The 248798-nt window shown below is 38.8% G+C and overlaps 2 protein-coding genes across 7 annotated transcripts; one reads left to right on the top strand and one right to left on the bottom strand.

The window, feature by feature from the left end:
* Positions 1 to 22620: 22620 nt before the first annotated feature.
* KAT6A (lysine acetyltransferase 6A) lies at positions 22621 to 136673 on the bottom strand. Of its 5 annotated transcripts, none has more exons than XM_053901020.1 (17): positions 136554 to 136673; positions 133075 to 133991; positions 78893 to 79001; positions 74675 to 74790; positions 73997 to 74078; positions 71644 to 71779; positions 69962 to 70278; positions 64325 to 64443; positions 49269 to 49384; positions 41430 to 41571; positions 39790 to 39951; positions 38631 to 38724; positions 36193 to 36424; positions 35017 to 35224; positions 33228 to 33830; positions 30157 to 30469; positions 22621 to 28071 (listed from the first exon to the last, which is right to left on the bottom strand). In XM_053901020.1, the coding sequence occupies exons 2-17, from the start codon at positions 133672 to 133674 to the stop codon at positions 25391 to 25393; spliced, it is 6030 nt and encodes a 2009-aa protein (XP_053756995.1). In that variant the 5' UTR covers positions 133675 to 133991; positions 136554 to 136673; the 3' UTR covers positions 22621 to 25390. The 5 variants fall into 5 exon arrangements, with proteins under 5 accessions (XP_053756995.1, XP_053756998.1, XP_053756996.1 ...); XM_053901023.1 differs by having other exon boundaries at positions 71665 to 71779; XM_053901021.1 differs by lacking the exon at positions 136554 to 136673 and adding an exon at positions 134306 to 134489.
* Positions 136433 to 245445, top strand: AP3M2 (adaptor related protein complex 3 subunit mu 2). Of its 2 annotated transcripts, none has more exons than XM_019440686.2 (9): positions 136433 to 136638; positions 223767 to 224109; positions 227670 to 227841; positions 231872 to 232009; positions 239140 to 239225; positions 239481 to 239614; positions 241406 to 241613; positions 241888 to 242032; positions 243173 to 245445. In XM_019440686.2, exons 2-9 carry the CDS (start codon positions 223837 to 223839, stop codon positions 243271 to 243273), a joined length of 1257 nt encoding a protein of 418 aa, XP_019296231.1. In that variant the 5' UTR covers positions 136433 to 136638; positions 223767 to 223836; the 3' UTR covers positions 243274 to 245445. The 2 variants fall into 2 exon arrangements, with proteins under 2 accessions (XP_019296231.1, XP_019296230.1); XM_019440685.2 differs by lacking the exon at positions 136433 to 136638 and adding an exon at positions 221982 to 222085.
* The last annotated feature ends 3353 nt before the right edge of the window (positions 245446 to 248798 follow it).

Below are 248798 nucleotides of genomic sequence, written 5' to 3'. Positions count from 1 at the left end.
CGTTTTATCCACTCCTCTGCCTCACCCTTGTTCAAGTCGCCATCAGCTCTCATCTGAAGCACTACCCAAGTCTCTCCACTGGTTTCCCTGCTCCCTTGTCTGACATCTATTTTCAAGTCAGCAGCCAGAATGCTTCTGTCAAAATATAGGTCAGACCGTGTCACACTTCTCTGTTCAAAACCCTCTAACAGTTTCCCATCTCAGAGGAAAAGCCAACACCACCCCCCATTTTCTCACACACTCTGTCACCTCCCTGACCTCCCGTTACTCTGTTCCAGACACACAGGGCACATCGCTGCATCAGGGCTTCTGTACCCACTGTCCACGTCATCCCCTTAACACCTACCTGCTTGGCTCATCCTTTGGCTCACTTCTGATCTCTACTCAAAAGTTCTTTTCAGTCGGGTGCCTGGGTGACTCAGTTGGTTGAGTGTCCTACTCTCAATTTTGGCTCAGGTCGTGATCCCACAGCCATGGAATCCAGCCCCCCCATCCAGCCCATGCTGAGCATGGAGTCTGCTTAAGATTCTCTCTCTCTCTCTCTCTCTCTCTCTGCCCCTGTCCCTTGCTTCCACTCTTTCTCTAAAATTAAAAAAATAAAAAGTGAGGGGTGCCTGGGTGGCTCAGACGGTTGAGTGGCCGACTTCGGCTCAGGTCATGATCTCGCAGTTCATGAGTTCAAGCCCCACGTCGGGCTCTGTGCTGACAGCTCAGAGCCTGGAGCCTGTTTCAGATTCTGTGTCTCCCTCTCTCTGACCCTCCCCTGTTCATGCTCTGTCTCTCTCTGTCCCAAAAATAAATAAACATTAAAAAAAATTTTTTTTAATAAAAATAAAAAAATAAAATAAAAAGTGAGGTCTTTGTGTTAGCTAAGATGGCCATAACAAAGTACCAAGACTGGGTGACTCCAATAATAGAAATTTATTTTCTGGAGAAATATACTTCTGGAGGCTGGAAGTCCAAGAATAAGGTGTCTGCAGGGCTGGCTCCTTCTGAGTCCTCTCTCCTAGGCTTGTAGATGGCCTTCCCTCTGCCTGTGTCCTAATCTCTTCTTTAAGGTCACCAGTCCTATGGGATCAGGGCCCACCATAATCATCTCATTTTAACTTAATGACCTCTTTTTTTTTAATGTTTATTTATTCTTTGAGAGAGAGACAGAGACAGAGACAGAGAGACAGCATGACTGGGGGAGGTGCAGAGAGAAAGGGAGACACAGAATCCGAGGCAGGCTCCAGGCTCCGAGCTGTCAGCACAGAGCCCAACACAGGGCTCGAACTCAGGAACTGTGAGATCATGACCTGAGCCGAAGTCAGATGTTCAACCGACTGAGCCACCCAGGCACCCCTAACTTAATGACCTGTTAATTAAAGACCCAATCTCCAAATATAGTCATACTCTGAGGTGCTGAGGGTTAAAATGTCGACATATGAAGGGGGTGGGGATGATGCAAAATTCAGCCTGTAACAGTCTTCCCCAACCATTTTACCTAAAATTTTGTCCCCTTCCACCCCACACGTTACATTTCTCCTGTTTGTATTTTGCTCATCAGCACTTACCACTATCTGTCACACTATGTGTTGTAATGGTGTGTTCTCATCTCTCGCCTCCACTCGGGTATGAGCTCCGAGTGGGGCAGGGGACTTTGTTTTGTTCACTGCATTATCTGCAGTGCCTCTCACAGAGCCTGGTATACAGCAAGTACTATGCTAGTACAACATAATTCACATATTTAATTCACTAAAGCCACAACTGTTTTTGCAAGGTCTCTAGAGCATCCTGGCGCTCGTATTTCTTTCTTTGATTATTTTTATTAAAGATTTTTAAATGAGCTTTGAAAATGGACTCTCATCTAAAACATTTGCCATCATCATTAATGACATGCTCTTGCCCATTTATTAGCAGACTGTTTTCTCCCTGGTACCATTTCCCTCAATCCAACTGTAAAAAGCCTTTTTGGTTCTTAACCTCTTTTTGGAACCAGAAAGCATATAATTTTGTTCCCTCTTGCCCTTCTGTTTGGTATTTAAAAACGCACTCTGAGAGGCATAAATGCAGCTTTTTTTCCTTCAGTGAATTTTCTGTAATTGCGGGCCCTGCTTTAAGAAGACCCAATATACGAAAAGTTTAAGATGCCAAAACTTAAGGAGGGGGAAATGCCTTAGTAAAAGATTCTTTTTTAAAAAATTATTTTCCTTTTAAGGATTCAGTTTGCATGCCCTTAATGATGGTTCTTCTCTGGTGCTTTGCAAACATGGATAGGCTTACACATTTTCTTTCCTACAGAACGAGTTTGAGCACCAGTACAGCATCGAGTTAGATATAGCTGTCCTGCCATTTTGGGGGTAAAGACCTTTTCTTAACCTTTTTATTCCTTCTCCCTAGAATTTCTAAATGGCTGCTCTGGGCTCCCAGTGTTGGGATCAGGGCTTGTGTGAGAACAGGGCAGCAGGAGGGTGATATGGGGCCATGTGGAGGAGTCTGGGCAGGGAAACCAGCTTCACACGACTGCTCCCAGCCCGGGTGTCCCTCACAGCCTCCTCTGATATCACCTATGACCCAGGGGAAAGGCAATCACAGACTGGGATTTCAAGATTTCAGAGACAGTCTCCCTTATCCATCAGGTTTTCAAAGTTATGAAGGAGGGCCACCTCCAGAACCCCTGATGGCATCACTGGATGTCAGAGCCAAAAGGCACCTCTCAGGTCCTCCCACCCTCATCCTGCAGAGGAGGAAACGAGGCACAGGGAGGGGGTGTGACTTGCCCAAGGCTACCAGGGGATGCCCTGAGGGACCAGGAGGGAAGGCCAGGTTTCCCTGAGACATCCTGGGCTGGCGTCTCCAGAGAGTGGCACTCAAGGGTGGAGACAGACCTCTGGATGCAGCCCAGAGTGTGTGTTGTTTGATGGCTGACAGGCACTTTTAGCTCAGCTGGGGTGCACCTCACAAGGTGCCCCAGCACAAGGCCTGGCCTGAAACAGAGAAGGACAGAGGTTGCAAGGGGGCCTGGTCAAGGGCGCTAGAGATGGCCCCAGCACGGGGGAGGGATGAGGAGCGAAAGCACTGGCACAGTGAGTGAGCAGAGGGGAGCACCCTGCCCAGGTCAGGCTGAGTCCCGAGGGAGAGGCTGTGACCCTGCGTGGGGGGCTTGGAGCTGGTGTAATAAATTAAGAACATGCAGATAATGCGAGCACCTGGGTGGCTCAGTTGGTGAAGCATCTGACTCCTGATTTCGGCTCAGGTCATGATCTCACGGTTCCTGGGATCGAGCCCCAAGTCGGGCTCTGTGCTGACAATGCAGAGCCTGTTTGGGATCCTCTCTCTCGCTCTCTAGCTGCCCCTTCCCCCACTTGTGCTCTCTCTCTCTCTCAAATAAATAAACATTTTTTTAAGTTAAAAAAAAAAAGAACATGCAGATTATAATCTGCTGCCTGCAGGCATGAGCCACCCCCGTAGGGTCAGATGGTAAACCCCCTCAGCATCTGAGCTCCCACTTTGGGGAAGTGAAAACCCCAGGGTCATTTCGATTAAAGGCACAGCTCCAATTCACTCCCACAAAGGAAGTCGAGTCCCAGATTTATGGCGAACAAATTCTAGAAACCTGGCAGGGTGGGTGGGCCGTGAGCAGGGGTAGGCCAGTCCTCCGTCCTGGGTCACCAGCGAGCAAGGGACAGAGAGCAGAGAAGCAAGCACCCACTACTTAAGAGGTGGTTGGGGCGAAGGTCACTAACTTTTCATGGGTTCAACTCTAAGTGGTTATTGTAAAGGTGGCCCCGGGAAAAGCAAAGGGGGAACTTGGGGGTGAATCCTGAGCCTAGGTCCCATCTAAATGTCCAGACTCGGAAGGTCAGCAGGGCTGTCACACTGTCAAGTGCCAAGGCAGCAACTCAGAATAGCTGTTTCTTCATCACACTGCCCAAGGACCTGCTCTGTGACTCACTGAGGCTCAGCAAGTGTGAGTGTGGCTCATTCTGTCTCTCTGGTCCCTTTACTGCTCTGCCTTCAGCCTAATCTGGTGTCTGGCATAGAACTTAGTAAATGCTTATTGAGTAAAGGAGTGAGACGTATTTCCCTATGCACAATCCCACAGAGCCTCAAAATGACAATCAGGTTGTGTGACCACAGGCAAACCCCCTAACCTCTCTGGGTTTTAGCATCCTCATCTCTAAAACAAGACGCTCTGCAAGGTCCCTTCCACCTCGAACGTTCTCAGATTCCAGAAAGTTGTACAAATGAAAAATCACTTTCTCATCTACTAGGACCAAATGTAGCTGCCCAGTACTTTAAAAGTAGACATCTATAGAAACATATGTATCAACATGAAGAGTTTCAAAGATGTCTAAACACAAGCTGCTGAGGATTCTTTTTAACCTCTAAACACAGGTTTGATTTTGTTTTGAATCCAGCAAAAGGTGCAAGGCCCTTGGGGTGCATAGGCAGCAGAGTAGGGTGAAAGAAAGAGAAAATGAACAAGAGGAAAAACACAAGTGAGAAGGAGCAGAATGAAAGCAAAAGTGAAGGGCAGGGAGGTTTTCAGGGCCCAAGAATTTAAGAGATTTCACACACAGAGGTCCCTTCATTCAAGTTCCTACTGAGCATGTCTGTGGCACAGCCCCGTGCAGAGGAAATGTCTGTGGCATTGAGCACTTGTACTCCAGCTGGACCACTGAGTAGGAAAACCCTACAGGCCACAGGAAAAAGTGAGAAGCAGTGTGAGTTAGCCCATAGGTGTAATGGAACGTTGCTACACAATGGAAAACTATGCAGCCACTAAAAAGGAGGAGGTCATTCCAGGTAGTGAATTATACACAAAAATCTCTCCAAGATACAGCAAGTGAAATAAAAATAAGATGAAAAACAGCAGTGGTGGTAGCATTTTACTTGGATAATAAAATAAGAAGAGTAGAGCTATTTGAGAGAGCCCCATGCTTATTTGCAGACAAATATATCTATCTATGCTTAGACATGCAGAGAAAGTGTCTTGAAAGACACAGGGGAATTCTTCACGAGGCTGCCTTTGGGGAAGGGAACAAGAAATTGGGGAGGAGAAGGGGGTTTAGCTTTTCACTGCATGGATACCCTTTTATGCAGTTTTAATTCTTTAACGTGTGGATGTCTTGCTTTCTTTACTATTAATTAGTAATTGCTGCTAAGACCAGCATTTTTGGGCTGTTCTTTGGTTGCTCTGGATTTTCGCTGCATCTGTCTCCTCAGTCATCTCCTGGCAGATGAAGTCCAGATGAAGGACTTATGTCTGGGCCAGCGTAAATCTGGTTAAGATGGCTCTATTTCTTTCTTGTTCCATATTTATCTTTCCCGTGAGCCTGTCAGTGGCTTCCCAACTCTTCTCCCGTCCATCATTTGGTACCACTGTGCCAGGTGGTGGACCCTCCTTCCTGCTGGCACACAGGTCCTTGTGACAGCCCCAGACCTACACTCAAGGCAATCTCTCAGAAGACCCATGAAGAAAAATTGGTCCCTAGCTCTCCTTTGTTGGCTCTTTACTTTCTCCCTCTCTTTTTAAATTGTGATAACATATCTATAACAGAATTTTACCATGTTAAGCATTTTAAATATACAGTGGCATTAAGTATACTCACACTGTTGTGAAGCTATCACCATCATCCATCTCCAGAATGTTTTCATCTGCACCCATTAAACAATAACGTCCCATTCCCCGGTCCCCCCAGCCTCTCTGGTAGTCTCCATTCTACTCTTTGTCTCTATGAATTTGGCCACTAGAAGTACCTCATTTGAGTGGAATCATATAATATTCGTCCTTTTGTGTTTGGCTTATTTCACTCAGGGTAATGTCCTCACGTTTTCTCCGTGTTGTAGCAGTTTCTTCCTTCTTAAGGCTGAGCAGTTTTACATTGTGTGTGTGTGTGTAGCACACTTGTTTATCCATTCATCCATCAATGGGCACTTGGGTTGCTTGAACTTTTTAGCTATTGTGAATAATGCTGCTATAAACATACATGTACAAATACCTTTTGTTTTTAAATCAGATTTAATCAGGTATAATTTATATACAACAAAATTTACCCATTTTACACGTGCAGTTTGATCAGTGCTGTCTAGATATGGAACATTTCCATCACCTCAAGAAGTCCCTTGTGACTCTGGGCAGTCAGTCCCTCCCCCACCCGTAGGCAACCACTGATCTGCTTTCTGTCACTATAGGTTAGTTTTTTACTTTTATTTATACATGGAATGATACAAAAAGCACTCTTTTGAATCTGGCTTCTTTTGCTCAGCATCGTGTTTTTGAGATTCATCTATGTTATCAATAATATGTCACTAGTTTTTCCCTTATTGCAAAACAAGTATCCCATTGAATAGCTATACTAAGTTTGTTCACCCATTCAGCAGTTGATGAACACTGGGTTCTTTCCAGTATTGGGCACTCGTGATTTAAGCTGCTCCAAATAGTTATGTACAGATCCCTGGGGGGACAGAAGCTTCCATTTCTCTTGGGTAAATACCTAGTGTGTTTGTGGGGGAAGTATGTGGTAAGTTTGTGTTTAACTTTATAAGAAACTGTCATACTGTTTTTTCAAAGTGGTTGTATCATTTTCCATTCCCACTAGCAGGGTACAAGAGCTCAAATCACTGCACAACTTTATCAACATGTGGTAAGGTCATTCTAGTGGTGAGGTCCATTCTAGTTGTGTGAGGTGGTATCTCACTGTGGTTTCAATTTACATCTCCTTGATGACTAACAATGTTGAACATCTCTATTCACACATTATTGGTCATTTGTATATCTTCTTTGTTGAAGTGTTTCTTCAAGTATCTTGCCTAGTTTTTAAGAATTGGGTTGCTTATTATTGACTTGTAAGTATTGTTTATATATTCTGGGTACAAATCCTTTGTCAGGTATATGCATTGCAAATAGATATATCTCCTGACCTGTGACCAAACTTCAATGGTGTCTTTTTTTTTTTTTTTTTTTTTTTTTTTAGAGAGAGAGAGAGAGCGAGCACATATGAGCAGGGGAGGGGCAGGGGGTGACAGAGAATCTCAAGTAGGCTCCGTGCTGAGATCATGACCTGAGCTGAAATCAAGAGCTGGATGCTCAACCAACTGAGCCATCCAGGAGTCCCTTAATGGTGTCTTTTGAAGAGAAGATTTTTATTTTGATAAAATCCAATTTATCAATTATTTTATTTTATGGTTCATGTCTTTGTGGTCCTACGTATTTTTTTGTTTGCCTTCCTTTGGTCATCATTACTCTTAAGATTCATTCACTGCATGTAACTGTAGTCCTTTCATTTTCAGTAGTGTATAGAATTCCTTTGTAGGCACATACTTCAAAATATGTCCATCTTATGCCCACTCTCACTGCTGTTGTTTAACATAGTGTTGGAAGATCTAGCATCAGCAATCAGACAACAAAAGGAAATCAAAGGCATCAAAATTGGCAAAGATGAAGTCAAGCTTTCACTTTTTGCAGATGACATGATATTATACATGGAAAATCCGATAGACTCCACCAAAAGTCTGCTAGAACTGATACATGAATTCAGCAAAGTTGCAGGATACAAAATCAATGTACAGAAATCAGTTGCATTCTTATACACTAACAATGAAGCAACAGAAAGACAAATAAAGAAACTGATCCCATTCACAATTGCACCAAGAAGCATAAAATACCTAGGGATAAATCTAACCAAAGATGTAAAAGATCTGTATGCTGAAAACTATAGAAAGCTTATGAAGGTAATTGAAGAAGATATAAAGAAATGGAAAGACATTCCCTACTCATGGATTGGAAGAATAAATATTGTCAAAATGTCAATACTACCCAAAGCTATCTACACATTCAATGCAATCCCAATCAAAATTGCACCAGCAGTCTAAAATTCAATTCTAAATTCATATGGAATTTAGCAATTCTAAAATTCATATGGAACCACAAAAGGCCCTGAATAGCTAAAGTAATTTTGAAGAAGAAGACCAAAGCAGGAGGCATCACAAACCCAGACTTTAGCCTCTACTACAAAGCTGTAATCATCAAGACAGCATGGTATTGGCACAAAAACAGACACATAGACCAATGAAATAGAATAGAAACCCCAGAACTAGACCCACAAACATATGGCCAACTCATCTTTGACAAAGCAGGAAAGAACATCCAATGGAAAAAAGACAGTCTCTTTAGCAAATGGTGCTGGGAGAACTGGACAGCAACATGCAGAAGGTTGAAACTAGACCACTTTCTCACACCATTCACAAAAATAAACTCAAAATGGATAAAGGACCTGAATGTGAGGCAGGAAACCATCAAAACCCTAGAGGAGAAAGCAGGAAAAGACCTCTCTGACCTCAGCCGTAGCAATCTCTTACTCGACACATCCCCAAAGGCAGGGGAATTAAAAGCAAAAATGAATTACTGGGACCTTATGAAGATAAAAAGCTTCTGCACAGCAAAGGAAACAACCAACAAAACTAAAAGGCAACCAACGGAATGGGAAAAGATATTTGCAAATGACATATGGGACAAAGGGCTAGTATCCAAAATCTATAAAGAGCTCACCAAACTCCACATCTGAAAAACAAATAACCCAGTGAAGAAATGGGCAGAAAGCATGAATAGACACTTCTCTAAAGAAGACATCCAGATGACCAACAGGCACATGAAAAGATGCTCAACGTCACTCCTCATCAGGGAAATACAAATCAAAACCACACTCAGATATCACCTCACGCCAGTCAGAGTGGCCAAAATGAACAAATCAGGAGACTATAGATGCTGGAGAGGATGTGGAGAAATGGGAACCCTCTTGCACTGTTGGTGGGAATGCAAATTGGTGCAGCCACTCTGGAAAGCAGTGTGGAGGTTCCTCAGAAAATTAAAAATAGACCTACCCTATGACCCAGCAATAGCACTGCTAGGAATTTATCCAAGGGATACAGGAGTACTGATGCATAGGGGCACTTGTACCCCAATGTTTATAGCAGCACTCTCAACAATAGCCAAATTATGGAAAGAGCCTAAATGTCCATCAACTGATGAATGGATAAAGAAATTGTGGTTTATATACACAATGGAGTACTACATGGCAATGAAAAAGAACAAAATATGGCCCTTTGTAGCAACGTGGATGGAACTGGAGAGTGTGATGCTAAGTGAAATAAGCCATACAGAGAAAGACAGATACCATATGGTTTCACTCTTATGTGGATCCTGAGAAACTTAACAGAAACCCATGGAGGAGGGGAAGGAAAAAAAAAAAAAAGAGGTTAGAGTGGGAGAGAGCCAAAGCATAAGAGACTCTCAAAAACTGAGAACAAACTGAGGGTTGATGGGGGATGGGAGGGAGGGGAGGGTGGGTGATGGGTATTGAGGAGGGCACCTTTTGGGATGAGGACTGGGTGTTGTATGGAAACCAATTTGACAATAAATTTCATATATTGGAAAAAAAAATGTCCATCTTATTGTTGAGGACATGTGGATTGTTCTTGGCCATTACAAATTTTACTGCTGTGAATACTCTTGTATGTGTATCCCAGCGCATAGGTGCATGTACTTGTCTAGGTTTACAACAGAATGGAATTGCTGGGTGAGAGGATCTATATAAATTCAACTGTACTACAAAATACCAAGATGTTTCTAAAAGTAGTTGAACTAATTTACACTCCCACCTGTGGTTTATGAGTTCCAGGTACTTCACATTCTCATCAATAGTTTATATATATTTTTTATCCTTTTCATGTTTACCAATCTGGTGAGTACATAGTGATCATTCATTTTTAGCCTTTCTTTTTTTTTCTTTTTTTAAATTTATTTACTTTTTATTATTTATCTCTTCCCAGTAACAGCCTATTTATGTAAATAGGCTCCATAAGGGCAATGGTCCTGTCTTCCTTTCTCACCACTGTATCCTCAGCATCCAGAACAATATTAATATGTAGGACAACAAATAATTATTTGTTGAGTGAATAAAAGGACATATGAAGACAAATAATAATAGAACACTTTTTTTTCTTTCCTTTTTTTTTTAAGTAGCTTCACACCCAGTGCAGAGCCCAACGCAGGGCTTGAACTCATGACCCTGAGATCGGAGGCTTCACAGACTGTGCCACCCAGGCACCCCAACAATAGAACACTTTAATTTTGCACTCTCCTGAAACTTTATGCAATCTAAAGTAAAAAAAATTTTTTTTTTCAAAAGAGAGAACAATTCTCAAAGAAAATGAGGCAAAAAGACAACTTCCTAACCACCAACTCTCCCTCTTAGCAGAATATTAGAATACTTTTCTCTACAAAATATGACAAACCCTCATGAGAATAATTAAAAAATTATATTTTGATTTCTCTCAATAAATGCCTCAGTCAGTTTACTTATGGTCCATTTTTACTATATAGTAAATCTCAAGTTGACAAGCATCACCCAAATGACAAGTTTTTAAAATGTTTTAACCTCTCATTTGAAAATATAAGCAAATAAAACCAATATTGCACTGTATGTTAACTAACTCAAATTTAAGTAAAAATTTGAGAAAAAAAGTATCATAGCCAAGAATTATCAAATATCAAGAAAATCCTTAAAGACAAAAGATAAAGACAAAAATAAACACAGAGAAAAACAACTGGAATAAACATGATCATGTGCTGTAAAAAAAAAAAAGTTAAAAAGAGAAAGAGAGCTCTTGTAGTTAAAAGAATGAGAAGGGCGATGGAAAATTCTTTATATCACTTGGACGATGAAGTTGAGGGCAAATTCCAAAAAGTAGAGAAAAAGACAAGACAGAGAGATTAAAAATAGGAGAGGTAATATAGGAAATTTAAAAGACCACTCTAATGTTCAATATTTGAACAACAGGTCTTCCAAAAAAAAAGGAGGAGAGAGAAAATGTGGGGGGGGGGGGGGAGGGAGAGAGATCATTCACAAAATAACCAAAAACCAGGTACAGAAGGACATGAATTTGCAGGTTTAAAGGGTTATCAAACCTCCAGCAAGACGAGTGAAAAAAGATCCACAACACGGAACTGACAGTGAAATTTTAGGTTACAAGCTTCTGGGAGTAGCTACAGACAGGAACATAAAAAAGACTCAGTGATTAGAATGAGAATTTTTAAATATATGTATTTCAATTAAGGCCATACATTCCTCACAAAATACTTCTTTATTTGCATGTGGTGATTTTTAAAAACACTTTTATCATGAAAATTTTTAAATGTATTCAAATGTGAAGAGTATCATGAACTTCCGTGTACTCATTAGCCAGTTTCAACAATTGTCAGCTCATTGCTAATATTATTTTATTCACATTAGTGCTGGATTGTTTTGAAGCAAATTCCAAACAGCATATCCTTTCATCTATACATATTTTAACATTTAACTCTAGAAGAAAATGATCTTTAAAATTTTTTTTTAACATTTATTTAATTTCAGAGACAGAGATGGAGAGCAAGTGGGGGAGGGGCAGAAAGAGAGGGAGACACAGAATCTGAAGCAGGCTCCAGGCTCTGAGCTGTCAGCACAAAGCCCGATGTGGGGTTTGAACTCGGGAACTGTGAGATCATGACCTGAGCTGAAGTCAGATGCTTACACGACTGAGCTACCCAGGCACCCAAAAATTATATATATATATATGTGTATATATATATATATATATGTATATATATATACATATATATATAATATATATATATAATATATATATGTATATATATATATGTATATATATAGTATAACACACTTAAATAATAGGAAATTCCTAGTATCATCAAATATGCAGTGTTTGAATTTTCATATGTTATAAATACATTTCTAAGTTAATTGCTTAGAATCAGGATTCAAACAAAGTCCACACATAGCATTTCATTTACATGTCTCTTAAAACTCTTAATCTGTAAATTACCACCACATTACTTTTTCCCTCACCTCCAGTCTTTTATTATTCCTTGCAATTTATCTGTTGAGGAAATTTGGGTCATTCATCCAGTAATGTTTCTCATATTCTAGGTTTTGTTGGTTGCATCCCTGTGGTGGTGTTTAACATGTTCTTCTATCCCTTACATTTTCTGTAAACTGACAGATTGAGGTTTATTTAGAATCAGGTCGATTTTTTGGTAAGAATATTTTCATAGGTAGTGTGAAAACATATGATGTCCTGGATGTCTCTCTTTTTGTGATGTTAGCAGCATTTGGTGATCTTTGTTTAGATCCTCTATTTCATATGGATTGCAAATAATTCAGCTCAAAATACTTTCTAACTTGGACCATGAATTTTATAAAAGCATTTCTTTTTTTAATAATCTTTTAATTTTCATTAAAAAAATTGTTAATGTTTATTTATTTTTGAGAGACAGAGCATGAATGGGGGAGGGGGAGAGAGAGAGGGAGACACAGAATCTGAATCAGACTTCAGGCTCTGAGCTGTCAGCACAGAACCCAATGTGGGGATCAAACTCATGAGCCATGAGATCATGACCTGAGCCAAAGTCGGACACAACCAACTGAGCCACCCAATAACTTTTTTAAGCTTATTTATTTATTTTGATAGAGAGAAAGCATGAGTGGGGAAGGGGCAAAGAGAGGGAGAGAGATAATCCCAAGCAGGCTCCACACTACCAGCATGGAGCCCGATGTGAGGCTTGAACCCACAAACTTTGAGACCATGACCTGGCCAAAGTCAGATGCTTAACCACTGAGCCACCCAGGTGCCCCTTTAATAAGTTATTGTTTTAATGTTGACTTATTTGTTTTGAGAGAGAGAGAGAGAGAAAGCTCAAGTGGGAGAGGGGCTCGAGAGAGAAAGGGAGAGAGAATCCCAAGCAGGCTCCATGTTCAGCACGAAACCCAAGTAGGGCTTGATCCCATGACCATGAGATCATGACCCGAGCTAAAATCAAGAGTTGGACACATGGAGCGCCTGGGTGGCTCATGGGTTGAGTGTCCAACTTCGGCTCAGGTCATGATCTCATGGTTCGTGGGTTTGAGCCCTGCATTGGGCTCTGTGCTGACAGCTCAGAGCCTGGAGCCTGTTTTGGATTCTGTGTCTCCTTCTCTCTCTGCCCCTCTCCCACTTCTTCTCTGTCTCTCAAAAATAAATAAATGTTAAAAAAAATTTTTTTTAAATAGAGTTGGACACTTAACTGACTGAGCCACCCAGAAGCTCCATATAAAAGCATATTTCTTAATATCTAAACATATGGGGATTTTCTATTTTGTTGTTGTTGTTACAGACTTCTAGCATAATCATATAGTAGTCAGAAGACTTCCTTGGTGTGATTTCAATTCTTTGGTATTTGTTGAACCATGCTTTATTGCTTAGTATGTGCAATTTAAAAAAATGTATATTCTGTTATTCTTGCCTGCTGTGTTTTATATGTGTTCATGAGGACAATTTGTTAATCTTGTTCAATTATTTTATATCACGCCTGGTTTCTACCTGCTAGTTACGTCATTGACTTTAAAAAGTCTTTTAAAATCTCCCACTCTGAGCTTTCCTATATTATCAACAATGAACAAGTAGAACTTAAAATTAAAGTTTTTTACACTACCATTTACATTAGCTGCCCCCAAATTAAATACCTATGTATAAATCCAACAAGATATGTAGATTTATATTAATAAAACTATAAAATTCTGATAAAAGATAGGAAGGACAACCAAATACGTGAAGAGATATTCCATGTTCATAGATAAGTCTCAATACTTTAACGTGTCAGTTCTTCCCAACTTGATCCATAGAGTCAGTGCAATAAAAATCAAAATCTCAGCAAGTTATTTTGTGAGTTACAACAAAATCATTCTAAAGTTTATATGGAGAAGCAAAACAAAAACAAAAACAAACAAACAAAAAAACCAACGCAGAGAAGTCAACTCAATACTGAAGAACAAAATCAGAGGACTGACACTACCTAGCTTCAAGACTTACTATAAAACTAAAAAGTAATTAAGACAGCGTGCTACTGGCAAAAACAAAACCAAAAACAAACAAAAGTAAAAAAAATAGAGTAATGGAACAGAATAGAAAGTCCAGAAATAGTACCACATGAATATAGACAACTAATCTTTGACAAAGAAGCAAAGGCAATATAATGAAGAAAAGATTATCTTTTCAGTAAATGATGTTCCAACAATTGGATACTCACATTTCAAAAAGATGACTCTGGGCACAGATCTTAAACTTTTCACAAGGATTAACTCAAAATGGATCATAAACCTAAATGTAAGATGCAAAACTAAAACTCCTAGAAGATACCATAAAAGAAATCTACGTGACTGTGGGTATAGCTATGACTTTTTAGATACAACCCTAAAGGCATAAAGCATGAAAGAAATAATTGATAAATTTATTTATTTTGAGAGAGACAGAGACAGCACAAGTAGGGGAGGGACAGAGAGAGAAGGGGACAGAAAATCCCACGCAGGCTCCGCACCATCAGCATGGAGCCCGATGAGGGGCTCAAACTCATGAAACCATGAGATTGTGACATGAGCCAAAACCAAGAGTTGGACGCTTAACTGACTGAGCTACCCAGGCACCCCAGAAAATAAATTTTTTAAAGTTAATATTTTTAATAGTTTCAAAAATAATAAACACCCAAGAATAAAGTAACAAAGCACAGAACCTCTGCAGAAATCAATAAAAATTTTGTTAGAAATTAAAGTCTTGCAATCCTTATCAAAATAACACCAGCATTCTTCACAGAGTTAGAACAAATGATCCTAAAATTTGTATGGAACCACAAAAGACCCCGAATAGTCAAAGCAATCCTGAAAAAGAAAACCAAAGCTGGAGGCATCACAATCCTGCACTTCAAGATGTATTACAAAGATTTAATCATCAAAACAGTATGGCACTGGCACAAATACAAACACTCAGATCAATGGAACAGAATAGAGAACCCAGAAATGGGCCCACAAATATATGGCAAAATAATCTTTGACAGAACAGGAAAGAATATCCAATGAAATAAAGACAGTCTCTTCAACAAATGGTGGTGGGAAAACTGGACAGCAACATGCAGAAGAATGCATTCTTACACCATACACAAAAATAAACTCAAAATGCATGAAAGACCTAAACATAAGACAGAAAGCCATCAAAATCCTCAAGGAGAAAGCAGGCAAAAACCTCTTTGACCTTGGCCACAGCAGCTTCTTACTGAACATGTCTCCAGAAGCAAGGGAAACAAAAGCAAAAATGAACTATTGGAACCTCATCAAGATAAAAAGCTGCTGCACAGCAAAGGAAAAATCAGAAAAACTAAAAGGCAACCAATGGAATGGGAGAAGATATTTGCAAATGACATATCAGATAAAGGGTCAGTATCCAAAATCTATAAAGAACTTACCAACTCAACACCCAAAGAACAAATAATCCAGTGAAGAAATGGGCAAAAGACATGAATAGACACTTTTCCAAAGAAGACATCTAGGTGGCAAACCGACACATGAAAAAATGCTCACCATCACTCATCATCCAGGAAATACAGATTAAAACTACAATGAGATATCACCTCACACCAGTCAGAATGGCTAAAATTAACAATTCAGGCAACAACAGATGTTGGCAAAGATGCGGAGAAAGAGGATCTCTTCTGCACTGATGCAAACTGGTGCAGCCACTCTGGAAAACAGTACGGAGATTCCTCAAAAAATAAAATAAAATACAACTACCCTATGACCCAGAAATTGCACTACTAGGTATTTAACCAAGGGATACAGGTGTGCTGTTTCAAAGGGGGCACATGCACCCCATGTTTATAGCAGCACTATTGACAATAGCTAAAGTATGGAAAGAACCCAAAAGTCTGTCGACAGATGATAAAGAAGTGGTATATATATACAATGGTGTATTACTCAGCAATCAAAAAGAATGAAATCTTGCTATTTGGAACTACATGGATGGAACTAGAGGGTCTTATGTTAAGTGAAATTAGTCAGAGAAAGACAAATATCATATGACTTCACTCGTATGTGGAATTTAAGATACAAAAGAGATGAGCACAAGGCAAGGGAAGAAAAAATAATATAAAAATGAGGGGGACAAAACATGAGACTCTTAAATACAGAGAACAAACTGAGGGTTGCTGGAGGGGTTGTGGGTGGGGGCATGGGCTAAATGGGTAAGGGGTATTAAGGAAAACACTTGCTGGAATGAGCACTGGGTGTTCTACATAGCGGATGAGTCACTGGAATCTACTCCTGAAAGCATTATTGCACTATATGCTAACTAACTTGGATGTAAATTAGAATAAATAATTTTTAATGTTTGTTTATTTTTGAGAGAGAGACAGAGTGCAAGCAAGGGAGGAGCAGAGACAGAGGGAGACACAGAATCCAAAGTGGGCTCCAGGCTCTAAGCTATCAGTACAGAGTCCGATGCGGTGCTCGAACTCACAAATCATGAGATCATGACCTGAGCCGAAGTTGGATTCAACCAACTGAACCACCCAGGTGCCCCAATAAATAAAATGTTTAAAAAAAGAAAAAAAAAACCTGGGATTTTTCTGAGAAAAAAAGTAGCAGTCCTAACAAGAAAGAGAGAGAGAGAGAGAGAGAGAGAGAGAGAGAGAGAGAAAGAAAGAAAGAAAGAAAGAAAGAAAGAAAGAAAGAAAGAAAGAAAGAAAGAAAGAAAGAAAGAAAATATTAAAGTCTTACACAAATGTATCATGTTCAATGAGTGGGACTATTAATACTGTTAAGATGTCAATTTTTGCCAAAATGATTTTGAGGATCAGTGAAATCACAATCAAATGTCAGTAGGCACTTTTTAGGAATCTGGTAAACAAATTCTAAAAATATATGGACATACAAAAAATCTAGAAGGGGTTAATCACTCCGGAACAAGAAAAACAACTTAGGAGGACTTGCTTTACATACTGTCAAGACTTCTCATAAAGCTACAGTAATTAAGACAGGATGGATATACAGACCAATGAAACAATAAATAGACCTATGCATATAGACACTTGATGTAGAGCGGTGGTGAAGGGACAAGCAAGTGGTGCTGGAATTGTACATCTATATGGGAAGAAAGTGAAACTGTTCCCCTAACTCATGCTAAAAAACAAAAATCACTCTAGAGATATTAAAGAATTAACTTTGTAAGCAAAACAGTGAAGGTATTAGAAGTTACAGAGAATACTATTATAATCTTAGGGTAGGAAAAGACTTCTTAATCCAGGCAGAAAAAATAATTACCCATAAAGGAAGATATTATTGAACTGGATCACATTAAGAACTCAGTTCATCAAATGACACCATTAAGAAAGTGAGAGGCAAGTTACAGAATGGGAGAAGATAATTGTAATACATGTACCTGGCGGAAAGACATCGACAATGCATAAACTACTCCTACAAGTCAATAAGAAAAAGACAACTCAATAGTATTACAGGGAAAAGACTTGAACAGACACTTCACAAAAGAGGGTTTTCAAATAGCCAATAAGCATATGAAAAGGTACTCAATCTAATTAATAATTCAGTAAAATGCAAAATATAACCACAAAGAGATTCCACTACATATCTCGTGGGTTGACAAAAATATAAAATAATTGAAAATATCAAATACTGGAGAGAATGTGTATAACAGGAGCTCTCACTCATATACTGCTGATGGGAGCAAAAAGAAATATTATGGCTATTTTTGAAAACTCTTTGGCAGTGTCTAGTACAGAAGTTACATCCTATCATCTAGCAATTCCCCTTCTAGGAGAATCCTAAGAGAAATGTCTGCAAATGTGTGCAGGAGACGTACACAGGATTAAACATAGCCATATCACAGTAATAACCCAGAACAGAAACAACCTAAATCTATGTCAACTTTAAAATGTATAAATACATTTTGTATAGTTCTATAATAGAATATTATACAGCCATGAAAATAAAAGAATTATAGTGACATGCAACATCAGGAACAAATCTCACAAATATTTTGAGGGAAACCAGATGCAAACTGCAGAATTCCATTTTTTGAAGATTTATTACATGCATTTTTAGGTTTGTAAAATTGTCAAATATTTTTAAACCATCTCAACTTCTAGTAAATTATTCCATTTCAGCGTTACAGGCTTTTTGAAAATTCATTATCCAGTTTTCTTTTTTTTTTAATGTTTACTTTTAGTTTTGAGAAAGTGCATTGCTGTGTGCATGCGCAAGAGAGGGGGAGAAAGAGAGGGAGACGAAGAATCTCACTCAGTGTGTGGAGCCAGATATGAGACTCAAGTCCTCAACCCCCCAGATCATGACCTGAGCTGAAATCAAGAGTCAGAGGCTTAACTGACTAAGCCACCCAGGGGCCCCCAATTTTATTTCTGAAACAGATTTTTGAACTTCAGGAGATGGGTATGATGTCTTAATTAAAATTTTAGGTACCATAAACTTAGAGTGAAAATGCGTTCTTTTAAAAAAATTTTTTTGGAACACCTGAGTGGCTCAAGTTGGTTCAACATCCTACTCTTGACTTTGGCTCAGGTCAATCCAATGGTTTATGAAACTGAGCCCCAGGTCGGGCTCTGCACTGACAGCTCAGAGCCTGCTTGAGGTTCTCTCTCTCTGCCTCTCCTCCTCTCATGTGCACCCTCTCTCTCTCAAAATACATAAACATTTTAAAAAATTCATTATCAGGGGCGCCTGGGTGGCGCAGTCGGTTAAGCGTCCGACTTCAGCCAGGTCACGATCTCGCGGTCCGTGAGTTCGAGCCCCGCGTCAGGCTCTGGGCTGATGGCTCGGAGCCTGGAGCCTGTTTCCGATTCTGTGTCTCCCTCTCTCTCTGCCCCTCCCCCGTTCATGCTCTGTCTCTCTCTGTCCCAAAAAATAAATAAAAAACGTTGAAAAAAAAATTAAAAAAAAAAATTCATTATCAAAGTATAGTTGACACACAATTTTACATTAGTTTTAGATGTACAACATAGTGATTTGACAATTCTATACATTATGCGGTGCTCACCATCATGAGTGTAGTCACTATAGGTCACCATACAAACAACATTGTTCCAATATTATTGACTATATTCCCTATGCTTTACATGATTCCATTTTTATAAAGTTCAAAACCAGGCAAAATGAAACTATGGTGTTTCAGAATGCATACCCAGGGGCACCTGGGTGGCTCAGTCAGTTAAGCGTCCAACTCTTGATTTCATCTCAGGTCATGATCTCACAGTTTGTGAGATGGAGTGGCGCATCTGGCTCTATGCTGACAGCTCAGAGCCTGCTTGGGATTGTCTCTCTCCCTCTCCCTCTGCCCTTCCCCCCCACACTCTCTCTCTCAAAATAAACATTAAAAAAAAGTGCACACCTAAGTTGCAAAAATTTTTTTTTAAATTAAAGACGTATTTACACATACGTCTGGTGCTTATCTTTGGTTGGGAGAGAAGATTACAATTAGACAAGGGCCCTCACATTTCTGGGCGGCTGTTCTACTTTTCGAACAGATTTAGTTGTACAAACCTATTCACTTTAAACAGACGCATGAAGCTGTGTTTAATGGACTCTGTGTAGACTCTATTTTCACAATAAAAACAGGCATAAGAAGACAGAACCACCAAGTCACTCTTCTTCTCTGGGCATATTCACCTTTTCATTGGACGCCTGGAACCGTGCAGGAGGCAGCTGGAGGACAGCTAAAGACCAAGTGGCTGCACTAAGGAGGATGCAGCAAATTGATGAACACCATTCCACAGCCTGCGAGCCCCAGCAAAGTAACTCAGCAAAGATAGACTGTAGTGGCTGGTTTGGGTCTGCTTTGTTTTCCTTTGTAACTTTAACAGAATTACTTCCTTGGCCCTATAAAGTTGTTCTTTCAATATTCCACGTTCCTCACTTTTCGGATTTAAAACTTTCAATCAAGAGTCCTTTGAGGCTGTCAAGTTAGGAGTTCTGGTCAACTCTAGTTACTTTTCTTAAATAGGAGCTAGACAAACTTTTTTAAAAATGGTGTAATTATTCTATTTTCCAAGAGGTCATTGCGTTTAGTAAAGCCGCCCTTGCTGCCTCCCACTCAATATATTGCTGTTTTCATTTTCTCTGGAAAACTAGGATCAAATTCAATCATTTTGACATAATTGACTACAACTGCTTTTCTAACTTTCCTCTGAAGAAAATTGAGTCAGTCAACTTTATTAAATGTAATACACCAATTAAACAGTTTGAACTTGTACATGGGCAGAGCCTGAGTCCTAGCATAGAAGTTCTATGTATGAATGTTTTTCTTTACTTTGTTCACAAGAGACTTTAATCTTGGGAAACCAATTTAAATGTTTTATATGAAATTTCCCAAAAAAGAAGATTCTGGGGTTCAAAAAGCTAAGGCCAACTTAAATAACTTGAGAAGTGATCTGAACAGCTTGTGTCTTTCAACATGAACCAGATGTCAGTTTTTCAGTGTGTATTCACAGAAATGCCAATGAGCAGGCCCTCATTCCATGCTTTAAAGTACAGGTGACCAGTTGATGTCAGTTCATCCACTTGTCTTTGTTTGCTCATCTCTGTACACATATAAACTAAAAATGGCTGGTTAAAAAAATGTCATCTCAGAGAATGTTAAAAAAATTTTTTTTGAATGTCGCTTAAATGTGGCTTTCAGAGATGTCTGTGTAGTAGAGTTAAATGTTGGAATGTTTTTTTCTTGATGACAAGAATATATTATCTCACACTTAAAAGTTTATTCATGAAAAATCACCAGAAAACAATTCACTGAGAACGTCTCTGCCTAGTGTTTTAAAAGATCTCAAAACACCAAAGCCCATCATGATACCCCAGGGTTTTCCTTATTCCGGGCAGAAATTACATCTGCCACCTTTTTGAGGATTTATGTAATTGGTACCAATACTAATATTTAGTCTCATTAATACAGCAAGGAATCTCATTAAGCCCAATTTGTAGCTGTCACTTTGGGAAAAAAATCCATTGGTCTGTACTGCATTAGGTGACCACACCAGCTTACGTAACAAACCCACCCTGTCCCTTACCAGAAATTTATTAACAAACGAGTTGAGTTTTACTCTGGGGATTGTCAGCTTTGTTGGGATGACTGTGTTCAAGAATTCCAGACATTTGCCAACCTAAGAAATGTTAAGTCTATGTGGTCTTCTGAGTTCATTTACAGAAATGGGCCACTTGAATTTTTAGATTTCTTTAAAGTCACATCGAGAATATGGAGTTTGTTTCCCCACCACCTGTCATAATGATCTTGCTTCTTCTGTTCTGCCAATAAGGACAGTTCTTCCTTATTTCTTTTCACTATGCCTTTCCCTTTCCATCATCATTGACGTACGTCTTGCACATTAAGAGGAAGGACAAAACCCCACCATACACCGCCCCAGTTGTAACATGAAGAATCTGAAACAACAATTGTCACCTAAAGAGCTAGACTTGACTACCTGACAGGCCCCACAGTTGTCACTATGCTACAAAGGAAGCTAGGCACTACCTGAGATGCCCAGAGAGGCCCAAAAGGAATAGATTTCCTGGAACCCTAGTTACTGAATGCAAGGCCATAGAGTCTAACACTGGTAGGCCAAGGCTCTCAGCAATATACATGAATTAAATGCATTATCATTTTCCTCCCACATCTACCTTTTGATGTAGAGTGAAAAGGCCAGAAGGTGGACCATAAAGAAACAAGAGTACCTCCTAGTGAGATCATTCATGGGTTGGCTATAAATGAAATATTATTCAAGTTGTAATTTAAATGTAATTTAAATATAGTGGGAGTGTTAGCACTTTAAAAAATCTAGAATACATTCTGTGGTCACATCTCCTTTGTAAGAAAATCAGACTCGCTGTATTGTTGAATTCACTTACAACAGGTAGTCTGCAGGAACAAAGAAGCTTGTTTTGGAGACAATCCACTAATGATTGCATAGTACAAGTGCCAGCAATGGGTCCAAATTATAGTTACTTCAGCAAGCAAAGAAATCAAGGGAAACAAATCATTTCTTTTCTGGAGATGACAGAACTATAAACTTAAATGGCATTAAGATCAAGAACAAATGTCTGCTATAGGTACTGTTCATGGACACTTCATGAATTCCTCACTCAGCAAAGAGTGGCAGCTAAAACTTGCACCTGCCTTACCTCCCTACCCCCAGCTGTCAGTTTCTCAAAGCCAAATCCAAGTTTCTGGAGTCTGCCTTCTATCCAAAATTCTAAATGAAGAGAGGCAAGTACAACAGCTTGGAAAACATCAGAGAAGATCATAAATGTTCAAGACCCTGGCTTCTGGCAAAATCTTCCTCGATTATATCATAATCAGGTAAGCTGAGAAAAAACAGCTTTGTTCCAGTTCTAGGAGCTACTTGTTATTGCGACCATATTTCCTCTCTTTGCTTAAATGAATTACAGTACCTATAGGTTTCAATGGAATTTCCCCTAAAAACTCCAAAGGGAGATTATAATACCATTTTCACCGGAAGAGGAAAAACCATCTATACTGTCTGCATTTAAACACACATAGGAATGAAGACTGGCATTTCAAAGTAAAGGCCATGAACTTATACTTGCTACATAAAGAGGAATGTGAAAAGGCTAATATTTATACTTGCTACATAAAGACGAATGTGAAAAAGGCTAATATTTCTAAGTCTCGGTGTGTAGAAAAGGAACCTGAGAGTTTGAAATATTTGGGAGAAAAATTCCACATGCAAGACAGACATCCAAAATGGCTCAACATAATTTATTTTTTTTTTATGTTAAAATGTACAGAGTTTTTTTGAAAGTACTTGCTAGAAAGGGGAAAAAAAAGTGATATTACATACAAGGAGAGGAAGGGAGACCGACTGGCCCAGGAGCGCATGACATGGAGAAATACAAAGGCATCTAGGCACCCCTTCCCCGTAGCTTACAAGTCACCATGAACAAAGTACAAAGAGGTTACAAAACAGGAAAAGCAAATATAAACAGACAGGAATAGACTTAGCTTCATTTGTACATGCGGCTTTTAGAGGCATCTGGAGCTCTATTCACACACTCTAGAGATCTCTTTAAAGAGAATTTTTATCTTTCTTAAAATAGTTTTTAATATTCTACAACAAAGATAAAAAATTTTAAAGATGGAATGAAATGAAAAAGCTCTTATTTTAAAAGGCATCAAAGTCACTAACAGTGAGTTTTTTAAATTTCTTTTTTAGAAGATTACCCAAGTTATCTTGCTAAAAATACATTTTTTTTTTAAACAGAAGTGAAAAAATGACAGGTACCAATATTACTGTGTTGGATAATTTCTTTCATAATATAGAAAAGAACATTTTCTCTACAATAGTTCTACAGTCACAAAAAGGCTTGTGGAAAAGGGAGCTGCCCGATTGAATTTTTTTTTTTTTTTAAAGAAACAAATAAAACCAAACACAACCGCAAACCAACAGAAACTGAATTCACGGCCCTCATTTCAACAGCTTCTCCTTCTGCCTTGACCCACCCTCCTCCCAATATACCTCCCTCCCGACCCACCCCATCCCCACCCCAACCAGGAAGCAATGACATAGCTGAAGATGTAGGGAGAGGGCAGCACAGTGCACTTTCTACATAGATGATTGGGAACTGGAAGAGTATATACAGAGAAACTGGGTCCTACACAGCCTTGCACATGCTCAGAATTGATAGCGGTTAAGATGTGGAATTCTGCCTTTTTCTACCTAACACATTTAATTGAGAAAGTCAATTAAAGTGTATTTAAAAAAAAAAAAACAACAAACCTGTGCATTTGAAAAAATTTAATGCCTAATTAGTACTTCAAAAATTTATCTATATAAAATGTACAAATAAAGGAGAGAATTTAATGCTTACAGGTATTTCTTTAAGCAGTACTTCCCCCTTTTGGATATTTGACTGCACATACCGAGTGGTATAATATTTTCCATCTTCTAATGATGGAACATATATATAGATATATATATATTTTTTTTTTTTTTTTTACCTATCCCTGGAGCAAGTAACAGGAAGAGAATGGGCGAACTGGCTGCACAAGAGAAAAGATAATGGAGTTGGGAGCAACAAAGGAACCTGCTAAAACCCTGCTGTCCAGATTTGCCCTACTATGCTGGTGGTTGGTTTATCCCTCTTCTCTTTTAACCACTCACAGGAGAGGGGCTGGTGCACTCTGATTCACAGGGAATGAACTCAGGATCTCAAGAAAATGAAAACTAGAGGTATGTATCATTTAAGTAGCTATAAAACTCACACCATGATCTCCCTTAAATCATCTCTTCCAACATAAAATAAACAGTGTCAAATGTCTGTCAGGTATTTTTCAAATCACTGAAATGTACAGTCATCCATCAACACTTTGTATAAGAATGTAAGAGGCTAAGCACTGGGGACTGCTGTTTGAGTTTAGTCAAAGTCAAAGGCTCAAGAATCAAGACCCTTAGCATCTCAAAGTACATACTAAAAACAAGAGGCTGCATGGAATATGTGTGTTATGGCTGATTCACCAGGTGGTAAAAAACAAAGAGGTTAATTTCCTCTTTTTGATTGTTAACTGACCATCTCTATTCCTCCAAGGCTGGATTAGGATTGCAAACAGCTTTCCTCTGAGATTCTGCTGTTAATTGAGACTTACAGTATTTTTGTGTCTCTGAGTGCTGAGTGGGAATAGTAAAAAACAACCCCCCCCCCCAAAATTATATTACACTTGATTTAAGAAAAACAAACATTTCAGTGAAGTCCATCTATAAAGAAACATTCTTGGGGAAAGGTTTCAAGAGGTCAAGAGGGGTGTGTGTGTGTGTGTGTGTGTGTGTGTGTGTGTGTGTGTCTGTGTGTGTGAGTGTAGGGAGTGGAGGGGATTTTAAAAGGAGAAGCATTTTCCTGCCTCGCTTTATTAATAATAATAATAATAATATTAACAATAATAATAAGTTTAAGGAGCTTGGGTTGTTCTCCATGTCCCCATCCGAGTCTCCCCTAAGTGCCTCCTGCTGGAATGAAGTAGGAAATGAAAGGTTGGGTTTGGAGGAAGGGGTCTCGTTAACCCCCGAGATGTATATATAACATTTAAAAATGACAACATTGGGAGCTGCAAACAGTGAGGGGAAACATACATTTTAAAATAAAATAAAGATAATTCACTTTTACACAAATTCTGTCCATGTGGTATGTAAAGAAAGTAAGGCTCTTTTTAATTATGAAAAGATTTTTGTGCATGTTTCCCCTATCCCCAAATCCATTTTTAGATGAGTTCTATTGTAAAATGTTCAAGATTATGAAGAAAACCAAAACCCAGAACAAAATGAACCCCCCAAAAAAAAAAAAAAAAAAGAGAGAGAAGACCAGGTTTTCTAAAAAATAAAATAAACCAAAGAAAAATTCCTCTAAATCTACAGCAATATTTTAACTGGAAAAAGGTCCATTTTTCTCTGGTTTGTCAGTATAAAAGGTTCCTTTATTTATATATATTTAAGTTTTTAATTGCAAGTTCATCTTGCTCATCTTCTCATGTAAGGTCCATTGAGTGACTGCTTGGGCACACCAGCAGCGTTCATGTAGCTGTGATGGGAGGGGCCAGTGTACATCATGTTTCCATGAGGGTTTGGCTGCATAGGCTGCTGGGTATAGGCCTGGCTCCCCATCATCCCCATCTGCATCTGCATAGGATACTGTGCTGTCTGGTTCATGTAGGCAGGGTTACTATGGTAACTGCTGTTCATCATGGGCTGCGTCATTCGATAGCTGTTCATGGCATTCAAGGTGTTCATATTCATGGAATTGACATTATAGGCAGGGGTCGGCATCAAATTAACCCCCATGTTCATGCCACGCTGAACAGCCAATGCACGAGGGCCAGCCTGCATGGCAACCGCTGGTGGGCTGCGGCCATACAGCTGCTGCTGGTGGGCAGCTGCAGAGGGCAGTGGCGCGGACTTGGAGCGGATGGAAATGTGCCCCTTCACTGGCATCTGCCCTTGCAACCTCTGAGTGTGAGGAATGCCGATGTTGGTGGCAGACATGTTGCACTGTAGCAGAGGTGACGTGAGGTTCATGGTGGTGGATGCCAAGTTTGGGGGCGGCGTCATGGTGGCTTGTGCTTGAGGGGTCCCAGCTAATGGATGAGACGGAGCTAGCTGAGCCAGTCCTGTATTAGACAAAGAAACACTGGTTGCATAGGAAGTCACAGCAGGAGAATGGCTATAAGGCATGGCATGAGGGTCCATAATGGTGTTAGTCAGCTGCTGCAACTTGGCTAGACTGAAGGTGGCTGATGGTTGAGAGTAGCTGCCGGCACCAAAGTCCCCTGGAATCCTCTCATAAATACTTATGTTCCCAGTGCTTCCAGATTCCGGTATCTCCATGATCATAGGCGCTGGAGTGAAACTGTTATTCATACTACACTGTGACAGGGGGGGCTGCTGCTGGGGCGGGGGCGGGGGCTGAGGCTGCTGGGGCTGAGGTGGTGGCGGCGCCGGTGGCTGTTGCTGCTGCTGCTGGGGCGGCGGAGGCTGTGGTGCTGGTTGCTGCTGCTGCTGCTGCTGCTGCTGCTGCTGCTGCTGTTGCTGCTGTGGTGGTGGGGGCGGCGGCTGCTGGTTACTGGGAGGCCTCTCCACCACACAACTCTGAGGTGACTTGATGTTGCAGTTGGCAGCAGCAGGCTGGACGTTGTTCTGCTGCATCATGCTGCAGCTGTTGCCCATGTTTGCCATTTGCTGAGTGACAACACAACTGTTCTGGGTGAGGCTGCTGGAGGAGGACAACCCACCATAGGAGCAGCTGCTCTGGGAAGAGTTAGTCCCACAAATGCTGCCACCCATCGTAGAATCGTAACTGCTGGGGTTCTCATAGTTTTCTGTGGTGCTCTCAATGCTGCCCAGGTCACTGAAGCCACTGTCCACCACCTGCTGAGAGTGGTCTGATACGGAAGGCACATCCATCATGGGGCTGGTCTCCATGTTCTGCATAGAGGGTGCGGACAGGGATCCTTGCTCCGGGCTGATCTGGGTGTAACCGCTTTCAAGGGCAGGCACGTTGGGACTACTGACTGAACGGACTGATTGGCTGGGATGAGACTGAACAGAAGATATCGGGCTATTATGTTCTGAAGCGTGGCAGTCTTCCACCATCGACATCTGAGGGTCTTCATCGGCCTGGGTGTAGCTCTGCAGGGTCTGACACGCGGCCAGAGTTTCTTCGCAGTCCTGGTAGGCTCCCTCATGCTCGTTGCTTTCTTCTTGAGTCAAAGACTGCACTGCTTGCACGGTTTCCAGATCCAGTTCACTGTGAGGAATCTCTTCCTCCTCTTTTAGCTCAATTAATTCTTCTTTAGAGTTTGAATCTTCTTCATGATCGTCCTCAGACCCTGGCATGTGCTCTGATACCATGGATGTTTCGTGGGAAGTCTGTTCCTCTTCAGAATCTGGTTCTGTTTCATCTTTATCCTTTATATTCTCCCTATTGCTCTGCATATTAGTATCTAAAAAAGACTCCTGGCCACCAGGCTCCTCTTTGACATCTTCTCTAACGGGCTGCTCCTCTAGCTCTTTTTTCTTGGTAGATTCCAGATGGCCGTCGTCTTCATCATCTGCATCATGGTCTTCATTCTGGTTTGTCTCTACAGCCACCTCATCCTCTTCCTCTTGCTCCTGTTCTTCCAGCTCTTGCTGCTCCTCCTCTGACTGCCGCTGCTCTTCTGAGACACGGGGCTTCTCTTCCTCCTCTTCTATTTCGGGTTCTTTCGTTTCAGTCTCGGGACTGTTGCTATCCACTGGAGATGCCGCTCTAACTTCACTGCTGGTTGTATCTTCTTCTTCTCCCTCTTCAACCTCTTCCGCTTCCACATGCATCTCCTCCTCATCCTTCCTTTCTTCTGTTAAAGGCAAGTCTTCTTTTGGTTCAACAGTCTCTTCATTCTCTTGAAGTTTGGGTTTCCGTCCCGGTTTAGGAATGGGAATGGTGGGCTCAACAATGCATTCTTGGGTAGAAACGGGTAGGATTTCCCGATTCAACTTAAATCCTGGTTTGCGACCAGGTCTTTTCTTCCAGTGGATTGGTTTGCGGCTCTTGCCTTTGGGCCATCCCTTTTTCTTTTTCATAGGTGTGGATGTATCTGGCTCAAGCTGAGAATCCTTCACATCACATTTTCTCAAGAGAGATACTGGCTTTAGAACAGGAGTGTCTACACAGAGGGACAAAAAAAAAAAAAAAAAAACACACACACACACGCACGTTAAAAAAGTTAAAAGATTTTGTATATTTTCTAGTACTTTTTTCTGAGACCACATGTGCAACGGGAATGATTTTATTAATCATCACAAACTCCTGATTACCTTCTCTTACAAGCTAAGAATCTAAAGGAGAAATCTAATTAATGACATCTTTTAAAGTCACGCAGTGAGCTGGCAGAACGATGAAAGAATCCAGGTCAACATTCTGTTACCAACCACCAGTTAAAGCCAGTTCAGGTTTATCATCACCAACTGCATGGTTTTGTAAGTTAGTCTAAAATACTCAGTTTTATCATCTAGAAAACAGAGATAAGCTGTGTAAAGATGCAAATACTCAATAGTTATTACAACTACTTTAGACAAGCTGTCTTTACTATGTAAGTTACAAATCAACTCATTTCTTCTTTTTTGTTTTACCCCTGTTTGCAATTTATATTATCTCTCTGGCTTTTTTTTTAGTTTCCATAAAATCATGACTTCAGGTAATATCATGAGTTAATTACTCCAGGCCATGACTAAGCAATCTGACATGCTCAGTCAATGTTGTGTTTGTATGGGAACAGCTGCAAGGCATTTAGTCCCAAATAAATACTGACCGGAAAAAAAACAAGTTAATGACAATGATTTATCAGAAATAAATTTGATATTGGTATTATTTTCTCCCCATTAATTTTTTTCTATTTTTAAAGATTGTAGTAAACTACGCATAGCATAAAATGTACCATTTTAACCATATTTAGGTGTGTGGTGCATTAAGTACCTTCACATTTCCTATTAATTTCTAAAAGGAGGAACACCAAGCAAAAACAGGATCTGGAGAGGAGAACTAAGAAGGTACAGTTAGCAATAACTTGAAAATAAAGAATGGAAATGGTTGCATCAGAGAAAATTTGTCCAAGTCAATAAGAACTTAAACGGGGGATACTATTTGAGCTACAATGATCCAAGGCAGAAATTTTACTGAAGTGCCAAATTTATACAATAAATATTTAGTTTAATATATACATCACAATAAAAGAACTCAGTCATCTTATCACTATTTAAAACTATTTATTATATAAAAACAGGAGAATGGAGAAAACACAAGTTTCCACTAGATATGAAATTGAGTGGATTTATTTTTAAGAGAAGAATAAAAAAACTCAGTTAATAAAAGCTATACATCCACCAAGAGAGGACAACTAGATTTCTTCAAATTCACCCACCAAAGTAAAAAAAAAAACTCAGTCTGACCTTATGGTGAGGCAAACATTGCAGCTGCAGGCAGCATGAGGCACTGGCAGAAACTTTAGGGGAGGATGAACTAGTCTGTGACCTAGCACATTTCTGAGCCCATTTCTTTATCTCTAAATGACAAGGCTATTTCAAAAGTAAACCATTGGATTTTTAGCTATGCCATAAAAATTGAGCCTATTTTGAGGCACTGTCACCATTTTTATTAGAAATTTACTACTCGTAGAGAAAGGCACATTAGAGATATGATTCAGATATGATTCACATCCTGAACAGATGTGAGGCAAGTCCAATTTACATGAGTCGGATCTTAGAACCATTGTAGCATGTATTCATTTAACAATATTTACTGAGTGTCTATTTTAAGCACTCAGCATACAACAATTAGCAAAACAGGTAAGTCCACAAGAGTGTACTTTCTGGTAAAGGGTTATTACTTCAAGATCTTCCTGAGGCTAACTCCAATCCACCAACTAACGGAAGATTCAGATAATGGCTGAGAAAGGAGGAGGCAAAAAAGAACAATTTCCTAACAGCAAGATATTTTCTCCAGTGGAAAAACTAGGTCCTCAGTTGAAGGGAAGACTAGAAAAACACTTTTTAAAAGGACAGAGGACTAAAGGAGAAAATGGGGATGAATGTGCTTGACACAAATTTTTAGAGATTATCAAGCCGTCCTTTACTTGCTTAGTGGGGTGTGTCACTTTTCAGCTTTTTTGTTGAAGGGTTTGCAGTTATCACTTGAAGTGTGTTTCTTTAGAGACACTAAAACTACCATAAGCAGCGGGTTCTGTAAAACATACCATCAGCGTCATCGGACTCTTCTTCGTCATCTTCATCTTTAGACTTCCTCTTAGAAGAGGATCGACACCTGAGCACATCCTGTGAGGACAAACGATGGAAGTATCCTCTAGAAAAGAGTTCATTTTCATCCTCTTCCTCTTCTTCCTCATCAATCTCAAACGTGGGTTCTAATCGTGGCATTGGCCTCTCAGAGTCAGAGTCTTCAAAAGGTTCATCCAATACCTCTGTAGTCTCAGAAATCGTTTCTGTGACCACGCTGCTGTTGTGGTGTTTGCGCTTTCGGATTCTCCTTCTTCGGTGAAGAATTGGTTTCTATTTAGAAGAGAAAGAAAGTATTTACAGGAATTAATACTAACATTTCTATTAATAACAAGATTAATAGTTTTTAAACCTACTCAAATCAGCCAACAGACATTTTGAATATTATTTCAAAATACTGTACCATAAAGTATCACAGAAAGATGGTGGATAACTGAATAGAACTTTATAAAAGGCATAGAGAGCAGATATTGTAATTCCCTTTAATAGTTCAGTTAAATTTAACACCCTAGGGAATTGCCTATTTCAATACTGAAATGACACAGAAGCTAGTCCTTTAACTTCTCTTACTTCAAGAGGGGGAAAAAAAGGACTAGAACACTTTTTGTTCGTCTCATAGCTCTCTGAAGATCAACAGAACTATTAGTAAAGCTGTATGCCATCTTCATGAGCTACCCATAAGGAGTTATGGTGAAATGTAAAAACATGGAGCTGATGTGTAATTACCTGATACGAAGTATTTCAAAAGTAATAAATCTGTTACTGGAAAGTGGTACACTGGGCACAATTTTGTACTACGGTTGATCTAATAATACCTTAAATTACACAACAGATAAAACAAAATGATAGAGACGATGCACCAGAAATAATCTAATCCAATCTCCTTACTCCAGAGGTGAGACAGGTTACAGGACCTGTGTAAGGTCACATACACAGTCAGTATGGAAACGGTTGTAAAAGACAGTCTCTGACTCCCAGTCTGGCGCATTTCTGTAAGAACTTCAGGTATTGTGTACATGATCTCACTGCCTGTTACGATATTCTCTTTTTTACACAGGGAAATAGCACAGTTTTAAAAATAGGCAATAGAAGCCTGGAATGGCAAAGATACAGTCTTCCTGATCACATAATGAATGGCAGAGTGAGCCAGGGTTCAATTTCTCTCCGCTTCAAATTTACTAGTCTGTTTAGTTGAAGTACAATTTTCAAAGTAGGTTAAACATGTCTGGCTCTTCTCTTTGGAAAAATGGCTGACTCTAGGACTGGGACATAAAATATACAAGATAAGCTTAGATCATCTCGCAGTACTAGGAAGTAAGGAAGTGCTCAAAAAAAAAAAAAAAACAAACCCAAAACACCTTCACAACGATGGGGGTACATATTAAGTTAAAGGGACACAGAAGTGAAGACTCCTATGGCCAAAGCTGGAAGAATCTGAGGAACAAATTAAATAAAGTAGTACTACTGGTTTATAACTCAAAGTGTAAAGTAAATATCTGGGTCCATGCTGACATAAAGAAATGCTTGAATAAATAAGCAGATGGGGAAAAATGGATAAATCTCCAAGCAGAACTCCTATGGAATACAGTGCAACTCTCCACATCTTAAGCGTGGCGGGTGGGCAGTGTTGCCTTCCAAAAAGTACAGTATGGGAGAGGGGAACAAAGGAGTAACTTTACAGTGGAGAAACCGACAAACACAACCTCAAACCCGGTGATCGAGACTAACCTCAACAGTGATAAGTCATATTGACAGTAATACTCTTGTGTTTGGTGTGTGCATGTGTATACATGTACACACGTATCACACACCCTTTATATGATAAGAATGACACTTTATCTCTGTGGTCTTCTTCCCCCAAACCTATTAGCCCATTCTAATATCATGAGGTAAATTCTAAAATACCTAGCCAGTACTTGTCAAACTGTCAAGGTTGTCAAAAACAAGGAGTCTGAGAAACTGTCACACCCAAGGGGGCCCAAAGAGACATGGCTACTAAATGTAATGTGGTATGCTAGATGAGATCCTGGAAGAGAAGAACATAAGGGAAAACTGAGGAAATCTAAATAAATATGGGCTCTAGTTAACAAAATATTGGCTATTTGTGACAAATGTACTATACCAACGTAAGAGGTTAATAATAGGGGAAACTGGGTGTAAGGAATACAGGAACTCTCTGTACTTTCTTCGCAATAATTGCATAAATCTCAAACTGTTCTAAAATTAAAACCTTGTATTTTTATATATAGCCCTTTTTTTTTCATAAGGCTCTGCTTAAGGAAAGGAACAATTTCACTGCTTTGGGTGAAAGCTGTCACCCTTCTACTACACGGTGTTTCATCCAGGTTGCTGAGCTCAGTGTGGCTGGCTTGTGGAAATGCTTAAAGTTCACTCCACAGCCTGGGGTAGTTCTGGTATACAGTTAACCAGAACTTGTTTTCATCCTCTCATCGCATTTATAAACTGGTTTCATTCAAACTTTGCAAGATGACAAATAGAACTGAGAAAATATTTTCACAACCAGGTTAAGTCAAACCACTGGAAGAAAGGGGGGGGGGGGGGAGACAGAAATGGGAGAAGAGACCACAGGGGGTAAGTCCCACTCAAGACGAATGGCCTCACTCAGAGCACCCCCGACACAGGGCACCACTGTCCATCAAACTGTCAAATATTTCTCTCCTTTTCTAACATAAACATTTCCGATCTATATATGCTTTTAAAATATTTTACAAATCCCTAAAAGTCATGATCAGAACATCAAATCAGCAAGCTAAAAAAGTTTGTCGGCTCTTAAATAAGCTCATGGTGTCTATGTTCATTTCCATGAACCAAAGAAGTCCTATACACATTTCAAATGTTCACAGGGAGGATCATAAGCTACAATACACCAAGGTATAAAGTCTAAAAAATACACACTAAGAATTTCTACATTTACTTTCTCAGAACTCTGGGATAGACAAATGTATATAGTAAGCTGCAACTGGGGAAAGAACAGACAAGTCGAAGAAACGAATCACAAGAAAAGCCTTACCTTTCTCTTCAGTGTGGGCTTTGTAAGAATTGGTGGGGAGCTGGACCGAGGACTTTCTGGCTCTTCTTCTTCCTCACTACTCTCACTGAAGCCTCTGAGGAGAGCCCTGTCACCGTCACTATAGCGACGGGGCAGCCTCTCATTGCCTTCTGGTAGTCTACACTTCAGTGCCTCGGGGCTCTTCTTTAGCTGTCCTCGCCAGAGCTCAACCCCCTCACTTAGTCTTCTTTTGGGAATGTCTGGCTTCCCATCCTGGCTGGGCTGCTCCTGAGAGGCTGCTGACTGCTCCTCACTTTCAGTGTATTGTTCTTGGGAGGTTTCTGATTTTTCCTCACATTCTCCATATTGTTCCTGAGGAGCTGATGTCTCTTCCAAGAGCAGTTTAGAATCTTTATCACCAAAACGTTCCTGGGTTTTTCTGTTCTTCCTTCCCCAGCGGCCTCTCCGAGATGGCTGATTGTTTGCAGGAAGACTATCACGAGGAAGGACTTGCTTGTTCAGACGCGTAGAACTAGCTGGTGCCATAACTTCTGGTTTCTTTTCACTTTCTACTGAAGAGTAAGAATCTTGCTCTTTGTTCTCCCGAGATGCAGACTTTCCCACCTGATTTTAGAAAATAAAACCATGCTGGTTAATCTTTCAGCCTTATTCAGTTATATCTCCTATTTGACCTCCTAAATACAGAGATAAGAAAACAAAGTTTTAAAAAAGAAAAGCATAATTTAGTAGCTATCATGAATATTTCTCATGTGTTTGACATTGCTTTAAATGCTTTATAGGATACATTAATCCTCACAACAATTGTATGAAGTGTTATTATTACATCCTCATTTTACAAAACGAGGTAACCGAGGCACAAAAAAATATAAGTAACTCGCCTTAGGACATGCAATAGCAAATATAGAAGCTGGGATATAAACCCAGGCAGTGAGACCCAAGAGTTAGTGCTCTTAACCACTATGTAATCCCACCTTCAATAAACAAAATGAACAGCATTGTTCTTATAAATGTTAAATGATATAATTTTAAAATTTATCAGAAATAAAAATTTATAAACAGAGAGAAGATGGGCTCTGGGGTATGGGCAAGAGAAAAGGGGTGTTTGAAAAAAATGAAAGAAAATTTCTGTAATTATTTTGATTTATTTTTATTCTGAATATTTAATTTCATTTTGAAAATTAAATTACATTAAACAGGGGCATGAAATTGTTTACGTTTATCAAAGGAGGACATAGATTTTTAAAGGAAGAAAGCACGGCTTTAAAAAAAAACAGAGAAAGGTAGGCATCATGTGACAAAAAATACTGAAAACTATACAATGTCATACAGTCCCTCATTAACCCTTTAATGGCTAAAGACATCTGTGTACCCACTGAACTGTTTAGTGCTCTATTAGAACATACATGTTTACATTATTTCCTTAATGTTTTACTTTAAGGAAAAGGTATCTTAATTTGTTTTAACAATGGTCAGAATTAAATTCAGATTTGTCAGTTACTACACAGCTTAAGATTTAGCCGTTTATCAGCACTCTGGTAAGAAATATTTAGTTCTACATAACACATTATTACAAATTTGAAGGTCTCCTAATGACCTAAGGCTTAAAAATATACAATTTAAGTAAACAAAACCCAGCTTTCTTGAAATCTCTATCACTGTAATCATCTCTGAAAATCTAATGTGAATTGATGGTGTTGGTTTAAGATATTGTAACACATATCACAAATAATCATGAAAACCAAAAATAGAGCCTTCTGTTATCAAAAATAGAGACTACTCATGCCCTTACACTTGTCTCTAATTCTCTTTCCTGGCACTGCAGCTCTTCGTTTTCTCCTTCCTCAGCCTCCTCTTCTTCCTCCTCTGAGACCACAGAATTGGAGACTATGACAGGGGTCCAGCGCAAACATTCTGGATCTACATCTACAGGCCGCAAATTCAGCTGAAGCTTTGCCATGTGATCCTGGATAAGTTTTTCCCGGCGGATTATCACAAATCTGGAACCAGAGCAAAGTTTATAGCAATCAACAACGTATAAGAGTACCTAACAATGAATATGGAGCTATAACCCCTAGAAAACCTGGAGATGATGATAAATGCTTCAAAAATAGCCTGCCTGGGAAGATGAAATATAGAAGTATGCCACCATACAAGATAACTAATACAAAGTTGGACACATACTTCATACTCAACAACAGCAATGGATTTGGTTATTTTAACCATTCACTGTCTCATACTTCCCAGCTCTGGAATTTCTGCTACTCTCCTGTACACTATCTCCTATTCTCCATCTTTCTAGCCCAATGCTTCCTTCCTTTCTCTGTGATCTTTTCCCAATCACTCCAGATAAGAGTGAGCTGACTTTCCCTTGACCTATATTTTATTTTATACCACATATAATGGAAATAAATCATGGACATATATTTTATTAGGCATTATTTCTAGAGTTGTTCTCATTACGTGAAGAAGCTCCCAACATTAGAAAAGATTCAGTAGCTTATGTCCAAAAGTTAGAAGAAAGACCAGAAAAAACAATTTAAAAAAAGTTTAAGGTCAACGGTATCAAGGATCATAGAAAGGAAAATGTCGTCTCAGGATTACCAAATGTATTAGTTTATTATATTAGTTTATACCCTTTCATTGATATTTGGCTGCCTGATCCAAAAACTTCCACCTGATTATCTTTTGAAAGTATAACAAAGGGGGGCGCCTGGGTGGCTCAGTTGGTTAAGCGTCCGACTTCGGCTCAGGTCACGATCTTGCGGTCCATGAGTTTGAGCCCCGCGTCGGACTCTGGGCTGATGGCTCAGAGCCTGGAGCCTGCTTCCGATTCTGTGTCTCCCTCTCTCTCTGCCCCTCCCCCGTTCATGCTCTGTCTCTCTCTGTCCCAAAAATAAATAAACGTTAAAAAAAAAAAAATTTAATAAAAAAAAAAAGAAGTATAACAAAGGGATGTGATACTCACTGATCACTACGGAAGTCCAGCATTCGTAGGTGGTGGAGTGTGGAAGTAATGTCTTGAGGACAGATACCTGTCAACTTGCTTAACTTCTTAATGCTGATTTGCTTGTCATTTTGGTGATAAAGGCACTCCAATATTACACTTTTCCAATAAGCCATGTAGGAAAGACGACCTAGATCGGATAATGGTTTCTCTGGAGACCCTGCTTGGCCTTCACGCTTTGATAACAAATAACCTAAAGAAACCACCAAATCACAAATATGTCAGTGAGCCTAAAATAGGCTAATTCACCAAAATAACAATCCCCTCTTCCACAACCAATCTAAGTAGTACAGGAAATAATAATTTCAAAAGCAAATTCCTCCAAGAAAAAAAAAATTAAAAAATTACTTCAACACAAATTTGCAGAAGATTATGTAATTTATATATACTGAGAGAACATGAGGTTAGCATTACTTTGTCTATACTTGCTATAAACCACATTGTTAAAATATTCAAACTTAAAAAAAAAATCATACAACCTCATATTAACAGGCTACATAAGATTAAGGCAATAATGCTTTTTATTTTATAGGGGAACCACTCTTGCATGTTTTACCTGGACCACCAGCTGGCAACAGCTATACCTGAACTATTGAACAGTACAAAAGGATGCCTTAGTTTTTAAATAATTCTATCTATTAAGATTATGATTCTTCTGCAAGTGAATTAGATGACAATTTCTCACTTCAGTCAAAGCTCTCTTTGCAATTACCCGTCACCCTAATTCTTGATAAGTAAGGATGTCAGCGTGGGGCTGTCACAGTGAGTGTATGGTGGCATTTGTCCTCCTGTCTAGAGCATGACTCTCAAGATCAGGAAAAGAAAGGCATAAGTTCTAAGAAGAAGTATCAAAAATGGAGATGGCAGAAGAAATGTAGTTTTTTTGTCATCAAAGGAAACTTTATTAAAGGCAATCTATAAATGGTAATGTGGGAAATTAGGTTACATTAGGAAAAGCAAATGAAAACAATTAGTATAATAATCCTAGACTATTGTTTATCTCAAATATATAACAAATTTTCCCCTAACTTTGCTGTGTAATGGAATAACACATCCAAACATGAGTTCTATTTCAACACAATATATTGATATTAAATAACCTAAGCTGCTCTCTCTACTACTAATCCAAAAAGGCCAAGAAAATATATAAAATAATCAGTGGCATATTTCCAATAAAATATGGTCAGAAGTGCAGTCTAAGGCCAAGTGGAATAAGCTGTGCTGGTCCATCTTGAGAATTAACTTCTTACCACTGGTGATATAACCATCTGATACTTAGAAGAAAAACCGTATCAAAATATTCCCTCAAAAATCACTATTTTATTAATCAATATAAAATTTATTGTAAACATATATTTACTTTCTAAGCAAGACTATCAACATGTTCCATGATGACTTTTTTCAGAACTGTTCCTTTCCATTTTTAAGTCAGATTATTTCCTATATTTCCTATAAATTATTTCCTAGATCATTTATTTTTAAGACTTTTTTTTTTTAAATTTTTTTTTTCAACGTTTTTTATTTATTTTGGGGACAGAGAGAGACAGAGCATGAACGGGGGAGGGGCAGAGAGAGAGGGAGACACAGAATCTGAAACAGGCTCCAGGCTCCGAGCCATCAGCCCAGAGCCTGACGCGGGGCTCGAACTCACGGACCGCAAGATCGTGACCTGGCTGAAGTCGGACGCTTAACCGACTGCGCCACCCAGGCGCCCTATTTTTAAGATTTTTAAAGGTGCACTGCATATTTTAACCACGAGGTAGAGTCTGTAAGTAAGAAATGATGTATACACTTTCCCAGATAATTGAATAACAAAAATAAGGCAAGTCCTGTACTTTACTGTATTAATTTAAGTAGTTATACATGTGTTTAGTATTGTTGTTAGAATTAGCATAAAACTAAGTTCCACTGTAAGTTAGCAGTTGAAAATTAAAACTATTTGCAAAAGATCACACAGAAGTTAGTATTCAGTATAAGCTATTTTATTTTATTTTTTTGAATGTTTGTTTATTTTTGTAGGAGAGAAAGAGCATGAGCAGGGGAGGAGCAGAGAGAAAGGATGACACAGAACCCGAAGTAGGTTCCAGGCTCCGAGCTGTCAGCACAGAGCCCGGCACGGGGCTTGAACTCACAAACCATGAGATCATGACTTGAGCTGAAGTAGGACGCTTAACTGACTGAGCCACCCAGGCACCTCCGGTATAGGCTATTTAAAAACATTTCATGTCCAATCCAAAAAAAAGAAAAAAGAAAAAATTCATGACTTTAGGTTTTAAAGTCCCATACAGCAGTACAACAGAAGATACTAGCAACCAATAAATCATCTGCAAATCTTTAAAAATATATACGGAAGGCCCACAAAAAGAGATAATGAGAAATGGTATTATTATAATCCTTACTGAAATCGATGAGAAACCTGCCATAGCCCTTACGCTGGTACTGGGGAAGAATCATTATGCAGGAAACGTTGTACTTCTGCTGGCAGTGCTTTTCCTGGTAAAGAAAGTTTTAAAACAACACGCTAGTAAGACTGAATAGTAATGCTAATTATTAAGAAACAAAGACTAACAGTCAAAACCACAGCCCTAGTCCTCTGAGAATAGCATATGCATCAAGGAAAAAATACCCCAGTGGGAGGAGACAGGACAACGTTAAGTCATTGTCACTACCCACAAAGCAACCATCCCAGGAGAATAAAAATATAAAATAAAATTATGCCATCCAACACCATCTGCAACTCAAAAACAGTATGTCATTGCCTAATATGAACAGAGGAATCTCAGTCCCAATCAATCTGCAAAGCTATAGATGATTGGTCAATGTGACACTCCAGAAATGGGAAAATTCATCAACTATTTCAGGGATTCTTTTGTTTCCTGCTCTGGTGCTACATAGGGCAGTCCCATCTCCCCATTAGTTGTACCTAACTTTACAAAAATAACCCCAAAATGTTGTGTACACTTTTAAAAATAAGGCAATATATATAAAATTATATTTAACTTCTGAAATAGCCAACAGAAAGCTGGTACTTTCCACTTAGCCATTTCATATACTTAGATTTTACCATAGGCCAGCTTAAATAAAAGTACATCTTTTACGTTGTTTGACTACAAAAAAACACCTTTTGTTCACCCCAAAAGAATGAAAGACTATAGGAAGGGAAGAAAACATCCGTTAATAAAAAGGGCTTATTCTTATTTCTGTGCTTCAAATTTAAAGTAGGAAGAGCAGACTTAAACTGAGAAAGAGCTCAAAGAGGTAATGACTGTGTTTATTTCACAAGTTCTATCTATTATTACCATGGGAATAGAAGTCATTTTAAAACTCTTCCTCTTGAGTATAACCGGCAGCTCATGTTCCTAGGAGACTACAGTCTGTTGAATGTTACTAGATACCTTCTAGCCTTTGGTAAGTTTCTGAATATTCCTTCTATTTTCCTTTCCAAAAGCTAGATGGTGCCCAGAAGGTGCTGCACTTTGTAGTGTTCTAGTGAGAACTGACAAAGTTTGCTTCAGATTTCCGTGTGAATTCAAACATATTTTAAGCTGATATACTTACTTTAGAAAAGTAGCCAACAAGGTGGCAGCCCTTGACATCATTCTGTGTTAGTACATAAAAAAGAAATGGCTCCACGTCATAATAGAGTGTTTTGTGGTCAAGAAACAACTTTGCCAAGAGACACAGGTTCTGACAATAAATGGTACTCACATTCCCATCAACCTAGAAAATAATAGAACAAAATGGTCAGTAAAGTCGCTCTTTAGTTCTAGAACAATAATACACATTACTTACAAATACCTGTGAGTATCCACAGTCCAGCCTAAGAGGGCTGTCAGTGATCAGAACCTGGAAGCTATCCTCTGAAACAGCAGAATTACGATACCTGCTGTTGTAAGACAACTAAATATATAAAATACTGCATCTCAACAAAGTATGAATAGCTAGACAAGGAGATGATGACCCTTTTAAAAACAGCACTTTTTGCTTTTATAACAAGATCGGTTGCAGTAATCCTTCAGACAGCAAGCTGATTTGATTCATTTTTTAAAGTAATTCAACAAAAGATCTAAAAGCAGCCTCTTCTAAAATACATTTGTTAAGTAAAACAAGGTATAACTATAGTCCACTCTATGCCAGCATCCAAAAGCAATGCAGTCTGGCTGCCACAATCAGATTTGCCCCGAAATAAAGCTATTTTCAGGAGTATTAACTATTGCCAGAGGCATCAACCAAGCAGGTTCCCTAGGTAGCAACCTGGCAAATGAGAGATTTCTTGGAATCAGGATGGCCAAGATCAGGAGCACCACTGTGTATTTCTCCTGACACACCCCTGGGTTGCTGGAGCTTCGAGAGCTTGCTCTTTTACACAAATGCCAACAGATACCCACATTAAACCCTAAGACATCAATATTTCAGGATAGAAACCTCAACAATTTAAGTAATTTCATATTACTTCTTTTAAAATATACACCAATATATGCTTAAGGCGAGAAGCACTTTGCTCTTGGGTATTGTAGACCACACCCTTATTCCTCCCCCCGCCCCGAGGGTGAAGAGATCCACTACTTCTCACCTAAAATGAAGGCGCAGGGAAAATCAAGAAAGTTAGAGACTGAGTGATCCCCACAATCTGAAATTCTATCATCACAGTAATTAACAGAACTGAGCACATGGCAGGTGTTCAATTAATACCTGGCAGTAAAACCATGAACTGAGGATCTAGAAACTAAAACCCCATGACCAACAACACAAAATCACGGACATAGCCTAAGTCATATCATCCTGATGAAGTAAGAAATATATATTTTTATAACTTTACAAAATACAACTTACTACAGTTATTAAATATCTCTACCAAATATTCCTTTAAGTGGGGCAACAGAAATTTTTCATTTAAATACCATTATTTCATAGATTCTAAGACACAATTTTATCACATCTAAACATAAAAAATCATTTGGTATTTTATAATCAAATGGAATCCTGAAATACAGAATAATTTATTCTGAGATCAAGATTGTGACCTCGGTACAATCTGGATTGGCCTAATTCTGCTTCTCCTATAAACTGGATTATCAGACTCAAGAGTGAGTACAACAGTAAAATAACATTGCAAAAAAGACAACTACAATTAGATACAGTATAGGTGGTACTGCATTTGAAATGATAGGAAGACAACTATAAAACATCTACTTTACCTCAAAGACAGAAATATTATTTTTTCTGTAAATCTCATTGGCAGGAGGATGGAACCAACCACATTTCTTCATGTGCTGCTGGAGAATAGTTCTACTTTTCATGTATTTTAGACAGAATTCACAAAGATATAATTTAGGCAGCCTGTAAATAATAATTAAACAAAGAAAGACAGGACTTTTTATAAGACTGTAAACTTTCACAGCTATTCTTTTTTGACTCTCATTACTATTCAAGTAAAAAGGTGGAGACTGTCTTATCATCCCCATTAACCAAATGAAAGACAGAAAACAAACTAAAGACAAAATTAATTTGGTTAATAGCATCCAACTAATTAATAGCAGGAGGGCAAGGGTGAGAAGATACCCGAGATTCAGTGCTCTTCCTATCAGACTAGTAATTCCTAGTCGTCTTAAAAGCTACCCACCTGGCAGACAATGAAAATCTCATATTCTCCCCTCCTTGATAATCTCTAATAAGTAGAAAATAAAGTCTACCTTCAAAACACACCAATAAGAAGATTTTGTCAAGCTATATATTTTCTTTGGTTCTTTATTTGATCATTCTTTTTTTTTTTTTCCCAAGAAAATACACATTTGTTAAATACCACTGATCTCTGAACAACATGGGTTTGAACTGCATGGGTCCACTTATAAGTGGATTTTTCTTGGTAAATACAGTACAGTACTGTAAATGTATTTTATGATTTTCTTAACATTTTCTTCTGTCTAGCTTACTTTATTTTTATTGTAAGAATATAATATATGGGGCATTTAATACAAATTATGTGTCAATTGACTGTTTATACTATTGGTAAGGCTTTTGGTCAACAGGAAGCTATTAGTACTAGTTAAGTTTTGGGGGAGACAAAGGTTATACATGAATTTCTGACTGCACAGGTTGGGGCCCCTAACTGTAGTGCTGTTCAAGGGTCAACTATACTACAGTGTGTTAGGCCTTGTGCTAAATGCACTAGGGACAGAGTGCTGAGTAAAATGGATATAGGGTGGGTACTATAAAAGCAGATTTTATATTATCTTTTTAAGTATAAAATTATAATAATGAATATGTTTTTTCAAGTTAGGACATACTGCACTACCTCCTTCCTTATGAAACCCCTGAAATTCTGGCTTTTCCTCTGGTTAAATATCACATTACATCCTGTAACTTAAAAGTCTATTATTCAACAAGTGAAATAAAAGTTCAAATTAATCTTTCAGATATTCTAGTATTAATTTGTATTTATACAACAGTATTGCTATTTTAGCAATAATTTAACAGGACTTCTTCTTTACAATGTTCCTTTTATGAGGAGCTAGGCAAGAAAGTGACTGGATTAGTTCGTAAGAAGGAATATAACCTAATTAAAATTTATACCTGGTTTTAGTCTAATCCAGAAGACCACATGGCTCTTCTATTATAAAATACACACTTCATTTATCCTCAGCACAGAGACTTCCCTGCATCCTGAACTGTGTGTGTCCAGAACTGGTCATGCCTTGGTAATCGGAGATCTGATACTATCTTTAAAAACTACATACACAAAAATACTGGATATGATGACAAAATATATAATCCAAATAAATTTGTCTCTCAAATAAGTAAGTATTGAGGCTGAAGGAAATTTTAATAAACCTCATTAATTTAGTTGCTATCAGTTTGGACAGCTATGCTTTAAAAAGATTACAATGGAATTAAAGAAAAGATTAACACACAAAAGGTCTAACTTGTTAAAGTGTCAAGACCACACTACTTTTTCAAGTACCACTCTGGAAGCCACATTTTTTAACGTTTTTTTTTTTTCATTCATTTTTTTGAGAAGACAGACTTTTTTTTCCATTCATTTTTTGAGAGACAGAGAGAGCACGAGTTAGGGAGGGGCAGGGGGAGAGGGAGACACAGTATCTAAAGCATGCTCCAGGCTCTGCACTGTCAGCACAGAGCCCGATGAGGGGCTTGAACCCACTAACTGTGACATCATGACCTGAGCTGAAGTTGGCCACTTAATGGACTGAGCCACCCAGGTGCCCCAGGAGGCCACTTTTAAAACTTAATTATACTTTATCTGAAAACATCTAACATTCAACCAAGGCCTTTGCCAAGGTGTATTTATGGAAACACTAGTCCTGTATGTAATAAGTGTTTCATGCTCAAATAAGGGTGAAAACTGCCAGTCAGTGCGCTAAAAGCTTCGAGGGAACTATTTCAGTATAATATTTCTAAGTGTCTACAATATCTAATACTGTTTTTCAACATCTCTCATATTAGACAGACCAATACAACTCGAAATTCTATCATTAATACAAAAGTCATTCCAAAATAAGGTACTGAGTAAAACAAATAATAAATGACATCATAAACTGAAGTCAAGAAACAGGAACCAAGGGCATGAAAAAGAAAGGTTTCCTAGGCAACTGTGCTTATTTCCTTTGCATGTTGCTTCAAATTCCACTACTCAGAGAAGGAAGGGCAGTGAGATAGATGGCTTCCCCCTCCCCCCTTTTTTTAACGTTTATTTTGAGAGAAAGAGCAAGAGAGGGGAAGGGCAGAGAGAGAGGGAGTGATAGAATCCCAAGCAGGCTTCATGTTGTCAGCACAGAGCCCAATGCAGGACTCGATCTCACAAATCATGAGATCATGACCATGAGATCATCAAGAGTTGTTGCTTAACGGACTGAGGAACCCCGGCGCCCTGAGCTTTTTCCTTCCTTACCAACCAGAACTAAAAAAAAAAAAAAAAAAAAAATCACAAAAGGAAATGGCCGCAATTATTAACTTCATCATTAATGTGGGCACTAGATATCCTGAGTCTCAGAGCTGACCCACAACTGCCAGATTGTTTTACTGAATATGTGGATTTTGAATAATTTCTTCTTAAAAAGGAAGGTGGAAGGTAATTCTCCCTATGTAATTAAAGGCATCCTCCTCCCTCCAACTACTCTACTGCTTACCTTTATTTACCTGTGCTAAATTCTCAATGAGCAGTTTTAACTTGCTGCAACATGAAGACATAGAAGAATCCATGAACACAGTTTCACTTTGAGAGCTAAATATTACAACTAAATTTTCCCTACAATGTGAATCTGAGAAACATAGATAAAATCCTGGGAAAAAAGGAAGGGAGAGAGGAGTGACAGACAACTAAAATTTCTAGATTATGCTAAAGATAAATGCCAACTTTAAAAGCATCCAATTTAACTTTTACGTCTTGGTACAAAGACATGAAAATAAAGTACAGCTTATTTCCTAAGGCCTATGAAAGAAGGTCTAATTTTTAAAGTTCTTGTAGTAAGCAAGTTGTTCAAGAAAACACAGGAAGCAATGAAACCTATAAGAAAATTACTGCCAAGTCTTATCTGGTGAATTTTAAGTTCATGCTATTTCCTTGGAATAGCAAGATGTATGACATTTTCTTGATTAAAAAAAAAAAAAAAAAACTTTAGCAAATCTTAGTATTTGAAAAATAACAAAGTAAAAGCGAATATCATAATCTACTTTACTCCAATTCAGCTCTTGCTGAAAACATTTTAAAAGCCTCTTACTTTATTATAATCAAGCCCACTGGAATGACACTATTAGTCTAAAGGGAATCATCTGATAATAAAACATTTTGTTTTTCCAGGAGTTTTAACAGTACAAATGGCTGAAGTTTCCTTGTTGAAAAAATAGATCATATAGGAAGAACATGAGATCACATCAAATGAAGTATAGTCATAGAGTATGAATACTCTTAGCCCTAAAGATGGCTGCTGCTTTTTGTCATTGTCTTCCTGACAGCCCTAGTCCTTGACTATCAAATAGGTGTATGGTTGCCTAGATCAACTGCATCATGGGATGTAGCCTCCATCCCTAAAGTTTATTCTAAATCAGCCACTCTGCTGACACCCTCACCTGTGAAGTCAGGACTAGGCTGCAGCTATGTGTGCTTTAGAAGCATTGCTTCCCTTACTTCTAAGATGACACAAATACTCTTCCCAGGAATTCCTACAGTATCTTCTTAGCTTCTGAACATTGCCCAAGATAGTAGCAATTTGTGTGACCATTATAAGAGGTCCACCTGTAGTAAAATTTTAATACAAATTCTATCAAATATTACTTAAATAAAAGATTATGGTACAAGCTATGTGAGATCAAGATAGACACACAGATGCTATATGGAGCAGGGCAAGCTCAGTGCTTAAAAGCTATGGCTATGTGGTAAGAGAAAAGTGAGATTAAATCCTGGTCCTGCTACTTGGAAACTGCATGGTCTTGAGTATGTTTACTGGGCCCTGGTCTGGAAAATGAAGAGAGTAATATCCACCTCTATACAGAATTATTCCAGAGATATTTAGTCCAGTACCATGCTCAATGATGATAACTAAAGATACTATTAATTTATGATTAAGACTATGAATAATTTTATTCTCCTTTCATTCATTTTACTTCATCATTTAACAGTCATCCAAAGACCCTAAGGATGTTGGTCTTTAGTAACTGAGGCTGTACATAATCTATGCATCAAATCAAGTCAGGAACAGGATCAAAAGGGAGAGGAAACTTCCTAAGCTACTCAGTTATATAGAACCCATCCTTTAGGATTTTAATGATCTTACTGTAAAAACGTTATTATAAAGTTAAGTTCTAAACAACTCGGGAGTAGAGGATATCCCATGATCACAGTTACTCTTGCCTTCAGCCCATCCATGTCATGTTTTATTGGCAGAGTGGGGCTCTCTATGAACCTGTCTGCCATGTATGAGCATCACACAGCCCTGTTGGAGAAACTTAGGGTTAAAACTCTGGTTTATACTATTCAATGTCTAAGACTTAATCATACTGCTCCACATAAAGTAGCATTACTGCTTCACTGTTGTTGATTTTGTTTTGTTTTGCTTTTTTTTAAGTCAGGGATGTAAGATTACTTCATATACAATGCACACACAAATATCTGGATATTATGGGAAATAACGCATAATCCCACTTCCCAAAAGAATATCCTTTTGGGATTCTTTTTTTTTAAGTTTATTTACTTATTTTGGGAGAGAAAGAGAGAGAGCAAGAGAGAGAGAGAACCCCAAGCAGGTTCCACACCATCAGCGCAGAGCCCGACGTGGGGCTCAAACCCACAAACTGTGAAAGCATGACCTGAGCTGAAACCAAGAGTCAGACGCTTAACCGACTGACCCACACAAGTACACTGAGATCTTTTCTTTTTCATTTGCCCCAATTGTTCTGTTTTTGCATGCTTTGGGATTTTGAATTTTTAAAAAAGTCCTTAAAACCTGTAACAACAAAAAAATAACTTCGAATTTGGCAAAGAATAGTAAATAGTCATTAACAAAATAAGGATATAAGTTTATTATTTGGAAAACATTAAGAGTTCTAAACATTTTAGCCAACTCAATTTTAATAGAACTCAGAAGTAAAACAAGCCTAAACTCGTTTAAATTAGACATATGGTTTTTTCTTTTTTTTTTTTTTTAAATGTTTTATTTATTTTTGAGACAGAAAGAGCATGAGCAGGGGAGGGACAGAAAGAGAGGGAGACACAGAATCCGAAGCAGGCTCTAGGCTCTGAGCTGTCAGCACAGAGCCCGACGCAGGGCTCGAACTCACAAACCACGAGATCATGACCTGAGCTGAAGTCAGACGCTTAACTGACTGAGCCACCCAGGCACCCCAATATATGAATTTTTTCAATGTAACTAAGATAATTATGAATAGAGAAAAAGTCATAATTACTAAAGAACCTATTAAACTACAGAATATTTTCTTGGAACACGGCACAAAGAATAAGGAAATGTACAGAAAATGTCTAAAATTTTATTTAAGAAAGTTGATAAATTTTACAGTTCTTATCACACTGCTGCCGTCTGCTATGATTCCTACTTAGTGGTTATTTATTTTTCTGCCTGCAATGCTTATTAAGAATAAGCTGATAAGCAATTCCCTCAAATCTTATTAAGAAATCAGGTTCTAGTGACAATCTAATCAGAATAAAAAGCAACATTTTTAATGAAACCTTTTCATATCTCAGAAGACAACAACTTCATGGTTACATTCTCATTATTCTCTTAAAAGTGTGTGCTGAGGCTGGCCCTCTAGTTCCATTTCTAAGTCAATTTCCTCTCCTCCCCTTGAGTACAAGAGTCAAGGTGCCAACGGTTTCAGTCTATCTATACCACAATCCGTGGAACAGTTGATATATGCACATGTTGAACAAACTTTGTTGCCTAAGTTGAGCATGCTTTTTTGATTTGAATAGCTTGCAAAGAGCTCACTAAATAAATTATAATAATAATTTACTTTAAACCTGATGAAGAAATTAATTCTTCAGCATATTTCTTATTGATCCTGTAATTCTCTGGCTATCCAGAACTCCTGAGGAACTGCCTTGAGTACCTGAGCTCTGTAGGTAGTTGAGGAATTTCCTGCCCTCTTTTAACATATATAAATATAAATACATAATCACCAATAAATATAATTTAATGTTCTTTTAACAAACTCATATTAATTGTTGTTATCCCAGGATATAAATAGAATGCTGCCTTAAAGATCTAACATAGTGTTTGGGGTTAACTGACCTTACGATAATTGGCTCTCAGTTGCTGTTTTATAAACTTGTGTGTTAGTTTCCTGAAGTTTTGCTTTCTCTTCTTTTTTTTTTTTTTTTTTGTCACTGAGGTCTATGTCTATAGCAACATTCTCACTCATTTTTTTTCTACTTCTGCTTAGGTTTGGAAACCAACTATCAAATTACACGGACAGAAAAAGTAAAAACAATACTGAGTTTTAGTTTTTTAACAAATATACTGGCTTATTCCCAGCTTCTGGTAATAACCCATGTTAAAGATCTCTGTATACTGTAAAGTACTAAATAAATTAATGTCGTTATAATTATTTTTGCTAATGTCTTAGACTAGCAGTGTTACCAGACAGGTAAAAAGCCGAATAACGAGAGTACTCTGAACATATGTTTAACTCACAGAGCACTTATTATTCCTCACAACACTCTGCTAAATGAGAAACTTGAGATATAAGTAGTTTACAGATTAAAGAGAACATTAATGTAACTGTCACATGTCAAAGTTTAATTTTTTGACCAAATCTTACTTTCCAACTCTTTTAATTTCAACCCTAAAGGAAAAAAAAAATATCTGACATTTTTGAGCACTTAATCATTTTCTAAGCGATTTACATGTTTTAACTCAGTGCTCAAAATAAACTCTATGAGGTAAATACTATTTTTATCGCCATTCTGCAGATGAGGAAACTGAGGTACAGACTAGTTGGGTAACTTCTAAGGTTATACAGCTTATGAATGTCAGAACTCAGTCATGAAACCAATTTGGCTTCACTAAACATGCTGCCTCATCCCAAAAAGCTGGTGACTGATGACTTTTTAATGTCAAGAAACCCAAGCTATTTACATGTAACATAACTGTATACCATTTATCCAAGTATTTCTGGGAAAACAAACCATTCACTAGATTTGTTAAATCATAAAAATTTAGATAAATGGCTACGCAGTGAAACTTGTAAGAATCTCTCTCCAATTCTTAGTGTGAAGTATGAAGGCAAATTTCTCTTAAAGAAAAAATGTTCCCCTTGTCATTGTGACCATGCGTCAGGTTTCCAACTTTAAATAAAAGCTTTGGACAGGTTACAGAAAAGAAAAAAGAAAATCTAAAGCCAACTGGGTTTAAGTGGCTGCCAAAATATCCTGTTACTATGGACATTTAAAAGCCACCAGTTTCCTCAAATATGTAAAGATGAGCCAGACTAAAATGTCCTCAAGATCTAGTGTTGGGAGTTCTATGAATCTAAAAACAAAAGGTAAAGGGTCTCTCAAAACATACCTTGAGTATTCTTGAGGATATGGGGAGGAGTACCAGGTGTGAATTTCATACTTCCCAAACTCAATGACAGAGGGACAGCGAACTTGTGGATCAGGGGGACCAGTCACTCCAACTTTCTGTGCAGTCAAAAAATACATCACAAAAGTTAGCTAAATTAAATACACTGAGATAGATATAAAAAAAAAAAATTTGAAACTAAACATCTTCTTAGGATTCCACAGAAGAACAAAAAAAGCCAGAAATAAGCTAACAAGTTTTGAAATAAGCTGTCTTATTCTTTGTAAACAGGGTACTTTAATGAAGAACAAAAATGCTAATAAATCTTTTAGAACCAAATGCAGTTGGTCTCATTGCATATTCCATATTTAATAATACTGCTAATATTTTCTGCATTTAAATTTACTCCCTTAATGACTGAGTTATTAAAGAGAAACTGCTGGCATTTGGGGATAGAAGATAGAGCACAATTTTTAACAAGGAGGAAGAGGGAGCTCTGTACACTCGCCCACGTCATACATACAGTGCCTCCCTCACCTGACAACAGAAACGACCTACTAAACATGTATGCACACAGAGAAAAGAATGACTTTCTGGTTTGGGAAAGTAGATAGTATTAGAAGAATATGACAAAACAAGTATCAAAAGAGTCCATTCATTTTACACTAAAATTCCCTTCATTAGTAGCTCTTTATAGATTTAAACCAAAGGGAAAAAAATACTGTTATACACATACTGTTATCCCTTTTATCTGCCTTCTGTTTATAATGAAAACAATCTCGATGCCCCCCCATCCCTGCAATAACCTGAACTATACTATCTAAAAGAAGAGTAATTTGTAAAGCCTTTATGATGTCCACACCAGCAATTTAAATACATTACTGACAAGCACAAAGATCAAGTTTTAAAACCTTAAATTCAAGAGCAATTTGATTTGCTCTACAACCAATACAGGAATAGATTCATATATATATACACATAGGTGAGTGTATTAGGTATATAATATATATGCACTATATGTACATTTATCATGAATACTCTGTAAACACTCATTTTTAAGATTTAACATGAACACTGACTTAAGAAAAACAGTTAGAATTTAGCCTAATTCAGTATTAATAACTCTTCATCAAAAGAATAAACAATATTATCCTTCAATTTTATGCTTTAAAAACCAGAGATAATATACTAAGAGTCTCACTGAAGACCATAGACAGACAGACAGACAGACAGACACACACACACACACACACACACACACACACACACACACACACACTTTCTAACAAAATTAAAGAGACCAGGTATTTTCTATTTATGTAAATTCATTTAAGGAAGAAGCCTCTTCACTACAACTCATGAGAACTCTCCCTGGCCTTTCTAACCATTCCCTTTTATAAAAAGGCCAAGGGACTTATCTCCGGTTTCATACTGGAGTACAGCCAGGTGAGAAACCTCAACCTCTTCCTCAGACATCTCAAAACAAAGACAAACATCTATTAGTTGGATCAATTGTGTTATGATGCCAAGGAATACTGGGACTCTCCCAAATGCAAAAACCATTAAAACCAAATACAAGACAGGGTTAAAATTAGATTTTTTTCATTTCTCAAAACCAAAATAGAACTTTGTAAAAAGCCTTTAAAAACACTGTTCTTTAAACTACATTCCAGAATCAAGTATTATAATTCATAAAGTAGCAACTTTTAACCTATCTTCAAGGCTCAAAACAATAAGAACAATAGGATAGAACATATCAGAATGACCAAGTATCAGAAAACAAATCTAACTTCCTGATCAAATAGAAAGCACAAAAGTTGAAGAAGATGCACCTGCCACAGCACTGCCTGTTCTTTAAGGGCTTTCCCATCAGCTGCCCGTCGCTCCTCCAGGCGGATGCCCGATGTGAAAGTGGATATCCAGTTCCAGTATAACTGTTTGCACATCACCGCAACTAAGAGAGTCTGTGAAGAACTAGATTCACAGCAGATTTCCCCCACTGCCTTTACCTATCCTCACCTTTTTGCACTGCGAAATGTCTGGCACATGCGCTCATCCACCTCTGTCCTCCACCACCATCTCTAACTCCCTTGTGAAAGCCTCAAGAGCCAGTGTGTTGCTGTGTTTCCATTCACTAAGGTAAGTTAACAAAGGCTCTCTGCGGTGAGGAAGCAACAGGTGCATCCAAACCACTCGTTAACCCAGTCCTTGCCAAAATCAGACTGCCCGATCTAAATTACAACATCACTTCTCCTAGGTCATTTTATTTTTAAATTTCAGCCAAATACTCTCTCATTAAACATGAAGGTTTCCAAAGCAGTAGAGCACAAAAATAATATTTAAAACTTTTAACTAGAATTCTGCCACACTCTGTGCCTCCTTTTCATTTGAATATGCCAACATCTTGAAAGGATGACATACATTCCTGGCCAGAATGGAGCTTTCAATATAAGAAAGCAAGGGGCGGGGGGCACTGAATGCACTAATAATTGGGTTAAACCAAAAGATAACTTTACATATGCCTATTCTAGATAATAAAACTTTTATTAGTAGGAGTTTATAAGAAAAGTTGCTGTTCTGCAAAAACTCCACCTCCACTAAATGGCTGATCTAATTCCAATTTCCAATGTATAGAAGCAACTCTTCCAGAGTCCCCTCCAAGTCCAGATTGGTACAAACATGAAGATTACAACTGATCTACAACTGATCTAGACACAGTTCTGCTCCCTTCCTCTTGCCTTCCATTAGATAGCTCCCCCTTGGCCTACCCTTTCCATTCCTCACGGGAAAATGGCATTTTGAAGTGGGAATAGAGGGTAAGACTATACCCTTATTATTAGTATCAGAATATGAAGTGTAGAGAAAAGAGATGTCTTCTAGTATCTGAACATTTTCCTATAGAAACACTGTAATAAAAAATAATTCTGTTCATTAGGGATCAGAAGTTGCATGATGAAAGAGATATGTAAGGATGAGTTCACACGCTCCCAAATGGAGACAGCATGAAAAAAGAGAATAAAGAGAATCGGCATTTGTGGAGCAGATACTATGCCAGACTCTATGCCTTATATTGTTTATCTCATTTAATCCCCACAATCTGTTCCTCAAAGTCGAAAACAATATGTCCACTTCATAGATGGGGAAAAAGGCTCAGAGAAGTTAAGAGGCAAAAAACTTCAGGAAAGCAGCATCAACAGTGAAGAATAAAGACAGAAAAGAACAAAATGGGAGGGGTGAGATACAAAGGATGCACTACCCTCAATTAATTAATGTTCTGAATTCCAAAAGTTCTGTGTATGGTTTTTAGAACGGGAATTTAGTTTTCCAAAGAAGTGAAGCTACAAGTTCACAGACTCTTATCCAAAACCCTTGGCACAGAATGTGCTTTGGAATCTTGAATTTTTCCAATGTTAGAGAAGTATTACATATGTATCTGAAATCCCAGTAGGATTTGGGGCAACACTCCATAATCAGACAAACTAGTATTTCTTTTTTTTTTTTTTTTTAATTTTTTTTAATGTTTGTTTATTTTTGAGACAGAGAGAGACAGAGCATGAACAGGGGAGGGGCAGAGAGAGAGAGGGAGACACAGAATCTGAAACAGGCTCCAGGCTCTGAGCTGTCAGCACAGAGCCCGACGCGGGGCTCGAACTCACGGACCGTGAGATCATGACCTGAGCCGAAGTCGGACGCTTAACCAACCGAGCCACCCAGGCGCCCCCAAACTAGTATTTCTTTAGCAAAGCATAGGAAATATTCACATTAAATGGGGTAAGTAAAGAATATGTATAGTTTCATGTCAGTTAACACCACGTTTTGCCAACAGTTCTGTTTAGGTAAATGAGATCTTACTGCAAAATGAATTATAATTTTTTCCATTCTCCAAAGAAGATATACAGATGGCCAGTAAGCACATGAAAAGATGCTCAAAATCACTATCATTAGAGAAATGCAAATGCATTTGAGATATACCACTTCACACCTACTACAATGGATATTATCAAAAAAACAAAACAAAAACAAAATAACAAATGTTGGAGAGGGTGTGGAAAAACTAGAACTCTTGAGCAGTGCTGGTGGAAATGTAAAATGATGCAGGCACTGTGGAAAACAGTATGGCAGTTCCTCAAAAAAAATTAAACAGAATTTTTGTGTGAACCAGCAATATATAAAAGAATTGAAAGCAGAGACTCAACAGGTATTTGTCCACCCATGTTCACAGCAGCATTATTCACAACAGCCAAAAGGTAAAAGGAATTCAAGTGTCCATCAGATGAATGCATAAACGTTCATGGTATATACATATATCAAGTGATATATATATAAATTCTGGTAAGGGAATTTTGACACATGCTACAACATGGATGAACCTTACAGAAGTTATGCGAAGTAAAATAAGCCAGAAAGGGACAAATATTTTATGATTCCACTGAGACCTACCTACAGTAAATTCAAAATCACAAAGTAGAATAGTGATTGCCAGAGGATGGGCAAAGGAGGAATGGGAAATTATGGTATATTGGGTACAGAGTTTCAGTCTGGGAAGACAAATTCTGGAGACTGATGATGGTGATGGTTGTACAACAATGTATTGCCACAGCAATTTTTTGTTAAGTTTTCAGGATTCCAGATCTCAGAATTGTAGATGTGATTCCAGGCTACTTCTGTCTCTTTCTTCTCCTATGTCTCTTTTGTTCGTCTACACTCAGACATCTCCTTTGCTTTACCATTAAATACTGATTAAAATCTAGGATTTTGTCTTTAACCCTCTTACCCTTTCTTTCCACAGGACCTATAATCCAATGATCTACCAGTTTTTCACTCTCCATATGCCCTCCTTCTCTTTATCCAGCTTAAATTCCAAGGTCTTTTACTATACTTCATCTTTGCCTACATATATCCTTAACTTCCCTGATATTCTCCCAATTCAACAACAAAATCTCAACTCTCGTTAAATTCAGTTCTCCACATAATCCAACATCTGGATATGGTCAGAGAAAAACACAGAACCCATGCTGACTAGACTCAAATTGTAATTTAAACAAAAAAATTTTTTAATGTTTATTTACTTACGAAAGAGAAAGAGAGACAGAATCTGTGAGCGGGGAAGTGGCAGAGAGAGAGAGGAAAACAAAGAACAGGAAGCAGGCTCCAGGCTCTGAGCTGTCAGCATAGAACCTGATGCGGGGCTCGAACCCACAGACCACAAGATCATGATGTGGGCCTAAGCTGGACGCCTAACCAACTGAGCCACCCAGCCACCCCTGAATTTGTAATCCTTTTTTTTTTTAATTTTTTTAATGTTTATTTTTGAAAGAGAGAGAGCACGAGTGGAGGAGGAGCTGAGAGAGAGAGGGAGACACAAGAATCTGAAGCAGGCTCCAGGCTCTGAGCTGTCAGCACAGAGCCTGACTCAGGGCTCGAACTCACAAACTGGGAGATCATGACCCGAGCCGAAGTCAGTTGCTTAACTGACCGAGCCACCCAGGCGCCCCTTAACTTGTAATTTGTAATTCTTAACTACTGACCTCAAACGGGCCCTTGATGGTTCTCTAACTCCATTCACTCTCTCAATTCTCCTAAAAAATTCTTTTATACTTTCTCCTATCTCTTTAAGCCTCCAACACACCTCTTACCCCATTTTCACTGTCAATCAATGCCTTTGCTTTCTACTACACTAGAAAACTAAGAAGCAATCAAAAGAGAACTTCCAAAGCTTTCCAAGGCCACATCTGTATGTCTACCCTCTGTGCCCACATAGCCTACCTTTCCTTAATATTATGTCTAGATGGTCTATGCTCCCATCTAAAGCCAACGCTTTCACCTGTGCATTAGATGACATCCTCTCTTACATTCCAACAATCTTCCCTTCCCTCTTTTGCATCATCAGATTTCTATCCACTAGATCATTCCTATCAGCATAAAAACTACTGCTATTTCTCCCATATTAAAAAAAAAAAAAAATGGATACCTTCTTTTGCCCTCACATCTTCACCCAAATATTCTCCTCTGTTCCCCTCCATTGCAAACCACCTCAAAATAGTAGCCCCATATTACTTCTATAACCAATTTCTCTTTTCTTTCTCAAACCAGTTCCAATTATATTTTCATCTTCCCCTTCCCTCACTATGGAAACTTTCTCAAGATTACCTCCATGTTACTAAATCTGATGGTCAATTTTCAGTCCTCAGACCTATCCGCATAATTTTCCATTCCTTCCTTCTTGAAACATTTTGTTTCAATTGGCTTGTAAGGAACCAATATCTCCAAGTTTTTTCCTCCTTCCCTAGCCATTCACAGTTTCTCCAATCTCTAAAAAGGGACTTCTCAAAGGTCTCTCCTTTTCTTTGGTGACCTCATCTAGCCTCATTTCTTTAAGTACCACCAACTTGCTAACAAGTCCTGGATTTAAATTTTCAGTCCAGACCTGCACTTTGAGTTCCAGACATGTACTATCCCACTGTCGACTTGATATCTCCTCTCCTGAATGTGCTCAAGTTTAATGCGCTCAAAATCAAACTCCTGATCTTTTCCCCCCTCAAACCTGTTCCTCCGGTATTCTTCTACATTTCAGCAAACAGCAACTCCTTCCTCCAACTGTGCTCTAGCATCATCCTTGATTCCTGGTTTTCATAACCATCCAATCCATCAGCATATCTAATGGTCTACCACCTTCAAAACATAATCAGAATTCCAATTCTACCACTACCACTATGATACAAACCACTGTATCTCTTACTTGGATAATTCTAATAGCCTCCTAAGTTCTCACAGTCTGTATTTTCCCCTCATTCTACACAGAAGCCAGAGTAATCCTTTAAAACCTATGTCACTCTTCTACTCAAAGTCCTCCAAGAGTTCCTACCTAACTCAAAATAAAAGCGATAGTCCTTACAATGGCTTACTTGGTTCTGCCCTCTCCTTCAACCCCAACTCCCAACACCATATTTTTCGCATTCTATCCTAAATCTTTCTCAAAATCTCTGCTACTGTATCTCCTCCACCTTCATTCAGTCCTAGTCACTTCTCGTTCTGACTACTGTAATCATCAGACTGGTAGATGTCCTTGTCCAGGTCTTCGTCAATCCAATGCTTACCAAATCACTAAAGTTGAGTTTCTAAAAGCAAATACAATCATGTCACTCTTTTTAAAAAGTCTTCAATTCAAGAGCTATTTAGCTACTTTAAAGAGCTACTGTAACTAAAAAAGAAAGTGCAAACTTTTTCACAAGGACCATGGGAACTTTGTGATCTGGTCTGTCCTTACCATTTCAATCTCATCTCTTACTTGAACTTCAGCCAAACAAGCTACATGCAGCTCCAAGGGTTCAATATGCTTTCTCACACTCAAATTGTTCTTTTTGAAATGCTTTCCTCCTTTTGCCCAATAGTAAATTCTTACTCATTCCCTCAACAGCCTGCTCAAATAGCACCTCTTCTATGAAGGCTGCCCTAACATCCCTAGACAGATGCCTTCCTGTTCATTCTCATTTCATCTTATGCCTATCTCTATGGTAGCAGACCATGAACTAGAAATTAAGAGTTATGGATCAGAAGTCAGACTGTGGGTTCAAATATTGACTCTGATACCAACAACTATATAATTCTAGGTAAGACAATCCTTCTAAAGCTTCAGTTCCTTCATCTGTAAAACAGGAACAAGTAACAAGGTTGAACTAAATGACAAAATTTATATATGACGTTGAATGTAGTACCTGACACACAGTAAAAGGATACTATTACTAACCACATGGCTTTATTTATAAAGGACTCTTCAACTGGAGAACAGGGACACATTTCCTATTTATCTAAGTATTTCTAGCACTTACCACTAAGATAACTAGCAGAAGCTCACATTTATTTAGTGCTCACTACGTGAATGGCATGCTAAGCACTTTGCAAATATCAACTCAATTAATCCTTTCAACAAACCTATTAAGTAACTTGTTTGACCAAGGTCACTTAGTAGAGGTAGGATTTGGATCTGTTCAGGCTATCTCTAATACCTAGGCTCTTAACCAGGATCTTAATAAATACTCAATAAAACCGTGCTAAACTGTCAAATGAATGAACTCAAAATACAATTAACTAGCCTTTAATATGTAACTTAACAAATGGCTTAAGACACTAAAACAATCTCCCACTCCTCATCTCTAATTTCACCAGTACCAAAGAGAAATCATTTTAACAACAAAAAAGCAGTCATGGGGTTACCTTAAAATCCTGGCATGCCAAGACAAATGTCCTCTTTCTAGCTTTTAAAGCCCTCCAAATTTCAGCCCTATACTACTAATTCAATATATTTCTTACCAATGCCCAACAAAAGTTCACTGTTTTACGTATTAAACTAAACCACAAGCAGTTCTTACTTTACACGGTGCCATGTTAACTGAAACATAAGAATACCTAAACTGAGATCAAATATCAGTCACCACAGCAATGTATAAAGAATGGACACGATTAGGGGCGCCTGGGTGGCGCAGTCGGTTAAGCGTCCGACTTTAGCCAGGTCACGATCTCGCGGTCCGTGAGTTCGAGCCCCGCGTCAGGCTCTGGGCTGATGGCTCGGAGCGTGGAGCCTGTTTCCGATTCTGTGTCTCCCTCTCTCTCTGCCCCTCCCCCGTTCATGCTCTGTCTCTCTCTCTGTCCCAAAAATAAATTTAAAAAAGTTGAAAAAAAATTTAAAAAAATAAAAATTAAAAAAAATGAAAAAAAAAAAAGAATGGACACGATTCTAATAGGCACATGTTTCCATTAACACAGTGACGTGCAAAGCAAGGACTGCCTGTATTGTGACACCTTTATGAGCAGCTATTGTGTTTTCTACATCAACTCCACAATGTGAGTTGCACATATTAGGCCCACAAGTATTTGTTGATTTCATGGGACCAATAATCACAACGTCTCTTGCATTTACAGTTGTCATTAATTCCTCAAAGCTCAACTTAATGCTGGTTACTCTACCTGGGAAGCCCTCATTCTCTCCATTTACCTAAATCTGAATCATCCTTTAAGCCTGTTTCTTCTGTAATCATCTCAGATCACACCAGCTCTTACTCATCTTAGTATATACTGTTGCCACATGGAACAATCTGTATCATTTAATACAGCAATGACTTACATGAACTGGTAATCTTATGTCACTGTCTGCTATTTGTCTTCCTATGTACTTTGCCCTACTTGCATAAATGCACATGCCTTATGATTTTGATGCCTCCATAACATTTTTTAACAGGGTAATATGGATATTATTATCATTAAGGGCATAAAATATGAAGCCATACAGGCCTGGGTTCAAATTCCACTTCTGCCATTACTAGTTACATAACTTCAGGAAAGTCACTCAACTAAAAGTCTTGGTTTCCTCATATGTAAAACGGTAATAACAATCCTTATGAGGTTAGGAGATTTGGTGAACCTAGTTTATTCCATTTCTAATAAATGTTCAATTCTTTATGCAAAGAAAAAAAATACTTTAATAGCCCACATAGATTTCAAAATTGCTCTGTTAACTTTCTACAACCACACACACAAATTCTTCAAAATTAGCATTAAAATTAACATGGAAATATAACATGTTCTTTGGTGACATTTTACGTAAAAATCATTGTATGTATTTCAGAAAGGTTGCTATGCTCCAATGAGATGAGCCAAATACAAATGCTTCTTTTTGGTGGTGGAACTCAAAAAAACCATTTACTCCAAGTCCATAGGATTACTGTAAAAAAAATTCCATAACAAAAGCTTATACTGCTAATTTTTCATGCTTTTATTTTCAGAGGTGGCTCTTTTTTTTTCTTTTTATGAACATATTCATTGTATAGCTAATGAAACACAGTACCAGGTAAATGATATTCTTACTTCTCCTGAAACTAAAACAAAACAAAACAAAAAACAATCAAAACCAATTAATAGGGCCCCCTTTTTATAAACATTTCAATAATTCTTGACTGACTTAGGTAATGCACCACACAAAACCTAATTACTCAATAAAATCACTCAAAAGCAAATACTGGATTTGCTTTTTGGGCACATTTCCTATGAGATGGTAAGCTCTATGAGAATAAAAAATATATAAAATAAAATTGGTTTCAACCCACTTTCTCTATTCCATGAAGTCAGAGAACATGGGAGTCAACCCTAGTGTTCTCTTGCTCCCTCAAACAACACAGCAAATCTATCACCAAGCTCTACTGATTCCATCTCCAGAATATATTCTAAATCCATCCACTTCTCTCCCATTTCCACTGCCATCTCTCTAGTCTAAGCTACTGTCTTCTTTCAGTTGAACCATTGAAAAAGCCAATAAATTGATTTCTAAATTGATTTCTGTGCCTTCTCTTGCCTAATTCCACTCCATTCTTCATATAGTGGCCAGGAAAAAAATTTTTTAAAAAAATTTATTTATTTATTTTGAGAGACAGAGAGAGAGAGAGAGAGAGAGAGAGAGAGAGAGAGAGAGAACAAGAACATGAGCAGGGTAAGGGCAGAGAAAGAGGGAGAGAGAGAATCCCAAGCAGGCTCCATACTGCCAGCACAGAGACCGATGCAGGGCTCAAACTGACAAACCGTGAGATGATAACCTGAGCCGAAATCAAGAGTCTGATGCTCAACTGACTGAGCCACCCAGGCACCCCAGGAAAAAACAAATTTTAATGTAAATATGATCCTGCTATTTCCTTGCTAGAAATCATTCAATGGTTTCCTACCACAATTACAATAAAAACCCAAATCCTAACTTACCTCTTCAATCTCTCTCTCCAGCTTCATTTTATATGGCTTTTTTATTCATCGTACTCAAGCTATACTGGCCTTCTTACAGTTCCTCAAACTTACCAAGTGCTTAGGTACCTCAGAACATTTACACAAGCAGTACCCTTATGTCCGGAACATTTCTTCTTTCTAGCTCTTTGCCTTGCTGACCTTCTACTCATCTTTTAAGTGTCAGTCTCTGTGTAAATTATTACTTCCCTAAAAGAGGAATCCCAATATCCAGCAATCTAGATCAGGAAGCTCCTGTTATAATCTCTTGCTGCATTTTTATTTTCTTCCTATTAGCTATCAGTTTGTAACTACAGATTTATTTATATGATTGTCTATTGTCTTACTTATGCAACTGAAAGCTTTGTGAAAGCACAGTCTATGTCTTTTTGTTCACCCTACAGCTCTCAGAGCATGCCAGGCACATGAATACTAAATGAATGAACCTCACGGACAAATACCACCATCCTAAGAATTTTAGTGCACTGCCAATGAAAATAAGGACCAATTAGAATTTAAATATCTAGCTGTTTATTTCCATGGTGCCAATATACACATGGACAATCACAAGTTTAATAAAATGTGCAAGAAACACACAGTTAGTTAGATTACTGTTGATACAAATTTATACTGTCTCCACTTGGCCTCAGCATCCCTTTTAACTCTTTCTATCAATCTTTCTTTCTGCAACCCTATTATTCCAACCCCTGCCAACTAGACATCTAGACTAGAGGAACAGCAATCCAGGCAGAGGGAACAGTAAGTACAAAAGGCTCCCAGGCAGGACAGTGCTTGGTGTGTCTAAGAAACAGGAGGCCTGTTGCTGGAGTAGAGTGAACAAGGGCCAGAACAAGGGGAGTAGCTAAAGAAACAGGCAGGCACAAGATGATACTGGGTCTAAAGAAAAAGGAAAAAAAAAAAAAAGGATAAAGACTTTGGTTTTAAAAATTCTAAGCAAGACTGAAAGACATTAAAGATTTTCTGTGCAAAGAAGTGGTATGATCCAACTGAAGTTTGAAAATATTGGGGCACCTGGGTGGCTCAGTCGGTTAAGCGGCCGACTTCGGCTCAGGTCACGATCTCACACTCTGTGAGTTCGAGCCCCGCGTCAGGCTCTGTGCTGACAGCTCAGAGCCTGGAGCCTGTTTCAGATTCTGTGTCTCCCTCTCTCTCTGACCCTCCCCCGTTCATGCTCTGTCTCTCCCTGTCTCAAAAATAAATAAACGTTAAAAAAAAAATTAAAAAAAAAAAAAAAAAAAAGAAAATATTTACTCTCAGCCCTGTATAAAGAATATGGACTACAGACTGGGGTGAGGGACAAAAGTAGAAGCAAGGAAATTAGTATAGAGATATTACACTAGCCCAATCAAGAGATAATGGTGGCTTTGACTAAGGTAGTAGATGTGGAAGTGGTAAGAAGTAGTCATAAGCTGTATATATTTTGAAGGTGGAAACTATCAGGATTTCCTGATGAATTAAATATGGAGTATGAGATAGAAAAAGAGAGAGAAAAAAATCCAGAATAATATCTCACTGGACCTGAGCAAGTGAAAGGGCAAAACTGCCATTTACTCACATTCTCCAGTAAAAGAAACCACGGATTCTTAGAGAAATGGCTAAATTGACAGCCAGAACAATAAGACCCTGGAACATATTGCCGTGGTCAAAGGTAAGTAAGAATGATTATATATATAAACAACGAATCATTATGTTGGGGCACCTGCGTGGCTCAGTTGGTTAAGTGTCCAACTTCAGCTCAGGTCATGATCTCATGGTTTGGGAGTTCGAGCCCTGCATTGGGCTTTCTGCTGTCAGCACAGAGACAGCTTCAGATCCTCTGTCCTCCTCACCCTCTGCCCCTGCCCCACTTGTGCACACACATTCTCTCTCTCTCTCAAAAATAAACATTAAAAAAAAAAATCAAATCATTATGTTGTACATCTGAAACTAGTATAATGTTATATATCAGTTATCTCAATTAAAAAAAAAGAGTTGAACAAACTGGACAAAGTAAAAAAAAAAAATGACAGAGCCATGTCAAAAGGACACAGGAGCAGGCTTGAAAAAGCTCCCCTACCCAAATGTGGAACAATTTTAAGCATCAAAACAAATATTGATAGCAACAAATTATAAGTCATAAGAATCTTCAAGTCTAAATGAAATGAATAAATGGAAAGAAAAAAGGACCTTCCTTACACTAGAATGACAATTAATAGACATAAAAGGAATGATGAAATTAGAATATCATCTGTTTAATAACCAACAAAGCAACAATTTCAGGCAAAAATCACCACTGTATGCTAAATCTAGTGGATAAAAGTTTGATAAGAAATAGGGTACATTTACGTGGTTTCAAAGTGTATTGCTGCAAGATATTTATAGAAGGAAAATAATTTTACAGGGAAGCAACATGGCATAATACTACCTTAACCAAGTGATCAGAGTTAACATCATTCGTAATAGGACAAATTAATACTACATACCTCCTGATATCATGCAGAGAGGAGGACACATCGTCTCTATAGTATTTCTGCCAAAAGTAGATCACCTGAATCTAATCATGATGAATCATAAAACAAGCACAAACTAATGGACAGTCTACAAAATACATGATTTGCGCACTTCAAAACTGTCCAGATCATGAAAGATAAAGACTGAAGAGCTGTTCCAAGTTAAAGGAGACTAAGGAGACATGACAACTAAGTGAAACACATGATCCTAGACTAGATAAAACGAACCAGGGCAAGTTGTTTTCTTTTCCCCCTTTTGCTATAAAAGAACATTAGTGGTATAACTGCTAAAATTTGAATAAAACCTCCAGGTTGGATAATATACTTTATCTGTGTTAAATTCCTGATTTGATGATCGTACTGTGGTCATGTACAAGCACGTCCTTGTTTTTAGGAAATACACACAAATAAGTAAGAGTAAAAGGACATTAGCATTATGTCTGCAACTTAATCAGTAAAAAAAGTTCTTCAAAGGAACTACTAATTCCTTCTTTGAATTCCCACTGAACTCCATGTGAATTTCTACTATAGTACCTATAGCACTTTGTTTTACTTATTGGTAGGAAAAGAAATGTGCTTTCAGAGGTTAAACAACCTTCCCAAAGTAGAAGTTAGTAAATGACAAACTACAAATTGAATGAAGATCTGACTCAAAGTTAACACTCTGTGAAATCACAAGATGGTAGAATGCTCAGTAAATGTTTGCTGACTATTCATATTGTTATTTTTAAAAAATACTCACAGAATGATCTACATAAACAATCTATGCACAAATAGGTTTCTTAATCCCAAGAATTTCACCTGCACAACAGGAATCCCCAGTGTCATGCTTATAAAACTATAAACTCTTACTTTCAAGACAAGAGATAGAACTCAACTTGGCTAACATAGTGAGTTGGTGGCAAAGAAAGAAAAAACACAAGATAAATGAACTTAACATAGAAGAGCCTTTATGATCTAGCCCTGTGCTTTTCCAATCTCATCCCTTGTCATTATCTACACCCAGTGTTCTTTATCCTATGTGGAAATTTATTCCCACAAGTTAGTGAAAACATGCTTTGTTTTCCCCCATTTTCAAGTCTTTGCATTTTTGGTCCTTTTGATTATATAGGACCCCATTCCTTGTCATCTGGATCAATTCCTATATATTCTTTGTAAGACCAGCTCAAATAGTATTTCCCATCAACGAATCCTCTGACCTCCCCAGGCTTAGACAAATGCTTGCTCCCTATTCTTCCAAAACACCATGTACCCTATAATTAAACTTTTTACATGAATGAAATTATTCATTTAGTCTCTCCAGGACTATACTTGAGAGAAGGAATCTTGTCATTCACATTGGCTTCTTCAGCATCTGAAGCCTAATCAGGTTCTTTGTCTATACATTTATATTTTGCTTCATGTCCCAAAGGATCAAGGCAAAAGCAGTTAATAAATATTTACTGAAGTAATGAAAATGGGTGTTTTATCACTTGAAAGGAGCTTGGTTTTTGTTTGTTGGTCAAATCCCAAACTCTTCTTCATACATAAGACAGAAAATAAATACACCAAACTCATTTAATACTGGTAGTCAGAAGCAACCTGTTTATCTGCAAAACCAAAGAAGTCACAATGTTTAAAAGGAATACCTTAACAAGCAGAACTACATATATGCACAAACCACATCTGTCTGCAGATCAGATGGATGAATAAATTGCTGTTACTTACTGCTCTATCCCAATACAATTAATCCTGTTTCTCATTCACGACCAAAGTATTTAATTGTCCACTCTGCATATCCAACTTTACCTGCAGTGCTTGTTCTTGGATATCACGAAATAATTCCATATCTTTCTCAGTCATGATTTCCTGGCTCCCAAAAAGCCGTTCCTCACTTTCTTGTTTGCCATCCCAGCCATCCTGATTGTCTGCACATAAAGAAAGGGCTCACATGTTATTAACTTTATCCTTAGTTTAATACATAATTAGGAAACATTTCAAAAGTGTTGATTTCAGTTTGAAGACCTTAATATTATAAAAGAAGAGGATACGAGTAAATGGACACCTAGAAAGATGTATCAGTAAATAATATGTACATATTCTATCTGCTTTATGATGGAAAATCTGAACTGTTCTAAAACTTCTTAAAATTATCACATAACTAAATTTCAACCTCATCAAGACATTAGATTTTAGTATAATATATATAAAAGTTTGATGAGCACCAAGTGGTGAAGTGCTGAAATACTATATTGTACATCTGAAACTAGTATTACACAATTTTATACTGTGTACGTTAACTAACTAGAATTTAAATAAAAACTTAATAATAATACAAAATCAGAATAGAGTAAAGGTCTAAGGAATAGGAAACCTACTTTGAAATAATCTGAATATAAAAGTTTTACTATGAATTTAACATATCAACATTCAAATATTGCTTATTCATACTTCAGTAGTATGGTAGAAGTTTATGTTTTACCAGGACATGATTTTCATCATATGGGACCAAAACAGGGAAAATTTGTTCCTTTTATAATTCTCAATGATTCCACAATCAATAGAAGGCCAGTACATTCTTATCTCAGCAAGAAGATAACCTTTGAAATAACTACCGTAACTCCCCACACATTCTGGGTGCCGTTTTAAATAAAGCAGAACTCCACAAATCTGAGGATCACAGATGATAATCCTCAGGGTAAGTATGAGAAATTATAATAAACATCCATAAATGACGCATCTTCCTCAGATGGGCAAGGAAATTCATGAAAGGAGTACTGGAGGGATTATGTAGATCGTTATCCTCTGCATTTGAATATGGCACTGTTGACGGACGAATTTCCTCTTTGTAGGAGTATGGCTGAAAAGACAGTTCTTTTCAAATTAAATAGACATATAGGCTGTCAACAGACACCTGTGCACTTAGTATAAGAAGAATAAGGACAAGAACTCACTGCTGAAAATATTCCCAAATTGAAAAATATGTATCTGAAGATCCTTTGTGATTTTAATGCCCCCTAGTGCACGACACAGATGGATGCAGGCACCAATCTAGTACGGCATTCAGTAGCATTCTATCATATATATGGTGCAGATTGTTCCTTAAACTCTACAATTCATAAGAAACTTACAGAGCCAATTATAGCAAAAACTCACACCAATGCAGAAAAGTCAATATTGATTCTCCATATACTTTACACATTTGCTCTAATTATTTCTATTTCTAAAACTTTCCAGGAGATTCTTATAATAATCCATCTCCAAACAGTTTATTCAAAAATGGCTTTCATTAGAATCTGCTTTAGATTCTTTCTTCCTAAGCCCTAAAGGACTTGTATATTTTCTTAGATAAACATACTCAGACTGGAGCTACAGTGTACATGGCTGATAAAGACATGAAAAGTACCTGAATGCTCAAAGAGTAATTAGTTGATTGCCACTCTGGTGAAAAGCCAATCAATACAAGCATAAAAAGAGGGAACTCATAATGATGAGGATTTCCTCTCTTGTGCTGGACCAATCAACCATTTATATAAGCAGGAATGAAGAAGCAGTGAATACAACTACCAATGGGAAATTCAGAGGAAAGAAATCAAAGCTAAGAAATTCTCTTGCAGTATATTAGACACTCACTACACCTTTGGCCGTTGTGAACCAAGAATCCATTCTCATTCTTCTACTTTCCTGAGAGACTTTTCTACTTACTTCAGAGGGTCACATTCTCTAAACTCAAGGCACTAAATAGCAACGAGACCAGTTTAAGCTTTAATTATCAAGATAGATAATCAAAATTTTTCTCCTCTGATTTGAATTACCTGCTACACTACTAAGTCTTCTCTACAGATCTTTTCTACCTTGAAAACTAGGAACCTTAGCCTCATATTTAAGTATGAAATGAATAAAAGAGGGGATGTTACAACTGATACCATAGAAATACAAAAAAATCACAAGAGACTACTATGAACAATTATACACCAAAATGCTGGGCCTATTTGGAAGAAATGGATTAACTCCTAGAAACATATGACCTACCAAGGCTGAATCATGATGAAATAGAAAATCTGAACAGGCCGATTACTAGTAAGGAGACTTGAATGAATAATCAAAAATCTTCCAACAAATAAAAGCTTCACTGGTGAATTTTGCCATTCAAAAAATACTTAATACCAATCCTTCTCAAACTCTTCCAAAAAACAAAATGGGGAACTCTATTTTATGAGACCAGTGTAACTTAACCAGACAAAGAGACCACAAGAAAAGAAAATTACAGGCCAATATCTCTGATGAACACAGATGTAAAAATCCTCAACAAAATACTAGCAAACCAATTTCAACAATACAATAAAAGGGTCACACACCATGACCAAGTAGGATTTATTCTAGAGATTCAAGGATGGTTCAATATCCCCAAATAAGTCAATACGGTACACCACATTAACAAAATGAAGGATATAAGTCAGGTGATCATTTTAACAGATGCAGAAAAAGCATTTGACAAAATTCAACCTTCATTTATGATAAAAATGCTCAAAAAAAGCAGGTATAGAGGGAATGTACCTCAACATAATAAAGGCCATATATGATGAGCCCACAATTAACATCAACCTCAATGGTGAAAAGCTAAGAGCTTTTCCTCTAAGATCAGGAGTAAGACAAGGATGCCTATTCTCACCACTTTTATTCAACATCAGATTGAAAGTCCTAGCAGAGCAATCAGGCAAGAAAAAAAAATAAAAGGTATCCAATTTGGAAAAGAAGTGAAACTTGTTATTTGCAGGTGACATATAGAGAAAACCCTAAAGACTCCATAAAAAAAAATGTAGAATAAATGAATTCAGTAAAGTTGAAGAATATAAAACCTGCTGTATTTCTATACATTAATAATGAACTACCAGAAAAAGAAATTATGAAAACAATTCCATTTACAACTGCATCAAAAAGAATAAAACACCTAGAAGTAAATTTAACCAAGCAGGTGAAAGACCTGTATGTTGAAGACAAAACACTGTTACAGATATACATAAGACATTAATGAAGGCAATTAATGAAAAAAACAAATAAATGGAAAGATATTCCATACTAAGACTGGAAGAATATTGTTAACATGTCCACATTACGCAAAGCCATCTATAGATTCAATGCAATTCCTATCAGAACGCCAATGAGGTTTTTCACAAAAACAGAAAAAACAATCCTAAAATTTGTATGGAACAACAAAAGACCCCTAATAGCCAAAGCAATCTTGAGAAAAAAAGCTCCCTGATTTCAAACTACATTACAAAGCTATAGTAATTAAAATAGTACAGTATTGGCAGAAAAACAGAGATCAATGCAACAGAATAGAGGACCCATAAATAAACCCATGCATACATGGTCAATTAATTTACAACAAACAAGGTGAGAATATACAATGGGGGAAAAGACAGCCTCTTCAATAATGTTGGGACAACTGGACAGCCACATGTGAAAGAAGGAAGCTATACAACTCTACTATACCGCACACAAAAAGTAACTCAAAATGGGTTAAAGACTTGAATTTAAGACCTGAAACTGTAAAACTCCTAAAAGAAAACATAGGTGGTAAAGTCCTCAACAGTTCTTAACAATTTTTTTTTAATCTGATACCAAAAAGCAAAAACAAAAGCAAAAAACAGTAAGTGGGACTATATCAAACTGAAAAGCTTTTGCACAACAAAATAAAAAGGCAACACACTGAGTAAGAAGGTATCTGCAAATCACATATCCAAAAAAGAGTCAATATCCAAAATAATAAAGAACTCATCCAACTCAATAGCAAAAAACAATCTAGTTAAAAATGAGGAGATCTGAACATTTTTACCACCACAGACATAAAGATGGGCCACAGGTACACGAAAAGATGCTCTACATCAATAATCAACAGTGAAATGCAAATCTAAAACGCAAGAAGGTATCACCTCACACCTGTCAGAATGGCTATCATCAAAAAGAGTAGAAATTACAAGTGTTGGTGAAAATGTGGAGAAAAGGGAACTTCTGCACTGCTGGTAGGAATGTAAATTGGTGCAGCCACTATGGAAAATATTATGGAGGTTCCTCAAAACTTAAAAATAGAACTACCATAAAATCCAGCAATTCCACTTCTGGGTATATATCCAAAGAAAACAAAAACAATTTAAAAAGATATGTACAGGGGCGCCTGGGTGGCTCAGTCGGTTGGGCGGCCAACTTCAGCTCAGGTCATGATCTCGCGGTCCGTGAGTTCGAGCCCCACGTCGGGCTCTGTGCTGACAGCTCAGAGCCTGGAGCCTGTTTCGGATTCTGTGTCTCCCTCTCTCTGACCCTCCCCCTTTCATGCTTTGTCTCTCTCTATCTCAAAAATAAATAAACGTTAAAAAAAATTAAAAAAAAAAAAAGATATGTACACCCCCATGTTCACTGCAGCATTACTTACAATAGCCAAGATATATAAGCAACCTAAGTGTCCATAAATAAAGAAACTGCAGTGTGTGTCTAAGTATATAATCTTATTCAGCCAAAACAAAAACAAAAACCTAGCAATTCCTAACCCAACCACCAGCTGTGCTGAAATGAAATAAAGTGGGTATGTTGCAAAACTAACCCCCCAAAAAAACCAAATCATGCCGTTTCTGACAACATAGACAGACCTCATTATGTTAAGTGAAGTCAGACAGAGAAAAACAAACACCATGTATGCTGTTTGTATGTGGAATCTATAGATAGATAGATAGATAGATAGATAGATAGATAGATAGAACCAAACTCCTAGATACAGAGAACAGAACAAATTGGTGGTTGCCAGAAGAAGGGGGTAAGGTAGAGGGTAGGAGAAATGATGAATTTTTTTGTTTTTCAGTTTCAATAAATTGAATTTTAAGTAAATAAATGAAAAGTAGGAAACAGCCTGATACATAAGTAAATTATCTGAAGCTGTAGTTCTCTCTCTTTCTCTCTTTTAAAGTATAATTCATGAAAAATTACAAATCTATTTGCCAAGATTTGAAGTAGAAAAATTTTGGTCTTTTCTCTATACTTACTTGATCAACAGTATTTTATCTACCCACATTCTTTATAATTTCTTTCTGGAAATAAAGCAAGCATCATGATGCTCATCACATGATTTATTTTGTAATTTATGAAATGTAAAGATATTCTTGACTTAAGGTTATGCCTTAAATTTCTATAGGAAGATTCTTTGTGGTTCTACCAAAAAAGCACCATCTTTTTCCTACGAGCTCTTATTTGTCCATTCTTGCAACTTCATCTTCAGCCTCTCAATTTCTGCCATAGTTATTACCACCTTACTTTCATCTAAATAAGTATCTTTAATATCTTTTTCTATTCCATAACCAGTGTTTAATAATCAAATAAACCTATTCCAGATAACTAGTGTTATTTCAAATAATGCACTTGTGGAATACATTTTGCTTCTAAGTGAACTTTTACCTGTGGGCCAATCTGAAGTGCTTGATTTTCTGTTGCCCTTTTTCCTGATTCTATATTGCTCAGAGTAATCTACCACTTCCCCTCGAGGTTTCCGCCCATCAGGGGAAGGGGTGAAGAATTTGGTAAGGCCATCAATGAGCCCTTTGGTTTTCTTGTTGAACTTCAAGGGGTGACTGCTATCTCTGCAGAAGTCCAAGCCATCTATTCGCTCTAAATATCCTTCTTCTGATGACGATGCTGATTGGCTGGAGAGAGTGATTTTACGTTTACGACCCCTTCCAGGACCAGTTCGAACTTTGCTGAAGGGACCTTTTGATCTAAAGAATCAAACAGGGAAAAGGGTAACTATTAAAAAAGAAATTTTTAAAAGGTTTCTATTTAATATATAACTTGTAATTGGTAAATAACCTGTGGCTTTATTAAAAAAAAACCACAGTTACGAATATTCCATAAATCATAAATACTATAGGGAATGAGAAATAATATTGTTATTAGAAATATCTACTTCCAGGAAGCCTAATATTTCATAGCAAAATGAATCCTAGGTTGGGAGTCAGAAGCCATGTTTGACTCATAATTCTGCCACTTTCTAGCTATACCTCTTGGAGAAATCATTGTCTAAACACCAGTGTCTTCATCTGTAAAATGAGAGTTGGACCAGATGACAACTAAGACCCTTCCAAGTATAAAGTCTCATGATCTCTGCACCAACTCAGAGTTACACTTTACCTTTAAACACAAGGATGTATTACCCTCTGAAAGTCAGAAATCAAAAGATTATCTCATAGGAATATTTTAAAGCTTAGATTTAAGATTTAAAATATGAACTACAATACTGGTGCTATATATTTCAAGCTGCTAATGCCCATTCCTTTCAGTTATTAAGACTGTCATCTTTAAGACACTCTTAAGTGTAGAAAAGGTGGGTAAAATTTTTAATAGAGGTTTATAGGCTTAAAGATATTTTGCATATTATCAAAGGGGAATTACTTATAGAAATACTCCATAAAAAAAAAAAACAAAAAAAAAAACTACTACTGAATCTTGCCCCACCTCCTCCAGACATAGCCCAGTTTCCTAGTCCACAAGGGATAATTATATACCTGATTTCTGCTAATAGATGAAAAACACATTATTTTATTTTACATCAGGACACAGAAATGCGACTCAGCTATGACCTCAACAGAAAAAGCTACGCAGTGATTTGTACATCTAATATAAACTACTGAGACTACATGAGAAATCTATGAAATGCTATAGCAACATAATTTTTTCTTTGTTTACATAAGAGGAACAATATAAGACAGTGGCTGAGTCAGACTTTGGTGCCAGGCTACTTGGGTTTTAATCCCAGTTCAACATTTATTATAAAATGTAGTTTCCTTATTTCCTTCTTATTTGAAAAATAAGAGTAACAATAGTATCTACTTCATTTGGTTGTTGGGAAAATTAAATGATTAACACACTGTAAGACACTCAGAACTTTAATAACTTTGTTCTAACTTTATTCTACTGAATAAAGAGCTCTTTATTAAGAGCTCAGTAAGTATTAGCCCTTTTTATTACATGAAAGTGCCAGTTGTAACAACTGAAAATTTTTTTCATAAAGCAAACAAGTGACTCCTACACTATAGACAAACCCTATTCTTTTCTCCCCTCACCTTGCCACAAGTACAACTTACACCGTGTTTTGTTTCTTTAACCTGTTTTTTGGACGTCCTATTGGGTTAGCATAGCGCCGTTTTATCTGCGCCGCCTTCTTCTGTAGAAGTTTTCGTCCTTTTTTCCTAGGTCGACATATTTGACATATCCACATACCTATAAAAAAATCAAATTCCACATAAAAGCACAATAGACACAGATACACTGAAAGAATTCAGATACTCTAAGCCAGTAGTTCTTAACCACTTTTAGGTCAAGAACTCTTTTAAAACACTGATGAAAGCCCCCTAAAAAAATAAACATGAAAACGTACACACACAAAATTCTACAAATGATTGGAAAAGACGCACAAGTATTCTGAAGCCCACATATGGTTGAAGTCCGCTGATCCTCAGGTAAAAAAAAAAACCATGGTCTATACCTGGCACCCAGATTCTACAAGAAAAGAAGCCAGGTTTCCTTAAGTAATAGATGATTCCAGGACTGAAGCAGGGAAAATACTGGATAACCTGAAGCATCTCATGGTGCCAGAAAATGGAAAAGTATTCAAAAGATGAGGAAGGCATGTCAAAAGGACCTACAAGCCAACTTGAAGGAGCTCCCAATAGCCAAATCTGGGTCATTCTGAACAAAAAAAAAAAAGAAATAATCATGTCAATGGATTATAACCCACTGAGTAAAATAAATACCCATCAGTCCATAAGAATATAAGTAATTGAATAAATAAATGGGAAAAGCGATAGCTCTTCTTTACAGCAGAATTCCAATTAGTAAATACAGAAGGGATGATGGAAGCTGAAAAATAATCAATATGCAAACACCAAAGTAAAACTGGTACAAACAAGAATCACTGATGGATGCTAAAGTCAGTGCAAAGAGGAAAAAGAATAACTTTAAGGTCAGGTTTCTTCTGTAATCAAGTGATCAAAGTTAACATTACCAGTAATAAAACATATTAGTATTATACACCTACACTACAATGCACTAAGAAGGGCACAGTATCAATTCTGTGGTGTTCTTGTCAAACTTCATAATCTTAATTTAATCATTATAAAGAAAGAGACAGACCCAAATTGAAGCACTTTCTACAAAATCGCTAATGAGTATTCTTCAAAAGTGTCAAGGTCAGGAAAGACAGTCTAGGGAATTAACAGACTGGAAGAGACCCATGATGATTAAATGCAGTATGAAATCCAGCACTGGATTTTGGACCACAAATTCAAATAAGGTGTATAGATTTACTAATCGTATCATATCAATGTTAGTTTCCTGGTTTCAGTAATTGTACTACAGTTTTATAAGATGTTGACATTAGAAGAAGCTGTGTAATGGGTACAGTAGGAAGTCTCTGTACTATTTTTGCCACTTGTCTGTCAGTCTGCAATTATTTCAAAATAAAATGATTCCTGCTTTAAGCTGCTATAAAACTTCTTTTGTAGGCATTAAATACAAACAAATGAAGTCCTAAGAAAATCTTTCTTATCTTGAAGGATTCTCAGAAGACCTGTTACCCAAACTTCCAAGTAAATGGAAAAGGTAGCAAAGGGGGTGACATAAGAGTGACATAAGAAGAGACTCAAGTTAAGATTCTAAGTGGAATAACTTAACTATACCTAAGGTTGAGTCCCTTTCCATCCACAGGAAAATTTTTTCTGAGCAGAAATTATAAAATACTCTATAAGCATTTTACTTAAGAAACCTGTTAAGTCACAAAAACAGAGTTAAAAATGGAATTTATGATAAGGCAAAGCAGGAGACACTAACTGTTTTTGTTTTTTTTTTTTTTTTTAAGAAACTATAAGCATATAATAGGATGGAAGTTCAACCAACAGGCAGTTACATCCCAACCAAATACTTGTCAAGGAATAGGAGTCAAAAGAATAGAATACACTAAGCTATATTCTTATGATTTAACACACAAAAATTATCTGTTTACAAATTATTTTATTAAAAAAAAAGGCTCTAGGCCTTTCAAAAGTGATGAACAGTGAAATAACCAATACTTATATAATCAACATGATCTAATACAATTTCATTTCTTCCTTTATAGAAAGAGATATTTCAAAATTACATAAGGCATGTATTTTGTCCTCTAGCTATAGGACTGGCAAATACTCATAAATGAACCACTTCACTCTCCATGGATACTTAAACATTGAAAATAGAGGAAGATAATAATGAATCCATACACATAGGAATGTCAAGATGCCTAAACAGACTGTCCCCACCTTTAAGGTGCCAGCTCTCTTCCTACTTATACAACCCCAAATAGAAAGATGGAAATTATTCTTTCATTTTAACAAAGTAGACAAAAAGTGCTTTCACGGACATGCCCATTACAGTGCCAGTCTGACTTCAGGAAGTATTTCTCACCTTTTGGCATCCGGGTGAGTGGCGGATCACAACACTCCATGTGAAAACCTCGGTCACAGGAATCACAAAAGAGCATATTATCCTAAAAAAGAGAAGGGACAGTTCTGCTTAACCTTATGAAACAAAAACACATCAGGATCACGGCTTCATAAAACCTAGAAAGCTTCAATGATCTCACAAAGATGACGAGCTACTATAGTAGTAAAAGTTTCCTTAATTTGCATTAAACTGAGTAAATGGACACTCCAAGTTAGCAAAAAGTTTTGCTTCATCTAATCTTTAATAAAGAACTACAGTTTCATAACTTTCAGATATAAGCTAACTTTAGTTTGTTCTAATGGAAAAGAGAAAAGGATGATTTGTAGTTAATACACTGACCATTCCTAAATGAATGCGCCTCCATAATACTCAAACAAATTTCAGAAGTATTTCTTTAAAGTAGCTTAGTCTTTCTGCAAACATAGAATTAAGGTGTTTTAGAAACTACCTAGAATAGAAAGAATCCAAGTCTCAAATACCAAGTATTCTAAACTAATGATGTGTAATTGAATGGGACCAGTGTTTCAAATTCTGCTGGTCCAAGGGAATGAAAAATAATCAACAAAACTTTGAGGAAAATATTAGGTGTACACTCTACTTCTACATGAAATAGTCACATCAGAAAGCAAGGATACTCACTGCATTCTTGCCTTGATCTCGACAGGAGCTGCACGTTTTACACTCAATGCACTGCCACCGTAAGGCCTTCACTCTAACCGTTAATTCAGGGGAAAACTTTAAACAGGATGGATGACCTAACAGGAGGGGAAAATTCTCAAATGAAACAATCAAGAATCATTTTGTAATTGTATTAAAGGAATGATGAAGAAAAAGGCAATTACCTTAAATCATAATGTATCAAAGAAGAGATGCCCTTGGAAGCTTGCCATATGTGTCTCATCAGGATTTGGCATTCCAATTCAGTTGTACTGATGCTAAGTATAATTTAGTACACCACCTCCCCAATATGATTATAAAACACCTGACAAACTCCTAACTTGTAATAAGCCTGCATTAAAGCATCATGGGTATACACATGCTTATACGTATACCAATACATAATATGCTCAGGTCATTTCTGGAAGGACACAAAAACTGTTTGCAACTATAATGTCCTAAGATATGAAACTATAAACATCTTGATTTTTAAAATATTTTTTATAAATTTTATTTATTTATTTTGAGAGAGAGAGAGAGAGAGAGACCGACCCTTGAGTCGGGGAGAGGCAGAGAGAGGGAGAGAGAGATAATCCCAAACAGGCTCCTTACAGTCAGCGCAGAGCCCAACTCAGGGCTCAAGCCCACGAACCATGAGATCATGACTGAGCCAAAGTTGGATGCTCAACTGACTCAGCCACCCAGGTGCCTCAAAACTATAAACATTTTGAATAAGGATTTTACCTTTCACTTTATACCCTTCTGTGCTCTCAATTTTTTAGCAATAACGTATTACTTTTATAACTGAAAATCTATTTTTATTAAATCCCATCATTTAAAGTGAGCTACTTCCTCATATTTTAAGGCACTCAAGCTAAAAACTAATACCTAAACAATATTTCTATTGTGATCAAAATTAACAGCAACAGAAAAAATTTTCCTCTTCCAAAAGAGTATCGTTTGATTCTCAAAATTATAGAAAAGTAAATCTGCCTTCACTCTGGGAAGATTTGTCCTTTTCCTCTAAAAGTTGGTTATGTTTATTTTTCTTTGGTGAGAGAAAAGCCTGGTTATTTTTTCTCCTCTCTCTTCTATTCCTAAATTTCTCTTTTATGAGATGATATGAAGTTTATTATCAAAATATCACTGACATTAAAGGAAAATGGGAGAGGAAGTGTAAAAATCTCATTCATAATCTCCTCGTCCTAGATTAGCCATTTCCTGTTCTACTTTTCCTTTGTAGACTTCCTAAAGGTGCTTGCATGGTTTTAATTATAGAGTACATACAGTTTTGTTTTGCTTTTCTTCATCCTTTTAGTCAAGTAAACTTTATATTCTTTAAACTATAACCTATAACCTACCTGACACTACTTCCCTATTGTTAACTAATTAAACTACTACCTGTAATAGAATACTACAATGAATTATTTTATATCTACAGATTCTTCCCTTCTTTTATTTATTGACTTTGAGAGAGAGGGAGAGAATATGCAAATGTGAGCAAGGGAGGGGCAGAGAGAGAGAGAGAGAGAGAGAGAGAGAGAGAGAATATCCCAAGCAGGCTCTGAGCTGTCAGCATGGAGCCAGATGTGGGGCTCCATTTCATGAACCGTGAGATCATAACCTGAGCTGAAATCAAGAGTCAGATGCTTAACCAATTGAGGCACCCAGGTGCCCCATCCTTCTTTTAAATTAATTCCTTAAAATAAATTTCTGTAAGTGGGGTTGGTAAGTGAAATGAAAGAAACATACCAGCAAAGTACCAACGTTTTAATACAATTTCATCAACTCTAGGTTTGGGCTCTTTTATCTTTCAAATTTTATTATTATAAAAGTTATAAAATGGCTTTCACTGCTGCACTGGTGTGCATGCCTATAATTACTTGGGTAAAATGTTTTTTTAATATGTTCAACAATTAACTTTCGTTCATAGGCTCTGCCCTTTGACTTTATGCTAGAAATGTAAGCACGCTCTTCATAGCTTTTGGCCCTTTATCATATATAATGCAATTATTTTCCCCAAAAATTTTTTACTTTTTAAAATTTCGGGTATTTTAGTTCTCACTTTGGTAATATCAAATATCATATACTTAACTATGTTCATAGTTTTCTTCCTTGCCTACTGTAATAGTCAGGCTCCAAGCTGCCCTCCAAACGTTCTTGTCTTCTGGCAAGAATACCAATTGACACCTGTGTAGTTCCCTCCCACACAGAATAGGGCTGATTTGTGTGCTGCAATGACAGGCTAAGGCTAGGTAACAAAAGATATTGCCGATTCCACCTTGCTACCTCTATCAGATACCTGCTTAGGGGATGCTGTGGGCAATTCATTTTTTTTTTTTAATATGAAGTTTATTGTCAAATTGGTTTCCATACAACACCTAGTGCTCATCCCAACAGGTGCCCTCCTCAATGTGCTGTGGGCAATTCATACAGCCCTATGAAGAGGTCCACATGGCAAAGAACTGAGGCTCCCTGTCAACAGGCAGCATTAACATGCCAGCCAAGTGAGTTATCATGGAATGGAAGCCTTCAGATAACTGAGTACCAGTTAAAATCTTGATTGCAACCTCATGAAAGATTCCAAGTAAAAATGACTTAGGCAGGCCATTCCCAAATTCCTAACAGGAACAACATGAATTAAAAACTGTTGTTGCTTTTAGCTGCTATGTTTTGGAGTGGTTTGCTTCTATAGCAACACATAACCAATAGTTATTTATTCTACTAGTTCTTTAAAAGTTCCCTCTACTGTTTTCAAATTGCAAAGAACTCAGAGACCACCCCAAATATAATGCTTCTTAGAAGACAGGGGTATACCACAACTCTCCTTCCACCCCCATTTTATTCCCACCTCACCTGAGTAGATTTTTATCTGTTTTATGTATTTGGGCTCCCATACAATTTCTTAAGGGTGCTCCTACTAAAATAGTTTGGAAGTCAATGCATTATAGGACATGTCACTATATTTTTATCTAATATTTTATGATTTTATGGTTTATATTTAACTGTAAAATCCATCCCAAGTTCATTATGGTTTGTGATTATTATGCTGGAATATGGTCACCTACCACTCAAGATCCCTTCCCACCTTCTTTTAAAGCCTTCTATCAACAAAAACCAAAAAGCTAAAAACTGTACTTCCTAGACTCTTTTGCAGCTTGGCTCTAGATATGAATTAACTCCTACCAACTGGATGTTTGAGTGACTTTTTGAAAGGGAGAAATGAAACAAAGACCACTTTTCTTCTGGTACTGCCAGTACCCAGCCACTTTTCACCTTCGTGGCCATCCAGAGGTAAATGTGGCGATGGCCAAATTCAGCCTTTCAATATCCAGCTACAGCCCAGTAGCCCCCTGCTTCCACCTCTTCCAGATGGAGACAGATATAGTGACTCCCCTGGTGGATCACTTCTGCGATATTCTAAGATCAGTCCCTAAAGCCCAGCCTAGAGCTCTCCTCTTCAGCATTTCTAATAATTTCACAAATATTTTGTTCTCGCATTAAATTTCTTTCCTCTTGAAGTATCTACAGTGATTTCTGGTTTCTTGACTAAATCATGGTTGTTATAGATATAAAACACTGAAAATTAAGCCAATGATCAGAGATAATGTTGATTTACTAAGGCCTTCCTACAAAAACTTTTAAGTTCTGAAAATATAGACCAAGAATATCTCTAGAATTGACAAACTAGAAGAGTCTTTGCAAAATCTTTTTTAGACCTCAGGATCTCACACAGCTCACTAAATTGCAGTGTCAACATTCCATTTCCCAATGTGACACATGTAAGTTTCTATCAAGAAGAACAAACGTGTTATCATCCCCGTTCTATTCATAAAGCCTGATGCATAAATCAAGAAAGATAAGTAGTGATTATTAAAGAAGCTAGCAATAATTTCAAACTGATTGCTGTGATTTGAACAGATGTTTGACAGTCAAATATAAAGATCAACAAGAAAAAATAAGTCTGTGGAAAGATTTTTATAAAAAACAAAAATCCGAAACTAAGACCTGATTGAAATTAACTGAATAAAACATGTCAACTATACATTTAAATCCCTCCCTCGCCTAGAAGATTCATCTCAGTTACCTAAAACCAGCATCAAAGTATTGTTTTATAAGGATCAAGGATACCATCTCAGTTAAATACACTTCCCTCCTGCCTGAGAGCATACATCAGAAGGAATAAAGGAGATTACATACCACTGTTGCCACAGTCGGCACAGGAGATGAGTTCTTCTGGCTTCTTTTCTCGGTTTTGTTCTTTTGTACCAAGACAGAAACTACAGATGGGGATTGGTTCAGCAACAGGCTACAAAGAAAAAAACAATTCACTCAGGTACGAGTACTTTATTTTCAGTATTAATTCAAAGACATTAAAATTACAGTTTTAAATTCCTATGAGAGTTACATGTAACCAAGACAACTGTATCACTCTCCTAAATTTCCAACTAAGTAAGGGAGTTTTAACAAAGCCTGCTTTGGCTGGGCCTTTACAACTAGTCCTTCTAGTGACAACTTTGGTCCAAAAAAATCACATACCAACCATCATTTTCACTCAGAAACTTAATGACACAATATGGACTGGACAAAGCAAATCCTTCACCTAAAACAAAAAATTCAACTGAATTAGGCATAAGAAATCATAGTATCAGACCTTAAAAGGTATGTGGTGTCAGAGAAGTGATAAAATGTGCAGAAATAAACACCATACAAGGCAGCAGACCTTAAGTGGTAGAAGAGACAACCAATAAGTACTCTGTACAAGTATAAAAGATAAATTTCAGTTGTGGTTTGGAGGAGAAGGGTTGAAAGAGGAAGATAACATGTATTAAGTACTAGTACTAGGCTATGGGATCTTGAGAAGTTTGTCCAAGGACAATAGACAAAACAATTGTTAAAACTGGGTTTAAACCTAGGCTTACATGTGGCTCTACAACACTACCCCCTTCCCCTCCAGCCCAAAGGATGGAGAGAAAGGCAGTACAGGTAACATAAATAAGATAAATTTAGGTGTGCAGTCTGCTAAAGCCAGTGCTTAAAGATATGGTTTCTGTCATAAGTGGTAGTAGAGAGGGTGGGTAGATCACTTCAGTTTGTGAAGACTGCCACTGAATGTCTTATAAAGTTGGATTTTACACTGCAGGAAGAAAACAATAGAAGGCTACTGAACCAAAAGAAAATCACCTGTATTTGAGCAAAACATCCAGTAGCAATATCAAAGATGAATGAGGAGAAACCTAAAGATGGATAGAACATTTAAACAATGACCACAATAGTCTGGTGAAGACAAGAACCTGAACCAAAGCTAAAAAAAATGGAACAGAAAAAACAGCTATGGACTTAGAAATAAACTAGTTGTGGAAGGTAATAGAAAAGGAAATGAGTTTAATAAGACTGACTTAATGAAAAGATGGTGTGAAAGGTAAGTATTTTAAAGAAGAAAATCAGAAGAAAACCAAAGATGCTGAGTCTGATTTTAGATGTGTTTAGCTGGAGGCAATCTCAGTCAAATCTCAACCACTTATATGGGAGAGAGGCATAAAGAACTCAAGATTCTTTTAGACAACTGGTGAAAACAGATAAAATGTCTGTCAGTGCTATTACAGAAGTGTTACAATGAGAAACAACAGAGGAATCAAGCGGGGGAAATGGGTAGCAAGGAAAGGTTTCCCAGACTTAAGTTCTTCTGGAGGTACTTGACAGGGAAGGTGTTCAAAGAAAATATAGAATCAAGCTTGAGAGGAGGGGGGATGAGCTTAGTTTGGGACTCACTCATGGAGCTTAAAATGCCTATGGAGCATCTATGTAGCAATGCCCATGGGCTTTGTGATACAGGAATCTGAAGTCCAGGAGAATGGTTAGTCTGGAAATAATCTAGAAATCATATACCTATAAAATGGCATTAAGATTCTCAAAATTGAGGAGTTCTCTCATGGAGAACAGGTAGAAAGAAGAGACCTAAGGTCAGAATACCAAAATTTAAGTGGCTGTTAGAGGAAAAATCCTGAAAAGGAAGTGGATTAGTGAAAGAGTTGGATGGTACATCAATAATGTCCAACACAAGCAAATTAACAGTATTGCTCAGCCAAGAGACGAAATGAGAGATGAAAAGCTGGAAGTTGTCTTAATAATTGTGGCTGTGGTAAAGACTACCACATCCTTTCTTTAAAAAGGAATATAAAAAAGAACCAGGGAGTAAAGTTAGGAAAGACTTCACTGAGGAGTAGAAATTGGAAGTAAACACTAAGTGAGAAGACCAGCCACAGAATGGAAAATATTAACAACATATTTAACTAACAAATGGCTCACAGCCAGAATATATTAAGAACTCTTACCTGTCAGTATGTAAAAGACAGACAATTCAATAGAAAACTAGGCAAAAGTCTTCACCAGGCACTTGACAACAGCAGGTACGTAAATAATAAATGGCCAATAAACATAAGAAAAGATGCTCAACCCATTAGCCATCAAGGAGGTAGAGCTTCATGAACGGCTAAAATTATAAAGACTGGCAATAGTTAAGTGCTGATAAGAAACTAGAACAACAGAACTCTTAACACTGCTGATAAGAATATAAATTGACAAAACTACTCTGAAAACGATTTGACAGTATTCACTAAAATTAAAGGCATATCATATGACTCAGCACTTCCATTCCTAGCAATATATCCACCAAATGAAGCACACACACATATGTACAATAAAACATACACAAAAATGGTAAGAACAGCATTATTCATAACAAAATTTACTCAAACAAAAAATTACCCAAATAACCAGCAATGGGTGTACAGATAAATTGTGCTATATCCATAGAGTATTAAACAGTAATGAAAATAACAGTTAACAACGTGGGTGACTATTACAAACAATGCTGAATGAGAGAAAAGACGCAGAAGACTACGTACTGTATCATTTTATTTATATAAAGTTCTAAAACAGTTCTATATAGTTATAAGTTGAGACAGCAGTTACCTTTAGAGAGAAAAGAAGAGGCAGTGAATTGGAAAGGGACTCTGAGGTGCTGATAATATTCTTTTTCTTGACCTGGATGGTGGCTTCATGAAGGCAACACTGGAGTTTGGAAATTAGAATAGGCTAGAGAGATTTAAAAGGCAGCAACATGTAGGTGATAACTGACAGCACCTGGTGAGCAAGAGGAGTGAAGTTGTAGTAAAAATGAACAAGGAGAGGGGATTGGAGAAGTGAGACAAAGTCTAAGCAGAAGAGTATGGGGGCAGGGGAAGAGGGGGGACAAGAAAGGACCAGTCTGAGGGAAAACAGAACGAAGAGGAAGTCCTAACACAAGAATTTCAAGAAGCAGAGAGCAACCAACAATCAATTTGGGGAAGATAAAATATCTACTGGATTGCACAACTGAGAAATAGTTGGAGACCTCACTAATAGTGAGCCTTTCTCAGGATAGGATTTGTCTTATCCTATGACAGGATAAGAGCTAAAGTCATAGGAACCAAGAAACTGCCATGAAGGGACAGAAAACAGACAAGATATGGCTTAAAAAAATGGCAAAAGGTTTTGATGTGTTCTAGGTATTTAAGATGCAAAAGACTAAACCTATTTAAATGTGGAGAAGACGACACACATGGTCAGAGAGATTCAAGAAACAAGAAATAACAGGAACATATTTTATGGTTAAGGTTTAGAGCTATACTATTCAACATGGTAGACCCTAAACCATGTGGCTATTTAAATCTGAAATAAAATAAATTTAATTCCTTGGTCACACTAGCTACATTTCTAGTGCTCAACATTCACATATGGCTAGTGATTATGGTACTGGACAATACAAATATAGAACAATTCCATCATTACAGAAAGTTCTACTGGATAATTAATACTGGTTTTGAAAAAAGGACGAATTTTAAAGCAGGGATAAAGGGACTGCCCTTCATAGTATAGGATGGTATCAATGCACACTATTTGTAGGTGGGATATGGTGGGAAAAGGGAAATGCTGAGGGTGCTCATTTCTGACAGATTCATTATTTCTGGAAAATAGGAAATAAAAATTGCCTGCCAAAAGTGGGACAGGAATTGGCTGGATAGAGCAGGAGAAAGTGAAAGCTGACTGAGAAAACTGACAAGTGAGATTGGCTGGGTCTAAGAGCAAAGATAGCAGAAAAAAAACCCTCCTATCAAAATGGAAAGTGGACACACATTTTTCAGGCAAGAAAGAATCAGAAAAATATGTTATTAACATAGAGAATAAATTCAAAATAGAAGAGAGAAAAGTTGATGGAGTTCCTACAAAATGGCCTCTATCTCTTCACTAAAATAGAAGACAATGTCACTTACTTAAACAGAAGTAGACCAGTATGAGTTTGGGCATTTACAAAAAGCAAAAAAAAAAAAAAAAAAAAAAAAAAAAGGCTGGAAGTCTCCGTGTGGAAGATGATAGAGAATCAATTAGTGATGGAAAATAAAACTGTCAATCAGCCCTAACCACACAGCTAAGATCAGAAAGTGTAATTTGTAGTGTTTCCAATCAGAATAGTTCTACATCTTTCCTTAACTCCTCTGCAGCCTTGGACTGATAAAATCAGAGAGCTGTAGACTGATGAGATAAGCCAAAGGGTAAAGTCTACTAGAATGCAAATGCAAACACAGCTGACCTTTGAACAACATGGTTTGAACAATCTGGGTCCACTTATAAGTGGGTTTTTTACAAGTGTATGTTGTTACCTTATGATTTTTACTTTTTACTTTTTTCTTGGTGGGAGGGACAGAGAAGGAGAGAAAATCCCAAGCAGGCTCCGCACCATCAGTGCAAGGGGGGATCGATCTCTCGAACCATGACATCATGACCCAAGTCGAAATCAAGAATTGGATGCTTAACCTACTGAAACACCCAGGCGCCTCTATTTTATGATTTTGTTTTCTCTAACTTACTCTATTATAAGAATATAGTATATAATTATATAACATACAAAATATGTGCTAATTAACTATTTACATTATTGGTAAAGCTTCAGGTTAACAGCAGGCTATTTAGTTTTGTGGAGCCAAAAGTTATATATGAATTTTTGACTATACAGGGGTCAGAGTGCTGCGTTAAGAAGGGTCAACTAAAACGGTGGGACACAACGTTGAGGCTGGATCATAAGCAGGTGGGGGTTGATAAAAAGTGTCTGGAGTTAAAGTACCATGGAAATCTGATGAAATGAAAACAAAGGTCCACAGGAAGAAAAAAGGATTGAAGACTGGGGTCCACAGGGAAACTTTAGAATTTGTGATTTCTAAGTCTAAAGTCCTAGCTAATAAACGAAACCTCCAATGGCAAATGTGCATGAATTCTTTAATATTTAGTAAGCACTATTACAGACATTTGAGGGAACAATGGTGAAAAAGGCAGCCAAAGTCTCAACTTTCATAAAGTTAACACTCTAGCTGATGACAGAAGAAAGTATAATTAAAGACAAAGAAATTAAGAAGGCAAGGGGAGCCTGGATGGTTCAGTAAGTTAAGTGTTCAACTTCAGCTCAGGTCATGATCTCATGGTTCATGGGTTCAAGCCATGTGTTAGGCTCTCTGCAGTCAACACAGGGCCTGCTTCAAATCCTCTGTTCCTCTCTCTCTCTCTGTCTGCCCCTCTCCCCTTCTCTCTCAAAAATAAACAAACACTTAAAAAAAATTAAGAAGTCAAGAAGCTGGGAATGCGTGATTTTAGAAGAATCGTATAAATGTGTTCAAGTCAGCAAAAATGATGATTGCACCCAAGAATAGGGAGGTTTTGCAAAAACTTTTCTGAAGTTTTAGAGAAAACTTTTTATTTTTATGTTTTTAACTTTTTTTTTTAACGTTTATTTATTGAGAGGCAGAGAGAGACAGAACATGAGCAGGGGAGGGGCAGAGAGAGAGGGAGACACAGAATCTGAAGCAGGTTCCAGGCTCTGAGCTGTCAGCACAGAGCCCGATGCGGGGCTCGAACTCACAAACTGTGAGATCATGACCTGAGTTGAAGTCGGACGCTTAACCAACTGAGCCATCCAGGTGCCCCTAATGTTTGTTTATTTTTGAGAGAGAGAGAGAGCGCGCACACGTGTGCACACGAGGTGGGGGGACGGGCAAAGAGAGAGGCAGACAACAGAATCCAAAGAAGGCTCCAGGCTCTGAGCTGTCAGCACAGAGCCCAATGCGACGCTCGAACCCAGGAACTACAAGATCATAACCTGGGTCAAAGTCAGATACTTAACTGAGCCACCCAGGTGCCCCCACTACACACTTTTTAAAAAGCAGATGGGAAGAACTTCATGTCAGAAGAATTTGTTCAATAAAGGAACAAAAATCATCTTAGAGGCTGTGAAGACCAATGTGTGACCAATGTGTCAATTCTTCTTCTTGGGTCTCTCCCCACCCCCACCCTCCTTTTACAATAGGGTAAGAGTATGAAAAAGTAGCTCTACTAGTGGCATATGGACATAAGGTTATAATTCAACGTAATGACCTACTAGTGCTAAACCGGTACCACTTTCACATATAAAGTATATTATATTACTTCAGCAGTGTGGTTACAAAAAGAACAACTTGGGTTCAGATAAAGAATCCTGTGTAACCTACAGTCATAGTGGAGAAGAAGTCTACATTATAAGAAGCTGTAGGGCAGAGTAGGAATAGTATTATGATTCAAACTCAGTTACCATAATTAATAACATTAGTAATAGCAAAGTACTTGGTTAATCTGCTGCTACTTTTAGGATTAGATTATATGTAAGGGAGATTATATCATACTTAAGGGAGCAAACATACAAGGATGAAGAAAAGAGAAAGTCTGAAAAACAAATTATTGTTATTCTTCAGCACAGGAAAACAGTTCGAAAATTAAAAGTGACATAGCAATTTGTGTTTTTAAATATGTGTCTTTATCATCTAGAAAATAAAGTTCCCAATGACAGAAAATGTTATTTAAAATCATACGTAAGAAATCCTTAGCAAAACTATCCCTATATATTCTTGTATAATCTCTGTAATATTACTGCTGTTAATATTTTTATATGTGATCAATCACTTCATATTACTAGATTTTATCTATCTCAAAACAAAATAACTGATGTCATTTAAGTGTTCATTAAAGTTGGTGAGGGGAGGAGGGGAGTGATTTAGACAAACTGGCTGCCTGGCTACTTAGAGCTGTGTAGATAGTTTAACTCAATTATTTTGATTCTTATCAAATGACCACAGTCTTAGACCTTGCCTACTTACTAGACAAAACAATTTGCTGATTGTTCTCAGTATGAAATCTTACCTAAGTTTAAACAATATTGATATTTTTAAAGTTTTTATTTAAATTTCAGTTAACATACTGTGTAATATTAGTTTCAGGTGTACAATTTAGTTATTCAGTATTGATATGCACAGTGTGAAAATAAGACATAAGCTGAAAAGATATCTGTTAAGTCAAATAAAGACAGTGGTCCAAACAGACTCAAATTACAAAGAGAGTTGTCAGTAATACAGAGGGTACAGCTATAATTTCCCTCACCTACACATTTCACATTGAAGATATTTACTCTTTGGCATCACAGAACCAAGCACAAATATGATAAATTTTTCAGCTACCAAAACAAAACTAAATCCACAGAGAAATACTATTACTAGCAATGACTGTATCTTAATTGGTAATTTCAGGATTTTAAATGCAATTTGGGAAAGCATACTACTACTCTGAAGATTGGTCATTTTAGCTGATAAGAATACAAGCCAAAAAAGTGGTTTAAACATATTATCTAGGTTACAACATAAATCTATGAGTTTTTCTTTGATCAAACAGCACTGCTGATCAGTAATTGTGTGATTTGTTTTAGAATATGCCTAAATAGAACGTAAAAAATTACAACTCCAGATCATTCTCATTCCTAAAATATTAAGAAGCATGAAAATAAATAAGAAAGGGGCTAAAACTACATTGGGTTTACTATAAGATTTGAATCTGAAAATGTACTGGGGTGATTTTAGGACAGTGAGGAGATATTAATACCATTTTCCAAGTGAAACTCTACAAGCTGATTTCAATTATTCTGTATCACAAAGAATAACTGATAACCTATGAATACAGTTTTTAAAAACCTGTGCAGAGATATGCACCATGACATACAATTGCTGTTCCCAAATCTGTCCACACTAAGTCTTAAAGCCTACTGTTCTCATATCTATATAAAGTGAACCTGTTCCTACAGCTAATAAAACAAGAAAAAAAGTTTGTAGCAAATGACTTTACATACCATTAAACACAGCAGCCCGAGTGAACCTGTTAAAAGGTAAATCAGAGCACCTCACTCGGCTGCCCCAAACCCTCCATCCAGTCCAGAACCTTCCATCTCAGATTACATGCCAAATGAACTACAAGGCCTTATGTGACTTGTACCCCCACATATAAATACACAATTACACCCCTCTGACCTCATGTTCTATTGCCCTCTTCCTCTTACATTCTACTCCAGCTTCCTAGCTTGCAAGTCAGATGTCCCAATCACAGGGCCTTTGCATTTGCTTTCCTTCTATCTGCATGCTCTTCCCCAGATCTTTCCAATCTTTACTCAAAAGTCCCCTGCTTGGTAAGGCTTTCTTTGACCACTGCATCTAACACTTCAAAACAACTCACCAACCACAATAATTTGTATCCCCCTTTCTTGCTTTATTTCTTCTCCTTAACCCTTTTCATTAATTAACATATTATGCACATGCATGTGCGTGTGTATCTTATTATTTGTCCCCCACTAAATATAAACTCTATGAAAGTTCTGATTTCCATGTGTTTGTTCACGACTGTATTGCTAATACTGTCAACAGTACTATAGGATCCAGTAAGAACAGTGTCTAACAAACAGTATGCATCCAATAAGCATTCAATACCTTAAATTACCTTGTAGAAATAAAAATAAATAACAAAAATACTATCTTAGAACAATGAGTTGGCAAGAGCCTGATAAAGATATGTGCATCTTAATAATATATAAATGTTCTGTTTACAAAGTAATCTCACAAAGTAATCTCATGGCCTCAATAACCAAATTAAGATTTCTGCCACACAACCCACTTTTATTCAATTTCTCAAAAACGGGGAGATTTGTGGCAGAAAGCACTTAGATTGCACCTTGCATCTCTTAGGGTGCCTTAAGCACATGCTGCGATCTCCATAATAATCGCCAGATGGCAGCATTGAGGCAAAGTAGATGCTCTGATAAGTAAACAGCCGGTTGAGCAGCCAGCATTCTGACATGAGCTTTTGGAAATAACTTATAAAAACAAAAACAGCAAAAATTTTGCCCAATGAGCTCTGCTACATGAGGTTGATACCATGAAAGAAAAGAATTTTTAGATATAATCATTTAGAATATCTTCAATATTTCTGTATTGAGATATTCCAATCTGAAAGTCGAATTTTCATTTCCCCCCAAAAACTTGTCTTTAATTTTTTTGAAGCCATTATCCACTTGTCATTGTCTCCATTTTCTAATATCTTCTGAGGAACTCAAAACATCTTGTCTTCGTTCTTAAACACTGACATAAAGAATAGTCAAGAATCTGTTTTGTTCTATGTAATTATTTCTAGTTCTTTCAAGACAGAACTGAATAAGTTCTAGAATTTATGACCACCAGAATTTTCAAGTAAAAAGACTGCACGTGTAAATTTAGACTTATGACTTCAGAAACCTCTAAGAGATCATTTCATAAGCTATCAGGCAATAAAGATGTGTGATTTCTTAAAAGCTACAAATTTTCTCAGGTTTTATGGACACTGGAAATTATTGAGACAAATTAACATAGCTAACATTAAGAATATGGAAGCACATAATTCATATAGGACTTGCTATAATACCCAAAGATGCACTAAAGCAATAATGGTCACATCATTCATTTAAATAAAAAAAAACTATAAAATATTATAAATACCTCATTAAAAACAACGTTCATCTATAATTACTGCAACTCGTTTTTTAAAAAATCAAGTGGTATACCAAAAGAACAAATACTGTTTAATTCCACTTATGTGAGGAACCTAGAATAGTTAAAATCATACAGGCTGAATGTAGAAAAGAGGTTATCAGAAGCTGGAAAAAAGGAAGAAATGGGGAAGTTACTGTTTAATGAATACAGACTTTGAAATGATAAAAAAAAGTTCTAGAAATGGGCAGTATTAATGGTTTCAAAGAACTGTGAATATACTTCATGCCCCTCAATTATACACTAAAAATGTTTAAAATGGTAAATTTTACAATAAAAAATTGAACTAAAAACTTAAGTGGTATGTTTCAGTCTCACAGGTCACATGATTTAAGTAATAATAGGTCAAAACTCACACAGTGAGGGATGTCTGGGTGGCTTGGTTGGTTAAGCGTCCAATTCTTGATTTGGACTCAGGTCATGATCTCGTGGTGGTGAGATCAAGCCCTGTGTGGGACTCCACACGCAGCATGGAGCCTGCTTAAGATTCCTCTTCCTCTCCCTCCACCTCTCCTCCCCTGTCCTCCTGACCACCCTGCTCCTGTGCTCTTACTCTCTCAAAAACAAAACAAAAAAACAAAAAACCCTGTCACACAGAGAGGCAACTACTTATAATCTGTCTTCATTTTCAAAACCTGTTCTTTTAACTGTTCCCATGGAACCCCTTATTATGTTCATCTTGACTACAGTGATTAGACTTAGAAATACCACTTTAATCCCCCCCCCCCAAAATTATTTACTAATAGTAAATTCTGGCTACTGAATTTAAAGGTCAGCCATTTTATTCTCACTATACGCACATCAAAGTTAGTTTCACCTTTTAATCCAACTAAATAAAAATAGGTCACCCTTACACCTTAATATTTTTCTTACAAGACAAGTCTAAGAATTAAAATCTATCTACGGGCACCTGGGTGACTCCGTTGGTGAAGTGTCCGACTTCAGCTCAGGTCATGATCTCACGGCTCATGAGTTGAAGCTCCACATTAGGCTCTGTACTGACAGCTCAGAGCCTGGTGCCTGCTTCAGATTCTGTCTCCCTCTCTCCCCCACACATGGTCTCTCTGTCTCTCTCAAATATAAGCAAACACTAAAAAAAATATTTTTTTTTAAGAATTAAAATCTATCATGCACTGCTAAATTACCAACTAAAACCTCTTTTTGACTGCTATGTATCTAATCCAGCCAGGTTACTCTGCATGAAACATCATAAGCCCCTCTCAAATCCACCCACCTAATTCAAAGCACTTATGTCAATAAATACAAAACAAAATCCACACAAAATAATTAGAAAACAGTTAAATACTACTCCCATTATCCACTTACATCCCAAAAAATTCAAAAGTAAGTCTTCTGAGAGGATATCTACACAATTACTTATTTCTGATACTGTAAGAGCACACAAAGCTCACGTTAGGAAATTAATGCTTTGTTGGAAGGTACTTTGTTGAGAAAGCTGAACATTCTAATACAGCGTTCTCTTCTCCTCAGGCAAACCTTCCTCTCGGTTTTACCCAGTGCTTCATGTCTTCACTACTAATGGCCTTAGATGAACTCCCGCTCCTCCCAAATCCTTTATGATAGTTCAGAATTTAGCTTTCCTTGATCTTTTCCAGAAAGACAGCACTAGCTAAGCAGATATCACGCTAGACATCTTAATTCACCTCTTAAGTACCTTGCACACAGTTATGTACTAAATTCTGTGTGCTAAATTTCAAGAATTCAATGAAATTAAAATACAACAAAATCATGCTTAGCTCCAAATAAGTTTATCAATTCTTACTCAAAGCCTCTCCTCTAAGATTCAGTAATCTTCAGAGGAGCTGTACTTGGGTAGGATTTAATCTCTTTAAATTTGTCAGCACCCCATATACTATCAAGCACTCCATGGCAGGGACACCTAGGTGGCTCAGTTAGTTAAGTGTCCTAACTGACCTCAACTCAGGTCATGATCTCACAGTTTGTGGTTCAAGCCCCCCATCAGACTCTCCGTTCTCAGTCCAGAGCCCACTTCATGTCCTCTGTCTCCCCCTCTCTCTGTCCCTTCCCAGCTTGTGCTCTCTTCATCAAAAATACATAAACAGAAAAAAAAAAAAAGAGTACTCCATGGCTGCTTATTAAACATTTTCCTCCAAAGTATACAGTTGCAAAATACATATAATAATAAAACAACATAAAAGGCCTGGAAAAGAGCCCATTTTTCATTATTAATAGTCTACAATAAGGTAATCTTGTATAATTTTAATCAGTTCCAACATAACCCATTAGCCATTACAAAGCTTTTAAGAGGAGTACTAAATTGAATTCATTCTTATTTTGATGAGTCCATTCAATGACTTGTACAATTAGACACAACAAGATTATTGGTAAAATAAGTTAATGATATAATTAGAATAGTAATAATCAATTTCAACCTACACTTTTACTACATATACACATTACCATAAATTTAGATGAGATAGCAATCATCTGTCAAGATACTATAACAATTTTCCCTTTCCTAATCAGAGGTGACATCAAAAATAACAATGTGCCGGGCACCTGGGTTTCAGTCAGTTAAGCGTCTGACTTCGGCTCAGGTCATAATCTCATGGCTCTTGAGTTTGAGCTCCAAGTCAGGCTCTGTGCTGACAGCTCAAAGCCCAGAGCCTGCTTTGGATTCTGTGTCTCCCTCTCTGCCCCTCGTCCACACTCACTCTCTCTCTCTCTGTCTCTCAAAATAAATAAAACATTTTAAAAAACTAAAAAATAACAATGTGCATATTTGCTGAACTTCAATTCTATGCTAAGAAATTGTAAAGAGTTATCTTTCTTTCCCATATTCATCAATTAAATTGAAAGTTCCACTTTCTGTTTGTCAGTAATAAATCATTCTCTTCATTCACCCAAATAAGATACTGCCAAATTATTACTGCTTCTCCTTCCCTTTGTGGTCCTTTACTTTCTATTTTAGTTTGTTTTATGTAAGTATGGCTCTTCCCTAATTCAGAGTCACATCACCATGTGCAATCTTCTACATGGACTGACTCTAGCCTTTCTTTGATTTTTCTTCTGCACACTGCTTCCAGATGAAGCCCCTTAAATACTATTTTTTAAAATACATATAGATTTTTAAGTTTATTTATTTTGAGAGAGAGAGAGAGAGAGAGAGAGAGAGAGAGAACGTGCACAGAAGCACACATGTGCGCATGGGAGAGGAGCACAGAGTAGCGGGGGAGAGAGAAAATCCCAAGCAGGCTCCACACTGTCAGCACAGAGCCTGATGTAGGGCTCAATCTCACAAACTGCGAAATCATGACCTGAGCTGAAACCAAGAGTAGGAAGCTTAACTGGCTGAGCCAGGCAGGCACCCCTAAAATACTATTTTTAAAATCTAGTTACCATGCTGGCTCAAAACTTATAAAACATATCCCAAATGCTAACTCCTATGGTTTGGTATTCAATTCCTTCCACCATATACCAAACTAGTTTTTTCATACTATCTTTCTCTTCTCCCAATCTATTCACTTGTCTTCAGAGATCACATTTTATGCTCTTTCTCCTGGTTATCTTACCATTCCCCTCAAAGTTCTTTGTATTCCTCCCACTAGGAATCAGCTCAGCAGAGCTTAGAGAAAGACTGAGTTCTGCCACTTACGGCATCACTTTGCCTATGTAAGTTAACCTCTTTGGTGTAAAATGGTACAATATACCTACCTTTCAAGTTACCGTAAAGATTAAATGGGATAAAGATATGGGAGTGTAACTCAAACATAAGAGGTATCTAATAAATGCGGATTTCCTATATCCCTTTCAAAACTGTATCTATCCTTCAAAGCTCATCTTTGTTAAGTAACCAGTTGCCACTTTTTAAGTCAGGACAAGATTTTGTTTTGTTTTAACATCCCAAAAAAGGCAAGGTGATGAAAATTTTGTGTGGACCAATATATTTTCTATATATGGTACTTATCTACATGATTGCATTAAGACACATTTACCATACTGTGCATTACCCACATTTAGAAAAGTCTTTAGTAGTACTTGAGATTAGGAGTATTAGCATGGGAGTATTTTTTATGCTACAAATGTATGAAATAATGGTTTAGAAGGAACAAGATGTTCAACAAGACTTTCCTATTCGTTGCAATTTTAAGAAACTGAAACTGTAGGCATTTATTTTGGCCAAACTGACATCTAAAAGAAGTAATGGTTTGAATAAATTGGCAAATAGCATCATTTTCTTCAAGACCTACCAAAAATAATAACTGATACATAGTATTCTGCTACCATCAGAATCATGGTCTGTGGAAGTGGAAGGGAACTTCAAAAAACATTATACAGCTGACCCTTGAATACAGGGGTTAGAGGCATGGACCCTATACAAAAATCCATGTATAACTCTGGACTTCCCCAAAACTTAATTACTAAAAGCCTACTGCTGACTGAAAGCCTCACCAATAACATAAACAGTCATTTAATACATACTTTGTATGTTATATGTATTACATACTGTATTTTTACAATAAAATAAGCTAAAGAAAAGAAAACCTTATTAAGGAAATTATAAGGGGTCGGAGGGCCTGGCCTGGCTGCCTCAGTCAATAGAGCATATGACTCTTGATCTCAGGGTTGTGAGTTCAAGCCCCATGTTGGATGTAGAGATTACTTAAAAATAAAACCAGGAAGGAAGGAAGGAAGGAAGGAAGGAAGGAAGGAAGGAAGGAAGGAAGGAAGGAAGAAAATCATAAGGAAGAGAAAATATGCTTTACACTACCATACTGTATTTATCAAAAAAACCTGCAAAAAAGTGGACCCGGACAGCTCAAACCTGTGTTGTTCAAGGGTCAACTGTAGACTCATTTTACCAAAGATAAAAATCATTGCCAAAGGCTATACGTGACTAATAAAGTAAATAAAATTATTCAAAGTCAGGTACTCCAAGTCCAACTCACAAAAGAGTTTTAACTCACTCACCCAAGTAAACAACCTACAGATAAATTCATTTTTTGAAAAAGAGACTTTAGAGATGGTAAGTGTTGAGTTTCCATTACTGGCAATTAGTGATACTATTTATTAACAAAATGGTGTGGCAGGATTTAAACTTGTGTCTGTGTATATACATATACATATACATATACATATACATATACATATGACTGACCAGAGATTCTCCTGCCTTCTTCAAAGACTAGCATTATTCACAGCACTAAGTTTGGTTCTAAGCAGAGCTAAGAGAACTCACCCAAGGAACCAAGGCAAAAGTAAGACGGAGGCCTCAGGAACCTAGTCAGAAGCATCAAAATAATGCAAGTCCCTGAGCATTTGTAGGGACCTGAGAAAAGAATGAAGTTTTCCCATGAGGAATAAGGATCTTGTCAAAAGACAAGCCTCAGTTGTCAGATGCATCTAGGCTGCAGTGGGAAGTGCTATTCTACCCATAAAGCATGCGAGGTTAGTATCAGGACTTCCAAAAGTAATGAAATACTGAATGTGTCTTTGCCAGCTTCATCATTTTCAGTTATAACAGAAAAACTTTACTGTTTATTCTAATTACAAAATCATGATATTCTCACCTTAAAAATTAGATAATAAAGAAAGGGAGAGGGGCACCTGGGTGGCTCAGTCGGTTAAGTGTCCAACTTGATTTCGGCTCAGGTCATGATCCCTGGTTCATGAGATCGAGCTCCACATTGCACTCTGTGCTGACAGGGTGGAGCCTGCCTGGGATTCTCTCTCTCTCAAAATAAATAAATAAAATTTTAAAAATAAAATAAAAAAGAGGGGCACCTGGGTGGCTCAGTCAGCTAAGTGTCTGACTTCGGCTTGGGTCATGATCTCGCAGTCTGTGAATTCGAGCCCCACATCAGGCTCTGTGCTGACAGCTCAGAGCCTGGAGCCTGCTTCAGATTCTGTGTCTCCCTCTCTCTCTGCCTCTCCTCCACTCACAGCCTGTCTGTCTGTCTCTCAAAAATAAACATTAAAAAAAAAAAAACTTTAAAAAAAAAAATGAAAAAAAAAGAAAAAACAGTAAACTTCTAATCTTTCTCTTCCTCCTCTATATATTATATATACCTAATGTTAATGAGCACTTGAAGCAGCTACATATGCTTTATAAATATTAACACTTTTAGACTTAACAACTACCCTATGGAGTATGTACTACTATCACCATCTTCCAGGTAAGAAAACAGATCCAGAAAGACTAATTTACCCAAGGTCATAAAAAGTGGCAGAGTCCACATACAAAGCCCAAGCTGCCTGGCTCCAAAGCCTGCACTCTTCAACTTGGCATTGTGCTCTCTTTTTTATGTATTTTTTTCCTCAACTTTCCCTATATATTGAAAGAAAGAAAGAAAGAAAGCAAGAAGAAAGAAATCCATACTACATATAGCATATAATCTGTTTTGTTAAATTTACTTCCACATCAATCAATCCAAGTCAGCCTCATCTTTCTAATGGCTATATAACATTTCACTACATGTGTAAGATAATTTAACCAATCCCAAATAGATAAACATTTAACACTTCTAATGTTTTTTATCACGTTCAATACTGTAATCAAACACCCAAAGGGGCGCCTGGGTGGCTTAGTCAGTTAAGCTTCCGACTTCGGCTCAGGTCATGATCTCAAGGTTTGTGGGCTGGAGCCCCACGACGGGCTTGTTGCTGACAACTCAGACCCTGGAACCTGCTTCAGATTCTCCCTCTTTCTCTGTCCCTCCCCTGCTTATGTTCTGTCTCTCTCAAATGAATAAACATTTAAATTTTTAAAAAAATCCTTGTACATACATACATCTTTGTGCACTTTTTGGATTATTTTCCTTAAGATATATTTCTTGAACTACAATTGCTAGGTCAAAAGATTTACACATTTCTAAGATTTTTGATACATATTGCCAAATTGGATTTTACAGAGGCTGTACTCCCACCAATAATATCTGTGCCAGCTATGAAGCTGTTTCTCAATTTCAAGCTCGCCCTTACTCTGCTTTGTGGTGCTAGGCTCAGAACGCATTATGTCATTTCTCCTCTGTCAGCCGCCTTCCATTAGGCTCCACCAATAGGGAACACTAGAGGGAGACAAGATGATGACAAAAGAATGGACTTGCTCCTTCCAGACACTTTCCTCTTCCTGCCAGTGTCACCCTAGCATGGGTCCTTTTTCCCAGCAGCAACAGTTGCTGGCAGTCTTCAGCTTCCTACAGAAGACTGATTTCTCATAAAACTAGCTTCATCATGTTCCCTCAGAAGTACCAGCCACAGCAGAGCAACATATCCTCTTGGGAGGCTTGCGTCCCAACCTTTGTGCAGGCCCTCTCTAAGGTTTTAAAAGCAACCAAGCAGTGAGACCTCTTCAAAGGTCTGAACCCCAGCTCCATGGGGCCCCTCCTCTAAACCTCTAGGTTCTAAGAACCCAAATCTCTTTCTTTTGTTCCTCCAGCCCTAGCAGTGGTGGCTGCTTAAGGAAGTTATTACCTCTGTGTCACTTCAATGTTCCCACTTTGTCACTTCAACATCTGCTTTATCAATTCCCTGTACTACAGTCACTCATGGTTTCTGTTTCCCTTACTGTAATTTTACTGACATGTTATCTAATAGCATAATAACCTGGCATATCTGTCTATCTTCAAGTGTTATGGACTGGACTGTATTCCCCACAGAATTCAGATGTTTAAGCCCAAACCCTTAAGAGAGAGCGCTTCTAAGGAGTAATTAAGGTTAAGAGAGGTCACAAGGGTGGGGCCCTAATCCTATAAGCCTAGTGTATTGTAAGAGGTGGAAGAGACATGGGGGGCGGGGGGCAGAAGTCTGTACCCAGAGAAAAGGTCATGTCAAATGCAGCAAGAATGTGGCCATCTGCAAGACAAGGAGAGATGGCTCAGGAGAAACCAACTGTGCCAGCATCTTGATCTCGAACTTCTAGCTTCCAGAACTGTGAGAAAATAAATTCTTATTTTTTAAGCCATCCAGTCTACGGTATTCTGTTTGGGGAGCCTTAGATGACTAAGTCAGCTTGTGAAACGGCCTCACATTATTCTCATATTCAGTGTTACTTCCACATACCATTATCCATAGTATCTCTCATACATAAGGACACTGAGTTAGATGCTAGAGAAACAAGATATAACAAAACTGCTTCCCTACTGCTGGGTCTTACAATCTAATTGTAAAAATAAAACATGCATTAAAAATACATTACAATACAGAATAGCATGTGATAAGGAACAAATGCAACGAAAAATACTATAGTTAAAGGTATATTCAAAATTATACTTTACTAAATCATAATAAGACTAAAGGATTTAGAAAAAAAGTAGGACCTTACTTTATTTTTTTAAGGACTATGTAATGCTTTAATAGCCAAAACCTTTTCTTTAGACATGGATTTAAGCAGTTTCACCAAACTGTGGAAAAGAATAAAAACTAATTTTTTTCTCTGAAATCACGGACACATTTTGCACAGTCTAGATCCTCAACTTTATGAGCAATCTTAAAACTAAGAACCCCAAATTTAAAGGTCTCATATTATCTTCTTTAATTCAACATACAGTAAATAAATTAAATCACTTCTATTCTAGAAATGTCTCCTTGCAATGCTGATCAACAGTTAAAAATCAATACCTCTCTAAGCTGTCTTCAAGGTCCTTTAAGAAAATGTCTCTCTTGCTGAAGAATTTTTGTTAAGCAATGTAATAATTTCAGGTGGTTACCAGTACCTTATCTTCTCTACACTATCATAATATTGCCCAGAAACACATGTGCGCACATGTACACATACATACCTAAGTCGATATTCATCAAATTAAAATTTCTCTTTCAGACTTAAATATGTTTCATCTTCAATATCACCACCATAATAGTATAAATAAAGCCTTAAGTGTTTAACAAGTTTGAAGCCTGAGGACAGTAGCTCTTCAAAAGAAAAGACAGGGTGGAGAACAGTGACGTAACGCTCAACAAGGAAAGCCCTGACAAGTGTAGACTGCACACACACAATAAGAGATCAGGAAAGCGAGGCTGAAGCAGCCAGTTTGGTTTCATGCTGCAAATTTTTGGCAGACATTCAATTCCTTCTGCTGCTTTCCTAGCCAGCACATTTATCTATGTAATGTCACCAGATCTAGGGAGGGAGTAAGGTTGAGAGAAGGGGGAAGAGGAGAAAAAACTGTTTTACAGGCTGCCAGCCCCTCTGCACATGCTGTTACTATACAAAGGATGTCTAGAAAGCCAACGTGCTGCACAGATCCAAATGCTACAAGCAGGCGTGCCTGCGCACGCGCCTGTGTGTGCGCGCGCGCGAACACACACACACACACACACACACACACACACACACGTGCATGCACTCCACCCAAAGAACAACTGCAGAAAAAGGAAACTGTCTTTCAAAAGAAGAAAGCCTATAATTAAAGTCTTGATTCACAAGCCAAAGACTCCCTTCTGAAGCTGATTTCAGTTTTGGGAGAAAGGAGGAGGAAGGAAGGTATTCTAACCCTGTGAGGAAACAACCAGTATTCTGCAAAAAAAAAAAAGGCTGAGTTGGTCTGGTCCATGCCAACTACAAACATATGCTACTGCAGAAACAAACCAGTAACACTCCTACGAAGCAAAAGTATCCTGTCAAGTAACAATTACCTTATGAATACCTGATGACACTCTGTCAATGACTATAGGGAATAAAAATGAATTTTAAGAAACAGTTAAGATACCCCCGAAATGTAAATCTCGACTATACAGAGGATAGTTTGCTATTCTTAGCAGTCCTATGAGTGTGTATACACAATAGTAATATTGAAACTGAAACTGGAATATAAAAACAGAGATTAAAATTCATAGCTGGGAAACAGTCAAGACTAGTAGTTTCTATAAATGGACACTTCAATCCCATGACATATTATATAAATTACTATTACCAAATGCGATACATGAAAATACAAACCCTGAGCATTTATTTAACCTGAGAAACCACTCAATCTATTCGAGTCTAAAAACCAAAAATGCTTTTCAAGATCAAAATGCTGCATCTCCAAAAATAGCATACAATCTGCCCCTAAGAATGTGTCATAAGAAACAAACAGGAAATATCGTGTGTTGAAATCAGGAGTTATAAATAACTTTGTTCTACACTGATACTGTTTATACACACAAAATATAGTCTTCAAACAACAGTAGTGCTTAGGACTTCCCTGAGATTAAACTGAACAATCAACTAATTAAGGAGATGGCTTGATAGAAGGCTCTCTAGTCCTAGTTCTCCAAAGAAGGGCAAGGAACTTAACCTATCATGGTTCTTTATCAGTAAAATACCATGACTCTCTCTAAAGTCTCTTTTGTTCTTAGTATATACAACTACAGGTATTTGAAGTACAAAACAGGGTTTCCTACTTTCAAGGAGCTCATAAATCTAGTTAAGGGTAGTCTTAAATGAATTAGTAAACAATGTAACACATTGACAGGTCTAGAGTAGTTACTTAACAAGTGTGTAGACTGTTCCAGGAGGCACTAAACTTAGAGTCCTGACTTTAAGGGCTTAGAGTTTAAAGAAGGAGAGATGAAGTTGAGATAACTTCAAAATGGAGCAAAGAGTTCTGTTGGGACTAGATTCATTAGGATTTGACTTTTTAACTTCATTAACCCCAACCAATTAATCCAAATTCCATGTAGTTATTATCTCATTATCTTCATCCAACAGAATAAGGAAAACGATATTAAACATTAAGGCTTAAAAGATACTAAGCACTAACAACCTAAAACACGTATTTGCAAATTTTGTATTAGTCCAAATTACTCCTCAGGCCCAGTATGATTGATTTACACAGGGCCAGAGAGACTAATAAAATATTAGGTTGAGTTTGAACATGACAAGCTTGATCCACAGACAGTAAATCACAAAGTCCCTCTCATTAGGATATATAATCCAAAGCTAACATTTTAACTACAAAAGTCCTAAAGCCTAATAAACAAAAATAAAACAAGTCCTCAAATGATATTTTCTTTAACACTGTTCTTAAGAACAGCACTGTTTAACAGAACTTTCTGCAGTGATGAAAATATTCTGTATCTGTACAGATATTATGTAATGGTATGGTATGGTATGGTATGATAATATGGTAACCACTAGCTACATGTGGGCTACTGGGTACTTGAAATGTGGCTACTATGAATTTTTCTTAAAGTGTAATTAACTTAAATAGCTACATGTGGCTCATGGCAACTGTCCTGGTATAGTTCTAGAAAACTTAATAAAGGGAAGACAGTTTAAAGCTGATTAATAAGGTTTTAAAATTTTAAAGTTAATGAATAAAGCAATATGAAAAGTGAATACAGCAATGTCTACATAGCAATTTACCTTGAAAAACAATTTTTTTTATTTTTTTAATGTTTATTTATTTTTGAGACATAGAGAGGCAGAGCATGAGCAGGGAAGGGGCAGAAGAGAGGGAGACACAGAATGTGAAGCAGGCTCCAGGCTCTGAGCTGTCAGCACAGAGCCCCATGCGGGGCTTGAACTAACGAACTGTGAGATCATGACCTGAGCTGAAGTCGGCCGCTCAACCGACTGAGCCACCCAGGCGCCCCGAAAAACAATTTTTAACATGAACTCTATAGTGTATGACTCTGCATGCACACTACCCCATGCAAGACTGCTTTCTATACCAAGTGCCTCATATTGTAGATCATCCCTCACCTTTAATATAATGTTCTCAGGCTTCATTTTAATTGGATGCTAAAAATATAGCTAGTTACCTATACTGGTTCTCTTTCCTCCTCCATAAAATGGAGATAACAGTAACTACATCTGTCTGACTTGATTAAATAAAATAAAACCAAAACCATATTCTGAATTGAAACATAAAAAAGCATTGCTATTACTTTACATAGGAATAAAATTTTTAAATATTATTCTAAATGCTGTTATCTCAGGAAACTTCACAGTAACCGTGATTCTCACTGAACAACCATATATATAGCATTATTCTAGGTGTATATAACCTAGCAAGGGAATTAAAATAAAGAAAAGGCATAACAAAAGTGTGTTCATAAAAAAGGTAAATGAGGTGGCCCTAAGATGACTAACATGTGTGTATGTGTTTTACATCCTTTGCAAAACCTTTAAGGTTTTTTTCCTGGTTTTCCTCAAAATATTTGATATTAGCATCCTTTGTCAAAAGCACAAAAGTCCCATTAAAGAAAAATCATACCTTTACCTAACCAAAAAAATAATAAACCCAATTCTGGAGTAATAAGTTTACCTTTATGAAATCAGTCTTGCTATATATACTGTCACAGCAATTAATCTCAATTACAATGCTCCTATTAACAACCCCCAGACAGGACTTTTAAAAACAAGGATAAAATTCTACAGTATGTACTTGACTAAAAACTTCTGCTATCTCCCTAACTGAAGAATTCAAGTGTGCTTTAAGACTTAGAAATTAATCTTAAAGCCCATCTTTCCAACCTACTCTCAAATGTGTACTACAACTATCTATGGGACAAAATGGCAAGAGAGTGTCAATTTATCTGGGAAAATCTTTCAACACTAGTACAAAGAAACATTCAATAACCTTCTATTGACAGTAGGCCAGAAGCCTGCAGATCAGACAACCCATATATTCTTTGAGTGAACAGGACAGCTAAGCACAATACTAGTTTCCTATGGAAAGGAAAAGAGAATTAGGTTCCGATTCTAGAATTTTAACCTTATCCATAAAGCAATTACATTTACTAATTAGGACAGATCTATAGAACCTTTGGCTCTGTTTACATTCAGTTCTCAAAAGGATTTAGGAAAGCCTAGAGCTGTACCTGGCTTCCTCATATACACTTTTAGGCAAGTCTGCCCAATTCAAAAGCCCTCACACTCAGAGCATCCTATCCTGCAAAAACCAATTATCACCTCGTCAAAGGGATTCGTGAGGCAGTCCAAGTTTACACCAGTACCTGGCACACTCTTTCAAAAATGACCTGGTTTGGATGACAAATTACATAATCACTCTAACAACCTTCACTAACTCCGCAGTCAAACCCACCCTATAGCTTTTTATATTCTACTATGTATTCAAACATTCTGGACTCCAAACCCCTCTCTGTCTGGAATTTCCCACAGCTGCTTCAGAGAGTAACACATAAACAGTCAACAGGAAAGTGCTATAAAGGGACAATACAAGAAGCTGAACAGAAGCCCCCAAGGGGCTTCAAACAGAGCAACATGAAAATGAATGTCATTACTGATGTTTTAAACACCTGGTTGGCCCATACATATCACTCAGTCCACTGCATTAAGTAACTAGAAAAAAGAGCGCTAATCAGACTCTACTGATTATTGGGTTTTTTTTAAATTTTTTTTTAATGTTTATTTATTTTTGAGACAGACAGAGACAGAGCATGAACGGGGGAGGGTCAGAGAGAGGGAGACACAGAATCTGAAACAGGCTCCAGGCTCTGAGCTGTCAGCACAGAGCCCGACGCGGAGCTCGAACTCACGGACTGCGAGATCATGACCTGAGCCGAAGTCGGCCACTTAACTGACTGAGCCATCCAGGCACCCCGACTGATTATTGTTTTAAATAAGGATCTTAAACTTAGTTTGGACTTATGCCTACAGGTAACTTAGAGATTATTTCTATTCAAATAAAAATATTAACACACATGACGATTAATACCAGAATTAATTGTTATTTCCAAAAAGTAAAAGAAAAAAGGCATTAAGTGTGGCATCTTAATGTAGGTTCACTTGGAAACACAGTGGCAACTGTGTTTCTGTCTATCCACCAATCCCCACCCTACAAGGCCACTAAACCCAGATTGAGCCAATTGTAAAAACGCATTGATTTATTCATTCAAAAACCTTTACAGGCCTACTATATGCCCCATACTGTACTAGAACTATACATACAAAAGTAAACAAGACAATGTCCCTACATTAAAATAGTTTACATAGTCTAGTGATGAAAAGACAAAATCCAAGAGATGAATAAAATGACTCTTAGTTGTTTTAAGCAGTATTGTGAAGCAAATAAGTAAGCTTGTAAAAAGACGGGAATGAAGAAGAAGCTACCTGTTTTAGAAAAAGAACTGGGGCGCCTGGGTGGCTCAGTCAGTTAAGCATCCGACGTCAGCTCAGGTCATAATCTCATGGTCTGTGAAGTCAAGTCCCGCGTCAGGCTCTGTGTCAACATCTCAGAGCCTGGAGCTTGCTTCAGATTCTGGGTCTCCCTCTCTCTCTGTCCCTCCCCTGCTCGTACTCAATCTCTCTCTCTCTCTCTCTCTCTCTCTCAAAAATAAATAAACATTAAAATAAAATAAAATAAAATAAAAAATAAAATAAAATAAAATAAAATAAGAAAAAGAACCTCTCGGAAGTGACAATGGAGCAGAGACATAACAAAAGAAAAGCTCTGCCCCTAGAAAGGTAAATCACTGCATGCAGAAGGAACAGCATGTGCAAAGGTCTCAAGAAGGGTGCCTGGGTGGCTCAGTTGGTTGAGTGTCAGACTCTTGATTTTGGCTCAGGTTCATGGGGTCGAGCCCCATGTCAGGCTCCACGCTGACAGCAAAGAGCTGCTTGGGATTTTCTCTCTCCCTCTCTCTCTACCCTTTCCCTGTTCATGCGGACTCGCTTGTTTTCTATCTCTCCAAATAAATAAACTTAAAAAAAAAAAAAAAAAGGTCTCGAGAAGACAAAGAACTTGATATATATTGAGAAACTAAAAAGAAGAAAGAAAGAAAGAAAGAAAGAGAAAAAGAAAGAAAGAAAGAGAAAAAGAAAGAAAGAAAGAAAGAAAGAAAGAAAGAAAGAAAGAAAGAAAGAAAGAAAGAAAGAAAAAGAAACTACGAGGGCACCTGGATGACAGCCAGTTAAGCAGCCCACTTCGGCCCAGGTCATGATCTCACAGTTTGTGGGTTCGAGCCCCACGTCAGGCTCTGTGCTGACAGCTCAGAGCCTGGAGGCTGCTTCAGATTTTGGGTCTCCCTCTCTCTCTGCCCCTTTCCCACTCACGCTCTCTCTCTCAAAAAAAAAAAAAAAAAAATTTTATATAAACACATGCGCACGTACGTGTGTGTGTGTGTGTGTGTGTGTGTGTGTGTGTGTGTGTGTGTGGTTTGGCAATATAATATTTAAAAAAAAGAAACAGAGAAGAACATTGTGGTTACAATATAGTAAGCAAGGGTGATGGTCTGGATATGGAAAAGGGCTGGCTATTCCTTAAATGGTATCAAGGAAGAATCAAAAAGGACCCCTTGTTTTCTGGCTTTGATAAGGTGTGAATTTACTGGTGTGGGGGAAAAAAAGGGAAAAGGAATCAAGAGTTTGTTTTGTTCACGTTGAATCTGAGTTAAGTAGGTCAGAGTGACTGCTTTAGTGACATGCATGTAACTTCAACTGAAAACTCCAGGGGCTTTTGAACAAAATTTGAAAAGATCCTTTTTTTCCTCTAGGGTCACAAAGGTGGAAGGATCTGAGTTGTAAGACACCTGCAACCATAATCCCAACCATTTGGAGAAAACCTGTCTGAAATAAGAGACACTGTAACCAATTCAAAGAGAGAAGGAGAAATGAGGAGAAACCAAGCAATAATCTTACCCTCTGTCCAGCTGTCCCTAAAGCCAACTCCATCCCTATCCTCCCTTACAGCTTGATAGCATGCAATATAAATAAATCACTCTTTTTACTCAAGGGTTTCAATCACTTGAACCCCAGACCTGACTAACCCACTACATGCTGATTTAGATTCTATTTCCTTTACTGAGTAAATATATTAAGAGCCAGAAAGGAATTCAAGTCTAATTTATTTAGCTTTAGAAATTCCAAAAGGAAACAAGTTTGCACCAAGTAAATATGAGAAGCAACAAGAATTACAAAAGAACCAACATCTTCCTAATTCCCTAAGGCCCTGGACTAACTTTGGGCAGAACAGAGGTGTTAAAAAAACAAGCAAACTCAACAGAGAAAACAACCCAATTTTTAAAATGAGAAAAATACATGAACAGACACTGCACCAAAGAAGATATAAGCACATGAAAAGATGTTCAACATGACTAATCATTAGGGAAATGCAAATTAAATCATAATTAGATACCACTATATACCTATTAGAATAACTTTAAAATGACAATACCAAGTGCTAGTAAGGATGTAGTGCAAATGAAATTCACATACGTTGCTGGTAAGAATGCAAAAGAGTATAGCCACTATGGAAACGGTTTGGCACTTTCTTATAAAATTAAATATACCCTTACCATATGCAACCCAGCAATCCCCCTCTTGGGTGTTTAAGTGAAATGAAAGCCTGTTGTGGTAGGCTAAATAATGGCCCTCAAAGGTATCAGCTCCTAATCCTTCGAACATGTACATATTAATTTATTTGGGAAAAGGCCTCAAGATTTGAGATCTTGAGATTAGAGATCACCCTCTATTATCAGGTGGGCCCTAAATGCCATTTCAGTGTCCATATAAGGCAAAGACAAAGGGAGATTTGACACAGACACAGAGGAGAAGGCATGATGGGAAGATAGAGGCAGAGATTAACATGATGCAGCAACAAGTCAAGGAATGCCAGGAGCCACCAGAAGCTGGAAGAGCTCCTGGAAGAGTGAGTCCCTGCCAACACCTTGATTTCAGCTTAGGAATACTGATTTTGGACTTCTGGCCTTCAGCAGAAGTATAAACGTCTGTTATTTTAAGGCACCTAGTTTGGCAATTTATTACAGCAGCCACAAGAAAAGTAACACATTATGTTCACAAAAAAAACCTGGAAATGAATGTTTAAGCATTCACATGAATAAATAAGCAGCCTTATTCATAACTGCCAAAAACTGAAATCAACCCAAATATCCCTCAATAGAGGAACGGATAAATTCTGGTTCATTCATACAATGGAATACTACTCAGCAATAAAAAGGAACAAAATATTGATATACACAACAAGGATGAATCTCAAGGGCATTATGCTAAATGAAAGAAATTAGACTCAAAGGCTATGTATGATTTTATTTATATGATAATCTGGAAAATGCAAAACTATACGGACAAAAACAGCTCAACAGTTTTCCTGCTTGGGCGGGGGGTGGGGGGGGAGAGCAGGGAGTGGGATTTGACTACAAAAGGGTAGCATGAGGGAAGTTTTTGGGAAGAGATAATGGAACCTTTCTGTATCTTAACAGTGGTGGTTATATAACCCTATGCACTTGTCAAAACTCATTATACTACACATCAAAAAGAATGCATCATTGGGACACCTAGCTGGCTTAGTCAGTAGAGCGTTTGGTCTTGATCTCGGGGCTTGAGTCTGAGCCCCATGATAGGTACAGAAGTTGCTTAAATAAACAAAACAAAATGGAATGCATCACTGTATGTAAATTTATAAATAAATAAATATAGGAGCGCCTGGGTTAAGTCGGTTAAGTGTCTGACTTTGATTTTGGCTCAGGTCATGATCTTATGGTTCATCAGTTCAAGCCCGGCATTGGCTCCGTGCTGACAGTGTGGATGGAGCCTGCTTAGGATTCTTACTCTCCCTCTCTCTGCCCCTCTCCCATTCTGTCTAAATAAACATTTTAAAAATTTTAATAAATAAATATAACATCATAAAGAGAAGTAAACTGCCATTTGCTGGGTTTTTTTAATGCTCATATACACACATGTGTAATCACTCTTTTATTTAATAAACATTTAAACAACAGATATGTGATCTTTTGCTCCTATCTTAACCAAGGGTGCTAGTCTTTTTGTGACTTTCTTTCAAAACTGTCCTTGATATTAATTTACTAACCCTATTTCATCTAGACAGAAGCTGAGAGGGGAGACAGTTGAAACACTATAATGGCCTTCCCAATCTAATATACCTACCCCTCACAGACTAGGTAAACATTGAAAACAGCACTAATCCATACATAAATGACATTCTGAACAATTTAATAACTGCCAAGCATTTTTGTCAACATGCCCTAGAAATAAGACTGGCCTGGAATACTATACTGAATTCCCAGAGGTGCCCCATTTCCTGCCCTCCATCTTTCCCTTTCAGCTTCCTCACAAATTCAGTCACTACAAACACATAGAACAAAATGACCAAAAATCTCTTCTGCCTAACCTTTTTAGGAAAGTAATCTTCAATCTGCAACCCAATTTTGTTCAAAAGTCTGTTTGTAAATCAATTGTTTACAATTTGGAACAAAATATCCCATTTTAACGATGCTCTAAAAACTAGTTAAGCCCAAAAAAAATCAATGAAGTACAATGTTACTGAAATAGATCTCTAACTACTTTTCAAAACACAAAGGAGGTCTGAATTAAAATCCTAGATGACAGAAACACATTCCTTCCCTGACCCTATCCCTTAAAATATACTGGGGCAGGGAGTGATTCCTAGGCACCAGAAATCTGTTAACTACACCTTTACAAAACAGAGCTATGTTCTGTTAGGTATTTTTAACTATATACTCATACCTTATATGTATTAGTTCATTTAGCCATTACAAAAACCCTATACCATCGATTTGTTTTACAGATGAAAAAAAATAAGGCTTAGAAAAGATAGTTTGCCTAAGATGTCACAGAAGAGGGAATACCACTCATTACTGCTATGAAAAAAGGTACATAAAAAATAATGAACTAGAGGGCACCTGGGTGGCTCAGTGGTTAAGCGTGGGACTCTTGATTTCGGCTCAGGTCATGATCTCATGGTTCATGAGATCAAAACCCACATAGGGCTGCACTGAAAGCACAGAACCTGCTTGGGATTCCCCCTCTATCTTTTCCCTCCCTCCTCCCACCTTCTCTCTCAAAATAAATAAACTTAAAAAATAATAATAATGGGCTAGAGACTCTATACCTAGAAAGCTGTGTGACACCAAAAAGCTGATGTAGCTTTCTAGTCTCAATGCAACCTATAAAATAAGTGAGATGGATTGCATGTTCCAATTGTGAAGTTCCATTATTTAGGAAGACCACAGCAGAAAAGTATCTTTCTACCCTGGAAGCAACCAAGAAGGTGCCTGTAAGTCAGAGACTGACAAACCGTTTCTGTAGAAGGTCAAAAGGAAATGTTTTAGGTTTTGCAGACCACATCAGATCCATATCATCCAGAGCATATTATCTATTTTGTTTTTGTTTTTGAAATATAAAACTGGCTGAAGGTCCATATAAAAATAGGTCTCAGGTGTGATTTGGACCACAGGATGGGTCAGGTGTGCTGAGCCCTGCTCTAAATCAATTGTTTAAAGGATATTTTGAATTGGGAAACAGAACAGTGACAGATGAAGGAAGAAACATTTGGGTAGACTCCCTTATAGCAAAAGAAGTTGGAGATCCATGTCACTAAATTTGTATTTGTTTGCCTATGTTTCTCTTCTCTCCCGTTCAATCACTTCCCAACATCACTTTTCTTCATGGCTATCTTCCTCAATATAAGGTTAAGTATCCATTTGGTCTGAAAAGAAACAAAATCATCTTGAAGAGTTCTTAGTGATGCTAAATTCCTCCTTTGCTTCCAAATTTATTACCCAGTAACCTATTTCTTATTAAGAAGCAATAAACACATGTGATGATAAGCATGCTATAAATACACTGGTTATGAGTAAATCTAGGGATTATCAGTTCCCCTAGATTGATTCATTTCATAAATACTTACTGAACACTACGTGTCAGACACTAAGGTAAAAACGCCACGCAAATATTTACTTTGGAGATACCCAACCCCCAGGTCTTCGCATACATGTTATTTTACCCATGAGGTCTCTCTGAGCACATTCTATTTTTTCCACTGCACATATATCATAAAATAATGTATCTTCTATTTTTTTATGTTTGCTAATTTTTTTCACTGTTTTCATAAACACACAAAGGAATGCTGACTACATACAATGTGGGATTTAGGTTTTGCTCACAGATATATTCCAAGAGTTGAGGACAGCACCTCATATATAGCAGGTACTCAACAGATACAGACTATCTGGGGGAAGAGTGTTCCAAGTAGAAGGAACAGCAAATGCAAAATGCTGTGAGGCAGGGATGTACCTATAAATCAATGTAGCTGGTAGATAGTAGGGGAGAGACAGAAGTAAAACCAGGAAGTATATATACATGGAAAGGTAAGGGTTTGGGAGGATTTCATACTATCTAGAGCAGAAGTCAAAAAACTACAACCTCTAGGACAAATCTGACCTACCACCTGTGTTTATAAGTAAAGTTTTACTGAAACACAGCCATCCATGTCCACTTGTTTTCATATTCCTATGTCTGCTTTCACACAACAGTGAAGTTGCATTGTTGCAACAAAGAAACTTTATATTCCCAACCCCTGATCTAGAGCTTTGTAGGCCATTATAAATAGTCTTTTACTTTTCACACTTACTTTGAACAAGACATCAAACTTTAAATAGTTTTGAGCAAAGCAATGACAAGATCTGGCTTACCTATTATGAAGATCATTCCTCTGGCTATACAGGTGTAGGGGGACACAGACAAAAAGCAAGGAGATAATTAGAAGGCAATAGCAACAGTTCAGCCAAGAAGTCCAAACCAGATAGCAGCAGCAGAGGAAATGAGAAGTGGATGGATTCTGCATTTCCTCTAAAGCAGGATTTGACAAACTTTTTCTGCAGAGGGTCAGGCAGTAAATATTTTAGGCTTTACAGGCCATAAAGCTTCTGTTGCAACTACTCAACTCTGCTGTAAAGTATGAAAGAAGCCATGAACAAGTGTGGCTGTACTCCAATAAAACTTCACATGGACATTGAAATTTAAATTACATATAATTTGCACATATGAAATATTCTTCTTTTGATTTTTTTCAATCATTTAAAAAGGTGAAAAACATTCTTAGCTCACAGTCTGTACCAAAAAAGGTGAGGGGCCAGATTTGGCTGGTGGCCATAAATTGCCAACCCCTGCTCTAAGGGCAGAGCCCTAAGTATTTGCTAATGGACTGCATGTAAGGTGTGCAAAGAGGAGATGTCAGATATGCTAATACAGTCTCTTTGTTATCGTTAGTTTTCCTACCTAACTGTCCCATATACAATACTGGACTTTAACTGGGTAATCAGCTAATACAAACTATTAACAATCACGTATACCCAGGCTATAGAGATCAAATCCCATAGAAAAATCAATTGAAGGCAATACATTAGTAAAAGAACCACATTTAGGGGCTATGCTCCTTCTTAAAATACAGAGAGAAGTCTCAAGCTACCAGTTTTTTTTTTTTAAGAAATACAAAGTTAGGGGCGCCTGGGTGGCTCAGTCAGTTGAGCGTCCGACTTCGGCTCAGGTCATGATCTCGCAGTTCGTGAGTTCAAGCCCCACGTCGGGCTCTGTGCTGACAGCTCAGAGCCTGGATCCTGTTTCAGATTCTGTGTCTCCCTCTCTCTCTCTCTCTCTCTCTCTCTCTCTCTCTCTCTGACCCTCCCCCGTTCATGCTCTGTCTCTCTCTGTCTCAAAAATAAATAAACGTTAAAAAAAAAAAAAATTAAAAAAAAAAGAAATACAAAGTTACATCAACAAATATACGTCGAATCCACAGCATGATCAGTTTTTAATTTTTGTTTTTATTTAGGGTGGGGCAGAAATCACAGCAATAAGACAAAGACAAAAGGGAGGACAAGAGAAGTAAAGAAAGAAAGAAGAAAAGGATAAAGTGGGACAGGGAAGACAACAGATTTATCTAGCTATCTATACACATTTTTTTAAAAAAGCAATCTAGGGGCGCCTGAGTGGCCCAGTCACTTAAGCATACGGCTTTGACTGTGGCTCAGGTCATGATCTCATGGCCCATGGGTCTGAGCCCTACATCAGGCTCTGTGCTGACAGCTCAGAGCCTGGAGCATGCTTCGAATTCTGTGTCTCCCCCCACCCCACCTCAAAAATAAACATTAAAAAAAATTTTAAGCGATCTAAAGATATTTTAGGATGAGCAATTTCATACATAAGATACAAACATACTTTGGTGCATTCAGTGATTCACTTGTATTTACCAGTTCAGGATTAGGTCAGACTGTAAGATCAGGTCTCTTTAATTAGCTGAGGAATCACTGTTCATAATTCTTCCACTACTCCTCATCCTTAAGTCTCAAGATTCTATTTCAAATGGTTTAACTACTATATGAGTGAAGACATTAAGGCAATGAGAACATACTAGACTAAGCTAGAAGATGTCAAGTCAAAGTTAGAGGTGCTCCACCAATGTCATCCACAAAGACATATCAAAACCTACTGAGTCATCACCGACATATCAAAATCCATAACAATCTGTCCAACGAGGTCAGGACCATGGCCTGTGTCTCTGCTGTACCAATGAGAATCTTGACTCTCAAGCTGGCAGCCTACACTATGGTAAGCAGGAATGTAATACACAGCCCCTAGGTGCTGGGGGAAAGCAGAGCTGGGAAGCAAAAGAGGACAGATGAATCAGAAGGCAAATATATAAACAACTTTCCAGATACCACAATAGCATTTAATGGCCAATTACAGGTGATTAACAATGTCAGACACATAGGAGGCACTTTGTAAGTGAATATAAAGTCATTCTGCCTTAAATTCAGACACAGATTACTGTCATTCGTAAAACGGTATTTGCCTGTCAGCAATAAGAAGACAAACACTTTACTTTCAAGGTGCTTACAAATTAGTAGATCTAGAAAGCCTCCAATGCCAATTCACAACTTCCTACACAGTTTTATAGACATATTTCAATTCCTAGAATATCTATTATCCTATCCTCTCAGCAGAGAAACAGGTAATTTATTACCTGAACAAAACAATGCTCAAGGGTAATTTACTTCATTTGAAAGTTTTTCTTAAAAAAAAAAAAAAAGGCATTTTAATTTAATCATAATTTTGTTTTAACCATCTTGTCCCTTCCAATGCAATGAACAATTGATGTGAACATCACTGTATTTATTCCTACTCCAACCATCCAAACAGCCCAACAAGTCTGATGTTCAAATAGGAATTAAAAGACAATAAAGAAGTTTGCTCATGGATATACACAGACCCTAAGGACAGGCTTTTCCAACTGAAACATACTGGCTCCTTTCCCTCCTTGAAGTAACTCCCGCAGATTATTTTACTGCAAATGCAGAAAAGCACAAAGATTCTAACTGCCATTGGTGACCAAATAGCTAAGTTCCGAAATATTAGAACCCCAGAAAAAGCAAAACAGCAGTGTTTCCTAAACAGGTCTTAAGGGTGGTAAGAGGTGGGACAAAGGGGTGAGGGTCTTCCCTTATACAAATAAATTCGGTTAGCAAAACTAAAGAGGTATAGAGCTGGGGACTCCACAATTCTTTTAATATGTTTACGTGAACTATGAATATGCACTGTTTCCTTAATTTACTGTGACAGGGATTCCCTCTGTTCTTCAAATGTATATTCAGGAACTGATGTACCAAAGAATCAATTCAGGAAACAACTCTCTCCTACTTATTGTCTTAAAATCAATATTAAAAGTGAGCAGTAAAAATTAACATCAAGGATCATTAGTCAAAGATTAAACTTTTTCCTTTTAACAAATATACATAACGTGGTATAGTTTAACAATCCTTTTTACGTATGCATATCCTTGAATTTAAAAAACATCAGCATGAATACACAAAACACTTTTAACATCCCTGTAAACACAACAGATTGACAGATTAATGGTTACAAATACAATTTTAAAGAATAACATCCATAAAATAAGACTCAAAGAGAACTGCAATATGAAAATGACTTATCTACGATTTCAAAAAAGAGGAATGATGGTGAAATAGGAGGTCTATGAGTAGACAGCTCTACTATAAAAGTGAGAGTGGGGAGACAAAAAATTTTCTCCAAGAGTAGCATTAAAAGGTCAAAACTTTACTATTAACTGGAAAAAAGAAAACATTTACAAGCCTTCACATTTTTTGTGTGTGAACATTTTTTTAAGTTTTTATTTAAATTCCAGTTAGTTAACATACAGTGTAATATTAGTTTCAAGTGTACAATATAGTAATTCAGCACTTCCATATATAAGCCTTCACATTTTTAAAGACAAGCAATACAATAATGAGCAAACACAGTTGTTTAAAACATATTTTGTATGTAACTAAACCATCCAAATGACTACGGACCTCTGGGATGTGCAAAAAATATTACCATTGCCTATACTCCCATTTTCCCCAGCTTTTACCCCCAACTCTTTTATTACTTAAAATTTTATAGTAAACTTACCGAGGGGCACCTGGGTGGCTCAGTCAGTTAAGTGTCCAACTCTTGGTTTTGGCTCAGGTTTTGAGCCCTGCACCAGGCTCTGTGCTAACAGTGTGAAGCCTGCTTGGAGTTCTGTCCCCCTCTTTCTCTGCCCCTCCCCTGCTCATGCCCTCTCTCAAAATAAACTTAAAAAAATTAGTTTTAAAAAATAATAAACTTACTGAAAGTGCTGACATATTTTTATCATATATCTTGTGCATACAAAAAAGAAAAATGTAAATATAAATAAAATTAAGTACCCACAAACCTTTTTTGAATTCAGAATTAATCTCTTCTAATCACTTTCTATTCAAAGTTGTCAGTGCTTATTTTTTGTTGTTGTTCTTACTTATTTTTACAGTGTCATTCTTTGAACCACCCAGGGTATCAGTGATGTGGTAATTTTTAAAGACTATTTCCCTCTGGTCTCCAGAATTTTCTTCCAAGCTACTGACCCTATTCTGCAAGTTAGATGCTGACACTTTCTTGATCTACCAGAAGGTAGATCTACAGAAGGTTTTCTGACAAACCAGGATTCATATTCCTTGTTCATATGATCCTAAAATGGTTTGCAGATCCCCAGATTTTTAGGTCTCTTTTCAACCGTTTATTTTTTTTAATATTTATTTATTTATTTATTTATTTATTTTTGAGAGAGACACACAGCGCAAGTGGGGGAGAGGTAGAGAGAGAGGGAGACACAGAATCTGAAGAAGGCTCCAGGCCCTGAGCGGTCAGCACAGAGCCTGACGCGGGGCTCAAACCCACGAACCGCGAGATCATGACCTCAGCTGAGACCCTTAACTGACTGAACCACCCAGGCGCCCCTTTCTTCAACAGTTTAAAACACTGCTTCATTAAAAAGACAACATCAGGGGCGTCTGGGTGGCTCAGTCAGCTGAGCGTCCGACTTTGGCTCAGGTCATGATCTCATGGCTCGGGAGTTCAAGCCCCGCATCAGGCTCTGTGCTGACAGTTCAGAGCCTAAAATCTGCTTGACATTCTGTGTTTCCCTCTCTCTCTGCTCCTCCCCCACTCACTGTTTCTCTTTCTCTCAAAAATAAATAAAAGCATTTAAAAAAAAAAGATAACACAATGGGGCACCTGGGTGGCTCCGTCAGTTAAGCATCCGACTTCATCTCAGGTGATGATCTTATGGTTCACAAGTTCAAGCCCTGTGCCAGGCTCTATGGTGATAGCTCAGAGCCTAGAGCCTGCTTCAGATTCTGTGTCTCCCTCTCTCTCTGCCCCTCTCCGCTCGTGCTCTGTGTGTCTCTCTCTCTCCCTCTCTCAAAAATAAGTAAAAACATTAAAAAAAGATAACATCAGCACTGTTTGGATACTTGACTGAGACTTATTAGTAACATGTGTGCACACACTTGTGTGTATGTGTGTCTAATAAAAAAGATAGTCTGCTGTGAAAATAAGTTGTCAGCCTTTCTTTTGACTCATCCCAGAACAAATTATCTATTTATCTCCATTATCTGGCACAAAGTAAACACTCCACAAATTCAAAAGTTTATTGAATGAACCCCCCAATATTCTTCAGTCAGCTTGAGAGACTGAAGTTCAGGCATTTCACTCATTTGTTCAATGAATATTTCAAACTATGAGCCAGGCCCCTTGACAGACACTGAGAAAGAAATATAAAGCAGCCCTTGCCTTTAATGCCACTAGGAGAGGCAGATAAATAGACTATCATAATACAGAGGGAAAAAAATGTCATAGCATCAGCATGCCTAACATGCCACGAGAATGTTTGTTATGTTCATAAAGAAAGTCATCTCACCAAGCCAGTAATGGTAGTGGAGGCTTAAAAGAGGAGCATCAGCTATTTTTCTGTTTGTTTGTAGGAGCGTCTAAAAGAATGACACTCCAAGCAGAGATACATTTATATAAAAACTGAAAGGCACAAGAGTGTAGTGCCTGCAAGGAACTGCAATATGTTGGAAGGCAGAGGGTTAAGCAGAGTGTAGCAACAGATGACAATGCATAACGGCTGAGGAACCTGAACTTCACCCAAAAGGCAACAGAACTCCACTAGACTTGAGGATTCTAAACAAAGGGAGGACATGATATTTTAGAGAGAGTAATAAGACAAAAGTATAGAGAAGTCTAGACTGCAGTTAGCTAGATAATCTAAGCTCCATGAGGACAGAGATTTTTATCCATTTGGTTCACTGCTAAATCCCCAGCACTTACAATGGTACTTACCACATGTCAGGTATCCTTAAATATTTATTGGATGAATGAAGGGAAACCAGCCTAAAAACAACTAAACGCAGTAGCCGAAAAAAAGAACTAAACTAATAAGTAAGGAAATGGGAGACAGACTTAGGTGGCACAACTAAAGCTGCTAGACAGCCATTGCTCTCTATATATATGTAAAGACTACTTTTTTATGTAATCTCTACACCGAACGTGGGGCTCAAATCCACAACCTCAAGATCAAGAATCACATGCTCTACCAATTGAGCCAGCCAGGCACCCCTACTTTTTATATGCATATATAAATATGTATTTTTTGTAGCTATACATAGCCTGTCAGTAGCGAATGTCACCTTTCCCTTCTACTAATACAGCTCAAAGAGACTAACAATGTTGTAAATTTAAATTCTAGGCTCTGTAAAAAATCCAACTTTACTACAGAGCTACAAAAATGTCATAGAAAACTGTTCCTAGTGGCAATTTTAAGGAAATCAAAATTAATTTACAGTCAGGACTATAGTTACTCTCTATCTCTGTGGAGGTCAGAAACCTGAGTCTACATTTACCAAGTGTACACAATAAACTGCTCTGCAAGCAGGTCAGAAGGGAAGGAAGTGACATCTACTGTGGGCTTACTATGTACCAGTGCTGTACTAGGTGCTATCAAATACAGAGTTTCTTATCATCTCCAAAACTGTGTGCAGGATCATGATCTCATGAAGAAACAGAGGGGCAAAGAGGTTAAATAATCTGCCCAAGACAATACAACTAATTAAGTGGTGAAACCAGAAAGCAAACTACAGAGCTCAAATTCTGTTTATTACCCTAAATGATGGTAATTGATTTCAATATCCAAGGAGGTCTCTCCTCTTCTGGTCCTGTATTATATATATTTTTCAATACTGACCAGAAAAGGCAATTTACAAAATACTTCACTGCATAACTATGTGAGATTCCCTAACTCTTCTACCTGTCATGGCTCCTTTCCCCACACAATAAAAGGAGAAAAGTCATTTGTGCTGCTCTTTAGGAGTGCGACCTAAAATTCTAGAGCAGTAGTTTTTTTAAAGGTCAAGTGGGACTCAGTTGTCCACGCTTTTTAATTTTTTTTAATGTATATTTATTTTTGAGACAGAGAGAGACAGACTATGAGCCAGGGAGGTGCAGAGAGAGGGAGACACAGAATCCAAAGCAGACTCCTCTGAGCTGTCAGCACAGAGCCTGACGCGAGGCTCGAACTCACAAACTGTGAGATCATGACCTGAGCTGAAGTTGGATGCTTAACTGCCTGATCCACCAAGGCGCCCCTAGAGCAGTTTTTTACCCTTCTTTTCCCAGCGATACACAAGACAAATGACAATCACATGTACAATATATTCCCCCGGTATACACACATGACAAATGACAATCACATGTACGATATATTCCCCAGTATATACACATGACAAATGACAATCTCATGTACAATATATTCCCCCGGTATATATACATGACAAATGACAATCTCGTGTACAACATATTCCCCCAGTATATACACATGAGACAAATGACAATCACAGGTAAAATATATTCCCCCAGTATACGGCATTACTGTTTTATTGGGCTTTTGCTTTGTGTGCTTTGCAGATACTGCATTTTTTACAAATTGAAAGTCTGTAGCAACCCTGCATCAAGCAAGTCTATTGGTGCCATCTTTCCAATAGAATCTGCTCACTTCATTTCTCTGTGTCACATTTTGGTAACTCACAATATTTCAAACTTATTCTTTCATTATTATATTTGTTATAATGATCTGTGATCAATGATTACAACCACTGACAGCTCAGATGACAGCATTTTTTTTTTTACCAATAAACTACTTTTTAGTTAAGTACACTGTTTTTTTTTAGACATAATACAATCGCACACTTAATAGACTACAGTATAGCATAAACATAACTTTTATATGCGCTGGGAAACCAAAAAATTCACTTGACCCATTTCATTGCAATTACGGCAATGGTCTGTATGGTCTGCAACTGAACCCGCAATATCTCCAACATACGACTGTATAAACAATTCATATTCCCAGACAGTATATTTGAATGCAAATAAATCAGTGATGTTATTATAGAGATAACCACCTTAATTTTCTAAATAAATCACTTCTCACTTTAAATTATTTTCAACATGTTTCACAACTGAATGTAAAACACTGCTGTTCTAGAGCAGGGGTGGGCAAACCGTGGGCCTACAACCAAATTCAGGCCACCACCTGTTAGGTAAGTAAAGTCTATTCTCTATTGAAACACACTCTCATTCATTTACATATTGTCTACAGTTGCTCTGCACAGAGTTAAGAAGTGAGATGAGAGACTCTACGACCCACAGAGCCTAAAATATTTATCCTCTGACACTTTACAGAAAAAGTCTGCCAACATCTATCTGAGACCGACAATCATTCAAAGCTCCACTGTATTGGGAACTTACATGTCGATACATCAGACAAATCAGTTTCCTTCTCTTCCTGTTTTTTGTTTGTTTTTTTTTTAAAAAGCAGTTTTTGTACTTAGATTCTCAGAGCTCCCTGGACTTAGGCATCACCACTTCATGTAATTTATTGTTATTTCCTTGGTAAGGGCAGAGTATCTATGTAGTATCCCTGTTATATAATAATCCCAGTACCTAGCATAGCAGCTGGAACACAGAGATTCTGTGGATATCTGCTGAATGCATGTCTGAAAATAAGCATATGACTTAACACAATTAGTCAAGAGTACAGGAGAGATTCGATCCTACAGAAACTTGTTACTCAAAGTGTATCCTGCTCAGCAATGGAATACTTGGGACCTTGTTAGAAATGCAAAATCTCAGGCCTCACCAAAGACCTAAAATCGAATTTTAACAAGATTCCCAGATGAAAACTTGAGAAACCATACTATACGATGTGGTGCTTAATTATATTAAACTCATTAGTTTGATTCCTAATATGAGCTAGGTCACTTTGCATGGGGAAAAACAGCAGCTCCAGGACTTCATCCTTACCCTAATCCTGAGCTTCAAGACATAAAATACTTATTTTGATGACTTTGACAAAGGGGGTTGTTATTTTGTTCTTTTATGGGGGTAGGGGGAGAAACACTGTTACTAAAAAAAATAGGTCCAAATGGGGGGACTATTCAAATATTTTGCCTATTCCAAAGGAGTATGACCAGAGAATGTCCATCCTAATTTAAATGGATTATAAAGTATATGAACAATTTTAACCTATCAAGATGTCTGTTTCTATGTCCTCTTAAAATTGAGAGGTGTTCATAAAGACTTCAAATAGTTTTCAAAATACAATGGCAATATTTTGCAGGTTAATAAACTGATTTGTTTTGTTGTTTCACTGAAGAAAAGAAAGGGAAGTCAGCACTACTTCCTGATATTTGTTTCTGAAAACAAACGCTAAAAAACCATAGCAGCTATGACCTACCTAGACTAAAAATAATCTTCAAAAAGGCTGTTGCTCGATGATTTTGGTAATTTAGATACTATTACTATCCCTTTTGCAGAAAAGAAACTGACACTTGAGGATAAACTTAAAGATTAAACAATAAGTTAAGTGATGAGGCTGAGATGTATGGCCCTTAAATACTCCTATATAAGCCCCAAAATAATCAGAATTAGAGTTGTAATAATTTGCGAAGTACTTTAAACTACTGGACCAATTTACCAGAATCTTAGTTTATCTCAACTCTGAATTCATAGTGTTTTTTTTCTTTTGACCATTCCACTAGCCTCTACATTCTAAGCACGTATATTTTGCTATATAATCTTGGGCAAATCACTTGACCTCTATGAGCCTTTAGTTCATCTAAAAATAGACAATCTTCCTTAAACATCTAGTACATAATATTTATTCAAAATTATGTAAGTTTTCAAATGCAAGTATTATATAACATGCACTTAAAAAGACTAACAAACATGAACATAATCAATCAAACAAGGTTTCCCCACCATCAGTAGAAAAGCAACAAAGCTAAGATGGTGGGGCAAGGGAGCGGGTGGATGCGTGGAGGGTGATTCTACAGGACAGAAATCTAACAGTACAGGCCACTACAAGAGAGAAGTTGTTACAGGGTTACAAAAGACCATGCAAAACGACCTACATATTTCTCAAAGCAACACCATATAACAGTTATAAAAAAAAAAACTAAACAAATTTCTGATTACCTCTAAGTATGTATGTTTGTATGTTTTTAAGTAATCAGGCTTAAGACATACTAGTAGTAGAAATACAAATCAGAGGCTGTCTCTGGGCACTAGGTTGGAAGAACAAACTCCAATAAGAGTCAAAGAATGCAGTCAAAAATGGATTGGGGCGCCTGTGTGGCTGAGGCAGTTGACTTCGGCTCACGTCATGATCTCATGGTTTGTGAGTTTGAGCCCCACATCCAGCTCACTGCTGTCAGCACAGAGCCTGCTTTGGATCCTGTCTTCCTCACCCTCCCCTGCTCCCGCGCGCGCGCTCTCTCTCGCTCTCTCTTTCTCAAAAATAAACATTAAAAAATGGATAGGGGCACCTGGGTGGCTCAGTCAGTTAAGCATCTGACTTCAGCTCAGGTCATGATCTTGCAGCTCGTGGGTTCAAGCCTGGAGCTTGCTGCGGATTTTGTGTCTCCCTCTCTCTCTGCCCCTTCCCAGCTCTCTCTCTCTCTCTCTCTCTCAAAAATAAACAAACATTAAAGAAAATTTTCTTTAAGTAGATAATGATTTTTCACTTATTATAAGACTGCCAAAAATCAAAAAGTTTGATAACACTGTGTTGTGAAGGATGTAGGCAAAAAGTACTCTGATACACTGTTGGGTAATCTCTATGGAGAGAAATTTAGAAATACCAAACTTACAAAGTCATACATATTCTTTGACCCAATTGTTCCATTTCTAGCAACCTACAAGTCTAAAATAATGCGCAATGGAGGTTACTGAGTACTGTTTGTAATAAAAAAAAATTGGAAAGAAATGTCCATCAGTGAGGAACTAGTTACGTAAATTATGGTACATCCATAAAACAGAATACCACCAAATCTTACATAATGACATGGAACACACTTTTAAGATACATTGTTAAGCGGGAAGAAAAACAAAGCAAGATGTAGAAAAGTGTATTAAGGTATGCTCTAAGGTATGCTCTATATGGGAGAAAAAAACATATATATAAGTGACTGCTTATATACACAGAGAATCTCTTTGGAGGGTAGAAACCAAACTCATTGACTACATCCCAGGAGGGGAACTGGTTGCTTGCGGAACTGGAGTTAAAAGAATACTTTTAATGGAACTCTTTTGTACTTTTTTAATTTTATGCACTAATGAATTATTATTACCTATTAGGAAAACACAATTTCTTAAACTTTTTAAAATACTTTATGGGTAATAGAGAACAAATATCTTGAAGGAAGTAGCAAATGATACTTTACAGCTGATGTATCAAACATTTGCAGAAAACATCTGAAACTCTATCTCCCCTTTTAAATCTACAGAGGCTATAAATTTTGAGAGGATAAATGGTTTAGCTTCTAAGTTTACTAAGAGAGTTAATAGTTGTTGTTTTTTTTTAAGTCAACCTGATTTCTATCATTCCTCCTTCCAGTTTAAACCTGACAGTTTCAATTCAACATTTTCTGAGCATCTTACAAAGTGAATACAAAGATTAATAACATGTATGACCTGATAAATGGTTTGACAGATGTATGTAATAAACGGTAAAAGACACCACTTTTTTTTTAACGCTTGTCATTTTCATGAACAAGAAGCAGCCTGATGTTGCTGAGAAGTACTGGGATTGAAAGAGACCAGGACTATAGTTCCATTTCTTCCCTTAATGAACCATATAACTCTCCATACACAAAATCTAGCAATCATAACACCTGGATGGCCTACCGTACTACGAAAGTGTTAGAGCAAAAGAAGATATATGTGAAACCAAAATCTTTTATCATCTGTGAAACACTTCAGAAACATAATTATACCACCCATATGAAGTTTTAGGGAGAAATACTTTATTTCACTTTTTCTTTCTCTAGCTTTCTTTGCTGAAGAGTTCTCTGCTTAGCTGAAGTTATTAGAAACAAAACTTTATTTTTATTGTTCTTTCAAAGTTAATAGATGACAAAGCCAACCCACTTGTAAAGCATTCAAAGAAAAAGGTACATTTTTACTCAAAGTTGCATATGTAAAATCCCAAACAGAGGAAAGCAGGTATTCAACTGCAACTCAAAGTTGGAGCTTACACAGCACATTAACCAAGGCCTTGATGCTCTTACAATGGAGGGTTAATGAGACCAACAGGAAACCTAGGGTGGCAGCAATAAGGGCAAAAAGGGCCAATACAGAGTGGAGCTACAAAAGTACCAACAGCTGTGGCTGTCATGCTGGTAGCCTTTCAGCCTTCTTAATGATATGCTTTGTCAGTGCTCTTAAGTTTCAAGTTGCTTGTTTAAAATCTTGCTCTATTCTTTTTTTTTTTGTTTTAATTTTTATTTAGTTTTGAGAGACAGAACGAAAGTGGGGAAGGGGCAGAGAGGGGGAGACAAAGAATCTGAAGCAGGCTCCAGGCTCTGAGCTGTCAGCACAGAGCCCAACGTGGGCTCCAACTCACAAACCGTGAGATCATGACCTGAGCCAAGTCAGACACTTAACTGACTGAGTCACCCAGGCGCCCCAAATCTTGGTCTATTCTTAAGCAATGAGAGCAATGCGTTTACCTCAGCCACCACTGATGTATACTCACGCTGCAGAATAATTCAGATGAAACAAATCCTATCTTCTACCGCTAAAAGGCTAGCAAACACGTGTGCGCGCGCGCTGCGCGCACGCGCGCACACACACACACACACACACACACACACACACACACATATATGTATCCTGCTGGCTTGGAGGTTACCCTATCACACCTTACCATCATCTCAAAGAAAGCAGTATATCAAGAATAAATGCTAACTAATGTTTGCTGGGGAGGGTAGTGACTCCAAAACTAAGATCTAAAAGTTAGATGTGTGATTTGGTTCTTTATTCATATTCAATTAAACATTTATAAAGAGCCTACAATGTTTTGCTTCTAGGCCTTTGTACATGCTGTTCCCTCTGCAGGAACCACTCTTTCCCACCCCACCCATTTGCTTCCCCACCTCACTAACCTCTCACATGTGACTTCCTCTGAGAAGACTTCCCTAGTTTTCTCCACCCCTTCCTGTGTTTCCACAGCACTCGGTTTTACCCCATCAGAGCCCTTATCACTGTGTTAATTACACAGACAGTATGTCCTTTACCCAGGACTTAATCACTGTGCTGGCACCTGAAAATGTTCCATACATACTTACAAAGCATACCAGACATTGTGCCAGATAGGGATACAAAGACAAAAAAACAAGATCCTAAATTCCCTGTCTAGTAGGAGACAAGCTAAAGCAACAATACAATATAAAATGGGCTACGATGGAGGCATGTACAGGATCTCAGAGGCATAAAGAGCACTAAGTCACCCTGGAAGCAGGATGAGTAATAATGAAGAAAGAAATGGAAAGAGGATATGCCTAAATTAAGCCTGCAAGATTAAATAAGAGCTAATCAGTGAAGAAAAGAGAAAGGATAATCATTCCAGACAGGAGAAAAACAAGAGCAATAGAAAACAAGGTGGATCTGAGGAACTGCAAGTAGTTTGGGATGTACAGTGGTTCTCAAACCTTAGCATGCATCATAATCACCTGGAGGGCTTATTAACATACAAGTTGCTAGACCCCACCCCCCAGTTTGTGATTCAGTATGCCTGGAATATGGCCCAAGAATCTGCATTTCAAACATTTTCAGGTGACACTACTACTTCTAACCCCTGGGACAACACTTTGAAAACCACTAGAATAGTGGAACACAGAGGGCATAAGAAATAGCAGTAGACAAGTTCAGAGCAATGCGATGGGGTGAAGGGGGTTAAAAACTATATACTCTATACCAAAGAATTTGGCACTAAAGAATTTTAACCAGAGAAGTAAGTTTAACTTCAGAAAGATGGTAATAACAGCTAGTATTTATAGAGCACTGGATTTTATGTATTCTGTACTGTCCAGTAACTATTAGACATATGGCTATTTCAGTTAAATTAAATTAAATTAAAGTTCTTTAGTCAAACAACCACATTTCAAGAGCCACATATGGCCAGTGGCTACTGTAGTGAGCACAGACATAGAACATTCATTCCATCATCACACAAAGCACTATTAGACAACACTGATACATATTAACTCATTAAATCTTCAAAACTTCATTTTGAGATAGGTACTGTATTATCTCCATTTTATAGAAAGAAATGTGGCAAAGAAAAATTAAGCAAATTACCCAAGGCCATAAAGCAAGTGCTGCCAATATGGGATGCAAACCCAGATGGTCTGGTTCTTGGGCCTGTGTTCTTAATCACTTCTTAACAAGATCATTCTTGGCAATAATGTGGACTGGAGGGAAAGGATACTGGAGGAAGGAACACCAATGAGGAAACTACTGAGGTAAATCAGGAGAGAAATGACAAGGACCTGCACTGAGAGAGTAGCAGCTGGAATAGCAGTTAATTAAAAGACGTTAAAGAAGCAGAAAAGACTGGGGGCAGACTAGAGCTGAATCCAAAAGAAGTGCAAGTGAAGTGTAGAAGATAATACCAAAGTTTCTTTTAGGAATCAGAGTCAATATCAATGTCTTGTACCACAGTAAGAAATCAAAAGAACAAGTTGAAGGTGATAAATTCCATCTGGGTCATCACTGAATTTGAAATGGCTGAGAAAAGACACTACACTGTGGGATATACAAGTCTACAGCTCAAAAGAGAGGTCTGGATTATGAATTTAGTCATTAGTATAGTGAAAGTTAAGTCTAGACAGAACTCAAATGGTTGAAACAACAAGTAGGCACAGATCAGGACCTTAGGGAGTCCAATATATAAGATTCAGGCAAAAGATAAGGAGCCAGTAAACTGAAAATAATCAGAAAGATGCAGAAACAGACACCTAGCAAAAAATTATCCCAGAGGTCAAGGGAGGAGAGAATGGTTAACAACCATAAATGCTGCAGAGAAGTCAGGTAACATAAAGACTGAAAACTGTCCATAAGAGCTGTTTCCAATGGTGCTCTAGGCCAAAGGGCAGATTGCAACAGATATGGAATGAATACAGACTTTTTCTCAAGGAGTTTCAAAATGAAGGGAAGACAATAGAGTATAGATGTAGAGAAGGATTTGGAGCAGTGTTTTTGTTTGCTTTTACTCTAATTTGATGGGAGAGACTTCCCCATGTTAAGGGGAAGACTGGGAATATTATTGATGGAACAAAGCCCCCGAGACAGGAGAGAACAGATTCCTATACACAGAGAGATGAGCTCTAGACAAGACACTTCTTTTATAACCTCTGAAAAGGTAGCAAAGGGGGTAAAATACATACAGACGTATGTAGGTTTGTGTGGGAGGGGTATAAACTGAATGAGCTCATATGGCCAGAGAGATTCCATTCTGTGAAGGAGAATACAGGAGGGTCAGCTGACGATGAGAAAAGCGAAAGGGCTGGAGGAAATACTGAACTGCTGCAGAGAGAACACACTAAAGACACAGACATACATCCCAAAACAGAACTGATTAGATGTTACAAATTTGTAAGTGGCATCCCACCACATGGTTCGTGTAATTTTCTTCAAAATGATAAACAGTCCCATAAGAAGCAGGGAGAGAAAAATGATTGGCTTAATGTCAAGTCTGGGGTTTGCCAATTGGAGGAGTAAAGCGAGTAACTGAGGTGATAAACCATAAGGCCAAGCAATTAGAAGAAAAGCATTAGAGTGGTGGGAGGGGGGCACCCATCAAACTCACACATGGAACCTTCTCCAGAATATGCACCAAATGAGACCCTGACGGGAAAAAAAGAGCAGGTGCGTAGGAGAGAAAGGTGAAACATTAGGGCACTTATGGTCAGGAAGTAGGATAAAACAAAATTTAGGTTTCCATAAGTACACTGTCCTGGTTCAAAGTGTGTTCATGAGAGTGGGGGTGAAGTATGTTGTTTCATGAATTTGTCTGAATTTCGATGATTAGGTAAAAAGCATCTGCTTCTGTCCTAACCCCCTCAGCAAGTTCAAATAGAGGGTTTTCAACCCTGGCTGTACTGAAGATGCACATGGCGACCTCAAAACAAAACAAAATTTTAAAAATCTCATATCTGGGCCCCACTGCTAAATTTAACTGCCCTGGTGTCTATTTTTTGAGGCTCCTTGGGTCAAAAATGGATTTAGTATCACTGCTTTAGATTTAAGTTACAAATTTAAGTAAGAATTTACTGGCATGAGAAGAAATTAAATAACTAAAGCAGGAAAATGGTAAAAGAGGATCTAAACCCTAAGTCAGATATTTAAAGATATGCTCAACAGAAAAGTTGGGAAACCACCCTAAAGCACAGCATCACACTCAACACACAAAAAAATTTAATAATGTTTCTAAGGGTTCTGTTACAGGTTCTAGAAAACTCAGGAGTTAAATGCTTCACTGTAGCCAATGAAAGAAAAAGAAAAACCTGCAGTCTACTAAGCAGAAAGAATTGAAAACCAACTTAACAGCACCTCTCCAGGTCAACTACAGTTCACAATTCCCTGGAGGAAAAAGCAGCCTATAATATAAGCATGATAACATCACCCCCCACCCCTTGCCACACACACACGGAATCTCTACCTTCTGCACGAAAGGTAAATGGCAAAGGAATCAGCTGTCTTCTTTCACACATACAAAAATTTTAAGTTTTTTAGCTGACAGATTTTCTTTCCACGTCATTTTCTCCCTAATCAGTTTTACCAATAATCTTAAAACCACCCAGTTATTGTATAAATAACTGTCTCCAATCTCAATCTTTATTTGCCATTACCGTAACGCACTGCAAAATTTTACCACAAAGTAAAATAATGCAGAGATGAACTGTTAGTCAAAACGACCAAAAAAGACAAACATAATCTGTTTGCTGCCTTCTCTTTTAAGGTTTGTTTCCTATTACAAATCATCACCCAGAATTAAGATTCTATGTATACATAACAATGCATGGTAGACTCTACATTTGTTTTCCCCATATTTAATGACTTTAATAAGAATTACTTCATTAATAGAAAAGCTTGTACCTTTCTATCTCAGTCCTAAACATTTTAAGTTCTAACCAATTATCCAAGTCACTCCAAAGATCTATGTTGTCAACTTTCTGAAAATCAGACTTAACTATAAGCAGACCTTTTTTTTTTCTTTCAAAATTCAAGTACTTTCTCTTCCAGCATTATGGCAGCTCAACATGTTCTTCTGATACATACCTAAAAACAGAGGACCACTTTCTAATTCCTCTAATGTGGACCATAAGAAAGCAGTCTTTTACAAAACGATAAAATATTGCTTCAACTTTCAAGAATGTACAGCTATCTTCAAACACTGAAACAAGCTGATTTACATATTTGTGGTTTATAAAAACCACCAAAACTCTCTAGACCAGAGTTTATTCTATGGTTTCCATTAAGAAATACATTATTTTATACTTGTTGCTCTCTAACACTTTAAAGCAGTACTACAGCCTAATGAAAAAAAAAGCAAAGAACTGAGAAGGGTCTGACCACTTTCTCCCAGATTAACCTGCTGCATGGCACTGAACTAGACACTTAAATCTCTTTAACCCTCAATTTCTCTATTCATGAAATAAGATTAGAAATACTGTTATCCAAGACTGTTACTGGCTCAAAATTCTACAAAATGCAAAAGATTCTTTTTTTCAAAGAATTTATCTGTACTTTGTAAGCATAATATAATCCAAGTATAAAATATACCTAACACCATAGCTAGACTTATTTTTCCTTAGGTCTTTTTTTTTTTTTTTTTAATTGCCAGCAGTTAAAAACTATTTTGACCCAGAATGGCATTCTGCAAATTGAAATACTACACCACTATAATCCCTATGCTTAATTTCAACCCTTAACCAAATAATACCATATTACAAACAGTTTCTTTGCCTGTTCCCTAATGAAGTTGAGAGTAGTTCTTTGGACTTGAATTTACAGTTATGTACAGTGCTGATGAAAGCCATCTGTCGGGAACTATGACTTTCCTGTCAAAGGAAAACACCAGAAGAAGCAGTCTAGATTTTCCTGGGAACCAGCTGCAGCTGAATGAGTCCTAATCCTGCTCCAGCTGGGAAAAGCAGAAGGGTGAAGTCGCTACAGGTCTAATTCATCTGCTGCAGGTCCTTTGTGAACTGACTCCACCCATAAGTAGCCAATTGGTAAACAACTTTACCAGAAGGAGGCTCTTAATTCCTATGCATAACAATCATTTGTTTCTTTAAAAATGTTTAAATCAGAACATGAAAAGTATTCATTATTCTAATTTTAACACTTCCCAGTTCACTTTTAAAAATCTTCTTAATTCTACTTTAACCAGCCAACATGGCAGCCAGATTCAGTCCTCTTATATAGCTAAGATCCAAGTCAGTATAGAAAATATACTTTCTCCAATACTGTAAATAGAAAGAAAAAAAATCCTATTATCTATTTGCTTTCATAATATTAAAGATAAGTGTAATATAAAAAAACACTGGCTCATATGTCAGGATGAACTAAATAAAAAACAGGCAGCAAAGACAAGAAGATAATGTATTTTGCATACATTTTCCATTTGGTGTTTTATGAGAAGCCATAATGAAAACCTGTATTATTAAATGTTATTAAATGGCTATTATATATATTACACCTATAAAATTTAACCATCTCAAATTCTTCTGAGCCTTCAATAAGAAAACATGTCAAAGCACTCAGAACAGTACTCAATGCATTGTTAGCCCTTTAACAAATGTTAGCTATTAATAGGTTTCTATAAGCAACTGCTTACATTCCCTTGGCCTACTGATACAGGGCAAAGAAAGGTCAAAATGGTTAGATCCTCTAGGTCCTATTCCTGAAGCACTTTGTAGTATCTGATGTCTTCATTAATTTCTTCCCTTTATTTCATCAATTTATTAGAAATTAGTCCAAAAAAAAGTAGAGTGCTAGTAACTGTTAAGTGTAAGAAAAATGTTTAGGTTGTGTGCATTGGCTAGGTATAGAAGTTTTGATTAGCAATGGCTAAACCAAAGGTTGCTTTAGTAGCTCAAATTTTCTTTCAAGGGTGTGTCATGGACTGAAAATTACCAAAACACACAGAGCTCACAAGCTAACTAGAAGACCAAAAATTACCTGTACAGTTGATTGAATTTAAATAAATACTGCATTATAAATATATCTCTGCCTGAATTATTTTTAAATTTCTGGGTTGTTTTTTTTTTTTAAATAAGAACAAGTCTGCTGAGACAAAGTCAATTCCTAACCCCATTTATATTTAATCTACCTCGATAAATTGTTAGTAACAAATTTTTATTTTTTATTTCTAGCCAGCTTTTCCTCACAGTCCAATTAGAGTCACCGAAAATTGATGTAGCATCAATCTTACTATAAAGGCCATTTCCAAATAGCTAAATCAAAGCTTTATTATTCTTAACTCAGTGTTTTCAAATATGAAAACATATTTGCATCCCTACATCAAAAATCTAAGTTCCTGTCAAAGTCCCATTTATTCTACAAATTTAAAATGTCAAATTCCACTAAGAAAAATAATTTGGATTCAGTATACTAAGAGTTTACTGTACTGACGTAACTTAGAAGGTTTTAAATGTATCGCTTGATCTTTCTACTCTAAGTTACCTAAATATGGTAATAACTAAACAATAACATTAGTTGACAATACTTTCTCTTCCCTTTCCAATTGTAATGCTTCCGCAAATTATAACTCTGTTCCACAATACTACTCCACAAAATAACATTTCAATGACATGGTTAATTATCATTAAGAGTACAGTTTTCTGGACTAGTAAGAAGGAACATAAGCTAGATTTTTCTGTGTGTAAAATGAACCCAGAAATTTGATATCAAGGTGAAAATTATTCCTGAAAAGGTTCCTTCCAAGACTCACTGTCTAAAGATAATTTTTTTTGGTGTTTATTTATTTTTTTAGAGGGGTGGAGGGGCAGAAAAAGAGGGAAAGAGAAAGAATCCTAAGCAGGGGGACTCGGGGACTCGATCTCATGAACCAACAGTGAGATCATGCCCTGAACCAAAATCAAGAATCAGATGTTTAACCAACTGAGCCACCCAGGTGCCCCTAAAGATAATTTTTTAATTAATTTTTTTTTTTAACATTTATTTATTTTTGAGACAGAGAGAGATAGAGCATGAATGGGGGAGGGGCAGAGAGAGAGGGAGACACAGAATCAGAAGCTGGCTCCAGGCTCTGAGCCATCAGCCCAGAGCCTGACGCGGGGCTCGAACTCACGGACCGCGAGATCGTGACCTGAGCTGAAGTCGGACGCTCAACCGACTGAGCCACCCAGGCGCCCCAAGATAATTTTTTAAATAGACCATCACAACCTCAAATAATACAGCCCCACCCAAGAAACATCTCATTATTTCTGAGATTCACAATGCTTAATTGATATGACAAAAAAGAATGTATAAACTAAAAGCTGTATTTCATAAACTAAAAAATAATTCCAAAAATATTTATTTCACATCTCTCTACCTTAATCCTCAACAAGACCTAAATCCTAAATTCATTGTTCACGGTAGGCATCTAAATGTTTGTTATATGAATAAATGAAATAAATGAACAAATTATCTTACAGTAAAATCTTTCAAAAGCAAATAAATTTTCAAAAAGCAAATTGTTATTTAAGCCAGTGTCACACTATCACTCTCACCTATATGCCACAATTCAAGGGAAAGCAACATTTGGTCCAAAATGAAAGCACTCTACTTACAACCATGCAACAAATCCCAAAGTGCAAATTAGAAAATTTCAGTGATAAATAAAATGAAAATTAATAAGCACAGAAATTATCTTTAAGAGAAATAAAATGTCATGTAAACAAAATTATTTTTTTATAGATCTCAGGCACACAAAACTAGATTTTTCATAATCTTTGGTTTCTGATACATTCTTATCACTGATTCAAAGTCAGTTTTAGAATTCATTCTATGATAGAAAGAGAAAAAAAGGACACAAACCAAGAAGGGGTAGGAGGTAGAAGGACATATGGCCTTTCATAATTAGAGAATGTGCTATGGAATTAACACCAAAAATATTCACAACTGTGTACCTGAGTGCAGTGTCAGGCACTGTATGTAACAACTCCCAAGAGGCAGGAGGTAGCTAAAGCTGTTACAAAGACTGGAGCCAGACTGCCCAAGTTCAAATCCCAGCTTTGCCACTTAATATCTCTGCGACTTAGAGAAATTAGTAAACCTCTTTTATGCCTCAGTTTCTTCACTTGTAACATAACAGTACCTACTTCATGGATATGTATGAGAATTAAATGAGTTAATAGATGTATAGCTTTAAAGTAATGTGTGGCACATAGTAAACACATCAAGTTAAATACACTTACCATAAACTACCACAACCCTAAAGCTAGCTCAGAAATTTCCCTTACAACATAGATTAAACTTTTAGATCATAGTATCCCATGGATTTTCCTATTTATCAGTGTGAAAACACACTTAAGTTCAAGTGTGTTCACAAAAACTCTTAAAAAAAAAAAGAACTACTTCTACACAGCTGATCCCACAAAAAGCAGCAAACACTACTCAGTTGCTGAAAATCTAACATACAATTCTACGGTTCCTTCCAAAGGCTGGTATCTCCAAGCAATAAAAGTTAAACATTGATACAGAAAAAAATAAAGAGGAACTTGAGATAATGCCAATTCAGTTCCAGAGTGCCTGGCCCACAATAGGTACTCACTCAATAACCATTTGCTGAATTAATTAAGGCCTAAATGTGAAAGTACTTCTGGCCTATCTTTTCCTTTCTCCATCACTGTCAAATACACTCTGTATAATTTTTTTGAGAATATCTAGGTTCATAACAGCAAACCAATCAATTTTTAAAAGAGAAAGGAAAGTACGTAAAATACAATAAAAAGAACAAACATATAATCTGTTCAGAGGAGTAATTCCTCACCATATTATGATTTTGAATGTGAGCTTTTCTTATCTTTGGGGGAAGTCACTCAGGAAATTCACTACTTAAAATAAAACTATTTAAAAATATATAGCAGATCTCATCAACTCTAACTCCATAGATATCATAAAATTAGTTTTTAATTCAGACCCATACACATATATAGAAGTCTATTCAACAAAACTCAAAATACATTCTTAAATGTATACTCCAAATTTAGTTACTTCAGTTAACAACACTATATATTACAGTTATGTAACCTAAAAGATATTTCTAACTAAAGTCAACCAACAAATCTCTACTGGATTAAGCTTTTTTTTTTTTTTTTTTAAATATAGAGGTCTCAGCCCAACTGCAAAATAAGATGGTTCTCAAGGTCCCCTTTCAAAAGTAAAATCCCAGGGTGACAAAACTTACATTTGTCCCATAGTGCACTATACTGGCTACCTTTTAAAAATACATACACAATTGATACTTTATATATGCCTAATATTTTCAAAAATTAAAATATCTAATTCAAGCAAGGGAAATTATAGTAAAAGCAAGCACCCAGGTGTTCTGGCAAAAAATTTATAATACCTAATTCACTGATATAACACTGAATTCATTCTAAACTATAAATTGTTTCCCGTTTCCATGCAGTTAACCTGTAAATCATTTGGTAACAATTTTTGGAATCAACCATTACATTTCACTTAACTTCAGCCATATGTGATCAGAAACAGCTCTTACAGTAAGAGTTCTTACAGCACTGGACTACAGAGTAAAGCATTTCAGTTATTTGTCCACCTTGAAATTTTAATACCACACTTTTAAATAAAATGCTCAAATGACACACAACCATTCTAACAGAATAATTTCAAGAGTAATAATGGTTAAGATAATGTTTCCATTTCAAAGTTCACAGGGAAAATTGAACCTTAAAATAGATCTCTAAAACTTCATCAAAGAAAAATACTGTTATTTTTCGTTGCTATTTAAACAAAAATCTATAGCTGGGTTACTAACTGCAATAAATTTAGACTGAACCTCAAGTATTTTTAAACACATTCAGTGTTAACTTTACAATCTTCTCATCCTAGCTTCCATGATCTTAGGCAAAATAAAGATTATTTTACTATTGTATACTAAAATGTGCATTAAGTACTACCACTCTCCCCACAACTACAATTCAGAACACTTGAAATAAATTCACAGCTAAGACACTAGGTCAATGTAAAAAACTGCTACTGACAAAATTCTCTTCATCTCCTAATATCTATTGAAAGGCCAAAATTTGCTGTTTCTTAGCATACTTTTTTAACTGCACAAAATAACAGCATAAAACACAGCACATTACCACTGTGTACCAAAACTCCCACAGAACTTTAGGAATATAGGATACTTTTTCCTGACCCATGTAGTTACACCACTCATAAATAACACTTAGGACTTCATCATATGCAAAGAATACATGACAAAAAGTTAGAATACGACAAAAATAAGAATTGATAAATTTGCTTAGCTACAACTACGGATGAGTCAGGAGACTCAGTCTCACTCCTTCCTAATGGTAATGTGCAAGAAAAAAGAAAAAAAGGAAAAAGGTTCTTAGAGTCACCTGCTTGTTTCAAATCCAAGCCTCGAACATTTAGGAGTGCTCATCAACTTCCAGCAGTAAGATATTCTAAGAACTTATAACAGCCTTAAAGTTGAATGCTACTTTTAAACTCTAAATCTGTTCTTTTCGGTACATCAATACACTCTGAATGTCAGGTGTCAAATATTTCAAAGTATCAGGGCAACTGGTATCTACTGAATTCCAACAACTTACCAATAAAAAACCAAAGATGATCATTCCCTAAGTCCCCAAACGCAAAACTTGAACATAACTTCTACATACTTCCTAGAAACATGACTTTGTAGCATGCTATATCTTCAGCTCTATGAACACTGATGCGTATACCACTCTTACCTTATCCTTTTCATGTGGAAGGAGTGACACTGGAGGTAAAGAGGAAAGAGACTCACAACTCTCTTTCCCATCCACACTGGTTGCTTTAGTGTTGAGCCGATAAAGAGGTCCATCTTTAAGGAGTCTGCCGTGGCCAACGGCTCGTTTAATAGCCAATCGTAACTGCTGGTGAAAGCCAGAGGCAGCGCTGCCTCCAAATAATGCAGACACATCCTTCTGACCTTTCAAAAAACGTTCAATGCTTTTCAAAGTTGAGCCACTGGACTCTGCCAAGCCCTCAACTGCCCGCTTGATCAGTTTATTCCAATCTACGTTTTGTTTATTATCCAATTTTCCATGGTTTCGGGGTTTAGGAAGTGCTATTCGCCCAGGATTATCAGGATCTTTATAGGAATTGAGTCCTTTATTTGAGACTTTTAAAATTGTTCCATCTTTAACACTCAACTCCAATTGTTCTAAAACAGTTTTACGATCCAAGCCATGGGATGAAGACACTGCATTGCATATCCTTTCTTCTGAAGGACGCTGTTTTTGCTTCTTCACTTTTTTGATGGCCTCCAAAATCCACTCCGTATACAGCGGGTTAGCGAGTTTTACCATGGTGAAGGATTCTGTATATCCATAGAGTCGTTATCCCTTATCCTGATGCTGAGTAAGTTTTATACCATGGAAAACAACATTCTCGGAAGCTGGGAACCAGTTAACCATAGCATACAAGTTTTCTGGCCTGAGTCCTTCCTCCTTGCACAAAACAGAGTGCCTCCTCACTTTTACTTTAGAAACCAAAACAACCTGTTATTTGAAATGTCTTCAAATTTCCCAATAAATTTCTCAATAGCACCACACATGGGTCTCTTCATGAACTTGTAAGAACTCAAGAACATCTCATTCCCAGCAGAAAAATGTGCATCTTATGCCTGAAAAACAATTAAAACAAGATCAGTTTCCTATCAAGTCCCACTTTGTAAATAAGCTATAAATGAAACATCCTAATCTTTAAAAACAATCAAATAGCAAATGTTTATTGAGCACCTGTAGAGTTTTAACAAGTTTCTATCAACATTCTGAAACAATTATGTATGTAAGTATGTAAAGGATTGGAATAAAAATGAAAAAAAGATGAATAATTAGGATACAACAGGTATATAAGATGAGATATACTATGAATGACCTTAGGCTACAACTAACCAGAGGGGTGCTGACTATTCTGTACTCCACAATCTCTGCTCACCAGTCTATGAATTCAAACTCTTCCTTGTCATCTTTCCCCAAGAAACTATTCAGCACTTCAACAAGTATCTGGATTAGTAGAAAGAATCCTGCAATGAAAGTAAGAGTGAATCTTTCATCTTTCAAAATTCCAGACATTCAGACTGCATAAAAACAGTCAATAAAATAAGGAAGAAAACCGTTGAGAAAATTTTAACTATTTTATATTAAAAAAATACTATTTACACAGATCAAGTTCATATTTTAAGTAAACACTGCAAATGGAAACAAAAATATTGAAAATCATCAAGTGTCAGAAGTGCTTAAAGAATTTTAAAATAATCCAATTTCATTCAAATTTCAAGAATAACATGCTGATAGCTTCTCCTAAACCAAACTAAAACACTAATATTCAATATAACGGCAGGAATAACAACTGTCAAAATGTTCATAACCGAGCTACAGATACAGCAACTAGAAATGAGAAAGGCCCAGAATCACAGGGTTCAAATGCACACACATGTCAAATGCACAATATTGCCTGTCGGCAGGTCTAAAGAGAAGATCTCATAGATTCAAGATTTCTGTCCTGAAATGAACGTGAAAGAGTAAAACACAAACACATAAATACATTGCCTCTCCAGGATCAAAGTCAATATTCTTCTTTCAGACAAAAGAATCTGGCAGATACAGATCTTTTTAAAAATCACCAAAATAACGAATTCTGAAACCAATTAACTTCTTTGCTTCCAAAAATAAATGTAACTTACGTGATTTTTAGGACGTCTGCTCTTATTCTGAGAAGCATTTACATTACACCCTAAAAAATTATATGAAAAATGGCTCCCGCAGCAATTATTCTTAAAATTAATATTAAAACCAAAAGCAAAACAGATATTAGAAAAGCTACAGTGCTATAAACTCTGATAGGAACGAAAAAGGCTGAAGTAAACACTCAAACTTGAGCCAAGATTTATTTTTAAATTAGCTGGCTAAAAAGAAGCCCCCTGAGAGAGCTATGCTTCATTCTGGTGAGAGTCTCCAGAGGATAGAAATCATAGTATTATTACTCCAAGAACGTTCATTACGTAGGCATTAACGCTAAACTGAAGGAGAAGCTACAATCTGAGTTTAAGAAGCCGAGAACGTCCTAATTGATTATGCTCGCAGGTGAAAGAATGAATGACAGCTACTCATTGTCTCTCAGGCCAGGGTTTTCGGTCTTCAGACAGTAAAGAGCCTGCAGACTTGAACTTTAACTCTCTGAAAGTACACCAGCGGCTAGAGAAAAACTACTCCTTGCTTCCGACAGTCCTTCCCCGGTCTGGATTCCCCACCCCCAAACACATCTTCGCGCTCTCTTTTTAAAGAGCGAGAAACTTTAAAAACTTCAAACTGCACAACCCTGCAGCTTGCCAACGGGTAGCTTCGCCGTACCCATCAGATGGAAACAGAACCCAAAGACTAAGTTAACAATGAAATCACGTGAAAGAGTTAAGAGCAATGTATCTCCCATTCCCGGTTCCTCCAAATCCTAAGCCCCACAGAGGCCGATTCAAAGGAGGCGTTTGGGGCACGCAGGCTGCCCAAGAAGCCTGACAGGTCCGGCAGCTCCCGTCCAAACCGGCCGAAGGTTGACAGGCAGCCGCCGCTTCCCCTCCCAGCGCAGGGGCTGACAGCCCGACAGACACAACACCACACGTGCTGCCTCCTCCGCACCACAACACCCGCCAGCCTGTCACCCCCACTTGCAGCCTCAGCCCCGCTCGGATCTCCGCGCACCCGGCCGGAGCCGGAGAGCGAGCACCCGGGAGCGCGGGCAGCAGGGGCCGCGCCCGGCCTGGGGCAGCGAGCGGCCGGGCGCAGGTGGGGCCGGGGCGGTGGGCGCGCCCCCGAGGGAGAGCGGGCTCGCCGGCACAGCCCAGCCCGAGGCTCCGCGGCCTGGGCCGCTCTCCGCCCGCCCACCCGCCGGCTCCCCGGGGCTGGGCCCGGCCGGCGGGCGGGCGGCGGGGGCGTTGGGCCCGCGAGCGCCGGGCCGGCGGGCGGCGCGCGGGCCGCAAGGCGGGGGGAGCCGGGCGCCGGCCGGGCGCGAGGGGGCGGCCTCGGCGCCCCAGCCCGAGGCCTGGCGCAGAGCAGCGGGAGGCGGCGCAGGCCGCGGCGGGGCCTGCAGCGGCCCGCCGACCCCGCGAGGCGGCGGAGCCGGCTCCGGAGCGGCTCGGCCTCGGGCTCGACGGGCAGGGGCAGTCGCCGGTGGCTCCTCGGCTACTTACCGGGGGAGAAGAGAGCCGGGATCCCGGAGCCCCGGGCCGGACCGCGGAGATGCCCCAAACTGACACGGCCGCCATCTTGGAGACAGTGAGCTCCGGCCGGGGGGAGGGGAGGCGAGGCGGCGGAACAGCCGCGGGGGGAGGGGAAGCGTCGCGAGGGAACGGCTGCCTGGGGGAGGGAGCGGTAACAGCCTGGGAGGGAGGCGTGGGGGAAGGAGAAGGGGGAGCACGAGAGGGGGGCGGGCGAGGAGCGGGAAGAGCTGCGCCGAGAGCCGGGAAAGGCCGGAGGGCGGGGCGGGACAGGAGGGAAGAGCCGGCCGGGCAGGTCACGTGGGGCCGGTACAAAAGGCCAAAGCCAAAGTGGGAGGAGGACCTGATGGGGCTGGAGGCCAAGAACTGGGGGTTCCTTCTTGTCTTTCTCACGCGGTTAGGTCAGGCAGATAGCGGGAAAAGGAAATGGTGTATCCCCATTACACAGCTGGGGAAACTGAGGGCAGGCGCATGGGTGGGGTGGCTTCAGTATGGCACGGAAATCCGGTAGCCAGACTATCTGAACTCCTGATGATGTCTGTTTACAGTTAGCAGATCCTCCCTCCCCACTTCTGTGCTCACACCCCACTTCCACAGTAACTCTCCCGGAACCCGAGGTCAAGAGCTGGGGGAGCAGGGAGGGGACAAAGAGCGGGGAGGAAGTTGCCTCCCTTTATCATTCCCTTTTGGCTCCCATCGCACCCCACACATGTCACCCTACTGTAGGAAAAAGAGTAGGTGCAATGAGGAGGGAGGAGAGGGTGGAAACTTAGACACCCGTGTGAAGCCCTTTCACCACAATGACTTCATCCTCCCCACATCCGAGAGGCTTGTTGGACCTTACCAAGTCGTTTTTAAAAGAAACAGCAAAGACTCAGGTCCAGTGACTTACACAAGGTCACACAGCTCTTTTGTGGCACACATCTGAGTTTCAAGGCTTGATCTCTTTTGTTCCAGTGCTTGTCTTCTTCTACCCATTCCTTATGCAGAATTTCTCTTTTCCAAATTGAAAGCTGAACCACGAACTGGCACCTTTCATGGCCTGTCTTCTGGTGGTATGTACGTTTCTTTGTCTTATCTCTCATCTAGTAAACTCCTTGAGGCAGAGATTGAGTCATATGTTGTTGTTTTTTTTTTTTTTTTTCTGCAGTAAATGACAAAAAGACATACTAAATGCTTAATAATTCTTAGTGGAAGTGTATTCCTGCTACTGGACTTTTAACTGCTGTGTACCCCTCTGTATAAACTGTCCTCCCCATACCTCATGTTATCTCAGCGTTCCCTTGTAAAACCACCCTCTCACTCACTGCCTTAGTTTTAATGTGTATCTCCTTTCTGAACTCTTATAGTATTCACCATTTGCCCTATTCCTTTGGCACTTGATACATTGCTCTTGCGTACATTTAATGACTCTATTCCCAAACATATGCTCTTCTGCGATGCCTCTTTGCATCTCCAGCAGCATAGTCTTGTACAAGCAGTACAGACTAAAAAAAAAAAAAAAAAAAAAAAAAAAAAAAAAATTAGAGGCGCCTGGGTGGCTCAGTTAAGCCTCCAACTCTTGATTTTGGCTCCGGTCATGATCTCACGTTCCTGGGATGGGGCTCTGCACTGACACCACGGAAACTGCTTGGGATTCTATTCTCTCTCTCTCTCTCTTCCTCCCTACCCCGCACTCACTAGCTGTCTCAAAATAAATACACATTTAAAAAAATGTTGCTAGTGAATGAAAATTTTTTCAGCCACTAAAAAAAGATGGAATTTTTACCCCCAACACAAGCCCTGCCTTGTTTATTCCTGGACCTCTACTTTCCTTTCTCTATAGCTTTTCTCCATTCCAATCCTTAGCCTTATTGTTCTACACTACAGACTGTCTAGATCATTCAGTAATAACATAACATATATCTTCAGATGATAGCCCAGCCAACTCAATATCCAGTACCGACACTGATAACTAAGTGTGGTGTGGTGAGATTTACTGAATCACCATTCATCACTTATATCCAAGCCATATCCCCAAATGAGGAGAGAAATTTGGGGACACAAGATAATCTATAGAAAGGATATTTTCCATCTTGGATGAATCAGACAGATGTACTCTCAGGTAAAATGGGAGCCATTGTAAAGGAAATACATCCAGGAAAAAAAAAAAAAAAAGTAGTGTTGGGTGGAGGGGAAAAATGAGTTCTTCATTTGAAACTTGTATGTGGTCTTCACAAGAAAAACAATACAGAGATGAGTTGTGTTTGCTTTGGACAATTTGAAAGAAAACTAACTCATAGCCAATCCTGTGAAAAGACCAAACTGGAGTTTAGGCACACAGTAGCAAAAATTTAAAACTATTTGCAACAACAAAACACAGTTTAGCATTTCAAAAAGCTTCCATAGAGAATCTTTGCTTTTACATTTGCATAATGTAATGGTGCATTCAGGTCTTCTCAAAATAAAAGTTTTGCAACAAATATTAAAGTCCTCATCTTTTGCATGTTAAACAACAACCCCAGACTTGAAAGGACAGTTTGTCTCTTTTGCTTTTTTTTTTTTTAACATTTACTTATTTTTGAAAGAGAGAGAGACAGAGCACTAGTGGGGAAAGGGCAGAGAGAAGGAGACACAGATTCCAAAGCAGGCTCCAGCCTCTGAACTGTCCTACGGAGCCTGACACGGGGCTCGAACCCATGAACCGTGAGATCATGACCTGAGCTTAAGTCAGATGCTTAACTGACTGTGCCACCCAAGTGCCCCCAGTTTTTCTTGGTTAAACTTTATGCAGAATTCAGCCTTGTGGCATTGGCAGCTGAAAGTTACTTACCTCTTCCACATTTTGCTCTGGGAGTTCTGACTTTTCAGTTGTATTTGTTAACTACATTTTACGCAGAGTTAAGCCAAACCTAAAATTGGAGAGCTGTTCTATCCTTGTTTCAACAGGAAAAGCTTTAGTCCATTTATATTTAATATAATTACTGCTGTATTTGGATTTATACATGCCATCTTACTAGGTATTTCCTTTTGCCCACTTATTTACATTCCTTATTCTGTTCTTTCTTGCCTTCTTTTGAATTAAAATATTTTCAATATGCCATTAATCTCCTCTATTAACTTCTTAATTACACATTCTCCTATTTTTTTAAATAACTATTTTTTTTAATCTTTATTTATTTTGGCAGGGGAGGGCAGGGGCAGGGAGAGAGGGAGACAGAGGATCCAGGGCAGGCTCTGCACTGACAGCAGAGAGCCTGATGCAGGGCTCGAACTCACAAACTGTTACATCATGACCTGAGCTGAAGTAGGACATTTAACAGACTGAGTCACCCAGATGTCCCTTAATTACACATTCTCTTAGAAGTCTTACATTACAACATGCCTGTTTTACTTATTACACTATATTATAAATGACTACTTTTACCACTTCCCCAAGAATGCTAAAACCTTAGAATACTGTGCTCCCACTTACCCCTTCCTCTTTTTTGTTTATTGTTGTTATGGATTTTAATTGCACATATATTTTAAGCCATGCAAGATTTTATAATCAGTGTTCTGTACAGTCAGTACTCATTATGCTTACCTACACATTTACCCATTATTTACACCTTGTTCCAATATGCATTTATGTGCTTCTGAATGGAATTTTTGCCTTGTGTTTGAATAATTCTTGTGTTCAGAGCAGGTCTGCTGGTGACAAGTTCTCTCCATTTTTGTTTGCCTACAAACTTCATTTTATCCTTAATATATTTACTGAGTATAGTAATTCTAGTTTAGCATTCTGATTTAGCAAGTTTTTCCCCCCAGCACTTTGAAGATGTCCTCTGGTTTTCATCATTCCTTTGTCACTCCTTTGAAAAATAACATCTTTTGGGGTGCCTGAGTGGCTCCTTGGTTAAGCATCAGACTTTGGTTCAGGTCATGATCTCACAGTCACAACACTGAGCCCTGCATTGGGTGAGCTCCAGCCCCACTTCAGGTAAACCCCACTTCTCTCTCTCTGTCTCTCCCTCCCTCTGTCTCCCTCTCTGTCCCCTGTGGGATTCTCTCTCTCTCTGCCCCTCCCTCACTTGCACCCTCTTTTTCTCTCAAAAAGAAAGAAAGAAAGAAAGAAAGAAAGAAAGAAAGAAAGAAAGAAAGAAATGTCTTTTTTCCTCTAGCTCCTTTTAGTATTTTTTTTTCTTCAGTTTTCAACAGTTTTCCTGTGATATGTCTAGATGTGGTTTTCTTTGTATGTATCTCACTTGGGTTCTTGAGTGGGATGAGTACCTCTCATGGCATTCCTTGAATCTATGGCATAATATCTTTTACCTGTTTTGGAAAATTCTTGGTCACTATCTTCCTATCTCTCTTTTCCTTTTAGGATTTCAGTTATACATATGTCAGAATTTTTCACTCTTTACCATCTGTATTGCCTCTCATCTTTTTTGCCTCTTTTTGCATGAGTCTGTATATGATGTACCTATCTATCTAAATTTTCTCTTCAATCTGTTGAGTTCTTAATATTGGTCATTGTATTTTTAAGTTCTAGAATTTTCATATTTTTTTAAATAAAATCAATGCATTTGGAGAAATTCTCCATTTTTTTATTTATGTTCTCCACTTTTGCCTATACTTTCTTGATATATCAATCCTAGCAATTTTCAACCTCATTCTGATCATTACAATAGCTAGATCTTCTGTGGGTCTATTTCTATTGTATATACTTTCCGTTTGTTTTTGGTCATTTTGTTTTTACTGGCTCTTGGCCTGCCTGGTACTTTTTAATAGAATGCCACACATTAAGTATGAAAAATCACAGAAGCTCTGGATAGTATTACCTTTATTTAGAGAGGGTTCACTCTGTCCCTTACAAAGTAGTTGGAGTGAGACCTGAACACCTTAATCAGAAACTGAACTAACTTGAGGTTGGGTTTTGGCAAGGCTTAGTCCACCTCTGTTTTGCTGCTTTTCCTGTAGCACAACTCTGCAGGTGTTCAACTGAGAGTCCTGTGTGTTCCCTGGGGTCCTTGGCCCCAGTGAACACTCAAGTCTAATCCTTGTTTTCTCAGAACAAAAAACTCCACTCTGCTTTTCAGAGGTTTTCTGCCTGGTAGCTTAGCTTTCTTTCTCATGCATCTTCAGAATTTGGCAAGTCCCCTGTGGGAAACTAGCAGAGTATTAGGCTCGTTCACTCTCTTTTCTCCCTGGGAATCTGGCCCTTCTGGTCTTTAAGTTTTGTATCTCCATCCTTGCTTAATGGCCCAAATCCCTGCCTGTGTCTTTGCCTCCTGGGGCCTTTTTCTTTGCTCTGTTCCAAAACTCAGGTGGTCTGATACCCAGAATTTTCCTGAGGGACAAAGGTGCTAAAGAATATCATATCACCTCTAGGTTTAGATTCCCTTCTTTAAGATTGTGTCCTCTTGAGTCCTGGTTGCCTCAGCTGCTTGCTGATGCCTCCAAATAGATGTTTTATATTGTATCTGCTCACTTAATTATTTTAAGTTGGATCATTATTGGTTGGCTGTAATTACTCCATCATACTCAGAATGAGGAAAAGTTTTAAAAATGAAAAACGTCTGTCCTTCCTTTTAATTAGAAGAATGTCTGAACAAGCCTTTCCTAAAGTATCAAGATACAGTTTCCAACTGTGTGTATATCAGAATCACGTGAGTACTTTTTAATAAGTAAAGACTCCAGGATTCCATACCAGACCTATTGAATCAGAGTTTTTGAGAGTGAGATGAATTTGGCCCTCTATTTTTAAAAACTCTCCAGGTAAGAACTTCTGTTCTAACCATGATTGAATAATGGGGACTGGATTCATCCTCCCCTCAAAAACAACTAGAAAACCTGGCAAAATAAATGAAACAATGGTTTTCAGATATTGGATAACAGACAGCATAAGACAGTGATCACTAAAACATAGAGAAGTAAACAATTGAGCCATATAATTGTTCCAGCCAACTCCTTTGAGAAGGTTTCTAGGCCATAGCACAGAGAGTGGGGACCCAAGAGCTCACAACAGAGCTGAGTTGAGGAGGCTAATATCAGAACTGAGGGAGACCAAGACAGCTAACATTTGCAAGACAGACAAACAGAAAGGAAGAAGATGCATGGATACAGAATTCAGTATCTACAGAGGAGTCCTTTTGATTCTTTGGATGAATACTGATTTGTACCTTTTTGAGGAGAAACTAATTGAGGAAAAGAATCACCAAAAAAGGGTGGTGAATTACCAAAAGAATCACCAAAAAATGTAAAACAATTCCCAGAATACCCATATGGATGGAAAGAGTACCTGTTTCCAAAAGCCAGGATAGAAAAACCTTTAAACATTTATGGCCTTAGGTACAGTCCTCAGGAGGACTTAATATTATCCCTCAGTATGAATTTTTCCTATATTAAGGGCTGGTGGACAGATTTGAAGAAATAATGGCTGTAATATTCCCAAATTGAATAAAAACTATCAACCCACAAATCCAAGGAGTTCAATGAACACCAAACAGAATAAACAAAGTCACAACCACTCCAAGGCATATTTTAGTAAAATTGCTGAAAACCAATGATAAAGAGAAAAATCTTAACAATTGCCAGGGGAAAAAAAAAAAGACATGATATATATAAAGCAACAAAGAATTATACCCGGCTTCTCATTAGAAACTATACAACCAAGAAGAAAATTTTTAAAATATCTTGGGGCACCTGGGTGGCTCAGTCGGTAGAGTATCCGACTTCGGCTCAGGTCATGATCTCGCAGTTCAAGGGTTCAAGCCCCATGTCAGGCTCTGTGCTGACAGCTCAGACCCTGGAGCCTGCTTTAGATTCTGTGTCTTTCTCTCTCTGCCCCTTCCCCACTCATGCTCTGTCTCTCAAAGATGAATAAACATTAAAAAAAAATTTTTTTAATACCTTTAGGTTTCAGAAAGATAAAAAAAAACAAACTATAATTCTTTATTCGGTAAAAATATCTTTCAGAAATGAAGGGAAAAATAGAGATTTTCAGACCAAAAAAACTGCTAATACAGCTTATCACTAGCTGACTTCAACTGCCAGAAATGTTGGAAAATTTTCTTCAGAAAGAAGAGAAAAGGATATATCTTTTATTAGATGGAAATTTGGATTTATGGAAAAGTATTAAGTGTCCTGGAAATGAGAAATGTGTGGATAAGTATATATCTATATATTTTTAAAATTTAAATCTGTTTATAAGATTGATTTTTAAGGCAAATTAATAATAATGTCTGTGGAGTTTAAAACTCATGTAGAAGTGAGGTTGAGATGCAGTTGTCTGGGGAAGTGGTTGCAAGGTTTTACCATGTACATGCAATGGTATACTATTTGAAGGTAGAGTGAGGTAAGACACAGATGCATACTGCTAACTCCAGAGCAACCCCTAAAGTAATAATAATAATAACAATAATAAAAGTAAGATATACGTAATAGGCCAATACTAGAAATAGAGTCACAAAATTACAGAATCTAAAAGATTCTAAGAAAAAAGGAGAAAAGTACAGATAAGACAAATAGAAAACTATAGCAAAATGATAGATTTTAAACTCAACCATATTAGCAGTTATATTAGATATAAATGGTATAAAATATCCAATTAAAAGGTACAGATTATTGGGGCACCTGGCTGGCTCAGTTGGTAAAACATCCAATCTCGGAGTTGTGAGTTTGAGCCACATATTGGGGGCAGAGATTACTTTTAAAAAAAGAAATTTAAAAGGTACAGATTATTAGATTGGATAAAAGCATGAACCAAATATATGATGTCTATAACAAGCAATTTATTTTTAAGTTTAGAGAGAGAACATTAGCAGGGGTGAGAGATAGAGGGAGAGAGAGAATCCTAAGCAAGCTCTATGCAGACAGAGGACATGGAGCTTGATCCCATGACCCTGAGCTAAAATCAAAAGTAAGAGGCACGGGGCGCCTGGGTGGCGCAGTCGGTTAAGCGTCCGACTTCAGCCAGGTCACGATCTCGCGGTCTGTGAGTTCGAGCCCCGCATCAGGCTCTCGGCTGATGGCTCAGAGCCTGGAGCCTGTTTCCGATTCTGTGTCTCCCTCTCTCTCTGCCCCTCCCCCGTTCATGCTCTGTCACTCTCTGTCCCAAAAAAAAAAAAAAAAAAAAATAAGAGGCTCAACCAAATGAGCCACCCAGACGTCCCTGTAAGGAATAAATTTTAAGTAAAAATACACAAGTAGCTTGGATTAAAAGAATGGGGAAAGATATGCAAAGCAAATGCTAGTGAAAAGAATGCTAAAATTGCTACATATAATATTAAAAAAAGGTATATTTTGGAACAGGGAATATTATCAGGAATAAAAAAAGATATTTTAGAATGACAAAAGAGTTCATTCGTCAAGAGGACATTAACAATCTAAACGTACAGTTGACTCCTGAGCAATACTGGGTTTAGGGGTGCCAACCCATGCAAACTCAAAACTCTGTGTATAACTTTTGACTCTCCAAAAACTTAACTACTAACAGCCTGACTGGAAGCCTTACTAACAACATGAACAGTCATGAACACTCAAACAACACATATTTTGTATGTTATATGTATTATATACTGTATTCTTTTTTTTTAATGTTTATTTTTGAGAGAGCAAGACAGTGCAAATGGGGGAGGGGCAGCGAGAGAAGGAGACACAGAATCTGAAGCAGGCTCCAGTCTCCTGGCTGTCAGCCCAGAGTCCAACACGGGGCTCAAACCCATGAACCATGAGATCATGAGTTGAAGTCAGACAATTAACAGAGTAAGCTACCCAGACACCCTTATATACTGTATTTTTACAATAAACTAAGCTAGGATAGGGTGCCTGAGTGGCTCAGTTGGTTAAGCCTCTGACTTCAGCCCAGGTCATGATCTTGCAGTTTGTGAATTTGAGCCCCACATCAGGCTCTGTGCTGACAGCTCAGAGCCTGGAGCCTGCTTCAGATTCTGTGTCTTCCTCTCTCTCTCTGCCCCTCTCCCACTCACACTCTGTCTTTCTCTCTCTCAAAAATAAATAAAGATAAAAAAATTGTTTTTAAATGTAAAAATAAAGTAAGCCAAGGAAAAGAAAACATTATTGAGAAAATCATAAAGGAGGCACCTGGGTGGCTCAGTCCGTTAATTGTCCAACTCCGGCTTAGGTCATGATCTCACTCACAGTTCTTGAGTTCAAGCCCAACAGCTCAGAGCCTGGAGCCTGCTTCAGATTGTGTCTCCCTCTCTCTCTGCCCCTCCCCCGCTTGTGCTCTGTCTCTCTCTCTCTCAAAAATAAACATTAAAAAAAAGAAAATCATAAAGAAGAGAAAGTACATTTTAAAATAATTTTTTAATATTTTTATTTTGAGAGAGAGAGAGAGAGAGAGCTCAAGCAGGGGAGAGGCAGAGAGAGAGGGAGAGAGAGAATCCCAAGCAGGCTCCATGCATCAGCGGAGAGTCCAATGTGGGGCTCGAACTCACAAACCATGAGATCATGACCTGAGCTGAAATCATAAGTCAGACACTTAACTGATTGAGCCACCCAGGTACCCTGAGAAGATATATTTATAATACTGTACTGTATTTATTGGTACTGTAAATTTACATCTTCTGATTATGTCTCTCAGTACCTACATCAATATTGTCTTATATGATACAAAACACTGTGGATGTTATACATATTATTAACAGTAGATGTCAAAAATAAAATGATAATGTGAAAAAGAAATTCATATTTATTTACAGGTATAATGATTCATGCATTGATAACAGAAGTAGCAATATGATTGCCATAATCAATACAATATGCCTACTATAATCAATCAATCAATCAATCAATAACAATTGCCTCACAGTACCCTAGCCTATACATTAATGAATGAATTATTATACAATATTTATGGCATATAGTATTACCATCATATTTATAATGCAGTATTGGAAACATTGTTATACTTTTTAAAAACCACTTATTGGTGATGATATGCTGATAGTTTCTTCAACTACGAGAGAGGTGTACTATATAGTGATGTAATTCTTTGAAAGCAAAATTATAAAAAAGAAAACTAGCACATTATTAATTTTATACTAAATATCACCTTGGGCCTATGTGAGGATAGGCTATTCACTCTTCCATACGAGCCTTACACGTGATTTTTTTTTTTATTAAGTAGACTCCTCACTCACTATGGCACTTGAACTCATAACCCTGAGATCAAGACTCACATTTTGTTCCAACTGAGCCAGCCAGAACCCCTGCACCTGATATTTTACACGATGAATACTTAGGTGATGACAGTGATGATAACACAAAAAAGGTCTCTTGCAATTCTCACTGTACAGTTATTAGATTTTCACACAAAGATACACACACATACACAACAGATAGGTTTATTAGCTGTATGGCATGATTATTATTATTTATTTTCTATTAAGTGAAGGTGGATCATCATGAAGGCTTTCATCGTCATCGTCTTTTGTTGGGAGGGCTGAGGAGGAGGAGGAGGAAGAGAAGAGTTTGGTCTTACTGTGTCAGGTGTGGCAGAGGGGGAAGAGGTGGAGGATGCGGAAGGAGGCAGGAGAGAAAGACATGCTCAGTGTACCTTATAGAAATGCATCATAATTTCTGACTGTTTTGCTCTTTTATTTCTCTAAAAAGTTGCTATATGATACCAATCCTTCTTCCACCAATCCTTCTTCCCATAAAAGGGTCCATGTTGTAAACGAAGTCAAAGTAGTCCTAAATAGTCAGAAGGCTTGTGCCAAATTGTCTAATGTCAATTTGTTTTCTGGCACTGCTTGTTCTACCTCTCTTTTCTCATTGTCTGGCACTGGTTCAGAAACACTCATCTCCATCAAATCATCTTTTCTTAATTCCTCTGGGATGGTATCTATTAGCTCTTGAATTTCTCCAAGATCCAGATCTTGAGACACTTCACCCCCCCCCACCCCACCCCACCCCCCATTATTGGCCATATCCACAGTCCTTGATTTCCTTGATTGGCTCTGTTGTAAATCCTGTGAAGTTATGCAGAGCATCTGGACTCAGTCAGTTTTCTCCAGCAGGAACTTAACTGTTTCAGGCTTAATGGCTTTCACAGCTTTTTCTATAACAGCAATGGCATCTTCAGTCATATAATCCTTTCAGACTTCCATGATGTTCTCTCTGTCAAAGTTCTCTTCCATAACATTAACAATCCTTTTCACAGAGTACCGTGCCTTAATGGTCCTTATGCCCCCCAATCTAGAGACTGAATTAGAGATGTTCTGTTTTGGAGCAAGTAGACCACTTCTATACCTTTGGCATTGAATTCATGAGGTTCTGAGTGGGCAGGGGCATTGTCCAATAGCAAAAGAACCTTAAAAGGCAGTCTCTACTGGCAAAGTACTTTCCAACTTCAGGGACAAAGCATCAATGGAACCAATCAAGAAAAGGGATTCTTATTGTCCCAGACTTCTTGTTGTACAACCAAAAGATTGGCAGCTGGTATTTATCTTTGCTCTCCAAGGCTTAGGGTTTGACATTTTTAGCCAAACCTCTTTCTGAAATATCAAACCATCCTTTGCTGGCATTAAATTCCCCAGCTTTAGATCCTTCACCTTCCTTTTGCTTTGAGTTGTCATATAATAACTTCAGTTTTTCCCCAAACCTATTAGAGTCTGTGGGTATGCCTTATAGCAATTCAGTACCCACATAAAAGTTGCATTTTCAATACAGGAGGAAAAGGCATTTCATGCCTTCTGGAATAGCTGCAGCAATGGCTTCAGGAATTTCCTTTTCTTTTTTTTTACAATGGTCCTTACATTGGATTCATTTATCTTGAAATGGTGAGCAATTGCAGCTGCAGACCTCAATCTACCACATGTATCAAGCAATTCAACTTTTTCTTGTAATGTCATGACTTATCTCTGCTTCTTGGGAGCACTTCCGACATCACCAAGTGGGGCTTTGTATGGGTCCTATGGTGTTATTCAGTTTACAGTATTGCACTAAACACAATGAAAAATACACGAGAACTATAAGAAATCACTTTTTACTGCGATACAAAATTTACTGGAGAGTCAAACTGTTCACACGGAGATGATTAGCATCACATGGTGTTTTAAGGGACTACTTGCAACACTTGAGCTCACAATAGCAACAGGAGGTGACTACAAAATTATTATGGTGAACAGTATATACTGCAGTTAATTGTATGCAGCTATGATTTAATATGGCATCTTCATGTTTGTTTACATTTCTCTCAACCAAATGGCACCTTGTTAGGTCTGTTAAGTGTTGGTGTGCATAAATTTAGATGAATTTTAACTTTTTATAATTTGGATATATTTTATGGCAGTAAATGATAAAATAGACTAGTATCTACATACATTTTTTGTATTCATGACATACCTAACTTTTTCTTAATTGTTTTGATATTTCTAAGCTTTACAAACCTCAAATTTCCAAAAAATTGTCCAACATATTTGTTTAAAAAAATTCACATAAGGGGGTGTCTGGGTGGCTCAGTCAGTTGAGCATCCAACTTTGGCTCAGGTCATGATCTCGTGGTTGGTGAGTTCAAGCCCCATGTCGGGCTCTGTGCTGACAGCTCAGAGCCTGGAGTCTGCTTCAGGTTCTGTGTCTTCCTCTCTCTCTGCCCCTCCCCTGCTCATGCTCTGTCTCTCTCTGTCTCAAAAATAAATAAAACATTAATAAATAAATAAATAAATAAATATTTTAAAAATTAACATATTTTTAATTTTGGACTCATGTAGTTCAAACTGTGCTGTTAGAGGGTCAACAATATTTGAAATTAGTTTCAACAGACATTCAAAATGCTGAAGCAAAACATGAAAGAAATGAAAAGAGAAATAGACGGATCTACAATTATAGTTAAATCTTTCAACATCCTATATCAGTAACTGATAAAAATCAGTGAAAGAAAATGAGTAATGATATGGAATCCTTGGAAAACATTGTCAACTAATTGAGACTTATAGAACATCATACTCAACAAAAGAACAATCCATGTTCCCTGCTAGTGCACACAAAATATCACCAAGATGGACTATATTCTGGGTCATAAAACAAGTTTCAGTAAATCTAAGAGGATTAAAACTATATAAAGTATTACCTCTGATAAAAATAAAATTAAACTGGATATTAACTACAGAAATTTATCTTGAAAAGCAGTAAATATTTGCCAATTAACCAACATATGGATCAAAGAAGAAACCACAAAAGAAATTAGAAAATGTTTTATTGAATGAAAATGAAAAGAAACATATCAAAATGTGTGGAGTCCAGCTAAAGTCAGTGCTTAGAAGGCAATTTAGAGCATTAAATGGTTATATTAGAAGAGAAGAATTGTCTCAAATCAATTAGCAAGTCATCTACGTTAGGAAATTAGAAAAAGAAGAGCAAAAGAGCAAATACCCTCCCCCCCCCCCCCATTGTAAGCAGAAAGGAGGAAATAATAAAAGGTGCAATTGACAGAATGGAAAGCAGAAAAGCAATGGAAAAAAAAAAATAAATGAAACTAAGGGCATGTTGAAAATATTTAGAAAACCATTATATTTTAAGAAGATTGACTAGCAAAACAAAGAGAGAAGACTTGAATGAACAATATAAAAAATCAAAGGGGAGACATAACCACAGATCCTCCATACAATAAAAGAACAATAAGGAAGATTATGAACAACTGTAGGCTAATACATTCGACAAGTTGGATTGAAAGACATAATCTACTACAGGTCACACAAGAAGGAACAGATAATTTGAATAACCCTACATCTATTAAAGGAATGGAATTAATAGTTTAAAAACCTGCAAAGATATTTCAGGCATATATGGTCTCACTGGTAAATTCTACAAACAAACAAACAATAAAGAAAGAAAACCAACTCCACATGAGTTTTTCCAGAAAACTGAAGGGATGAGAATATTTCCAAACTCATTTTCTGAGGTCAGATTACTCTAATTCCAACACAAAAGACATTACTAGAAAAGGAATTTCCTTCATGAACATAGATGCATAGATCCAAAACTCTCTTAAAATTTTTAGTGAATTGAATCCGACTGTATATAAAATAGATAATGTATCGTGACCAATTGGGTTTATCCCAGGAATGTAAGGCCAGTTTGACATTTAAAAATCAATCAATGTAATTCACCTCAGTAGCAGACTAAAAAAGAAAAATTATATGATCATCTCAATAGATACAGAAAAAGTATTTCACAAAGTCCATCATCTCTTCCTCATAAAAATCTCTCAGCAAATTAAGAACAGGAGGAAAAATTCCAAAACCAGACAGAGACCACACTAAAAAGAACTATAGACCAATTTCCCTGATGAACATGGATGCAAAAATCCTCAACAAGATATTAGCCAACTGGCTCTAACATTAAAAAAATTATTCACCACAACCAAGTGGAATTTATACCTGGGATGCAGGGCTGGTTCAATATCTGCAAAACAATTAACATGATTCATCACATCTCTAAAAGAAAAGACAAGAACCATATGACCCTCTCAATAGATGCAGAGAAAGCATTTGACAAAATACAGCATCCTTTCTTGATAAAAACCCTCAAGAAAGTAGGGATAGAAGGAGCATACCTCAAGATCATAAAAGCCATATATGAATGACCCAATGCTAATATCCTCAATGTAGAAAAACTGAGAGCTTTCCCCCTAAGGTCAGGAAGAAGACAGGGATGTCCACTCTGGCCACTGTTATTCAACATAATATTGGAAGTCTTAGCCTCTGCAATCAGACAACACAAAGAAATAAACGGCATCAAAATCGGCCAGGAGGAAGCCAAACTTCCACTCTTCACAGATGACATGATACTCTATATGGAAAACCCAAAAGATTCCACCAAAAAACTGCTAGAATTGATTCATAAATTCAGCAAAGTTGAGAGATATAAAATCAATGCACAGAAATCGGTTGCATTCTTATACACCAACAATGCAGCGACAGAAAGAGAAATCAAGGAATCGATCCCATTTACAGTTGCACAAAAAACCATAAAATACCTAGGAATAAATCTAACCAAAGAGGTGAAAAAATCTATACACTGAAAACTATAGAAAGCTTATGAAAGAAGTTGAAGAAGGCACAAAAAAATGGAAAAAGATTCCATGCTCCTGGATAGGAAGAACAAATATTGTTAAAATGTTAATACTACCCAAGGCAATCTACATATTCAACGCAATCCCTATAAAAGTAACACCAGCATTCTTCACAGAGCTAGAACAAATAATCCTAAAATTTGTATGGAACCAGAAAAGACCCCGAATAGCCAAAGCAATCTTGAAAAAGAAAACCAAAGCAGGAGGCATCACAATCCCAGACTTCAAGCTATACTACAAAGCTGTAATCATCAAGACAGTATGGTACTGGCACAAGAACAGACACTCAGATCAATGGAACAGAATAGACAAACCAGAAATAGACCCACAAACGTATGGCCAACTAATCTTTGACAAAGCAGGAAAGAATATCCAATGGAATAAAGACAGTCTCTTCAGCAAGCGGTGCTGGGAAAACTGGACAGCAACATGCAGAAGAATGAACCTGGACCACTTTCTTACACCATACACAAAAATGAACTCAAAATGGATGAAAGACTTCAATGTAAGACAGGAAGCCATCAAAATCCTCAAGGGGAAAGCAGGCAAAAACCTCTTTGATCTTGCCCGCAGCAATTTCTTACTCAACACGTCTCTGGAGGCAAGGGAAACAAAAGCAAAAATGAACTACTGGAACCTCATCAAAATAAAAAGCTTCTGCACAATGAAGGAAACAATCAGCAAAACTAAAAGGAAACCGACAGAATGGGAGAAGATATTTGCAAATGACATATCAGATAAAGGGTTAGTATCCGATATCTATAAAGAACTTATCAAACTCAACACCCAAAAAACAAATAATCCAGTGAAGAAATGGGCAAAAGACATGAATAGACACTTCTCCAAGGAAGACATCCAGATGGCCAACCGACACATGAAAAAATGCTCCACATCACTCATCATCAGGGAAATACAAATTAAAACCACAATGACATACCACCTGACACCTGTCAGAATAGCTACCATTAACAACTCAGGCAAAAACAGATATTGGCAAGGATGCGGAGAAAGAGGATCTCTTTTGCATTGTTGGTGGCAATGCAAGCTGGTGTAACCACTCTGGAAAACAGTATGGAGGTTGCTCAAAAAAACTAAAAATAGAACTACCCTACGACCCAGCATTTGCACTACTAGGCATTTATCCACGGGATACAGGTGTGCTGATTCGAAGGGACACATGCACCCCCCTGTTTATAGCAGCACTATCAACAATAGCCAAAGTATGGAGAGAGCCCAAATGTCCATCAATGAATGAATGGATAAAGAAAATGTGGTATATATATATATATATATATATATATATATATATATATATATATACACACACACACACAATATAATATATATTACTTGGCAATCAAAAAGAATGAAATCTTGCCGTTTGCAACTACGTGGATGGAACTGGAGGGTATTATGCTAAGTGAAATTAGTCAGTCAGAGAAAGACAAAAATCATATGACTTCACTCATATGAGGACTTTAAGAGACAAAACAGATGAACATAAGGGAAGGGAAACAAAAATAATATAAAAACAGGGAGGGGGACAAAACAGAGGAGACTCATAAATATGGAGAACAAACTGAAGGTTGTTGGAGGGGTTGTGGGAGGGGGGATGGGCTAAATGGGTAAGGGACATTAAGGAATCTACTCCTGAAATCATTGTTTCACTATATGCTAACTAATTTGGATATAAATTTTAAAAAATAAAAAATAAATAAAATAAAATAAAATAAAATAAAATAAAAAAGAACAGGAGGAAACCTTCTCATACCAATAAAGGGCATTCATGAAAAATCTACAACTAACAGGATACTCAGTGAATACAGACCAATACTTTTTCTTTGAGACACTGTCAAAGCAAAGTTGTCTGTTGTCACCACTTCTGTTCAACATTGTGCTCTAGATTCTAGTTAGATCAATAAGGCTAGAACATAAAAAGACATCAGATTGGAAAGAAAGAAATAAAACTGTCTTTATTCATAGAAAGCAAGTTATCTATCTGGAAAATCCTACAGAATCTACAATTACTAGAATTAATATTTATCAGGGTTGCAGGGCAATATACAAAATTCAAGTGTAAAAACTGAATAAAACATGGATAAAGGATTTGAATTGACATTTTTTCTAAAGAAGATATACAAATAGCCAATAAGCACATAAAAAGATGCTCAACATCACTAATCATTAGGGATCAATGATTAAAATTGATCAAATCCACGAGATCAAAATCAAAACCACGAGATACCACTTCACATGCGTTAGGATGCTTCTATGAAGGCACAAGTGTTGATGAGGATGTGGAGAAAATGGAATACTTGTGGATTGTTGGTGGAAATGTAAAATGTTGCTACCACTGTAAAAAATAGTCTGGTGGTTCCTCAAAAAGTTACAAATAAAAATATCATTTGATCAAGCAATCACACTTCTGGGGATATATCCAAAGAAATTGAAAGCAGAGTCTTGAAGAGCTAATTGCATATCCATATGCAGAGCAATATTTACAATAGCCAAGAAGTGGAAGCAACCTAAATGTCCACTGATAAATGAATGAATAAACCAAATGTAGTATATTCATATTATTAAAAGAATACTATTGGGGCGCCTGGTGACTCAGTTAAGGGCCTGACTTTGGCTCAGGTCAAGATCTCGCAATTTGAAAGTTTGAGCCCCGCTTAGGGCTCTGTGCTGACAGCTCAGAGCCTCGAGCCTGTTCAAATTCTGTCTCCCTCTCTCTGTCCCTCTCCTCAAGAATAAATAAACACTTAAAAAGGGGGGAATATTATTTACCCTTAAAAAGGAAGGAAATTTTGACATATACTACAATATAGACAAACCTTGAAACATCATGCTAAGTGAAATAAGCCAGCCACAAAGGCAAAAACTGTATGACACTACTTATACGAGATACCTAGAATAGTCAGAGTCATAGAGACAGAAAGTAGAATGGGGTTGCCAGTGTGAATGTACTTAACACCACTGAACTTTACACCTAAAAATGGTTAAGATGATAAATTTTATGTTATGTGTATTTACCACAATTTAAAAAAATAAACTGTATTTCTATATACCAGCAACAAACAATTGGGGTTGAAAATCTAAACAACATATTTTACAAGAGCATCAAAAATATGAAATATTTAGGGGTACCTGGCTGGCTCAGTCAGAAGAGTGAGCAACTCTTGATCATTACATAAATAAAAATAAAACTTTAAAAAAATATGAAATTTTTAGGGGTAAATCTGACAAAAGATGTGCAGGATAGGGGCACCTGGGTGGCTCAGTCACCTAAGTGTCCTACTCTTGATTTTGGCTCAGGTCATGATCTCATAGTCATGAGATCAATCTCCACATTGAGCCTGCTTGGGATTCTTTCTCCTCCCCCCCACCCCCCCACCGCCCCTCCCCTGCTCGCACGTGCGTGCTCTTTCTCTAAATAAATAAACTTTTAAAAAAAGATGTCAATATTTCCCAAATTGATTTATAGATTCAATGCAATCACAATCATAATCCCAGCAGGATTTGTTAGTAGAGACTGATGAACAGATTCTAAAATTCTTAATGGAAATACAACAGATGTAGAATTGTCGTACAACTTTGGAAAGAACAAAGTTGTAGGAGTTATACTGCCTGGCTTTAAGACTTCCTGAGTTTTCTCATGCAGGGCATACCAATTACTAGCAGTAAAGCTAAAATACTATCACATAGAGGGTGCCTGGATGGCTCAGTCGGTTAGGCGTCTGACTTCAGCTCTGGTCATGATCTCACACCTTGGGGGTTCGAGCCCCAAGTCTGGCTCTGTGCTGACAGCTCAGAGCCTGAAGCCTGCTTCAGATTCTGTCTCCCTTTCTCTCTGCCCCTCCCCTGCTCATGCTGTCTCTCTCTTTCAAAAAGAAATAAACATTAAAAAAATTATATTTGTTAATTTTCAAATACACGGAATTTTTCTGGTTATCTTTTAATTATTCATTCCTGACTTAATTGAGCTATAATTACAGAACATAACTTACATAATTTTGATCCTTTTAAAGTTTGTTGTGAATTGCTTTATTGCCCAGTGAGTGCATGATCAATTTCACAAAAATTTCACTGTGCCTGGGAAAAAGTAATTTTGGAAACCAATACTCTACCTATGACTATTGGATCAGGCGTCTTAATGTTTATTTTTAAGTTTATTTATTTTGAGAGAGACAGAAATAGCAAGAGTAGGGGAGGGGCAAAGAGCGAAGGGGACAGAGAATCCCAAGCGGGCTCTGCACTGTCAGCACCGAGCCTGACTCGGGGCTCAAACTCACAAAACCATGAGATCATGACCTGAGCCAATACCAAGAGTTAGATGCTCAATTGACTGAGCCACCCAGACACCCCTTAATTTTGTTGTTTAAATCTTGTTTCCTTATGATGTTTTTCTCCTGCTTGATTTATCCATTATTGAGAATAATGTTGTAAAATCTACTAGGATGAGGGTTTGTCTATTTTCTCTTAAAACTCTCTCCAAGTTTAAAAATACAAATATATTTTGAGGCTATGTTATTTTGAGCCTATGGTATTAGGTGCATAAACATTTAGAATTGTGACATCATTCTGGGGAATTAAACGCACTACACACTGATATGTAAGGTACAGTAGCACTTTTTGCCTTAAAACTTAATTGATCTAATGCTAGCTTTCTTTTGGTTAGTATTTTCCTATTATATGTTTCCCCACTCTTTTCCTTAAACTTTCTATATCCGTGTGGCGGAAATGTTTCTTGTAAGCCACGGTATATCTTAACTTTTAAAAATATTTTTAAAGATTTTTTTCTTTAACTAGAGCTTTAATCTGTTTATTTTTATTTGTATTTACTTTTATTATTTTATTTTGTGGTTTCTATGTATCCTATAATTCTATAATTATTTGTAGTTACTTTCTTGTCTTATTTTGGATTTATTTATTTTTTTAGATTTTTACAAAACTTTACTGATTTGGATTTCCTTCTTTTAGTGGGATTGCCAGAAATTTTAATATGTATTGATGTCAATGTCTAAGTTAATATCCTTATCATCTTCTTGAATGGCACAAGAATTCTAGAACATTTAAACTGTGATACTTCCCTTTTTAAAAACTTGGTATTGTTTTTATACATATTGTCTCTGTTTTTAAGCCCTCAAAACATTATCAATTGTTTATATAGTGGCTTTCTTTGCTCATCATTCCTTCCTAAATCTCAGATCTTCCACATATGATCATTTCGTACCTGCTTGAATAGGTCCTTTAAAATTTTCCTTAGTGAGAAAATTTTGGAAGCAAAGGTATTATCTTTTATTTTTTACTTCTTACTTTGAAATAACTTTAAAAACTTTTTATTTTGATAACAATAAAATTTTTGATTTATAAAAAAATTGCAAAGATACTACAGAAAGCTCCTACCTGTCCTTCATCCAGCTTTGGGGAAAAACACAGAGATGATGTGCACTGCATCATATCAGGGGATATGTAATATCACTATGGTACATTTCTTTTTTTTTAATTTTTTTTAACGTTTATTTATTTTTGAGACAGAGCATGAACAGGGGAAGGGCAGAGAGAGAGGGAGACACAGAATCCAAATCAGGCTCCAGGCTCTGAGCTGTCAGCACAGAGCCCAACACGGGGCTCGAACTTACGGACCATGAGATCAGGACCTGAGCCGAAGTCGGACGTTTAACCAACCAAGCCATCCAGGCACCCCTCACTATGGTACATTTCTAATGATGTTAACCTCAATGGCTTAGATAAGGGGACTTCCCTACTGTAAAGTTAACTATTGTTCCATTGTGTATTATAGTGTTAGAAGCCAATCACTCATTTCAACCTGCACTCAGGGGGAAGGTGAACCTCTACCTCTCAAAGAGAAGCGTATTAAAGGATTTAGGAACATGCTGAAACCACCAAGCACGCATGCAATGAATTATCCTCCAGAGGAGGAGGGGAGAGCGGCAAAGCTTGTGGAGGGGAAGAGGTTATGAGAATTTCCCCCCAAACCGTAAATGTTACTGGAATTTGAGCTGGTCCTTGTCACTCTTGTTGGCAACCTTGCTTGGCTCCCTATCATCCATGGGAGAAAGCTTGCGCTTCTCCATAAGCCCTATCAAGTTTACCTGCTGAACCCATTTTCTTGCCCTCCATGTTCTCTGCCTTCCTGAATTACCTGCAACACCTCAGATAGGCTGTGTTTTCTCATATCTACATGTGTCTGCATATACAGTTCTAGTCAAACTAGAAACCTTTTTTCTTTGTCTGTCTGAGGCCACAGGCAATTCCAATTCCATTCCCACCTGTCAATAAGAGGCCATTCCACTACTCTATAAGGGCAGCTACCCAACGGCTGTTGTGTGACAGAATACAAGATGAGTGAATCCCGACGAGAGAAGACTTTCTTCTTTTATATAGTACAGACTGATTTTCTTGGTTAGAAGTAACATTTGGGAATACCATGACAGTGTGGTGTTCCCTAAGTCCCTGGATGGAGTGCCAGAAGGATAGCAAACAGAGAAAATGAATCCAAATTCAGAAGAAGTTTCCTTGTGAGGCTGTATTCCTGCCCCTTTCATAACTGAGGTCCAATGGTATGCAATCAGCCCACTGCCATGTGACAACTGATTCCCCTGGAAAGTCCCCACACTGCGAGCTGAGCATCGTTGCTGCCGTTGCTGCTGGCAGGTTAGGCACTCAGCAACAGCAATCAGCGCACGATATACAAGTCTGGTGAGAGTAAGTCCATGTTGATGAGACTGCATAGCTTCTGTCTTGACATGACTACCACTTTATTCATGAGCAAGCTGAATGATTAGAGGTTGACTGGCATCCACAAAGTGAGTCATCTTGCCAAACTAATTATTATGATCCTTCTCCATAGTGGAGGGCTTTTGTGAACATTTACCGGGGCACAAATTGTTCTGAGAGGTCTGTCCTTAAACTTCTTCCCCAAAGCCCTTTGTCAACAGACATCAGTTCTCTGCATCATGGTCATTTCAAGTCACTGATCATCCATTCAAGACTCAAGCCTCTGTCCATGAATTGACTTTGGTTCTTAATTCAGGCTAATCTCTCCTTCTAGATTCTGTGGACAAGGAGATACACTGCCTAATGTTCTGTTTTGCTGTCCTTTAGGGCAACTTCTGAGAGGGGCTACACGACAAGCACCATCAATAAACCAGGCTCAAAATAGCTCAGCCTCAGTCAGTTGGATTCAGGGAATTCCCCATGATGACACAGTAATGTCCACAGTCAAGCAGAAGCCAGAATGTAGTATAAGTAGACATACAGCAAATATGATCCATCTGCTCTTGAAACAAATGTCTTTCAGGACCTGTTCAGGCATCGTCCTTATTATACATACTAATTCCCTTTTTTGATGTAGCACCTCTGGGCAGGCGCAGTATAACAGCTAATTGGACCAGCTAACATCTGGTCCATGTAAGGCAGCTTAGGTTACATGGTATCTTGGTGTTTAATGACCAGGTGTTCAAACTCTACCAAAGCCCAGTGGCAAGCCAAAAGCTGTTTCTCAAAAAAATACTTACCGACTCTAAGAACTTGGCACATTTCCCGTGTGTTTGCTCGTTACATGTTACTACTGGGGGTCCAAGGTGCCTCCTGATCTTCCCCAGACACATTGTTGAAGAAAGGCTAGGGGATTGGGAAGTCACTAGCCATACATATGTAAGCCTTATCTAAGTTAGTTAGAGACCTCCCTGCAGGTCAGGATTATTTTAGCATACAAGGCCCTTCTAGATTGGGCATTGTCTGCCTCTAGAAATTCATCTCCTGCACTCTGTTACATTCAACCTTCCTCCAACCATATGGAACTACTTGAGCATTTAAAAATGGATTTTAGAAGGACCCTTAAAATTCCTTGTGGAAGAAACTGCTTTAAATTATCTGCCAGTATCTATAAATTCTTGATTCATGAAAAAGAACTTTGAGCAAAGTGCCAGTAATTTTGCTTACATTCCTTTAAAAGAAATTTTTGTTGTAAATATAGCAAACATGCAGATACCATATATATAATATAAAATATATATAACTTGCAGAATAATAATACAATCAACATCTACATCTCTCTGTGTCTCTTTCTCTATGTCACACACACACACACACACACACACACACACACACACCGCTAAACATGTTCAGATTAGGCAGCTCTTTCTGCCCACAGTTCTTGTCTCCATGCTTTAATAAAACCACCTTAAAGGGGCACCTGGGTGGCTCAGTTGGCTAATTATCTGACTTTGCCTCAGATCATGATCTCAGTTCGTGAGTTTGAGCCCTGCATTGGACTGTCTGCCATCAGTGCAGAGTCCACTTCAGATCCTGTCTCCCTCTCTCTCTCTCAAAAATAATTTTTAAAAAAACCACCCTAAAAAAATCAATTATGTTCAGGTTAATAAATAGAATATTGCTGGTACTTTTAATGTTTTCCCTTAATTTCTCCCTCCCTAACTTCCAAGTAACCATTATGCTTTGTTTATAATTTCCTTACTCTTCTACAGTTTTCCATCAGTGTATTTCTAAACTAAACAATACATTCTTTTGGAAAACTGTATAACAAGTAGAATACTAGTTGTGTAAAGAAGGGGCCACTGTTAGGATGCATGCCAAAAATATGTCAGAGAGGGGCACCTTGGTGGCTGAGTCGGTTAAGCACCTGACTTCGGCTCAGGTCATGACCTCACGATTCGTAGGTTCGAGCCCCTCATCAGGCTCTGCACTAACAGCTCAGAGCCTGGAGCCTGCTTCAGATTCTGTGTGTGTGTGTCTCTCTCTATCTCTGCCCCTCCCCCACCTGCGCTCTGTCTCTTTCAAAAATAAATAAACATTAAAAAATAAATTCAAAAATATTGAAAAAAATTTTAAAATAATAAATAAATAAATAAAATATTTAAATAATAATAAAGGGATCATGGGGAGACCCCTCCAGAAATAAAGGAGTTTGTAGGTGCCATTTCCCTCCCAACCCCCACATAAACAATGGCCACCTGTGGGAACCAGCACACACTGACACTTCTTACCTAACTTACTTGCACCAAAGGTCCACCCCCTGCACTTGGGCAGATCTGCCCTTCCCAGTCATGCTCATCTAAGTCCTCACACTGTGGGCCTCTACCCTAGAAGACTGGTGCAAACCCAGCCAACACCATATCTCCTGACCTGCACATTTGCCAGACCTCAGTTCTAGTGGCAGATGGGGCAGGTCTCATTTCACAAGCACACCACCACACAACTTGCTGCCAACAAGACAAAGAGAGTCTCTGCAGACACCTGGTCTGAAGGAGAAGGTGGCCAAGACTCAATAGAAGAACACATAACACACATAGGAGACAGTTCCTGGAATTTCGGGCCCTGGGAAACAGAGAACACTGCACTGCAGGGCACTATAGGTCCTCGTCTTCATAAGACTATTATTGTGAAAAGCAAGAGAAGTAGCTCTCTTTCCTAACACACAGAAACAGACACAGAAAGTCAGACCAAAGGGGAGACAGAGAAACATCTCCCAAATGAAAGAACAGGATGAAACCACAGCAAGAGACCAAAGCAAAATGGATATAAGTAATATATGCTTGATACAAAATTCAAAGAAATGATAAAAAAAAATACTCACTGGACTGGAGAAAAGAGTGAAGGGATATCAGTAAGACCCTTAACAAAGAGATAAAAAAGAATCAATCAGATCAAAAACACAATAAATGAGATTAAAAATACACTTGATAGAATAGATAGTAGGCTAGATGAAGCAGAAGAATGAATTAATGACCTGGAAGACAGAATAATAGAAAGTAACCAAGCAAGGTAAAGGAGAGGAAAGAAAATTATGCAAATTGGGGAATAGTTTTAGGGAATTCAGTGACTCTATCAAGCATAATAACATCCACATTATAAGAATCTCAGAAGAAGAGAGAGATAAGGGGGCAGAAAATTTATTTGAAGAAATAATAGCTGAAAATTTCCCTAATCTGGGGAAGAAAACAGATATCCAGATCTAGGAAGCATAGAAGTACCCCCGCCAAAATTCAATCCAAGGAGGTCCATGCCAAGACCCATAGTAATTAAAATGTCAAAATGTAGTGATAAAGAAAAAAATTATTAAAGTAGCAAGAGAAGGGGCGCCTGGGTGGCTCAGTCAATTGAGCATCCAACTTTAGCTCAGGTCATGATCTCATGGTTTGTGGGTTCTAGCCCACATTAGACTCTGTGCTGACAGCTCAGAGCCTGAAGCCTGGTTTGGATTCTGTGTCTCCTTCTCTCTCTGCCCCTTCCCCACTTGTGCTCTGTCTCTCTCTGTCTCTTAAAAATAAATAAACATTAAAGTAGCAAAAGAGGGGTGCCTATGTGGCTCAGTTGATTAAGTATCCAACTCTTGGTTTCAGCTCAGGTCATGATGTCCTGGTTTCTGGGATCAAACCCCAGGTCAGTCTCCGTGCTGACAGCATGGAGCCTGCTCAGGATTCTCTCTCCCTCTGTCTCTGCCCCTCCCCCCCTCAAAATAAATAAATAAAAAATTTTTTTAAAGTACTAAGAGAAAAAAAGGCAGTTATATACAAGGGAAACTACATAAGGCTATCTGTGGATTTTTTAGCAGAAACTTTTAAAACCAGAAACTTTTTAGCCAGAAGGGAGTGGCTTCATATATTCAAAGTGTTAAAAAGGAAATACCTGCAGCCAAGAATACTCTATCTAGCAAGACTATCATTCGGAATAGGAGAGATAAAGAGTTTCTTAAACAAACAAAAGCTAAAAGAGTGCATGAGCACTAACTCAGCCATGCAAGAAATATTTAAAGGTACTCTCTGGGTGGAAAAGAAGACCAAAAATGAGAGTATGAAAAGTAAAAAATATAAAAACAGAAGAAATAAGTATTTCTGTAAAAAACAGTCAAGGGATTCATAAAATTAAAGGATGTAAAATATGATACCATATACCTAAAATGGGGGAGAGAGTAAAGAATGGGTTTAAACTTAAGTGACTGTCAACTTAATATAGACCGTTATATGCAGACGATGTTATATACAAACCTAATCATAATCAGAAATCAAAAACCTGTAATAGATATGCAAAAAATAAAGAGAAAGGAATCCATGTATATCACTAAAGAAAGCCAACAAACCTTGAAAGAGAGCAAGAGAAGAAAGGATCAGAGAATTATAGAAACATTTTCCTGTTTGTTTTTGTGTCTTGCCTTTTTAGCTCTCTGTGCATAAATAAGTGTGGAGAACTAAAAAGGTGATTAGAAAGTCTGACCATGTGGTTGGGGGTCACAGACCTTTACCTTCATGAAAACAGTCTCAGTGGGCTGTTGGGGAGAGAAGACTCCATATATCTTTAGGTCTTTCCTCTTGAGCTGCTCAAACTCCCTAGAGAGGGATATGCAAATCCCCTTTCTGTAGGGTAAAGATCTGGTGACAGGCATTTTGATAGCCAAGGGCTAGTGGTAGAAAGGGCCTGGTGTTCTTTGCATTGTCTCTCTTCAAAAGAAAAACAAAACAAAACAAAAAAACAACCAAACAAAAACACCTTATGATTTTGAAGTAATTTCAAATTTACATAAAAGTTGCAAAAATAGTACTGAAAATTTCCATATACATTTTATCCAGATTTACCAATTATTAGTATTTGCTACATTTAACATTTTGTTAACCCCCACACACATAAACATTATTATTTATTTTTCTGAACCATCTGAGAATAGAGATTCATGCTCATTTACCTCCTAATACTTCAGTGTGTATTTCCTGAGAACAAAAGTAGTCTCACATAGTATATTTCTTTTTTAAGTTTATGTATTTACTTTGAGAGACAGAATGTGTACACATGCACATGAGTGACCAGGGGAGGGGCAGAGAGAGAACCCCAAGCAGGCTCTGTGCTGTCAGTGCAACCAAGCCACCCAAGTGCCCTAGGCATGCACTTTAAATTTATTTTAGTTTGTCAGAAAAAAATACTGAGAAATTTAGAGAATTTGACTATTAACTATTAATCTATTACCCACTATCTGGAATTAAGACTTATTTTTTTATTTAATAGGTAGACCTCAGCAAGGTGTCTTTAATAGGGAAAATGTATCAAAATCATAATATTGAGTGACAGAAGCAAGTCATAGGAAACGTCAGGTGGATTAGAATATTCTGGTTTGGCTTTTCTTTTTTAGATTGTGGTATAGAAATTTAGATTTATTCCTTTTAAATTATTTTTTAATTGTAAAATGTAACAGATACACAAAAGAGCATATAAAAGGATATGCTTGGGTGGCTCGTTTGGTAGAGCATCCAACTCTTTTTTTTTTTTTAGAAATATTTTTTAAATGTTTATTTTTGAGAGAGAGAAAGAGAGCGCGCAATCTGGGAGGGGCAGAGACAGAAGGAGAGATTGAATCCCAAGCAGGCAGGCTCTATGCTCATAGCACAGAGCCCAGCAGAGGGCCCAAACTGAAGAACCATGAGATCATGACCTGAGCCAAAATCAAGAGTTGGACACTTAACCGACTGAGCCACCCAGGTGCCCCAGCAGAGCATCCAACTCTTGATCTCAAGGTCGTGAGTTGAGGCCCTGCATTGGGCATGGAGCCTACTTTAAAAAAAAAAAAAAAAAAAAAAAAAAAGATATGCTTATTTTCAAGGACAACAATAATATAAATGCTTGTGTTCTTTTTTTTAAATATAATTTATTGTAGGGGTGCCCGGGTGGCTCAGTTGGTTGAGCGTCTGACTTCAGCTCAGGTCATGATCTCACACTCTGTGAGTTCGAGCCCCATGTCGGGCTCTGTGCTGACACAGCTCAGAGCCTGGAGCCCCCTTCAGATTCTGTGTCTCCCCCTCTCTCTGCCCCTCCCCTGCTCATGCTCTGTCTCTCTCTGTCTCAAAAATAAGTACAAACATTAAGAAAAAATTTTTTAATATAATTTATTGTCAAATTAGCTTACATACAACACCCAGTGCTCATCCCAACAAGTGCCCTCTTCCATGCCCATCACCCATTTTCCCCCTCTTCCTAACCCCCATCAATTCTCAGTTTGTTCTCTGTATTTAAGAGTCTCTTATGGTTTGCCTCCCTCCCTCTCTGTTTGTAAATATTTTTCCCCCTCCCTTCCCCCATGGTCTTCTGTTAAGTTTCTCAAGATCCACATATGAGTGAAAACATATATCTGTCTTTCTCTGACTTATTTCACTTAGCATAATACCCTCCAGTTCCATCCACGTTGCTGCAAATGGCATGATTTCATTCTTTCTCATTGCCAAGTAGTATTCCATTGTATATATAAACTACATCTTCTTTATCCATTCATCATTTGATGGACATTTAGGCTCTTTCCATAATTTGGCTATTGTTGAAAGCACTGCTATAAACATTGGGGTTTATATCAGCACTCCTGTATCCTTTGGGTAAATTCCTAGTAGTGCTATTGCTGGGTCATAGGGTAGATCTATTTTTAATTTTTTGAGGAACCTCCACACTGTTTTCCAGAGCAGCGGCACCAGTTTGTATTCCCACCAACAGCTCACGAGGGTTTCCGCTTCTCCACATCCTTGCCAGCATTTATAGTTCCCTGATTTGTTCATTTTAGCCACTCTGATCCCTGTGAGGTGATATCTCAGTGTGGCTTTGATTTGTATTTCCCTAATGATGAGTAATGTTGAGCATTGTTTCATGTGTCTATTGGCCATCTGGATGTCTGCTTTGGAAAAGTGTCTATTCATGTCTTCTGCTAAATACTTGTGTTCTATCACCCAGGCTAAAACAGAACAGTATTCCCTTGCCTTCTCCCTTGCCCTGCAAGGTTCTCTCGCACCTTGTGTCCTTCTCTAATTATATTCTTCACCACTACTCCTTCTGCACTACTCTGCTGACTTTTGTGATCATCACTCCTTTGTTTTTCTTCAAATATACAGTAAAACCTTGGGTTGCAAATAATTTGTTTTACAAGTGTTCCACAAGATGAGCAAACATTTCTAATAAATTTTAACTTGTTAAATGAGCGATGTCTCACAATACGAGTAGTACATGATACCAAACGTCACATGATCACAAACTGAGCCAATGTTGCGCTCTCTCTCTCTCTCTCTCCAGGATTGTGGGTGATCGTCTCCTCTGCCTGGATGCTTGGTCTCAGGCCATGGTGTTTGGCAGAAATCAGTGATTTTTAAGAACGTTGGAAGGTGCCCACAACTGGCACTAGTGTATTTTTTGTCACTTCAAAGCACCTATGGACAGTCCTTTGCTTTTCCATCCAAGAGTAAGCTTAGGAAAGCTTTGCTCCATTCTAGGTCAGGCTGCCCTTTCCTCTGCTGCCTTATTGCCAGTTACATTAAATACAGTATATAACAAGAGTTTATTAATACTGTACTGTAGTCAACACCCTTGTGACTGTATACAATGGCCCCCAAGCAGAAAAAGGTTGAAAAGAAAGGCAATAAGAAGATGATTTTGGTGGAAGTTAAGAAGGAAATCATAGAGAAGTACGAACAAGGCATGTGAATGGCTGAAATTGCAAGATTTTATAAGTCTACGTCTGCATTTCTTCTGCAGATGAGGAGGAGAAAAAGGCGGAGGAATCCCTCACTTCAAATAAGATTAGGAAGATGTGTAAAATGTGGGAAATAGTGCAAAATTTGGTAGAAAAGCACCACCTGAATAAAGGCTGTGGCAGCGCGAGTGATGAATGTGTTTAACGACAATGCATCGTCACATTTCCATGAAATTCTCAAAAGGAGGCAAAAGCAAGTGTCATTGGACAGGTTCCTTGTTAAAGATGTACGAAAAGAAAAAGATTCCATTGAGCCAATAGATACCAGTGATTCTGTTAGTGATAGTGAAAGTCATCCTACACAATAACCCTCTCTCTTGTCTCCCTCACACCAGCCATAAAGGCTTTCAAAGGTAAGTTCAGGTTTATTTATTTTTCTTTATATTTTGTATTTTCTTTATCATTTTGTATATTACAGTATTGTAATCTTTTTATATGAATATTTTTGGGTTGTGGAACGAATCATCTGAGTTTCCATTATTTCTTATGGGGAAATTCACTTTGATATACAAGTGCTTTGGATCACAAGTATGTTTCCAGAATGAGTTATGCTCGCAAACCAAGGCTTTACTGTATTCCTTTATGTTGATTTCTAATCTCTCTGTGGGAGAGTAGATTGTATGTACCATGCCTCTTACTGTTAGGTTTTTCCCCTTATAGCAAAGATGTTTTCTTGCCTAACCATAGTGTACTTATGGAGTTCAGGAAATTAACCTTGATTTGATATTTTAACCTACAATCCAGTTATAATTTTGTTAATTGTCCTGAATATGTTCTTTAAGGCATTTTTTTCCCCCTGTAGGCCAGGATCCAGTTCATGATCACATATTGAATGTCTCATTAGTCTCTAATGTGGTAAATTCCTCAGCCTTCATTTTGTCCTTCATGACACTGATATTTTTTAAGAATACAGACAAATTGGGGGTACCTGGCTGGCTCAGTCAGTAGAGTATCCGTGAGTTCAAGCCCCACGTTGGGTGTGGAGCCTATTTAAAAAATATATATAGGAAGGGGTGCCTGGGTGGCTCAGTTGGTTAGGCGTTCCAGTTTAGCTCAGGTCTTGATCTCGCCATCCGTGAGTTCGGGCCCACGTGGGGCTCTGTGCTGACAGCTCAGAGCCTGGAGCCTGCTTCAGATTGTGTCTCCCTGTCTCTCTGCCCCTCCCCTGCTCACACTCTCTGTCTCTGAAAAATGAATAAACCTTAAAAAAATTATATGTATATATATATATATATATGAAGAATACACACAAATTAATGTATGAAATGGTCTGCACTTTATGTTCTGTTTTCTTAGGATTAGATTTCCATTACTCATCCCTAGCCAGAATACCACAAAAGTGAAATATACCATTCAGGGTATCATCTCTGAGGTATATTAATTCCACTTGTCCCTCACTGATGAAGTTAATTTGAAAAACAACTTTGTGGAGACATGGTTCACATACTATAAAATTCACCCACTTAAAGTGTATAATTCATTGGTTTTTACTATATCCATAGAGTTATGGGGGCGCCTGGGTGGCTCAGTCGGTTAAGCCTCCGACTTCAGCTCAGGTCACGATCTCATGGTCCGTGAGTTCGAGCCCCGCGTCGGGCTCTGGGCTGATGGCTCAGAGCCTGGAGCCTGCTTCCGATTCTGTGTCTCCCTCTCTCTCTGACCCTCCCCCGTTCATGCTCTGTCTCTCTCTGTCTCAAAAATAAATAAACGTTAAAAAAAAATTAAAAAAAAAAAAAAGAGTTATGCAACTACCACCACAATCTAATTTTAGAACATTTTCATTCCCCCTAAAAAAACCATACCATTAGCTGTGATTCCCCGCCTCCCTAACCCCCCCCCCCTCCAACCTGCCTCTATTTTACTATTAGCCCTAAATAGCTACTAATCTATTTTCTGTGTCTATACATTTGCTTATTCTTGACATTCATATAAATGGAATCATACAATATGTGGTCTTTTGTGACTCGCTTCTTTCACTTAGCATGATGTTTTCAAGGTTCATTCATGCTGTAGAATATATCAGTACTTTATTTCTTTTTATGGCTGAGTAATATCTCATTGCATAGATATATCACATTTTATTTATCCATTCATAAGTTGATGGACATTTGGATTGTTTCTATTTGGGGGCTATTATGAATAATGCTTCTAAGAACATGTGTGTACAAGTTTTTATGTGGACATATATTTTCATTTCTCCTGGGTATGTATACCTAAGAGTGAAATTACTAGGTCATATGGTAACTCTACATTTAAGTTTTTTAGTAACTGCCAAACTGTTTTTCAAAGTGACTACACCATTTTACATCCTCACCAGCAGCCTGTGAGGCTTACAATGTCTCCACCTCCTCATCAAAACTTGTTATTGTCCATTTTTAAAATTATATTCATCCTAGTGGGTATAAAGCAGAATCTTATTGTGGTTTTGATTTCCCTAATGAGTAATGATGTTGAGCATCTTTTCCTGTACTTAAGAGTCATTTGTATATCTTCCTTGGAGAAATGTCTATTCAAATCCTTTGCCCATTTTAAAATTAGGTTGCCTTTCCATGATTGAGATATAAGAGGTTTTGTTTTTTGTTTTTTGGTGTTTTGTTGTTGTTGTTTTTTTTTGTATTCTAAATACAAGCCCATTATCAGATAATATAATTTGCAAATATTTTCTGCCATTTTGTGGATTGTCTTTTCACTTTCTTCCCCTTCCCCCTGCCACAGCTTTATTAAGTTATAAGTGACATATAACATTGTATAAGTTTAAGGTATATAATATAGTTTGATACTGATATATAGTGTGGCATGATTACCACATTAACCTAGCCATTACATCCTGTGTGTGTGTGTGTGTGTGTGTGTGTGTCTGTGTGTGTGTGTGGTGAGAATACTGAAGATCTCTTTTAGCAACTTTCAAGTTGCCTTTTCACTTTCTTTATGGTATTGTTTGCAGCACAAAAGTTTTTATTCTCATGTAATCCAAATTATCATTTTTTCTTTTATTGCTTGTGCCTTTGATTTGTCTCTAAAGAAACCATTGCTAAGCCCAAGGTCATGAAGATGTACTCCTATGTTTCAACCTAAGAGTTTTATAGTTTTGGCTTTTACATTTAGGTCTTTGATCCATTTTGAGCTATTTCTTTTGTATAGTGTGAAATAAGGGTCCAGGTTCATTGTTTTGCATGTGGATATTCAATTTTCCCAGCATTTGTTGAAGACTACTCTTTCTTCCTTAAGTTATTTTGTTATCTTTATCCAGCCTCAATTGGCCATAAATGCTAAGGGTTTATCTCTGGACCCTCACTTCTAGTCTATATATCTCTGTATCTACTAGCACTATAACATATTGATTACTGAATTTTATAATAACTTTTGAAGTTAGAAATTATGAGTCCTCCAACTTTGTTTGTTTGTTTGTTTGTTTTAATTATTTTGGCCCTTCTGGGTCTCTTGATTTCCATGGGAATTTTACGATCAGTTTACCAATTTCTGCAAAGAAGCCAGCTGGAATTTTGGTAGGGATTGGGTTGAATCTGCAGGGCAATTTGGGGAGTATTGCCACCTTAACAGTATTAAGTCTTTCCATCTGTGAACATGAGAGGTCTTTTCATTTATTGAGATTTTATTAAATTTCTTTCAATAGTATTTTATGGTTTGCAGCATACATCTTGCACCTCTCATTAAATTTATACCTAGTATTTTATTATTTTTGATGCCATTGTAAGTGTAATTGCTTTCCCATTTTCATGTTTGCAATGTTCATTGCTAATGTATAAAAATACAACTGGCTTTTATATTTTGATCTTATATCTTGCAAACCTGTTGAACACACTTATTAGCTCTAATAGCTTGATTCCTTAGGATTTTCTATATACAAAATCATGTCACTTTTTTACTTTTTCGCCTTTCTTGTCTATGCCCTGGCTAGAACCTCCAGTACAATGTTAAATAAAGGTGGTGAGAGCAGATATCCTTGCCTTATTCCTGGTCTTACAGGGGAAAGACATGAGTTTGTAAAGGATTGATATAATTCTTCTTTAAATGTTTGGTAGAATTCACCGATGCAGTGAGGGGCAGAATCCAAAGCAGGCTCCAGGCTCTGAGCTGTCAGAGCAGAGCCCCACATGGGGCTTGAATTCATGAACTGTAAGATCATGACCTGAGCTGAAGTCAGACACTTAACCGTCTGAGCCACCCAGGTGCCCCTGTTTTTATTTTATTTTAGAAAGAGCAAAGGCAACTGGGGGAGATGGGCAGAGAAAAAGAGAGTCTTGAACAGTCTCCATGCTCAGTGCTGAGCCTGATGGGAGGCTTGATACAGGGCTCTGATCTCATGACCCCGGGATCATGACCTAAGCTGAAATCAAGAGTCAGACGCTCAACAGACTGAGTCACCCAGGCACCCCTGTGGGAAGTTTTTAAATTACTAATTTAATTTTTAACTTTCTGTAGGTCTACTCAGATTTTTTGTTTTTTTTGTTTTGTTTTTTCTTGAGTCAGTTTTGGTGCTTTTGTCTTTCTAGGAGTTTGTCCCTTTTGTCTAGTTGCCTAATTTAGATATACAGTGTTGTTCATAGTATTCCTTTTTAATCCTTTTTTTCCCCCTGTAAAGGTGGAGCGATATCCTCTTTTTCATTTCTGATTTTAGAGATTTGAGTTTTCTCTCTTTTTCATTCTTCATTCTAGCTAAAAGTTTATCACTTTTGTAGATCTGTTTTAAGAGACAAATTTTGGTCTGGTTGATTTCCTCTATTGTTTTTCCATTCTTTTTGTTGTTGTTGTTTTTTTTCCATTCTTGATTTCATTTATTTCCACTCAGGTCTTTGTTATTTTCCTCCTCCAGTTTGCCTTGGGTTTTCGCTCCTTTATCTAATTTCTTAAGTTGAAAGGTCAAGGTATTGATTTGAGATCTTTCTTTTTTTAAAATATAGATGTTTAGTTTGCAAAGTTAAGTCTAGTTATTGTCTAGTTTTACTACTGTAGAGTTACTATATTTCTCCTTGCAGTGAATAATCCATCTATGGGGAAACTATACACCTTTCGGTAGAGGTTTTCTCATGGAGTAAACACTTTTACATTAAAAAAAATATTTTATTTTTAAGTAATCTCTACACCGAACATGGGGCTCAGACTCACAACCCTGAGACCAAGAGTCACATGCTTTATGACTGAGTCAGCCAGGTGCCCCCAGTCGTACATTTTTTTAAGGCATAAGGTGGCAATTAAAAGGTTCAGTCTGCTTTGCTGTCTAATATTAGAGATCATAAGTCACCTCCATATCATTTATGTGCATCTTCTTAATTAAGCACTTAATGCCCCAGGATAAGGATGCAGCATGAGCATTTGTTAATAAAGTAACAAAGACTACTCTTCCCAATATTCCTTGCTATGATGCCAAGGGGAAAGGAAATTCTGCATAAAGACCAAGATTCCTCCAAGGTGTTATAGAATTGAGACCTTCATTCCTCCCTTCTCGAGCTACACTGTCAGAACATTTCAGCTGTAATGAGTCAGGCCTAACTGACATCCTCCATCAGGAAAAAGATACCAAGCATCCTTCATTTATTATGAGGGAAGGGGAATCTGAAACAAAACCCAGGCTAGATTATCAGGGAGGCAGTGTAACTAGGAACACTATCACATGAGGGAGGCTGGACACTCCTTCTGACCCAGCCATTGAGGCCTGTGGATGAGTTTAAGAAATTTAGGCAGAGTGTGTGAATATGAAATAAAGAGTCTGTCCCTGGGGGACCCTAGGCACAGAGAGAGAGCCCTACAATAATGGAAATGAGAATCACTGATCACAATCAGAGGCTCTAGCTCTCCCTCCAATAAGGTGGATTTTGAATAATAAAGGAATGTGACATTATTTGTGCACTGAACTGGTGAAAGCTGGTCATTCCAGTTGCACTGCTTTTGTTTTTTTCTTTTAATGTGACTATGTTAATAGATTTATTTTTATATCATGTGACGTACCTAGAAAAAGATCAGCTTCCTAAGATGGAATTCTGCTTATTTTGCTGTACACCTGTTTATAATCAGATAGGGTCTCTCTGGTTTAGATCTCTATATTTAACAACACCTGAAGCAACTCTTTATAAAATCCAACAATGGTTTGATGACGAAAGAGCACAGGTTTTCAGGAATAAGGCTAACTGGAGGGTCTACAAAACATCTAAAAAGCCAACCAAAATATTAAAATTACTCATTTAAATTAATGGGTGCATCTGAAGAATTCAGGTGGAATTTCTTTGATGCCGGCAACAAACCAGCACAGAAGTCCATGAAAGAAAGGAAGGAACTAAACACTGATGATGCTGCATAATAACTCAGAACTACTGCCCTGGGGCACCTGCTACTAGGCATTGGGTCTGTGCAGGATGGTAAGTTCCCCACACCTGAGAAAATAAAGCCCTGACTCAGCAATGACAAGACTTGGAGCTGGGAGAATACACATTTAGAAAAGGCAGATGGCAACAAAAATTGTTTCCACATTTTCTTTGTAAATAAGTTTTCTTAAAAAGAAAGAAAAAGCCTCTTGTTGACGTTTTGTAGTACTAGCTTTTTTTGAGGTTTCCTGGCCCAAATTTTCACTCATTGCATGATCCAGAAAAGCATCAGCTGAAAATTTTAGTTTAAAGTAGACCAGATCTGCGGTGCCCCAGACACCTGGCAAGAGCAAATGCAATATACCCTGAAGGAGTGTACCCTCAGCTGAAGCCTAGAAGAAATCTGACAGAGAAACTTGAAGATGAGCCAACAACCCCAAAACACAAAACACTCAAGGAAACAAGCCACCATGGGAAGATTCAACAAAACAAATGAACCAGTCCTATAAAGACTTCAGATATGGGAATTAACAGATGATGGCCAGATAAGATACAGTGCACCCAATTAAATTCAAACTTCAGGTAAGTAATGAATACATTTTAAGCATAAATATGTCCCATGCAATATTTGGGACATACATACACAAAAAATGTGTTGTTTACCTGAAATTCAAATTTAACTAGGCATTCTATATTCTCAATTGTTTTTTGTTAAGTTGATTTATTTATTTTGAGAGAGAGAGAGAAGAGAGTGCATGAGCAAAGGAGGGGCAGAGAGAGGGAGAGACAGAATCCCAAACAGGCTCTGCACTATCAGCACAAAGCCTGATGTGGGGCTTGAACTCACCGTGAGACCATGACCCGAGCCGAAGTCAGATGCTTAACCAACTGAGCCATCCAGGTGCCCCTTAATTGTTAATATACAGCCTTATGGACTATAAAGTAAATAAGTCTAATATGTTTGAGAAACAAAAGAAGGAAGTGGAAAGGTGAGTGATATTACGAAACACCAGAAATGACCAGATAGATATGAAAAAGGAACAAATGGATCTTTGAGAAATGGAAAATAAAAGAATCAAAAATAAAAACTAAATGGAAGGATTTAGGGTAACAACTTACTTTGATATGCGCATAAGAAAGTTGGACTGATGGATGCATAGGGGGATAGATGATACATATGTGATAAAGCAAGTACAGTAAAATGTTAACTGTAGAATATAGGTGGTGAGCATATGGGAGTTTAGTGTAAAATCCTTTCAATGTACCTGCACTTTGAAAATTATCATAGTAACATATTTGGGGGGAAATCTGGAATGTTAAGCAGCATAATGGACAGAATTTAAATATGGAACTAGAGGATAAATCTGGAGGAATTTCAAAGAACACAGCCCAGAAATAAAAATGATAGAGACTCTTAAAGGCTCACTGAGGTAGGTGTTGGTAAAATGAGAAATTGCCATCTGTCCTAACAGAGTTCTAGAAGTAGATTATGGAAAGAGGGACAGCCAACATTCAAAGTAATAGTGGCTGAGAATTTTTCATAACTGATGAGAGACATTAATCCACATATTCAGGAATTCCAATAAGTTCCAAGAAGAATAAAAAGAAATTTATTTTGCACTAAAGGAATTTCCAAAGGACATGCCTCACAAAACTGAAAGCAATAGTATAAAGAAGATCTGAGATGCAGGTAATTCCAAACAAACATTGGTTTCTAGAAAATAGTGACATATAATGATATATAATGTGTGAGGTTAAAAAAATCCCAGCAAGATAGAATAAACTGGTTGGCTCACAGTAACACTGTAAGCTTGAAGCTTGGAAGAGTTGTTGGAGTTAAAACATTATTTGAAGTTTAAAGATATCAATTATCTTTAGATTTTTATTTATTTATTTTTAAGATTCTATTTTTAAGTAATCTCTGCACCCAGCCTGGGTCTCAAACTTACAACCCAGAGATCAAGAGTGGCATGCTCCATCAACTGAACCAGCCAGGTACCCCTATCTATAGCTTTTTAAAAAGTAGGTAGTCAGGGCCCCTGGGTGGCTCAGTTGGTTAAGCATCCGATTCTTGATTTTGGCTCAGGTCATGACCTCATGGTTCATGAGTCCAAGCCCCACGTCTGTAAGAAAAGAATTTTAATTAATATCTTTAAAACCAGTAAAGAGTAAAAAACAGACTTCTTAACTTGATTTTTTTTTTACAGATAAAGGATATCCAAAGATATCAGCAATAATATATATAAATAGATTTTATAATACAGATAATAATTAATGATTTCCAGCCTGGATATATCTGCCCAGTTCCTTCCTCCCCAGCTCACCATTCTGTTGTATATGCTACCAGCACCAAATGCTAATTATTGCATGGTATACCACCGTTAAGAACAGAGGTTCTAAAATCTGACAAACCTAAGGCTGAGAACCTATTCTTCAATTAATTAACTGAGTGACCTTGGCACTTAGTTAAACCTCTGTAAGTCTCAGTTCATCATCTACAAAGTGGGGTTAATGGATGGGAAGTACCTACATCACAGAGTTGTTGTGAAGATTAAGTGAGATAATAATGTAAAATTCCGAATACAATGCCAGCATGGATTAACTATTCTGCAAATGCCACTAGTATAATCTACTATTTCTAAATAACAATAGAGGCTAAAACAAGCCACATATATTACAGAGAAGGCAAAGAAGAAATCAGTGGTCTCCAACCTAAGACTGGGCATTTTTTGATCCTTCCATGTACCTTTTTATTTTTAAGATTTTTATTAATGAGATATAATGAGTTTACAGTGTTAAATTAGTTTCAGGTGTATAATATAATGATTCAACAATTCTATACATTTCTCAGTGCTCATCAAAATAAATGTACTTTTAATCCACTTTATCTATTTCATCCATCCCCCACCTACCTCCATTCTGGCAATAATCACTTCTCTGCATTTAAGGGTCTGGTTTTTTTGCCTCCTTTTTTTTTTTCTTTATTCTTTCATTTGTTCTTTTAAAACAATTTTTTTTAATGTTTATTCATTTTTGAGAGACAGACAGAGCATGGGCAGGTGAGGGGCAGAGAGAGAGAGGGAGACACAGAATCTGAAACAGGCTCCAGGCTCCAAGCTGTTAGCACAGAGCCCAATGCGGAGATTGAACTCACAAACTGTGAGATCATGACCTGAGCCCAGGTCAGATACTTAACCAACTGAGCCACCCAGGCACTCCTCATTTGTTTTTTCTTAAATTTCATGTATGAGTGAAACCATACGGTATTTGCCCTTCTCTGGCTTATTTCACTTAGCATTATACTCTATAGTTCCATCCATGTTGTTGCAAAAAGAAAGATTTCATTCTTTTTTATGGTTGAATAATATTCCAGTATATATAATATATACAGGTATATATTATACACACCAGTATATATAAAATGTATATTATATATATCAATATCTATATCTGTATCTATAGATAGACATATACATATATATATTTATATCACATCTTTTATTCTTTCATCTATCAATGGATACTTGGGCTGCTGTTGCAAATAATACTGCAATAAACACAGGGATGCACTAATGTTTTTGAATTAGTGCTTGTGTTTTCTTTGGGTAAATAGTAGTGAAATTACTGGATTATATGGTAATTCTATTTTTAGCTTTTTGAGGAACCTCCATACTGTTTTCTTCAGTGGTTGCACCAGTTTGCATTCCCATCAACACTACACAAGAGCTCCTTTTTCTCCATATCCATGCCAGCACTTGTTACTTTTTGTGTTTTTGATTTTAGCCACTCTGACAGGTTTGAAGTGATATTTCATTGTGGTTTTAATTTGCATTTCCCTAATGATTAGTGATGTTGAGCATCTTTTCACGTGTGTCTGTATGTCTTCTTTGGAAACATGTCTATTTTGGTCCTCTTCCCACTTTTTAATTGGATTATTTGTTTTGTTTGGTTGTTTTGTAAAATTTCTTTATATGTTTTGGGAAACTTCTCTGTATCTTTCATCTAGCTCTCCCATTCCTCAAAATTCCAACATACTCTTTCCAAACCTGTGCCTCTTCTCGAGAACCCTACCACTCTCAGCATATGATATTGCCTCTTACTCTGTAAGGAAATTGGGATGGTTAAGAGTGAAACCCCATGAGACACCCAGGTAGCTCAGTCAGTTAAGTGTCCGACTCTCAGTTTCTGCTCAGGTCATGATGTCTTCGTGGGTTTGAGCCCCACATAGGGCTCTGCTCTGACAGTGTGGAGCCTGCTTGGGATTCTCTCTCTCTCCCTCTCTCTCTGGCCCTCCCCACTCATGCTGTCTCTGTCTCTCTCAAAATGAAAAAAAAAAAAGGCAAAAAAAGAGTGAAACCCTGAATGTCCTGCACCCATACCAACTTCTTTCCAGGGAGTTTATTCTTTCAGAAACTGACGCTTCCACCTAGAATTTGGAGACAGTTCCTCTCATCAATTCAGAGATCTGGGCTTTTCACACCCCATCTTCCTCTCTTGCCTTTCAGCTTACAGATATGCTCAAAAAAAACCATCTCACAAAAAGTCAAGACAAAACAAAACACTATCCCTCTCTAAATCTTATAGCTATGGACCCTTTCTCCTCCCCTCGGAGCCAAGCTATTCATTAAGAGAATAGTTTACATTCATTGCATTTACTGCTAAATAGCACTGGCTGTCACAGAGTGGGACTCTCACTCTCATTTTTTATGAATGAGGTACCTAAGACTTAAGGAGATTTAAGTATCTATTCTGGCTCAAACAACTAAAATGTGACATAATCTGGATCGGAACCCAGGTGTATGGGAATGCAAGTCATGTTTTTGCATCCCATCAGTAATTCCCAAACCTGGCATGGCATCAGGGTTATCTAGAAACCTTAAAAAATATAGGTTCTTTTGTCCCAGCCCTCATCTACCAAATCATAATCTAATGAAGAGCCCAGGAATCTGTATGTTCTAAACTCCTCGGGTGGATCTGATATAGCCAATTTGACTCAGGTCTTCCATACTTTGCCCATTATCCTTAGCTCCTCCCACTTTGGCTTCTCACTTCAATCCTCAAGTCCAACTGCTCCCAGAGACCTCCTTGTGGCTAGATCCACTGTCCACTTTCCAATCTTCTTCTTTCTTGAATTCTTAATAGCATCTGACAAGGTGACCAATTTCTAAGCTTTCTTTAGCTTCCAAAATACCATACTCTCCTCTTGGATTTCCTTCCTTCTTTCTGATCTTTTCTTCTCCGTCACTGTCTTCTCTGTGATCTTTCCACCTCTGGCCACCTGTTGGCACACCCACCTTGGTTTTAACCTCACCCTTTTCTCACCCTAAACACTGTGTTTGGGGGATCTCAGCCACTCCCATGGATCTAATTGCTGTTTATGGATTAATGACTTCCAAACTGGTATTTCCAGCCCTGCTGTTGGCTGCTGGATCTGCACGTCCATAAATGAGAAATTGCCAGTCGAATATCACTTTGGTCCCTCAGAACTCAACAGGTCCATAGCGGAATTCATGATCTTTCTCAAACAACCTGCTCTCAGGTCTGGCTTGGCAGGTGTCTTAGTCAGCCCAGACTGCCATAACAAAACACCACAGACTGGGTGGCTTAAACAACAGAAACTTATTTTGTCACAGTTCTGGAGGCTGGAAGTCTGAGACCAGGGTGCCAAGTGTTGGGTTCTGGCGAGCTCTCTACCCGGCTGGCAGATGGCTGCCTTCTCACTGTGGGCTCACATGGCCTTTCCTCGGCGTGTGAGTGTGTCCTTCTTCTTATGAGGTCTGGATTCGGGCCCCACACTTATGACCCCACTTAATCTTAAGTATCTCCTAAAAGCCCTGTCTCCAAATACAGTTACATTGAGGGTTAGAGCTTCAATATATGAATTTGGGGGTGGGGGTGGGGGACAAAAACATTCAGTCCCTAGCAACAGACCTGCAACTAGCACAGTCCCACAGGGCCTCAAGCTCAGAAGGACACTGTGCTTGAAGTTTAATGCTCTGCATTGGTTGTTTTGAAAATTTTAAGGGGCACCTAGGTGGCTCAGTTGGTTAAGTGTCCAACTTTGGCTCAAGTCATGATCACAACGGTTCGAGTTGGAGCCCCACATCAGGATCTCTGCTGTCAGTACAGAGCCTGAAGCCTGCTTTGGATCCTGTGTTCGCCTTTCTCTCTGCTCCTCCCCGACTCATACTCCCTCACTCTCAAAAATAAATAAACATTTAAAAAAAAATTTTAATAACTTTACCTTTTCACTTATGTTTTGTGAATAGAGTCCTATGAGACAGTGGAGCGTGTGTGTTGGCTCACACAGCATCCTGCCTCCCACTCCCTCCCTACATCCCTTGGGTAGGTTCTCAGACAACTGCCCTGCTCTCAGCACCGAGGGCCTCTCTTCCTCATCCTCTGTGACTGCTGCCACCTTATGTCCCCACTGGTGGGATCCTTGGCCTGGGTGCAGGGAGGATCGGCACATTCACGTTCACATTGGCACCTCTTGTGACAAGGTGTAGCAATGGCCGTCTCAGCTCCAGGTTGGCAGTGCAGTGGCACATTCAGGGGAGAACTAGGCAGGCAAACTTCTTGCCCATCCTATCCAGGTACCTAGTGCACACTGGCACAGAAGTAAAAATATTCTTGGGAGTCACCCATCTGCTGTTGGTTGGGACTGTGGCCTCATGAAAAAAACACCCCTGGCTTGAGTTCCAGGGGTGTTTATCCATGGTTGGCACACGACCTAACCTGGTAGCTTTGTGCCCAGTCTTGAAGTGGGGCCCCAGGAGTCTGGGAAGGCCTGCATCTACCCTGTGTGTGTCCCTGTACCCAAGAGAGTGTGACATCATGTGGGAAATGAAGATCACCATGACAAGTTGAGAGTGAAAGAAAGGAAAAAGAGTTTTCCTGCATTTTGACACTAAGACACTAAGTAGAGAGTTATATGAATTTACGTTCTCAAAATAACATTTGAGTAGGATATCAGGTCAATATCTGCCCACCTCCTGTTTGTCAAGATGACAGCAATCACTGGGCGCCTGGGTGGCTCAGTTGGTTACATGTCCATCTCTTGGTTTCAGCTCAGGTCATGAACTTGCTGTTTGTGGGATTGAGCTCTGCATTGGGCCCACGATAACAGTCCGGAGCCTGCATGAGATTCTCTCTCTCCCTCTCTCTCTGCCCCTCCCCTCTCACACTCTCTCTCTCTTCTCCAAATCAATAAATAAACTTAAAAAAAAAAAAAGATGACAGCAATCACATACCCAAGAAGCAAAGTCCTTAAAATTAATAAAAAGAAAAAAGAAACTGAAGGTCACTACTAGTGTTACTATCATAAAGTCTATTTGGTCCAACACAGTACAGGATAGTAAATCCATTGACATATAGCCTGGTAGTTGGCTCAGAAGTTAACCACCACCTTGACTCTCAGACCTACTTATGGCATTATTGGCTGCTGGTATTAATGTTCACACACACACATGCACACACACCACACCACACACACTATTCAATTTTTGTACAGAGTATTATAAGCTTGTATTTTAAATCAATAATTTTATTCACTGGGTTTTCAAATATAAATTAAAATTTTGACATTTTGACATTTAGGGGCCCAGCAATTTCATTTTGGACTGAACCCTGTAAATTATGTAGCTGGCCCTGACTACTCCTCTTTATCCCTTGTCTCAATCAATGGTGCCATCAATCCAGTCACCCAGGCCAGAAATCCTGGAATTATCCTTGACTTTTCCTTCTCTCTTATCCCGTTACAAAGAACTCAATTGTTTATTTTCTAGATCTTTCTAGCATCTTCATTTTTAAATGCCACTGACTAGTTCAGATAAGTAGAAGAAATTTTAAATGATCCTGTTTTGTTTTTTTTTTTAAGAGAGAGAGCACACACAAGTTGGGGGGGGGGGGGCAGAAGGAGAGACTATCTTAAGCAGGCTCCATGCTGATCACAGGGCCTGACATGGGGCTTAATCTCACGACCCTGAGATCATGACCTGAGCCAAAATCAAGAGTCAGATGCTTAACCGAGCCACCAAGGCGCCCCTAAAGGATCCTGGTTTTAATTAAGCTCAAGATACTTTCTTCCCATCAGAATGAAAGATACAATAGTTCATACTTAGTTCATCGTCTGGAGTAGCTATTGTAGTGGGCATGATAGGAGATGGGTAACAGTGAAAGGTATTTTCTAGGAACCTTAATGAATGTCTAAAAGACCAACAGTGATCAGGGGGCATCCAGGACCTATAAAGATATAGTTGAGGCATTTAAAGAAGAAAAGAAAATAGGGGCGCCTAGGTGGCTCAGTTGGTTAAGCATCCAACTTCGCCTCAGGTCATGATCTCACAGTTGGTGGGTTTGAGCCCCATGTTGGGCTCTGTGCTGACAGCTTAGAGCCTGGACCCTGCTTCGGATTCTGTGTCTCCCTCTCTCCCTGCCCCTCCCTCGCTGTGCTCTGTCTCTCTCTCTCTCTCTCTCTCTCTGTCTCAAAAATAAATAAACATTTTTAAAAATTAAAAAAAAAGAAGAAAAGAAAATAAATCAGTCCAGGGACACCAATACTTTTTAAACTAAAATAGAACTTGATAGAATAATTTTTTAAAGACCAGCGTTTATTAATGATGCCCCAAGCACCCTTCCCCCCCGGAGGGACCCCTGAAGCTGTGTAGGGCAGGACAGAAATTTCAGAGTAGAGAAAGGCAACATGGTTGCCATGATGGCTGTAGGTGTTCAAAGCGTCCTTTTATGGGCCAGTTGGCAAGTGATTCATGGGTGTGTCAGGTTGGCATAAAGCTGTAGGATGGCAACAAAAAACTCGCCCTCAGAATGCTCTTCCTAAAACATCACTTTCTCTACATCACCTGTCAGATATCCTTCAGTAGTGCCCCAAAGTTTCACAGGTGAAAGCCCAGCCAGTTTGGGAAGAGTTTCAGGACTCTCCACTCAGGCTCTTACCTTATTGCCCCCACTTCGTGTCACTGGTCCTCAGCACCCAGCTTGCACAGCAGTCGAGCCCACTTCCCTCCTGTCGTCTAGCATTGCCACTCTTGCACCTACCTCAGAAATGTCTTCATTTAACAATACTCATATTATCCAACTGGAGTTCTACCTTCACTTTTATTGTATTTAACACAAACACCATTGCTATGCATAAACATTATTTAACTGCTACCCATATATTTATTACTTCAATCTGCACAACATCACTGTGACGGAAGGACTATTAACCATTTACAGCTTATAGAAGAAGTTAACCTTTCCCAAGGGCACAGAGCCAGAATTTGAGCCCAAACACCTGCTCCAGACCAGAGTCCTTGCTGTCACCCCATGCCATGCTGCCCGCATTAGGCCTTTAATGCCCTCTCCAGCCCATAGTGAATTCTTGTTTGTTTGCTTATATTTTATTTATTTATTTCTTGTGTGAGAGAGAGAGAGACTGTGTGTGTGTGTGTGTGTGTGTGTGTGTGTGTGTGCAAGCGGGGGGAGGAGCAGAGAGAGAGGAGGACAGAAGATCCCAAGTGGGCTCTGTGCTGACAGCTGCGAGGTCGATGGGGGCTCAAACTCGTGAACCATGAGATCATGACCTGAGCTGATGTTGGATGCCTAACCGATGGAGCCACCCAGGCACCCCTGTTTGCTTATATTTTAAAACGATTTGCTGGTATTTACATCCTGAAAAACCACAAAAGACCCCTTCCATTTTCTTCTTACTTTTGGTACATCTTCACTTTTTGTGTGTCTTTTTTTTTAAGTTTATTTACTTTGAGGTAGGAGGGCATGCACACAAGCATGGGAGGGATAGAGAGAGAAGGAGAGAGAGAATCTCAAGCAGGCTCTGTGCTGATAGCATGTCACTCAACACAGGGCTCAAACCCATGAACTGTGAGATCATGACCTGAGCTGAAATCAAGAGTCGGACACTTAACTGACTGAGCCATGCAGATGCCCCATGTTGTGTCTTAAAATCTTAAAATCTAAGCACATTACACATGATTCTACAGACAGAGCAACAGACATCTTTGGTAAAAGAAAAGGAGAGAGACAAATATGCAAGAGCTTAACAATTTCATAGTTGGTTAGCACAAATTACACTTTATGCATTTTTTCAATGGAGGTACTATATGGGGGTCAGTTCACGCAATGGTGTGCAAGCCATGGTCAATAGCACATTAGAAGCTGCTCCGGGTATCTTAAACAGGTAATGAACCTAATTCAAGGAATTAGGTGTTTACAAGATTGTTTGAGAGGTTAGAAAAGCAGGCTCTAGGTTGGACCTTTGGGATTAATTCAGAATGACTCTACAGAAGTGACCCTCTGTTCTTCCCGAAAACGGCCTGAGGTGATGTCTGAAAATGCTTCACTGCTTACTTAACCCAGAAACCCCCACAAAACTGTGCAAATCTAAGATACAGATCTTCGTGTTCACTTCAAGAACGTCTGTGAAACTTCCCAGGCCATCAGAGATATACATACATACCTGAAAATTCCCCAAAGCTCCAAAAGGTGTCACTTTACAGAAGACATGTATGCCATTACATGGTTACGATGACAGAGCTGGTAGGTGTGCCAAAACCAAATAGTGGGGGGCTGAACACAGGGTCAGTGGCCCAAAAAGAATGTTGAATTTTTGTTGCACATATGTAAAAATGCAGAGAGTAACATGGAACTTAAGGATTTCGATGGTAGATTCTCTGGTCACTGAGTTCATCCAGGTGAGCAAAACCCCCAAGACGCACCACTGGATTTACAGAGCTCCCGGTTGGATTAACCCCTCCATGAGCTCCTCCTGCCACCTTGGGATGATCCTTACTGGAAAGGAGCAGATTGTTCCTAAACCAGAAGATGAGGTTTCACAGAAGGAAAAGATCCCAGAAGAAACTGCAGAAACAAAAACTTATGACTTGGGAATAAATTCAGTGTGAAAGTAGAAGCACAAAACCAAAGTTATCCTCCGAGCGAACGACTACTTTGCCTTGATCGAGAGCTTTGGGAATCAGGACACAACCATCTAGAACTCAGGCTCTAGGACAGACATTGTTGGCATTTTGGGCAGGATAAATCTTTGTTGAGGAGGCTGTACTATGTATTGCAGAATGTAAGACAGCATCGCTGGCTTCTACCCACTTAGATGCTGATGGATGCTTTCTGTCGTGACAATCAGAAATGTCTCCAGGGGCGCCTGGGTGGCTCAGTCAGTTAAGTGTGGGACTCTTGATTTCAGCTCAGATGGTGATCTAGCAGTTCATGATCTCCAGCTCCAAGTCGGGCTCTGTGCTGAAGTGTGGAAGCATGGAGCCTGCTTGGGATTCTCTCTCTCTCTCTCTCTCTCTCTCTCTCTCTCTCTCTCTCTCTCTCTCCTCTCGCTCTGCCCCTTCCCTGCTCTCTCAAGATAAATAAATAAACTTTAAAAAGTAGCTGTTAAGAAATGTCTCCAGGGGCGCCTGGGTGGCTCAGTCGGTTAAGTGTCTGACTTCAGCTCAGGTCATGATCTCACGGTTTGTGAGTTTAAGTCCCACATTGGGCTCTGTGCTGACAGCTCAGGGCCTGGAGCCTGCTTTGTATTCTGTGTCTCCTCCTTTCTCTGGCCCTCCCATGCTCATGCTCTGTCTCTCTCAGTCTCTCAATAATAAATAAACATTAAAAAAAAAAAAAGAAAAAGAAATGTCTCCAGATGTTGTTAAATGGCACCTGGACACAGAACAGCCCCCAATTGAAAACAACTGCTTTAAAGTATCATAATCTTAGCTTCAGTCAGGAGTTCAGGAAGCTGCTGTCATGTTACTATTTCCAGGCACATCTGTCTTAGCTGTAGTCTGTGGATCATCAGCACCCTGGAACAGTCCACTCCAAAGCACATCCACCCCCTGCGATCCATATCAGCAAAATGAATGCTTCTGCCTCCTTACCTCAGTTTGAGTCAGTTCTTGCATGAAGGAATCTGATTGGTGGAACCCAAATCACTCCAGATCCCAAACTGCAAGGGAGTCTGGGGAATGCCATTTTAGTCTTTCTCTCTCTCTTTCCTTTTTTTAACGTTTATTATTTATTTTGAGACAGGGAGACACAGAATCCCAAGCAGGTTCTAGGCTCTGAGCTGTCAGCACAGAGCCTGTTGCAGGGCTTGAACTCATGAACTTGAGCTGAAGTTGGACGCTTAACCGACTGAGCCACCCAGGTGCCCCTAGCCTTTCTCTTTTTGCAATGCTAGGAAGCTCCCTAGAAGGAGGCTGAAATAAGTATTGCGAGTTTCAGTCTACTGTATCTGCCACAGCATGGATGTTTTTTGTTCTTGGCAAATGAATCAGATAAGATGAGAATGTTAATCTAAGTGGAAGTGTCTTATAGTTGTTCTACATTTAAAAAAATAATAATAATGGGGAGGCGGGACCAAAACACTCTAAAAATGTCCATTATTAGGAAGAAGATAAATTCTGGCACATGGTATTTTATCACTCATTGTCTTAGTCATCTCAACATGAATGATACTGCCCTGTGATTTCATTTCACATGTATAAATGTCTTTTCTCCCTGAGAAGCTGCAAGTTCTTCTTCAAGGGTAGGACTTTGTACTCCCCAAATGCTTGAGCATAATTATAGGTATGTTATGGACATTCAGTAAGAATTACTAAGCATTTTTAAAAGTAAGTTTAACTAATTCTCAGAAATAGAGTCAGTAGTATTCCTAACCACTACTATTTAGCCAGGACCCGAGATTCTTTTGTTATCTCTTAGGTTCATTTCTTAATCTCATAACCTTGACACATTAGGAGACCTTTCACGTACCAGTGGTTGGTGTTGAATCTGAATCGAGAAATATATTGTGGGTTAAGAGTTTAAGAATTAAAAACATTTTTTTTTTCACCTAAAGTATGTACCACTATCACTATTCCTACCCACCATGGAGTAATAGGGACCAGACTTACCTTTCTGTGTGAAACAAGAGCAGCAATCCAAACAGACAAAATATATGGAGCAATGGATTTCAGGACCCTGGGCTCTAGACAACAGACAGTGATCCCTGTGAAAGAGGCAACAAACGAGGTGAACACTGCAATTGCTTCAGGTCACTGCTTTGAGAGAGTTCCTAGGCACGGCATAGGGAGGCGGAACTGAGAGAGCCCAGGAGATTCCTTCTGGGCAGGTGGAGGTGCTGAGAGTCACCAAAGGGGAGAGAGATGAACAGAGAGATGACCAGAGATGTGCTGAGTGCCCTCCCTGGGTCTTGAGCGGACTGCTGAGCAGCACGTGTGTAGGAAGAAACTATCTGAGGTCTGGAGAAGAACCCTCCGAAAGAATTGAACAGTAACAGTGCCAGGTGCTCACACGGGAGCCGGACTGGCGCCTGTTTCCACCAGCCAGAGCAGAAGCCTGCTGAGTCATAGGCTTGGGGTAGAGTAATCAGAAGGGTGTGGCCTCAGTGGGGGTGGGGGTGGGGGTGGGAGGGAATAATTATCTCTAGACTGAGTGCTTCAGACCCTCCTAACAAATCATAAAAGCAAAACCTAAAAGGATAGAACTGTGTCCAACAAACTACGTCCCAGAATGAAAGTCAAGAATATTTACAGTAATGCAAAAATATCTGGCAACTAGTAAGGTAAAATTTACCATGTCTGACATTCGATAAAAAAAAAAAAAAAATTACCAATCATGCAAAGAAGAAGGAAAATATGACCCATAATAAGGAGCTAAATCAATCAAAACTGATGCAGGACTGACATCGATGCCAGAATCAGCAGACAAGGACATGAAAATGGGTATTATTACAACTGTATTCCAGATGTTCAAAAAGCAAAGTAGAGACATTTACTGGCCTTTTTTCCTTCTTTCCTTTTGAATAATTCAGTGCAAAAACGGTTAGTGAGACCATGCAAAGTAGGTACCTGTGTAGGAGCTGGCGCTGGGGCTGGGGCACGCGCGGTTCCAGAGCCCTGGCTGGCTGAGGAAGACAGGTGTGTGCTGGGGCACTTGTAACAGTAGATGGATGAACACAGAGGGGTTCATGCAGGAAGTAAATATATTGAGGAAAATGGGAATTAGCTTTCTCATGATCAAAAAAGGGAATTACAAAATGGGGAGGGAAAAAATTAGATCAATTAGAGGTATGGATAAGAACTTCATAAATGTATCAATGGATAATAAAATGAGTGTGAATATGGAATATATTCACGTGTATTCTTACATACATTCATATGTACATACATAGGCATTATGTACATACATACATATGTACACTCATACATACATACCTACATATACATACACACGTACATACATACTTTCCCTAGCTCTGTCCACCAAGAGAGTCTGGAAGCAGCCTCACCCCGGTATCATGGGAATACTTCTAATAGGAGGTCAAAAGATAGATACGTTCACAGAGGAGAAAACTCACCTAGTTTTAGCTTGGTCATTTGAACAACTTTTCTTCAAAGAATGTCTTTAATCTTTACAAGTCATAAAGACAAATCGAGAATGTCAATAAGCAGGAGTTCCTGGGTGACTCAGTTGGTTGAATATCCAACTCTTGATTTCAGCTCAGGTCACGATCCCAGGGTTGTGAGATCGAATCCCCCATAGTGCTCCACACTGAGCATGGAGTCTACTTAAGATTCTCCCTCTCCTGTTCATGCTCTCTCTCTCTCTCTCTCTCAAATAAAAAAAGAATGTCAATAAACATTACATTTCCACATTCAAAAATTGATTTTACAGACATGAACTATTTATCACACATAAAAATGATAGAAAAATAGAGTGTGGGCTTTGGGTTAGCCCTGGGATCCAGTTTCAGCTCTAACATTTACTAATTTTGTGACCTTGGGGAATCATTTGATTCCCTCTGAGCCTCATTTGTCTCAGATGTAAAATGAATATACTTACTTTTTAGGGTTTTGTGTCATTAATTAGATTGTGTATATTCCTACGATGCCTGGCATAAAACAAATGCTCAGCAAATGGTAGCCATTCGCACATTTGTGTGTGGTAAAAACTGGACAGGTTTTTATTATTTTGGTTTAACAGGGAAAGACAAGGGGTGGCAAAGATGTCAGAGCACAAAGTACCAATTAATTCAGACAATAACTTTTAAGTAGGAACTGGATGCCCGGGCTAGGAAGACATTCCAGAGAGCAGGGAGGATGGGAACAGAGCTCCGAGACGGGGGACAGCAGATGTATAGGCAACATCATCACCTGGGTCCGGCTGAAGGTAGGTGTGAGAAGGAGTGTGTGGGAGGGAAGAACATCAGGATGATTTATTCTAGTTTGTGTAGACTTTCAATACAAACGTAAACTAAGCCAAAGAATTCTGGTCATTATTGTGTAGCAGAGAATCTTGTATTTAAGATTTATAGCCCACTAGACCATTCTATGTCTAGATATCTCTTAATCACGAGTAACCTCTCATTTAGAGGAGTTACTATGACCAAGCCAGGAGGCCTCCAGTGGCTCTTGATTTCGCAAGTAAACCCTGCTTTTTATTGTTGCTTGATGAGGAGTATTTAAGAGTGAGGAGCTATTGCTAACATGAATAAAGTCTGGGACATATAAACCCTCTGGGGGTGTCTCCCCTGCATTTACCAGTAAGAAAGATCCTTCTGGGCAGCTCCCATGAGCTGACACATATACATCTAAGGCATCCGAGAGGAATGCAGACCAGGGGAAACAACATATGTTTGGAAACATGTATGGTTCTGAAAGGTTAAGTGAACTGGAATTATTGAATGATAAAAATATGTAAGGCAATAACTTTTCTCCCACCCAAACAACAAAGCAAATAAGAGAATACTGTAAGAAGAATTCACATCTCTTGACCAAAATCACAGACATTTGCGATTTTGACATAATACTTCTTTGACTCTAACTAGAAGTGTTTCCATGATATTGTTTGTGTAGTTAAAAGGTACCACAAGTCCAAAGGCCCCACCCTCAAAACAATGAAAATTACAATTAACTTTAACGTTCCATAAAAGGTGGAATTTGTTCCTCCTTCCAGAAGGGTGTGGTGGAGTTGTGCACAGTTTTACTTTTTTAAATTTACATCCAAGTTAGTTAGCATATAGTGCAACAATGATTTCAGGAGAAGATTCCTTAATGCCCCTTACCCATTTAGCCCATTCCCCCTCCCACAACCCCTCCAGCAACTCTCTGTTTGTTCTCCATATTTAGGAGTCTCTTATGTTTTGTCTCCCTCCCTGTTTTTATATTATTTTGCACACAGTTTCTTAATTAATGTGTCCTTGTGCTTGTGTTTTTAGGGCTATTTATGATGTCCTATCATTTGGGTCTGTAAACTCCATTTTGCAAAATTCCACACGGGGGAAGAAGCAGAGGTTGTAACTATTGTGGAGAGAAAAAGGTGAGTGTACAGATTTAAACAGGAAAAAAAAAGTAGTGGAAGGTTAGTGATTGGAATCAACAGATGAGAAAAGCAATGAAATCACCTTTCCTAGAAACTGTTGAAAAACAAAAAATGTTTATTTGTAAAAGCTAATGAGTTTATTAAAAATGAGTTAATGAATGCTAACCTAGGCACTAGGGATATGGTAATAAAACAAGTAGCTGCCCTCCGGGAGCTCTCAGCTCCCCAGTAAGTCAGACACACACACTAAGAACTCTAATACCATGGGTAGGGTCTCTAGCAGAGGCCTGGGGCATAGGACTGGGGAGGAAGGAACATCCAACTGCCTGGAGAAGTCAGTAAGTCCTAAGACCTCACCACACCTGGACAAGGACTGGGAAAATGAGGCAGGATCCACCAGCAATGTGGAAGGCAAAGTAGCTATATGCAAAGGCAGAAGGGCCTGTGAGAGCTTTGGGAGGGCTCCATGGTTCAGAGTGGCTGCCTCATGGGATGGGTGATGGAGAACGGGGATAAAAAGGCTGTGCAGGGAGTTGGAGTCATCTCAGCCTTCGGTGCAATGTTGAGAAATTTGTACTTATGGATGTGTATACATGCACTGCGAAAAAGCTAGAAGAATATATACCTGTAACATGGAACCCTAGTAAATGTCAAAACGGATTGCTGTTTTCAGAACTAGTAGGCGTGACCCCTAAGATCACAGACGCTCAAGACAACCTGCCTGGGCTCAAGTCCCAGCTTTGAGGCTTCCTAGCTGTGAGCCCTCAGGCAAGTTACTTAACCTTTCTATGCCTCAATTTTTTCATCTGTAAAATGAAAGTACCACACGTAATACTGATCTTAGAGAGTTGTGGAGTAAAGGAACTAGTATGGAGAAAGCTTAGAATAGTGCCTGGCACAGTGTAGGTGTTTGCTGTTACATACTGGGGACGCTTTGTGTTGTTTCTTCCCCTGAGAGAGGAAGAGGTTTTGTAGTTATTGGGGTTTCTCCTCCTGTTTGTTTTTATGGGAGGAGCTTAGAGAATGAAGGAAATGAGGGAATGGTGTGGTGTCTGTCTCTTCTTGCTAGACTTTGAGACTCTGAACACAAGCAATGCGCTTCAGAACCCAGTGAGCAGTCACCCCAGGGGATGGGGGAAGAGTATTCTTTCTGCTCTGGGTCAGCGCACAAGGGCAGTGCGGGACTGTCCAGTGGAAGGATTGGGGGAGAGTGTTCTCATGGTGGACACCTGAAGAAGAAGCCCCCTCCTTAAGGGCTGGAATGCTTCAGAATCTCCATGAGGAGGAAGATCACATGCTGACCTGTTTCTGAGCCCATCTGAGACACATCTCGGACTCCTCAGAAATAACTGAGGGAGCCTTCAGGGAAGGGCTGAGATTGATACTCTACTGTCGTGAGATGGAATCTAAAAGTCATTGTAATTTTGACATTCATGTTAAAGTGGTCTAAAGGGTTTCCAGAGACATTCATATTATATGACAAAATATTTGCAGTTGCTATCTTTGGATGATGTTCCACCTTTTCTTTGTGCTTATCTATATTCCCTAGGTGTGTTTTTAAAATATTTTATTTTGAAGTAATCTCTACACCAAATATGGGGCTCGAACTCACAACCCCAAGATCAAGAGTTGCATGCTCTACTGTTATTCCCTAGGCTTTTTTCCCTTCTAGTTTCTATAACAACCATATAACCAGGAAAAATTTCTTGATTAAACATTTTTTTGGCTGAAAAGAAAAGTTTAGATTTCACTGTAGATACCCAGTGGGGTTTCATTGAAGGATTTCAGGAGAGTGAATTGATCAATGGTGAGAGGATTGTGGATAATGAATTAGAGAGGGGTGTGAATGGAGACCAAGAGATCCGTTAAGGCAATATTTGCAATAGCAGGAGATAAAGGACTGATGCTTGGTGGCAGGAGTAGAGAATAAAGACGGAGAAACATTTAGGAGTTAGTTAGCCTGCTAGGGTCATGTGATGTGGGGACAGTAGACCAAAGAAAAGGCAGGAACAAACCCTGCGTAACATTTTCTCTGGCCTTCTGGTAGCCCTCCCCTTCTACCCCTCTGTTGCCTTCTGGATTGCAAATATGATTGACTCTCACTGATAGACCTGCAAATTCCATCATTTGACACCAAATGTCCTACTGAACTGCACCCATTTGTGAGCAAGGTCACAGATGAGTTTGCTACGACTCTCCCCATTCTGCTGGCAGATAATTCCTCTGTGTGACAGAAAATTAGGCTCTGTAAGAACCCAACAAATGATCTCCCCCATTTTAATCTTGTTCCCATGCTGCCTACTTGGATTTCCATCATGATGGTTGGGGATCTCATGAAATTCATAATCTTCATATGAAACTCATATGAAACTTCATATGAAACTCATAATCTTCATAAAGGATGAATACCTTCAGATGTGAATCAGGTCATGTTCCTTAGCACCTGATGGTACACAAGGTAGGGAGATGGGTGGATCTGCAAGCACATGCAGGCCAGATATGCTGTGGGCTCAGTAGAAGATGTTGCATAGTGACACACAGCGAGGTTCAAGGGACTCTGCAAAACAACTCAACCTGCGCAACCATGTTCCAAGAGGTGTGGTTCCTCCTCCATAGAAAGCCAACATTCACAGATAGGGATGCATTTTGCAACTCCACTGAGTGGTGCATGGTGACTGTGGCCACATGCCTTTCTATCCACTAATTGCCACCTCCATGGTTTACCTTCAGCCTTGTCAAACTACCACCTGCAAGGCCATTTTGAAGACCCTGAACTGCCCCTCAGGTGCATTTATTTCAGCCCTTAAGTAGCACCTTACTCCATGTGATCTTTCACCAAATCCCACATGTAATTATGGAAACAAGTGGCCATAAATAGCTTTAATTAATGGAAAGTACTTTATGACACAAATACCTGATGTTAAGTGGCTAGATTTGAACATTAGCCCCAGGTTGAAAAAAGTTCATTGATTCTTTTTCTAAATGAGTATGTGAAACCTTGAGCTGCTTTCACTTCTTTGTTCAAACCTCCAGGTGTTTCCAGGATTCCAGTGTGTGTGTTACTTTTGGAAGCTGCTGGGAATTCTTTTTATTCTACCAAAAGTCTTCTCCCCTCCCATATTCTAGCAAGGTTTGGCAGTGAACTTTTTGGCTCCTACCTTTAGGAATCTCCCCCAATCCAGACCTGCTTATAATAATTTTAATTTGCTCATTCTGAGCCCTGTTACCCCTTAATTCCTGGGGCACAGATCTCTTTATGAGAACCAAGGGCACAAACCTTAAAAGTTCTTCTTGAAGAGAAACTCTACAACATGGGTCTGTCTGCTTATGTACCTTACCTGCCAGGGCTGCCATCTTACTGATAAATGTCCTGGGACATCTGTTTATGTTATTATAAAGCTATGTCAGGCTTTGCTTTCTGCTACTGGTGCTCCCCAATCTCTTAGACCTGCTTTAGGGAGCCTGGGCTTGTAGAGAGGCTGGCTGCTGAAGACTTTCAATCTGGTGAAGCTTCATTACATGATGAATGGAACACTGGATTACCAGACCATATTTAGGGAACAGTATCCAAATGCATGTCTATAACCAGTCCATTCAGACAGTTCCAGAGCCACCGATCCAGTCTCCCCTTTACCTGAAAAGCTTAAAATATCTGTGTTTCACCATCCTGGGTTCTGTGCTGGGATACGTGTGGATTGGACATGAAATCAAGGGTGCTAAGCAAGATCGGTAGGGGGACTCAAGATCGTCTCATGCTTCCCAGAGCTCACCAAATGTTAGGGGATTATGCGTGTGCCTGTCAACTGCTCTGCATGAAGCCTTTTACTTAAGCCCAAAGCAGGAATCTGTTTATTTTTGTCACAGACCCTAAAACTCCGTCCTCTTCCTTTTTTTCAGAAGCTGCCACTTCTGCTGTATTTTAAGGGCATTTCCCCCCATCCTCTCCACCTCCTTAAGCCTGCTTACCAGTGGGCCACAATGTCACTTACTCTTACCTTCAAAGCTGCTCTCCACAAATGAGCACATAAGACTTTGGGGCTTAGTTTCTATTTACTGTAGAGGAAACATGGAGATGCCAAGAAAGTTGGAAATTTGCTTATTAGTGACTCCTCATCTAGCACACCTGAGAACTTTGGGGATGGCTAAGGGCTCACCTCACTGCTTTTCTCTCTAAGGTTGGGACCTGTTATCTTACTACTCTCTTCCATTTGACAGCCTCTTTTGGAAGCCTCCCATAGTGCATTTTAGAGACCCCTTTTCCAACCCCAAAATGTAAGCTGAACATATTGCTTTGCCCACATGGGGAATTTTCATCTCTAGTATTTTCTCATATCAAATATTATCAACATTTTGTGCAATGCCCTCCCTTCCTAAGGGCCCGCCTCCAGTTATCAGAAGAAAGGATGGCCACTTCTATCATTTTCACTATTCTCACTGGAAGTAGGCAGAATAATGGCCCCCCAAAGATGTTTATGTCTGTGATGGTTAGTTTTATGTATTGACTTAGCTAGCCTATAGTACCTAGTTATTTAATCAAACACTGAACTAGGTTTTACTGTAAGGGTATTTGGCAGATGTGGTTATTATCTACAATCAATTGATGTGATGTAAAGGAGATTACCCTCCATAATGTGGGTGAGCTTCATCCAATCAACTGAAGGCCTTAAGAATAAAAACTGAGGTTTGCCAGGGAAGAAATTCTATAAAAACAGCTATTCAAATCACCAAGTTCAAGGAGTGGCAAGCTCAAATCTGATCCAGAAGACTCAAACCCTGATGCCTAAGGTTCTTGGACAGAAAGGCTATAGCTATCCTCAGCCTCAGAGTCACAGTTCATTCATTCATTTATAAAAGATGTAATAAATGCCTACAATGATGCAGGGCCAAGACAAAGCCCTGGGCAGTAGCTCCAATTGAGGACAGTCCATAATAATGCAGGAATCTACTAGAACTTGAGGGATAACAGTGTAGAGTCTTGGTAACTAGAGACTAGCAAGAGCAGTCAAATAGGCTGAAGTTCAAGGCTGGGTGGGCTTCACCCCCAGGAGGCTACCTGGACCAGAGGCTGGTGCTGCAGATGGGTTGCTTATAGAAAAGTTCTGAGAAACTTGCAATTTCCTCCCCTCCCCCATCCACAGCTCCCAGCCCACTGTACCACAGGTTTAGACACCCAACCACCATCCACTGATGCAAAGAACACTCTGAACATGATTGCTTTGGAAGGCTTGAGACCTATTCTAGAAATCTGTGGTTGAGTAACAAACCCCAAATTTATGGTGTGAAATAACAACCATTTTATCATGCTTGTAGATTGTGTAGGCCAGGTATTTGGACAAGATGTGTCTTGTCTCCACCATGGTGCTCCACCATGTCTGGGACCTCAGTGGGAGGATTTAAATGATTGGTAGCGACTTACATGGCTAAAGGCTAGAATCATTCACTTACATGTCTGGTGCCTGTGCTGGGAATACTCAAAGGCTGGGCTTAGCTGGTACTGTCAACTGGAGCCTCTCCATGTCACTTGGGCTTATCACAGCATGAGGGCTTAGTTCCAAAAGTGAGTATGCTGAGAGGTGCAAATCTGGAGAGCCAGGAGTCTAGAAAGCCAGAAGCTGCTTGGCCTTTGCTGACCTTGCTACCAAAGTCAAGTGGTTTCACTCTACCTCATTCTACTAGCCACAAGTGAGTCAAGGAAGTCAGCCCAGATTCACGGGTAGGGGAATTAGACTCTACTTCTCTCAATGGGATAGTGACACATTATTACATTGCAGAAAAGCATACAGGCCCTCAAGCAAATAAAGTACCTCTACAAAAAATCCACAACTAACTTTATACTTAAGGATGAAAGAATTAATATTTCCCCTACAGGAACAGGAATAAGACAACAATCTCCCCTCTCACCACTTCTATTCAGTATTGTACTGGAAGTTGACAATTAAGCAATAAAATGAAATAAAACATGTGCAGTTTGGAAAGAAAGAAGTAAAACTATCTCTACTTTCAGATGAAATGATCTTGAATATAAAAAATCCTAAAGAATCCCTTAAAAAATGATTAGAACTAATAAAGAGTTCAACAAGTTTGCTAGATACAAAATGAGTATATTCAAAAATCAATTGTACTTCTATACACTTGCAATGAACAATTTGAAAAAAAATACTTAGAAATATATTTAGCAAAAGAAGTGTGAAACTTAACATTCTGAAAACAATAAAACATTGTTGAAAGAAATCAAAGACCTAAATAAATGGAAAAAAATCCATGCTTATGGGTCATAAGACTGAATATTTTTTAAACAGCAATACTTCCCAAATTGATCTACAGATCCCATGTAATCTCTCTAAAAATTTCAGCTGACTTCTCTGCAGAAATTGACAAACTAACCCTAAAATTCATATGGAATTGCAAGGGACCCAGATAGCCAAGATAATCTTGAAAAGGAAGAACAAAGTTGGAAGACTCATGCTTCCTGAGACTCATGCTTAACTTAATATAAAGGTACAGTAATCAAGACAGTGTGGTACTGGCTTAAGAATAAACTTTCAATGGAATAAAGTTGAGAGTCTAGAAATAAACCCATACGTTTTTGGTCAATTGACTTTTGTCAAGGGTATCAAGACAATCCAATGTGGGAAAAATAGAAGTCTTTACAACAAATGATACTAGGAAAACAAAATATCTAAGTGTAAAAAAATAAAGTTGGACCCATACATCACACCATATATAAAAATTAATTCAAAATGGGTCAAAACCTAAATGTCAGAGTTAAAATTAAACACTCTTAGAAGCAAATATAGGCATAAATCTTCATGGCCTTGTATTAGGCAATGATTTCTTAAATACAACCTCAAAAGAAACACAGAACAACAGAACCTCAAAAGAAGCACAAACAACAAAAGAAAAAATAAATTAGACTTCATCAAAATGAAAAACTATTTTGCTGCAAAGGACACCATTAAGAAAGTGAAAAGACAAGTGACTGAATAGGACAAAATATTTGCAAATCACATATCTGAAATGGGATTTGTATCTAGAATATATAAAGAGCACTTACAACACAATAATAAACTAACAACCAATTAAAAATGGGCAAAGGATCTGAATAGACATTTCTCCATAGAAATACACAAATAATCAATATGGGGGTGCCTGGGTGGCTCAGTTGGTTGAGCATCCGACTCTTGGTTTCAGCTCAGGCCCTGATCCCAGGGTCATGGGATTGAGCCCTGGTCAGGCTCCATACCGAGTGTGGGGCCTGCTTGGGATTCTCTCTGTCTCTCTCTCCCCCTCCCTCCCTCCTCTGCTCCTCTCCCCTGCTTGCTCATGCACTCTCTCTCTTAAATAAATTTAAAAAAAATAACCAATATGAATGTTCAGAATCATTAGTTATCAGAGAAATACAAATCAAAACCTAATAAGATACCACTTTGCACCTAGTTGGATGACTATAATAGAAAACACAGGTAATAAAAAGTGTTGATGAGGATGTGAAGAAACTGGAACCCTTATACAGTGCTGGTGGGAATGTAAATGGTACATCTGCTTTGGAAAACAGTCTGGCATTTCCTCAAAAGGTTAAATATATAGTAACCATATGACTCAGCAATTCTACTCTTTGGTATATACCCAAGAAAATGAAAAGGTTGTTTACACAAAAACTTATACAAGAATGTTTACAGCAGCATTATTCATAATAGCAAAAACATGGAAACAACTAAAATGCCCATCAACTGATGAATGGATGAGTAAAATGTAGTACATTCATACAATGGAATATTATTTGGCCATAAAAAGAGATGAAGTTCTAATACTTGCCACAACATGGATGAACCTTGAAAATATCATGCAGAAAGTCTCCTGGGTGGTTCAGTTGGTTAAGCGTTGGACTTCACTTCAGGTCATGATCTCACAGTTCTTGAGTTCAAGCCCCACGTTGGGTGAGTTTGAGCCCCGCTTCAGGTGAGCACGAGTCCTGCATTGGGTGAGCCCTGCTTCTCTCTTTCTCCCTTTCTCCCTCTCTCTCTCTCTACCCCTAAAGGATTCTCTCTCTCTCCCTCTCTCTCTGCCCCTCACTCACTTTGCACCTTCTTTCTCTCAAAGAAAGAAAGAAAGAAAGAAGGAAAGAAAGAAAGAAAAAATATCATGCAGAGTGAAAGAAGCCAGTCATTTAAAAAAAACACATATTGTGATTCCACTTATATGAAATGTCGAGTAGGCAAATATATAGAGACAGAAATTAGATTAGAGGTTGCTTAGGGGTGGGTGGTGGGGAGAGATGATTCCTGGATAAGAGGGGTTTTGGAGGGAGGGTGTAATAAATGTTCTAGAATTGATTGTGCTGATGGTTGCACAATTCTGAATATATTAAAACTACTGTACAGTTTAAATAGGTGGATTATATAATATTGAATTACATCTCAATAAATGGGCGTTATTACGATAGTCCTCTTTAGAAAAGAATCAACACAAGGCTTGAGCAAAGCTGAGCTGGTGAGTAGTGGGTGACCACATCTACGTGGCATATGGAAGTTTGGAGAAGGACTGACAGACTACCATTACCCTGGCCCTCCAAAAACTGGCCTTTTGAGTCATTCCAGAGTGTCTCCAGATGACCATGGCTGGCCCAGGAGTGGTTTGTGGCAATGGCCAACAAACCAAATGCATACCAGAGGAAGCCATTTCCATGGAAGACTGGGAATGATCCTTGTCTTAGCCACACGGATTCTCATTCCTGGTCTTAGAAATTGGTTTCGTTAGCTCCATTTGCTCTACCTGCTATTCCTGCTATTCCTTTTTTTTTTTCTTTTTCTTTTTTTTTTTTTTTTTGGAGGGGAGGGAAGGAAAACTAAGTCCTGCAGAATTCAACTGATCTATATGCAGTATTTCTAATTGCTAAAGTCCTGTTTTAAGCTTAGTTCTCTCCCTAGAGGGCCCCCCTCACACCCCACCCCTTCTACCCCAACCCTCACATAATTTTATAGTCTTTGAGCATCTGAAAAATGTCTGCAGCTCCAAAACCATGCTTTTGGCCCTGGAAGCACCTAAAGGCCTCAAGCAGAAAAAGTGCTGAGGCTAGGACCAGCCATTTAAGTCTGTCATATCCTATCCTGGACTAGCGCCTTAGCTGGGAACTATGAATTCTGCCACCTATTGATAATTATTTCTACCTCTATCCTCCTAGCTTCGTGTGCTTCCAGGGACCTTTCAAACTTCAGGAATTCACCTTAACCAATTCACTGGTGTCCAAATTCACTTGTTACCTACCTGCCTCCTCCTAAACACTCACTTCCTGATTGTTTGTTGACTCTTCTGATGGAGGCCAACAGACTGTGTGCATCTGACCCTTCTGGGCTCTGCAGTTTGGCCCCAAAGGTAATTGACGTGGACCTAGAACTTTTGGCTCCAGCCTAAGCTGGTCAGATACGGTTGTCACTTTTAGGCATCCACAGACAATCTTGTATATGGTGGAGCCTACTTCTTTAAGACCTACCCCCTACCTGATGGGGATATGACAGCTAAACATAAATAAGACTTTGGTTTCTTAAAAGCCTGGTGTCTATAGTATTTCTAATTGCCTGATCTTAGTCCATGTCTACACTTTATCATATCTTTGCCTTCTCTGTGACTGACACCAAATTTGCCCATTCATTTCTCTGTATCTGTGTCTCCAGTCTCTAGTCTCATAGCTAGTGCTTGGCTCACTGTTTATCACCTTCTGGCTCAACAGGTCTTACTGACCAAAGGGATGACTTTCTGCTTGCCCAGGGCCATTTTCCTGCCAATAGACCCTATGTGCAGACCAAGTGAGCCCAGGTCATGTCTTTTCCTGGCCTCTGGACACTAGATACTCTTGTTTCTGGAGGGTTAGATGGCCCATTAACTCTTGACCTACAGACCCTGGCACACTTTCACTTCATAGCTACCCTGTGAGAGGAAACTGAGAATTTGATGGAGAAAGTGAGAAACAATTGGGAAAACAATATCCTTCACAGGTCTGCAAGAATGAATATTTAGCAGGACAACTTGAGAATATATTGGCAGAGTGAACCACCTTAGAGCCATAAAAAGCCCTCTCTTTTTCAAAAGGTGGCTGTAATAACCAGAAATGCTGGTCTTGCCCTAATAGAGCCAGCCAAGAAGTGGACACCCCTCTCCATAGTGGGGCCAGCATGGCGGGGGTTAGAAGAGATGAGCTTGGTGTTTCTTAACTTGGGCTTGGAGTTTCTTAACTGAGCAGGGTTTCTTACTCAAACTGCTACAAAAAAAAAAAAAAAATTAAACCAATGAGTTCAGTCCAAGACAAATTCTCGACAGAGAGCCAGAAGTTGAGGCACACAGCTCTAAAAAGGCCTAATGCATGATGCATTAGGAAACTGCATGCATGATGAAAGTGCTTAGACCCCAAAGAGGGCACTCTGATGAAGGCTGGTAGTGAATGAGCACCCACACGCATCTGCCCACAAGCTCCTATGGTTCCCAGGCTGAGGCTTTGTCTTGGTTGGCTAAAGATGTACTTGGCTCTCCCCAGCCATGGCTCTCTGAATCCCATACTGTTCACAGCATTGCTTGTGAGCTATCCAAACAGACTCGGACGTTCCAAGTCATTTCCCACCCCAGGAGATATGGCCAAACCTCAAAGAATCCACATCTCTCTACTGCCACCCACACTCTGCCCCCCCCCCCCCCCCAAATATGACTGCCTGTGAGGTCGACCATCAAGTTTGGAAAGAGTGCTGTGATGATGCTCTAGCACTACCCTCAGAGTAGATGGGCTCAGCAGTTTCTCACAGCAGATCATGAAAAGCTGCCACTCATACCTCCATGCTGAATTCCCTTGTGCTGAACTGTAGTAACTTTAACTTCTGCTTCCCAACCATCTCCCTTCCCCCACTGCTAGTTATAGAGCTCTTATTTCTTATGGGGATTTCATACTGTATGTTTCAAGTGGGGTTAGCCCTTCACCAACTCCCACCACAGAATTGGGAAGATGAACCAGGTCTGGACAATTCTATCACACTATCCCCTGGCCATTTTGATTGGCTCCAGAATAAGCATGTGACCAAAACTAGGCCAACCAGCAGAAGACTGGAGACTTTTGCTGGTGCTATCAGGGAAGAGATGCTTTCTTTTCCATGGAATCTCCAGCTAAAGGATTAAATAAGCATAATATTGACTTTAGCCATCTTTGCCTCCACAAATGAGTGTGGTCATGATGGAAACCAACACTAAAGAAAGCAAAAGCAGCAGTTAAAGCAAGAGACAGAGTCTTGAGGACATGTTTAAGTCCTTACATGAGTCATGTCTCAAGAGAGATTGCCTCTGCGTTTTTTAATTATATAAGCCAATGGTATCCCTTTCCACCTTAGTTAGTTTTGCTGGTTTGACCACTGCCCCTAAAAGAGTCCTCACTACTGCATACTCTTCCTCTGACTGTAGATTCTGTCCCCAGTTTTCTTCATTCTACACTCCCAGCTGTTCCAGCAACAGATCAGGATTGAGAGGGTGGGTCAGCTAGGGATAAGAAATACTTAATCCTTAAATATTTAAAGGGTTTATTTACAAAGGAATTAATTTCCTAAATGTGGGTAGAGTATAGGGGACCCACATGAGAAACTAAACAGGAATCTGGAGCATGTAGCCTGAAGGGATGGGAGGATGAAGAGTTTGCCTGTAATCTGAAGAAAAGTCATGTAGATTTAGCTGCCTTGAGAGCACCAGTGACTTTCTGTTAAAGGACAGCCAGCCCAAGGTGCCATGACAGGGAATGAGGGAAACAAATACTCTAGCCTCATTCTCCTCCCTGCTTCTGTTTTTTTGATGATGTTCCCTACTGACTCTACCCAAACCAGAAGAAGGAGGGACAAGACTAAATTACACAGGTCAGCCTCCCAGAGGAGAAAGCAGGGATGGAGAGTGGATCTGTAGGGCCAAACAGAAGATACACAGTACAGAGGAGTTATTCCCCACATCAAAGGGCCCCCAGATGACCTAATGAGTAGTTCATGGCTATGAACAGGAAGCCAGATTCACATGAGAGGGGATCATTTCAATGGAGAACTGGGAATGACCTAATCTTGACCAGAACATGGATTCTTGAGCCCATTCTCAACATCTGAACCAATCAACTCAGTTTGGTCTACATCCCATTTATCTTCTCAATCTTCCTTTGGCTCTTCCCCTACATAGGCTGCCACAACCCCACCCTGCATACCACATATCCCTCTCCCTTCCCACAGACAAGAGATACTGAACCAGTATATACATTACAAGTTGCCAGGTCCCTAATATCAAGTAGACTGGAAGAGGCACAGTCTCAGAGCACACTTTGGGGCTCAGAGCCCCACTAAACATGCCCCCACCTGTATGACTGACTTTTACTGGGAGAACCAGGAGAATCCTACTCTACCTAGGCTGTAGAGTGGGTTGGGAGAAGTTGGTATCTAGAGGACAGCCCAGTAAAACAACTATGGAGGGCAATACTTCCTGCATAACACTCCACTGAGTTAGCCAAGGTTTTGTTGGGCTTCCTTCTCTGTTCACATTCTTCCTCTGCCTGATCCCACTTCCTCCACTTCTGTTCATAGGTGTTGATCCCTAATGAACATCTTTGTCTTAGTGTCTGTTTCTAGAGAATCCAACCTGGGACAACAGCAATTAGAGAAGTTTCCATAAGCTCTTAATATCAAACCTACATACTTATTTCCATCTGTGCACTGTACTTTTTCTCCTATTGCTATAGGTGAACTGCACACTTGATTACTATGGATAATCTTCATTTGTATACTAAGTTCTGACCCAGCTCACCTGCTACTCACCCAGCTTGCCCCATCCAGTGACTGTTCTTCTCTGTAAATTTTTCCTTTTCTTTTGGATCCTTTCCATCAACATGTAAACCTACTGCTACTTCACTCATTTATAAAGACAAATCAATGCCTCCTTGATTCCACTACCTCCTCCAGCTATTGCCTCATTTCTCTTCCTCTCTTTACAATAAAAAAGTTAAATGTGTTGCCCTGATTTCTCACCTTCCATTCCTTCTTGAAACCCATCACTCCACTGAAACTTCTCTGAACTTGGTCTCCCGTAACCTCCACATTGTTAAATCTAATGAAAAATTCTCTGTCTCTGTCTTACTCAACTTATCAGCACTGTTAGATACAGTTTACTGCCTTCAGGATCACACTTGTCTGGCTTTCCTCTCTGGCCACTTCTCAGTCTGCTTTACTGGTTCTTCCTCATCTTCCTCACTTCTATGTTGGCATGGCTTCAGGTGTCTTTTCTATGTACTCTCACTCTTTAGATAACTTCTTCCAGTCTTGGGCCTTTAAACACTATCTATATGCTCAAAGCTCACAGTGTTTTCCCTCTAGCCCTGACTCTCTGAATCCTCAGAACTGAGTATCAAGCTACCGACTTCCTCTGTTTCCACCCTACCTGGTCTGACATCAATTGAGTGTATTGTAATACAATTCAATTCTGATGCTAACCACCAGTGTCTCCAGGTCACCACACTTCTGGCTATAATTGGGGGATTCGTATAATCCCCATAGGTTCAATAATTCACTAGAATGACTCACAGAATCCACTGAAAGTGCTATGCTTACAATTGTTTTATTCTAAAGGATACACATAGGGTATGATCTTGGGAAGAATGCAGAGTTTCTATGTCCTCTCCTTACACAGTCAGGGCACATCACCCTCTGGGCACATCACTGTGTTCACCAACAAGGAAACTCCTCCAAGCCTTAGTGTCCAGAGTTTTCATTAGGGATTTATTATGAAGGCATGATTGATTAAATCACATTGGCCAGTAGACTAAAATCAATCTCCAGTCTACCTCTCCTTCCTTCAAGTCAGGCTGGCTCAAAGTTCCAACCCTCTAATTACAAGATTGTTTTTTCTGGTGATCAGTCCCTATCCTGAAGTTACCTAGGGGCACACCAGGAACCACCTCATTAGCATAACAAGACACTCCTATCACTTAGAAAATTCTCAGGATATTTGAAGCTGCATGTCAGGAACCTGGGACAAACACTAGATCTATTCTTTCTTTTCTTGAGAGAGAGAGAGAGAGGGCATAAGTGAGTGAGAGGCAGAGAGAAAGAGCAGAGAGAGAGGAAGCGGGGAGGGAGAGAGAAGCAGGGCTCACCCGATGCAGGGCTCATGCTCACCCCAAGTGGGACTCCAACTCACCAGCCTCACCAACCTCACCAACAGTGAGATCATGACCTGAGCCGAAGTCAGATATTTAACCCACTGAGCCACCCAGGCACCCAAGACTAGAGATGTTCTTTATTATATCACACTACCCAACAGCTCTACTTGGAGACATCTTAGATTTAAACACCTCAAACTGTCTAAAGAGACCTCTTGGTATTTCAACCCAAACCTGCTTCTCTAGACTCTTCATGTTAGTAAAGAGTTGTAATCTCATTCTTTCCCGGTACTTGGGCCAATAACTTTAATGTCATTCTTGACTCCTCTTTCTCTCACACCTCATAACCAATCTGTTGGCAAATCTCGTTGCCCCACCTTCAATTTTATGAAGAATCTACTTCCACTATCTCTCCCGAGGCTACCCAGGTCATTTCTCACCTTACTTATTGCAGTGGATTTTTTTCCTGGTATTCTTGCTTTATCCCTTGCCTCTTTCCAGTCTCCTTGTCCTTCTGCCACTCCCAAGTGATAAGAGAGGAGGAAACAAGTGACCAGTTCTCACACATGGAGGTTGAAGGGAGAGAGTAGAAAGGCAAAAAGACACTCACCCTGTATTGGAGAAAATAATGTATACAGAAAGTAATCCAAGAACATGGAAGATGAAAAGAAATGCAAATATCATGATAACAATGAAAAGAGGGAGGATGGGGGGAGAGATAATAGCTCCTTTTTTTTTGAGATTTTTTTTTATAGCTTTATTGAGATCTACTTCACATATAAAATTCACTCATATAAAGTATACAGTTCAATGGATATTAATATATTCACAAAGTTGTGCAAGCATCAGCACAATCTAATATTAAATCTTTTTCACCACCCCAAAAAGAAACTCTATACACATTAGCTGTCACTCCTCATTCCCACTCTCCTTTACCCCAAATCCCAGGCTAATCTACTTTCTGTCTGTATGATTTACCTTACCTATTCTGGATACTTCACATAAATTGAATTATATAATATGTGATTTTTGTCACTGGGTTCTTCTTTGACTTAACATATGCTTTCAGGGTTCATCCTGTTGTAGCATCTATCATTACTTATCTTTTTATGTCACTGTGTGTATATACTACATTTTGTGTATCTGTTCATCAGTCGATGGGACATTTGAGTTATTCTCACTTTATGGCAATTATGAACAATGCTGCTATGAACATTCATTTACGACTTTTTGTGTGAACATAAGTTTCCAATTCTCTCAGGTATATAACTAGGAGTAAAATGGCTGGGTCACAGGATAATTCTATTTTTAACTTATTGAGGAAGCACCCAATTGTTTCCCACAGCAGTCGTATCATTTTACATTACCACCATCAATATATGAAACTTCTCATTTCTCCACATTTGTCGCAACTCTTGTTATTTTTTGGATGTCTGTTTGCTTGTTCTTTATAGCCTCCCTAGTGAGTATGAAATGGTATCTCATTGTGGTTTTGATTGGCATTCCCCTGTTGACTAAAGATCTTGAACATCTTCTCAACTGTTTCTTGGCCATTTGTATATTTTCTTTGGAGAAATGTCTATTCAAATCCTTTGCATATTTTAAAATTGGTTATCTTTTTCTTACTGAATTGTGAGTGCTCTTTGTATATTCTAGATACTAGACCCTCATCTGATATAAGATTTGAAATATTTTCTCTCATTTTGTCAGTTGTCTTTTCACTTTCTTGCTAGTGTCTGTTTAATTTGGATGAAGTCCAATTTATCTATTTTTTTTTTCTTTGATTGTTTGTACTTTAGGTGTCATACCTAAGAAACTATTGTATAATCCAAGGTCATGCAGATTTACACCTGTTTCCTTCTAAGAGTTTGATGGTTTTAGCTCTTATATTAAGGTCTTTGATCTATTTTGAATTAATTAAACATTTTTTAATTGTAGTAAAATATACATAACATGAAATTTACCGTCTGAACCGTTCTTAAGTGTACAGTTCAATAGTGTTATGTATATTCACATTGTTGTGTTATCAGTCTCCAAAACTTTTTCCTCTTGCAAAACTGAAACTCTGTACCCATTAAGCAATAGCTCTTCATTTCCCCCCTAGCCCCTGGCAATTGCCATTCAACTTTCTGCCTCTATGAATGTGACTACTCTAGATACCTGCTTAAGTGGAATCATATCATATTTGTCTTTCTGTGACTGATTTATTTCTCTTAGCATAATGTCATCCAGGTTTACGCATGTTGTCACATATGTCAGAAAATCCTTCCTTTTTAAGGCTGAATAATAGTCCATTATATGTATATATTACATTTTGTTTATCCATTTATCTGTTTGTGGACACTTAGATTGCTTCCACCATTTTGCTGTTGTGTGAGTAGCACTGCTATGATCATGGGTGTGCAAATATCTCTTTAAGTTCCTGATTCCAATTATTTTTTTCTTTTTTAAGTTTATTTATTTATTTTGAGAGACAGAGAGAGAGACACAAGTGGGGATGGGGCAGAGAGTGAGGGAGAGTGAGAATCCCAAGTAGGCTCCACATTGTCAGGGCAGAGCCCAATGCAGGGCTCGAACCCACAAACCACAAGATCATGACCCGAGCTGAAAACAAGAGTCAGATGCTTAACTGATTGAGCCACCCAGGTGCCCCTCCAATTCTTTTTAATATATACCAAGAGGTGAAATTCCTGATCATATTTCTATATTTTTAATTTTTTAATGAATTACTATACTGATTTCCATAGAGGCCACGCCATTTTACATTCCCAACAATTGTCCAAAAGTGTTCAAATTTCCCTATATCCTTACCAACACTTGTTATTTTATGTTGTTGTTGTTGCTGTTTTTAAATGTTCATTTATTTTTGATACAGGGAAAATGTGAGTGGGGAATGGGCAGAGAGAGAGAGAGAGAGAGAGAGAGAGAGAGAGGGAGAGAGAATCTAAAGAAGACTCTGTGCTGATAGCAGCAAGCCCAATGTGGGGCTCAAACTCACAAACCTCGAGATCATGACCTGAGGTTAAGCTGGACACTCAACTGACTGAGCCACCCAGGCACCCCTGTTATTTTTTACACTAGCCAGCTTAAGGGATGTGAGGGGGTACCTCACTGTAGTTTCAATTTGCATTTCCCAAATGATTCGTAACATTTAGCATCTTTCATGTACTTGTTGGCCATTTGTATCTCATCTTTGGAGAAATGTCTATTCATGTCTTTTGCCCATTTTGAAATTAAGTCTTTTGTTGTTGAATCACAGAAGTTTTTTATATATCTGGATATTAATGCTTTATCACTGATATGCTGAGTAATATATTGTGATGACATTTCTTTTCTCATACAGCATTCTGTTTTTCCTGAAGTTAATTACTTTTCATGTGTTTGTTTACTTGTACTCAAATTATTCTTCTTTCACTCTCCAATAGAACTATGTAGTGCTTCTCCTTTATTTCCCCCTGGTCAAATGCACCAGATAGCCTATCACCTCTCTTCTTTCAACTCCACCTTCTTCTTTTTCTTTTCTTCTTCTTCTCCTTTTCCTCCATATTCTCTTTCTCCTTCTTCTTCTTTAAATCCATGTAGGTTTTAGGTATTTCTTCTTCCTACTGTGGGTAGTTTTCATTCTTTGACCTAGGTACTCACTGAGTCTTTTCAGTTTAGATACTCAGGCCCTTCAGTATGGGGAAGTTTACTAGATTAAAAAAAAAAAAAGTTTCCTTCTTTCCATTTCCTCTATGCTCTATAGCATTCCTTTTAGTAAGATATTAAACTTTTTGCATTAGTCTACTGTTTTTCTTATATCTTTCCTCTGTTTTCTCTACTGTCTTTTTTCTATACTTTCTGGGAGATTTCCAGACTTACTCTCCTGAATGTTTTTTTGAATTTTCAAGTTAAGATAGCCATATATCAAATTTCTAGGAGTTCTTTCTTGGTCTTTGTTCTCTATTGCTCCTTCCTCATATTGTTCTGTTCTCATTTCCATAGATCCCTCTTATCTCTCTGAAGATATTAATAATAGTTTTTGTTATCCTCTTATTCTCATGGAAAAATGTTTAATTATTTTTCCATTTCTTCTATGATAATGGGCCATTCAGATTTTCCACCTTTTCTTGGGTCACTTTTTGTCATTTACATTCTACCAGGAAATTTTACATTTCATCTAAAGCTTCAAATATGTTGTCACATAATTCATAATTTTATGAAGAACACTTGTTTTTGTTTTTGTTTTTTTTTAAGTAGAATCCACGCAGGGTGCCTGGGTGGCTCAGTCGGTTGAGCACCCGTCTTCAGCTCAGGTCATGATCTCACGGTTCCTGAGTTCAAGCCCCATGAAGGGCTCTGTGCTGACAGCTCAGGATTCTGGAGCCTGCTTAGGATTCTGTGCCTCCCTCTCTCTCTGCCCCTCCCCCACTTATGCTCTGTCTCTCTATCTCAATCTCTCTCTCTCAAAAATAAATAACCATTAAAAAAAAATTTTTTTAATAAATAAAGTAGGCCCCATGCTAAGGGCTTGAACTAATGACCCTGAAATCAAGACCTGAGCTGAGATCAAAAGTCAGATGCTTACCCAACTGAGCTGTCCAGGCACCCCTATGAAGAAAACTTTTTAAAAAAATATCTTCTAGGGGCACCTCGGTGGCTCAGTTGGTTGGGCTTCCGACTTTGGCTCCGGTCATGATCTCACAGTTCCTGGGTTTGAGCCTCGCATCAAGCCCCACATCGGGCTCCATGTTGACAGTGTGAAGGCTGCTTTCAATTAGATTCTCTCTTTCCCTCTCTCTCTGCCCCTCCCCTCCTTTCCCTTTCTTTCTCTCTCTCAAAAATAAACATAAAATAAAATAAAATAAAATAAAATAAAATAAAATAAAATAAAGTAAAATAAAATAAATCTTTTCTATATCCATGATTATCTCTTACTTCTTTTCCATTTTTACTTTCTCTTTTCTTGATCAGTTTTCAACTTCATTAATTTCTATAATTACTGTTCTTTTCATTTTCTCTTCATATTTTTTTTCCTTTTTTCTAATTTGGTAAAATAAGTACTTAACCTCTTATGCACTTAATCAAGGGAGTGGGGGATTGGAGTTAGGGTGCTATATTTGTATTTTAATATACAAAAATATTAGATAGTAAGCTAAGAAAACTCATCAAGTTTAATTGACTATAAAATGTTCACTAGTTGTACACTTCATAGTTCAGATTCTTTTCTATTTATTCATAGTATGCTGAAAGGGCTAAGGACAGATTGAATATTAGTTGGTGGGTAGTTTGGCATCTGTGGGAACAGATGCCCATGGGTGCTTAAAAAGGAAGAAGAAAACTTTGAGACTTTGACATCTACACTGGGTTGAGGCCCTTTAGGAACTTCTGGAAGATGGAAGCCTACAAAGAGGGCAATCTGGGAGTGAGAAACAAGTAATAGCAATTTAAAATTGAATACAAAGGGGAAAAAAAGAACATTCCATTCACACACACAATTTGTGTTATCATCTTGGGGCACCTGGATGGCTCAGTTGGTTGAGCTTCCAACTTCGGCTCAGGTCATGATCTCGCAGTATGTGAGTTGGAGCCCTGTGTCGGGCTCTGTGCTGACAGCTCAGAGCCTGGAGACTGTTTCGGATTCTGTGTCTCCCTCTCTCTCTGACGCTCCCCCATTCATGCTCTGTCTCTCTCTGTCTCAAAAATAAATAAACGTTAAAAAAAATTAAAAAAAATTTGTGTTATCATCTCTAAAATGTAAGAATACTGGGAATTAGGGGCTCCTGAGCGGCTCAGTTGGCCACTCAGCGTCTGACTTCAGCGTCTGACTTCAGCTTAGGTCATGATCCCACAGTTCGTGGGTTCGAGCCCTGCATCGGGCTCTGTGATGACAGCTCAGAGCCTGGAGCCTACTTCAGATTCTGTCTCCCTCTCTCTCTTCCCCTCCTCTGCCTCCACTCTGTCTCTCGCTCTGTCTCAAATATAAACATTTTAAAAAAAATTTTTTTTAAAGAATACTGGGAATTATTTTATTAGGAAATTCCAAATATTTTCCCCAAAGTGTTTTCAAGCTTAAGAAAACCATTGAAATTATTTAGACTCTGAATCTCATTCTGTGTTATTATTCATGGTATCCTTATGATCTTAGGGTGTTTTTTGTTTTTGTTTTATGGAGTGGGAAATATGATTTTAAATGAAAAGTTCTAGTATTTTCCCAAATATTGGTCTTGCTTTGTTCTTCAGAAATGTTGAGAAAATGGAGCTTTCAGGTCAGAAAATTATCTGAAAATTTATTAGAAAATATTTCAAACATAACAGAAAATTTGAAGGAAATGTACAGTGAACACCCATATATCCAGAGCCTAGATTCTATAGTCAGAATTTAATTCTTATCAGCTGGAATTAGTGTTTGCCTGCCTCTAAGTGATATTGAGTAGAGTGAGCTCTACCATAATTACATAGGAAGTATTCTGTTCCTACTGGTAAGTCCAGTGCTTCATAAGAGTTCTGTACTATGGCCAATTTCATGAGTGCTTTAAACAAGCCAACACAAGTCAGCTGTTAGCTGGGTGGAGGAGCTTCTAGAGAGTTCTTCCCAGCTTAAAGAAACAAAATTTCAAACTCAAAAAGTTCTCTGGCTTGCTGCCTAAATACACCTACAGCTTTTGGCTCTTATAAGCAGGTGTTGTCCATAGGCATAAACCTAGGACTTTCTGGTTGTGCAACAAGGGAGAAACTGCCACTGCTCTGAGCTAGAAGGTGACAGGCACAGCGATGGAGAGGAAGGGGTAACTGGGATTCATAGCCCTGCAAATCAATTTTCTTCAAAGTTCTACTTTAAGATCAGTGGCAACTGTCCCCATGAATGGCAGAATGCTCTTTCCTTCCTATGTGCTTTCTCCTAGAAATTCACACAACCTCTCCCTGTTTTTCAGAGTCACTAAAGCTTTTATTTTTTAATTTTTTTTATTTTAAGAGAAAGAGAAAGAGAGCATGCATGAGCAGGGGAGGGACAGAGAAAGAGAGGGAGAGAGGGACTCTCAAGCAGCCTCTGCGCTGTCAGCGTAGAGCCTGATGAGGGGCTTGATGTCACAAATTGTGAGATTATGACCTGAGCTGAAATCAAGAGTTGGATGTTTAACCCACTGAGCCACCCGGGTGCCCCAACAATTTTTATTTTTATGTGTAGAAAATTCATCAATGTCTTCGGGGTTCAGTAGTCCAGTTCACTAATTATAAATCATTTTGTAGTTAGGAATATCACCCTAATGCAATGCCATTAATTTAATTTGGGAGCCCTGTGGTTAATTTGATATAATAATAGATGGATTATACAGTGGAATCCTCCAACATCAGATGGCCCTCAATGTATGTTTCCATATGCGACTGGCCACTGTGACTACCTTTACATATCTGTGAGTTAATGGCATTTGCTTGTACATATATACTTTTAAAACTAATATTTATTAAAGCATTTTTAAAAAGGCGTTTAGATGCCATATGGAGAGTTCCAAATCTCATTCGTGTTCAAGCAAATACAATTTTTGAACTCTTAAAAGTTTTTTAAAGAGGTAATAAATACGTGGTATATAGGATAAAATTCATAAAGTACAAAAGACAATATGGTTTTCTGAAGAGAGTTTTCTTCACCTCCCCACTACATACTCTAGTCCCACAGTCGGCCCACTAAGACGCAACCGCTCAGAGAGACGCAAACACACCAGTCTATGTGCCTATGCGCGTACACAGGCTGCTCACACTGTTCTGCACCTTGTTTGATTACTTAGACTACACCAGAAAATTCCCGTATCTCCACATACAGAGTTGCCTTGTATTTTTTTAAAAAAACTTTTTGATGTTTATTTAATTTGGAGAGAGAGACAGCACGTGCAGAGGAGGGGCTGAGAGGGAGACTCAGAATCCGAAGCAGGTTCCAGGTTCGGGGCTGTCAACACAGCCTGACGCAGCGCTGGAACTCGCAGGGCTCCAACTCGTGAACTGCGAGATCAAGACCCCAGCCAAAGTCGGTGGCATAACCCACTGAGCCACCCAGGAGCCCCTTTGCCTTGTATTTTTTAATGACAGCTTAATATTTCATCAGAGGGACGTGCCCCACATTATTTAACCAGCCCCCAGCGACGCACTTTCAGGTTGTTTCAAACTGTTTGCTCGTATGGGGAAATTGCAATGCTGCCCTGTAACTTCATCTTGACACGGTGATCTGGTTTTTCTCCCAGCACGACGGGAAAGCTACTCCGTGGGGCTTTCCCGCGCCGCCCTGGCCCCACCCCCGGGCAGGCGTTCGCGGAGTCGCCCGTTCGTCCCCCGCGCCATCGGTCAGCCTCGCGCGCGGCGGGAGCCGGGGGCGTGACGAACCGAGCGCCAGAGCGGCGGCAAGCGCGCGAGTCCCACGCTGGTCCCTGGCGCATGCCTGCGTGGGAGGCGGCGAGGCCGGGCGCAAGCGGCGGCTTGCTCCCCTCGCCGAGCCGCGGTGGCGTCGCCATCTGTGGTATGCGGTCCTGGCGCGCAACTCCCGGGGACGCTCTCCGGCTCCCGTCCGCAGCCCTCCCCGGAACGCGGGGAGGTGTTCAAAGGTGTCTCTTAGAAACAGGCGCAACCCGGGCAGCCCCGCTCCAGAACAATGGGTCCTTTCAGCCACCCCCTTTAGATGGAGGGCTCGTCGCCATGACAACCACCCCATTATTGAAAGTCGGAGCCGGTCCCCGTCTCAGACGCTCCCCTCGCCGGCTCCCCTCCCCCTCCGGCCCCGCCGTATGGTGTGTGTGGCACTGGCAGCTGTTGTCAGAAGAAGGCACCTCTTTGTCTCCAGGGGATGAAAGACATTTGGTTTTCATCGCCCCCCTTTCTCTCCCCCCGACAACTTTTCTCCGCGCGCTGCACCCCGTCCCCAGAAGGCGCCCCTGGACGCTAGAGCCCAGCCCCGAGACGCCACCCTTAGCTCTGGCGTCTGGCGTCACCCTTAGTCTGTTTCCTCCCGGATTCCCTCCTGCCGGAGCATTTCTGCCTTTACCTCCAACTCTTTGAGTCCCTAGAAGTCTCACTCTCGAGTATTCCTAGCAGGGGGACTAGCTTTAGAAATCCCGGGTTTCTTTTTGCAACTCTGCTCTGGGAGTTCCCCGGCCAGCCCCTGCGCCCCTCAGACCCAATAGCACCACCTTCTGTAACGAGGAGCTTATTACCGAGTTTCCCCCGTTGTTGGCGCAAACGCTCTGCCACGCTCGTTTAGAAATTCGGCCCGTTCGCTAGAATAAAGACTAGTTGGTTCATTAGACTGAGGCTTCGGTCTGAGGGATGTCGGACTCAGACAGCTAGGCACCTTCTGGCTGAGGACAAGGCGACACAAATATGTAAACAATAACCTGTATTTTTCTCAAGCATCTAATTGAAATGTATCATTAAAATGTATACTTTTTGAGTTTTGCATTGCTTTTAATGAATACCTGAATACGATTTACTTTATTTTGTCTGGGGAGGAGATTTGCAAAAATTAAACTAAAAAATGAGAAAAAGTCTGGTTGGCCATGTGTCTGGGATTTTGGGTTCAAGGAATAGTGCCCCTGAACGTATAATCTGCACCAGGGATCCTTGGAACAGATGGTGTTTTCCAGACCTATCTGGAAATTAAAGAGGTTACGTTTAGTGAGAGAAAAAGCAGGATCAAGAAGGAGGAAGGAAAGCAGTGGAGAGAAAAATGCAGAAGCTTATGGTGGGGAGAAAGAGAGGAAAACTGGGTATAATGGACTATTTTGGAGATAAAGGTAAGCTTAGGTTTCTGTATGGGTCAGAAAAATAAACAGTAGTCATAAAATCTTATCCTCAAGAGTGTAGATACTAGAGGAAGAAACTTGAAGATAACTATTTCAGAATCCATTGAGTCTTTCCAGTATTACTTTTTCGAATAAATTAAAGTTTTAAAAGGGTTTTTAAAAAACTTTGGGAATGTTAAAAGTGTAACAAGTGAAAGGGAAGGAAGTTCAGCAGGTGACTGACAAGAGGTACTTTTTTCTGGTCTTTGCTTTGAATTACCAACAATTACTTTTGGTAAACAGGAAGCAGCCAAGTCTGGCACACAGGAAACAAGTATTTGCAAAGTGAAGGTTTGTTTTTTTTTTCCTCTGAGAATAATTTTTATCTAAATAACTACCTAGAAAATAATAAGTATGTTACTCTGAAAACTTTTCTTTATAATCCAAGCTTCTTTCTTTCCCAATGTTACTGAACACATTTTGGAGGAGATTGTCAATTTTCATATGAGATTTGATTAATATTTCCCCAGTGATTTTCACCTGAGAGTCACAACAGAGTATCACAATTTGAAACGCTAATGATTTAACTTGACTTTTTTTTTTTAAGTGTTTAAGATTGTTTTTAACAAATAAAACCAACTTTCCCTCTCTGAAAAGAATACCGCTGTATCTGTAGCCTGACTTATACCAGTAAAAACATCGTTTTATTTTATTACAGTTACACATGAAAATATAAAGAGGTACGCTCTATAGAGCTCAAGGGTCACCATGGGGGTAAAGACTGAAACCAAGTAGACAGAACTTCAGGATTCTGATCCCTATATCATTCTGCTTTATCTGTTTTCTATATAAGCTTTCATTTGTCTAAAATATTTCACTGCTAGAAAAGAAAGAAAGAAAGAGAAAGAAAGAAAGATCATTGTTAACAGAAATTTAGAGTTGGGAAAGATCTCAGAGATAGTTTGATCCAATCCTCTCATTTCACAGATAACATTTTGATCCAAAGAATTTATCTAGCTAACCTGCCCCAGATCACATGGTCAGTTTGTGGCTATTTAGGACCCTGAGACCAGCTGCCATCCTACAGCCCTTTCAGACCAGAGCTGACCACATTACCCTTTTCCTGGCCATCACTTACCAGACATTCTTGTTCTATGGACATGTTTTTATTGTTTTTTCTTAATTTATCTTGTGGAAATTACATAAAAGTTACCTTGTGGAACTTCTCTGTTTTCCAGGCAGTCTTCCCTAAGTCTTTCAATTCTAGACTTTATTTAAAACATCCAAGCTAGGGGCACCTGGGTGTCTCACTCAGTTGGGCGTCTGACTCTGGATTTCGGCTCAGGTCACAATTTCACCGTTTGAGCCCTGCGTCAGGCTCTGCACTGTTGGTGCGGTGCCTACTTGGGATTTCTTTCTCTCTTCCTCCCTCTCTGCCCCTCCCCTGCTCTCTCTTTCTCAAAATAAATAAACTTGATAAAATAAAATATCCAATCTATTCATGGACTGCTCTATTCACTCCCACTGGCTGTGGACAGCCTGTTAGTTGTCTATCCAGTTTTCCATTCTCCTGTCTTCCTTATTAACAGAGTCCTGTTTGGGAGGTGGGGGTAGTATTGTGCCCAGCTAAAAATATTCCCAGGACCTCTTTTAGCTCAATATTCAACAACAGAGCAAAAGTGGGACCTCATGAAAAGCTCATCAAAGAGAACTGACTCCCCTTTGGCTCATGTTCATTTGCTTTTTGTCTTTCCTCCTTTTTTGTGTGTGTGGAATACAGCTTGAGGCCTGGAGCCACGACGGCAATGTTGTGAGCACGAAGGTGCAAGTTCCACCCTAGGAAAGGTGGAATGCCAACCTAAGAGAAGCCTGAATCCTTGAAGCGAAGCTGGTGTTCCAGCCCTGGGTTTCTTGCCTCTCGACTTCTCATAATGTGACAAAAATAAACCCCTATCTTGTTGGAGCCAGTATTATTTAAGTTTAGGTTTTCTGTTACATGCCCCTGAATGTAATCCCTGATGGCTCCAATTTAGGATAAGAACAGAGTAGGCTAGTAATTCAGTTTTATTGAATGAGCTTTTTTTTTTTTTTAACACTTACTAGTTGCTTACATAATAGTCTGTATATACACCATCACAGGACATATAACACAATGATAATTCATTCCCCTAGTCATATAATGAAACAATTTCTTCCTCCACTGCCTAAAGGTAAAGAAAAGGGGCTAGCTATATGAAGACCAGGGGGAAAACATTTCAAGCAGAGAGAACAACATATTCCAGGGCCTAGAAATGGGGAGTGGGGAGAGTGGGTTGGAGGAGGGACAAGAGACTCCATTGGAGAGAGGGGAGGAGATAGATAGATGTGCCTTAGTCTGTTCAAGCTGCTGCAACACAAGTACATAGACTGGGTGGCTTAAACAACAAACTGTTATTTCTTTTTTTTTTTTAATTTTTTTAATGTTTATTTTTGAGAGAGACAGATACAGAGTGTGAGTGGGGGAGGGGCAGAGAGAAAGGGAGACAGAATCTGAAGCAGCCTCCAGGCTCTGAGCAAGCTGTCAGCATAGAACCTGACACAGGGCTTGAACTCACAAACTGCGAGATCATGACCTGACCTGAAGTCGGATGCTTAACCAACTGAGCCACTCAGGCGCCCCACAAACTGTTATTTCTCACAATTCTGGAGGTGGAGAAGTGCAGGGTCAAGGCACCAGCAGATTTGGTGTCTGGTGAGGACGTGCTTCATGTTTCATAGACAGCCATCTTTTCTCTGTGTCCCTACATGGTGGTAAGTGCAAGGTTCTTCCTTGAGGTCTCCTATAAGAGACGGATTCATGAGCACTAATGAGGACTTCACTCTCATGAACTAATCACACCCCACAGGCCCCACTTCCAAATACCATCCTATTGGACTTTAGGATTTAACATATGAATTTTGAGGGGACACAGTCTATAGCAAGGTGGTAAAGGCATTTAAATTTATGCTCTTTTAAACTCACTTTTGCTGCTGTACAGAAAATGAATTGAAAGGGGTTAGAGTGCAATGGGGAGACCAGTCTGTAGGTGTTTCAGGCAAGAGGCGATGGTGGCCTGCATGGGGGTTGTGACAGTGGAGTTGAAGAGAGGATGGATTCCTGATATACTTTGGTGATGGAAACATCAGGGTTTGTTTCTAGATTAGATGTGGGCACAAGGGTAATGGAGGACCTCAGGATGATTCGTGGGTATTGGTCTGAGTAGTTGAATGGATGATGATGTTGTTTACCAAGATGGGGAAAACTGGAGGTGGCGCAGGGCTGGAAGAAGGAACAGATCTGGGAAGAAAATTCAAGAGTTCCTTTTTGCCCCGTTAAGATGTCTGTGAGGCACGTAAGTGGAGATGCCAAGTGGGTAATTGGATATGTAGATCTGGAGGTTTATGAAGAGGTTGAGGTTGGAGATATTAAATCAAAATTCAATAATGAAAAGAGTACTTACACTCATGAGGTAATCTATGCAAGGAGTGTAGAGAGAGAATGAAGGAACATCTAGCAAGAAGACACAGAATAGTGCTGTGCCCTAGGTGGACCTGTTATAAAGTCCAGGGATATCCACAGTTGGGTATTTCTGGGGATAGCGTCTAGGGAAGGAGCCATTTGATTCCATGACTACTTTCCTCAGGAGACTAGAACCAGGAGGCCAGCCTGAGGCTGCAGTGAGAGGGACGCTGCTGTCTTCTTGTCAGGCAGGGTTTGGATTTCAGGAACTTGAGCTGGCTTTGCTGGGGTTCCTGAGTAGGAGGGTTAGAGAGCACTTCTGCCACCTGGAAGCAGGTGTGCATCCCAGCATATCCTGATCACATCACCTCTTGTGATCTACATTGTCGGGTGTATGTTCCTCTTTCTGTTCATTTCCCCTTTATGATCCCCAAGTCTTTAGACAAGCTTTGTATAAGCATCCACCCTGGTCCTTGCTCTGCTGTGGGAAATTAAAAACTAGTGTGTCTGTATTGGTGTTGAAGAGTTAAAGGAATACTAATCTCCCAAGTCCAGCATGGTGGGGAGTAGCAGGAGGTCCCTAAGAGGAAGATGGGTCTCTTGTTGGAGGGTAGGGATGTTAGGTTTAGGCTCTCCTCTCTGGAAGGACAGGCTCCTTCCATGACCAGCCTTGAAGGAGCTGCTTTTGAGTTTTTAAAGACACCAGGTCCTTTCTTTAGAGTCTTTTTCTCCACATTAGATTGTAAACTTGAAGGAATGCTTTAATTGTCTTTGTACCCTCAGTGTCCAGGCGGCAGTAGGCACTCCATAAATATTAGTTTAATAGATGAATGAATGTATATTAGGCATTGAGATATGCACACTGTGGTTCTCAACTGATTTACAATCCAGTTGTGGTGATCAGATTGCATACCCAAAGGTGTGGCACAGTGTCAAAAGCACTGTAGGTTATATGAAGGAGCTGTGAAATGCTACTTAATCACAGAAGAGGGAGAAATTACTTCCAATGTGGGGGCATCCAGCTTAGGACAGATTTTGTGGAGGAGAAAACATATGGCTGGGCCTTGAGGGCTGGAAAGAATTTCCACAAATAGGGTGAGTAAGAGACAAATACATGCCAAGTAGAGGGATCAGTGAAAATACAGACATTGAGGGAAGGCATTCTGTTTCTTCAGTGCATGGCCAGGAATGAGGTCTGAGACAAGAGAGGACTTGCTCAGCGAGATGACATTTTTAGGGCTCAGTAGTGGGGCCCCAAAACCCCTCTCTGGCTTTGATCTGAGACAAGAGAGGCTTTGCTCACTGAGATGTGTCAAAGCCAGAGAGGGGTTTTGGGGCCCCACTACTGAGCCCTTAAAAATGTCTTCTCAGTGAGCAAAGCCTCTCTTGTCTCAGACCAAAATATTAGTAATAATATTATTAGCTAAGAGCTGAGATTGCCTTCTCACAGTAGACAAACAACTCAGTAGTGAGAGCTGTTAAACACTGTGATAGTACGTCAGTGGCAGGTTTAGAAAATCTTTTCCCAGAGATTTTTATGCATAAAATAGACTTGCTATTTGTCAATGGTTTCCTGGGGTCCCTCTTAATATCATGACATGGTACTATATGAGCTCCCCAATCTATGATGTTTGATTAAACTAAAAAAAATACTTGGGTGTTGACTTTGGACATGACCCTTGGCATGGCTATGGATGCATTCATGCCTCCTGTCCCTCCAGTCAATGTGGCTCTCTTCCAATGATCCCCATCTCAACAAATGACACTTGCATCCATACAGCTACCCAAATCAGAAATCTGTGAATGATCCTTGATGCCCCATTCCTCCTTACTACTCAATTTCTAATTAACCCCCCATCATTCTACCTCAAAAACACCTCTAGAATTTGTCCAGTGCCCTCCAGTCCCCCATGCTGGCTGAAGTCACTAGCATCTGTCACGTGGATTGCTGCAGTAGCCTAAATGATCTCCCTACCCTCAAGCTGGGCCTTCTCTAACCCATCCCACATCCCTTGTCTCTCTGAAATGTCCATGTGAAAGCACTTCCCTTTCCTGCTTAACATTTCTTCACTGCGGCCCCAGGCTTATGAGAGAGGCCAAAGGTGTGCAGTCTGGGCCAGACTGCTTAGATCTTCCTGTGTGCTTGAACTCCAGCTTGGCTACTTACCTATTTACTTGACCTCTGGCAGATTACTTATGCACCCACTGCAGTTTTCTCATCTATAAAAAGGGGATCATGACAATAATTCATTTTAGAGTAGTTGGGAAGACTAAATGAATCTGGATCTTCCTCTCCTATGTGAACCCTTAAATTCAGAGTGCCCCCGGACTCTGATCCTCTTCTCCATACTCATTTCCTTAGTCATCTCAACTGGACTCTTAGCTTTAATATCCATATCCTGATAACTCCCAATGGTACATCTCTAGCTCAGACCTCTCTCCTGAACCCTAGATTCATATATATCCAGCAGCTTCTCAACATCACCACTTGATGGCTAATAGATACATTAAACTTACTATGTCCAAGGCTGAACTCTGAATTTTTTTCATTCAAACCTTCTGTGCCCAAAGTCTGTTTAAAAATTTTTAATGTTTTGGGGCGCCTGGGTGGCCCAGTCAGTTGGGCGTCTGACTTCGGTTCAGGTCATGATCTCACGGTTTGTGGGTTCGAGCCCCGCATCGGGTTCTGTGCTGACAGCTCAGAGCCTGGAGCCTGCTTCGGATTCTGTGTCTCCTTCTCTCTCTGCCCCTCCCCAACTTGTGCTCTGTCTCTCAAAAAAATAAATAAATGGAAAAAAAAATTTAAAAAAAATTTTTAATGTTTTATTTATCTATTTATTATTTTTAAACGTTTATTTATTCTTGAGAGAGACAGAGACAGAGCATGAGTGGGGCAGAGAGACAGGGAGACACAGAATCTGAAGCAGGCTCCAGGCTCTGAGCTGTCAGCACAGAGCCTGATGCAGGACTCTCGAACCAATGAACCGTGAGATCATGACCTGAGCCGAAGTCCGATGCTTAATCGATGCTTAATCGACTGAGCCACCCGGGAGCCCCTCCCCCTCCTTTTAATCTCAGGTGATGGAACCGTCCTTCCAGATACTCAGGCTCAGTAGCTCCTCACTTTTCTCTTGTTCTCACTTCTCACATCCCATCCATCTGGAAATCCAGCTGGCTCCTTCAAGCTGCAGGCAGAAACTGACTCCTTACAATGTCTGTGGCTGCACCCTGGCCCAAGCCCCCCACCGTCTCTTACCTGGATTACTACAGTGGCCTCCTGACTGGTCTCCTTCCACTCTGTCTGTCCACAGTCTCTTCTCCACCCAGCAGATTGGAAAATCAGACCCGGTCACTCCTTTCTCAAACCTTCCATTGGCTTCTCATTCCACAACTACTACACGCCAAAATCTTTATAAGATCCTATGTAGTGAAGTCTTCACCCTCCACTTTGTAACCTCATCTCCTACTTTACTCCTTGTTCATTCTACTCCAGCTACAGTGCCATCCTTACTTTTCCTGGGACTCCTCCAGGATGCTCTGGTCGTAAGAATTTGGCACTGCCTATTCTCTTTACTGGAGTGCTCTTCCCCCAGATATCCCTACGGCTAACTCATCTCCTCCTTTAAGTCTTTGCTCAAATGTCTCTTCTCAATGAGATGTACTCTCACTACCCTTTTAAAAACCTTAACTTTTCCTGAAGTCCTAAGGCACTCCTGATCTCCCTTCTATTTTTTTCCATTATACTTACCACCCTCTGACATACTATACACTTTACTTATTATGTTTATTGATTATTATTTGTCTTCTCCTACTAGAATGTAAGCTCCACTGGAGCAAGGATCTTTGTTTTATATTCACTGGTGTTATGTATCCAAACACTGGAACGGTGCTAGTACATAGTAGAGCCCACTAGATATCTATAGAATGAATGGGTAGTGCATGGCACACAGTTCTGGACATATATATATATATATATATATATATGTATTTATAATTACATTAAATATTATTATATATTATTTTATAAACAAAACATGCAGACAATTATTAAGCTCACAACCACTTGGCTCTCTGTATCTTCCTAATCTCATCTCCCTTCACTCTTTGTCCAATTCTAGTTCAGCTGTACTTAGTTCTCTCATCTCTAGAGCTTTCCACATGTAATCTTCTCTCTGTCCATCCACCCTTTTATTTGAGGAATATATGTTCATCTTTCAGGTGTCAGTTTGGAAGGACTTCCCTGATTCTAGGTCAGCCCCCTCCGCCAACAATCCTCTTCCTGCCACCATGTGCTCCTTGCCCATCACTCTGCTTTCTAATTACTTGCTTCTCACTTGTCTTCTCAGCTAGTCTCTGTGACAACAGACACTATGCCTGTGATGGTAGTCATTGCAGCATCCCCAGCACCCAGCACAGGGTTTGATACGTGGGAGGCTCTCAGTAAACATTACTGCAATGAATGAGAAAGGCCCACAGCAGTGATTGCATTTCTGCATCTTTGACACACTTGCTTAGTAACCATATGCAATAGCTTCTTGTGCTGCTTCTTAGGTAATAACCATTGCTAACACTTTTCTAACTCAGTCCTCACAACTCTGCAAAGTAGGCACTACTAGTGCCCTTATTTGAGAAGGTAGGAACTTGAAATTTACAGAAGTAAAGGTACTTTCTCAACGTAACAGAGCTGGCAAGTATTGGATCAGGATTAAAACCCAGGCAGTCTGTCACCAGAACTCATGTGATGCCACATCATCCAGCCATTTTGATTTTGGATTTTCTCTTTTACTTAAAAAATTAGTCAACTATCTCTCCTTAGCAAGTATGTAAGAGAACAATCCCTACCACCTTCAATATACATTTATCATGGTCTTCTTTACGGAGGAACTGCCACTCATGCTTCCTTTCACCAAAGTGAAAACTAAAGCCCGAGCAGGGTGGCAGCCTTGTGGTCTAGATCAACATTATTACCATTAACACCAGTTGCTGTTTTATTGAACACATACTATGTGCCAGGCACCTTGCCATATGTCATCTCATTTGATAACTAATTTTTAGTTTAACTGAAGGTGAAGCCTTGTTTTCTGACTTCTACTTCATGGCTCTCTGGATCACAATGATTTAAATCACTTAAAATGTATTATCAAAGTCATTGGAACTCCAATGCAATTTACAGAGAGACCTGCCCAACTCTCTCATTTTCAGATCTGGGAACTGAGATTCTGAAAGGTTAAGTGCCTTGTCCAATGTTAAGTTGTCTAGCTGGGGCTGGAAGAGGCCTCCTGTATCCAGGTCCAGAGCTCTTGATGCTATATACAGCCAATCATCTTTACCCAATGTACATAAATGAAAAGACATCGTGGCTCTTTTTAAATAGTTGTTACTACCCATGGCTTATTATTCATGATGCTATTTCACAACTCATGCCCTGGAAGTCACACTTTTTAGCATCCCCCTCGAGGTGCCTTCCACGTTTACGAAGGTGGCAGCAGCAGCTGCCCCTTTGTGACTGGTTGACTAAGGTCCAGGCGGCCCTCAGACCGATCTCGACAGCCAGTCAGGGCTCGGAGCCACAGAGCTGCACCAACCGGAGGTTGCCGAAGCCTCAACACGGGCCAACTGGGAGCTCGAAGCCAAGAAGAATGTGACCCGCGGACAGCGATCAATCAGAGGGGAGGAGCGGTTCACTGACGTCCAATCAGCGGCTCTTAGGTCCCGGTCGTGGGCGGTGCTGCCGTGAGGACCGTCGGCCAGCCAATCAGCAGATGAGCGGCCGTCGGCGCGAGTGTGGGGGGCGGTCGGGGGTGGGGCTTGCCCGAGCGTCGGAACTGTGGGCGCTGCGAAGAGAGAGGCTGGGTGAGAAGGGCTGAAGACCCGGGTGGGGTTAGGGGCAGCGCGGGCACGCACCGGGCCGGGGCGGGGGCTGGAGGCTGGGGCACACGAGGGTGCGGGCGGGGGCACGCAGGGGTCCCAGTGGGGCGCGGGTGGCAGGGTCACAGTTAGGAGATGCGGCGGGATTGACCCTCAGAGCTACGGGATATGGCGGGGAGAGAGGTGAGGGACCAACTACCGGGCTGGGAAGGTGGCCCGCTCCGACCAGGTGGCTGAAGGAGGAGGGGACACTGTTGCCATGGCAACGCACGTGTGCTGTCTGGCGACCTTTTTCACCGCCTGAATGTGCGCACACCTTAAATCCGCCTCCTGATCACCCCCACCCTAAAGGGCCTCCATCATCCTTTGCTCGCAGGCAGCTGGGCTGAGACCAAAAATAACCCTGTTTAGCAGCCGCCTCTCCTCCTCCCCAGCCTGGTTACTCCCCTCCTCCCCTCCCTCCTGCTGACTCGTCCCCGGGCAGAGGGATTAAGCTCGCCCTGGGGCCCTTGGTACAACAGGCCATTGCGGTTTGACCACCTGGTCCAGTTCGCAGCCAGCTTGAGGAATGGCCACAGCTGGGGTACAGCCGGCTGTCTCTTCCTGGGGACTGCACCGTAGAGATGCTGCCGCCTGAGCGACCTGGGGTATCCCTCAGATTTCTTTAAGGCATCCAGTGCAGAGCCTTGTGCATAACAAGTACTCTAAGAATGCGGTCTGACTCCATGAATAAAGACCACAATGATAGCTTTCCACCTATGGACCAGCGCTGTCCAATAGATCTATAAAGCGAACCAGATACGTAATTTTACCTTTTCTGCTAACCACGTTTTTAAAAAAGATTAGGTTAATTTTAATATATTTTACTTAACCTGACATATCAGAATATCAATATTAACTGAATATTAATTCACGAATCATTAAATTATTGGTATCTAAAATTCCTTTTTAAATACAAGACCTTCAAAATCTGGTGGGAACTTATACTTACCTCACATCTCAGTTCAGACCAGGTACATTTCAAGTGCTCACTGGCTGCATTTAGCTGATGGCTGCCATATAAGACTGTGCAACCATAAGCATTTCTCATTTCATGTGGCTGAATACATAAAACTCAATATTCTTTGAAACTCTCTTCTGTGCAGGGAGCACTGCAATGAGGCAACAAAAAACATGAGGCATGGTCTTTTTTTTTAATGTTTATTTTTGAGACAGAGACCGACAGAGAATAAGCATGGGAAGGACAGAGAGAGGGAGGCACAGAATCCGAAGCAGGCTCCAGGCTCTGAGCTGTCAGCACAGAGCCTGATCCGGGGCTCCAACCGATAGACCAGGAGATCATGACCTGAACCAAAGTTGAATGCTCAACCGACTGAGCCTCTCAGGCGCCCCATGGCATGGTCTTCTTTGTCAAGGAGCTTCCAGACCAGTTGATATATCAGACATCCAAAAATTAAATTGAGTTTTAAGTGGTAGTAATTAAGGCAATAGTAAAGATAACCAGGCAGTATATAATTGGCAAACAAGATGGCTGATGAATTATCCTTAGGAATTGTAGGGAGCAATACTTCAGGCTCTTAAAGAAGAGGAAGACATGAGTCTACTCGTGAAAGATAGGTAGGTGTTTTGGTTGAGTGGAACTGACCATAGCTTCTTTTATTTTTAGGGTTGAAAATTGGCAGTCCTGAGGCTTTCAGACTGAAAAAGACTTCTCTCTCTCACTGACAGTCTCCATCATGATTCATAGCCTTTTCTTGATCAACTCCTCTGGAGATATTTTCCTGGAAAAACATTGGAAAAGTGTGGTCAGCCGTTCTGTCTGTGATTACTTTTTTGAGGCACAAGAGAGAGCTACCGAGGCAGAAAATGTACCTCCAGTTATTCCGACTCCTCACCACTATCTCTTAAGTGTTTACCGTCACAAGATCTTTTTTGTGGCTGTGATCCAGACAGAGGTCCCACCGCTGTTTGTCATTGAGTTCCTTCACCGAGTAGTGGACACGTTTCAGGTGCGTGGATGTGAGAAGGCTCATGCGTGTAAATTATAAAGTGTCTGTATAGTTCTGTTTCCATTGTATTCAGCTTCAATTAAGGAACTTTTTAAAAAATCAAAACTGACTTTGCTCACTTCCTCTCCCATCTGATAAGATCCTTGTTTCTGTTTATGGAACTGGCTGCACCTGAAATGGTACATTGAATACTTCTGAACCTGTTGCATGAGGAAGCCACTCTACTTGGTATGATTATATACAGTCATTTTAGTTCTGGAGATTGGAATCGCCCCACTTTTTATTCATAAATCAGAGGAATTTAGTTTGGGTGTTTTTTTTTCTTTTTTTTAGTGGACTTGATGCTAGCCATTGTTAAGTACATTGCTATGAGTTGCATCAAAAAGTAATGAGTGTGTAAAGACACGTATATTTTCAAGTGTTAGAAAAAACTAAGTAATGCTTGTTTCACTCTCTTTGGCAAGAGTAATTTGTGAAGCCAAACTTCATCTTGGGTTTGGAGTGCTTATCCAAAGCGTCTGAGTACTAGTGATGAGCTTTCATTGCAAACTAAGATTGGAAAATCTTCTGTTCCTGTAAGAATTTAAGTGACACATTTTACAAGACACAGTTTTCACTTTGAGTTTTTCTTTCAGGAGTAGATTTGAAGATCTTGGGGAGCAGGGTACAGGGGAAGTGAAAGTAAGTTATATCAAGATGTCAGCACTATTATTAGCTCAGGATTTTAGGCTTCCCAGACCCTGGATTCAAATATGGGATCCTCCCTCTAAAAGAATTGCTCAAATTCTACCTCTTATGGTCACTTGCCTTTTATTTTATTTTATTTTATTTTATTTTATTTTATTTTATTTTATTTTATTTTATTTTTGTAATGTTTATTTTTAAGAGAGAGACAGAGCACGAGTGGGGGAGGGGCAGAGAGAGAGAGAGGGAGACGCAGAATCTGAAGCAGGCTCCAGGCTCTGAGCTGTCAGCACAGCCAACCTGGAGCTCACACTCACAAACCATGAGATCATGACCTGAGCTGAAGTCGGACACTTCACTGACTGAACTACTCAGGCTCCCCGGTCATTTGCCTCTTATTATTGTCGTCATACAATAAGTGAGAAGCAAGGGCCCTTTGGTTTAATTTCTGTGTCATGTGTGGTCTGGAATTGGTCATATGAATACAGAAATTGTGGAATAAGAGAAGAAGAAGAGAATGATGACTCAGATATTATGGTGAAATTAAAAAATAAGTCAAAGAGTCCTTTCATTTCCAGTCATATCTGTATCACATGTCTGGAAAATGAAAATATATTTTATAATTTTTTTCCCACAAATACTTTCTGGTAGTACTATTCTGGGTTTCCAGTTCTCATGTGGCATACCAGTTCTTTCCCACAGTGAAAACCTGAGAATTATAAACCCCAGTATGTGGAGTAACTAAAAGTAGAAGAACCCAGTAGTTATGACCTTAAACTACTCTAATTGAGCCTTATTATGATTTCCACATATGATATTTTACCCCATTCTAAGATTAACAGTCCCATTGGTGAAACCCAGCATTTGCTTCATCCCTCCATAGCAATATTTTGTAATCTGTTACGAGACAGGAAGTGAGAAAAGTTGTTTAATCTCGTTGAAAACACAGAGGACTTTGGGATAACAGTAAAGTTCCTAGTTTGGAAGTCTGGGACTTCAGAGCTTGTCATTTTTGAAGGATTTGTTAAAAGTAAATGGACATACCCTGATTTTAATGTCTTTTCTCTCTGGCTGCATTATTTGTTTAGTACTAGAATATGATGGAAGAGTTCCAGCGCTAGAATTGCACATAATTTTGCTATAGCAATTTGTCACACTTACAAGTCTTCTTTCCAACTGCTTAGTTCACGTTATGTCTGATTGATAAAATCTGGTGAGGTGTTTTATTTATTTTTCAAAATAAAAACACTCTTGGGAGGAAATGTGTTACCTCCCCCCCTTCTTTTTAAACATTTTTCTTTTAACGTTTATTTTTGAGACAGAGAGACAGAGCATGAACAGGGGAGGGTCAGAGAGAGGGAGACACAGAATCTGAAACAGGCTCCAGGCTGTGAGCTGTCAGCACAGAGCCCGATGCAGGGCTTGAACTCACAGACCGCAAAATCATGACCTGAGCTGAAGTCAGCTGGTTAACCGACTGAGCCACCCAGGTGTCCCCTCCCTCCCTTCTTAAATCCTCATTTTTAAAGAAGTCTTGTTTTAGAAACACATTCCTGACTCTTAAGTGTTCTTAGATATTGCAATGTCTCTGACAATTGTTATTATCTGATGTAATTTTAATTTAGATCACGTGTACAGTCCAGTTTTGGATGTCATGATTTTAGGAGCATGTTGGAAAACTAGAGCATATCCAAAGAAATAGCAAGATGGTGAAATGATCTAGAAACCATACCATAGCGTGAATAGTGGAAGGATCAAACAGGGTTTGGCTGGGAGAAAAAAAAAAAAAGTGAAAGTTAGCTGTCTTCAAATAGCTGTGGGGCTGTTATGTAAATTTGTTCTGTAAGGCAGATCTAGAAAGCAAATTTCTGTTTAGCAAAAGAAAGAACTTTTGAATAATCAGAGCTTTCCATGAATAGAATGGGCTTTCTCAAAACGCAAATGGATGAATTCAAGAAGGATTGTATGACCATCTCAGAGGTCCTGTAAAAGATGCGACCGACGTTCCTAGAAGGGCCTCTAGAAGGGCCTCGCTAAATGACTACTAGCATTTCTTTTTCGTCATCATGCATCACGTTTTACAAAGTGTTTTATAATTTACAAAGCATTTCCACATGTATTATCATTTAATCAATCATGCTTAGTTCTTATAACCTCCTTGTGTGTCCAGTGGTATTATCCTGATTATACTAGTAAAGAAATCAAGACCTGTATCAGTTAGCATGACTTACTCTGGTAAGTGACAATAAGGTTACCACCCAGGTCTTCTGATTTGGAATCCAGTGCTTTTTCCACAACCCAGATAATTTAGTATCTAAGATTAGCCTGTGTTAGTAAAAAGACAAAGCCTTCTTAGAATCATCCTAACATCTTAGAGAATTTCTGGTGTGCTAGTTCATCTCCCTCATTTCATTTTATTTCCTTCTCATTCTTATTTGCTGTATCAGTGTTAAGAGATAGCACAACAGAAAGCATTAAGAAGATTTTTAGGTCCAATCTGGGTCATATCAAGTATTATTATTTTGCATAGTTCTTTCAAATTCTTGTTCCTAAGCACATGTAATAGTTTAGGTTCAGTTTTGTATTCGTCATGTTTTGTCTAGTTGAAGAAACTAACCCCAAAAGGTTAAATGACTTTCTCTTAATTTATAAAAGAAGTTAGTGATGATACTAGTACTATAAGCCAGTCCACTGTTCTATCTACCAAACCGGGTTGCTTAAGAGAACTAAGGTTATGCTTCATTCCTTCATTGCAGAAGAATATTCCAGAAACACTGAGTAAACACATGGACAGGACTAGGTCCTTATTTTTTAGGAAGATTCTTTTTGTTACAATCTCTGAATGCTATATATTCTACATATTGTATTTTCATCAGGATTATTTTGGAGTCTGTTCAGAGCCAGTGATCAAAGACAATGTGGTTGTGGTTTATGAGGTACTGGAAGAGATGCTTGACAATGGGTTTCCATTGGCTACCGAGTCAAACATCCTCAAAGAACTGATAAAGCCTCCCACTATCCTTCGAACGGTTGTCAACACCATAACAGGTATGGAGAAAGAGGAAACCAAGCTGCTGCCATCCTGGGTGTGGCTTTCTCTGGTGTGGTGCACTATTTTGAGTGCTTGTCTTTGGGCTCTCAGATGTCCAGGTGCTTTAATTTTTGTTCGTTATAGTCTTTGATTATGACCTGAAATATGTTTTTGTTATGTAGAAAATGTCTTGATTTCAGTGACAATAAAGTATGCTTCTTTAAAAAGCATTTCTTTCTGATTACAGAAGAAGCACATGATTATTAAAGAAATGTCAGAGATACAGAAAAGCACAAAGACCTTGAAAATAATTTAATCACACCATAATTTTGACATATTTTCTGTTTCTTCTAGACAGATGAATAACGAATAGATGCATAGATTTTTTAAAAACAACTCTTGTCTATTTTTTAAAACTTTCATCAATATTTTGTGAACATTATCCCATTATGATACACTTTCTTTTACATAATTTTTAGTGACTTTATAATTTTCTACCATATGAAATAGACCCTAAGTGATTTGTTCAATCCATATTTATGATGGTTCTGATTTTTTGTTCTTTTAAATAACGGGAATTAACTCTCTTATACCTAAATCTTTGTGTACATCTTCTTTGATTTATTTTCAGTAATAGAAATGGAAGTGCTAAATCAAAGGGCATGCACATTTTAAGGACTTTAATGCATTGTGCCAAATTGTCTTCTAGAAAATTTATAGTTTCAGTAGCTGTTTCTGTGCATCCTAGCCAATCCTATTATTAATTTTTTCAAAACTTTGGCATTTAATAGTTTAGTCATGTCTTATTTACACACTCATTTTTTTTAAGTTTATTTATATATTTTGAGAGAGGGAGAGAAAGAGAATCCCAAGCAGTCTCCACACTGTCAACACAGAACCCTGTATGGGGCTTGAACTTGTAAACCATGAGATCATGACCTGAGCCGAAACCAAGAGTCAGACCCTTAACTGACTGAGCCACCCAGGCACCCTACACACTCATTTTTTATTACTAAGGAAGTTAAAACCCATTCGAGTATTTATTGACTGTTTTTCTTCTATAGTGAATTATCTACTTGTGTCCTTTGCCCAGCTTTTCTTTTATTGAAATGTTTTTTTATACTAACATAAATTTTTTTAATGTTTATTCATTTTTGAGAAAGAGACAGAGCATGAGTAGGGGAGGGGCAGAGAGAGAGGGAGACACAGAATCTGAAGCAGGCTCCAGACTCCAAACTGGCAGCACAGAGCCCAATGTAGGGCTCGAACTCATGAACTGCGAGAGGATGACCCTGAGCCGAAGTCAGACGCTCAACCAACTGAGCCACCCAGGCACCCCCTCATACTAGTTTAAGAGAAGTCCTTTCATTTAAGCACATTAAACCATCATGTATATTTCCAGTATACATGATCATTTGTAGTTCTGTATATTTTTTGAATCCTATGTCACAGATATTTTCTCACAATCTGCCTTTTAACATTGTCTATGGTGTTTTTGTTTAGCTACATTTAAAATTTTCTGACTTAGTCATATTAGTCATTCTGCTTCATTCAGGTTTTACATTGTGGGTCTTGCTTCATATATAAACAAGGGTTTGCATGACATTTGACAAACTGATAGAAAAAAATATATATATATTTTATGTTTTTATTTTTTGAGAGAGAAAGAGAGCATGGGTGCATGTGCCTGCATGCAAGCTGGGGAGGGGCAGAGGGAGAGAATCTCAAGCAGGCTCCAAGCTCAACGCTGAGCCAGGATGTAGACATGGAGCCCGATCTCACAACTGTGAGATTGTGACCTGATCTGAAATCAAGAGCTGGTTGCTTAACTGACTGAGCCACCCAGGCGCTCCCCACCCTGAAAAAAAATACTTTTTTTAAGTATAAATATGCAAGAATACCGGGACAATTTTGAAAAAGTACTGTAAAGGTGGATTTTCCTTGTCAACAAATATCAAGCTATATTAAGTTCATATAGGACAGGAGACAGAAACTCATACATAGATAGATCAGCTATTAAAGGGCAAGACAGTTTTGAAAATAAATATTTTTTAAAAAGAGTAAGAGAGGGGCACCTGGTTGGCTCAGTCAGTTAGCATCTGACTCTTAGTTTTGGCTCAGGTTATGATCTCCTGGTTCATGGGTTCAAGCCCAGTGTAGCGCTCCTGCTGATGGTGTGGGCCTACTTTGGATTTTCTCTCCCTTCTCTCTCTTGCCCCTTCCCAGCTTGTGCAGTCACTGCACTTACGCACTCACTCTCTCCCTCTGTCTCTCAAAAGAAAAGCAAGAGAGAAAATGTGTTCTATCAAATACAAGATATAAAGTTTTGATAATTTTAAAAACATAGGTATTGGCCCAGTAATAGACAGATAGGTGACTAAGATAAGGTAGAATGTTCAGAAACAGACCCTTTCTTTTGTAGGAATTTGATATAGATAGATGTCATATATATCAAATCAATGAATCAGGGGCCAATTGTTAAATAAACTATATTAGGACAGTCGGCTTTGATATAGAACAAAATGAAGTCCTTCCCTACTCATTCTGTACAGTCAATTCCAGCAAAGAGTTAAACACAAACCTTATAATTGTTAGAAGAAAACATAGGGGAATGTCTTTTTGATCTCAGAGAAGGGAAGGTCTTTTTTAAAAAGTGTATTTTCTTCTGGTTCTTTTATGGTTTTACTTTTGGATTTAGTTCTTTAGTCTATTATCTTGGTATACAATATCAAGTAAGGCTCTGTTTATTTCTCCAAAATTTCTACCAGTTTTCCTAGCACCATAACTTATTCTTTTCCCCTGTTTTAAAATGATATTTTTATCTTGTACTAAGTCATTATGGATTCTTGGTCTGTTTTTAGGCTTTCCTGCCTTATCATACTGCTTTAATTATTATTACTTTTTTTTTTATGTTTATTTTGAAAGAGAGACAGAGCATGAGCAGGGGAGGGGCGGAAAGAGAGGGAGACACAGAATCCAAAGCAGCTCCAGGCTCTGAGCTGTCAGCACAGAGCCCGACACGGGACTCATCTCATGAACGGTGGACCTGAGCTGAAGTCAGCTGCTTAACTGACTGAGCCACCTAGGCGCCCTATACTGCTTTAATTATTATAGCCTAATGACATGTTTTAACATATGGTGCCTCTTTTTAAGAAAACGCATTTGTTGGGTTTTTCAATATTCTGGATTCATTTAACTCTTAAACTCTTTGTTAGTGCCTGGATCATTTATAAATACTATGGAGTCATTTTTCTGAACTTCTCTTAAATCTAGAAAAAGATACCTGAGCTGAAAGTACCTTTTGAAAAGCTGAAATGTTGTGTAAATATGCTGAATATATGCGTGTGTTTAATGTTTCTTTCTTTAGATTAAAAGGTCCAGGTTACAAAAGAAGGAAATAGATTTTTAATTAGTTATAATATTTCAGAATTTCAGTATAGAACTTTTGAATTAAAAAAATATTTTTGATGCTTGTGGGAGGAAAAAACAAGGAATTGATTTGCAACTCTTAGGGAAAGATCTAATTTGTATTATTTTCCTAACATTCAGTGTACATTAGTTGTAGTAAAATGTGTACATTTTAATACCTAGCATAAATGTACCTAAGAACACCTAGCATAAATGTACCTAAGAACGTACCTTAAACTAGACTACTGTTTTTACCCATGAAAATTTTATATTTATGTAGATTACCATCCCTACTGAAAGTCAATACATTATTTAAGCTACAAGCTATTGTGAAATTTGAGAGACCAACTTCAGGTTTCTTTCAAAACCAAAATATGATATCTGTTTCTCAAGTAACTTTTTTAACCTTTATTCTGGTCGAGGAAGCAGACCAGATGGCAACAACTTTTTAAAATAGACTAGGTTACCCATATATAAGTTGGGAAACTCTTATCTTTTTTTTTTTTTTTTTTAATTCTTCAATTGAGTGCATGAAGAGTGGGAGCATAGAAACTCCTAGGGAAGTGTTCTATGATTATTAGATAACTGGTTACATCTAACCACAATGGAATTAAATTACAGTAATATTCATTATCTTAGGAAGCACCAATGTGGGTGACCAGCTTCCTACTGGGCAGCTGTCAGTGGTGCCCTGGCGACGGACTGGGGTGAAATACACTAACAACGAGGCCTATTTTGATGTGATAGAAGAGATTGATGCCATCATTGATAAATCAGGTAGGTGTTTTTAATCTGTTTTCAGAACTGGAAAGTATAAAGATGGGGTGCCTGGGTAGCTCAGTCAGTTAAGTGTCTGACTTCAGCTCAGGTCATGATCTCATGGTTTGTGAGTTCGAGCCCTATGTCAGGCTCTGTGCCGACAGCTCAGAGCCTGGAGCCTGCTTGATTCTGTGTCTCCCTTTCTCTCTGCCCCTACCCCGCTTGCTCGCTCTTTCTCTCTCTCTGTCTCTCAAAAATAAACGTTAAAAAAATGTTTTGAAAGTGGAAATAGTCTCCTTCATATAATGCTTGCTAGTATCAGAATTATCCCCCATTCAAGATCATTCATTTTAACTTAGCACCTACTTTGTGTCAGGCACTGTGCTGGGTACTAGGAATAGACTTAAATATTATAATGCAGATGACACAATCATATATGTAGAAACCCCTAAATACTCGACAAAAACTCTTAGAACTAGTAAACAAATTCTGTAAAGTTGCAGGGTACATAATCAACATATAAAACATTTCTAAATATAATGAACTATTCTAAAAAAAAATTAAGAAAACAGTCCCGTTTACAATAGCAACAAAAAGAACAAAATAGTTAGGAATAAACTTAACCAAACTTGTACTCTGAAAATTATAAAACATTGATGAAGAAAATTAAAGAAGACACAAATAAGTGGAAAGACATCCTGTGTTCATGGATTGGTAGAATTAATATTATTAAAATGTTCATACTACCCAAAGTGATCTACAGATTCAGTTAATCACTGTCAAAATCTCAATAGCATTCTTTACAGAAATAGAAAAACAGTCATAAAATTCATATGGAACCACAAAAGATTCCAAATAGCCAAAGCAATCTTGAGCAAGAAGAACAAAGCTGGGGACTTCATACTTCATGATTTCAAAATATATTACAAAACTGTGTAATTGAAATAGTATTATACTGACATAAAAGTAGACACATAGACCAGTGAAACAGAATAGAGTGCTCAGAAATAAATGGGGCGTCTGGGTGGCTCAGTAGGTTAAGCGTCCACTCTTGATTTTGGCTCAGGTCATGATCTCATGGTTCATAAGATTGAGCCCGCATCAGGCTCCACACTGAGCATGGAGCCTGGGATGCTCTCTCTCCCTCTCTCTGTCTGCCCATCCCCCACTCGTGCTCTCTCTCAAAATAAATAAACATTCAAAAAATATCTTTTAGGGGCTCCTGTTGGCTCAGTTGGTTGAACGCCCAACTTCAGCTCAGGTCATGATCTCACAGTTCATGAGGTTGAGCCCTGCGTTGTGCTCTGTGCTGACAGCTCAGAGCCTGGAGCCTGCTTCGGATTCTGTGTGTGTCTCTCTCTCTGCCCCTCCCGCATTCATGCTCTATCTCTCTCAAAATATACATAAACATTAAAAAAATATTTTTTTAATTAAAAAAACAGAAAGAATTGGTTAGTCCTTGTGAGGGGCAGTCTTTAAAAAATATCTTCTAAAAAACTGATTTTTAAACATTTACAGTCAACTGATCTTCAACAGGAGAGCCAAGATTGTACCATGGGGAAAGGATAGTCTCTTCATTAAATGACGCAGGGAAAACTGAATATCCATATGTGGAAGAATAAAATTGGACCCTTATCTCACACCAAAAAAAAAAAAAAAAAAAATCAACTCAAAATGGATTAAAGACTTAAATGTGAGATGTGAAATCATAAAACTACTAGAAGAAAACATAGGGAAAAAACTTCTTTTTTGGGGGGTGGGGTAGGGGAAAACTTCTTGACACTTGTATGGGCAATGATTTTTTTTGGATTTGACACCAAACGCAAAGGCAACAAAAAGCAAAAATAGACAAAAACTAAAAAGTTTCTGCCCAACAAAAACAGTCAACAGAGTGAAAAAACAACCTGTTAGAGAAAATATTTGGAAACCATATATCAGATTAGGGGTTAGAACCAAAATATACAAAGAACACACAAAACTCAATAGCAAAAAAAAACAGATAACTTGATTAAAAAGTGGGCAAAGGATCTGACTAGACATTTATCAAACAAAGACATACAGATGGCCAATAGATGTATAAAAAGGTGCTCAACGTCACTAATTATTAGGGAAATCAAAACTACAATGAGATATCACCTCACAGTAGTTATAATGGCTAGTATCAAAATGGCAGACAATAAGTGTTAGTAGTGTTGTGGGGAAAAGAAAACCCTAGTACACTGTTGGTGGGAATGTATATTGGTACATTCATGGAAAACCATCAAAAAAATAAAAAATAGAACTACTTCGTGATCCAGTTTTCCCACTTCTGGGTGTATCCAAAGGAAATGAAAGAATTAGCTCGAAGAGGTATCTGCACTCCCATGTTCATTGCAGCATTATTCACAATAGCCAACCTAAATGTCTTTTGATGGATGAATGGATAACGAAAATGTGAGATAGACATGCACACAGGCATGTTATTCAGTCACAAGAAAAGAAGGAAATTCTGCCATTTGCAACATGGATAAACCTGGAGGACAGTATGCTAAATGAAATAAGCCAGAGAGAGAAAGACAAACGCTGCATAGTCTCACTTATCTGTATAATCTAAAATAGTCAAATTCATGGAAGCAGAGGGTAGAATGGTGTTACTAAGGGCTAGTGGGTGGGGGAAGTGGGGAGATATTTGGTCAAAGGGTACAGAGTTTCAGTTATGCAAGATGAGTAAATTCTGGAAATGTACAGCACAGTGACTATAGTTAATACTGCATTTTATACTTTTTCTCAGCTTTATTGAGGTATTATGGACAAATAAAATTGTAAGATATTTAAAATGTATATTGTAGTGATTTGCTGTATGTATTCATTTCAAAGGATTCCCCCATCTAGTTAAATTAACACATCCATCACCTCTTCATAATATGTATTGTATACTTGAAATTTGCTAATTAATATGTTAATTAACTTGTTTGTGGTGATCATTTCGCAATGTATATATATCAAAATATCAAGTTGTATACCTTGATTATATACAGTTTTTGTTAATTATACCTCAATAAGGCTGAAAATGGCAATTCAAAATAATATGATGCAGACCAATGCTTGTTGGTGTTACAGATCTTACCCTCTTAAATAAAAAAATTGTTCTTTAATGGTGTTCTAGATCTTGTCCTCTTAAGTAAAAAAAGTAGCAAACGAATCTCTTTTAGATTTCCTTTTGAATGTATTTGACTCCCAAATCTGATGGCAGAACTGACATTGTAATCACTAAAATTCAGGGAGCCTTCTTTTCTATCTATTCTGAATTACAGCAATATGTCCTAGAGCTTAGAAATTTGTAGAAAGTTCTTTTCACATTAGTGAACTCATTCATTCAACAAATGCTTATCGAAAACCTGTTGTGTTGTAGCACAGTGCTGACTAATGGATATTTGATCATGAACAAGATACAGTGAAGGAATATTCCAGGTCACACAGTCCCCTTCTCATTGAGAATCTTTGCTGATAATAGTGTAATAATAATAATGACAGTGGTGTGTAATGGGAGGTATCGCTACTGTGAGGATGTCATACATGAGAATTATGTGGAGAAAGAAAAGGCTAAGGATTCCTGGAAATGAGCAAGGGAAGAAGAAATGAATTGCAAATTAAAAGACAACAAATACATATTTGAAGATGAGATATAGAAATTCTCAAAAAGGAAAGGAAACCCAGTAATTAAGTTATTGAATAGCGACCTATAATATCCCCTTCCCACACATATAGGAAAACAACAATTCTTTGTTAATAATGAATAAAGATATGTCATTTACAGGGACAATTGGTAGTCTGTCAAAATAGAGGGGGTCTACATCTTTCCCATGACAAGCCTTTGGAGATTCTTGTTATGTAAATGTGGGTGGTGGCCACTGGCTTTTGGTTCAATAATGATTTCAACATTTTTTGACTAATAATTTCTAAATTCTGCAGCAAAGTCTTTTCAAAACCTTAATCCTGAATTGTGTTCAATACACAAAGTTCTGGACCTCTTTATGACCTGACTTTATTGTAGCTATTGTTATTGACAGTGATCGTGATTGTGATGTTATTTTGTTGTTGACAATGATGAGGTTCTACAAACAAAGGAGACAAAAGAGGCCAGAAAGAAAGAAAGTGAGAGTTTATGGCTGCAGAAGCTTATTTAGAGTCTAGTGAGGAAGAGGGAGGTAAAAAGGCAGAATATAAGCGATGTATCCCACCCATCCAGAGCAAAGTGTAAAGAGAGCTGATAGTGTTTATGCTTTATCAGTAGAATGAATGGAAGTTACTAAGACCTTCAGGGATTTGGGAACAAAGTAGGTGCAAACACTTTAAGGTGAGTAAAATATTTTTGGGAAATAAAGTAGTTCAGCATGAATGCATTGAGAGGCATTAAAAAAAAAAAGTAATGAGGCTTTAAAACTAAGTAGGCAGCAACTTTTCATATTAGCCCAGAACTGGAAATAACCCAAATGTCCACCAGTAACAGGACACAAATTTCAATATGGTCCCATAAGAGAGTACTGTGTAGTAATGAAAAAGAATGAATAATCCATATATCCAGCACATGAATGAATCTTACATTGTTGAGTAAAAAAGATAGATGCATAAGATTATATACAGTTATATACATTTATATGAAGTTTGAAAACAGGTACAACTTCATCAAAGGTAACAGAAGTCAGAACTAGCATGGGGATGCAAGAGGAGCATGCTGGGATGCTAAGAAGGTTCTGTGTCTAAAGTTATTTACTGTGGAGGAGGAAAAGGCAGTGTTACTGCACAGGGCCCTCGATCCCCAACCTCCCATCATCTCTTCCCCTGTATGCATCTGTCCATATGGCTAACTTTTGACATGTATATTTTTTTAGTTGTTTTTTTTTTAACGTTTATTTATTACTGAGAGACAGACACAGAGCATGAGCAGGGGAGGGGCCAAGAGATGGAGAGACACAGAATCTGAAGCAGGCTCCAGACTCTGAGCTGTCAGCACAGAGCCCGACATGGGGCTCGAACCACAAAGCGCAAGATCATGACCTGAGCCAAAGGCGGATGCTTAACCAACTGAGCCACTCAGGCACCCCTTGACACGTATATTTTTACAACCTGTAAATTCTGAATCAGCCTGTCTTGTTTAGACTGTATACATTCTTATATCTGACATTCTTGTAACTACTGTGTGATCAGTAAGATTCCTAGAAGAAATTCTGCTTTAAAAAAAAAAAAGATTGCCAGGTGGAGAGGGGTGACATATATTCTACATTAATGGGTGGTCAGTCTGTAGGATCTTTAAAACAAGTATATTGTTAACAAATATATTATAACAAAGGTGAATAAAGGCATAACTAAAAACGGGGAAAAAAAAGGTTCTGTATCTTGATGTGGGTGGTATTTGCATGGGGTGTATACATATTTAAAAATTACTGAGTCATACATTTAAGATTTTTGCATTTAAGTAGAAGTTTTCCCACAAAAAAAAAGTACACAACAACTAGGTAGATAGTTAGCATGCCTTGCATGCCATTTTAAGGAGAACCATTGGGAGTGATTGAAGAGGTTTTTTGTTTTGTTTTTTTTTAAGGTTTGTGTATTTATTTATTTTGAGAGAGAGAGAACGAGCAGGGGAGGGGCAGAGAGAGAGAGAGAAAGAGAGAATCCCAAGCAGGCTCCACACTGTCAGCACAGAGCCCAATGTGGGGCTCGAACCCACGAACTGTGAGATCATGACCTGAGCTGAAATCAAGAGTCATGATTTCGACTGAGTCACCCAGGTGCCCCGCAATTGAAGAGTTTTAAGTTGGGGAGTGACTTGATTCAGATTTGTAGTTGAAAACTATCAGTCTAGTTGCAGTGTGAAGAGTGGCTTCAACTGAAGGCAGGGAAACCAGGAGGCTGCCAGCTGAAGTCCAGGCACAAAATATAGATTCCATAATGGTGGTCAGGAAGGAAAGGAATGAATAGATGTAAGAGACAGAAGTCAGAAAAGAGAGGAATTGATAATTGATTGGATATGAGCACTGAAGAAATATAATTAGTCAAGGATGCATGTATGTTTCTGACTTAAGCAGCAGGTTAGATGGTACCATCATAAAGAAAATAGGGGACACCTGGGTGGCTCAGTCTGTTGAGTGTCTGACTTCAGCTCAGGTCATGATTTCGCGGTTTGTAAGTTCAAGCCCCACATCAGGTTCTGTGGTGACAGCTCAGAGCCTGGAGCCTGCTTCAGAGTCTGTGTCTCCCTCTCTCTGCCCCTCCCCCACTTGTGCTCTGTCTCTCTCTCTCTCAAAGATAAATAAGCATTAAAAAATTTTTTTTTAAAAAGAAGGAAAATAGGAGAGCAGATGGAGGAATGGAGCTGATGTGCTCACCTTTTGATGTATAGAGTCTGAAGTGCCTCCATGACATGCAGGTAAAGCTGTCTAGTTTGGCAGGAGTGAGACTGTGAACCTGAAAAAAGAGTAGGCTATATTTGGCCATTAATGACAATCAAAGCCTTGGGAAGTAGGTGAAGTAACTCAAGGAGACCATGTTGAGTGAAAGAAAAGAGACGTTCAGAATTGTGAAAACACATCAGCATTCAAAAGATGTGCAAAGAAAGAGAAGCCTACAGAAAGCACAGAGGAAGAGGAGCTAGAAAAACAGAAAACTAGGCGAGGTTAGAAGAAAGGAGTGTTTTACAAAGGAAGAAGTGGTCAAAAATGGCATGTTGCAGACAGGTCCTGTGGGATAAAGACCAAAAGTGCCCACTTGATTGAGCAGCAGAGCTCATTGGGGACCTTAGGGAGAGCAGGTTCTGCTATGACGTTTTCTGAACCATTGGTTATGATGACACCCTTTTTGATTCTGGGGCTAGAATGAAAACTTCTTTAAGCTAATTGTCTCTTTAATCTTTTATCCCCATTGCTTCATCCTAGTGTCTCATACTTGATATGCAGCTGATAAGTGTTTGGAAGGATGGATCAATGGATTAGGTAGATGAACTGGATAGATGGACAGAAGGAAAGAAGAAAGGGAGGGAGGGAGAAGAAAAAAGTTGGGAAGGAAAAGAGAAAGTTAAAGAAGGTGGTAGGGAGGAAGTAAGTTCGTTGGGAAGGACGGAGAAGCGTCGAATAGCTTCTTACTTTCTCTTTGTTTTGTTCCTATCTCAGGTTCCACAATTACTGCTGAGATCCAGGGGGTGATTGATGCCTGTGTCAAGCTGACTGGAATGCCAGACCTTACGCTTTCCTTCATGGTAAAATCCTGAACCACAGGTTCACATCTTGGGATGGGAAATTAACTGTTTCTGGAAAGACAGTGGTGAGAATGGAATGGAACAATAAGAAATAAGGACAACTACAAAGTTTATATCAGGCTTGAATTTTCTATAAGTAGCTACAGAATTTCTGTGTGCATGTGTTTAAATAAAAACAACATCTGAATGACTTTCCTGAAAGAAATGTGGGTGTTTAATTCCTACTTCTTGCTTTTCCTTGCCCGGTAACTACAGAATCCCAGGTTGTTGGATGATGTCAGCTTCCATCCTTGTGTCCGTTTCAAGCGCTGGGAATCTGAGCGTATCCTCTCCTTCATTCCTCCTGATGGAAACTTCCGCCTGCTCTCTTACCATGTCAGTGCACAGAAGTAAGCAGCCCTTATAATTAAGAACAGAATCTGTGTATATGTGTATATGTGGAAATAGTATCCGTAGTGATTAAGGACTCAGGTTATGGAGTTACCTGGGTTCAAATTCCAGCTTCTGTACTTAACTAATCGGGTAACCTCAGGTGAGTTGCTTAACCTTTCTGTGTCTGTTTTCTTATCCCCTAAGTGGAAAATGAAAAAAGTACCTTGTTTGAGGATTAAATAAAGCAATCTAAATAGTGCTTAAGAGGAAGTTAGTGCTCATAGTTTGCTGCTGCTATTTTTGTTGATGTTATTATATGCCTAAACAAGAACTTTTTTTCTCAAATTGGAATCTGAGTACACCTATATTCAATCCCCCTAACCCAAAAGAGCATTAAATTATACTATGAGAAACTATAAAAGGCAGTCATTTTTGGTCTTGAACATTCTCTTTAATATCTTGTCTAAGGACTTTTATTTTTATTTTTTTATTTTTTTAAATGTTTTATTATTTTTTTGAGAGAGAGCATACAAGCAGGGGAGGGGTGGGACAGAGGATCTGAAGCAGGCTCAGTGCTGACAAGCTGACAGCAGAGAGCCCGATGTGGGGCTTGAACTCAGAAACCATGAGATCATGACCTGTGCTAAAGTTGGATGCTCAACTGACTGAGCCACCCAGGTGCCCCTGTCTTGTCTAAGGACTTTTAGAAGGTGTGTAGTAGAAGATACACACACTGAAAAGAGCTATGACACCTCAGAGCCACCAATACTTTCCTATGTGATTTGGGATAAATAACTTAGGAAAATATCTGCGTGCTTGAGAGCAAAGACTCTGGACTCAGTCTGCCTGCACTTAAATCCCATCTTTAGTACTTATGATACATGACCTTGGGCAAATTACTTAATCTTAGTGAAGTATAAGGACATCATTATTTATCTAGAAAAACAGGACAATAGCAGTACCTACTTCATACTTATTAAACAAGGTAATGGAACTAAAACACTTAGCATAGTATTGGCACACAGGAGTGTTTAATAGATGTTAAAAACTGTTATTGCTTTGGTATTAATCTGTGATTTCTGTTTCCTGTTCTGTCCTATTGTGACAACCTACCATACCTCATAGGGTTTTTGTGAGGATCAGAGAAAGTCAGGTAAAGGCACTCCCGAGATACTATCAAAGGTCCATGAGGTATGCATGTTACTCTCCCAAGTACAGATAATTATTGGTCACATGTTGTAAAGTAAAACACAGAAATATGGTGACTCCTAATTTTGATCTGTAATGCCTTTCTCATAGTAGGCTTAGTATACTCTTTGATTTTTGTTGTCTTATTCAGTCATTGGAAGACTTAGTTTATTTACTAGACAGCGTCTTAGCTTTACAAGAAGAAAAAAAAATTAAAGATTACTGTTTTTTTTTCCTGTGTTTATTTTTTAATATAAGGAGTAAAGAAGTAAGTAATAATACTTAAAAGTCCTTAGACAAGATATTAAAGAGAATGTTCAAGACCAAAAATGACTGCCTTTTATGGTTTCTCATAGGATAATTTAACACTCTTTTGGGTTAGGGGGATTGAATACAGGTGTACTCAGATTCCAATTTGAGAAAAAAAGTTCTTGTTTAGACATATAACAACAACAAAAATAGCAGCCGCAAACTTAATGAGCACTAACTTTCTCTTAAGCGCTAGATTGCTTTATTTAATCCTCAATGAGGCAAAAAAAGCACTTAGGATAAAATGAGAAAATGTTGCCATTGTTTCCAGTATAGTAATGAAATTGGTTTTTCATCTCTCCCTTTTCCAGTCTGGTGGCAATTCCAGTGTATGTCAAACATAACATCAGTTTCCGGGATAGTAGTTCACTTGGACGCTTTGAAATAACGGTGGGACCGAAGCAGACTATGGGGAAGACCATAGAGGGAGTGATTGTCACCAGCCAGATGCCCAAAGGGGTCCTGAATATGAGCCTCACTCCATCTCAGGGGACACATACATTTGACCCAGTTACCAAGGTAGGAGGAGAATAAGCAGGAAGTTTTGAATTGCTGATGTTAAATAGAAGTCATTATGCAGGAGCTCTCCAATAGACTTTCCAGCTTGTTGAAAGGGGAGCTTGATCAGAGGGACATCGTTTTTTCCTTGAGATAATTTATGGTGACAAATAGTTTTCTCTATTGAAAGCCAGTTTAGAGGCTGCTTGTAATACTGTGAACAGATACCCTGAGGTTAGAGATCAGCCACCTCAAATGACGGCTTCCACTGTAACTTCTTTCTTTTTCTTTGAAGATGCTGTCTTGGGATGTAGGAAAGATAAATCCCCAAAAGCTACCAAGTTTGAAGGGGACCATGAGTCTTCAGGCTGGAGCTTCCAAACCAGATGAGAACCCCACAATTAACCTGCAATTTAAGATCCAGCAGCTGGCCATTTCTGGTAAGTGATTTTGGCTTCAGTGGCTTGATGAGAACAGAAGTGGCTTTCTCCACTAGGACGCAGACATCAGAAAGCCTTCTGCTGACTCCCTGTTTACAGAGTTTGGTTTCATTACCTGATAGGTAATCTGGAGTAAAATCTTCCTAGCATTTCTGGGGGAAATCTATAATCCTTACTTTCTGAAGTTGGATTAAGGGACCTGACCAAAAACGTCTAAGATGCAGTTGAGAAGGAAACAGTGTAGGTGGACAGGGCGTTCCCCAGCAGGTTTTGAGTCATCCTAGGGTTGTCAGTTTGGGGTTCAAAGGGTTTTAGAATGGGAAGGCTTCTGCATTCTCAGCTGGTCACTGAAAAGAATAATTTCCCCTCCATCCCCCCAGTTTCAGAAGACTTTCGTATTTGCTTTTATGAACATGTGGAACCCAAGTCAGCCCACTGTAGTCTACACCTGTCTTAGGATGATGATGATAGTAATAGTTATCATGTACTGGGCATTTACTATGTGCCAGGCAGTGTTTTAAGCCTTTGTCATCTGTTTTATTATTTAATCCTTAGAACAGCCATGTAAGTAAGATAGATGGGAGATGACTTCAGCTTTATATGAAGTTCCTATTTTTCTTTACCAACAAAACTTATCTAATTTAAGTGATTAGCATTCACTTAAATTAGAAACTCATCATAAATGTTAGAGACCTATACAGTATAAAATATGTTCTGCTTAATGCAGTGAGAATACTTATAGGAAACACTCATTTATTAATGCATTTATTGAGTTATGCCTTATTTCATTATTAATTTCATTAATTCATGTATTCTGTCCAATAGCTGGACAAAAACATAGAGTGGTCTTATTTTTCCTTATCCTCCTTTCATCTGCATATAACTTTCTGCCCTTCCCACTTTAGAAACAGGTCTTCTAATAGGATAGCTTCTTGTTGGAGCAATTTTTTATTATCAGTGTGTGGGCCAAGAGTGACAAATCTGTGAGCCTCAGAAAAGTGAAATAAATAAGGGAAAATTATTATTATTTTTCTGGTTCACTGTTATAGCTATCTCTATCCCACTGATCTCTGAATTGAAATGAATTTAGACAAATACGCTACATGCTTCTTTTGAATAGTGCTTATGTTTTCCTTCCAGGACTCAAGGTGAATCGTCTGGATATGTATGGGGAAAAGTACAAACCCTTTAAGGGCATAAAATACATGACCAAAGCTGGAAAATTCCAAGTTCGAACCTGAAGGGAGAGTTTTGCAAAAAGAACATTCACTAATGCTTTTTTGTTTCTTACTTGTCTAAAAGTAAAAAGTAATCAGCCTGTCTCCTAGGTCAGTATCCCCTTTTGGACCCACCCACTCCCTTTTTTCCTTAGCCTGCAGTGCCGTGGAGCTAATCAAGGGAGAGAAGGGTTGCCAGGGAGAACCGGACCGAAGTCAAACACAATCAGCATCAACTCAGTTCTGAGAGAAGAGCTGTGTGACAGAGGGTAGAGATACCTAATGCCATATTGAACTATTTTGAACATGGTTACCATAGAAAAGGACTAGCATTTGTTACTTGCTTGGCTTTACTTCTCTAAAGTCAATGAACGACTTCTGTTTGTTGTTTAAGGTGGAGAGAAAGATAAGAAAGAAGGAAAGAAAGCTTGGAATAAAATGAATGCTAGTCAAGGGAAGGCCAGCAAAGGGTCTGACCTTTGAGGGAGAAGAAAGGAAGTGGTAGTAAAGACGTGTGAGCACACGTGCTCAGACGAGAGCGGGGGGTGGGAGGTGGGGAAGAGCAGTCAAGCCCCACCGGGAGGACGGTTGGAAAGAATAGAGTTGAGTTGGTTTCTTTCTGATCCCTCTACTTTGATATAAATATAAAAAAATTACTAGTACTTCTAGAAGTGAACTGGAAACTTCTTAAATTCGGGTCCGCTAATGACATGGAAGACTCCATTAGAATCAGATTTTCCTTTGAAGACTGCCACTATCTGACCAGTTTTCAGATACTAACGACTGTTAGCCTTTAGCACCTGGCCTGTCGTCTGCAGTGAGAAAGTGACCTGCCCTCTTCCTGGTGGCGGTTGCCTGAAATGCCCCTTTCCCTAACCCAGAAGAATTCTCATATCACAGAATTCACCAGCCTTTTTCCTGTTCCACAAGGACAGTTTCAGAAAAGCAATCCCATAATCCCCAGGGCAGCCAGATTCTGTGTGTCACAGTATTGAAGTGTAGGTGGCCAACTCATTCCTCGTGAAGTACATCACAGCTGTAACCCAGTGGTGACTCCCTATTTACTCTTGTCAGTGCTAGACTGGTGCTGGAGTCTAAGCCTTGCTGTCTGAAACTTTTCCAGCAGTAACCCTAAGTAAAAAAAGAAAGCTTACCGTCAAGGGGTATGGTTCATCCTGGAAGCTGCTCAGTAAAGTTGATTTCCCTGGAGTCTTCTGCACTGGATTGTAATAGATTTATCAACAGTATATATACCTACCTAACCATCTTTGTTTCAAGGCAGAAAGAAATTCCCTAAACCTTTGAATAAAACTGATGTTGAAGGAAGATGGGCCATGCTGATCATGTGTAACCCAGTTTAAGGAACATGGCAACTGAGGGAGTACCTCAGACTTTCCCAGTGGGTAATTTTTACTCTAGTTCGATATATATATTAACCACTTAAATATTTATATAAAAGACAGGTTTTTAAATTCTTACTGCTATAGCTTAAGGAGTGATACTGTGCTCTGCTTCATGCGTGGGGAAAAATGAAGACCTATACTCTTCAAACCATATAATTTTTCTCTAAAGTCCTGTTTCTAAATATTTAAGTAATTTTGTTTTGCTAGTTTTATCTCCCTACTTCCTGGACTTGTTTTTGCTGCAGAGTAATGTTGCTTTGTGGTTTTCCTCTGGGATAAATCATGTTGTATGCAAACAGATGTGTTCATAGTCCATCACTCCAGAATTTTCCTGAACTACTATGTCCTATATACACCCCTGGCAAGGTAGGGGAAACATCTCTGCCTCTGTGATCCCAGAATACTTGGAATTACTTCTCCTGAGGGCTCTGAAGGATTTTAAGGTTTCCTAGGTCATAGGAAACAACCAGTCTTGGTTCCTGGATATTTTTAGCTTTATAAATCCAGCTGCTAAATTTCCTCGTGGACAGCTCACCCTAATTTCAAGGGAAGAACTTGAGGAGAAGTAGAGTATGTAGGGTATGCGACCTGCGGGCCTTGGCATATGAAGTAACATGTCACCTGTGTAGCAGACCTCTGGAGCCCAGTGGAGAACATTACTGCTACCATCCAGCAGTGTGTTAACATTAACTAGTGCAGGGTGTTGTGATCGAGCTGTTCAATTCCAAAATATGTGTCTTATGTGGAAGTATCTCCTATGCTTAAGTCTTAATAAAGTTCAGTTTTACCAGTCCTCTATGTCCTAAGTGTTTTGTTATCAGGACTAACAGTGGTGCTATGCCTGGTAGGCCTCAGTAGAAGCACTAAGAAATAAATCAATTTAGGGAGGATCTTATGATTTTTGTCTCTTCAACCAGCAGGCCTAAAGCCATATGTTATAGTGTGATTTTCTAGTTACCTCTGGAAATAGGAGATGTTGATATAATGTCATTTTTAAGGTTGTAAAAGCAAAGGTTGAGATCATGTTTTCCCCAGTGTGGAAAAGACAAAACCATTCAAGCTGCTGATGGCTATTCTAGTGCTTTCTCTGCTCTCTTGACCTTATGTTGGTCAGTTCAGGCATGAAACAGGGCTTCAAGGTCCTAAGCATCTTTTTTTTTTTTTTTTTTACATTTTAGAGAGTGAGTTCGGGAGAGTGGTAGAGGGGGGAGAGAATCTTAAGCAGGCTCCACACTGAAAGCAGAGCCTGATGTAGGGCTCAGTCTCACCACAGTAGGGGAACTCATGACCTGAGCTGAAATCAAGAGTCAGATGCTCACCTGGCCAGCCATCTAGGCACCCCAGGTCCTAGACATCTTAATTGTGATAGGGATTTCTTGGAAGATAAGTCATTGGCAGTCTTTGTAAAGTATGGATACTGGTTGTTATCCCATATCTGTACTGATACCCTTTTGTAAATCCCTCCTGGCCATGAAGAGGACTTATTTCTGTTCGCAAACCACAGTGGTTGGTGTTTATTAATACTCCATCCCATCTGTCTTAGTCGTTGATATGTCTTTTGCCCTTGGTCTGGCAGTCCTGTTTGCACCATGGTGAATTTTGTAAAACTTGTACTTTCCTCTGTGGCCAGTAGGTGGCGACGCCATGCCAGGATGGGATTAATTTTTTTAATTGTTAGAATTTTAAAAGGGGAATTGAATTTGAAACTCTTAAACCTCCCCCCAAGATACCAAGTACTGGATTGTGTGAGTTTTTGGCTTTTGAAGTTAGACGTGGAACCAGAAGTTTACGACACTCTGCGATCACCAGACTTTAGATCTGGGCTCTAGAAGGGTGGCTATTTCTGTCATCTGAGTTTCTCTAAGTCGCTGCCCACTTAAATGTATTGCACAGCTATCTGATAATCTTTGTTCTTAATTTTGTTCTTCAGGTCTGTTAGCATCTATTTGCTTTATTAGCCAGCTGGGGATAAGGAACTATTTAATTTCCCCTTATATGTTGTTCCATGGCCTAAGAAGTTCCAGACATTTTACCCTGAATTTCCTAACCTACGCTGGGAAATGATGTGTTGTTGTTCTTTGAATGTATTTTAGTATAATTCAAAGGGGTCTCTTTGCAGGGCTGGTACTCTGCCCTGTAGCTCAGTCAGTGGCCCCTTGTGAGCAATTGTCTTCATCCAAGTTGGCCGTTGCTAGGACTTCATCCAAAGGAATGTTGGGGCCTTTAACTTGGCCCACCCCATCAAGGCCTTACTGCTTCAGTTCATATTTCATTCACCCTCTGCAAAAAAGCTTGTCATGCAAAGGGGAGGGCCTGAAACCACCTGGATTCCTGGCAGAGATGTGGGAGCTGGGAGTCTCCTATTGCTGTCCTCAAGCAGTGTTTCTCTAAAATGGCTGAGGTACACTTTGATCTAAAACAAAACCTGCCCCTTGTACAGGGAAGTAGCGGGCAGCCTAAAGTTGAGAAATCTGTGACTTCAGTCTCTGTGATCTGCATTTATTCAACTGCTCCAGGGACTTGAACATTTCAGGGAAGTGGTGGTTTTTTGTTTGTGTGTCTGTTTTTCTCCTTCTCTAAATTAAGTTCTGGGCTTTAAAGGGTTGCTTTTGTGAGCTGAAACTATGTGCTTCTAAGAACGTCTAAACTGAGCAGTTCTAACAGCCTTTCAAGAGACCTTTTTTTCTCCTCTCCAGGAAGCTGTCGGCACATACCCAAGGGCAGGCATCTCAGATTTATTCTGGGATCTGGGATGTCAGTGGTGATAAAATCTGGCAGGCTGCAGCCAGGAATAGGAGTCGCATCTCTAGTTAAGAAAATAATCTAAGAGAAACAGAAAACAACATTACTTAAGTCACATGGACTGGTCTGGGAGTCCATTCTTTCTGATGACAGGGAAAGCTAAATGGGATGGGAAGAAAATGGTCCAAGTACTAGCCTCTCTCGTCTGCCCAACAGTGGGATGTCGCTATGCTAGGGAGGTCATGCTTTGGTTCCCCTCGCTTCTCCTTCCTACTGCTGTGCTTGCTGGCCACGGAGCCTCCCTGCCCAGTCTGCTATCATTCCATCCACCTCGTGGTTCATTTTCCCCGGCTCTGTTCAGTTCATCATTCCTGTTACACGTAAACCCCGGTGGCTCTGTGCTGCCTACAGAATGAAGTCCAAAACTGCCTGGCATTCAAAGCACCGTCATCTAAATTCCTACCTGTGTTCTTCATGAACTTCACTTCTGACAACCTGTACAAAATCCTCTCCCTACTCCCACTGCTCTTTTTGCTCTCCAGATCTTTATCTTTTCATGCAGTGACATTCCTTGCTGCAAGAGTCCCTTGCCCACCCCTCTCCACGAGTCTAAACCTTACCCAATTTTTTAAAAAATATTTTGTTTATTTTTGAGAGCGACAGAGTGCGAGCAGGGGAGGTACAGAGAGAGAGAGGGAGACACAGAATCTGAAGCAGGCTCCAGACTCTGAGCTGTCAGCACAGAGCCCAATGCGGGGCTCCAACCCACTAGCAGCGAGATCATGACCTGAGCTGAAGTCGGAAACTTAACTGAGCCACCCAGGCGCCCCAAATCTTGGCCAACTTTTAAAAGCCCTACCTGTTTTTTCCTTAAGATTCCTTAATGCAACTGAATGCCAGTAAGTTTCTCTCTGCCGGTTTGTGACCCAACTCTGTTCTACCTTGGTATTTCTTTTTTATTTTTAGAGAGTGAGCAAGCATGTGTGAGCCAGGGAGAGGAGCAGAGGGAGAAAGAGGCTTGATCTCAACAACCCTGGGATCAAGACCTGAACAGAAATCAAGTGTCAGATGCCCAACCAACTGAGCCACCCAAGTGCCCCTATCCTTGGTATCTCTTTAAGTACCTTATTTCCCTGTCAAACCAAGAACTGCCTTCTTCCCCCTTTTTACTGTCCACAGCACCTAGTGATGTGGGAAACAAAGGCAGAAGGAAATGGTAGATAAATTAAGTTTCCTTATAACCTGCAGCCCATTGACAAATACTTGAGGCAGGCAGACTAGAACATTTCTTCAGGAACCCCCTACTGTCTAAATGCTTTGCTAGAGGGAAAAACAATCTTAGCTTGACAATAGCTAGGCCTCCAGTAGCCTGGGAGTCTTCTTTAGCATATGAAAATCCCTTTG

This window comes from Panthera pardus, unplaced genomic scaffold (assembly GCF_024362965.1).
Source record: "Panthera pardus isolate Hobbes unplaced genomic scaffold, ASM2436296v1 HiC_scaffold_13, whole genome shotgun sequence".
In the NCBI taxonomy this organism is placed as follows: Eukaryota; Metazoa; Chordata; class Mammalia; order Carnivora; family Felidae; genus Panthera; species Panthera pardus.
This window is presented reverse-complemented; position numbering and strand designations above follow the sequence as displayed.

Coding starts and splice junctions, on each gene's coding strand:
- KAT6A (XM_053901020.1), bottom strand. CDS start 133,674: ATGGTAAAACTCGCTAACCCGCTGTATACGGAGTGGATTTTGGAGGCC. Junction 74,079..74,674: donor GAGATCAAGGCAAGAATGCA/GTGAGTATCCTT, acceptor TCTCTTTTTTAG/GATAATATGCTCTTTTGTGA. Junction 41,572..49,268: donor TATCCTCAAGAATACTCAAG/GTATGTTTTGAG, acceptor TATTATTTACAG/GCTGCCTAAATTATATCTTT.
- AP3M2 (XM_019440686.2), top strand. CDS start 223,837: ATGATTCATAGCCTTTTCTTGATCAACTCCTCTGGAGATATTTTCCTG. Junction 232,010..239,139: donor TGCCATCATTGATAAATCAG/GTAGGTGTTTTT, acceptor TTCCTATCTCAG/GTTCCACAATTACTGCTGAG. Junction 239,615..241,405: donor TACCATGTCAGTGCACAGAA/GTAAGCAGCCCT, acceptor TCCCTTTTCCAG/TCTGGTGGCAATTCCAGTGT.